Source organism: Lynx rufus, unplaced genomic scaffold, assembly GCF_022079265.1.
Source record: "Lynx rufus isolate CCGP_SWC_20201006 ecotype Redwood Valley unplaced genomic scaffold, mLynRuf1.p SCAF_29, whole genome shotgun sequence".
NCBI lineage: Eukaryota > Metazoa > Chordata > Mammalia > Carnivora > Felidae > Lynx > Lynx rufus.
Window position 1 is genome coordinate 3,205,423 of NW_025814844.1, and position 288,256 is coordinate 3,493,678.

The following is a 288,256-nucleotide window of genomic DNA, read 5'->3' on the forward strand; positions in this document are numbered from 1 at the left end:
TTCCTTCTGATACTTGTTTTAAAATCGAGCAAGCCTTTTTTTTATATATAAATTTTTTTTAATGTTTATTTATTTTTGAGAGATAGAGACAGTGCAAGCAGGGGAGGGGCAGAGAGAGAGGGAGACACAGAATCCAAAGCAGGCTCTAGCCTCTGAGCTGTCAGCACAGAGCCCAACGTGGGGCTTGAATCATCAACTGCAAGATCATGATCTGAACCGAAGTTAGATGCTTAACTGACTGAGCCACCCAGGTGCCCCTAAAATTGAGCAAGGTTTTAAGAGAGCAACAGTGAACATTAAAAAAGCTATAGCAGTTTCACTTTTTGTAATAAACTGCATGATGTGGTAGCTATGACTGTCCATTCAGCACCTCTGTGCACAGTTCTTGATTCAATTGCTTTATCCATTGGTCTTCTTAAGAAAGCACCTGTGCAAGTTTTTCTTTTCATCACTTTACCTCACCATTGCAAATAAAATGATTTAATGTTTTTTAAAAAAATTAAAATCTAGAGGTAGCCTAAAATTTACCTTTTATTTTTATATATGGTATTTATGATTTAGCTTGCTTAAAAAGTCTGAAAATATCCCTCTTCTCAATTTTCTTTGAAAACAATAATCAGATATTTCTTGTGAGACTGACATGACTTTAGATAATTAGAAAAATAAGAATTAAGACTTTTTTATTCTGTTGTCAAAATTACTCATAAAGCTATCAATAGAGAAAATCGCTTGTAATTTTCACCTTTTGGAACAAACTATTTATGAGGCACATTCTAAGAGGCAGACTATGTTAGGATGAAGGCTATATTATCATTGAGGCTGGGCTTCCTGCCTTACTGTACCAGAGTAACACATGTATCCATAATGCACCTTTGGTATAAATTCTGAAATAAATTTCCTTTTTATGCACTTTAATAGAGTCTGGCATTAATAATTTTCTGTAAAAGTGGTTTATTTCAAAAGATTATTTCAGTGCATTTATCACTAGAATTCTACTCTTATTACGAACAATTTTTCTTTTTAAAAATTAAATATATCTTGTCTATTTAGCTGTCATAAAGGTTGTTTTCCTATTAAAAATGTAAAATTTTTTATATAATGTCTTTAATATGTTCTTTTAGACAATATGTACGGTAGTACAGTTCCCTATACATATATATGTGTGTGTGTGTGTATAATACATAGGTGTATTTATTTAGTAGAAGATTATCAGAACCCTAGAAAGTTCATTACTCTAGCATGAACCTGTTGAATAAAAGTTATTAAATTTAGTTCCAACCAAGTGAACACTCCAAGTGCTGTTAAATTTTTTTCTTGTATTGAGGTATACATTTTTTGATATCTGCAAAAACACATTGACAACCTGGCAGTTCTGGAAAGTACACGTATTTGAAACCCAGTTTTCTACTTTTTAACAAGGACAAGGTTTGAACCAAAAAAAGTAGCCTTTATATTTGAAAAGACTGTTGCTATTAAAGTACTATTCTATACCATATAGCTGACCATCAGAATACATTAGTTACAAACCATCGATTGTTTAACCCATTTATACTTCTGATTTCATGCTGTACTAAACAGGAACATAGTTAAGGTTAGACTGCAGTTCAGATAATAATTTCATACTTTCTATTTAATGGAGATAAGTACAGGAATTAGATGATCTGTTTTTTTAACATGCTTTTTTTTTAATATTTATTTATTTTTTGAGGGACACAGAGTGTGAGTGGGGGAGGGGCAGAGAGAGAGAGAGAGGGAGCCACAGAATCTGAAGCAGGCTCCAGGCTCCGAGCTGTCAGCACAGAGCCTGATGCGGGGCTCGAACTCACAAGCAGTGAGATCATGGCCTGAGCTGAAGTCAGACGCTTAACTGACTGAGCCACCCAGGCGCCCCTTTTTTAACATGCTCTTAACTTTTAAACCAGTGAAAAAGTAGCCTTGTTTTCAAGCTGTTGGCAGTTGAAAAATAATTTGGGATTAGCCAAAGCCTTTATAAAATATTAAAAACAAAATAGTCAAACATATAAACTGGAAGCCATCTAATTTTGAAGAACCTATTGTTTATTGTTTATAGCATATTCTATATTTTTATAGCATATTCTACATTTAAAACACAAGTTCACTTACAGTCATCAATGCATTTAAGTGTGGGTATTAAATGTTTAATATTTTCTTCTGAGATTTGGTTGGCATAGGCCTTGTAATTACATTGGACCTTTATTTGGTTTGTGAATTCACTACATGCACCAGTGTTGAAATAGTCATGGATACTAGAAGGGAAGGTAGAGGAGGTTATTAGCTGGTTGTTAGTTCACATATACTCTCAGGAAAGATTTCTTTCTCTGATTCTATGGAATTTAGACTTGTACTAATACTCCAAAAACAGATGTTTCCTAGTGTTTTTGAAGGTAGCTATTTTTTTTTTTTTGGTTTTGCATCTATACAGTTTTAACTACCATTATACTTATGCTATTTTTACATGTGATTTAATATTTCACGGTTTTGAATTACAGGATTTTGGACTTGAACAGAATCTTAGGTCTTCTAGTCCACTTAATTTATATAGTAATGAAATGGAGATCTAGAGAAGTGAAGTTCCCTGTCTAAAGATAATATTTCTAATAGATCAGTTCTAGAGCCAAGTTCTGACTTTGAGTTTGCTTCTTTTTTGCTGTATCTCTGTACAATGTGAGTTTTTTTTTTTCCTCTGGGGATGGCATTTCAGGATATGACCAAGTAACCCACATAGTATGGAAAATTTTCATTTTCGTGGTTCTACCCAAGACAGGGACATGGAAGGCACCAGTCTTTATGATACTTATCACATAACCTGTAAAAAATTGCGGTGATATTTGGGGTATCAGGTCAATGACAGATGAGGCCAGAATTACCTTTCAGGGAGTCTGGCCTAGGGAAGCTGAAGCCCTTAGAGTGGTAGTGAGCTGCTTGAGATTCCTTGTGGTGTAGAATTCAACTATTTGTATACTTAAGAGATTCAGTAAACTGACATATAAGAGTAGTGCCCACTAACATGCATCTAGAAAATATTTCAGTCCTATTCAGTCTGTTTTAATTCTGGAATCCATTTATTTACAAATTAGTTGTTTAACTGGCTACTTGTTACTGAACTTTTACAAAATCTTTTCCTTGTACAAAGTGTCCAGTGAGGGAATGGGAGCAATGGTAGTACAAAACTGTAAGATGATTGTCAGAAGTTAAATCTATTTGATTTGAACATAAGCAAACAGATTTTATCACTAACTTTTAACAGCTTTATTAATATAATTTGCCTACTATACAATTAACCATTTTAAAGTATATAATTCAAAAAAAGTATATAGTTCAGTGGTTTGCATACAGTCAGAGAGATGTGCAACCATCATCAATCAATTTTAGAACATTTTACCACCTCAAAAAGAAACACTGTACCCTTTAACTATTACTCTATCTCCCCTCTTTGCCTCCTAGCCCTAAGCAACCAGTAATCTACTTTCTATGTAGATTTCCCTATTCTGGATTTTCTTATGAATGGAATCATATATGGTCTTTTGTGACTGGCTTCTTTCACTTAGCATAATGTATAAGATTTATCCATGTTGTAGCATGTATCATTATGTCATTCCTTTTTTGGGCAAATTTTCCCTTGCATAGTTACATCATATTTGTGTATCTATTTGTCAATCAATAGACATTTTGGTTGTTTCCATCTTTTGGCTAAATAATGCTGCTATAAACATTCATGTCCAAGATTTTGTGTGGGCATGTGTCTTCATTTCTTTTGAGTATATACCTATGAGAGGAATTGCTGGGTTAATATAATAATTAACATTTTAGTGAAATGCCAAATAGATTTCCAAGGCAACTGCACCACTTTCCAATCCCACCAGCAGTGGATGAAGGTTCTGATTTCTTCACATTCTTGCCAACACCTTGTTATTACCTGACTTTCTGATTCTAGTCATCCTAGGGTGTGTGAAGTGGTATCTCCCTGTGGTTTTTATTTGCATTTCCCTGATCTCTAATGATGCTGAGCATTTTTTTTCACATGTTTGTTGGCCATTTGTATATCTTCCTTGAAGAAATGTCTATTTAGATCCATTGCCCATTTTTAAGTTGGGTTGTCTTTTTATTACTGAGTTGTAAGAGTCTTTTATATATTTTAAATACAAGTCTCCTATCAGATAGTATGATTTGTCTATGTTTTCTTCCATTCTATGGGTTGTCTTCTTGATTGTGTCTTTGAAGTACTAAAGTTATTAATTTGACAAAGGACAATTTATCTGTTTTGTTGTTGTTGCTCTTGCTTTTATTGTCATATCTAAGAATCCATTGCCAAATCTAAGATGATGAAGATTTACCCCTGTTTTCTTCTAAGAGTTTTATGGTGTTAGCTCTTAGGTCTTTGATCCCTTTTCAGTTAAGTTTTGTGTATGTTGTCAGGTAACATTCTTCATTCTTTTGCATATAAATATTGAGGTATTTCATCACCATTAGTTGAAAAGACTATTTTATCCCCATTGAATGATCTTGACAACCTTGTTAGTTGACAAAAGATGTAGGAATAGAGAGTCATGATTCTCTATTGTTATTATGCCACTCTTTTTATGGTTCCTCTACCACATTTTGATCATCTATAATTGCTTTGTTGTATGTTTTGAAATTGGGAAGTATGAGGGGTGCCTGGCTGGCTCAGTTGGTGGAGCATGTGACTCTTGATCTTGGGGTTGTGACTTCAAGCCCCATGTTGGGTGTAGCGCTTAATTCAAAAGAAAATGAGTGCATGGGTGGCTTAGTTGGTTAAGCGTCCAACTTCGGCTCAGGGCATGATCTGACGGTTCATGTGTTTGAGCCCTGTGTCGGGCTCTGTGCTGACAGCTCAGAGCCTGGATCCTGCTTCAGATTCTGTGTCTCCCTCTCTCTCTCTTGCCCCTCTCCCACTCACACTCTGTCTCTCAAAAATAAAAGCATAAAAAAAAATTTTTTTTTAAAGAAAATGAATTTGGAAAGTGTGAGAGTCCTCCACTTTGTTCTTTTTCAAGATTGTTTTGACTATTCTGAGTCCTTTGCAATTCCATAGGAATTTTGGAATCAGCTTGTCAGTTTCTATAAAACAAACAGAAGTTTGTTTGTTTCAGGAGTAGAATTCAGTGATTCATCCATCACTTACATACAACACCCAATGCTTATCAAAAGTGCCCTCCTTAGTGCTCATCACTCATCTAGCCCATCTCCCTACCTCCCTCCCTCTGTCAACCCCTTAGTTTGTTCTCTGTCATTAAGTCTTTTGTGGTTTGTTTCCCTCTCTTCTCTTCCCACCCTCTTCCCATATGTTAATCTGTTTTGATTCTTAAATTCCACATATGAATGAAATCATGGTATTTGTCTTTCTCTGATTGACTTATTTCACTTAGCATAATATATTCTAGCTCCATCTACATCATTGAAAATGGCAAGACCAGACACCAGAATTATAAGAGGGATTGCCTTGAATTTGTGGATCGCTTTGGGCAGTATTGGCATTTTTTTCTCCCCTAAAAGCCCCAACATGGGACTTTAACTCACAATCCTGAGATCAAGAGTTGGATGTTTTACGAAGTGAGCCAGCCAGGTGCCCCTTGAGGAGTATAGCCATCTTAACAATGTTAAGTCTTTTGATTTATGAGCATGGCTTGTTTTCCCATTTATTTTAAATCTTTAATTTTTCTCAACAATGTTTTGTAGTTTTCAGAGTATAAGTTTTGTACTTTTGTTAAATTTATTCCCATTTTATCTTTTTGATGGCTATTGTAAATGTTTTCTTAGTTTCATGTTTGATTGTTCATTGCAAGTGATTAAAAATATAATTGATTTTTGTAGATTCATCTTGTATCATGCAAGCTTGCTGACCTCATTTAGTAATTCCAATAGTTTTTTTAGTGGATTCCCTAGGATTTTCTTTATACACGATTATGACACCTGCAAATAGAAGTAGTTTTACTTCTACATTTCCAACCTAGATGACATTTATTCATTCATTCGTTCATTCATTCATTTACCTAATTGCTCTGGCTAGTACCTCCAACACAGTGTTGAAGAGACGTGATGAGAGCAGATATTCTTGTCTTGTTCATGATGTTAGGGAGAAATAACTCACCATTAACTATGATGTTAACTTATCATAGATACCCTTCATCAGGTTGAGGAAGTTCCCATCTCACTCCTAGTTGTTTTTATTTTTATTATGAAAGGGTGTTGGATTTTTGTCAGATGCTCTTTCTACATCTAATGAGATGATCATGTGATTTTTGTTTCTTATTTATTGATATAATGTAGTACATGACTTGATTTTCAAATGTTAAACCAACTTTGAAATTCTAGGATAAATTGTACTTGGTCATGGTGTATAATTCTTTTTAAATGCTGCTATGTGTTCAGTTTGCTAGTATTTTGATGAGGATTTTTTTGATCTGTATTCATAAGAGATACTGGTTTGTAATTTACTTTTCTTGTAATTATCTTTTGTCTGATTTTGATATCAGGATAATCCTGGTCTCATAAAATGAATTGGGAAGTGTTCCTCACTTCTGTTTTTTGGAAGAGTTTGTGCAAAGTTGATTCAGTTTTCACTTTAATTGGTAGAATTCAGAAACCATCTGGTCCTGGGCTTTGTGAGTAGTTTTTTGATTGCAAACTCAATTGCTTCACTTGTTATAGGTCTATCCAGATTGTCTGTTTCTTCTTGAGGCAGTTTTGATAGTTTGTGTCTTTATAGGAATTTATCCATTTCATCTAAGTTATCTAATTTTGGTGTACAGTTGTTCATGGTATTTCTTCATAATCCTTTTTATATTTATAAGGCCAGTGATGATGATTCTCTTTCATTTCTTTAAAAAAAATTTTTTTTAATGTTTATTTATTTTTGAGAGAGACAGAGACAGAGCTTGAGCGGGGGAGGGGCAGAGAGAGAGGGAGACACAGAATCCAAAGCAGGCTCCAGGCTCCGAGCTGTCAGCACAGAGTCTGATGCGGGGCTTGAACCTATGGACGGTGAGATCATGACCTGAGCTGAAATCGGATGCCCAACCTACTGAGCCACCCAGGCGGCCCCCTTTTTCATTTCTGATCCTACTAATGGGAGTCTTCCCTCTTTTTTTTTCCAATTTTGTTGATCATAACAAAGAACTAGGGTTTGGTGTCACTGATTTTTCTTTGTTGTTTTTCTATTCCTTTTTCATTCATTTCTACCCTGATCTTTATTATTTCTGTCCTTCTTGCTTTAGGTTTAGTTGTACTTCTTTTTCTGGTATCTTAATGTGGAAGGTTAGGTTATTGATTTGAGATCTTTCTTCTTAATATAGTCATTTACAGCTATAAATTTTCCTGTAAGCACTCCTTCATATGCATCTCATTAATTTTGGTTTTTTTTTTTCATTTTCATCCATATCAAAGTATTTTCTGATGTCTCTTTTGATTTCTTCTTTGACCCATTGGCTATTTAGGAGTGTGTTAATTTCCATATGTTTGTGAGTTAACCAATTTTTTCTCCTGCTATTGATTTCTAATTTCATTCTATTGTGGCCAGGGGACATACTTTGTATTATTTCTATCCTTTTACATTTATTGAGGTTTGTTTTGTGGCTTAACATATTTATCCTGGAGAATGTTCACATGTGCATTAAGAAAAAAAGTATATTCTGTTGCTGGGTGGAGTGTTCTATAGATGTCTGTTAGGTCTGGTTGTTTATTGTGTTCAAATATATCCTTGTTTATGTATCCATTAATGGTTTATTCTAGTTGTTCAGTCATTAATGAAAGAAGAGTATTGAAATCTTCCAACTACTTTTTTTTTATTTATTTTGAGAGAGAGGGAGAGGGAGAATCCCAAGCAGGCTCAGCACTAACAGTTTGATGTGGCGCTCGAACTCACAAACTTGTGATCATGACTTGTGGTGAAATTAAGAGTTGGATGCTTAACCAACTGAGCCACCCAAGTGTCCCTAAAGTCCTCCAACTATTGCTGCTGAGTTTTTATTTCTCCCTACATTCCTTTCAGGTTTTGTTTGATATATTTTGGCGCTTTGATATATATGATTGTAATTGTCATGTGCATATGTCCTTTTTAAAATGTCCCTTTTTGTCTCTAATAATATTTTTGTTTTAAAGTCTACTTTTTCTGATATTAGTATAACTTTCTTGTGGTTGCTGTTTACATGATTCTATCTTCTTCTATCCTTTAACTTTTAATCAATTCATATCTTTCAGTTTAAAGTGTATCCCTTGTATATGGTGTATAGTCAAATCTGATTTTTTTCCCCAATCTGACAGTCTCTGCCTTTTGTCTGGATTGTTAAATCCATTCACATTTAATGTTCTTATTGGTATAGCTGGGTTTAATGTCTGCCATTTAACTTTTTGTTTTGTGTTTCATGCCTTTTTTATTCCTTTATTTCCCCTTTACTGCTTGCTTTTGCATTAAGTGAATATTTTCTAATGTAGCATTTAAATGTCTTTAACCGCTTTGTCATTGTATTTTTATTTATTTTTTGATAGTTGCTCTAGGGTTTCTCATTTACATCTTAACTTATGAGAATCAATTTTAGTTTTATACTACCTTAATTCCAGTGATTTATGGAATTTTTTAAACTAAAGTTATAAATAATGTTCTGAATGAAACTTGATTAATTTTTTCTGGCAATATATTACTAAAACTAGTGTCTTTGGATTAGTTCAAAGATGTTAGGTTGGAATCTTCAGTTCTTAATAAACCTGATAGTAAGAATCGGTTAAATAGCTTATACATTACCAGTAGCAGTTGTTTTAAATATAGTAGAAGAAATTAATTCAAAGGTTACTTCTTTGCAAATTTCCATGGCAATATTAGGTTCTTTTTCAAAGACATTTTCAGAATTACCCGAAGTCTTTTTGAAATATGTCTTTATATAGTATATTTTTTCTTAAATATATGTAAAAGAGGTTCTTGTCATTTGGTCAATCACTGAAAAATGCTACTTTTTGTGTCGTGAACTGCACAGGTGAACTTAATGGCAAGGTTACTTACGGCTTTGCATTAGATAATCTCTTGTGATCTTTTAATAGACTTCTATGTTACTTCATAAACTCTTCTTAGTTATTTTACACATTTTTAGGTGCTTCGAAAGAGTTTTAAGTATTAATGTATTAATTTACTTTACAAGACAAATTCAAGGGGTTAACGCTACACCATTGGGCTTTTAATGATGTCATGTTCATTTTCGCATAATGATAAGCTTTCCTCTTATCATAGAGAGAAATAAGTGGAGGTATATAGCTAGGTGGCTGAGAATGTGAAATATCCCTGGATATGCTTGTAGGAATGTTGTATAAACAAATGTCCTCTATCTTATGTGTTAGGTCAGAATAAAAGTTGTGAACAGTTGGCCTAAATTATCTTGGTGCTTGCTCTAGTGCTCTGTTTTAGCTGAGGAAAGTTGGCCCAATATTTATAACCCTACAACATAAAAATTGCTTCTGCTACAAAGAAAAAAATGAATACTATATAATTTAGTTAAAACTGAAAATGTCAAATGGCATTATGACAGTATTGCACTTGAAAAATGATAATTACTTAGCAAAGTGTTAGGAAGTTTGTTTAAAATATTGTCATAGTTTTAGGTTGAGATCTAGGAGTCATGTCTTTATGAATTTTAATGTCAATGATGTTTTTCTAACATCTCTTAGAAAGGATTATGATTACTAGACAAAAAGTAGGAACCAGGTTTATACTTCCAGTTCTCATGAGGAATGAACATGCATAGCAAATAAGAGAAAGAAAGACATTGTACTCCATTAATGGCTATTAAGAAAGGATCAAGAGGACACAAGAATTCAGGTTAAGAAAATAGTTTGGGGAAAAACCTGAGGGAAAAGCACTGCTAAAATGTAAGGAGTCCTGCCCTACCTATACCTGTCCACAAAAATTACCAAAGCAAGGCTTAATTCATTGCTTATTTAATTGAATTAAAGGTAAGCCATATTTTGTGCTAGTTACATATAAACCTTGGAAGAGAAATGAACCTTTCACAGAGTCATATAGAATATGCTAGGGCCAAGAGCAGCTCCAGACTTCTACCTGCACACTAGGGAAAAAAGACAATCTTTTGAACAATAAGAAAGGGACTTTTTTTTTTTTTTGTATAAAGTTCAGCAAAAATTAAATATAGAGGTTTGAAAAAATATTTTAGCTTTACCTCATCAGTATGACTTCATTATCACAATGAAAAAAACAACAACAGAATATGACTTCAGTCTGAAAATGGATTATTTCTCTTTAACTTACACAACCTAAAACTCTGGTTTCTTAAAAGTTTTATTGAGAACTCTACAATTTTCAAGCAAGTGTTGTCGAACATCAAAATTTTGCTATCAAATAAAGATATTTTTGTGCCTTGTGTTCTTTTCAACTTTCCATTGGAATTGAGAAATAAGCTACTGCTTATCCTAACTTGAAATCTGATGAGAGGTAAGGTAATATGGGTAAAAAACAGGATCTAAAAACCTTATGTTAAAGGAAGTATATTTGAAGTATATTTACTTTTGGCAACTGTCAGTAATTTGCGGTAAGTCACTTAACCTCTGCAGACTCAAAATTTTATAAGTAAAATAATGGGTTGTGCTAAGATTTAGATCTATGAGGTCTTTTCCAAATCGAATCTTCTTTACTAATTGAAGCTAATGATTCCACTTAACTATCAGAATCAGAAGACCATCTTTCCTTGTTGGTTTAAAAGTAATTGTTTCAAAGGAGAATCACGTTAATAAGGTGAAACATGACTATTGTTTGACCGAGTATTTCCCCAAATCCTTCATGAACATACTGATATGCTACTGTTGAGATATTTTACCTCATTCCTCTACTTCTCCTCAGTTTTTAGCAGTGGGTATGTAACTTGATCTCATCAAAGTAGGATAGGTAAATTTATGAATACATTAGATGCTATGGAATGAATATGTTCTGGCAAACAACTGGTTTAGAATACAACTTAGGAAAAGGGTATTCATGGGAATTTTCTAAATGTTTCTCAATGAACATTTATCTTCGGCATTGGGGAAAAAAGTTAATTCTTTTACAAGTACAGACCAGAAGAAACCAATTTTGTTGTATTCTTATCTGGTCTATATACTTTTGGTTCTCTGTATAATATAAGGTCATATGCTAGTTTTCATGACTAATTTTAAAGATTTTGGGTTGATTCAGTTTAATTACCAAAATTACAAGATGCACATTTCAAACTGCACTTAGGATTGTTGATGGAATTAGCCTCCTTAGAGGAGTGATAATCTGCAATTCTCTGATGGGGATGGAGTCATTATAGATCACCTTGAAGATAATTACTATCGGGAGATGACCGCTATGGTGAAACTTAATGCCAGGACAAATGGAGGGAGATGGGGTATCACATTATTCTTTGAAAGTGTTTGAAATAGCAAAAGTTTAGTTGATCATAGTGGGATGTACAAATTCAAAACATCTGCTTTTTATTTACTACTCATGCTTGGTGGAGTGAGGAATGAAGTGTGAGGACTTTTTTCTTGCTCTGTGCCAATGTAGAGAGACAATGTAAGTGGCAGAAAGAGCTGAGCTGGTCAGGAGGCCTGGATTCCAGTCCCTTCTCTTTCATTTACAGGTCCTATATTTTATCTTCTGTAAGATAGGGATAATATCTGACCTTCAAGTTGTGTAACTGAAGAAAGCACTTTGAAAGTATAAAATGTTCACTTTTAAAATTATAAAGTAGTATAATTGTGGGCAATGAAAATTTAGGTTATAAACACTGAAAAAAAATGCTGTTCTATTTTTTCCTTTTTGGTGCACTTTTCTAGGTGAATGTGCCTCTTAGGAGCAGTTGTCTGGGAGTGACTGGATTAAGCTTGGGCTGCACAGGCAGATTGTGCTCCCTGAAAGACTCATAGCAGCTCACCCAGCATGTCCAGAGTGTGAAGCATGAAGTACATTTATCCTGCAAAAATGATAAGTAAATATAAGATTAAAAATTTCAAGAATTCCATTTTTAGTAAATGCAGCAACAAAATCAATGAAAACTAAAATCATATTCAGAGTAATACTTGCCACTATTTTTCACAGATCTCACAGCACTTTGAAAGAGACATTTACATGTTGATCTGAATTGTTCAGACATTTTAACTACATAGAGCAATTTTTTTAAAGTGGTGAAGCCAAGGGGCGCCTGGGTGGCGCAGTCGGTTAAGCGTCCGACTTCAGCCAGGTCACGATCTCGCGGTCTGTGATGGCTCAGAGCCTGGAGCCTGTTTCCGATTCTGTGTCTCCCTCTCTCTCTGCCCCTCCCCCGTTCATGCTCTGTCTCTCTCTGTCCCAAAAATAAATAAACGTTGAAAAAAAAATTTAAAAAAATAAAAATAAAAAAAAATAAAGTGGTGAAGCCAAGAAAAAAAAAATCAGTGACAGAAATTGGAACAAAATATACTCTACAAGAAGGTATCTGAATCTTTGAATTTGAATTGAAAATGAGAAAATGGGAAGGTGCCAAATCATTCCACAGTACTGCCTCAGCCCTGAGAATATATGGACCTCTGATAGTCTTTGAGCTGTCAGCTGTCACCTTCTCAGAATGTTGTGATGATGGACATGGGGCTTATCAAAATTTCAAAGGGTTCTGAAAGTCATATAAAAAGTAGAAGTATACTGTCTTTGTATAAAAATGTGTCAACAAGTGTTCAGGTTATATAATGAAGAGATTTATAATAGAAGATAGCTAAGATTTTGGAGATTTATCCTTTTTTCCTGCATACATCAAACAACATTCTACTTGTCATCTTGCCTCAACTTAATTCCATATAAACTCACAAAGGCCAGAAAGTTACTTGAAATATAGTATATCAGTCATGATTTTGTATCTGGAAAAAGAAAACACACACACAACACCTATTTTATGTAATCTTCCTGTGACCAAAATGTATTTGTATGCTTAAAAATTATCACTTAGGAAAGGACAAAAAATCCTGTTGTGGAGTCATTTTAAAGAACACATCTTTTAATATTAACATTTGAGGTAAAATTTGGATTTTTCTCTCACTTCCACTCCCTTCTTCCCTTCACTGTTAACCTTTACTTGGAGATTTATTTATTGCCCTATGCCAGGAGTAGCAAGTGACTGGCTCATGGATTCATCAATTCATTAATTCACTTAAATTGTCTTTTGTGGGGGAGTTAAGATAAGAACAAAAATGTAATTGATCTTGGTTGGCTGTAGCTATCAGAGTGAAACAGGACAGCAATATGTTATACAGCCAGGAGATGGTGGTGGTGTCCATAAAAGTAGACCATTTAGTTTTCTGCATTGTCGGGACTGTTTTAAAGCCCTCTATTTTCAAAATTCACACAGGATCTAAACGTTTTAAATGTCAAATTTTGGGAATGTTCTCCCATTTTTAAATCAAGGGGTTTTGTTTCCACATCTATATAAAGAATTAGACCTTTCTTCTCAGGGCATTGGCACACATAGCACATTTTTGCAAATGGAATTATGAACCTATGATTAAGTGATGTTACTTAAGGGGGGTTTTGTTATCTCTTGTAGTGAAATTATCATAAGGTGACTAGGGTGAAGCTTTTTTCTCCCCTCTCTTTTAATTCCTTACTCTTTTTTAAAATATCCTTTTGATTTTCTCTCTTCTCCCCACTACTACTCTATGTGGTATCTTAAGCATAAATAATAGACCTCTGTAATTTCTACTGCAAGATGCAGTTGTTAAGAGTGTGAGATCTAATATCACAAACTGCCTTAAAAGTTTTATTGGTAGTTAGTATACATTTCTTACTTGGTTGATGCTTTCAACTCTGTCAAGTTCTGACACAGGACTAGCCTCAGAGTGGAATGTTACCAAGTAAACTCATTTACCAATGAGTGATTGTTTTATCTAAGAATTATGTTTTATTGCATAACTTAATGAATTCAGCAAGGCCCTCGGGAGTACAGTATTTCTTTAATTCTATGGCTAATTGCCCTCAGTTCAATTTTGCTACTGTGATATCAATTCCACATTGTCTGAATCTACTGGGTTAATTGCACTATGATGGGTGTGATCATTGGAGACTTAGTGAGGAGTTTTAGAAATGTTACAAAATGAATCCGGAAGGATGCCGAAATTAATGTCTACAAATTATTTACAAAATGTTTATATCCCAGGCCCTGATCTACGCGCTTGGGGAAGTCAGTGAGCAAAACCCATAAAAGGCCTCCATCCTCATGGGACTTACAATGAACATGGGAGGACCTAGTCAATAAACAATACATCTAAATAAATTATACGGTATATTGATGGCGACAGCTACTCCAGAAAGAGCAAGGGCGGGTCCGGGACACGACGAAGGAGCGAGGCCGGGCTCAGTACGAAGTCGGCTGGTCAAGAGAAACCGCGTGCAGGCTTGAAGGAGGCGCGGGATCAGCGCCCTGCGGGAGGGGTCCTGCGGTGGATGGGGGCAGGCGGGGCGGCCTGGGAGCCGGTGCCGGAGCAGTTCAACAGACCTTTATTAGGAATTCGCTCCAGGCTGGGTTCGAGTTCCTAATGAGACTTACGGCGAGCCAATTTCAGGGGGATCCAGCGCCAGCGGCCTCTCCGCTTGGCGGGGGATGGCTGCGGTCGGAATGATCAGCGCGGCGGCGGAGCGCACACCGGCGCTCCCAGCCGGGCGGACCCCTAGAGGGGCGGCTCCGCAGCCCGGGCACTGAGCGCGCGACGGGCGCGGGGCGGGGCCGGCGGACGCCATCGCGTCGCTACGGGCTGCCGGCGGCAGCGGCGGCCTGGTCAGGACGGCCGCGGCGTCTTCGCCGCGCTCCGCTCGCCCACGGCCGCCGGGCCCTCGCCCCGTTCCCTGCCTGGTCCCCCGCGGCGGCGCGCGCGGCCAGGTTGGGCGGGGCGGTTCCGGGGATGAGGAGGCGGCGGCGCGCCGAGACGATGCTCCGGACCTGAAGAGACGCCGGCACAAGGCGCGGCGGCCGAGCGCAGCGCCGACCCGCGGGATGGCTCAGCCGGCGGGCCCGGCGGGCGGCGGGGAGCCCCGGGCGGAGCCGGCGGGTGGCGAGGGGCCGCCGGACCCCGAGGCGGCGGGCGGCCCGCCGGACGCGCTGAGCTTGGAGGAGATACTGAGGCTCTACAACCAGCCCATCAACGAGGAGCAGGCGTGGGCCGTGTGCTACCAGTGCTGCGGCTCCCTGCGTGCCGCGGACGCCGGCCGCCGCCAGCCCCGCCACCGCGTGCGCTCAGCCGCGCAGATCCGTGTCTGGAGGGACGGCGCCGTCACCCTGGCGCCCGGCGACGCGGGAGAGCCGCCCCCCGCTGCGGGTGAGGCCGCCGACCTGCGCCCCCGCGGAGAATCCCCGCCGCGACCCCCTTTCCCTCGCAGTCCCCGGCCTGGTCTTTCCGCCCCGCGACACCCCCCCCCCCCCCCCCCCCCGCCACGAGAGGACCCTTCCTCGGCCCCTCTTTTCCCTCGCAGTCCCTGGGCCCTGCCCCCTCTCCGCGACCCTTACCTCCCACAGGAGGATCCCCGCTGTGCCCCACCCCCTTTTCCCTCGCAGTTCCTGGGCCCGGCTCTTCCGCCCCGCGACCCCCCACCTCCCAAGGGAGACCGGGAGGAGCCGGGCCTGGGGCCGGCGGGGGAGGGTGGTGCTGGCGCTGTGGTGGAGCGGCGCCCCACGTAGGTCAGAGCAGGGGGTGGGGGGCGGGTAGCGGCACAAAGAGGGGCTGTGAAGAGGGTGTCTGGGCGGGCCTGCGCCGCCCTCCGCACTCCGGCTGGGCCATCCGACCTGCCCAGGGTGCTGGTAATTGTACACACTGTCATAGGACAGCTGCCCGCGTCTTGTTTGGGAAATGGAATGGGTTGGGTCCTTTTCGTGATAAGCTATGTATACATACTTACATGCCAGGGCTATTTACTGGGGTTGCATTTATGATGTGATAGGTGCTATGAAAGGTTCATGTGAGATCTCACCAAGGATACTTAATTCTGCTGTCACGAAAATTACACCTTTCAGAATGAATAGTCAGCTAATAGTATTTTTTTTTTTAATTTGGCAACAAATTCCTTTGGTTAGGAAATATAAAAAGCCCCGAGGAGAATTTTGTTATATTGGGAGAGATGGAAAGAGATTAAATAATGATTTCTATCTAGCTCTTGAAAATTATAAAACAACTGCTATTTACCTGCGTATTAGAATTTGTTGTGATGAAAAAACAAGTTTGTCGAGTCAAACGTTGACAGGATTTCAGATAAACAAAATGGATTTTGGTTAGGTCATTGTCTGGTGTAAATTCTTCAAGATTATCACCTACACGTTAATATGTAGCTAGGGCTTACTCAGATTTAGTGATGGTGATGAAGGGATTGATAATAGGTTTTTCATGTCAGTTTTAACGTAATTCAGTCTTTTGAGAGGCAAGTATGTTAAGAACATAGAGAAATAATCTGCCCTCACTTTTAGAAAGTTGATGAAAGTATCAAAATGCTAACGGTGAAAGATGTAATTCATAAGTAGTTAGTAAAATGACATTTAATGCAAATCCTTATTTAAAATAAAAAACGTTCAAGGTTATAGATAACAATTCTTTCAATTCCACCAGAACATTAATTTGTGTGTGTGTGTGTGTGTGTGTGTGGTAAACACATTTTAGAACTTTTATTTATTTAAATTGAGTCTTTATAATTCTTTAGAAATTATTTTATCTCAAATAGTTTTTAGTTTATTTGATGTGTTTATTGTTTTTAAGTTTTGACTTAACATTAGTGGAAAATACTCGGGATTATAATTTACTTACAGTGTATTAATGTGATATTAAAAGATAAATTTATTATAAAATACAGCAAAGCCATGCCTTGGAATCTGGCATTTCTAAGGAAAATAATGTTGGGTGCAACCCCGTTTTATTTTATTATTATTTTTTTAATGTTTATTTATTTTTGAGAGAGAGCGCAAGCAGGGAAGGGGCAGAGAGAGAGGGAGACACAGAATCTGAAGCAGGCTCCAGGCTCTGAGCTGTCTGCACAGAGCCTGACAAGGGGCTCGAACCCATAAGCCACTAGATCATGACCTTTGAGCTGGAGTCAGACATCACACCCTTAACTGAGCCACCCAGGTGCCCTGCACCCCCCTTTTAGAAGTAGCATTTGGTACTGGTGACTTCTGGAAGGAACAAACAGCAGTTTACATTATCTTTCTCTGAACTTGATCCCAGAAGAGTGTGGTTTATGTTATGTTTATGGACCTACAGTAGTTTACTTGTCAAAGACAAGGGTGTATTCTGGTGGTAGTTAAAATGAATTATCGTTATTATTTTGCATCATTCCTATGAGTGATAACATCTTGACCTCAATGTAATACTCTTTTCATGGAGAGAATAGTAGTTTCCCTGCAGTAGTGGCAATGGATTTATAAACAACATTTTCTGTTGTTCCTTAGTTCTTTTTTTTTTTTTTTTTAATTTTTAAAGTTTATTTTGAGAGAGAGAGGGAATGAGGGGGGGGAGGGACATGGAGAGAGAGAGAGAGAGAGAGAGAGAGAGAGAGAGAGAATCCCAAGCAGGCTCCAAGCCATCAGCGCAGAACCTGATGCAGGGCTTGAACCCACAAACAGCAAATCATGACTTGAACTGAGATCAGTCAATAGTCAGATGCTTAACTGCGCTACACAGGCACCCCATCTTCTTCCTTAGTTCTGCTCATGATTTCTGCTACCAGTTGTGGAGAGAGCCCAACCAAAGTTGTTGATACAGTCTTGAGCATTTTAGGGTTGACCGATTAAAAATCTTTAGGAAGTTCATACCAAAATGTTGTTTATTATAATTTATTTACTCCTAGGCTTTAAAAGTAGTTGCATGGCTACAGAAGGTACAACTGAGCACTTAACCTTGATTCTTAAAAATTAATGATAACTTATACTGTGCACATGTATAAATTGTTTTTAAGGAAAAATGGTAATCATGACACTTCAATTCTAAGAAGTACTTTTTCATTGTAGGGCATTTACCATGTATGTTGTTGGCAATCAACAGCATTTATATTTTCATACATTTACCCATTGATTTATTTCCAAATGGAGGTTTAGGGAAATAAGGGACTTGCTTAAATTCATACTGGTAACTTTGAATAAAATCCAGGTCTTTCAACCTCTAGGCTTAGAAACAGATTTGGTTTGAATTTGGGTCATGATTCCTCCCCTTCCTAGCTGAGTAACCTTGAGTAACTTCCTTAACCTCCCTTAATTAATGAGTTAAAGACACTCAAGTTCTGCATATACAGTCACCCTGAGTCCACCCTTGTCATCTGTAAAATGAGAATAGATGACTTTTTCACGAGAGAGTGTTTAAGTGAGATGATGTGTGTAAAATGACAACAGCAAGGCTTAGTATGTAGCAGATACTCAGTAAGTTTTAGTTTCCTTTTTCCCCTAATTCTGTGTCCTTTCACACCACCATGGTGCCTCTGGTCCTGCAATTCTGCATTTTTACTCAGAATTGGGACAAATGTTTGGGTCAGGGTTTCTCAGTCTCAGCACCATTGACATTTTTGGATGAATAATTCGGTATGGGGCTTCCCTGTGCCTGTATAGGATGTACAGCAGCATCCGTGATCTCTACCCACTGGATGCCACTAACTACCCATCCCCTCCCCCAAGTCATAACAATGAAAAATGTCTCTGGACATGTCTAAATGTCCCCTGGGAGGGCAAAGTGATCTGTTGAGAACTATTGGTCTAGCAGATGATGAGTGGTACACAGGGTTGTGTTCAGAGTGGAGAATCGGATCCTGGCTGTTATCCTCCAGTGAGTGAGTCTTTCAGCTGGCCACTGTTCCCTCTGCTGTTGAATGAATGAACAAGTGGTATTGGTTCCCTATCAGTAGTATTGCTCCTCTTAATCCCATAGATGCGTGGGATGCATGTTGCTCACATGCTTTCTGAACTTGTTCTGGGGTTGAATATAGTAGTAATTGATTTTAGTTCTTGTTTACTTTTAACAGTGTTGATACATCCAGAATTTTCACAATCAGTTTGAATTAAATTAGAAATACTTTGTAAAAGAAATCGGAAAATGATGAAAGATGTGGGAGACACGGAAATGAGACCAATACGGAAAAAAAAAAAGGAATAGGCAATTTTATTTAGCATTCAGATATAATCTAGTGCCATATACTAACATGGCTATGAAAGCAGTGTGATAAAGGACTGAAGGAGATAAATTAAAGAAGAAAATATTAGTTCTTTAAAGGATGTCTTAAGAGTAAAAATGATTAAATCATGAATTAGTATATTTTGTGAAGTTATTTCTGTGATGATAGAAGGAAACTTGCTTAGAATCAAGAGGGCTTATGATTCTTCTTAGCTGGATAACTTAACATTTTTATTTTACCCAATGTTTATGTACTTGTAGCCATAGTAAGACCTTATTGTCTGGTAACAGTTTGATGAAGTTTTTGCTTTCACACCTCTGTCAAATGAGTTAAAGACACTTACGGTCTACATATAGAGCCTGCTCTTTGTCACCAGTGTACCTAACTGGCATTTGGAACACATTTTACTATACACATTATTTAGTAAGAGTCATTGATGGAATTTAGGTTATATTCCAGATCTTTGAAAGATTAAAACTTTTTTTTTCCCCTGGGATGCCACAAAGAATTATTAATAACAGCAGTATTAGAGCTTAGATCCATTGCATGGTCTCTCAGCAGCCTCTTAGTCCTTAAATACTCATCTGACAAAAAAAAAACTTATTTCAGATTTTGGTTTCAAAATCTTTGATGTATCTATAATGGTAGATGTATAAAGAACATTTAAAATGACCACATCTTGATTTAAAATAATCTTAGATTGGTAATAGGTTTTCCTTTGAGGAACAATGAAAGCCTGCGTGCATACTAATAACGGCATCCCTTGGTATAGGAAACATTCAGGCTTTGTTTGGACTTTGAAAAGAGGACATGATCTGTCAACTTCTCAGCAAGTTTCATGCTAATTTGGTGGGAGAATTGGTCCTGGAATAATATACTATTTGATTTTAAAGAGAGACCGAATAGTTGTGGAGAAGGTTAAAATAGTGAAAACATATTTTAAAAGATTAATTCTTGTTCATTCTTGGTATAATTCTTGAGTGTTCACATCCTGATCATTAAATGGAAGGAACTTTTGAGATTTATGTGTATGTGTCCAGGGTAGAGTTTGGGGGTGAATGATGGTATTAGGGGTTGGTGAAATGTCTTATCAGGCACAGTAATAGGTAAGGATTATTCCATTTGAACAGTATGTCCAAATATGTTGGGTAATTAAATTTTAAAAACATGAATTGAGTTCCTGCTATTGTGTAAGCAGTGAGCGATATAAAAATAAATTGTTTTGGGGCGCCTGGGTGGCGCAGTCGGTTAAGCGTCCGACTTCAGCCAGGTCACGATCTCGCAGTCCGTGAGTTCGAGCCCCGCGTCAGGCTCTGGGCTGATGGCTCGGAGCCTGGAGCCTGTTTCCGATTCTGTGTCTCCCTCTCTCTCTGCCCCTCCCCCGTTCATGCTCTGTCTCTCTATGTCCCAAAAATAAATAAACGTTGAAAAAAAAAATTAAAAAAAAAATTGTTTTAGACATTGAAGAAGAGAAGATAAAACATAAACACAGTGGAAAGTTTACCACGAAGCTAGTGCAGCTTCAACCCTGAGCCCACTTATTTACACAAGCCTCTTCTAGGCCCCTGGGTGGGGCTTCAGTGATATGTTCAGGTAGTCATTTACAAAATTAAGATATTTTAGCCATAATCAGTAACATTGCTGTCACTTTTGACTCCAGTTTACCCTCCAACATACTTCTAGTTGTGTTGCATTATGTGAGAGTAGCCACAGACATTTTTGGCAGAAATTGTGCAATAGTGCGTTTGTGCTTTGTATCTGTGTTTCTGCCTTCTGCAGAGGAAAACAGTGGAAAGAGTTTGGTTATATACAGATATGGGTACTTAAGTAAGTTGGGGTTCTTTTGGAAAGCCATTAGCCTCACCAAGAATTATGACTCATCTTTAGAAGAAAACAACCATTGATCTACCAAGGACTAAATGTTGGTGAGAGATGACGAGTCACGCTCTGCCTGTTTTATTTCTAAGGTCAGAATCACTTTCCTGCATCACAAATTCTGTAAAATGGCAACATTTCCCATCCTGCTTTCATAATAGTGTCATCTGAGCCATATTATGTTTCCTGCTTGCTTCGTGTTGGCTAAGTAGAAAAAAGAGAAACAATCTTCTTCTAGATATTTGTTTAAAACTCTGAGGAAAACATTGCCTATTACCAAAAATAGTGGTTTTTTTCTAAACATTTTTTTTTTTAATTTTTTTTTTTTAACGTTTATTTATTTTTGGGACAGAGAGAGACAGAGCATGAACGGGGGAGGGGCAGAGAGAGAGGGAGACACAGAATCGGAAACAGGCTCCAGGCTCTGAGCCATCAGCCCAGAGCCTGACGCGGGGCTCGAACTCACGCACCGCGAGATCGTGACCTGGCTGAAGTCGGACGCTTAACCGACTGCGCCACCCAGGTGCCCCTCTAAACATTTTTTTAAATGTTTATTTATTTTTGAGAGAGAGAGAGAGAGAGAGCGCGCGCGCGCACGAGCGCGAGCGCGGGGGAGGGGCAGAGAGAGAAGGAGACACAGAATCTGAAGCAGGCTCTAGGCTCTGAGCTGTCAGCACTGAGCCTGATGTGGGGCTTGAACTTGTAAACTGCAAGATCATGACCCGAGCTGAAGTCGGAGGCTTAACCGACTGAGCCACCCAGGTGTCCCAATAAGCTTTTTATTTTGGGATAATTTTAGATATACAGAAAAGTTTGAAAGATAGCACAGAGAATTCCTGTGTACTTCTTACCCAGTTCTCTTAATGTTACCATCTTCTACTGTGCTGTTTGTCAAAACTAAGAAGCCAGCGCTGGCACATTGCTATTAATTAAACTCCATACTTCGCTTGGATTTCCCTAGTTTTTCTGTTAATGGCCTTTTTCCTGTATAATATGGAATACTGTATTATTCCATAATACAGTATGGAATACTTCTGGTCTGTTGTGGTTTCTTAGACTTTCCTGGTTTCCCCTGAGTTGACAGTCTTGAGGAGTACTGGTCAGGGGTTTTGCAGGCTATCCTTCCATTTATATTTGCCTAATGTTTTCCTGACTAGACTGGGATTATGTGTTTGGGCAAAGAATTATTACCACATAGGGAAAGGGGCTCCTCTCATCACGTAGGATGGAGGCATACGATATTGACACGACACCACTGGGGATATGCACTTACTTGCTGGGTTTCTCCAGTAAAGAGTTACCTTTTCTACAATCTGTTCTTTGGAAAGGAGTCACTAAGTCTAGCCTGCATTCGAGAAGGGGGCCTTTTCCTGGAGGGGTGAATTAATATTGTTATTACTACTTAATTTTATATTACTTAATTTTAATATAATTTTATGTTTTGTTACTACTTAGTATTATTTGGACTTCTTCTGTAAGGAAGATTTGTCCCTTTCCCCCCCATTTATGTATTTATATCATTCTGGAATCATGTATATTTTATACTTCGTTATTCATTACCATGTTATTTTGTTGCTCAAATTGTTCCAGCTGTAGCCATTGGAAGCTCCTTCATGTTGGCTCCTGTGTCCCTTTGACATGCAGCCATCCTTTTGTGTTTTTGAGCACATCTTTACTTTCTGGTGCTACAACTTTAAGGTTTATGATGTGTATGTATTTTGTCCTGGCCCTACAATCAGACATACCTCTAAGGAGCCCAGCACGGGGTATGATTGTTGATGCTGGTGTTGTTTTGTTTTAAATATAGAAGAAGAATTCAAATAGCATAAGGCATAGTTTTTTTTGGTGTTCAAACTTTGTTAGATTTGTGAGGTATCTCTTTCTGGTATTTCGCTTTTACTGGCATGCCTACCACATCTTTTCCGCAGTTATGTAATGAATACCATAGAGCCAAGTTGAATACAGAGGTTGAGAGAGAGCAGTCTGTACACGCTGTTTACCCAAAGGGAGAGATACCTGGAGGCTAAAGCCAGGGGAGCCTGATTGGGATATCAACTTGGATATACTGGAGCTGAGGGGAGGTCAGTGAAATGTGGCCTGGGGTCCAGTATGGAGTGACTGGAGTATGTGGGTGGTCAAGAACTGGTTTGGGACAAATCTTGTCATCATTGGCCTTCCTGTTATAAGTAGTTATGGATACTCAGGGCTAGCTGTCCCTGAGGCTGCAGTAGAACCATGCAGAATGTTGGTGATTGATCACATTTGAAATAGTTGTCCATTTTGTAAACATGCATTTGCATTACTGCTCTGGAGTATAGGGTGTGGATAAAATATATTCTTGTGATATGCTCATAAAATATCTTAACCAAACATGCATTATTGAATTTTTATTAAAATCTCATATAAACTACTTACTGTATTATTCTCTGGACAGTGCAGAGATCTTAGAACATCCTAACTTCGTTGATCTCCTTTTGTTGTTTTATGATTGTTGACATGTATTTTAGTTTATCATAGATTTAAAATAAGACATCATTTTTGTACAATTTAATATTCATTTGGATTTTTTCACATATTTGCCATTCCCATGCTCTGTAGTTCTTCCTGCATTACTATACTTTCTTCTGGGATCATTTCCCTTCTGTTTGAAGAATTTCTTTAGTATTTACTTTAGTGCAAGTCTGTTACTATTAAATTCACTCAGTTTTTGTTATTTGTAAATGTCTCTATCTTGTCTTTATTTTAAAAGCGAATTTTCATTAAGGTATAACTCACAGAAAAGTGCATAAATTATAAATGATGAATTTTCACAATGTGAATACACTGTAATCAGAATACAGGTCAAGGAACAGGACGTTATTAACATCCCAGCAGACCTGTCTGTATACCCTTTCAGTCAGCAGCCACCCCAAGAGTCACCACTGTCATGAATTTTAACACCATAAGTTTTGCATATATGTGAACCTATGTGTACAGAATCAACTAGTATTATACAGCCTAATGCGTGAGTTTTTTCTCTGAGCTTTCTGAGATTGATCTATATTGTTGCATATAGTTGTAGTTCATTCACATTTTAGTATCATACCCCCTTGTATTAATATACTATAATTTATCCATGGTTGTTTGATTTTTTGGATCCTACATTTGGATATTGAGCTATTGGAAATTATGGAAAATGCTGTTGTGAACATTATTAAGCAGATCTTTGGGTGAACGAATATAGCATTTGTGTTGAGTATATACCTAAAGGTAGAATTGCTAGTTCATAGTAGTTGGGTATTTTCAGTGTTAATAGGTACTGCCAAAAGTTTTTTTCCAAAATGATTGCATCTCACAAACATTTTGTTTTTTAATTTTATTAAAAGATTGTTTTAATGTTCTTATTTATTTTTGAGAGAGAGAGAGAGAAAGAGCACAAGTGGGGTAGGGGCAGAGAGAGAGGGGGACAGAGGATCTGAAGCGGGCTCTGTGCTGACTTCAGAGAACCCGATGCGGGGCTTGAGCTCATGAATTGTGAGATCATGACCTGAGAGCCAAAGTTGGACACTTAATCGACCAAGCCGCTCACATGCACCTTTAATTTTAATTTTTTATTTAAAAAATGTTTAATGTTTACTTATTTTTGAGAAAGAGAGACAGAACACAAACGGGAGAGGGTCAGATAGAGGGAGACACAGAATCTGAAGCAGGCTTCAGGCTCTGAGCTGTCAGCACAGAGCCCAACACGGGGCTCGAACCCATGAACCATGAGATCATGACTTGAGCAACCAAAGTTGGATGCTTAACTGACTGAGCCACCCAAGCATCCCTAATTTTAATTTTTTAAAAAGTTCTTGTTTTAATTCCAGTTAGTTGACATACAGTGTTATATTAGTTTCGGGTGTACAATATAGTGATTCATCAATTCCATATGTTACCCAGTGCTCATCACAAGTGTACTCCTTAATTCCTATCACCTATTTAATGCATACCCCCAAGCACCTGCCATCTGGAACCATCCATTTGTTCTCTGTAATTAAGTTTGTTTCTTTGTTTATGTGTCTCTGTTTCTCCCTCTTTTTTCCCCCCTTTCCTCATTTGCTTTGTTTCTTAAGTTCCACACATGAGTAAAGTCATATGGTATTTGTCTTTCTCTGATTGGCTTATTTCACTTAGCATAATACTCTCTCCATCCATGTCATTGCAGATGGCAAGATTTCATTCTTTTTTATGGCTGAATAATATTTCGTTGTGTGTTTGTAACACTTTTTCCTTATTCATCAATTGATGGGACACTGGGCTGCTTCCATATCTTGTCTATCATAAATAATGCTGCTATAAACATAGGGGGTACATGTATCCTTTTCAACTAGTGTTTTTGTAGTAGTAGGGTAGTTCTATATTTACCTTTTTGAGGTGTTTTCCATAGTGGCTGTACCAGTTTGCATTCCCACCAACAGTGCACAATTGTCCCTTTTTCGCTACATCTTCACCAATACCTGTTGTTTCTTGTGTTGTTGATTTTAGCCATTTTCTATGAGGTGACACCTCCTTGTAGTTTTGATTTACATTTCCCTGATGCCACTCCCAAATTTTAAGAATTAAAACCAATCTGGGACATTAGTATGAATTTCATCAGGATTTGATTAGTGTCATGTATATGGAAAGGCTATATCACTAATAATAGCAGGATTTGCTGGTCCATATGTAACTTCTGAAAACTGACTCTCAGATCTTTTTATGCTACTTGGGCTAATGTATTTTTAAAAATTTGGGTCTGTTGTCTTTTTTCCTCATATTTCCCATTCATGGCCCAGTCTAATTGGAAGCCAAATTTCTACCCAGTATACTTCTCTCATATCTTGTATTTTTCAGAGATAAAGATATATATAGAGATAGGTGATGAATAGTGGTAGAATGCCACTGTCAGTCACCACAGGTTGTCTGGTTCTGGGCTTGGCCATATCTTCCTGGATTTTAGTGATAATATCATGTTAGAGGAATCGCCCATCCCACGATTTCATTTATTCATTTCACCAGTGTTTGAGTGCCTTCTAAGTGTACTGTACCAGGTTTAAAGATACAAAGAAGAATGAAGTGCACCCATACCTTCAAGAAGATCACAGGTGCATAAACTAACACTTACAGTACAGTTACAGTAATTCTAAAGTGATAGAGACATGTACAGAAAACCGTGTGAGCCTAAGGGAGAGGGTGACTGTGCTGTTGTGATGTAAGGCAGACTTCATAGAGGAGACCAATTTTCTGGAGGCCTTGAAGGATGAGCAGTGGGATAAAGGGAGGACACTTAGGCAGAAGCAACAACAAGTACAAGGTTTAGAAATGTGGAAGAACTATTCAAAGAACAGTAGTACATAAATTGTAGAATGGCATTTGTGCTGACACCCACTTCCCCATACCAAAAGCAGACACTGTTTCATCAGTCATTGCATTTTTGCTGCTAAATTTATAAGCAGCTTCAGAGTTCTCAGCTTTGCTTCAGGCAGCCACTACCACTTATTTGGAGTTGGCACGTGAAGTTGAACCTGTTTGTCTTCCTTGCAGTGGGCGTCCGCTGTGCCTGGAGCATGGGATGTGTGGGGGTGTGGTGGAGAATGAGACAGACTAGAAAGGTATGTTGGCTGGGGTCAGGTTATGAAGGATGTTTTTGTGCTGCACTGTTGAGTTTGTATGTTAGCCTGTATAGGCAATAGAGAGCCATATAAGGATTTTAAGCAGGAAAATGATGTAAGCAGATTACTCTTTTTGGATAGGTAACGATGGGAGTTTTGTAGAAGATGGATTGAATTGGCTAAAAACAAGGGCAGAGACACCAGCAGACATTTCATACTATCATTAGATCTTAGTAACCTTTAAGTTGCCTAACCAGTTGGGAGTATTTATGGTATGACGGAGGTCTGAACAAGGGCAGACCTCGGGGAGAAAGAGTCCGATTGAGAGCAATCTAGGAAATAGTACAGGATGTGGCCCTTTAGTTTTTTTTTTTTGTTTTTGTTTTTTTTAAGTTTCTTTATTTTTGAGAGAGCATACAAGCAGGGGAGGGCCAGAGAGAGAGGGAGACCAAGAATCCCAAGCAGATTCCATGCAGTCAACGCAGAGCCCCATGTGGGACTCACCAACTGAGAGATCATGACCTGAGCCCAAATCAAGAGTGGGAGGCTTAACCAACTGAGCTACCCAGGCACCCCGGCAGGCCCTTTAGTGTTTGATGTGGGGGTGAGAAAGAGGAAGGAATCTTGGAAGGCTCTCAGACTTCCCACCTGGGTACTTGGCTGTTGGGAAGGCAGGAGAGGCAGCATAGGGTGGGAAGATAATGACTTGTTAGAAACTAAATTGGCCTGGAAAAAATATTTTTCCTGTGGAGTCATATTTATTCCTACCAAGTTCCTTTGCAGATCAACTCTTTAATGTTGCATGGTAACACGGAAGATACAGGAGTAGGCAGTAGAAGGTGTGGTTTTAATTCTCAGCTCTGAAGCTTATATCATAACATGTTTGGGTAAGTGAACATGGGTGGTAGTTATGGCAGTATAACTAAAGGAGCTTGCGTTTGCGAATAGAAGTACTTGAGATACCTCTTTGACAAGGTTTCTGTTGGCTAGTATGGTCTCATACATGATGCCAGGGTGGGAGAGGAGATTCTAAGCGGAATGCACTTATGAAATGCTTATGAAATGCATGAAAACCAGAATTATTCACTTGACAGGAAATACAGGAATGTTTGGAACTGGCACTTGGTAGTCCTTTTTTTATAATTTAGCTTGGGGAGGTTCCCCTCCAAGTCTTCTTTATTCTTGAATAAGGTGATAATATGCTGTGATCTCAGTGGATTTCTTCTGAAGCCTCATGAAATTTAAGCAATTAATTTTTTTTTTAAAACATGCTTTATTTTTTTTTAAGTTTATTTTGAGAGAGAGAGAGAGGGCACGCACTTGAGTTGGGGATGGGCAGAGGGAAAGGGAGAGAGGAAGAGAATTCCAAGCAGGTTCCACCTTGTCAGTGAACCATGAGATCATGACCTGACCTGAGATCGAGAGTCGGACACTTTACCAACTGAGTGAGCCACTCAGGCACCCCTAATGCTTGAATTAATATCGGCAGGGAAAATTTTAATCCAAACCCACACTGTTTACAAAAAGAAACACAATTTCCATCATCCCGTCCTCTAACACAGGAGTGTCAGGAATGTGGCTTCTGTATTGTCACTCCTGTCTGTTCCCATGGCAAACCTTGCTAATGGCTATGGACACCTTCCACCCTGTACTTGCCCTCACAACTCTTCTGAAGATGGTAAGACTGTCATTACCATCCAGTTTGAATTGGCACAAAAGATTAAACCTTTTTGCTATATAAATTTTGTATACGTAAAATACACAAAGATAATACTTGAGTTTTGGTGGAACATGCTGAAATTATTTTTTAGTGGAAAATACTTGACCTTTAATGATTTTTGTTCAATGAGATGATATAAAGTTTAGTTAATTAAGGTTGCTGAATAGAAAGAAAAATCACACTCTAATAATTAAAACATTTTTAAAACTTTCTTTTTAGAACAAGACCAATTTTGGTCACTCTAGAACAGGTTGGGAGGGTGTGGGGTCTGGACCAAACTTACTCCTAGATTGGAGGGTGGCCATGATGATGGTGAAGCCCGCCTTCATGGGTGGACAACAATCAGGGGTGTTCGTTCCACCAGCCAGGCCCCACGAAATCCATTTGCAGGACTTGCTCATCTCATGAGCAAGCAGAGCCAGAAAAGGTAGACAGTGATACAGATAAGAGCCAGTAAGTGGTCTATGCTGGGAAAGTCTGGTAGTTGGTTTTAGTCACTGATGTGAGGTCCAAGGGCTAGACTATAATCCCTAGGAAAGTGACTGGCAATAATAAGCCAAGGTTTTTTGTTTTTGTTTTTGTTTTTTTAAAGATAAGGGGTTTTATTATGGGATCTAGGATACAAAGTAAAGAGTGGGCCTCAAAAATAAAGCAGAAGCCCATATTTCAGAATTAGGATAAAGTTGAGATTTATGGCAAAGATAACTGACATGAAAGGTCACAGAGCCTGGCTTAGGGCAGAGTCTACAGATAGGAGTTAGAAGTTCTCAAGAAAGGAGAGTCAGGTTCTGGAAGGGCCTGTCACATAGACACTGTCTATGAATGAAGAGATGGGTGACATTTTTTCCATAAGTGGTATTAAGATTAGAGGTTTTATTCCTGACCAGGATCAAAGTCAGTTACCTCTAAGAGCAACATCGTATTACAGAAGCAGACATGTGATGCCTTTATGCTTCTACACTTCTTTAAAATAGTAAGATTATGCTTTAAGTTCTACAAAGTGTGATTAAATGTATTGTTCATATTGATTAGTCAAGGGATTCTTTGTCCTATTAAGAGGGCATAAGGCTCACATTAACAGCATATTTTTTTCTCTATCTGCATTTATTAGTCATGATCAGTGAACAAATAAACCAAAGTGATACTTAGAAAGTTTGTTTTTAGTATTTCCCACTAGTGTGGACTCTGTGCTTCACCTTTAGGCATCCATTGCTTCCCAGCCTCTCCCTTACTGAGCCAGGGGAGACCGTAGGACGACTAGTGGGTCAGCAGCCTGGGTAACTGGTCACAGTTCCTTGACCTTCAATGAATCATTTATCTCTAGAGCTTGAGCCTCCTCAGCTGTAAAAATGAAGGTTTTACACTGGCATTTACAATGTGTTTCAACTACATAAAGCGAATGCTTTGGATTAATTTTAAGTATTGAGATATTTCATTAAAAATAATTTATTTTCTTGGAGTTTAAAAGAGCATTGCAGGGGTTGGTTTGAATGGCATGTATTTCTAGAAATGTTCCGGGTAGTTTGGATGGATGCCTTTGGCTTTAATGCATTTCTGGTAGAGGTGTTCAGAGTAGTTCCACTGGTCATAGCATTTCCCTTGAGGTTGATGTCTTATAAAAGTAGAATATCTAAGTGAAGTTTTCAACCAGAGATGTTCAGTGTAGGGAGATGAAAAATTATAGTAACTAGAATCATTCATAGAGTGCTGCCAGTCTTGGAAGGAGCACTTGAGAGGCAACATAAGACTGCCAAGGGCATGCACTGGCAGTAAAAGGCAACCGTTTACGCTACCCTGAGGAGACAGGGAGGAGAGAGTTGGTGAGAGGGCGAGGACTGAACTCCTTCCTGTGAGTCACATTTCAGAAAAGTTTAATACATTTATGAAAGCTCAGCTGCATTCTCTTTGGGCCAACACAGTGTGTAGACACACGGGAGACCCCTCGAACTTACAGGCCAAGGCACAGGAGAGGGCCCGTTAAATTATACCTAGGGATCTGAGGGACCCAGTGGTCTGTTGACTTACAGTTTTTTGGGTTTGGAAGACAAGAGTCTTTCAGCTTATTTCCTCCTTGGAGAGAAGGTCAAAGACTTAAATGGCTCATATTAAGCTCATATTAAGTGTTTACTATGGGACCTTCAGTCGGCTAAGCAGTTTAGTTGGATTATTACTTTTGATCTTGACAACAACTCCAGGAGATAGGTACTCTTCTTAGCCTCTGCCTTCTAAATGGGAGACTAAAGTATAGAGGCCTTAAACTTAGCCAGCAGCCCACCTGGGATTCAAGCCCCAAGAGTCTGGCCTGGAGCCCTTGCTCTTAACCACTGTACTCCATTACCTTGTGTTCAGTGGGCGAGTTCTGACTCTGGAACATTCTGCATGGGATTCTCCTGTACACAGGGTAGCCTGGGGTCGGGTTTGAGATGGTGAGAGCATGTAATATTGCTTTGACTTTTTCATGGTCTGTGTATTCATTTCCTGTAAGAAGTCATCGCTAATTTCGTAGCTTAAAACAACACAAAATTAGCTTACAGTTCTGGAGGTCAGAAGTCTGAAAATGGGTCTTGTGTGCTAAAATCAAGGTATTTTCCGGGCTATATTTCTTCTGGAGGCTGCAACGGAGAATCTGGTCCTTGCCTCTTCCAACTTCTAGAGACTTTCCATATTCCTTTGCCTGTGTCCCCCTTCCTGCATTCACATGGCTTCAGTCTTTGCTTCTGTCATCACAGCTCCTTCTTGGACTCTCCTGTCTCTCATAAAGCTCTTTGTTACATTGGTCCTGCCTGGATGGTCCAGCATAATCTCGCCATCTCTAGAGCCTTAACTTGATCACAGCTTCAGAATCACCTTGCCATGTAAAGTAGTAAGTTCTGGGGACTTTACAGTATTTTTATTTATGGGTTGATTATAGAGATTGCCATTTCAGGCAATCTTTATTTATTTTTGAGAGAGAGAGAGGGAGACAGAGCGTGACCGGGGGAGGGTCAGAGAGAGAGGGAGACACAGAATCTGAAGCAGGCTCCAGGCTCTGAGCTGTCAGCACAGAGCTTGACACGGGGCTTGAACCCACAGACCGTGAGATCATGACCTGAGCCGAAATCAGATGCTTAACCAACTGAGCCACCCAGGTGCCCCCAGTTTTGAGTAATACCTAATGACAATTCACTCCCCACCACCTCCTGAGCCATTGCTGAGCTCCAGCTGTTGTTGACCATTTGAGTGTCATCATCCTGGACACCACCACATAAGGAATTGGGGGGAAGCTATGTGTTAGGAACCTCTGCGGAGAGGTATGGAGTGAAAGGTAGTAGCTTTTAAAGATCTATACAAGAAGTATAAAAATGAGTTGAATTTTATAGTATTTTTTCATGTGATTTAGCTACTTTTTTATTTCAAAATCGATAACCTCTTTTACATGGTTGTAATCCTAGTAAGCATTTTGCTCTGTTTTTCTTAGGACTCTATTTTAATGTATTTACATTTCTCATCTTTCCAACAGGGTTAATAGTGGTAAGCTTAGCTACCAGTTGCTGAGCTCCTGCAGTAGGCATTGTGCAGAGCCCCTCAAAACATTTTTTTTCCATTTAATTTTCATGTAAGCCCGTGAGGTAGATACTATTCCTTTCTTTTTTTTTTTTTTTTAAATAGATGAGAAGGTGGAAAACCCTGGAAATATTTTACTTTAAAGTTACATCACAGGGGCACCTGGGTGGCTTAGTTGGTTAAGCATCCAACTCTTGATTTTGGGTCAGGTCATGAACTCAAGGTTTATGGGTCTGAGCCCTGTGTCAGGCTCTACGTTGACAGTGTGAAGCCTGCTTGGGCTTCTTTTTGTCTCCCTCTCTCTCTGTCCTTCCCCCATGCATTCCCTCTCTTTCAAAAATAAATACACAAATATTTTAAAATTACATCACACTATTAGTAAGTATGGAAGTGAGATTTGAACCTAGGACTGTCCAAGTCTAAAGGCTTGCTCTTGTTATTCTGCCACACTGCCTTCCCAAGGCAGCTAAGAGAAAGGGTAATTATCAACAGGTGTGAAGAAGAAAAGGCTATGGCACTGGGCTTTTGTGGTAGTGGAACATCAGATTTTATTTCATTCTTCCTGACAGCCAGGCCAAGAAGAGGAGCTTGATGAACACACAATCTTTGTTTGGTTAGCAAGTATACCAATTTTCTACCATATCTAAATTCTAAATTCCTGTTAATCTTTCAGTAGCTATACTAGTGAGATTGTATGGCATAGTGGATAATGATTTGATTATTTAACAAATAAAAGATCCTTTATATGACTGTTTCTTGTGTCAAGTGTATAGATCTTTTTTCACTATAAATGTTACTTGGCAAAAAATTTTTGTTGGGGGACATAGGTATAAGCTAATGATTGTACAGTTTCAGTGTCATAACTTTTGACACTGAAACATCTGGTCGTGGATTCTGAGCCTTTAACGGCCATGATGTTTAAGAAACTCAGGTGTGGTTAGGCTGTAGGGATTATTTTATTATTAAACTTTGGTCTAACTGTTCAAAGTTGTACTTTTTCCTCTAGTTTTCATATAAAAATTGTCCCAAAAGTGTACCTAATATATTTGTCTCTTACAGAGTATGAGTTCTGGTTTTTTTTTTTACGTTTATTTTTATTTATTGAAGTAATTTCTACACCCAACATGGGGCTGAAACTCATGACTCCGGGATCAAAAGTTGCATGCTCTTCTGACTGAACCAGCTAGGTGCCCTCAGGGTGTTTGAGTCTTGAACTTAAGCTTGATGTTGATTGGTTTGAATCAAGTCTTTGAGAATGCTATTCCTGAAAACATGGCTTGTCCAGGGTATCATTCTTCCCTTCTCACCCTGCTCCATTCCCAGTACAATCCATTAGCAAATCCTGTTAATTCTGCTTCTAAATTATATCTTAATTCTCTGCTTCCTGGTCACTGCCACCACCTGGGCTCATTGCTTTTCCCCAACTCCACCTCTGTTTGCCACCCCCCCTCCTTCATGCTTTCACCTTGACCCTCCACAGAGCAGGACCAACCGGGAAACCCACCTTGAATCAGCTCATGCCCTTGCTTAATCTCCTCCAGTAGCTTCCCATTGTCCTTAAAATCAAATCTAAACTCCTTACACTGTCCTGAAAGGCCTGTGTGATCTACCCCTGCCTGTCTTTCTAAATGCATTTTATGCTCCCCCCCCCCCCCCCACCAAACACTTCCAGGGATCTAGAACAGGTTTTTCTGTCAACCCTGTAGTTAGACGCTACCCAACATCATGATCTCTATTTAAATATCTTGTCTGACCACTGTAAATTGGATCATTTCTGTTATTTTCTCTCTCTCCCTTTTCTGTCCTTAATAGCATTTATTACCAGTTGTAGTTATTTTATTTGTTTCTTTGGGTCTGTGTTCACTGAACGTAAGCCCTATCCCTCCCTCATGCATTCCCTCTCTTTCAAAAAGGGAGCAAGGACTATGTGTGGCTTGGTTGCTGCTATATCATCAGTATTTTAGTACTTAGTAGGTGTTAGCAAATATTTATTCAATGAATGAGGGGGCAGAGGCAAGCTGACAGGAGGACAGGGTTTATCTATTGATACTGATGCTCAGTTTCAGCATGAAAAAAAGAACATACTTTCACAGATGGACCCAAACATTGCCCACATTTGGTCCTATGGGAAAATTTGGAGAATAATTCTGAGAGCTATTTATTTATCATAAAGATTATAGGGGCCCTGTGTCTTTTTGGTGGGCATTGTGTGCCGCCTTCTTATTCAGCTAATTTGAATCATATTCATAACGTGGCTGTGTGACAGACAATTCAGCTGCACACTGAGGTTTCTACTAGCTTACAAGTATTATTCATCTACATGAACATCTTGAATTTTTTCTGAAACTGTACCTTAATTTCCACCATGTAGTTGTGTGGTTCATCAAATTTTGTGATTCCACTGAGGTGAGGCCATTTCAGAGAGTGTGCTATGTTAGGCCTAAATCTGAACAGCCAAGACTATGAGTGGTCTTTTTTTTTTTTCTAATGTTTATTTATTTATTTTGATAGGGTATGCATGTGTGTGGGGGCGGGGGACAGGCAGAGAGAGAGAGAGGAAGAGAAAGAATCCCAAGCAGGCTCCAAGCTGTCAGCACAGGGCCCGATGCTGGGCTTGATCTCCCAAACCATGAAATAGTGACCTGAGCTGAAATTAAGAGTAGGATGCTTAACCAACTGAGCCACCCAGGCGTGGTCTTCTAAGACCAGAGTGGTCTTCTAAGGTTTGCTCACCAAAATGCTCTTTCTGGTAACATTGAGTAGACTTGTTGAATGGAAGCGTCTGATTACTAACATTTAGGATTTAAAATGTTTGCATTGTATTAGTTGAGGATTTCTTTATGACAGACATTTTACATTAGGGCTGGTTTGTTTCTTAAAGCCATTTTATGTCAGTTTATAGGAAGGTTGATTTTTCCATTTCCTAGGACATGAAGGAACTTGTCTAGTAAATCTTAAGAGCAGATCAGATATTTCAGAATCAGTTAAAAAGAAGGACCTAAAAAAATTCAGCCTTGATTCTTCCAGCATTATTAAAATGCTCATTCCTTTTGGGAAACAGTGAGCTGAAGTTTTGGCTTGCTATGCATATCATCCCTCTTCTTAGAGTATAAGTACAATGATAATGTTGGAAAATTTTGAAACCTAATGTTTAAGTATCATTTCAGATATTTCCTTTTATTTTACATCATCAGATAGTTAACCTAGCCTTTTAATTAACCTAATAATAATAAAGTTGTTAGAACTTTAATTGTTGAAAGAAAGAATTCACTGCATTTAATAATCTGAAACCTTGGTTAGGCCTACCATCAGCTTAGTTTACTGTACTTGTAGAAAGTGAAGTTATATGATTCTAGGTTTTAGAGGGATTCCTTAGGTTTAGTTTTGGAAAACAGGTGGTTGACCTTTGACAGAGGACTCAAAAGTTGTCAAATGAAAATTTCTTAGTTGCTACTCTAGCAGTTTCCAACTGTTAAATTGAGGAATACATTTTCCCATTTCCCCAGATACAGTATTATAATTGGTAGGTAGCTGGGATAGCACCTCTGCAATCCCCTATCCTAACCCCAGTGGCCACTGCAAGTGGGAATGGAGGACAGGTCATGACAAAGGTCAGGAGCCTTAGAGTCTACTCTTAGCTCTGTCATTTTGTGCAAGTCATTTGACTCCTCAGGCTCAGATTACTCATTGGTAAAATGAATGGATTGGGCAAGATCGTTTCCAAGGTTCCTTTTAGCTCTGCTGTCATGTAATTAGGATTTTTCTGATTCCTGGGTCAGAGTCTGGGCAGGGATTTGGATGGCGAATAGTGTAGGTGGTCAAGCATTTCGTAGTTAACCACATTTCTGTAGTTGCATGATTTAGTCACTGGGTCATATTGAATAAACAGAAGTGGTTGTGCACTCTCACAAAAATAGGAAATAATTTTCAGTTTTATAATAGAGGTCATTGAAAAAAATCTTATTTCATAGGACTCACAAGTCCTTTTGACATCACTCTGTCATTCTTTGAGTACTTCATTACTTTCTGGTGGAAAAAGATGTTCCAGCTTATCTTGTAATTTCTCTGTCCCATCTGTGGAGTCAGCCAATCCCAAGTCCTGGTTCCTTTGAGGGAGAATGGGCTAGGTGTGCTCTTGCAAAATGGGGTACTATTGCTTCTCCCTCTTTTGGAAGAGAAGCTAAGGAGTATGTTTTTTTTGAAGTTAGATAATACCTCTAATTCCGGTTTACCACCACAGGCTCTTCCTCTCCTTCCCACATGTTAGGATTGTATGCTCCTTCTCCCTCAGTTCATAATTCCCAGCAATATCACTGTATTTATTTGCTCAGTGCTACAACACATACAAAATAGTTTCAAAAATTTTTACCAACTATACTACCAACAACAAACCTTCTACGTAAAATTGTACATTTCTTTGCAATTCTCTTTACCTTAAGAATCTGTCATACTGAAGATGTACTTCCATGTACTTTCAAACAGTTTGTTCTCTGTTATAGTTGTCTTAACACTGTATTTCCCCCTCCTTCCTTCCCTCCCCTCCCCTCCCCTTCCCTCCCCTCCCCTCCCTTCCCTAGACACTCTAAATGTTTGTTGATAGGTAGTCTGTGCCTTTCTTTGAGCTGCTCCTGTTCACAATACTTTGCTAGGTTAAGTTAATCACCCTTTCTGTAGGAGTCAAGGATAATTAATCTACCAAAAGCACTGATGTTCTGAGCAGTCATATACACATACATAAAACTGTATAATATATATAAAATTCTATATTATACAGTTTCATGTAACAATATATGAATATATAAATAACAGTTATGTATTTATCAAACCATAGTATATAAAACCTTTATATATATATTTTTTCAATATATGAAGTTGTCAAATTGGTAAAACCTTTATATATAAAACCCATTTGATCTGTATGTTCATGTAATCTTTATTTATTGCTCGTAAATCATTTTTAATTCACAGAGCCTGTGGTCACTTATCTTCTGGTCTCAATTTCAGCCAATATTCACATTAGGATTATTAGGTCATCAGAAATTGTGGGTTTCAGTTTTTTCATTTTAAGAGTCAGGAGGCACATAAAAAACATTATTTGTGTGTGTGTGTGTGTGTGTGTGTGTGTGTGTGTGTGTGTGTGATATCATAAACTCTAAGGTGTATAAATTCTCATTAAGCATTAAAGAAAAAACACAGACTGATGGAACAACCACTGTGGGTTAGGGCTAGGTGTGGGGGTCATAGCCTGGAGAGAGGAAGCAGTTAGGGGGAAGGATAATGTTATTGGAGGAAAGGAGGTAGAGATTAATGTATGTTTGAAGTGAGGACAATGAGATTTAAGATGTGTGGACTGGGGAAATTACATTTTTTAGTACCCAATATAAATGTGTAACCTGTTCTTTTTGTTAAAACTACTTAATAAGTGATCTTTAAGATAGGTGTTTTTTATTGAAAAAGTATGTTTTATTCATCCAAAGTGAAAGAAATATATAATTTTACATGTTCCTTGGTGTTCAGTCTCAGTGATGAAGAGAAAATGTTGCTGCAGCCAAATATTGTTCAATTCTAGTTATTGATTAGGTGATCCTCTATTGGAAAAATTACTAAGTTAATTATGTGGTTTTGTCTAATCATTAATCAAAGAAAACAACCGTCATGTATTAAAGAAACTATTAGTTTAAGACATTTATGCTTTCATTGAAATGATCACTGTACCTTTAAACTGGAATATATGTTTGGAAAGAAGCCCAAGAGTCTTTAAAGATTTTTTGAAGGTATTTTAGAGGATTTTAAAAGGTACCTTTTAAATACCTTTAACATATTTTAAGATATTTTTAAAATAAATTAAGATTTTGATAAAAATATTTTTATTTTACTTTCATTAACTTGTATATATGCATATTAAATATGTGTGTGTGTTTTAGATCTTATTATAATTGAATATATTCTTCCCATCTTTCTATTACTTTGTTTTGGTCCTATTTAAACAAATCCCTAAGCAGGACTTTCTACAATGTTTGGTCATTCTAGCATCTTTTATTTGCATAGCTTTTCATAGATATAATGAAGCCATGCCAGAGTAACTGAGATATTTTTATCAGTATGAAAAAGCTAAAATCCTTTGAAAGTAACTTTTTGTATTTTTATTACAGGTAAATTGGGATACTCACATTGTACAGAGACAGAGGTAAGAGAAACACTCAAAAATTTGTTAGTAAAGCAGGTTTGCAGTTCTTTAGACTAACTTAAGTATTGAACTATCACTATGGATTTTTGGCCTTCTGACAAGGATATGTTGAGAGCAGGTGTATATCTTTTACATTTAAGAAGAGTAAAATGTGGAGAAAAATCAGTTATATTGTTTCTTTATATATTTGTAAAAGATTTTATTTTTAAGTAATCTCCACACTCAATGTGGGGCTAAATGCTCCACTGACTAAGCCAGCCAGGCGCCCCACTCCTTGCCCATATTTTTAAAAGTCTAGGGTGTGTTAAAAAGATTAGTTTAATCATGTTTTTAAAATTTTCCCATGTTATTATTTGCAAAATTGAGATACTAAGATTCAGAGCCCTTAATAAGAAATAGTTTAAGTTCAGTTTTTTTCATAATCCAATCTGATGTGTCATAATCATTTAAATGTGTTGGAATCCTCTGGACCTGTCTTGGTGTAGGAAAAAAACAGGGGCTTGGAAACAGTATTCTAGTAAGATTAATAATGAATTAAGTGCTTTGTTATTTGTATAAACAGATTTAGTACTTTTTAATAATTTAGTTCAAAATTCTGACTGTGAATTTTAAGGAATTTCCATGTGATTCCCTGTGTTCCTTGCAGGAATTTCAAGGGTAACACTGAAATATAAGGGTAGCATCCATGAAGTATGTATATGTGGTGTTCTTTTTAGGAACTGTACATCTTTACATTAGGAATCTTGGGTATTTATTAATGGCAATGACTAAATAAAGGATTTAAGAAGTTATTTTTTTTAATTTGATAACCTGTCTACTGTTGTAGGTTTTAGTAAATTTCAACTGTTATTTTAAGTAAAATGCAAGCTTTCTAAGGGATTGTATTGTATAATAAAGAAGCAAAAATAATTTTTTTTTGCATTCAGAAGTTAATATTTTTTAAAATGTTTATTTTGAGAGAGAGTGTGAGCGGAGGAGGGGCAGAGAAAGAGGGAGAGACAGAATCCCAAGCAGGCTCTGCACCATGAGTAGAGAGCCCAGTTCAGGGCTCAAACTCACCAACTGTGAGATCATGACCTGAGCTTAAATCAAGAGTCAGACGCTTAACTGACTGACTCAGATGCCCCTATGGTTTATTTTTGTGTCTTCAGCTTTGGGAGTAGAGATAATTTTTTTCCAAATTAGCTCAAAAAATAGGCAAGAACGTAATAAAAAAAATTTTTTTTTATTGTGAGAATTTTTGAGTAATACAAAGAAGTGGGGCTTGATTGGAGTCAGAAGATAAAATTTCTCTCTGTGGTTTCTGGTGTGCGTCTTTCTAGGTATGTAATTTTGAGCAGTAATTTTTTTCTCCCAGAACTTTGGCTATCTTATCTGTAAAATGTTAATCATAATTCCTATTAACTTCATGGGTTGTGAAATTTTAAAGAGCAAATATATGTGAAAATGTTATACAAACCCTGAAGACACTATATATGTCAAGATGTCAAAGTCTCATTATTCTGTCTTATTATGTTGTATTGCCATAAAATCTGAATGGTTATAGCATTTTGTTTAGTACTTGTTTTGTATAGGAACATCACTCATTTTATCTCCATTGTCTCCTAATTAGTAGCACTTATTCTTTGACCTACACCTTGGGTAACCAGAAGCATTGGAATCTAAACAGAACTCTCATTCAGGATTTTTAATAATCATTTAAAGAGGAAAAAAATCACAAGAAGATAAGATCAATCTGATTAATTTAGTTTACAAAATAGACTTGGGGTATTTTCTAGGGGTAACAGTGGTTGCTTCCTCTGGCAAAGAGACTGGAATTGCGGGTGGGGATTTATCTATATTGTTTGAATTTTTTAAAATTAGAATGTCTTAATGTATTACTTTATTTATTACAATCATAAAATGAAGGAACAGTAGAGGCAATGGGAACTGTTTCAAGAAGTTTGGTGGCTTGAGAGAAAGAGGGTACAGCTTAAGTAGGAAGTTTTGTTTTTTAGGAACGATGGTACTTGGGGAGGTGGGGGGTCGCGGTGGTAAGGAAGCAGGAGGGAATAGGCTGGAATCCAAGTTAGAGAGTGGATATATGCTGTAACTAGATGTAGGACTACATTTGGCTTGACTAGAATGATGGTTCTCCAAGTGTGGTGGGAGGACTCGGGGGTGGGGGTGTGTGTTCCTGACACCCTTTCAAGATCCAGCTATTTTTGAAGTAATACTAAGACATTACCAGCCCTTTTATTTACTTTGATTCTCTTGAGGATACAGTGGTATTTTCCTTGGCCACCTATGACATACCACACCTCAGAAGCAGAGGCAAGATCTAGCCAGCTTTTATTAAGCATGACCTTCAATAGTTTTAGAAAAATGTGAAACAGTATCACCCTTCTCATTATTTTTTTTTTGAAAATAGAGTTTTTCCCCCATAAAAATGTTACTTATATTAACATATTTAATATTTTTCAGTGATTTAAGTGATTAAAAAATTTCTCAGTTTTAATTTCTGATACAGGAGATATTGGTAGATTATGGCTCACATAAACAAAAGCTCCTTGGATTCCTCAGTAGTTTTTAGAGTGTAAAAGGGTCACAGTCTGAGAGCTGCTGGGCTCTGCAGTGTGGTTATAGTGGGTATTTTTTCCTGAGAAACAGAATTGAAGGCTGAGAGCAGTAAAACCACAGTCTTGAGGAAGACCATGGGAAATGAGGGAATCCTTGATAATAAGGATTTAAGCCAGTCTTTTCTGTCCATGAGATGACAGGGTCATTTCTGAGAATGAGGTTATCCTGGATCAGAACGGTGATTGCTAGAGCCTCTTTTGCCCTTTCATTGGTCTTCTGTTGAGAGGAAATGCTCATCACGCTCTGGCATTAAGTGCAGACCAAAGTAAGGGCTGCTAACAAGTTGTAGGCGAGTGGAACTGTGAAGGGCCCTGGATAAGGTGGAGTAGCACGTTGCTTGCTCCACATTGCAGTGCAGGTTCACGCCCCAGGAGCCCATATGTTGGGTGTTTGTGCTTGGGCCCAGCTCTGGCTCCACCCTTTCCCTTCACTTCTCGGCCTCAAGATTCCTCATCTGAGAGATGGGTGAATACAGAGTTTAGCATAAAGCCTGGCTTAATGAATGTAGCTTGGGAGGTGTATAGTTTCCTGGGACAGAGAAAGTCATCTTCCTGAGCAAGGCTCATGGACTACTAGGACCCTCAGGTGACTGCTAGGGAAAGCAGAATCCCTTTACATCATCAGGACGTATAACTCGAAGTGTTCAACTATGTTATTTTAATAGGTTTTGTAGTATATAGAAATCATATTATGAATTGTTTTCTAGTTTTACTTACAATTCTCTTTTTAATACTTTTCCTGTATTCAGAAAAACCAAACAAAAGTATGAGTTTAGAGAAAGCAAGGAGGCCATAAGTAGGCGTTCAGTCAACTTTCATGTGATCTTGTACCTCAGTATAGCTTAATGTTTCTAAAATATCAAGTATTGTACCTTATTTCTCACTGTTTGGAAAATTTCTTTAGTGTACTTGATTATACTAGTGTTTTCCAGTATTTGAACTCATTAAGGGAAATCTTTCATATAGTTTATTTTTTTTAATGTTTTATTTATTTTTGAGAGAGAGAGAGAGTGTGCATGAGTGGGGGAGGGGGCAGAGAGAAGGGGACAGGGGATCTGAAACAGGCTCTGTGCTGACAGCAGAGAGCCCGATGTGAGGCTCAAACTTACAAACCATGAGATCATGATCTGAGCTGAAGTCAGACACTTAACCAACTGAGCCACCCAAATGCTTTCATATAGTTTGTTTTAAAAGACGTTGCAAAGTTTTTTACTTTAGTAGGCAATTTAATTTTTTCCTGTATCTCTTTTCCATTTTTTGAAGGTATAATTTGCATACAGTAAAACTTACCCTTTTCAGTTATAGTTCTTTGAGTTTTGAGAAACATTAAGTTGTGCTAACCAACTCCACGATCAAGTTCTGTCATTCCCCAAACTCCTCCAGTGGCTCTTGGTGGTCATTCCCTCACCTCCCCCACTCCCTGCCTCTGTCAACCACTGATCTGTATTTTGTCCTTTCATTTTGAGAAGGGCATATAATTTCAACAGTACATTACCCCTGCTTCTCCCTCTCTAGAAGTGCTCACAGCTCAGCCTGGTCATTTATAAACTCTTGATGACTGACCTGTTCCTGTGGGTACTAAGAGGCAGTTATGTTCCACAGTTTGAGGGAGCTTTTACCCATTTTATAAGTTTTTCCTACTGCCATTATTTAAATAATTTTGTGGGTTGTACTTTTATATTTGAAGAAAATTGCTAAGCACTTAATGCTAAAACATAAAGGATTTGAATTTTTCAAGTATTTTAATTGAGGCATTTTTATTGTTGTTTTCAGCTTTCCAAATTTTATCACATCCCTGTTTGCTATTAACCACCACTAACTATGAAGCACTGAGGCCCTTTCCCTTTGGAAGGGAAGAAGGTTAAATGAATAACTAGAACAATCCTCTTGTTCCCTTGGTAGATTAGCTGCTTTAAGTGGAATAGGTTAAAACATTATATAAAGTTTTGCCAGTACTTTAATCTTGATAAAGCTAGTTTATAAAAATCGTAGTGGAGCAGGAAAATGTAATCTTTACTGTGGGAAACTATAAAAGATTCATGTTCACATCTTAGGAATAGAGTTGATATATACTGTACATAAATACTTATTCTGTCTCATTCCCACATTGAATCTTAAAAAAAAAAATACTTTAGAGCTAACTGTATGCTAAGTACTGCTGTAGACATTAATTTTATCCTCTTAACTAACTTAAAAACAAATTTTAGAAATGAGAGCTGAGGTATAAAGAGGTTAAGTAACTTGCCCAAGGCCATATAGCCAGTGTGTTGCAGAACCACTTCCCTTTGCCTTAAATTTGTTTGTCTTTATCCAGCCTTTATTTATCTGCAGTGTAAGGCACCTACATAATGCTGGCAATTAGTTTAGAGCCCCATTCGGGACAGTGAAATGGCTGTGTCTCCTTATTCTGTATGTGTCTTTTACCTGTGACTACAATTCCTGGCATTGTGTAGCCAGGGACTGTGTTCCTGCCCCACGTAAACTGGGACTGTGTTCTTGCTCGATGTAAACTGGGCAAAGGAATGGTTGCAGTCCCTGAACCTTCAACCCTGTTGGTTAGACGAACATAGAGTTCTGTAGTGTAGTAATTTGTGAAGTAGTCTGATTCTAACTTACTCAGAATGACTCAAGAATTGTTCTATATATTTGAACCTCCTGGGAAACCAGACTAACTAGAATTAGTCTGCTTTGTGGGGGAGCCCAAATATATCAGAGCTAGTGCCTTGGACTTACTCCATTTTGATTACATACAGTTTTTGACACAAACAGGATTATATGAAAAATTTTTATGTTTCCTGAGCAGCCTAAAATAAACTGCCAAAGGTAGTATGTGGGAGTTTGCTGCTTTAACACAGAGTATAACATTTAAAAGTTGCCCATTTTGTGTTTAGCTAAATCAGCCCACTGCCCTTTGATTTCATCTCTGGTTCATGCAGACCCATGGTGACCGTGGGATGAGTAATGCCTCTTTTAATTGACATTTGATAGCCCTTAGTTAACTTCAAAAGTAACTTAAAAATGTAAGTTGAAGAAGTATGTTCAGTTAACCCTTGAGCAACTTTGACTCCCCAAAAAGTTAACTACTAATAACCTTACCAACAGATCCTTTTTATGTTGTATGCTGTCTTATTACAATAAAGTAAGTTACATAAAATGTTAAGAAAATCATAAGGAGGAGAAAATACATTTACAGTATTGTACTGTATTTAACTGAAAAATCACAGTATAAGTGGACCCATGCAGTTCAAACCCATGTTATTCAAGGATCAGCTGTAATATTTTTATGAAAATATTTGCATTTGTGCATAACTACAGCTGCATAATGAGCTTGTTTAAATGATTGTGAGGTTAGTATTTGATACCAAACTAATTAAATCTTAAAGCAGAAACAAAAAGACAATTACTGTCAGATCTGTTCTTTCAGTGGATTTTAAACCTTACTTTAAGGTTTTATAAATGGAATTGCATGACAAGAAGTTAAAATAATGATATATGTTCTATAAAAAGATTGGAAGAATAAGCTCCATTAACTGCAGGTAACAATAGCATTTTCTCCTTGGTCAGTAGACCAAAAGAAATGGGAAGGCTGCTCACACTCTACTTGCTGTGCTTTTGGATTAAAAACCCCAAACGTGCCTGAATTTACATGGCCTTTTGGCTGACTTCAACTTAAATGGTTTGGAAATTAGCTTGTGTGTCTGCAGAGTAAATTGTGTCTACCTTTGAGTTGCTGCTTCTGAGTATGAATATTAGTAGAGGTTAGTAGTGAGGTTTAATGGTGTGATAAATAGATCATCTCATTTGGATTACATGTGTCATCAGATAGAGACTGGCATATTATGCTAGTTACTTGTTATATTTGAAATTCATTTTACCCACCTTCCTTGCCTTTCTTTCTTCCTGCCTCTCTTTCCCCTCTACCCTCCCTCTTCTCATAACATTTATTACCAAAATGTCTTTCTGTGTTGTAGTCATAGATGTCTTAAATACGTGGTTTGACCATAGGATACAAAATTTATACAGGTAGTATTCCTTTGCATAGTTTTTACTATATTTGAAGACCAATAACAATTATATATGTATGTCTGGCAGAGGATTTCAGAATAGCTCAGATTATCTGAGAGTAAACATAGTATTCTTGACTGAGTAGAAAGTTTACACTATAGGAATCTGAAGCACCTGTAAGTACTTTGATAATAGAGTAGAAGGTTTTCATTATAATTTGCCTTATCAGGGAGCCATATCAATCTGCCTTAATGAAAAGTTTAAATTTTTTTTAAAAAAAAATTTTTTTTTTTTCAACGTTTATTTATTTTTGGGACAGAGAGAGACAGAGCATGAACGGGGGAGGGGCAGAGAGAGAAGGAGACACAGAATCGGAAACAGGCTCCAGGCTCTGAGCCATCAGCCCAGAGCCTGACGCGGGGCTCGAACTCACAGACCGCGAGATCGTGACCTGGCTGAAGTCGGACGCTTAACCGACTGCGCCACCCAGGCGCCCCAAAAGTTTAAATTTTTAATGAAATAAAACAGTATTTTTCAGCACAGAGACTACAATGCTGATAGATCAAGGTGGGAAGGGGCTAGATTTTTTTATTGCTTTTTTTTCTTTTATTTAATGTTTGCTTTTTTGAGAGAGAGAGAGAGAGAGAGTGAGAGAGAGAATATGAATGAGCAGGGGAGGGGCAGAGAGAGAAGGAGACAGAGTCCAAAGCAGGCTCTAGGCTCTGAGCTGTTAGCACAGAGCCTGATGCAGGGCTCGAACCCACGAACTGCGAGATCATGACCTAAGCCAAAGTCAGATGCTCAACTGACTGAGCCACACAGGCTCCCCTTTATTGCCTTTTTCAAAGTACCTTTATTCTTTGTAGAAATGTTATATATTCACTTTAAAAATTAGAACATTGCAGAAAGATATGAAGACGAAAGTAACAAACACTTCATACCCTACCATCTACTGGTAATGGCTGTTTATTCTTTTAGACGTCTTCCCATATTTATATAACAAAGTTGACTTAATCATTGAGCATATATTGTGTACTGCTTTCAGAGATACATGTATCTTTGCATAAAAGACAAACTTGGCTTTAAGGAGTTAGCCAGACAGAGGGAAAGTTTTAGATATATGGGTAGAACTTTCCACGCAGAAGGGAATCACAGTGAGAACTCTTAAGAGATCAAACTGTTTTTAAAACTGACAGAACACCAGGCTTTCTGAAGCATAGACAATGTTAAGGGAGAGTTGTAGGAAATGTAGGGAAGACAATGTGGTGCTGGGTCTTATAGACCATATTGAAGATTAGACATAGGTCCAGTTTCTCTTCAAGAGAAGAAACATTTCTGTCTGAAATTTTCTTCTATTTCTTAGGGTTATTCTTTTGATGTGTATTCTTTATTTGCTGTTTGCTTATATTTTTTGCATATTTATATATTTGTATTTCATCGGTTTATGTATCATTTCATTAAATTGTTACTGTAATCACATAAGAGCTGTTGCATACATGGGTTTGGGAACAAACCTTGCAGACAAAATTTAAGCATAAGCATGTTTAAGGTAGACATATGGCTCACCTGGTAGGGGGCAAAAATGCACTGATGACCTAAAGAGTAGCTTGTCCATTCATGGCTAGTAGTAGTCATGGAGCCCAGTCAGTGTAATCTAGAATGACTGGGGAATGTGAGATGGACAGTCAGAGAGCGGCTGATTAGGAGAGCTTCCATTGTTCAGGATGGTGTCTCTTTTAACGTTTATTTATTTTTGAGAGAGAGAGAGACAGAGCATGAACTGGGGAGGGGCAGAGAGAGAGGGAGACACAGAATCGGAAACGGGCTCCAGGCTCTGGGCCATCAGCCCAGAGCCTGACGCGGGTCTCGAACTCACGGACCACAAGATCGTGACCTGAGCCGAAGTCGGACGCTCAACCGACTGAGCCACCCAGGCGCCCCCAGGATGGTGTCTCTTGACATCATCCCTCCATTTGGTAGAGATTTTTACTGTATTTGGCAGATACAATAAAACACAGTGTAAAGGGGCGCCTGGGTGGCTCAGTCGGTTGGGCGGCCGACTTTGGCTCCGGTCATGATCTCGCGGTCCGTGGGTTCGAGCCCCGCGTCAGGCTCTGTGCTGACAGCTCAGAGCCTGAGGCCTGTTTCAGATTTTGTGTCTCCCTCTTTCTCTGACCCTCCCCTGTTCATGCTCTCTCTCTCTGTCTCAAAAATAAATAAAAATGTTAAAAAAAAAACAGTGTAGAAAAACCCATTATCAGTAAAATTAGGTACTTTACTTGGTGTTGTGACAGTTCCCTAATGTCTTTTGATGATGGGCTTTATCAAGTGAGAGCTTTATCAAGATATAATTCACAGATATAAGTCACCCGTTTATAGTGTGTATTCATTGGTTTTTGGTATATTCACGGAGTTATGCAGCCATCACAACACTCACTTTTAAAACATTTTTGTCACCTCTGAAAATCCAGTACCTTTAGCTATCATCCACCATTCCCTAGTACCCTTACACTACCCCAAACAACAACTAATTTACTTCCCATCTCTATGGATTTGCCTATTCTGGATATTCCATATAAGTGAATTATATGATATGTGGTCTTTTGTGCCTGACTTTCACTTAGCACAATGTTTTCAAGATTTATCTGTGTTATAGCATGTATCAGTACTTCATTCCTTTTTACTGCTAAATATTCAACTATATGGATATGCCATATTTTGTTTACCCATTCATTAGTGAATGGACATTTGAATCACTTCTACCTTTTGGCCATTATGAATAATGCTCCTATAAAGGTTCCTGTGTAAGGTTTTGTGTGGATGTAAGTTTTTATTTCTCTTGGTTGTATACCTAAGGGTAGAATTGTTGGGTCAACTGGTAGCTCCATGTTTTAAACCTTTGAGGAATTGCCAAACTGTTTACCAAAGTAGCTCCATCATTTGACATTCCTACCAGCAGTATCTGAGGGTTTGGGTTTCTCCACATCCTCACTGGTACCTGTTGTTATCTGCCTTTTTGATTCTAGCCATCCTGGTAGGTGTAAAATGGCATCTGTTTTGGTTCTGATTTGCGTGTTTCCCTGATGATTAATGATGTTGAGCATGTTTTCATGGTTATTGGCTATTTGTACATTTTTCTGTTCATCTTTGCCTCTTTTTAAATTGGGCTATCTCTTTATTGTTGAGTTGTGGTAGTTCTTTATATATTCTACATACAAGTCCGTTATCAGACACGTGATTTACAAATATTTTCCCCCATTCTTTGGGCTTTCTTTTCATTTCTTGATGGTATACTTTTAAGCACAAAAGTTTTAAATTTTGATGCAGTTTTAACGTGTCTGTTTTTTCTTTTGTTGCTTGTTTTGGTATCTTAGGAGTCTGTTGCCAAAAGCAAGATCATGAGCATTTACCTCTATGTTTTCTTCTAAGAGTTTCATAGTTTTGCCTCTTATACTTTGATGGTCTTTGATCCATTTTCCAATTATTTTTTTAATATGAAGTGAATAAGGGACCAACATCATTCTTTTATGTGTCGATATCCAGTTGTCCTGACACCATTTCTTGAAGAGACTATTCTTTTCCTCATTGAATAGTCTTGGCACCCTTGTCAAAAATCAGTTGACCATAGATCTGTGGGTTTATTTCTGGATTCTCAGTTCTATATTGTCCTGCCAGCACCATGCTGTCTTAATCGATTTCCACTTCTTGGTAGTAAGATTTGAGATCCAGAAGTGTGAGTCCCCCAGACTTGTTCTTTTTCAAGATTATTTTGATTCTTTTGGGTGCCTTGCATTTTTATATGAGCTTTAGAATCAGCTTGTAAATTCTACAAGGAAGCTAGCTGGGATTCTGATATGGATAGTGTTGTATCTTTTTAGATGGCTTTGGGTAGTATTGCCTCTTAATGGTGCTAAACCTTCCAATCCATGAATACAGGGTGTCTTTCCATTTATTTAGATGTTCTTCAGTTTTTTTCAATGATATTTTGTAGTTTTCAGAGCATAAGTTTTACATTTACACTGTTAAATATATTCATAAGTATTTTATTCTTTTTGATGCTAATATAAATGGAATTGTTATCTTAATTTCATTTTTGGATTGTTCATTGCAAGTATTTAGAAGTAAAGTAGAGGGGTGCCTGGGTGGCTCAGTCAGTTGAGCATCCGGCTTTTGGTTTCAGCTCAGGTCATGATCTCATGGTTCACAAGTTTGAGCCCCGTATTGGAGCTCTGTGCTGACAAAGTGGAGCCTGCTTGGGATTCTCTCTCTTCCCCCCCCCACCCTGTTCCTCCCCTGTCCTCCCTCTCTCTCTCTCTCTCAATATAAATGAATAAACTTTAAAAATAAAAGTACAGTTGATTTTTGTATAATGATCTTGTGTCTACAACCTTGCTGAACTCATTTATTAGTTTTAGTAGTTTTTTAGTATATGCCCTTGGATTTTCTATGTGCAAGATCATGTCATCTTGTGAATAGAGATCGCTTTTTTTCTTCATTTCTAATTTGGATACCTTTTACTTCATCTTTTTTGCTCTTTCCTTTTAAAAATTGTTTTTATGGAACTCAGTGTTGGAGGGTATTTAAAAATTTATGTCAAATCAATTTTATGAGAGAATACTTAAATGTTTGAATGTTAAATCAGAGACTTTTGGGACAATATTTATATAATTTATATTTCAAGTAGATATGTAAATTTTATGTGTGTTGAAACAGACTTCAGTTTGGCCCATTGTAACTGAAATTGGGGCTGTGTTTGGTTTCCCCTGAGGATCATTTTATACGTAGAATATCAATTTTATTGCAAGAGTACTTTCTAGAATATAAAGTTAAAAGGCATAGATGGCTTTCAAACTAGGAGTTGTGACTGACTTTACTTGTTGAACACTCATGTTTTTAATCATAGAGGTTTTATCTGACATGACTGCTTATTTTTCTTCAACAGAAAAGTTCTTTGACAGTTTTGCAGATTGTGGCTGTTGCAACTGTGGGTAATTAATAAAGCCCCTTGCTCTTTCATTTGAATTTATTATCTGGGGGGAAATTCTCATGGATAAATAGAGATCTTAGGTAAATGAAAAGAGTTGTGAAAGGGAGGAGGAATTATGGGTACAAATAGTACAACTTGACTTAATTCGGACATCATTTGTCAAGCACTTACCATTTACAGACTCTGTGCTAAGCATAGGGAATGCAGTGCTGTCCTCAAGAATTGATATGTTGCTAGAGTACTGCTTTTATAAAATATTTTTTAAAAAGAATTGTTGATTTATTAGTAATCTTAACAAAAAGTAGCACATGATACAACATAACAGAATAAGAGATCAGAACATGAGCTTGTTTGATCAAGCCATAGTTTCACTCGCTTCTTGCCAGTTTCACTCGCTTCTTCCCATAGTTTTTGAATTCAAACACTTGCCCACTAGCTACAACAGAGTAGCAAAGAAACACAGTTGTAGCAGTCAGAAGTATTTAAAAGTATCTCTCAAAGGATCTTGTAGTGGATTTGTCTTATAGGTTACAACACCACAAAATTATCAAAATTTCCTTAAATTTCTTTTTTTTTTTTTTTTCCAGGGGGCCTGGGTGGCTCAGTCAGTGAAGCATCCAACTCTTGATTTTGGTTCAGGTCATGATCTCACTATACATGAGATCAAGCCCCATGTCGTGCTCTGTGCTGACAGTGTTGAGCCTCCTTGGGATTCTGTCTCTGCCCCTTCCCACTTGCATGCATGTGCTCTCTCTCTCTCAAAATAAATAAACATTAAAAAAAAATTTTTTTTTAATTTCCTCATCCCATGTAGCTACTTTGGAACTCTCCTCTTACTCCTACCCTCAAACAAAGCCACCCAACCCACCCCACTTTTCCTGGAGTTCTGTCATTTTCTCTTCTCTCTGCCCTTTGTTCTTTCCACATCAGCTAATACCAAGATTCTCCACTCCAAATGAAGAGTCCAGAATCACAGAGGGGATGTCCTTTTCCTTGCCCCATTCCTGTCTTCTTTTCCTTGACATTGATCCTGTGTCTTCTTGCTGGTCTCCATTCTATACTGTGGACAGCTTAGAATCTGGGCTGGCAAAAGTAAAACTCTCCTTGGGTAGTGAGTGGGTATGGGACAGAAGCTGGTAGTGGGTGAGAGTAGATGATTGGGAATAGGATAATGTGTCTCCTTCCATTATATCTTATAAGTAATTGAAGTCATATTAGAAAGACCATGATGTACAGCCTCTTCATTTTGCATTGGTGATCATGTTGATTATATGAATGTGAATCTCAATTCTTTTTTTTTTTTTTTTGATGTGAGATGAGCTCCTTCCTTGTACTTCCATGGCTGCCTCCGTTTTTCACTGTCTATCCCAGGAAAAAGAGGAGAAAAAGATACCTTTTTGAGTAGGGCATAAAACGAAAGACTCTGGGCACTGGTTCTAATTTGGCATATGTTTTGGACACAAATATTCCCTTTTTACTCTAGAGGCAATAATACCAATTTCCTTAAACTGTTATTTATATACATCTTGGTTTATTAAACTTGGAATTTTATTTTTTCCTTATGCATAGTTAATAAAATTAGGTGGTTAATACCAAGCTAATAAAAAAGAGCAAGACAATCATTTATATGATTTGATGCTTTTTTATTTTCAAATATACTGATCTATTACTGCTCTGTAGCTTACACAAGAAAGAAATTGAAGGGATACCTGAGTGGCTGAGTTGGTTGAGCATCCGACCTTGATTTTGGCTCAGGTCGTGATTCCAGGGTCATTGGGCTGTGCACTAAGTGTGAAGCCTACTTAAGATTTTCTGTCTCTTACTCTGTCCCTCTCCCCTGCTCACACAATCTGTCTCTAAAATTAAAAGAAAAGTTAAAGAATGAAATGGAATAATTAAAAACAGATCAACAATCTGTATTTGTGACATGGGCTTGGGGTTTCATGGTTTGGGCCAGTATGTATGGCCTTGAATAAGGACTACCAGGTAGCATTAGAGGAGAGGCCATCTTACCAGACTTGACTTGACTTTGGGCAGGAAAGGGATGGGAGGAGAACAGAATGCTTAGGGAGAAGGAGCTGGCAAAAGAATTGAGGGAGATTGCGAAACTTTAAAGTATCTACTCAAAGAGCTAGTTATGTTTCCTGTTTTAAATTTCTTTGTTCTGGAAGGGAGACAGGCCTGGTTAAGAATGGGAGATGGAGGAAAAAAAAAAAAAGAATGGGAGATGGAGAGAGTTCTGTAACCCATGACAAGCTGTAAAATGTTGCTAAGGAGATTCTTTTGGGAAGGAGCAGTATTTAAATGATCTGTTACTGAACTCTGACTTCTTAAGGCAGGAGATGAAAGGAAGAGGGTACTTTATTTCACTCTGTTAACATTTTAGGAAGCAAGCAAAGCAAGATTACTTAAACATATATCATTTGGTGTGCATACAGTTATGTGGTGTTAACATTATGGGTGTAAATACTTTATTGAAGTATAGGGCACTGAGAAAAGGCACGAATCATTAAGTTACAGCTTGCTGAACTTTTACAGATTGTGGTAAAGTTGTATTTTTTTTAAGTTTATTTATTTTGAGAGAATGAGAGAGAATGCCCACTCAGGAAGGGCAGAGAGAGAGGGAGAGACAGAATCCCAAGCTGAGAGCACAGAGCCCAACACAGAGCTCGAACTCATGAACTGTGAGATCATGACCTGAGCTGAAATCAAGAGTCAGACACTTAACCAACTGAGCCACCCAAGTGCCCTGATAATGTTGTGTTTTAATGCCACTTAAGTGTACTTTATTATTATATATATGTCTTTGAAAAATGTCATCTTAAAAATTTCAATTTCATGTGAGGATCAAAGTAGTAATTTCAAAGCATTACAGAAATTTTGTTTAGTTTCTGCTTTTAATTGCATGTAGTATCCCCCCATCTTCTTTCCCAGCCTCCTGTTATTAAAACAAAAACCAAGGAAAGAAATTCTTTCAGGGAGAAAGGAATTAATTTTGACAATATATTTTATTTAAACTAGTATAGCTAAAACATTATATCAACATGTGATCAATGTATAAATTATTGGGGCACCTGGGTTGCTCTGTTGGTTGAGCATCAGACTTTTGATTTCGGCTCAGGTCATGATCCTGGGATCATGGTCATGGGATCCAGCCCTGTGATGGGCTCTGTGCTGACAGCATGGAGCCTGCTTAGGATTCTCTCCCTCTGTCTCTGCCCCTCCCCTGCACTCTATCTCTCTCAAAATAAATAAACTTAAAAAAAAAGAAAATTATTAATGAACTATTTTATTTTAGTTCATGCTGAAGTATTTCTGGTGTGTATTTTACTTCACTTCTCTGTTTGGGCTAGTCACTCTTGAAGTGCTCCTAGTCACATGTAAGTAAAAGGAGTAGGGAGAAGAAGGAAAAGACATGCTTGAAAAATGAGAAACTTGAAGGGATCAAAGAAGTGTTGGTCTTGAATTATCTTTAACAAAAATCCAGGAGGCTTAGTGGGGAGTAAGGACATCATGGTGAGGGTCTTAGCTAGCTGACAGTAAAGAATAGATGTATATTCTCAAGTATACTGCATAGATTCTAGGAAGGCAAGGAACAGAAAGATTTATCATTATAACGATGGACCTTGGAATTTAACCTTCTTAAGAAGTTGGAATATGAGGGTAATGGTGAGGGAGAGTAGAAAGAACATAGGATCAATGGATTGTAGGTCCTGGTGGGGTTGAAAGAGTATTGGAGTCAGATACTAGAAGGATTGAGCCAGAAAGCTAGGGGAGGTTGTCAAAGAGAGGGATCCTTGAAATTGAAGTGATGGAAACGTTTCGGTTACTGCTGGTGAGGGAGTGTGGGATATTACTGTGACAGGGAGTGCCTAAGGTCAGGTGGAGGAAACATTACAGGAGTGGAGTTCACAGAAGTGAGAGGCTCTGGTGTTGGGAGGGTCATTTAACATCACCCAACAATTAAGAGAAGAGACTGACAGGAAACTGGAAGCTAAAATCGAGCTATGATGGGATAATTGGAGGCTTTATAAATGACAGCAACAGGGAGGGAGAGTAGGTATATGTATATGGACTGGTGATGTAAGGGGCAAACCTGGAGAGCTTTGAGGAGGAGGGAGGGAGAGAGGGAGAATGTGTGAGGAAACATCTGTGGGAAGCTAGAACATCTTCCCCAATTTCAGTCCCAGGGTTGAGAATTATCAAAGAAAGAACAGCCAGGACCAATGTTGCCCTCTGGGGAGACTTAGATTTAGGTGAGAGCAAGAAGGTGAAGGGATCATTCAGAGAAGATGAAGATACAGGGGACCATTAGTTTTGGAGGGCACAATGGAATGGATTCAGGAGGTACCAAATGCTCCAATATTTATTAAAAAATACGCACAGGACAAATACAGTAAACTGTTAACAGTGACTGTCCCTGGGGTTTATGTTCTTTTACATTGCTTGTATTTTCTAGGATTTATAATGAGTACGTTTTGCTTTTGTAATATGAAAACAGTAAAAGAGACATCATGGGCGTATTTGTCGGGGGGTGGGGGGTGGAGGGTGCAGTGAGGTGAAAAACTCTAAAACGGGAAACACACATTTTGCTTTGTTACTGGTCACGAGTGACTCTGTAGCAGTCTGTTCCATTCGGCCATCCAGACCCAAGTCCAGTCCCATGACTAGCTAGATGAGGGGTGGGGGAGCCAGAGCTGTGCTCATTGCCTTAGGGCTTGGCCACAATTCAAGAACCACCGGTAGCTGATTCTCGTAACATTTAGTCTCTTTAGGGATCTCAGTTTTCAGCTAGGAGAGAAAAGTGAAATCAGGTTGAGCTGAGAAACATCTATTGAAGGTGACTTGAAAGAAATATAGGATGTAAGGGAAAGTTAGCTGTTACAGCCTGTTCTAAAAAGATGAACTGCTATTGCTTTTAAAGCCTTTCCATGAATATTGTTGAATTAGCACAATCCATTTTCAAGAAACAGGACCTTGTGATTGTCACAAGTTACTCAGGCAATTAGAAACTCGGAAATTTACTCTTGTGGAAGCCACTTCATGAGTCACAGTTACAGTATGGTAGTGGAGCTGTCAAATCCAGTGCTGTTCTTATATCAGGTGACTGCTAAGATAATTGAAATAGTTTCTGAAATTTGTTTACCTTGAGCTAAGTAAAAAGCAAGTTGCATGTCCTAACAAAATCATGTTTTATTCTATTGTTCAGCAGGTGTGAGGGTAAGTCAGCCTTTTAATTATGTGTATAGTACTAATAAAAGGGAACATTAGATTGTTAATTATAAAAATCAGGTAATTAAAGGGAGAAAATAATTTTCTTGTTTTAGTAAGGCGAGCAGCCCTGGAAACAAGCTAGACCAGGAGAGTAGCCCTGAGCTAGGTAGGCATATAAATGCCCCTTTCTTTTCCCCTACCCCCTCCCTAAACATAAAATTTATCATCTTAACCATTTTCAAGTGTACAGCTCAGTAGTGTTAAATATTACTATTCATGTTGTTGTACAGCAGATCTCTAGAACCTTTTCATCTTGCAAAACTGAGCCCTATTCCCGTTAAACAACTCCCCACCCACCCTCCCCCAGCTCCTGGCATCCACCATTCTGTTTTCTGTCTCTGTGAAGTTGACTACTCTAGGTCCCACATATAAGTGGGATCCTATTTATCTTTTTGTGACTGGCTTGTTCCACTTAGCATGATGACCTCCAGATTAATTTACAGTGTGTATCAGAATTTCCTTCCTTGTTAAGGTTGAATAATATTACACTGCGCGTGTATACTATATTTTGTTTATCCATTCATGTGTTAGTAGTCACATGAGTTACTTCCCCCCTTTGGCTCTTGTGCATAGTACTGCTATGAACATGGGTGTGCAGCTACGGGAGACTTGAGCAGTGACGTGATCTGCTCTGGCTTTGTTCAGAAAATACTTTACTCTGGCTCAGCCCTTTCCCCGCTGATAGGTGAGCAGAGACTTAGTTTCTGCTGTGTTCCTAAATGCTCACAAACTGTTTGACAGTCAAACATTTGAAGAAGTAACTGACGGAACTAAACATACTATCTGGAGGCTATCATGTGGTTTACAATGTGTTACCTCACACGTGTACTGCGCAGTGGTCCTTTACTGTATAGGGGTCTATGATGAAAAACAAAAACAGAAAAAGAAAATCTGATGAAGAGTATGGAATATTCCCCAAAAGAAAACACGCAAATATAGTAACATGTTTACCTACAATGTCAATGGGTTTTTGAACTCCCGATGCCCATGGAAAGACTTTATGCATAACTAGGGCATTGATGTTCTTCTATTCCTGGCTTATACTGGTGGCTTGGAGCGCTTATCCTACAGTGATGTTTGAGATATTATAGATTCAGTCGCTGAGCAGTGCCCTTACTACAAATTGTAGGCTACATGGTACTTGCCGTTTTCATCAGCCTTATTTCATGGCAGGACAGATTTCCCCCAGCCTTACCTGATTCTGTGTCTCCAGCTGTGCACAAGACCCTAACTCCTGGCTGCTTCTGGATACAGAAATCAGGAGACCATAGATGCAGACCTTTATTGTTTTCCGTTCTGTTCCAGGTCCATGGAAATGCTCATCTTCTTTTGAGCATGGCTATGTCTCAAAAATATTTAAAAATTTTCCATTTACTTGGAGTGTATTTGTGGAATGACAGTCTCAAAGAGTGAAGTCACAGTAAAACATGACTGAGAAGTTACCCTTTACTAACTATTCACTAAGAATGAATTGATAGGGATTATATGAATTGATAGGAGTTAGGGTGGGGTATGGGGTATTTTAATAGAAACAGTTTTGTACCTAGTATGCAAAATTCTAGAGAGAGAAGTAAAAAAATAAAAATTTAACATCAAGCATTTGGGATCATTGCTTGGAAAAGATTTCTCTGCCAAAAGGCTCAAGAAAGCCTTTTCAGGGATATGTATCAAGAGTTATGAAACAGAATGAAACTAAACGTCTAATCTGTTTTTCACTGCTGTTTCCTTCCTAACCAGAGAAAGGAAGGGATTATTATCTCATCTTTGATGTTGCTGTCTGTATCATTTAGGATGTTTTCAACTGCAAGCAGCAAAAAGTAGCTCAACTTTTCTTGTCTATATGTATGTATATCCGTGTGTGTGTTTATAGAAACATACGTACACGTTGCTCAAGGGTCTGGAGGCTGCAGGGCCACCCCTGTAGCATCAAGCACACCTAGCTATCCAGATCTTGGTTTCTAAATAGCCTTCCCCAATACAAGTAGCCATGTTCCTTGGAGAAATGGCTGATTCTAGGACTGGGGCAGGAAGTACAGGATGAGCCCAGGGCATCTTGGTAGGCCAGGAACCAAGGAAGTACACAGAACATTGAGTACACATTCTCATTCATACAGTGGGTAACTATTTGCCAGTAAAAAGGAACAAAGTACTTAACATATGCCACAACATGGATGAGCCTTAAAAACATGCTAGGTAAACAAGATCCAGACCGCAAAGACCACATTTTATGTGATTTTATCTGCAGGAAATGTCCAGAAAAGGAAATCTATAGAAACAGAAAATAGATGGGTGGTTTCTTGGAGCTGGGAGTTGGAAGGGGAATGACTGCAAATGGACATGAAGTTTGTTTTTGGAGTGGTAACAAAATCAGCATTTGAAAGTTTGTGGTGATGGTTGTGCAGTTTTGTAAATTTACAAAAAAAATGACTAAATTGTACACTTTAATTAGGTGAATTTTATGGTAAGTAAATTATACCTCAATATGTTAAAAAACAACAACAACACAGGTTTTGTCACAAGGACTCAGGAGTTAGTTTGAAGAAGCTACCACTGGCCAAATCTAGGAATACTTGAACATAAGAATAAATATTGACAATGGATTAATTCTGTACAGAATAAAATAATTCATGAGTTTAAAAAATGGAGATGGGAAAATTCTTCTTTATACTAGATTGCTAACTAATAAATGTGGAAGAAATGATGGGTAGAAGGCATCATTTTCTAAATATCATAGTGATAATTGGTTTAGGCAAAAATCATCAGTGGTTATTAAGACTAGCTGATGAAAATTTGATGAGGACTATGATGTTGACATAGTTTCAGAGGAGCTCCCCAGAACTTACATATTGATTTCAAAGGGAAAAATAATACACTGGACTAATCTGGCAGAACCTTCTTAAGTTTAGCCACTTAAAACAGTCACACATTGATTATATCACAGTTTCTGTGAGTCAGAAGTTTGGGCATAGCTTTGCTGGTCCTCTGCTCAGGGTCCAGTAAGACTTTAATCCAGGTGTCAGTGAGGACCGGGTTACCTGAAGGCTCCACTTGGCAGAAGGCCTACTTCCTACTCATGTGCTTGTTGGCCTCATTTAGGTCCTTGCCATTGTAGGACTGACAGCCTAATTTTCCTGCTGGCTGTTGGCTAGAGGATGCCCTCAATTCCTTAAGGCTGTCTGCGGTTCCTTGCCATGTGGGTTCCCCAGCATGGCCACTGGCATCCTCATAGTCAGCAAGGGAGAGGAAGCTCCAGCAGGGCAGAATCTACATCTTAGGTAACATAACCCCATACTTGTAAAAACACCCTGTCACCTTTAGTGTATTCTGGTGGTTAGAAGCAAGTCACAGGTTCTGTCCCCACTCAGGGAGGGGTCACACAGGGCATGAACATCAGGAGGGGGGCAATCACAGGGGCACCTTAGAATCTGCTATGATGATCAAAGTTAACATCGCTAGTATTAGGACAAACCAACATCATGTGCCTCCTATTGCACTGAAAGGGACACAGTATCACTTCTGATACAATTCAGAAGGAATTCACAATTCAGGATTCAGAAGGAATATGCAGATATTCCTGTCAAGTATGTAGAACCCAGGGAAGCATGAAGCAGTCCAAAAACCTGGCCTGTACTCTTCAAAAGTGTCAGTGTCATGGAAGACAAAGGCCAAGGAATTTACTAGATTAAAGGAAACTAAAGAGATACGACAACACATGCAGTGAGTGACCCTGGGTTAGGAAAAATAGCCACAAAGGACATATTTTGGGGACAGTTTGTGAAATTTGACTATAAACTGTGGATTAGATTGATCAATGTTAAATTTTCTGATTTTGATAATTGTACTATGGTCGTCTAAGCCATGTCCTTATTTTTAAAAAAACTAACACTAATATTTGGAGAAGAGATGAGCGTGATGTATGTAATTTTCTCTCAGGTGGTTTCCAAAGATAGTGTGTGTGTGTGTGTGTGTGTGTGTGTGTGTGTGTGTGTGACACAGAGAGAGAGAGAGAGAGAGCGCGAGCGCACAAGAGAGCACTAGCATGCGAGGGGGGATGTAAAACAAATGAGGTAGAATGTTAATTATATTGAAATGAAAAGTTCCAGAAAATTTAAGCTGACTTAAATTTCAAGGATGTTTATTGACTCCAAAGCTAGAAGTCCAGAGGGGTGGGCTTTTTAGGATGGGCTTTATGTAGCAGCTCAGCAATCTTATGAAATGCCTAGGTTCTGTCTGTCTTTCTGCTCAACAGCCCACAGTGTGAGCTTCATCCTAATGCTGGTTCCTCCTGAGGTTGTAGGTGCTTGCCTATAACGATCAGGGTGGCATGCTTTCTCATTGAGCCCATAAATACCCTTGCTATTTAAGTCACTTTAAACTTTTTAGAAGGTTTCATTTTGACATACTTTTAAACATACGATAAAGTCTCAAGAACAGTTTAAAGAAGTCCTGTATATCCTTTACTCAGATTTATCCATTCAAGACCATCACTTCCAGAAGTCTTCCAAGCAAATCTTTTTTTGTGTCTAATTGACTCAAATACTATAACTTGCCTGTTTTTGGACCAATCCCTGATAATGGATATGGAATTATGGTGTATACTATTCCAGTGATGTGTGTTTGTGTAAAATATATTACATGTCCTTTTCACTTAATTCCTTATGAATATTTTGTATGACATTAAATATTTGACAATATAGTAATTATATGGCATTGTATTGTAAGGCTGTATAGTTTACCAGTCCTATGGAGTAAAAGGTTAGGATTTCAGATTTTTTAAATATTATAAGTAACTCTTGGGTAAACAGAATAAATCTTTTTTTTTTTTTTTTCAAAGTTTATTTATTTTTGGGACAGAGAGAGACAGAGCATGAACGGGGGAGGGGCAGAGAGAGAGGGAGACACAGAATCGGAAACAGGCTCCAGGCTCTGAGCCATCAGCCCAGAGCCTGACGCGGGGCTCGAACTCACGGACCGCGAGATCGTGACCTGGCTGAAGTCGGACGCCTAACCGACTGCGCCACCCAGGCGCCCCAGAATAAATCTTTTTAAAAAAAATTTTTTTAGTGTTTTATTTATTCTTGAGAGAGAGAGAAAGAGCATGAGCGAGGGAGGGGCAGAGCGAGAGAGGGACACAGAATCTGAAGCAGGCTCCAGGCTCTGAACTGTCAGCAGAGAGCCCGACGCGGGACTCAAACTCAAAACCACAAGATCATGACCTGAGCCAAAGTTGAATGCTCAACCAACTGAGCCACCCAGGTGCCCCAACAGAGTAAATCTTATATCTAGAAATTTATCACAAGGAAATATTCAGAGAAGTAGATAACTAGATCAAAGGGTATACACATTTTTAAAGACTTGACATATTTCCAAATTGTCTACCCAAAAGATTGTGCCAATTTATGGTCATACCAGTGACAGGAAAGAATGTTCATTTTCCTGAACATTCGGTGATAATTGAGTGTTAACATTAAAAACTATTTTTCTAAATGGATAGGCAAGAGATGACATCTCATTTAAAAAAAATACACTGATCTGTTAATGCAGTTGAACCTTTTTTTTAAAGTTTATTTATTTGAGAGAGGGAGGAGGGGTGGTAGAGAGAGAGAGAGAGAATCCCAGGTAGGCTCCGTGGTAAGCATAGAGCCTAATTTGGGGCTTGAATCCACAAACCATGAGATCATGACCTGAGCTGAAATCAAGAGTCAGATGCTTAACCAGTTGAGGTACCCAGGCACCCTAGGCAATTGAACCTTTTAACAATGACAAAAACCATATTTTTGGTTATTTATATTTTTTGTGTGAGTTGTCTATTACTATCCTTTTCTTGTTTTTCTGTTGTGATATTCCTCTTCATATTGGTTAAGGGTCCATTATTTAATATGTCTTATCTCTTTGTTCTGTTGAGTATATTAGCGATGTTTGTAATCAGTTCCTTGGCCTTTTTACATTATATATGGTATTTTTGGTCCTACAGAATTTTAAAAAATGGATTCTTCTTTGCTTTTAAACATGAGAGAAATTGTTCCCGTAATATTAGCAGATAAATTTTCACATTTTCACCTAGTACTTTAAAAAATAGGTATAGGGGCGCCTGGGGGCTCAGTCAGTTGAGCATCTGACTTCAGCTCAGGTCATGATCTCGCGGTTCATGAGTTCGAGCCCTGCTTTGGGCTCTGTGCTGACAGCTCAGAGCCTGGAGCCTGCTTCAGATTCTGTGTCCCCCTCTCTCTCTGCCCCACCCCTGCTTGTGTTCTGTCTCTCTCTGTCTTTCACAAATGAATAAACATAAAAAAAAATTTTTAAATAGTTATATTTTAGTCTTTACCTGAAAATTTGGAGATGGTTTAATGTGAAGGATGTTATTTTATTGTTTTCTTTAAAAAAAATTTTTTTTTTAACATTTATTCATTTTTGAAAGAGAGCGCAAATGGGAGAGGGCTAGAGAGACAGGGAGACACAGAATCCGAAGCAGGCTCTAGGCTCCAAGCTGTCAGCACAGAGCCTGACATGGGGCTTGAACTCACAGACCGCGAGATCATGATTTGAGCCCAAGTCGGCCGCTCAACCGACTGAGCCACCCAGGCGCCCCTGTTTTATTGTTTTCTAAGACATTAATGATTCTTCTACTTTTCTTCACTGATTTGAAATGGAAAGTTTATTTACTCTATCTTTGTATATACCAAGGTTAATTTATGGGCTTATTTTTGTTATTACCCTGTTGATCATAAAGTAGTAACCTTACTTTGGTGGCATCTATTTACATATAAATTATGATAATTTAAAACTATTTTTTCACTAAAACGGATTTTAATTGATAACATTATAATTAATTGCATTTAAAAAGCTTATTCTATTTAAACTTTTGTTAAATTGCTAGTTAATTTGCTTGATGGAATTTTGTTATTTGAGGTAAAAAAAAAAAAACCCATGTAAAAAGTGATTTGTGTTACAGATATGTCAGGACAAATACAGCCTGGAATCAAATGGTGAAAGAAGTACACTTTTTCCTCTGTGTGGTCATTAAAATATAATGTGTATTTTATATGCTGTCTAAAGGATATCTTAATAGAATTCACAGTACTGCTTTTATTAAAGAACCCAAAATTTGAGCAGTGTTCTTGAAGGAATTATTGCTTCCAACATAATTTGAAAGGAATTTTAGATTTGAGGTATCTTCTAATCATTGTACAATTCTAATTTAAAAAATAACTGTGTATATTTAGGGATACACAATTATACCAAATGAATATAAGAAAAATATGTTAGGAGTAAATAATATAGATAATTCTTTGTTTTCTTATTTTATACTGTATATTTCATAATTTTTAAATGTCAAAGATAATATACCCTTTAGTTTGGTGATTCAAGCTAGTCTCTTGTGTAAAAATCCAAAGTATGTGAAATCTCTGCTGCCTCTGCACACGCGCCTCGGGCCAGCGCTGTCCTGGCTAGCTCCTCACCCACGACTCCCCTCAAGTGTTATTCAGGCTTGTCTGGATACGAGTGAATGGCACTGAGCTGGGGGCAGAGAAGGGGCCTACACATTGAGCTATGCGGTCATGTGGTCATCTGTGCCATTTGAGTCCACTCTTCTCTTCTTCCTCCAGCCTGCATATTTAATTATGCCCACTAGAAAGTAGAGCAAAGAAATTAAGCGGCTGTTTTGGGCAACTGGACAGATCTTAAAAAAAAAAAATAGTGGAGACCATATCTGCTCTGCTTTTTGAATACTTCTAGTGCAAGAGAAGCCAGCTGTTGAGGTTGTTACTATTTAATTCTCAGCAAATTATTATTATGCAGAGTTTCTTTTCTTCTTTCCAAACACTCCTTTGGCAGTTGAACTATTTTGGAGGCCCTGGGATGAAACCATTCATTTGGCAAATGTTCAGAAGTGCCAGGCTCAGAGATATGGAGACAATAATACAGTTTGCCCTTAGTTTTTGGCACTGGGTTAGCATAAGAAAGCTGTTCTGACTCCTACCTGTTTGTCTGAGTCTTCAAGGTCTATCCACAGGGCTACAGCAGTCCCCAGTCACCACTCTCCCACTATAGACTCCTTGTGTCTGTGGGTGACAGCTGGCCCACTGGTATTTCAGACCTGTCAGCTTTAGCCCTCTTTCATGCTTGCTCTGGTACACAGGCCCAGACGGGGGCATGGCTATAGTGGGTGGGCTCTCTTTCAACTTGGGAGTTGTAAATAAGCCAGTGGTTGAGAGTAACTGTGTGTGTGTGTGTGTGTGTGTGTGTGTGTGTGTGTGTGTGTGTGACAGACTAGAGAAAAGTTGCAAAAGTGAAATGGTGAATAGAGGTTTTGAGGTAGGAGATGAACAAAATGGGATACTTTGGTTTTGTAGGGAAGCAAAGAAAGAAAGGAAGGTAAGCATTTCTTAAGAGCTGTTATTGGCCAGAATAAAGTAATGGGGTGGTGAGGATTGGGGCAGACTTTTGAGTGGGTTGCTCATTCTTACAGGTGGAGGGGAAATAGGAAGAGTGTTAACAAGACAGTGCCTTATTGGTGCAACTGTACTATTAGGTTCTCATATCTACATTCATCTTCTTAAGGAACATGTAATGTATTGTTATAAAGTAAATGACAAAAGTCCTATCTCCCAAGTGTTTATTTTGTGAGTTACTTGACACAGTTATTTTAATTATTAAGGTTAACCATGTGTGAACTAAACAGTGTTGTGATGTTAGGTCCAGTGCCACAGTAATTACAGTATATGGATTTTATGTGAGCCATGGATTTCTCTTTCTCATGAAATTTCACAGTGAATATCTGACATGGGTAATAACTCAAATGACAGGTGCTTATATGATTTACACTGTCTGGATGTTTCCTATTCTTTTAACTCTGTAGGAAAAATACTTTTTCCTAAGTTTATGTTAATAAAGGTTTAAATACTCAGAGTAGCCAGGATGATATTTTATATTTAATGTTCCACTGTATTTGATAGTAAACTGGAAGTAGTACAGTGAAAGAGAAAAATGAAATCTCTGTGAAATGAAAAAGTCAAAATAAATGTAGGAGTTAAACCAACTGTTTTAGGGGTTGGTGATGAGTTTTAAAGAAGAAAGCAGACTCTAGGTTTCTTTCCTGGTTTTTATTTTGCCCTTCATTTATGTTTCCTTTCTCTACAAGATTGCTAATCCAGGGCTTCCTCTTTTCTAGCTATTTGGCTTTCCTTGAGAGCTCCCTGTTCGTGTACAAACCCGACTGTGTGTCTGCCCTTGACAAGTCAGCGTGCTAAAGTACAGGAGAGGACTATCTGATAACACATCATGGCAGGTCATTGTGTAGTTGCAGCACTTGGCTCCTCGTGGAGCAGGTTTAGTACATCAGCCCTGCATTGTGAGCCCAGTTTGTATAATTGGTGTAGTGTCTCCTCCAACCCCTCCCCACTTTTTTTCCTTGTGGCAGATAGGTCAAAGTGATGTGGGATAAATGTGATTCACTGGAGTACATACGGCAGGTATTAAAGAGCAGCTTCTGTAATGCCTGCAATGGTACTCTTGTCACACATATCTGACATTTGCGCACAAGCCTCTGTCCTCAGTACTTCCATGGTGCTTTCTCATATTTCTATTGGCATTTCCCGCACTCGTACTTTCTGCTTGCATATCTGTTTACTCCTCTTGATTGTGAGCTTTTTCAGAGCAAGGACTATGTCTCATTTATCTTTGCGTCCATATTTCAGTGCCTGGTGCAAAGCAGGTATTCAGTAAAGGTTAGTCAGATAATTGATTAAAAAACACAGACGTAAGGGGTGCCTAGGTTGGTCAGTCGGTTAAGCGTCTATCTTCAGCTCAGGTCATGATCTCACAGCTAGTGAGTTCGAGCCCCGCGTGTCTGTGCTCACAGCTGAGGACCTGGAGCCTGCTTTGGATTCTGTGTCTCCCTCTCTCTGCCCCTCCCCCGCTCACACTCTGTCTGTCTGTCTCTCTCTCAAAAATAAATAAACATTAAAAAAAGAAAACACCACAGAGAGAACTCTAGATGTTTACCCTTTGCCAGACCCTGTGATGAATGAGTCACATGGATAGTTTTCTTTTAATAAAACTTGGCCTTATGGAAAAGGTTCTCATCTACTTTGGGTTATTTATACCAACTTTCACAATAAAGAGATTAAGTTAGGAAATCAAGATAAAAAAGGAAGGAAGATCCCCTGCAAACTCCTTTCCCTAGCAATAATAGCTGTTGGCATTTTATTTTTACTTTATGGACATGTGTGTTTTCCTTAAGAGTTATATTACATGTCAACATACTGGCTTGTAAATATATACTATATATATATATATATATATATATATATATAGTTTTGGTTGTACAACATACTGGTATGACAATTCTGTACAATGGTCAATGCTCACCGTGATAAGTATAGTCACCATACAATGTTATTATAATATTATTGACCATATTCCTTATGCTGTGCTTTTCATCTCTGTGACTTATAATTTTGTAAGTAGAAGTTTGTACCTCTTAATCCCCTTTATCTATTTCACCCATCCTCCCACCTCTCTCCCCTCTGGCAACCACCAGTTTTATTCTTTGTATTTAAGAGTCTTTTGTTTGTTTTGTTCATTTGTTTTTTTAGACTTCACATATAAGTGAAATCATATGGTATTTGTCTTTACTTGATTTATTTCACTTAGCATAATACCCTCTAGATCCATCCATGTTGTCCCAAATGGCAAGATTTCATTCTTTTTTTTTAATGGTTGAGTAATATTACATTATACACACACCCCCCCATACATACATATATACATATGCATAAACATATATATATATATATATATACACACACATACCACATCTTTATCCATTCGTCTATTTTTTTATTTTTTTTTGTTTTTGTTTTTTACATATTTGTTTATTTTTGAGAGAGAGAGACAGAGAGAGCGAGCAGGGGAGGGACAAAGAGAGAAACAGTCTCGAGCAGTCTCTGCACTGTCAGCAGAGAGCCTGACATGGAGCTTGATCTCACAAATCATGACATCATGACCTGAGCTGACATCAAGAGTTGGACACTTAACTGACTGAGCCACCCAGGTGCCCCCCTATCCGTTTATCTCTTGATGGACACTGGGGGGTTTGTAACCTAATTTTATCACCTAATTAGCTCAGTGCAATAATGATGCTCAATAGATATTGTTTTAATGAACATTTTCCATGTTACCAAATATTTAAGCATCATTTTTTATGGTTTCATAGTATTTTTATTGTATGGATATACTATAATTTAACTGATCCTTCATTGCTCAGTATTAAAGCTATATATTGATTCATTTAATACAGTACATTTGATCATACTTCTCTGGCATCATCTGTTTTCCCCTCCTATTCTTTATTATTGATTCACTGTTAAGGCTTTGAAAACTTCATCATCTCTTTAAGTTCCACACATTTGCCATCGCATTCCTCCTGCTTATAACATACTTCCCTCTTTGTCTAGCTAATACACACTTTTTCAGACCTAAGTTTAGCCATTCCTTCTTCTTGGATGTTTTCCAAAACCGGATTAGTTGCCCCTCCAGTGTGCTTCATAGGTAGTAGTTTGTCCTTATTCCTAGAAGCACTCAGTCTTCTGTGTTTTAATTGCATGCTTTCTTAAGTGTGCATCTCTCAGTAGACTATAAACTTCTTCAGGAAAGAAACTATGTCTTATTTCCCGTTGTATTTTCCAGCTCTAAGTGTAGTGCTGGTGTATAACAGGAACTTAGTAAATATTTTTTTGAATGAATGAATGCATGAAGCATCTCCCACTTTCCAGTGTGTATCATTAAGTGGTGATCTTTAACAATCTCATGTTTTTTATTTATTAGATAAGCATAATAAATAACCTTTTATTTGTAAGGTGCTTTATAGTATGCAAAATACTTTCAAAGCTATTATTTCATATTGTTGAATCACTGTATTGTACACCTGAAACTAATACAGCACTGTTTGTTAACTATACTGGAATAAAAAGAAAAAAGAAAGAAAAAAACTATTATTTCATATTGTTAAACTTTGACTAATTTTTAGTATTTTGCATTATCAAATGAATTGATCTTTTATTTACTATATTAGTCTTTATTGATAGTTAAGTGATAATAATTCTCATTATGTGGTCTTAACTTTTCTAAGTAGATAATTTGCTTTCTAAGCAGATTTTAGTTAAAAGATGATATTTTCTGTTTATATTTTAAGCCCATTTTAAGTAATAATTATTAACGCTTTTTTTTTTTTTACTCTCCTTCCCAGTCCCTAGTCATTAACTCTTACGAGAGTTTTGTAATTATGGTTTAAATTGATTTAAAACTATACATGAAGCTAATGTCTTTCTTTTTTTGTTTTTTGGGTTTTTTTTGTTGTTTGTTTTGTTTTGTTTTTGGTAGCTGATGGCTCATAGTAATTGGGCTTTGATCAGGTAAAGAGAAGAGTAACCATTCCACAAATCCTTAGATAGGAATCAGAGAACCTAATAGTGACAGAAAAATAAGATAGTGGAAATGAAATCTCCATAGCTGTCTGTATAGTCATTAAGTGACAATTCCTTTTTTTTTTTTTTCCTTTTCCTTCTTTGTTGGTCTTGATAACGCCTTACAGCAGCGATTCCCTCTTGGACACACTTCGGGGTGAGAGTAGGTGTGGTAGAATCTCCTGAGGTGCTTTTTCAGCTGCTTAGCCCTCTCCCTGCATCAGCAGTTATCTCCACCTGTGGTGAGAGTGGATGAGGACCAGGTGTGTGAAGGTAGAGACAGGCTGGGGACCACTGTTTTGTAGGAAGACCAGCTGGAACTTCTCCATCAGAAAAAGCCATGGCAGTAGAGTGGAAGGGAGGCTGGGTTTGGAGACCAGTATTGTGGTCTGCTATGGATGAGTTGTGTGGATTTAGGCAGGTGATTTAACCTCTCTTTGCCTTCATCTTCCTTTCTGTACAACAAAACGATTGGATCAGATGATCTTTAAACTCACTTTCAGAATGAAAGAAATGATCGGATTTTTCTGATGACCAGACATCAAAAAGAATGTTGTTCCTGAAAGAAGACATACGTGGATGAAAAATGGGATTATTCATTTTTCTAAAATGTTATGGTTAGTTTAACAGATTGTTCCTATCACACATTTAAAGAGCCCTTCAAGTGTATCTTCAGTAAGTAACTTCAAATTGCTGGCAGTTCTTCATTATCTTAGAAAAAGGAAATCCTGGTGAATTCTTTTCTCTACTGAAGCTCTTGAATCTAGGACAGTGATCTCATCTGTCCTCATTGTTTTAAATATCATCTCTGTGCTGACGACTTACAGCTTGATATCTGTAACCTGTACTGCTCCCCTGAAGTTGCCTGCCAATTTACTGGTCCTCTGAGATACCTAATGGGCATTTCAAACTGAATCTGCCTAAAACTGAATTCCTGATGCACCCCGCCCCACAAACTGCTATTCTTTTTTTTTAATTTTTTTTTAACGTTTTTTTATTGAGTTTTGAGATGGAGAGAGACAGAGCATGAACGGGGGAGGGTCAGAGAGAGGGAGACACAGAATCCGAAACAAGCTCCATGCTCTGAGCTGTCAGCACAGAGCCCGACGCGGGGCTCGAACTCACAGACCGCGAGATCATGACCTGAGCCGAAGTCGGCCGCTTAACCGACTGAGCCACCCAGGCGCCCCAAAACTGCTATTCTTAAAGTCTTCCATGTCTAATCAAGACAGAAACCTCGGAGCCCTCTTTGATTTCTAATACTTAACCATCAGTCTGTTAGCAAAGTTGGGTTTGCTAACAGAGAGTTAGCAAATGTGGGTTCACATTTGCTAATCAAACTATAATTAGGAACTGGCCAGTCCTCACCAGCACTCCTTCCTGCTGCTCTTACTTCACCAGAGTCTGTGCTCAGTCAAGAGACAGAGCGTTCATGTTTAGCCATAAGTCATGTCATTGTTACCCCTCTATTCACAACCTTCAGTGGCTACCATCTCCCTCAGAGTAAAGTCAGAGTCCTTACAATAGTCAGCAAAGTCCTGTGTGATCTGGTGCTCCAGTACTTCTCATTTCATGCTGTCTCTCTTACTTTTCTTCAGACACTTTGGCCACCTTACTGTTGACAGAACATTCCAGGCACACTCCTTCCTTAGGGCCTTTGCACTGGCTGTCCCACCTGCTTCAAACACTGTCCCCAGATATTTACACACCTGCCCTCTCACCTCCTTCCAGTTACTCCTGTGCAACTATCTGATGTAAGTATCTACTTTGACTGATTTAAAATTGCACACTGCTGCCACTGCTACCCCCAGCACTTCACACTTTATTTTCCTCCATGGTACATAGCACCTTCTGATATATTGTAATTTATTTATTAATCTTGTTTATTGTCTGTCTCCCTCTTCTAGGACAGGGGCTTTTGTGGTAGACAGGGACTTTTGTCTGTTTGGTTCACTGCTGTATCACTGTTACGTATGTTTATAGATATTATTTTGGCTAAGTATTTTCCAGTGAATTTATATTTAGGTGGAAGAAATCATGAGAGTTACAAAACCCATTTCACAAACTACAAACAATAACTTACACATATCAGAGGTCCTTCACTCGAGAAAGGGTGCCCCGCTACCCTGTTTGGCCAAGGAAACTGCAGTGCTCCTGCCTGCCCCTGCCTGCCTGTGTTGAGAATGGCTTCCTCAGGAGTCCTCACGTCTTTCTTTTCTCATTGCTGCTTTTCATAGCTAGCTCAAGACCTCTATGTTGCTGGTGCGCCCTTCTCCCCTTTTGGGGCTCAGAGGGTTATAGGGTGAGTGTGGGACTCAAAACCACTTTTGTACTGTATTTACAATGTAAATAGTCTATTGTGGCCTACAATTGGAACATTTTATAGCTTTTTTACGAAAAAAATCATTTCCAGTTGTCAGACCACCCTGAAAGGGAACTTCAGAATGTAACCTGTTCAGAAATTAGGAGATAACTTTTAGAATGGCATTTCAGTTGCTATGTAGGAAAGATGTTACTGAAAGAGGCAAGATTAAAATATCCTCATAGCCCAGCTAGTCCTGAGAGTGTATTTATTATGTATTTAAACCTTTAAAAAGTATAAATCTGTGTTATTTATCAACATGTATTTGCTTTATGAAGACAAATTGTATATGGACAGTGGGAAAGTACTTATTTTGATAAATTAATATCATTGTTGCATTATATTACTCTCTGTAATTTAATGCTTAAAAACTTGTTCTCTGCTTCCCTGTTTTGACATAGATAAAAATGAGCACTGAGATGTTGGCTGTGACTGGATTAGAACCAGAAGGAACTGGCAGTTGGTTAGTGACTGTCCTTGGCCTGACTCTTCTCAGGTTGTGCTTTTCTGCTTGTTTTTTCAGTTTAGCACAGAAGCTTTTTACTTCAGAAATAATGGGGTGTGGACCATTCAGAATGAGCTAGTTTTACATAAGAGCAACTTTGCTAGCAACAGGGTGGGAGGGGAGGAGCCGAGGGGAACATTTTATGTGTACTGGCAGTTTGGGTGCCTTTTACGCTGTGCCTTTGTGTGGGTTTGGAGGAAGGTTGTAGATAGAGGGTGCCTGCCTTCTTTACTGGAAACCCCAGAGGGTTAAGCTGCTTTTGGACCTCTTCCCTTGGCCTGCCATCCTAGTGGTGTGGTCTGTGGTCACAAGTGTCCCTGCTTCCAAACTTTCTGTTTCCGGCTTTCCCTCTGTTGCCTTTGACTCAGTGTGAATAGAGCTGTTCATTTGGTTATGTCCATAGGCTTTGAGGCAGACCAGAGTTTGAGCTCTGTCTCCCTTGCTAATTAATCTTTAATCATTTTACTTAATCTCAGTTTCTTCTTCTTTAGAATGGAGAGAGGGTAATATGCATAATGTCTATTTAATAGTACTGTGACAAGGGGTGCCTGGGTGGCTCAGTTAGTTGGGCATCCAACTCTTGATTTCAGCTCAGGTCATGGTACCTGGGTTGTGGGATTGAGCCCCGCATCAGGCTCTGTGCTGAGTGTGGAGCCTGCTTAGAATTCATTCTCTCTCTCTCTCTCTCTCTCTCCAACCCCCACCCCCCAATTCGTGCTTACTCTCACACTCTCAAATTAAAAAAATAGTACTGTGATGAGAATTAAGTAGATAATGTGTGAAGATATTTATTGGCACAAGCCCTGCCCACATAAGTAAGCTCAACAGATCTTAGCTATTACTGTAAAAATCTACTTTAGGCTGTATTTTCCTTTATTCAGTCTTTTTAAAAAAATATTTATTTATTTATTTATTTATTAGAGAGAGGGAGAGACAGAGTCCTAGCAGGGGAAGGGGCAGAGAGAGAAGGAGAAACAATGGGAAGCAGGCTCAGGCTCTAAGCTGTCAGCACAGAGTCCAACACAGGGCTTGAACCCACGAATCGTGAGATCATGACTTGAGCTGAAGTCGCTGCTTAACTGACTGAGCCACCCAAGTGCCTCTTTTTATTCAGTCTTTCAACAGGAATATGAATAGCATGTGAATAAGTACCCATGCTCTCTGTTGGGTTTTGGGAATACAACAGTGACCAAAATAGGTGTGGTCCAGACCACACTGAGTCCAGGGGAAAGGTGTTTGTGCCTTGGAACTTGTCAAGTATTAAAAGAAAACTTTGACCCAGTCTAAGGAGGGAAAAGAAATTTAAATTGAAACAGGGATTAAGTATTAAATTGAGAGCTTAGTAAAGGAACTCTGAAGTTTAAAAAAAAAAAAAGAATACTCAGGAAAATCAGTGTAGTTTTCCAGAGTTTTGAATAGAAGTGCTTTCACAAGCTGACAGATTTGCCTATAAAGACAATTAGTAGGTCAGCACTAGACAAGTAAGAAAGGGAGTAGAAAGAAATAAGGTCTGTGAAGTAGATTGGAGCAAGTCCACAGAGGTTAAAAAAAAGTGAAACAAGGAGAGCAATTGTGAACTGGAAAGTGATGTCGGTAATTTTCCAGTACAGAAGCCATAACCTTCTGGGGGCAGAGTCACGATTTAACAACTGGTTTTGAAAGAAACAGGATTTGGTTTAGAAATAAAAGTCTCCACTGTTAAACATGTGATGATCATATTCACGTTTTGGTAGCCTATTTGTTTTAGTATCAGTAAATAATGTAAAAGTATGCTGTTAACCGTAAGTAGTACATTTCTTACGTTGTAGTAAGATTTACTGTAGTGAACAGGTTGTGTATGTGCAAATATTTACCTGGAAAAATCTTTTTTTTTAGGTTTGTTTATGTATGTATGTATATATGTAAGTAAGTAATCTCTACACCCAATGTGGGGCTTGAACTCATGACATCGAGATCAAATGCCACACGCTCCTCTGACTGAGCCAGCCAGGCACCCCTACCTGGCAAAAATCTTAATGCAAAAAATTTTAATCTAATCTTCTGTTTTCTCTGTTAAAATTAGGCAATTTTAGAAACAAATATCCATCAAGTAATGAATAAATGAATAAAATGTACATTCCCACTATGTAACATTATTTGGCAATAAGAAGAAATGATGTACTGATATATGCTGTAGCATAGATGCAGCATGTAATAAGGCTTGCTAAGTGATAGAAGCCAGTCACAAAAAGATCACATCTTGTATGATTCCATTTATTTGAAACATCCAGAATAGGTAAATCTATAGAGACAGAAAGTAGATTAATGGTTGTCTACAAGAGGGAGAAAGGATAGGATTGGGGAAAAATGGAGAGAGACTGCAGATGGGTATGGGGTTTCTTTTGGGGTGATGAAAATGTTCTACAGCTGTGGTCACGGTTGCATAACACCCTGAGCATACTAAAACCCACCAAATTGTATACTTTAAGCGGGTGAATTATATGGTATGTGATTAGATCTTAAGAAAGCTGTTAATTTTTTTAAATTAAGCAATTTAAAGACTTAATTCCTGACTTCAATGCACTGAGCTGGATTCTCCCTAAGTCAGTGGACTCCAATCTAGCGCATGTTAGAGCAGCACTTCTCAAATGCAAAGTGTATAGGGTCACTTAAGGATTTGTTACCATATGCAGTCCCAGGTCCTTCCCTATAAATTCCCAGTCAGCATCAGGCCTGGGAATAGCTTGGGACTTTGACTTTTAACCAGCATCACAGTGAAGCAGCTGTTCTTTGAATCAGATGTTGAGAACTGCTCTGATAGAGGATTCTATTAGAATAATTTCCTGGGCCTGTTAATCCAATTTTATTATTTTTTTAATGTTTATTTATTATTGAGAGAGAGAGAAAGACAGCGTGAGAGCAGGAGAGAAGGGCAGAGAGAGGGGGAGACACAGAATCTGAAGTAGGCTCTAGGCTCTGAGCTGTCAGTATAGAGCCTGAAGCGAGGTTTGAACCCACGAGCTGTGAGATCATGACCCGAGCTGAAGTTGGATGCCCAACCAACTGAGCCACCCAGGAACCCCTATCCAACTTTATTTTTATTCAGTTGCCTTGGCTGCCTATCAGCACTAAAATTTAGAATTTGAAATTATAGGGTGTCTTGCTTGCTCAGTCGGTTGAGTGTCTGACTCTTGATTTTGGCTCAGGTCATAATCCCAGGATTGTGGGATCGAGCTCCATGTCAAGCTCCATGCTGAGCGTGGATTCTGCTTAAGATTCTCTCTCTCTACTTCTGCACCTCTGCCCTGCTCACACTCATTCTCTCTCTTAAAAACAACAACAACAACAACAACAAAAACAATGTTGGAACAACTGTAGCATTGCCTTATTATAGACTGGGTACCTGAAGCCAGAGAGATTAAGTTTTTTCTTGAGAGCTCAAAGCTACTAAGTGGGAGAATTGGAATCAAGATTTAGGTCTGCTTGTGCCAATCCATACGCTTCCCACTTTGTCACATCATCTCTTGGAATCTTATTTTATTTTTAAAAAAAATTTTTTTTTCAACATTTTTATTTATTTTTGGGACACAGAGAGACAAAGCATGAACGGGGGAGGGGCAGAGAGAGAGGGAGACACAGAACCGGAAACAGGCTCCAGGCTCTGAGCCATCAGCCCAGAGCCCGACGCGGGGCTCGAACCCACGGACCGCGAGATCGTGACCTGGCTGAAGTCGGACGCTTAACCGACTGCGCCACCCAGGCGCCCCTGGAATCTTATTTTATACGTGATAATCCTTACCACTCCATGACTGCCACAGGCTTAGGTGGTACTTTCTTTTTAGTGGCTCTGCCTGTTCATGTGACTTTCAGGCTGTGTGACTTGGAGCAAATTACTTAACCTCTCTGTGCTTCAGTTTCTTTATCAGAAGCAAGTAGGGTAAGAATAATACCTAATGATAGAATTATCATGAGAATTTAATGATACCCATACATGTGAAATGCTTGATATGGTCACTGACAAATAGTTCATGCTCAGTAAATGTTAGCTGTCATTTCTAATAAATTTTAATGTACAACTGGAAGTAATGTGATGTCTCTGCATAGGGGAAAGGCAATATCATATTGGGTTAAAGAAGTAGTCTTTGAAGTCTGTTTCCTGAATTCACATCCTGGCTCCATTAATCATACGATGTGTAATCTTGGAAAGGTTGCCTCACATATGTCTGTGCCTCATCTATAAAATGGGGACAATAATTGTACCTTCTTCATAAGGTTCTTGTGAACCTTATGGGCAAAGGCATGAATGTGGAGATGAGTCTAACCAAATTATTTGTGGGAATAACAGTTTATGCTTTAGGGCTTAATGTTTTTGTTTTTGTTTTTGTTTTCACATTTATTTATTTTTGAGAGACAGAGAGAGACAGTGTGAACAGGGGAGGGGCAGAGAGAGAGGGAGACACAGAATCCGAAGCAGGATCCAGGCTCTGAGCTGTCAGCACAGAGCCCATGTGGGGCTCGAACCCATGAACCATGAGATCATCACCTGAGCTGAAGTCGGATGCTTAACCAACTGAGCCACCCAGGTGCCCCTAGGGCTTAATGTTTTAAGATTATGGTGGCAAAATAACTGAGTTGTGAAGAAGGATTTTTATGTTTTTGGTAATTTAGGTGCTTTATTAAATTTCTAGTCTTTCCTGTATTTTTAAATGTGTAGAAGAGATGAATAACTTTCAGCAAAGGAACCAGTTGTTTGAATTATTTCCCTATGACAATTGAATTGCTGCCATCACTCAAAGCCAACTGTCTGATGGGACCCTAGCTGTTCATTTCTCTGCTGTTCCTCTCTTGAAGTTTCTTGGTTACTTAGTTTCTCTAACTTTTCTTTTTCTAATGAAAAATTATGCATATTCTTTGCAGGGTGAAATGTTTTACTATTCCAGTGTGTCATATGCAGGCATGTGTGTGTGTATATGTATGTTTTCCATTTGGCTTGTTCATCATATTCATCATAATTTTATTTTTTATCTGTTTAATAAGTTTCTGAAGGAGATTTTAAAAATTTCCTATTGTGACTAAGGATTTATCATTTTCACTTTGTCTTAATTACAAAGTGAAATCTAAAATTAAAATATTTGAGGTTATGTTTTGAAGTGGTATTGTTTGGTGGCAGGCAAGTTCATAATTATTTTTTTGAAATGTCCCTTTTTACCATTTTAAATACTGCTTTCCTTAAATTCTCTTTTCTTTGGATATTAATTTACTTCTTTCTGGCTTTTTTCTGACGTGCGTTTTCCGGCATGTATATTTCCATTCTTTTTGTTTTAGATGTTGTTTTAGGTGTATTTATGGTGAACAGTATGTTGCTAGATTATCTCTCTTTTTTAAATCTCATTTAAGAGTTTGTCTTCTAATAGACATGCATTTCCTGTTTACATTTATTATAATTTCTGGTATATTTGGAGACATTTCTTTTTTTGTGTGTTATCTATATGCCATATTTTGTTTTAGGTCCCACCCCTCTTTTTCTTGCCTTTTTGAAAAATCACGTATGGCAATATTATCATGCATTCCTTTTTTTCCCTAACTTTATTTATTTATTTATTTATTTATTTATTTATTTATTTATTGAGAGAGAGAGAGAGAGAGAGAGAGAGAGAGAGAGAGAGAACGAATGAACATGAGCAAGGGAAGGGCAGAGAAAAGGGAGAGAGAGAATCCCAAGCAGGCTCTGCGTTGTCGGTGGAGAGCCCAATGCGGGGCTGGATCACACAAACTGTGAGATCATGACTTGAGCCAATTACAAGAACTGGGCACTCAGCTGACTGAGCCACCCAGCTGCCCCTCATCATGCATTTCTACATGGAAACATTCAACTGGAAAAGTAAAGCTGCTGTCCCTTTTTTAGGAGCTGCACTCTCCAGTTGCAGTCCCCACCTGGATATTCATTCTCTCTCTCTGATTCTTGTACTAAGTTCCATGAGGGCAGGGTCCAGACCATGCCTGTTTACCTCACCACTGCACCCCTAGATGTGGTACCTGGTACATAGGTGCTCAGTGAAGATTTAATGAATGAATCAATGAATGGATAGGTGATCCTAATAATTACCTACGTAGCTTTCAAATACACTGATACCTGGGACATACTTCAGAGATTTTGATTTGATAGGTTTGATTTGGAGCCTGGATACATACATTAAGAAACAGACAATCCCCCAGATAATATGATTATCAGCTAGATTTGCAATAATTTGGACTGAGACTTTTCCTCTTTGAGACAGCTTTTCTACTTCAAGACAATTTGTGACTCTTGATACAGTTAACTGTGAAGAGAAAAATTGATCATTGGGTAATCTGTTGATCTGCTTCATTGAGGTGGGCCACAGTTTCCCTAAAACAAGGAAACAAACCAAGTTAAGCTGGAGGATAGCTGGTCATCGCCATTTGAGTAACACCAAAGAGCAGTGGTAAAATTTTCCTTTTTCTTAAATAGTTCTTTAAGCTTTCCTACATCCTTTTCATGTGCTCTATAGGAAATCATTTGGCTGAACATGCCTCTGTGCCCTTACATCAATAAAATCAATCATTGGAAACATATAGCCAAAGGGGACTAATGCATAGATTGAGTGGTTGGACTGGAGATCTTAGGCTTTTTCCTATTTGTAAGATACTGATTCTCTTAGTCAACATTTATCATGATTTATGGTGTATAAAGTTGACTGGGACACAAAGGACCCAATTTTGATTTTGGTTTGTTGTATTGTACTCATGATGCTGTTTTCTTTGAGTTGATTCATCTGTGGAGTTAGGATATTCATTTACCTTCAAGGAGCAAACTTCATGGGAATGTGAACCTTTTGGGGTTGCAGACAACTATTAATGAAACCTATGATTGAAAAAGTAGTTCATCAAGTTCCTTGTCTGTATTTGAAACTAAGCATTTAGAGCATTAGTCTCTCATAATGAATTTTGATTCACTATATAGAGTTAAGGAAAAATATCAGTGGGGATGGTAATTTCAGATTTAATCAGGATAGAGTACAAAAAAAAGCATGGCTGCTTAATTTTTTATTTTCACCTTTTAATCTTGGTTGTTTATCTTCAGTGCTTTGGTTTTCCTGTTTTCAAAATGGAAATTATACTTTGTGCAGTATGGAAACTTAATTAATGGTTGCTAATCAAGTGCATTAAGCAACTTAGATAAAAGTTACTGTAGTTCAAAGTACTATATTAATAATATTTTAAATAAGTAGTTTGACAACTTTCTGTGGAAATGACTAACATAGGATCATCGACTTAAATGTCATGATTATTTTGTGCTTTTTGATGACATGGGACATCTTCCTCGATTCTCAGGGATTCCTGGTCACACTTGTGGGTTATTCTCAAATCCTTTTCTTTCATTACTTAGCTGGGAAACTCAGTGAAGTGTTAGTAGTTCAGCAGGCATTTACAGATTACCTGCCATGTGCAAGGTGTTGTGCTAGGCACAGCAGAGAGACCTAATGAAACAAACTTTATCTTTCAGGATAAATGGAAGAATTATCTGGAAATAAGAAAAGTGAAGTTTTTTCCCTCAGAAAAGTCTCCATTTTCTTTATTCTGTGTCTTTTCCAGACTATTTATTTTTAAGTAACCTCTGCACCCAACATGGGGCTTGAACTCACAACCCTGAGATCAAAAGTGGCATGCTCCACCGACTAAGCCAGTCAGGTGCCCCTGGATCTATCTTGATAATAGCAGTTATAGCATCTTACATTTATATAGTACTTTCACATAAACTATATCAGCTGATGCTTATAATAGGACTTGGTCCCTTTGTTGTGCAACATACATGAAACAGTTAAAATTTTTAAGTGTTCGTGTCTTTTAGGCACTCCCAAATACCACGTTTAATTGAATATAAATAGAAGATGTGTGTGTGTGTGTGTGTGTGTGTGTGTGTGTGTGTGTGTGTGTGTATTGTTAAGTTGCGCAGTGGTCTGCATAGAAGGAATGACATCAGCAAAGACACAGAGGCATGAACACTGTAAAATAGTTAGATCATGTCTGGGACACAGAATGGTGGGGGATGAAGCTAGAGTGGCACGCAGAGCCCAGGTCATAAGGGGCCTTGTGTGCACCGAGGAGTTTGCAGTTCTTCCTGTGGCTCACCATGTCTCAGATTTTAGTGTGCCTCAGAACACATATAAAGTACACTAGCATATTCCTGACAGTTTATTCAGATCTGACTAAATCCCCGATCATACAATGTTGCTGCTTTTCAAGACAAAGATTTGCATATAATATTCGTTAGTGTGTGTGTGTGTGTGTGTGTGTGTGTGTGTGTGTGTGTGTGTATTAAATGTTTGTTTATTTTGAGAGAAACAGAGGGTGCAAGCAGGGGAGGGGCAAAGGGAGAGAGAGAGAGAGAGAGAGGGAGGGAGAAAGAGAGAGCCCTAGGCAGGCTCCACACTCTCAGTGCAGAGCTTGATGCCAGGCTCCATCCCACGAACTGTGAGATCATGACCTGAGACGAAACTAAGAGCTGGATGCTTAACTGAGCCACCAATATGTATATTTGTTATAGCTTTATTAAGATACAATTCACATAGCATATAATTTGTCTATTTAAAGTGGTTTTAGTTTATTCACAGAGTTGTGCAGTCATTACCACAATCAATTTTAGAATATTTTCTTTACTCTAGAAAGAATTTTTATACCCATTAGCAGTTATACCTCATTTCCTTCAATGTCTCTGCCCTTGGTGACAAGTAATATACTCCTCTATAAGATTTGCCAGTTCTGGACATTTCATAGAGATAGAACTATATAGTATATTCCTACTGTGGCTGGTGGTATAATGCTTTCAAGGTTCATTTATGGAGCATGTATCAGTACTAAATTTCTTTTAATGGCTGAATAAGCTGCTGTATGGCTATATCACGTTTTGTTTTCCTATTCATCAGTTGATGCTCATTTGGGCCATTAACTCCATTTTATAATCTTGTTTTTAATAAAATTAGTTATGTAAACGGCTTAGGAAATTACCCTGTTATAAGGAAAAATGTTTTTCTAATTTTTTAAAGCTTATTTATTTTGAGAGAGAGACCATGCAAGCAGGAGAGGGGCAGAGAGAATCACAGGCAGTCTCCATGCTGCCAGCATAGAACAACACACAGGGCTTGAACTCACAAAACTGTAAATGAGATATGACCCGAACTGAAACCAAGAGTTGGATGCTCAACTGACTGAGTCACCCAAGAGCCCATGTTCTAATTTTTAATTGAAAAAATAAAGACTTGATTTGTTTTGTAGACCTTCACTTCCAATTTAATGTAAGTGAAGCAATCAACATATGCTATCAGGAAATAAGCATAAATAAGCCTTATTCTATGATAATCAGGATGCTTTTATTAATATGAATATCATTATTACAGATTTCACTTGCATACCCTTGTTTTTTTTATGTTTGTTTTTGAGAGAGATAGAGCATGAGCAGGGGAGGAGCAGAGAGAAAGGGAGACACAGAATGGGAAGCAGGCTCCAGGCTCTGAGCTGTCAGTACAGAACCTCCTGACATGGGGCTTGAACTCACAAACCACAAGATCATGACCAGAGCTGAGGTCAGACACTTAACCAACTGAGCCACCCAGGTGAACCCCTCCCTTTTTTTTTGCATCCCCTTGTTTTTTATTTGGTAATTGACAAATATTTGTAGCATCTCACATGTGGTATAGTTGTGGATTGACGCTGTCCTCATTGCTTTTTGTCCAGTTTTAATTAAAAATGAGGCTGTGCATGAAATGAAATTACAGCTCACAGTCATTACACTAATTTGTGATAGATACCTGTCCCTTCCATAACAGTAGCAGTCACTGTGGTCTGCCACTTAGGCCTAGGGGCTGGGCTGGGATCGTGTGAACACCCTGTCAAACCAGGTGTAACTTTCTCTCCAACTGAAGAAAGCATTTCTATATGTGCCAGGAGTTATGGGAAAATTCTTTAATGTAGTGTACTTCGTTTTTAAAAGACATAGTGAGGGGCGCCTGGGTGGCGCAGTCGGTTAAGCGTCCGACTTCAGCCAGGTCACGATCTCGCGGTCCGTGAGTTCGAGCCCCGCGTCGGGCTCTGGGCTGATGGCTCAGAGCCTGGAGCCTGTTTCTGATTCTGTGTCTCCCTCTCTCTCTGCCCCTCGCCCGTTCATGCTCTGTCTCTCTCTGTCCCAAAAATAAATAAACGTTGAAAAAAAAAAATTAAAAAAAAAAAAAAAAAAAAAAAAAAAAAAGACATAGTGAAAGGTTTTAGTAAGAGAGGAACATGATAAATTTGGGGTTTTAAATGGACCAGTGTTTCTTGATGGCTGGGAAACTGTTTCAAACCTTTCTGTTTCTTCGTGCCTCCAACACCCTCTTCTCCTTTCTCCCGCCTCACTCTCAGTTGCAGCTGTACTTTTTTTTACTCAAGAAACGCAACCTGAAGAGAACTTTCACATTCTCCCACTACCCAATCTGCTTCCCTGCATCTGTACCAAACATCTATTCAAGGATATTATTTCAGAAATAAGCAGAAATAGACATTTCTATCCGTTACCACCGCCTCCATGTCCTCTTCTCATGTTTCCACCAAGACTTACTCCATCAAAGCTTCTCTTGTCAAGGTCATGAGTCAAAGAGGAAGAAAATTAGAGGAGTGTGGAATCAGAAGAAGATTAAAAAAAAGATATGGTCAGCTGTGTCAAATGCTGGTGACAGGCGGATTCAAAGCCTTGATGATTCAAGCAAACTACAGGCGCACTCAGCACTCTAAACAGAGTGGTAGTGTGAAGCAGAGCTGTGTGTGGTTCTAACAGAGAAATGCTTCCAGTAGAAACGTAGATAAATCAGTCCCTTTATTTCTTTTTGGAAACCCGAGTAACCCCTGCAGATATGAGGAATCAGGCCTTTCTGAATATTGCTGAGTCATAGCACTTCCTAAGAAACTGAGCAGCCCCAATCAGACTTTTTATTGTGATAAAATACACATAGCGTAAAATTTTAACCATGTTAAGTGTACAGTTCAGTTGCACCATCTTCACAGTGTTTTGCAGCCATCACCACTGTTTCTCAAACTTTTTCCTCATCTCACATGGAAACTCTGTACTCATTAAGCAATGGCTCCCATTCCACCTTCTCCAACACCCTGCTGACCTCTAATCTACTTTCTGTTTTTAGGAATTTACCTATTATAGGTATTCCATATAAGTGGAATTACCATATTTGTATTTGTGTGTTGGGTTTATTTTATTAGCATGTTTTTAGGGTTTATCCATGTTGCAGCATATAGCAGAATATCATTCCTTTTTAAGTCTGAACAGTATTTCATTGTAGGTATAGTCCCAGTCATTTAAAAATAAGCTTTATTCAGTATGTGTATGTGTGTGCGTGTGTGTGTGTGTGTGTGTGTGTGTGTGTGTGTGTGTGTGTGTAAAGCTTTTCCTTCTTAGTGGTGGAAAATTCCTGTCTTGTTCTTAGCTGTTCAGATTGTCCTTGTCTTTTTGTATGTATGCATGTGTGGTTTTTTCCTCTCCTAAACGTCCTTAAGATCTGAGTTTTTTGTTGTTTAAGTTGGGAACCAGTTCCAAAATTGAATGTTCCAACAAAACAGGGCAGGCAAGTTCCCTTTATTATGTTTAGGGTTTTCAGAGATAGCTCTTGCTGTAATTTGTCTTTACTCCTCTTAAAGTGCAATTTACTCAAAAACCTACTTACAGAAAAAAAGTCAAGTTAACCTCTGTAGTTCTTCAACCATGGCATTTCCATAAGCAAAACTTCATATATTTATAGCCTATGTATTTTCTTTTAGTATTCAAATTCTTCAATTTTCTAATTCTTGTAGCTGTTGGGATTGGAAAGCACTTTAATTGGTTTTTCTTTAAATTTACTCTTGAAGAGTCTTAGATCTGTGGAGAATAAGTGACCCGCCCAAGGTCACACATCGCATAATGAGCAGATTCCATCTCATGACTGCTGGTCCACTATTCTCTTCACAGTGTAAATACTGTATTCAGTTCTTTTTAAAAACCACCTTTGTGGTGTAACCTAAATATAACAAAAGCAGATATTTTAAGTGTTTAGTTCAATGGCTTTTAACAAATTTGTACACTCACATAAGTTCCACCCGAATCATTTCATCACCCTAGAGAGTTCCCTATGTAGTCAGTTCCCCCTGAGCTCCAACTTCATGTAAAAGTAATCATACAGAATGTACTTCTGTGTTCACGGTTTTGCTCCGCAGAATGTTTTTGAGATTCATTTGTGTTGCTGTGAGAAGTAGTGTGCTCCTTTTTATTGCTGGTTAGTAGTTCACTGGGTAGATCCGTTGCAGTGTATATCCATTCATCTGTTGCTTGACAGTTGGGTGGTTTCCAGTTTTTGGCTATTGCAAGTAAAGGTGCTGCGAGTATTTATGTATGAAGCCTTTTTTGGATGTATATTTTCATTTCTTTTGGGTAAATAACTAGCAGTAGAATTGATGGGTCACATGGTAAAAGTATATTTAACTTTTATGAGAAACTGCCAAACTGTACTTACAGTATGGTTGTATCATTTCACATTCACACCAGCAATGTATGAGAGTTCTAGTTGTACATCCTCACCAGTCCTTATTATTGTCAGTTTTTTAAATTTTAGCCATTCTAGAGGATGTAAAATATCTGGTCATTTTGATGTGCATTTCCCTAATGACACAGAGCCTTATTCACGTGCTTTCGGCCATTTGTATATCTTCTTTTGTGAAATTTATGTTCAGATCTTTTGTCCATTATTTATTGGATTCTTTATCTTAGTATTGAGTTTTAAAATTTTAAATGTATTCTAGATTGAAATCTTTTGTCATATATATATGTCATATATATACATACACACACACGTATATATTATAGATACTTTTACCCAGTGTGTGACTTGCCCTTTCATTTTGTTATCATTGTCTTTTAAATAGCAAAGTTTTTAATTTTGATGAAATCTAATTTATTTTTTCTTCTTGTGATTAGTGTTTTTTATGTCCTGTATAACAAATATTTGCCTCTTTCACTGACAACGTGAGAATGTATATAGAAAATATTTAAAATCTGTGAGAAGCTACCAGTGTTATGTAGATTTTTCCTATGTTTTTTTGCTAGAGTGTAATAGATTTAACTTTTACACTTATATTTACATTTAAAAATAATTTTTGTGTATGTTGTAGAGATCTAGGCATATTACTTTTTTCTGTAGTCATCTGATGGTTCCAGCACCATTTGTTGAAATATCCTTCCTCCATTGAACTACTTTGGTACTTTTGTTTAAAATCAATTGCTCATATAGGGTAGGATTAATTAAGGACACTTTGTTCCACGTGTCTACCTTTATACCAGTACTAGACAGTCTTTTAAAAAAAATTTTTTTTTTAACGTTTATTTATTTTTAAGAGACAGAGGCAGAGAATAAGTGGGGGAGGAGCAGAGAGAGAAGGAAACACAGAATCCAAAGCAGGCTCCAGGCTCTGCACTGTCAGCACAGAGCCCAACGCGGGGGCTCGAACCCACGAACTGTAAGATCATGACCTGAGCCGAACCAGCCAACCAATCCACCCAGGCGCCCCCTAGACAGTCTTGATTACTGCATCTTTATTGTAAGTCTCGAAATCAGGTAGTGTCAGTCATCCAACTGTGCTGTTCTTTTCCAAAATTCGTGTTGCTATCCCATGTACATTTTTAAATTAGGTTGTCAATTTCTCTGAAAGTTCTGCTGGGTTTTTGATTGGGATTGCATTGACCAATTTGGAGAGAACTGATATTCTAACAATATTTAGTCCTTCAGTCTATGAACTTAGTGTATTTTGTCACTTACCCAGATCTTTAATTTCTTTCAGCAATGTATTATGGTTTTCAATGTTGGGATCTTCCAACTTTTTGTAAGTTGTGCCTTTCAGGGAGTTTGCCTGTTCATCTGAAGCAATAAATTTTTTTCTAAGCATTGCTTTAGTTGTGTCCCACAGATTAGGGTATATATTTTCATTATCATAAAATATTCCTGAATTTCCCTTGAGATTTCTTCTCTGACCTAAGGGTTATTTAGAAGTGTATTTAGTTTTCATCTACATTTGAAAAGGATGATTATTCTGCTGTTTTTGGTGCAGTTAATAGTCACCTGTACTATGCTAAAAGTCAGTTAAATAGCAAGAAAGTTGACGAGGGCAGAAATGATCAATTCTGGAGTGAATAGGAATACTTCGTACAGGAGGTAACACTGAGCTGGGATTTGAAGGATAGGTAGGATTTGTCAGAGAGAAATGCCATCGGCAGAGTGGCGTGGATAAAGAAAGACACAGCAATATGAAAATGATTGAAATAATATGCACAGTGTGGAGCTGTGCATGAAAAAGTTCACTGGGCTTAGAAGGTAAAAGACTTAGAATGGCATGTTAAGAATTTATTATATATCCACATTAAAAGTGCTCAGGAAATAATAGTGAATAATTCTGATATGTGTGCAAATGGACTTTTTTGCCATGTAATAAAAGCAAAGAAAAAAAAGCATGTCTGAATTTTAGGGAAATATATATTTTTTGGAGGTCAGATTTGCCCAAGGAAGGTCATATAATAATTATTCTGTCACTGTCAGTAACTCTGATCTCTTCATTATTTTCAGCTTTCCCCCTTCTTCTTCCTTTTCATCACCATTGAAACATACTTAAGGCTCTGTAGTCTTGAAAAGTAATAAAAAAAATAAATAAAATCTTACCTCTGCGCTGCTTCATGTCTGGCTGCTGTCACATTTCCCTTTGTCTTCATAAAAAATTCTTTTTTTCTTTAAATTTTATTTATTTAAGCAATTTCTGCACCCAGTGTGGGGCTTGAGCTCATGACCCCAAGATCAAGAGCCACATGCTCCTCCAGGTAAGCCAGCCAGGCACCCCTATTTTCATAACAATTTCTGATCATACTATGTACACATACTACTGTTTACTTACCCAGAGTGCCCTTGCTAAAGCTACCAGTAACCTCTGCTTCACTAAATCCAAGGTATGTGTCCTAGACCTTTCCTCACCCACGTCCAATACATATGACTGTGTCTTCCTTCTTAAAGTCCTAGATTTTTGTGATATCATCATTTGATTCATTCATCCTTCTGTCCCTTCCCCATTACTAGTGCTCCTTTACAGTCTTATATCTTGATTTCACATTCTCTGACCATTCATTAAGTGTTTGATTCTTCTTCCCTTGTGTGTTTTCACTCCTTCAGCTCTCTCATATATTCTCATGACTCTGTTGACCAATGATTTGCCAAGGAATCCCAGTTTATGACCCCAGTTCATGACTCTTCTGCAGTCCACATAGCTGCAGATCTAACATCTGTGATTATGTTTCCCACAGGTATCTGAACTTACCATCTCTCTCTCTGAATCTCTTTTTCCTCCAATTTTCTATATCAGTAAATGGTACCATTTTCTCTACTAGTCCAAGCTAGAAACCCTAAGGATCACTTTGATTCCTTTTCCCTACATTTAATGCATTGCCAAGTCCTCTCTCCTATCCATTTACCTGTGAAGTTGTTTCAGATCCTCTGCATTTTCTGTCTAAACACTATTATCACCCTGGCCCAAGAAACCATCATTCCTGAGTTGGCCACTACTGCAGTAGCCTCCTAATTGGTCTTCCCATATCTACTCTGGCCCATTTTTCATCCATTTTCCAACATTGTATTTTTAAGTACACTCTTCCTCTTTTTTAGTTAATAGAATATTTCTTTCAGAGCAGTTTTAGGTTTATAGAAAAATTGGTTGGCAAGTATAGAGTTCCTACATACCCCTTTCCTCCTCCAGGGGGGGGGGGGGAAGAGAGAGAGAGAGAGAGAGAGAGAGAACGAGAATGAGCAGGGGAGGGGCAGAAAGTGAGGGAGACATAGGATCCAAAATGGGTTCTGCGTTGACTGCAGAGAGTCCATTGTGGGGCTTGAACTCATGAACCATGAGCTCTTGACTTGAACTGAAGTTGGATGCCCAACTGACTGAGTCACTCAGGTGCCCTCCCCAGTTATTTAGAACTCACGTTAGTGTGGTACATTTGTTACAATTGATGAGCCATTATTGATACCTTATTATTATTATTATTATTATTATTATTATTATTATTATTAACAACTGAATTCCATAGTTTACATTAGGGTTCACTCTTTGTGTTGTACATTCTATGGATTTTGACAAATATGTATGACATGTATCCACATTACTGTATCATGTAGAATAGTTTCACTGCTTTAAAAATCCCCCATGCTTCACCTTTTCATCTCCTTTCTAGCTCCCCAAATCCTGGCAACCTTTGTACTTTCTCCATATTTTGTCTTTTCTAGAATGTCCTGTAATATTTATCTTTTTCAGATTGGCTTCTTTTACTTAACAATATACTTTTAAGTTTCCTCCATATCTTTTCATAGTTTGATAGCTAATTTCTTTTTATTATCTCTGAATAATATCCCATTGTATGGATGTATCACAGTCTGTTACCCATTGATCTACTGAAGAACATCCTGGTTGTTTTCAAGTTTTGTCAGTTATGAATAAAGTCACTGTAAACATTTATGTGCAGATTTTCATGTGGACATAAGTTTTCAACTTATTTGGATAAATACCAAGGAGCACAATTGCTTGATTTTATGGTAAGAGTATATCCTCAGTTGTGTGAGAAATTATCAGATGTCTTCCACAGTGGCTGGATCATTTTGCATTCCCACCAAACAATTAATGAGAATTCCTGTTGCTCCACATCTTCACCAGTGTTTGATGATGTCAGTGTTTTGGATTTTACCAATTGTAATAGGTGCATAGTGGGATCTCATTGTTTTAACTTGGAGTTCCCTAGTCCATATAATGTTGAGTGTCTTTTCATATGTTATTTGCCATCCACATATCTTCTTTGGTGAGTTGTCTGTTCCAATCACTTGCTCCTTGTGTAATAGAATTCATTTTTTTTCTTTCTTTTTTTAATTATTGAAGTAATCTCTACACCCAACATGGGGCTCAAACTCATGACCAAGAGTAGCATGCTCTTCCAACTGAGTCAGCCAGGTGCCCCATGGGTTCATTTTCTTACTGATTTTTAGAGTTCTTTGTGTATTTTAGATACCAGTCCTTTATCAGTATGTGTTCAGCAAACATTTTCTCCAGTCTTGGGGCTTGTTTCATTCTCTGAACATTGCCTTTCATGGAGCAGAACTTTAATTATATTGAAGTTCATGTTATCATTTTTTTTCTTTCATGATTGTGCTTTTGGCATTGTATTTAAAAAATTGCCAAGCCCAAGGTCACCTAGATTTTCTCCATGTTGTCTTTTAGTTTTATAATTTTGCATTTTCCTTTCAGGTTTATGATCTCTTTTGAGTTAATTTTTGGGAAAGTTACAAGGTCTGTGTCTAGATTTGTATTTTTGCATGTAGATATCCTGTAGTTCAGTACCATTTGTAATGAAGACTGTCCTCTCTCCATTGAATTGCCTTTGTTCCTTTGTCAAAGTTTAGTTGTGTATATTTTTGTGAGTCTCTTTTCTAGGCTTTATTCTGTTTAGTTCATCTATTTGTCTATTATTTTTCCAGTACCACATTGTCTTGATTACTGTGGCATGATATCTTTTATTTTATTTTTTTATTTTTAGAGAGACAGAGAGAATGTGTGCATGAGGGGGGGAGAATGTGTGCATGGGGCGGGGGGTGGGGAGGAGAGAGAGAGAGGGCACGAGAACCCAAGCAGGCTCCACAATCAGCGCAAAGCCCAATGCAGACCTCTATCCCACTACCCTGGGACCGTGACCTGAGCCAAAATCAAGAGTCTGACATTCAAATGACTGAGCCACCCAGGTGCCCTGGCATGATATCTTTTAAAAATGAAATATGATCAGGGGCACCTGGGTGACCCCATCAGTTGAGCATCCGACTTCAGCTCAGTTCATGATCTCTCAGTTTGTGAGTTCAAGTCTCACTCTGTACTGACAGCTTGGAGCCTATTCAGATTGTGTCTCCCTCTCTCTCTGCCTTTTCCCCACTTGTGCTGTCTTTCAAAAATAAACATTAAAAAAATTTTTTTTAGGGGCTCATGGGTGGCTCAGTCGGTTGAGTGTCCCAATTCAGCTCAGGTCATGATCTAATGGTTTATGAGTTTGAACCCTCGTCAGGCTCTGTGCTAACAGCTCAGAGCCTGGAGCCTGCTTCGGAATCTGTGACTCCCCCTCTCTCTCTATCCCCTCCCCAGCTCATGCTCTGTCTCTGTCTCTCAAAAAATAAATAAACGTTAAAAAAATTAAAATAAAATTTTATAATAAAACAAAATGAAATATCAGATCATCCCACTCCCAAAACATGTCAGTTGCTTGCCATTGATTTTATGTGATGAAGGTTCAGGTCCTTCAGATAGCTCATATGAGGCCTTATGTTCTGTGCGAAGGACCCACTCTCCACTTCTCTAGCCTCTTCCTAGCCCTTCCTCTTGTCATTAGGATTTTTGTTTTCAATCACTCCTTGTTCTTCTTGACCTCCAGGCCTTTATACTCACTGTTTCTCTCTGGAATTCTACTCTAATTCCCTCTTCTCTGGTTAGCTCTAGTTGGTTTTCATGTCTCCATTTAAGATTTATTTCCTGAAGAAGGGTTTCCTGAATTTCTAAACTAGATTAGGGCTCCCTGTTATATACTCTCATAACACTCTTTCTTCTTTATTATAATGTTTAGCACAATTACATGACTTATTTATTATCTGTTTTCTCTAAGACAGAACTTCTGTGAAAGCCAGAGAGCTCACAGAGTTGTTTCATCATTGCTCTATCTCCATTGCTATATATACTGCTCTTGGTAAATACCTGTTGACTGAATGAATGAGTGAAGGGAAGGGAACTGTGTACACTGGACATTAGCTAGATTAATTAATGGAAAAATATACTTTCTTTGGATAGATTTTACTAGTTGTGAGTTACCACCATATTTAGAGATTGTAGCAGGAAATTTTATTAAATCTTTTATATTTTTGTGAGCAAGGTAGAAGAGTCTCAGATCAGTATTATAGAGTTACATTGTAGTTAGAGTCAGCATGGAAAAAATGCCTCTGGTGTTCTGAAGGCTTCTTAGATGCAACTATCTTATTTAACATTTAAATCAGTTTTATGAAGATTCAGAAGGCATACCCAAATTGGCAGATTTTAAAAGTTTAGAAATGATAGTAAATGAATTAGATGGCAGACTCTAGATTTTAAATGATGTTCCTAAGAAAAGCAAAAAATTTTTTAAATTTTTAAATGTTTATTTTGAGAGAGAGCGCGCGCACGCGCGCGCGCGCGCACACACACACACACACACACACACACACACACACGCAAGTGGGGGAGGGGCAGAGAGAGAGGGAGGCCCAGAATCCAAAGCAGGCTCCAGGCTCTGAGTTGTCATCACAGAGCCCAACATGGGGCTCAGACTCATGAACTGTGAGATCATGACCTGAGGCAAAGTCAGATGCTTAACTGATTGAGCCACCCAAGTGCCCCAAAACAAAAACAAAAAATTTTGTTTATCAAAATACAAAGATAAAATAGATTAGAGATAATGTAAAACCCTTTACCAGGATTACATAACATCTTTACAAAGACTAAGTACAATTATGTTTCAGTTGTTTTATTAATAGAAAAAGTTGGTTAACTATTATGTTGTCTGAATTACTTGTCACTGTGGTTGAATGTAAACCTAAAGTGTCAGCAATTTAATGAGTTTAACAGAAATCTGAATATAAAACTAGGTATATTTATAGAACTATGTTATGTAGAACAAGGAAGATGCCCATTTGTTGTTTCTTTGATGATTATACTACACATGGAATGGAATTTAGTACTGAATAACATATTTTGGGCAAGTATTGGCAGACTAGGAGATGTTCAGATGTGCAGCTTGGTTATAGTAAAATTCTGGCTATGGAATTTTATAAGTGACAATGTCAGGTTGGAGTCCTGGCTCTGTTACTTGTTAATCGACAGTAAACAGTTTATTGACCCTCTTTTAAGTTCAATTTTCTCATCTTTAAAATGGAGATGTCTCCTTCACAGGATTGTGATAAATAAAGGAAAACATGTTCTAATAAAATGTTACACAAATATAAGGACATCTCATTCATCTCATTGGCAAAGGGACCTGAAGAGTTGAAGAAACTTTTTAATTTTTAGGCTGGAGAATAGGGGATTTTGGCAATGAGGCACAATGGTGAAGGCAATAGCAACTACTGTTTGTTTGATGTCACTAAAGTGCTAGGCACCTTGCTTGACAACCTTGATATAAGTTGTCCCCATTTTATCAGATTTGGCATTAAAGATTTCTGTGCTATTATAACTCTCATGTGTTTAACCAAGATTTTAAAGCACATACTCTGTGTAAAGCAAAGTGCTAGGCATTGTAGCAAATAACAGGAAGAATCATACTTGATCCCTGTCCTAAAGGAGTTTCTTTCTTTTTTTTTTTTTTTTTTAAGATTTATTTGTTTTTGAGAGAGAGTACAAGTGGGGAACGGGCAGAGAGAGAGGGGAACAAAAGATGGGAAGCGAGCTCTGTGCTGACAGCAGCGACCTTGATACAGGGCTCAAACTCATGAGCTGTGAGATCATGGCTTGAGCCGAAGTTGGATGCTCAACTGACTTGGCCACCCAGGTGCCCTGAAGTTTATATTTTAGTAAAGGAAACAAATATGGACTCAAATATTTTTAGGAAATGCAAGTCAAGTTGAAGAGGGGCCAGATGAAGTGAGTTAGCATTGTAAGAGGAAGACTGTATGTGGGCTCAGTGGGCTTACGCCAACCTGCGTGCTTTCCATGAAACATTGACGTTAGTGGGTATGCTGTTGTTCTATAGTGAGGCTACTCTCAGTGATGGCATGGCTGGGTCTGGAGTCCAGAGAACACTCAGTTCCATTCATGTGTCTCTTTACCCCTGAGCTGTAGGGTTTTATAGCCAGCTATCACTAGCTGAGAGGTAATTAGTCATAATGTTGTAGCAGCCTTAAATTTTGGAATACGTGGTTTTATTTGATGCCTTCTTTCCTTCACCCTTTATCAGTTGATTGGGCTTAAAAACCACAGATTTCAATTGTGCTTCAATTGTTCCATTTAACTTTAAGGTTTTATGCTGTAATCCCCTACTCATTTTAGAGTCTCTGGAAGCATCTGGGGTTGGGGTGTGGTGCCAATGTGACAGGACATGAAGGATGATTTTCCAGCTGCCTGGAGACTGGTCATTCAAAGGAATGACATTGTTGTTTCCCTTGGGTTTCTTAACATTTCCAAAGGTTTTGGCAAAGGAACTTCTAAAATTAGTACAAGTAAGTATATATCTAGGCAAGCTAGTATGTCTAGGTACAGTTATGCTTTGATTATTGTTCTTGTGGTCACCCTTATTCCATAGCTGCAGACTATCTGAAGAACTGGGTATATATTTTAGCAAAAGGTTAAAAGTTACCTCAGTCCAGAAGTAGTAGTAGTGAGTCATCTGGTGTACATGTCAGACTACTCATGCCCAGCCATATATGCTATGTTTCCAAGAGATTGGGTTAAATATAGAATTACTTTGTGGTTCAGATTTAAATCAGGAAAGATGAATAGATTTAGGACATTTAAACCAGGTTAGACATAATTTATGCTTTAGCTAGAAAGTTTCAGAGGCTGTTCAGGGTTGGATCACCACTGTAGTGGTCTGTTGAAATGAGAGAGATTAAAGTGACAGGTATTTTTGCCTATGTCCATAAATTCCATATCCAACTTTCAACCATACAGATATGAGTTGAAGGAATTTATATTTTGGTTTATTCACTCATTAACTGTTAAGTCTTTGCTGTTTATAAAATAATGTAAAGACATAAAGATGAATCATAGAGGACTTTACCTTCAAGGAGATTAATCTTTTTGGGGAATTAAGATATGTACATAATTAACTATTATCCAAGTTAAAAAGTGAAATGTACTGCATAAAGGTACAAGTCAATGTCATGGTGATTTTGAAGGGAAAAATGATTGTTTTCATCAAGGAAGAACAGTGGATAGAGACTGTGATGTGATATAACAGCTGATAGTTGTTAATCAGGGTTAGCAAGTCATTATGGAAGGGTTCCTTTGAGCAGGGAGATGGAAAAATGAATAGGATTTGGACATACAAAAGTACAGGAGAAAGTCCATGTAGAAGGTAGGAACAATACTGAAAAATGTCATAGAGACAAAGTATAAAAAGCATACAAAGGAAAGAATAAGAAATCAGTACAGTTGGACAACAGTGTACATGAGTGATAATAAAAAAAAAAACTACATTGAAGAGATGAATTATAGTAAGATGAGAAACTGTGTTTGTTATTTAAAGCCTACTCTTCACCCTGGGAATGTCTGCCTAGAAGACACACCTTTTACCATGACTGTGGTAAATAAAATTGCTAGTTTTGAGTAGGACCCAGAACAAGAGAAGGCTCTGAAACAAGTCCTGTTGCTATGCAAACTGCTCTGTCACTTGGGCCATATGGTCCAGCAAAACCAATGGTGCTTGAATTGGCAAGTAGATAGATGCTGTTTGGAGCTTTTGGCAAGCTCCAGTAGGTAAATGGCCATGTAGATCCTTAGGATTTTGGAGTAAAGCCCTGTTACTCTTTGTGCATAACTATTCTCCATTTGAGAAACAGCTCTTGGTCTGCTACTAGGCCATACTACAGACTGAACACTTAACCATGGGCCACCAAGTTACTATGTGACCTGAGTTTCCCGTCATGAACTGGGTATTATCAGACCCTTCAAGTCATGAGGAGTGTGTATAGCAGCACTCCATCATCATTTGGAATGGTGTATATGTGATGGGGCACAAGTAGGCCCTGAAAGCACTGCCTGAATGTACTTCTGCTACACTCCCTTGTCTTCCTAGCCTATACCTGTCTGCCTTCTGGGGAGTTCTATAGTCAGTTGACAGAAGAAAAGAAGACTGGCGCCTGGTTTACAGATGGTTCTGCATAATATGCAGGTGCCACCTGGAAGTGGACAGCTGTAGCAATATATGTCCTTTCAGGGATATCCCTGAAGGATAGTGTCGAAGGGAAATCCTCCCAGTGGGCAGAACTTTGAACAGTATACTTGGTTGTGTACTTTTTTTTTTAATTTTTTTTTTAACGTTTTATTTATTTTTGAGACAGGGAGAGACAGAGCATGAACAGGGGAGGGTCAGAGAGAGGGAGACACAGAATCTGAAACAGGCTCCAGGCTCTGAGCTGTCAGCACAGAGCCCGACGCGGGGCTCAAACTCACGGACCGCGAGATCATGACCTGAGCCGAAGTCAGCTGCTTAACCAACTGAGCCACCCAGGCGCCCCAAGTTGTGTACTTTTACTTGGAAGGGACATGATTGGAATATTGGTGACAAGGAAATCTGGGGAAGAGATATGTGGTTAGATTCTCTGGACAAAAAATGGGAAGATATTTGTGTCCCATGTGAATGCTTACCAAAGAGTGCCCTCAGCAGAGAAGGATATTAATATTCAAATCGATGGGATGACCTTTTCTGTGGATACCAGTTAGCCTCTTTTCCCAGCCACTCTGTCATCTTGCAGTAGTCTTGTGAACATGGCTAGGGATGGGGATTATGCCATCCACATGGATTTCTACTCACCAGGGTTCACCTAGCTATAGCCACTGCCTAGGGCCCAATCTAACAGCAAGGAGAGACCAATACTAAATTCCCAATATGGCTCTGTTACCCTGGGCAAGAGCTGTTACCCAGCTCCCTGGTGGCAGGTTGATTACATTGGATCTCTTCCATCATAGAAGGGGCAGCATTTTGTTCTTACTGGAAGAGTGACTTTTTTTTTTTTTCAGAGAGTGTACAACAGAGAGCTTTTATTGAATAGTAATAAAACAGGAACCTTATGTTTCCCCTAATTTCTTTTTTTTTAATATGAAATTTATTGTCAAATTGGTTTCCATACAACACCCAGTGCTCATCCCAACAGGTGCCCTCCTCAGTGCCCATCACCCACTTTCCCCTCCCTCCCACCCCCCATCAACCCTCAGTTATTCTCAGTTGTCAAGAGTCTCTTATGGTTTGGCTCCCTCCCTCTAATTTTTTTTCCTTCCCCTCCCCCATGGTCTTGTGTTAAGTTTCGTAGGATCCACATAAGAGTGAAAACGTATGGTATCTGTCTTTCTCTGTATGACTTATTTCACTTAGCATCACACTCTCCAGTTCCATCCACGTTGCTACAAAAGGCCAGATTTCATTCTTTCTCATTGCCACATAGTACTCCATTGTGTATATAAACCACAATTTCTTTATCCATTCATCAGTTGATGGACATTTAGGCTCTTTCCATAATTTGGCTATTGTTGAGAGTGCTGCTATAAACATTGGGGTACAAGTGCCCCTATGCATCAGCACTCCTGTATCCCTTGGGTAAATTCCTAGCAGTGCTATTGCTGGGTCATAAAGTAGATCTATTTTTAATTTTTTGAGGAACCTCCACACTGTTTTCCAGAGTGGCTGCACCATTTTGCATTCCCACCAATAGTGCAAGAGGGTTCCCGTTTCTCCACATCCTCTCCAGCATCTATAGTCTTCTGATTTGTTCATTTTAGCCAAGGAGTGACTTACTCTTGATGTAGATTTGCCTTCCCTAGGCATACAGTGCTTCTGCCAAAACTATCATCCTTGGATCTACAGAATGCCTTACTCACCATCATGGTAATTCACACAGCATTACTTCTGATCAAGGAATGAAATAGGAAATTAGGTGTAGCAGTGGGCCTGCTCACAGAATCCACTGGTCTTACTATGTTTCCCCCTATCCTGAAGCAGTGGACTTGATAGAATAGCAGAATGGACTTTAAGGAGACTTAAAGAGATGTATATGTGTGCCAGATTCACAAGAGGTACACTTGTGATGGTTAATTTTATGTGTCTTTTATTATTAATTTTTTTATTTGAGGGTAGTTGACACACAATGTTACATTAGTTTCAGGTGTACAACAGTAGTGATTGGACAGGTATATACATTATGCTGTGCTCACCACAACACTGTTACAATATCAATGACTGTATTCCTTATGCTGTACCTTTTATGTGACTTATTCATTCCTTAATTAGAAGCCTTTATGTCCCATTCCCCTTCACCTATTTTGCCCACCCCCAGCTCCCTCCCCTCTGGCAGCCACGAATTTGTTCTTTGTATGTACAGGTCTGATTCTGCTTTTTGTGTGTTTATTCATTTGTTTTGTTTTGTTTTGTTTTTAGATTGCACATGTAAGTGAAATCATACGGCATTTGTCTTTCTCAGTCTGATTTATTTCACATAGCATAATAACCCTCTAGGTCCATCCATGTAGTTGCAGTGGCAAGATTGCATCCTTTTTTATGGCTTTGTAATATTCTGTTTATATATGTGTGTGTGTGTGTGTGTGTGTGTGTGTGTGTGTGTGTGTGTGTATGTGTATATACATACCACATCTTCCTTATCCATTTGTCAGTGGTTGCTTCCATATCTTGGCTATTGTAAATAACTCTGCAATAAACATAAGGATACATATATCTTTTCAAATAAATGTTTTTGTTTTCTTTGGGAAAATATGCAGTAGTGGAATGACTAGATTGTGTAATAATTCTATTTTTAATTTTTTGATGAACTCTCATACTGTTTTCTATAGTGGGTATACTAATTTACATTCTACCAATTGTGTGTATGAGGGTTCCTTTTTCTCCGTATCCTTGCCAACACTTGTTATTGTCTTTTTTATTTTAGTCAGTCTGACAGGTGTGAGATGGTATCTCATTGTGGGTTTGATTTGAATTTCCCTGATGATTAGTGATATTGAGCATATTTTCATGTTTCTATTGGCCATCTCTGTGTCTTCTTTGGGAAAATGTCTATTTAGGTCGTCTGTTCATTTTTTGATTGGATTGGGGTTTTTGTTGTTGTTGCTGTTGTTCTGATGTTGAGTTGTATAAGCTCTTTACATGTTTTGGATATTAACCCCTTACTGGATATGTCATTTGCAAGTATCTTCTCCTATTTAGTGGGTTGTCTTTTTGTTTTGTTGATTGTTTCCTTTAGGCTGCAAAATCTTTATTTTGATGTGGTCCTGATTATTTTTGCTTTTGTTTCCCTTCAACTTTGAAAACAGGGAGTAGAGTTCCAAGTCACACAATACAAATGGATGAAAATATTCTGTATTTTCAGTGGGAAATAGTAAAAAAAAAAAAAAACTATTGGTTAAAAACTAGAAGTTGAGAAATTAAGCCTTATATACATTTTGAAACTTGTGTTGAGAAAATATTATTTCAGTTGATAAGGTAGATTTCAAATTTCGTAGAGATTTTTTTGAGTGAATGCCTCAATGCTTTTAAGGGCTGGAGAGTATATGATGACGATGACTCTATTGTGCTTAACTTATCTTTAAAACTTCTGACTTTTCTTTTTCTTTGATACCACATAAATAAATTAAAAAAAAAAAAAAAAAACAGCATTGTGGTGCTCCTGGGTGGCTCAGTCAGTTGGGCGACTGACTTCAGCTCAGGTCATGATCTCATGGTTTGAGTTCGAGCCCCGTGTTGGGCTCTGTGCTGACGGCTCAGAGCCTGGGGTCTGCTTCAGAGTCTTAGTCTCCCTTGCTCTCTGCCCCTCCCCCACTCATGCGCTGTCTCTCTCTGTCTCAGAAATAAGCATTTAAAAAAATATATTTTAAAAAAATGGCATTGTATAGATTTTTCACCTCTTTGGCTAGATTTATCCCTAGGTATTTTACGGTTTTTTGGTGCAATTGTAATTGGGATCGATTCCTTGATTTCTCTGTCTGTTGCTTCATTATTGGTGTATATGAGTGCAACCGATTTCTGTGCATTGATTTTATATCCTGCAACTTTGTTGAACTCATGGATCAGTTCTAGCTGTTTTTTGGTGGAATCTTTTGGATTTTCCATGTAGAGTATCGTGTCATCTGCGAAGAGTGAAAGTTTGACCTCCTCCTTGCTGATTTGGATGCCTTTTATTTCTTTGTGTTGTCTGATTGCTGAGGCTAAGACTTCCAATACTATGTTGAGTAACAGTGGTGAGAGTGGACACCCCTGTCTTGTTCCTGACCTTAGGGGGAAAGCTCTCAGTTTTTCCCCATTGAGGATATTAGGGGTAAGTCTTTCATATAGGGCTTTTATGATCTTGAGGTATGATCTTTCCATCCCCTACTTTCTTGAGGGTTTTTATCAAGAAAGGATGCTATGTTTTGTCAAATGCTGTCTCTGCATCTATGGAGAGGATCATGTGGTCTTGTCCTTTGTTTTATTGATGTGATATGTCACATTTATTGTTTTGCAGTTATTGAACCAGCTCTGCATCCCAGGTATAAATCCCACTTGCTTGTGGTGAATAAGTTTTTAATGTATTGTTGGATCCAGTTGGCTAGTATCTTGTTGTTTTGCATCCATGTTCATCAGGGAAATTGGTCTGTAGTTCTCCTTTTTAGTGGAGTCTCTGCCTGGTTTTGGAATCTAGGTAATGCTGGCTTCATAGAAACAGTTTGGAGGTTTTCCTTCCATTTCTATTTTTTGGAAGAGCTTCAAGAGAATAGGTGTTAACTCTTCTTTAAATGTTTGGTAGAATTCCCCAGGGAAGCCATCTGGCCCTGGACTCATGTTTTTTGGGAGATTTTTGATTACTAATTTGATTTCTTTACTGGTTATGGGTCTGTTCAAATTTCCTATTTCTTCCTGTTTCAGTTTTGGTAGTTTATATGTTTTTAGGAATTTGTCCATTTCTTCCAGATTGCCCATTTTATTGGCATATAATTGCTCATAATATTCTCTTATTATTGTTTGTATTTCTGCTGTGTTGGTTGTGGTCTCTCCTCTTTCATTCTTGATGTTATTTATTTGGGTTCTTTCCTTTTTCTTTTTAATCAAACTGGCCTAGGGGTTTATCCATTTTGTTAATTCTTTCAGAGAACCAGCTCCTGGTTTCATTGGTCTGTTCTGTTTGTTTGGTTTCAATAGCATTGATTTCTGCTCTAATCTTTATTATTTCCTGTCTTCTGCTGGTTTTGGGTTTTACTTACTGTTCTTTTTCCAGCTCTTTAAAGTGTAAGGTTGGGTTGTGTATCTGTGACCTTTCTTCCTTCTTTAGGAAGGCCTGGATTGCTATATTACTTCCCTCTTATGACTGCCTTTGCTGGGTGCCAAAGGTTTTAGATAGAGAAGAATTGTTTATATGTGATCTTTCTAAGCAGAAAAGAAAGGCTCTATTGAGGAATAATGTAGAATTCCCTATATTAACACAAGTCTGGAGCATTTATCAGGGTTATATTAGGCAGTGATACATACCCAGTGTTCCTAAATTCGTATTTATATTTTCAGAGGTAATATTGGTGGAGGTGACAGGATAGGGAGGATTATCTATGCATTACATTGAAATCAGAGTTTGAAAAAGTCTCTCACTTATTTGTATCATATGAGAGCTGTGTGTTTTCAATAATTAAATGTAACTCACTGGGCAGTGTTTATATGGTTATGAGTAGATTTGTTTGTTTAAACTTAAGTTAGCTGCTACTAATAATTGAGTTTGCAGTCTCTCACATTCCTGGGGTGTCTGTGAAATAGACATTGATAAACACCAGTGTAAAAGTTCTGAAAGAATATGTGCTTTGATAGCTCTGTCTGTTCTCAGAAATATCTTTTGGAAATGTGGATAATCCACCTGGTTAGTATTTTATATGAATGGATAATACAGATTTTCGTTTACAGTATAAATCTAAGAAAACAAAAAGAGTTCGTGTATTGTATATACTGGATTGAAGAAGTCACACAAAAATTTCCATCTGGGATTTTTTGTTTAATGTATAGGTGAGGCTTACCTATCTCCTCAAATCTAATTTATTACCTGTTTCTGCAGTGGAATAGATTATACTTAGCTTAAGTGTCATACTAAATATTTTATGCCTTACAGTTAGTTCTATAAAGCTATTTAGTCATCTTTATTAATCACCTTTCTTTAATGTCCCTAGGTTATTGAATCTTTGGGAATTGTTATTTATAAAGCACTGGACTATGGTTTGAAGGAGAATGAAGAAAGGGAGTTAAGCCCACCCCTAGAGCAGCTCATTGATCACATGGCCAACACGGTCGAAGCTGATGGCAGCAATGATGAGGGCTATGAGGCTGCGGATGAAGGCCTGGAAGATGAAGAAGATGAAAAGAGAAAAGTCTCAGCCATCCGGTCATATAGAGATGTCATGAAGGTAAAGAGGCAGTTTACATAGTACTTGTTTTTAAGAGTTATTTCATTTTAGATTCTTAACTGTAGAGCACAAATTGATGGTTTACCAGAGGGGAGGTGGACAGGGGGATGGGTGAAACAGGTGATGGAGATTAAGGAGTGCACGTGTTGTGATGACAACAGATGTATGTAAGTGTTGGATCACTGTATTATACACCTGAAAGTAACATTAACAACGTGTATTAACTAACTGGAATTTAAATGAAAACTTTTTTTAAAAAAGCATTTGGGGAAAAAATAAGTTATGAACTATAAAAAGTAAATGGGAATTCAGCATTTGATCATAGTTTGTAGATCTTTAGCTATAAGTGAAATGAATAAGGAACTAAAATACTCCTGGTTTTGTGATTTGTTCATAGCTTCAACATGGCCTTTTGTGATTAAATGATAACTCTCAAAAATCCACTTTTAGATATTATATGCTCCTAATATTACATATTATACACCAGCTTAACTGCACATTATGTCTTGAGTTGACTTCTGCATTTTCTTTTATGGACTAAATAACAACTGTGATCTAATTTATATGAAGATTCTGAATCTGAAGTATCACAGCTGATTGTGTAACTTTGTTTTCTTGACCTACTCAGTGCTATGTATATGTAATGAAACAAGTTCTGTAGCTTGAATTGAAAATTTCTTCTTAGTTAAATTTTTGTGTGTACTTGAAGAACATAATTTCTATAATGCTAAATGTACAGAGATTAAAATTAAGATTTGTCAGTTTAGTCTTAAAAGAGAATTCTGTTTAGAGCTATTTGTATATGGTGTTTACTAGATTTTGTAAGCAATATTGGTTATATATCACTTATTTTACAACTTTTTAAAAAACATCCCAGAGAAAAGAATAGAGAGAAACTGTGAAGATAGTAGTTTCCAGGTGTACTGAAGCATACCCTGCTTCTTGTTCCTTCTTAGATGATAAATCTCCCAGAAACTCTGGAATAGGGCTCTACATTTATGATACTTATGAAATTCAGATATTCTTTAGCTCTTTTATTTTGTTTCCTTTTTTTTAAGTTTATTTATTTTTTTAGAGATAGACATGAGCAGGGAACGGGGTGGGCAGGAGGGGGGGAGAGAGGGAGGGAGGGAGGGAGAGAGAGAGAGAGAGAGAGATCATCCCAAGTAGGTTCCATGCTGTCAGTATAGAGCCAGACATGGGGCTCAAATTTACAAACTGAGATCATGATCTGAGCCAAAATCCACAGTTAGATGCTTTACCAACCGAGCCACCCCCGTGCCTCTAGCTCTTTTAATACTTGCAATACTTCTCGTTTTAAATCAACAGTGTCTGTAGGTAAAATCCTCATAATGTGTAGAAATTAAAATTTCACACAGTTCATTCATTTTGTATTTTCTAGGGGTCAAGGTATATTTTATTTTTTTGTTTTATTTATTTTTATCTGAGCCCATATCAAGAGTTGGATGCTCAACCAACTGAGCCACCCAGGCACCCCTTCAAGTATATTTTAAAATATATATACACTTAAAGGCCAGATAAAACTTTCTGCAGCCCACAGATGACCTACTTGTTCCACTGCAGACCAGTGATAATGATTAAAAATGAAGAGTAAAAGGTTTTCCATTAAGACATAAACCTATTTATGCCTCTAAAATTGAGTCTGCAGTTTTTTGGTGGGGGCTATGTAGGGGGCAGTGAACAGGGAATGGTGAATGAGGAAGAGAACACTCACTTAACCAGCTACAGCAATTAAGTTAATCCTGGCACCAGTAGAATGATAGATGTCATAGCCAGATTGCTCTCATACTGCAGATTTGGAAGATGAGGGCTAGGGATTTATTGGATTGTTATAATTATTATTCAAGACATTGAATATTTTAACTTATAAAATAAAAATTCTCAGACATTCAGCCATTTGAAACTGAACTTGTTTTATTTTTTTAATTTGGGCTGTTGCATCTGGACTCCTGCCTATCTTACTGCTACCTTAATATGAAAAATAAATAGTTAAAAGGGTGCTTATGTATCATAAAAATCCAGTATTCATGGCCACATAGTGATACACAGAGTTTGTGGTTTAATTAATGAGTTGAAATCTTCAGTTAGTAAACTAACTTCTTGTTTATTTTGTTGGAAGAGAAGAAGTAACTGAAGGAATATAACTACTTTCTCCTTGTTGGAAGTGGAAATATGAAACTAAGTTTGAATAATATAAATAATAGAATATTTAGGAACTTGGAGACAGCTTTTTTTTTAATTCTTAGTGAGCAAGACCTCTTTAATGTGTAATGTGTAATGTTTCCCCTGAATAGTTATTTGTTCTTATTCTACTAATATTTTGTTATATTTTCATATATTTGTTGTTCTCTGAGCCTTATGATAACACTGTGAGGTAGATTGAGAAGACATTTTTATACCCATTTTACACATGGAAGAACTAAGGCTCAGAGAGGTATATGACTTCTCCAGCTTCATAGAACTGAGTAAGTAAGAAGGGTACATGGTGATTATATTCAGAGCTTATACTCTGGTAGGCCTCGTTTTACCATTTTCATACCAACTGTTGTTGCCCTGGATTATCGAATCCTATGATCCTTATTTTTTTTTTTAATTTTTAATTATTTATTTATTTATTTATTTATTTATTTATTTATTTTTGAGAGAGACAGAGAGAGTGAGCAGGGGAGGGGCAGAGAGAGAGCGAGAGGGAATCCCAAGCAGACTCTGCACTGTCAGCACGGAGCTGATGCTGGGCTGAACCCACAAACCATGAGATCATGACCTGATCCAAAACCAAGAGCTTAACTTAACTGACTGAGCCACCCAGGTGTCCTATATTCTTTTTTTTTTTTTAATATTTATTTATTTATTTTGAAAGAGAGAGAACGTGAGTGGGAGGAGGGGCAGAGAGAGGAGAGAGAGAACATAATATAAAGTATCTAGTATAGTTCTTGTCATGAATAACAATTTAATAGAATTTACTATATGCCAGGCATTTTCCTAGGTGCTAGGCACATAGCAATACGCAACATACAAATGGTCCCTACCTTTATGGCTCTTAATTTTAATGTAGAAAAATAGAATATAAACAAGTAAAGCATAAACACCCACATGTAATTTTTTCTGACTCATTGCAGTCACAGATTTATGTCAGAGATAGAACATGTTCTTCCCTTAAATTAAGAATATAACACCTAAAGCATTTTACTTTCAGTTGAAGTATTTCTTGAGAAATATATGAATATATATATATATGTATGTTTATATATATATATATATATTTATATATATGTATAACCTGTAACCAAGTACTTAACACCTTCAAGAAGCATTAACAAAAGATCATTCTAAAAAATTGTTTTCTTATCTGTAAGGGGCATCTGGGTGGCTCAGTCAGTTAAGTGTCTAACTTTTGATCTCAGCTCAGGTCTTGATCTTAGCATTGTGGGTTCAAGCCCTGCATTGGGCTCCACACTGGGTGTGAAGCCCACTTTAAAAAAAATTATTTTTGTATCTGTAAATACATTCTGGAAAATATTCACCCAATTAACATTAATCAAAAAGAAGAGATTGTAGACATGAAGAAAAATTGGAGATTGATGGAGCACAAAGTGTGCAGGAAAGGAGATTGAAGAGTCAGGGTTAGAGATGATGGAAGAGTAAGACTTAAGACAGTGGATAGAAAGAATGAGTAAAAAAAAGTGGTGTGGAATCTAGGAAAAGTGTCTGAGAAATGACTGAAATTAATATGAGAATAGTACATGAACAAAGTTCTTCATTTGAAATGAATGTAAAATTCTCAGTTTATTCATATATTCATTTACCTTTTGAAATGTAAAGTAAGCGTTTAGTGTGCCTTCTTTGTGCTGAGTGCTCCATCAGCACTTAGGTTGCTGAGATTAAATAGGGTTAGGTGAAACCCTGTGAAATAAGTATTATAGACCAGGTGCGTAGGACCATACTAGCTCATACACTACCTTTGGGCAAATTAGCAATAGGCGTTCCTTCTTCAAGATACTTGGCTTCTATCTGTAAGAAAATTGTCATAATAAATAGAAATTTGCAATGTCTGTGATGTGGAGGATGTCCTTCTAGATATAGTACCCTCGTGAACAGTCTGAACATACAGAAGTGGTGGTTCAACACGTGTACCTGAAATGCTCAGGGAGCACAGAAAGAGGCACTGAACTCAGCTTGGGGGATTCTGATTCTCTTATACAATCCAGTCTCCCTAATAATCAGGGAATGCGTATACAGCAATGCCATTTGTAACTCTTTTGCAAGCAAGAAGTTACTTTTGTTGATATTTGAAATTATGGTAAATTATTTCATGTAGTAATTGATAGCTACAGTGTAAATTTTCATAGCCCTTATATAAAATAACTTGACAGTATATTTAAAAGTCTTCACTGTGTATGATAGCAAAAGGCTAGGAACATCCCAGCTGTTCATTAACAGGGGAATGGTTGAATTAACTATGGGTATAGCTAGTGAAGTACTATATAACTATCTGAAAGGATTGAGGAAATCTCTCTCCAGGGTATATTGTTTAGGTGAAAAAACAAGGTGGGGCGCCTGGGTGGCTCAGTTGGTTAAGTGTCTGACTTTGGCTGAGGTTATGATCTCACAGCCTCATGGGTTCGAGCCCCGCGTCCAGCTCTGTGCTGACAGCTCAGAGCCTGGAGCCTGCTTTGGATTCTGTTTCTCCTTCTCTCTCTGCCCCTCCCCCTCTCACGCTCTGTGTCTCTCCTTCAAAAATAAACAAACATTAAAAAAAAATTTAAGAATATGTATAAAGGTATTTGTTTATATTGTTTTAAAAAAGAGGAAAGATAAATCAAACCTAAAGAAATAAGCTATAGATAAAGGAACAGAGCAGAAACAAGGACAGCTATTAAAGCGAAGCATCTCTGAGTATACTTAATTCTGTAGATTTGATTTAGAAATCATATAAATGTTTTACATAATTATAAAACAAAGTTAAATATGGAAATATAATCCCCCCTGCATTCAAGGCAAATTGAACATAACTGTTCTCACACTGGAGACATAACTACATAGGAAGACCTACAAAGCTATAACCACATAGTGGCAGTGAGCACAGCTACCACTGGGTTGTGGTCTCTAAATATCACTCCCCATTAAAAGAATTCCAGGATTCCTTAGAGAAATGGCTAATTCGAGATCTGGGAAGGAAACGTATAAAATAGCCTGGAGCATCTTGTTATACCAGAACGCAAACAGACTATCCAAGATTATTGAATTATATAAAAAGGAGTCGAAAGCCAACTCAAAGAAGTTCTGATTGGTCAAAGATGGAAAAATTTGATCATCGATAAGAACAATAGCTGTGATGAATTAAAAATCACATCAAATATTCTGAATTCCATGAACACATAAGTGAAAATAAAACCCTCATCGGTCACCTTTAGAGGCTGTTAGGGAATCAACTTATTTCAAAAATTGGCAAATAAGCAAATTCATCCTGCCTTTTCCCCGTGAAGAGGTTACCTTAGGTAACCAATTAGTTCTGTATAAGTTTCTTTTTATAAAAGTCCCAGCTAATATGTGAAAACAGAATAATAGGGATTGCAAAATGGTAATAATCTAATAAAGAAGAATAATGATAATAGCAGTAATCATTGTGGCATCACAAGAGACCAGCAGACTTAGTTCACAGCACCACTTGGGAGGTACTCTTGCCAAGCAAGCAAACAAAAAACCCATCAATCTTCAATCTAATTAAGCCTCTAGATCTAACTACCAATTTGTAGGAAATCCAGGGGATATAGAAACATTTTAAAACCACCATAAAGATGCAATCATCAAAATCCAGATTATGGGAAACTCTATAGGACAAATCATGTAATTTCTTTGATAAAGACATAGAAGATAAATGGAGAGGGAGAGAGGAAAAACTTACATTAAATCAAACTTGATACATAGCACCCAGTTGCAATATATGGACCTTATATGGGTTCTAATGATAATGAATAAATTGTAAAAATGTGTGTGACTATTTGAGATAATCAAGAAAATTTTACCTTATGCTATATTTGATATTAGAAATTACTCATATTTTAAATATGATAATAGTATTGTGTTTATTTTTTTAAAGAACTCTTATCTTTAGAGATATATGCTGAAATATTTATGTATGAAACTCAGATATATGGGATTTGCTATAAAATAATTCTAGAGGGTGGAGCTGAGCAGGTAAGGAAGTAGATAAAATAGGATTGACCATGAATTGATCATTGTTAACGTTGGATGATGAGTACATGCTGATTCATATACTATTCACCTAGTTTTATTTTGACATTTTTTCTTATAAGAAATTAAAATACGTAAAAATATCCAGAATAATCCTTTGTGATAGCAATACTACTGTTAGAAATTTTTCAAAGAGGTAAGTGTTTTTCAATTAGATATGATTGACATATAACATGTTAGTTTTAGGTGTACAACTTAATGATTTGATATATGCATATATTGTGAAATGATTATCATAATAAGTCTAGTTAACATCCATCACCACACATAGTTACACATTTTTTTCCCCCTATGATGAGAACTTTTAAAATTTACTCTCTCAGCAACTTGCAAATATACAATGCAGAATTATTAACTATGGTCACCATGCTGTACATTACATCCTCAGGACTTATTTTATAACTGTAAGTTTGTGCCTTTTGACTTCCTTCACCCATTTTGCCCACCCCCCTCCCTCTACCTTTGCCAACTACCCATCTCTTCTCTGTACAAGGAGGTTATTCTTTTTAAGTTTTTATTTAAATTCTATTTAGTTAACATATAGTGTAATATTAGTTTCAAGTGTACAATATAGTGAATGATTCAACACTTCCATACATCACCTGGTACTCATTACAACAGGTGCACTCCTTAATCCCCATCACCTATTTTCCATCCCCCACCCACCTCCCCTCTGGTAACCATGTTTGTTCTCTATAGTTAAGAGTCTGTTCAAAGAGATAATTTTTAAAAGGTGAAAATGTTACATGGATACATTGAAGATATGTTTTTGTTTTTGTTTTGAGAGAGAGAGAACGAGCAAGGGAGGGAGCAGAGGGAGAAAGAATTTTTTTAATGCATTTTTTTCAGTTTTTATTTATTTATTTTTTGAGAGAGAGAGGAAGAGCAGGGGTGGGCAGAGAGAGAGAGAGGGAGAGAGAGAGAACCTCAAGCAGGCTCCACACCGTCAACACAGAGCCTGATGTGCGGCTCAAACTCATGAACTGTGAAATCATGACCGGAACTAAAATCGAGAGTTGGATGCTTAACCAACTGAAACAGCTAGGCACCCTGAGAGAGAGAGACAGAGAGAGAACATTTTAAGCAGGCTCCATGCTCAGTGTGGAGCCTGACGTGGGGCTCAATCCCTGATCCTGGAATCATGACCTGAGCTGAAATCAAGAGTCAGACTCTCACCAACTGAACTATCCAGACACCCCTTGAAGATGTGTTTTGTAGCATTATTTATTTATACTATTCTATAATGAAATAAAGGGCTCATAAAGAAATGATGTATCAACTATATGGAATATTAGATAATCTCTAAAATTATAATTCTGTGAGTTGTTTAGCAATATGGAAAATTTCTGTATTAATAAATGGAAAAGAGACCACAAAGTTCTGCATATACTGGTATATGGGTAAAGAATGAAGGAAAATGTGGTAATTTGAAATAGTGTATTAGTGGTGGTGTGATTCAGAGTGAACCATTTAGCATCAGAAATTCTGTTCCTCTTATTTTTTACCATTTATATAATAAAAGATTGTAAAATTCTAGTATATTAAGTATATTATTGGCCTTGAATAGTCTTACAGGTTATGCTTTCAGTGTTAATTTATAATTTAAAACAAAATGCAGCATGTTTCTGCAAATATAAAGTTTATACATAATAACCCCTGCTTATAAAAAGTTAGCAGGTTTTTGGTTTGCCATGTAATGTCAGATTTTGCAAACTATTTTGAAAACTCCTCAGGGGAGAAAAGAATGGTACTGTAGAATGTGATTTAAAATAGAAACAAGCTTTATGTATTTAATTTTATTATGCCAGACTAGATTAACCCGGTGCAGAATTTGTCTTCATTTTCAAAATGCACATGTATTATAAATAGCCGATACAGGATAAATGTATTATTTTCATCTATGTATGAATGTGGCCTTGATTTAATGGAACATATGCAAGGGAGGGCAAGATGTTTGTTTGAGCTTGTCATTACTGAATTAGGATTTCTGTGAATATAGGTTAGTTGAGTGAATAAGATTCATAAGTCAAACTAGAGAGACTCCAAAGAAATTGCAGTTCTCTGTATTTCAGAATGTTGTGTTCTCTAAGTTTTGAAATTTGCTGGGAACATACTAATTTGTTGTTACTGATTTAAGCAAAAATTTAGTAATTTATACTAACTATATGATGCTAAATTTAGAGAAGATAGTCTTTGTACTTTTTGTTTTGTTATTAATTTCTTATGATAAATACGTGATTATACTCACTAGGCAAAACATTTTAGTTATATTAAGATAATATTCTACTTAGGTTTTGCAAATAAAATTCTGAACTTTGTGAACTGAACATTTTTAAAAACATTTGAATTTCAATAATCAAGAATAAATTGTGAGAAAATATTGGAGTCCGATGTTATCAACAGAGGACTATTATATGATAAATTCTAAAGCTCTCAGAAGATACCATTTTGGTTATGCCATTTTCTTTTCTGGGATAATAGAATTTACACACATCGCAATTATGTGTTTCTAAAACAAAGGGTGACTTGGATTGCTAAATGCTTTGGAATTTGGAGTTTAAGCAAAAACTATTCTCAATGTGCCAAGGTTTTAAGAAAAACTTGATGGTATGTATAGTATTTTGACACCAATTAGGGTAAAAAACATCAGTAGATAATATATAAAATTTCTGAGTTACTGGCATACATCTTTGATGTGATATCAAATAAATTTTTTTCTTGTAGTTGGTGCATTGCTTCAAAAATACAGATATTAACTTATTTGACAAAAAAATGAAAATGTTTCAAAATGTTAGACAGTATTTATAAGGGGGCACCGTGGCTCAGTAGGTTAACCGTCCAACTTTGGCTCAGGTCATGATATTATGGTTCGTGGGTTTGAGCCCTGCCTCGGGCTCTGTGCTGACAGCTCAGAGCCTGGAGCCTGCTTCAGATTCTGTGTCTCCCTCTGCCTCTCCCCTGCTCACACACTGTCTGTCTCTCTCTCAAAAATAAATAAACATTAAAAAAATTTTTTAAAAAGAAAGTATTTGTAGGTTGTCTTTTTTTTTTTTTTTCTTTTAATCACATCTACCTAGTAAAGGTTTTCAGGTCTTTTCAAGTTTTGTTGAAAATATGTAACAGGGTCCTATATGTTTAATGAAAACTTCAGAAAATTTATTTGGAGTCTAGCAATTGTATTAATGATTCTATATAGGGAATCCAGATAATGGAGTTCTCAGATTGACTTTGAATTTTAATTTTATTTTAAATCACATATTTTAAATCATTCTTGAAACTCAGGGTTCCAAGAGTCAGGGTTGAAACCTTGACTAGAAAACTAGAAAAGAGCCAGCTGGAAATTTTGAACCAAAAAATAAAATAACTGAAATAAAACTTGAGTGAATGGGTTTAATAGACTAGACAGTGCTGAAGAGAGAAAGAATGAAATGAAATGTTGTCAGTAGAAAATACTCAGAATTGGGATGCTGGGGTGGCTTAGTGGGTTAACAGTGGGACTTCGGCTCAGGTCACGATATCACAGTTCATGAGTTCAAGCCCCACTTCAGGCTCTGTGCTGACAGCTCAGAGCCTGGGGCCTGCTTCAGATTCTGTGTCTCCTCCTCTCTCTGTCCCACCTCCACTTGTGCTCTGTCTCTCAAAAATGAATAAACATTAGAAAATACTCAGAATGAAGCACAAAGACACAAAAAGAATAAAAATATAGAATAGAGGGTCAGTTACAAAGGCAGTACATCTAATTAAAGTCCTAAAAGGAGAGCAAGTAAAAGGGAGGATGGAAGAGATACTTGAATACTAAAAATTAATACATACTAAGGTAACAACATAATTAATACATAATAATTAATAAAAATTAGGAATTTTCCAAAACCATTGAAAACACTATGCCACAGATTCAAGAAACTCCACAAATCAAGAGAAAAAAAAAATGAAAATAACATTGTTTCCTTATAGTTAAACTGCTAAAACTTACAAACAAAATCTTAGAGGGAAAATGAGACTGCACCTTTACTTACTTCTCAATAAAAAGAGTGGAAACCAGAAGACGATTTGAATGATTTTTTAAAGCTCTAGAATAGAACCTAAATACCTTTCAAGAATAAAGGTAAAATAGATCTCTTTCTGACAAACACACACCAGGAGTGGCCTAGAGTAGGAGTTGGGGAGTCATCAGCCTTTAGGTGGCATTTAAAGCTGTTCTTAAAATTTTATTCATAGAACAAAGGCAGGTAGGTTAAGTAAGACATAACATAGTCCAGTCCTCTCCTTTTAGAAATAAACTGAAACCCAGCAATGTCAAATAAACTGTCCAAGGTCGTATAATATCATGTTGATAGAACCTACTCTTTTTCTCATTATGTTCCTCCATCCCCATATTGTCTCTTTTTTTGTAACTGTAAAAGATGGTTTTGTTGCATGCCTGCTGTGTACCATGTTGTATGCTAAAACACTTTAAAAACATGATTTTCTTGGGGTTCCTGGGTGGCTCAGTCGGTTAAGAGTCTGACTCTTGGTTTCTGCTCAGGTTGTGATCTCGCAGGTTCAAGCCCCATGTCAGGCTCTGTGCCGACAGTGTGGAGCCTGCTTGGGATTCTCTCTCTCCTTCTCTCTCTCTCTTTCTCTCTCTCTCTCTCTCTCTCTCTCTTTCTCTTTCTGACCCTCCCCAACTCGCACTGTCTCTGTCAAAATAAATAAACTTTAAAAAATACGATTTTCTATAATACAAAAGTAATCCACATTCAGAGTGCGTAAGAACTTGGCTTTTGGTGGGGCGCCTGGGTGGCGCAGTCAGTTAAGCGTCCGACTTCAGCCAGGTCACGATCTCGCGGTCCGTGAGTTCGAGCCCCAGTCAGGCTCTGGGCTGATGGCTCGGAGCCTGAAGCCTGTTTCTGATTCTGTGTCTCCCTCTCTCTCTGCACTTCCCCCGTTCATGCTCTGTCTCTCTCTGTCCCAAAAATAAATAAAAAAAAAAAAAGAACTTGGCTTTTGGAGGTTGACTACATGGGTTCGATTCCACTTCTCTTGCCTACCTGTGTGATTTGAGTAAATTGCTTACTTCTAAATCTCAGTTTCCATATCCATAAATTGGCTTCTTGTGAGGATTAAATGAAATGCATTTAGGAACAAAGAACCAAATAAAAATCAAGCAGTTCATGGGCAGTGAAATAACCACTTGGATTATTTCTCCTCTGTGGGATTATTTCTCCTCTGTGTCAATGGTGACTTTGTGGAATTTTGTTGGTTTTTGTTAAGTTTTTTTTTTTTCAACATTTATTTATTTTTGAGACAGAGAGAGACAGAGCATGAACGGGGGAGGGGCAGAGAGAGAGGGAGACACAGAATCGGAAACAGGCTCCAGGCTCCGAGCCATCAGCCCAGAGCCTGACGCGGGGCTCGAACTCACGGACCGCGAGATCGTGACCTGGCTGAAGTCGGACGCTTAACCGACTGCGCCACCCAGGCGCCCCAGTTTTTGTTAAGTTTTTAACACATATTTTTTAAAGTTTATTTGTTTTGAGAGAGAGGGAAAGCATGTGTGGGGGAAGGGCAGAGAGCAAAAGAGAGAGAGAGAGAGAGAGAGAGAGAGAGAGAGAGAGAGAGAATCCCAAGCAGGCGCTGTGCTGTCAGTGTTGAGTTCTACATGGGGCTTGACCCCACAAACTGTGAGATCAAGACCTGAGTCGAAATCGAGTCCAGACACTTAACTGACTGAGCCACCCAGGTGGCCTTAATACATATTTTAAATTGTGGTAAAATACACATAACATACAATTTATCTTTTAAATTATTTTATTTATTTTATTATAGGTTTTTAAAATTTTATTTATTTATTTTGAGAGAGAGGAGGGGAGGAGCAGAGAGAGAGAGAAAGAATCTCAAGCAGGCTCTGTGCTGACAGAGCGTGGGGCTCAAACGCAGAAACCATGAGATCATGACCTGAGCTGAAATTAAAAGTTGGATGCTTAACTGACTGAGCCACCCAGGCGCCCCTAAATTATTTAAAGTGTACAGTTTAATGGCATTAAGTGTGTTCACAATATTGTCCAGCCATCACCATTATCTAGTTTTAGAGATTTTTTATCACCTTACATGGAAAACCCTACTCATCACTTCTTATCCCTCGTCTTTCAGACCCTGGCAACCACTAATCAGCTTTCTGACTTTGTGGATTTGTGTATTCTGGGAATTACATATAAATGGAATCATACAATATGTGACCTTTTGTTGTCTGGCTTCTTTCACTTAGCATAATGTTTTTAAGGTTCATCCATGTTGTAGTGTGTATCAGTACTTTATTCCTTTTTATGAACGAATAAGATTCCACTATTTATACTACCTTTGTTTTTCCATGTATCAGTTCAGAACATTTGAATTTTTTCCACCTTTGGCTACTATGAAGAGTTGCTGGTATAAACATTGGTATCCAAGTTTTCGTTTGAAAATTTGCTTTTTATTCTTTTTGATTTATAGTTGACTCTTGAACCAGTGCAGAGGTTAGAGACATCAACACCCTGCACAACTGAAAATTCACATATAATTTTTGATTCCCCAAAAATTTAACTAAGCAAACCAACTGTTGACCAGAAGCCTTACAGATAACATGAATAGTCAATTAACACATATTTTGTATGTTAAATGTATTATATACTGTATTCTTAACAATAAAGTAAGGTAGAGAATGTTATTAAGAAAATCATGAGAAATTACATTTTATACTAAATGTATTTATATTTTAAAAATCTGCATGTAAATGCACCTGAACAGTTCAAACCCATGTTGTTCAAGGTCAACTGTATACTGAGGGGTTGGATTGCTGATCACATGGTAACTTTTTGATGAACCACCAAACTGTTTTTCACTGTGGCTGTACCTTTTACATTTCTACCAGTAATACATAAGGGTTCCAATTTCATCACATTCTCATCAACAATTATTTTCCATTTTTGGTTTGTTTGCTTTTATAGCTATCCTACTGGGTCTGAGTAGTATCTCATTGTGGTTTTGATTTACATTTCCCTAATAACTAATGATGTTGAGCATCCTTTTCTGTGCTTTTTGGTCAGTTGTATATTTTCTTTGGAAAAATGTCTGTTCAAGTCAGTTTTTACATTGGGTTGTCTTTTTCATTGTGTTTAAGAGTTCTTTATATATTCTGCAGAGCAGGCCCTTATCAGATATGTGATTTGCAAATATTTTCTTCTGTGCTGTGGGTCTCTTGAAAGTGTTCTTCGATGTATAAAATCTTTTAACTTTGATAAAGTCTAATTTATCCATATTGTTGTTGCTTATGCCTTTGGTGTCATATCTAAAAAATCATTACCAAATCTATGAACGTGAAGGTTTATCCCTTCCTGTGTTGTCTTCTAAGAGTTTTATATTTTGGGGCTGCCTGGGTGGCTCAGTCGGTTAAGCATCTGACTTCAGCTCAGGTCGTGATCTCACAGTTCATGAGTTCGAGCCCTGCATTGGGCTCTGTGCTGACAGCTCAGAGCCTGGAGCCTGCTTCAGATTCTGTGTCTCCCTCTCTCTCTGCCCCTCCCTAGCTTGCACTCTGTCTGTCTCTGTCTCTCTCTCTCAAAAATAAATAAACATTAAGAGTTTTACATTTATTTACTTTTGAGAGACAGAAAGAGATAGAGCACAAGTGGGGGAGGGGCAGAGAGAGAAGGAGACACAGAGTCCTAAGCAGGCTCCAGGCTCTGAGCTGTCAGCACAGAGCTCGACACGGGGCTCAAACCCACAAACCACGAGATCGTGACCTGAGCTGAAGTCGGACGCTCAACCGATTGAGCCACCCAGGCACCCCAAAACATTAAGAGTTTTATATTTTGGGCTGTTAAATTTAAGTGTCTGATCCACTTTGAGTTAATTTTTAAAAAAATTTTTTTTTCAACGTTTATTTATTTTTGGGACAGAGAGAGACAGAGCATGAACGGGGGAGGGGCAGAGAGAGAGGGAGACACAGAATCGGAAGCAGGCTCCAGGCTCTGGGCCATCATCAGCCCAGAGCCTGACGCAGGGCTCGAACCCACGGACCGCGAGATCGTGACCTGGCTGAAGTCGGACGCTCAACCGACTGCGCCACCCAGGCGCCCCGAGTTAATTTTTATAAATGGTATAAGATAGGGGTACAACTTCATTTTTTTATTTTTTAATTTTTTTTGTTGTTTTGTTTTTGTGTTTTTGCATGTGACTATCCAGTTTTCTCAGCATCATTTGTTGAAGAGACTGTTCTTTCCTAATTTAATGGTCTGGGCACTTTTGTCAAAAATTAATCAACCAAAGATATATGGGTTTATTTCTGGACTCTTAGTTGTATTCCACTAATCTATAGGTCTTTCCCTATATACCACACTGATTTGATTACAGTAATTTTGTAGTTTTGAAATAAGAAGTATGAGCCTTTCAATTTTGTTGTTTTGAAGATTGTCTTTGCTATTTGGGGCCCCTTGCAATTCCATATGAATTTTAGGATCAGCTTTTCTGTTTCTTCAAAAAAAGCCATGAGGATTTAGTTAGGGATTGCATTCAGTCTCTAGATCACTTTGTGTAATTATTGCCATCTTAACAATATTGTCTTCAAACCCATGAAATGTAGGATGTCTTTCCATATATTTGAGTCTTTCAGCAATATTTTTAGTTTTCAGTGTGTAAGTCTTGTACCTCCTTAGTTAAATTTATTCCTTAGCATTTGTTAATACTTTTATAAATGGAATTGCTTTCTTAATTTCATTTTCTTTTTTTTAACATTTAGATGAGTACTTTGTGCATTTTTCTATTTTTAATATAATTTGTTGTCAGGTCAGGTAACATATGTTGTATACAGTGTGCTCTTGGTTTCGGGAGTAGATTCCTGTGATTATCGCTTACATACAACACCCAGTGCTCATCCCAAGTGCCCTCCTCAATGCCCATCACCCATTTTCCTCTCTCCCCCGCATTCCCTCCCCCATCAACTCTCAACTACCCTATGACTCAGCAACAACACTACTAGGAATTTATCCAAAAGATACAGGAGTGCTGATTCATAGGGGCACTTGTACCCCAATGTTTATAACAGTGCTTTCAATAATAGCCAAATCATGGAAAGAGCCCAAATGTCCATCAATTGATAAATGGATAAAGAAGATGTGCTTTATATATACAATGGAATACTACTTAGCAATGAGAAAGAATGAAATCCTGCCATTTGCAACAATGTGGATGGAACTAGAGGGTATTATGCTAAGTGAAATAAGTCAGTCAGAGAAAGATATCGTGTTTTCACCCATAGGTGGATCTTGAGAAACTTAACAGAAGACCATGGGAGAAGGGAAGTGGAAAAATAGTTTCAAACAGAGAGGGAGGCAAACCATTCATTTTTTGTTTGTTCATTGATATAGACATATATCTTTGTATGTGTGTGTTGATCGTGTATCCCACAACTTTGCTGAAATTGCTTATTAGTTCCAATAGTTATTTGTGAATTCCTTTGGATCATATATATATATGATTATATGTCATATATCATATATATATATGATTATGTCATATGCATTAAAAAACATTTTTAGACCTAGTTATTACTTTTATACCGGTGTTTTTTCAAGTTGCTGGCCACAGCCTATTAGTGGAGCATGAAATCGATTTAGTGTGTAAGTTTTGTTTTGTGAAATTTTTGTGTATAAAACATAGATGTATGCATGTATTTGAGTCCTTGTATAAAATATATTTCTTACTGGGAATTATAGTCGAAAATATTATGCCGTATTTCACACCATGTAATTAGAATGTAAAATTATGGGATTGGTTGGATGAACATGAAACTCTTAGCAGTTGCTTTTCATTACCTTGGATGTAAAATTGTATATTGGAAGCTGTCTTCTGTGTATAAAAGTAAGTATGCAGAAAAATACTCTGTTCATTGGTAGCTCTGTGAAAAACAAGCTTGTGAGTTTTTTTAAAGTTTTAATTTAAATTCCCGTTAGTTAATGTGCAATGCAACGTTAGTTTTGGGTGTACAGCATAGTGATTGAACACTTCCATATATCACCTGCTGCTCATCAGAGGTACACTCCTTAATCCCCATCATGTATTTCATCCATCCTTTCCCCCTACCTTCCCTCTGGTAACCATCAGTTTGTTCTGTAGTTAAGAGTCTGTTCCATGGTTTATCTCCCCCCACCTTTGCTCATCTGTTTGTTTTTAAATTCCACATATGAGTGAAATCTTATGGTATTTGTCTTTGACTGACTTATTTCATTTAGCATAATACTCTCTAGAACCATCCATGTTGTTACAAATGGCAAGATTTCATTCTTTTTTATGACTAATATTCCATTGTATAGCTTGTGAGATTTTTGTTTTTTGTGCTTTCTGATAAATCAATTCTTAGCCTCCTTTTGGGTACTGTAGGGAAAATTTCTTACTGAAACCCATGGTATTTTTCTTGAGAAGAATATACTTTATTAAAGATAGTAGTCTAATAAATGACATGTGATACTTATTACAAATGAAAATAACAGAAGGCACATTATGAAGGATAGTATAATCTACAAAGACATCTTTTATTCTCCAATGGATAGAAATTATTAAAATACAATAAAATGTGGGGGCGCCTGGGTGGCGCAGTCAGTTAAGCGTCCGACTTCAGCCAGGTCACGATCTCGCGGTCCGTGGGTTCGAGCCCCGCGTCAGGCTCTGGGCTGATGGCTCAGAGCCTGGAGCCTGTTTCCGATTCTGTGTCTCCCTCTCTCTCTGCCCCTCCCCCGTTCATGCTCTGTCTCTCTCTGTCCCAAAAATAAATAAACGTTGAAAAAAAATTAAAAAAAAAATACAATAAAATGTATATTTTCAGTAATTGTATTAATGTCAAATTTACTGAATATAGTAAAGAATTAAGGGAGAACCTACATCTTTTTGAAGAAAATGAAGTCCCTTAAAACATAACTATAGGGGCGCCTGGGTGGCGCAGGCGGTTGAGCGTCCGGCTTCAGCCAGGTCACGATCTCGCGGTCCGTGAGTTCGAGCCCCGCGTCGGGCTCTGGGCTGATGGCTCGGAGCCTGGAGCCTGTTTCCGATTCTGTGTCTCCCTCTCTCTGCCCCTCCCCCGTTCATGCTCTGTCTCTCTCTGTCCCAAGGATGAATAAACGTTGAAAAAAAAAAAAAAAATTTAATAAAAAAAAAAAAAAAAAAAAAAAACATAACTATAGTACATGGTTACAAAATTATTACTTTACAAAAAAGCAAAATTATTCCCATGCACTAGACCCTTGATAGGATATCTTTCCAATCTAATATATTAAATGGCGTTTGAGTTTTCTAAATTGTTGTGCATCTTTTCCCCACTGGTAGTTTTGGGGGGATTATGGACTATGTATGGTAAAAGACCTCGAGACTGGAGATACGACCAGCAGACTTATTCTGCCCTCTGCTCTCTTTGCTGCACTCTCCATTTACTGATGGAGCGTCTTCTCTGTGGTCCACATGTCATCCCAACAGTCTTTTTATTGCATTACACAATTCAGCATGTATTGGGATGAGCCTGGGCTTCAGAAACCCATAAAACTATGTTTAATTCTTCTCCGTCATGTCAACTTCTGACTGTGGACAAGTCACTTGAGTCCTCTCAGCTTTAGTTTCCTTTGCTGTAAAATGGAGATAATTCCAGGCTACACTGAAGAGTAAATGATATTATGCTGTGTATATGACATGTCAAATATAGTGCCTGGCATGGTAAAAAATAAATGACAGCTATTAAAATACCTGCATTATGATTAGCACTCAGTAAATGGTAGTTCCCTTTCTACTTCCAACCAAAACTTTTATATATGTCCTATCATTTTCAAATAGAAGCTAACTAATTTTACTAAGCTCATCTGTACTATCGGCCGTTTGTTAGTGGACCACTTTTTCCATATAATTTTACTGATGATTTGGTGATGCATTAGGCTTTGGATGATGGGGATTGCCTTACTGTCTGATATAAAAATAGGAATATACTGGGTATGTCTGTCTTTTAGGCACCAAAAACCCAAAATAATAAATGAGCCCTATTGTTTTATTTTCTTCTTCTGTAGTTATGTGCTGCTCATCTGCCAACTGAATCAGAGGCACCAAATCATTATCAGGCAGTATGTCGTGCACTGTTTGCAGAAACAATGGAGCTGCATACATTTCTGACTAAAATTAAGAGTGCAAAGGAGGTGAGTACTACTGCTTTCATATTTATTGGTATTGTGGAAAATTAACTTGAATTTTCAACACTGTCTGTCATATTATTTAAAATATTTCTTACCATCCTTATGATGGTAATATGATGTTTATTCCTAGGTATTTTATTATTTTTGGTGCAATTGTAAATGGGGTTATTTTCTTAATTTCTCTTTCTGATGCTTATTAGTGTATAGAAGTGCATTGATTTTATATTCCGTGACCTTACTGAATTCATTTTCTGTTCTGGTAGTTTTGGGGTGTAATCTTTAGGGTTTTCTAGAAATAGTATCATGCTATGTGCAAATAGTGAGTTTTACTTCTTCCTTGCTCATTTGGATGCTTTTTATTTCTTTTTCTTGTCAGATTGCTGTGGCTAGGACTTACAGTACTATGTTGAATAAAAGTGGTGAAAGTGGACATCCTTGTGTTGTTCCTGCTCTTAGGGGAAGAGCTATTAGTTTTTCAGTATTGAGTATGATATTATCTGTGGGTTTTTCATGTATGGCCTTTATTATGTTGAGGTGTATTCCCTCTGAATGTACTTTGTTGAGGATTTTTATCATGAAAGGATGTTGTGTTGGTCAGATGCTTTTTATGCATCTATTAAAATGATCATATTTTTTTAATCGTTTTTCTTATTGATGTGATTTATTATGTTGATTGATTTGTGAATATTGAACTACTTTTTTGCATCCCAGGAATAAATCCCACTTCATTGTGGTGAATGACTTTTTAAATGTAGTGTTGGATTCAGTTTGCTAGTATTTGGTAAGGAGTTTTGCATCTATGTTCATCAGAGATACTGGCCTGTGGTTCTTTTTTTTTGTGCTGTCTTTATCTGGTTTTGGTATCAGGGTAATGCTGACCTCATAGAATGAATCTGGAAGTTTTCTTTTATTTTTTGGAATAGTTTGAGAAGAATAGGTATTAATTCCTCTTTACATGTTTGGTAGAATTTACTTACGAAGCTCTCTGGTCCTGGATTTTTGTTTGTTGGGAGTTTTTTGATAACTTATTCAATTTCATTAGTGATAATTCATCTGTTCACAGATGTCTTCCTAATACAGTTTTGGAAGGTTGTATATTTCTAGGAATTTATCCATTTCTTCTAGGTTGTCCAATTTGTTGGCATATAATTTTTGATAATATTCTCTTATCCTTTGTATTTCTGTGGTGTCAAGTTGTTATTTCTTCTCTTTCATATCTGATTTTGTTTAAAATTAAATCTGTTCTAGGGGCACCTGGGTGGCTCAGTTGGTTGAACGTCCAACTTCAGCTCAGGTCATGATCTCACAGTTCGTGGGTTCGAGCCCCGCATCAGGCTCTGTGCTGACAGCTCAGAGCCTAGAGCCTGCCTTGGGTTCTCTGTCTCCCTCTCTCTCTACCCGCCCCCCCCCCACTCATGCTCTGTCTCTGTCTCAAAAAAATGAATAAACCTTAAAAAAAATTTTTTTAAATAAAATTAAATCTGTTCTTTCTTTTTAAAAGAATCTGTTTTTTTAAATGCAAGTGTATGAATCCATTTTATTAAGCAAAGATTTTTTTTAATTATTTTTTTAAGTTTATTTATTTTGAGAAAGAGAGAGAGAGCACAAGTGGGAGTGGGTCAGAGAGAAGTAGAGACAGACCCCAAGCAGGCTCTGCAACATCAGTGCAGAGCCCGATGCGGGACTCGAACTCACGAACTGTGAGACCATGACCTGAGCCAAGATCAAGAGTTAGATGCTTAACCAACTGCTCCACCCAGGTGTCCCTAAGCAAAGATTTTCATAAAGCTTCCTTACAAATGAGAAATGTTCAATCAATTTCCCATATGACTTGCTTTTCACTATCTTTCTGCCACTCTTTTTCCATTTTAAAAGATGCGGTACCTGTTTCAGGAAGGGATAAGGACTCAGGAAGTAGGCTACACATTTGATAATTGAACTATTTTATAGTGGATTTGGATAAATATCTAATGGAGGTAGTTGGAATTAATATTCATATAATTGATGATCTCATTTTAGCTATTTTCTTACATTATTATTCATCACTGTGACTTAAAATGTTATGTGTAGAGTCCAAATGAACCATTTTAATTTATTTACAAGCTGAATCACCATAGTGTACATCACACAGATGGTTGTGAAGATTCATGAGCTCTATATAAAGCAGTGCAGCATCTGGCACACAGTAAGAGCTCAGTACATGATAGGTGGTGGGTATCATTTCTTTTATGACTAAAGTACAGAGTTTATGTGAAGCACTAGTTTAAAACTTATGATGACACACAGTTTGGGGAGGGATACAAATGGCATATGTAAGAGTGGAAGGAAAATTTTAACCTATACTAGACTTATAAGACTAATTAGTTCTGGTAATAAGTGACAGATGTGTCATCCTTAATAAACCACCTTAAATAAATCCATTGTTTATGTCTGAATAAGAGCTCTAAGCATTCCTCTTCTGTCCTAGCCAGGATACTGCTTACAGTCTGTCTTTTTGTTACAGGCCAGTGAAAACCTGTTTATTTTTTTTAGGATTTTATAGAGTTAGACCAAGAAGAAAGTCTTCAGTGGGGTGGAAAAGGTGGAAAAATAACTATGTGTTATTTGAAGAATAATTAAAAATGCATCATGGGCTAGCTTTTCCTCCTGGATAGAACCAGAGGATGTAAGATCCGTTTAAAAGTTTCAGAGTAAACATCCGAAAGTACATTCTCAATTAAGGTTTATTACGTAGTAGAAAAGATTACTTTTTAAGCTTGTAATTATCTTCCCCAGTTTGTTAAGTTTGAGATTACCTTCTCCAGAGAACAAGTATTACTTTTAGGGTGTAAGTATAGTCCTGTGGGGTTAGTGTAAATTAAATGTACTGTTGAAGTTCTTCCAACCCACACATTCTCAGGAACCGTTTCTGAGCTTAAAGAAATGTATTAATAAGTTTTTCTTATTCTTACATTATTTCTTCTACTCCATTACAATGTGAGCTAAAAAAAAAAGATATTTTTTGCTCTTCATTAGAACTTTGCTTTGTCAAACACACTCCAGGAAATTTAAACATTATCAAAATTTATTTAAATAAAAATCTCACAAGCAGAGTAAAATACAAGTGGTTAGTCGCTGTGTGGCAGTGCCCACAGAGACCAGCCAGACCAAGGCCGGGGACCCTGGAGTTCCAGCCCCACCTCACCACGTCACCGTCTGGCACCACCCCAGATTTAGGTCTTTGTAAATATCAGTTCTGGCCTGTTTTCTCATCTCTTACTCTGTTTCCCCTCTTTGTTGATCTCTCTTGCCCCTTTCCATTTTTCTCTGGAAACTGCTCCATTTTTAGAGAGAACTCCTCAGAGCCCTCAGGCTCTTCTCAGGCTTGCTCATCTGAGGGTAGTCCTTTCTGCTACTTCCCCCTTTCTGAAAGCTGTTCTTTCCTGCATAACTTTGTATATCCGTGCCTTGTGAGTTAGTAATACTCCGTCTCTGCTCTGCTGTTTCCAAACAACTGCTGTTCTTAACTTGCACAGAAAGCTCATGCCATCTACTTCTGTTCTTCTTTTCTTTTCTTTTTTTAAGTTTATTTATTTATTTTGAAGGAGAAAGAGAGAATGTGTGAGCAGGAGAGGAACAGAGAGAGAGAGAGAAGGAGAATCCTAAGCAGGCTCCACGCTGACTGTATGGAGCCCATTGCAGGGCTCAAACTCACGCTCCCCAAGATCACGACCTGAGCCGAAGTTAAGAGTCCAGTGCTCAACTGACTGAGCCACCCAGATACCCCAGGTTCTGTTATTCTTAAACCCATTGTCACTGTCATCTGCCACCATCTTGTGTGCGTTCTTTGATAAAAAGAAACTCTAGCTCTGTGTCCTTGACTTCCCCTCTACTTCACTACTCTGCTTACCTGAACACACTTCTGGCCTCAGAACCACCTATAATCATTCCACCTTAGAAATCATGGACTCTTATCCCCCACTTCCTAACTGTAACTTCTGCTTTTCGAGCTCTTTCCCTCATTGCCACCTGAGCTCATCTTCCAATCTCTCGACTCCCCCATTTTTCTTCCAGTTTATTAGCCCTTCCTGGATGTATGTCCTTTCCTGCGTGAACTAGGTTCAGTCACTTTAACAGGAGTTCAGGTCACATGTCCAAACCAGATTGTTGCACTAACCTCCCACCAGTCCCCTTGTCACTGTGAATCCTCTTCGTCAAGTTCATCTTTCACATTGTCTGTGAATGATTTTTGTAGATCACAGATCTGACCTGAGGAGTCCAGTCACACAGGTATGTGATCTTTCAGGCCTGACCCTAGGCTGGTTTTTCCTGGCAAATCCCAATAGGGGAAGGTGCCCTCCCACACATGACTTGGTGCATAGCCAAGGTTCTGCACACTGGTTTTCTGGAGGGAGTGGCAAGAACAGTGAGCATCCCCACTGGATCAGCCATGTTCATTCACACATCTGCATCCCTAGCCCAGGCACCTTCACCAGGGCCTTGGCTGACATGCTTTCCTCCACTCTGGCTCATAACTTTCCATTTCTGCCCTTCCTTCTTTACCTCCCACCAGCCCCTGGTCCATAAAATGGCTGGAGCCTTTTGTCCAGTACTCCTCAGCAGTGAGGGGATTTTTCCCCACTTGCCTGAACGTCACCTAACTTTTGCCCAGTGTCATTCTGTGGGGGGAAATATGGAACAAGAGGAGCAAAACATCCTTTTTGGCCTCTTGTTTGCACTGTTGCATCCAGTGAATTAAGGCTTCATTGGTACTTTCAGTTCAGTTCATTCTACCTGACCTTAAGACCCCTGGTAGCTGAAAAGAGCCATGTTGCTTCCCTGATTAATATGGTTCCCCATCAACTATAGAGTAAAATTAAAACTTTTCTATTGCACACAGGGCCCTTCATGGTGTTTCCCCTCCTTATGTTTTTATTGTCCTTTTTAACAGTATCCAATCAAAATTACTTATAGTTTCTGAATATGTCATGCTATTGTAGGTCTGTGTCCTTTGCACATTCTGTTCTTTCTGCCTGGAATTCTCTTCTCCCATTGTCTGCCTGGTGAACTCCTATTTATCCATCTAAACCCTGCTTCCATATTGCCTTCTTTGTGAAATATTCATGACCTCCCTCCAGCCCAACAGAGTTTTATGCCCTCCACTATCTCTGTATCTTATTCATCTTTCAGTCATGCACTTCTCATACTCTATAGTAGTTATTTGCTTACGTCTTTGTGGTTTTTTTCTCCACAGCTGGACCAGATCCTTCTTGAGATAAATGACTGTGTTTCAAATCATCTTTATGCCAATGACTCTTAATGTAGTATATGCACATAGGAAACAGTCCAGAAATACTTGTTGAACTGAAACAATTTATACATTATATCTGTGTTTCCTAGAACTGCAGAGGTTTTCAACTTGTTGAAAGAAGTCAGTTTTGAAAGCATTTGTGATGATTAGAAACCTTTTGGCCAAAGTATTTCTAGTAAAAGGAGAACTTTTATGGGAATATAGATGAGGTCTTAGAGTGCTCTTGCTGTTCTTTACATTTATACATAAAATTTCATTTAATAATGAATCTTGATAGGACAAGCTATAGAATATATGGAAATCCTGAACTTAAGAACATTCTGTACCATTTAATTACAGATTTTATATTACATAAATTGCTTGTCAACACTGAGGTTTTAGAAGTAAAGTCTTAACATGGTCCAAGTGGATTTGTTTTTCCTCTGCAATGTGTGCTGCTTTCTTGAAATTATAAATATTTTCATATATGTTCATGTATGTATGATAGTCATTTTAACCTTTTCTCAAGAGTACTAAATTCACACTAGTAATAAAATAGTCTGCTAATTTGAATATTTTTTCTAAAGATCTTAAAGTACTTTATACAGACAGGCATACCTCATTGTGTTTCAGAGATACTGTGTTTTTTTGTTTTTTGTTGTTGTTGTTTTTCTTTTAACAAATTAAATGTTTGTGGCAACCCAGTGTAGAGCAAGTCTATCCGTGATATTTTTCCAACAGTATTTGCTCACTTCATGTCTCTATGTCACATTTTGGTAATTATTGCAATATTTCAGACTTTTTCATTCCTGTCATGTTTGTTAATGGTAATCTATGATCAATGGTCTTTAATGCTATTATTGTAATAGTGGGTACCACAAACTGTGCCCATATAAGGCAGCAAACTTAACTGATAAATGTCTGTTCTGACTACTCCGCTGACTGCCTGTTTCCCCATCTCTCTCCCTCTCCTTGGGCATCCCTATTCCCTGAGACACAAAAATGTTGAAATTAGGCCAATTAATAACTGTACAGGGGCCTTTAAGTAAGCCATACAGATAAAGACAGATACCATATGTGTTCACTCCTATGTGGATCCTGAGAAACTTAACAGGAACCCATGGGGGAGGGGAAGAAAAAAAAAAGAGAGAGAGGTTAGAGTGGGAGAGAGCCAAAGCATAAGAGACTCTTAAAAACTGAGAACAAACTGAGGGCTGATGGGGGGTGGGAGGGAAGGGAGGGTGGGTGATGGGTATTGAGGAGGGCACCTGTTGGGATGAGCGCTGGGTGTTGTATGGAAACCAATTTGACAATAAATTTCATATATTTAAAAAAAATTGTTCAAGTGAAGGGAAGAGTTGTACGTCTCTCACTTTAAATCAAAAGCTAGAAATCATTAAACTCAGTGAGGAAAGTATGTCGAAAGCCAAGATGGGCTAAAAGCTGGGCCTTTTGTGCCAAACAGTTAGCCATGCTGTGAATGCAAAGGGAAAGTTCTTAAAGGAAATCAAAAGTACTGCTCCAGTGAATACATGAACAATAAGAAAGCAAAACAGCCTTATTGCTGATATGGATAAAGTTTGAGTGGTCTCGGTAGAACGGTCATAACGTTCCCTTAGGCCAAAGCCTCATCCGGAGACCCTAAATCTTTCCAGTTCTTTGAAGCTGAGAGAGGTGAGGAAGATGCAGAAGAAAAGTTTGAAACAAGCAGAGGTTAGTTCATGAAGTTTAAGGAAAGAAGCTGTCTTCATAACGTAAAAGTACAAGTTGAAGCAAGTGTTGATATAATAGCTGTAGCAGGTTATCCAGAAGGTCTAACTAAGGTAATTCTCATCTATTAGAAGAAGATGCCAGATAGCTAGAGAGGAGAAGTCAGTGCCTGGCTTCAGAGCTTCAAAGGACAGCTGACTCTTTTGTTTGTGGCTATGCAGCTGGTGACTTTAAATTGAAGCCTGTGCTCATTGACCATTCTGAAAATGCTAGGGCTCTTAAGAATTATGCTGACTCTACTTTGATGTATTCTATAAATGGCATAACAAAGCCTGGATGACATCACGTCTGTTTACAACATGGTTGATGAAATATTTTAAGTCCATTGTTGAGACCTAGAAAAAAAGAAAGAAAGAGATTCCTTTCAAAATATTACTGTTGACTGACAATGCACCTGGCTACCCAAGAGCTCTGATGATATCCAGTGAGATTAGTGTTGTTTTCGTGCCTGCTAACACAACATCTATTCTGCAGCTCATGGATCAACGAGCAATTTCAGCTTACAAGTTTTGTTATTTGAGAAATACATTTCGTAAGGCTATAGCTGCAATAGATAGTGATGCCTCTGATGGATCTGGACATCAGTTGAAAACCTTCTGGGGGTGCCTGGGTGGCTCAGTCATTTTGAGCATCCGACTTTGGCTCAGGTCATGATCTGATAGTATATGGGTTTGAGCCCTGTGTCAGGCTCTGTTCTGACAGCTAAGAGCCTGGAGCCTGCTTTGGATTCTGTGTCTCCCTCTCTCTCTGCATCTCCCCCACTCATGCTTTGTCTCTCTCACTCTGAAAAATAAACATGTAAAAAAATTAAAAGAAAACATTCTGGAAAGTATTCACCATTCTAGATGACATTAAAAACATTTGTGATTTATGGGAAGAGGTAAAAATATTGACATTAACAGGAAATGGGATGAAGTGGATTCCAACCCTCATGGATGGATGACTTTAAGGTGTTCAGGACTTCAGTGGAGGAAGTAACTACAGATGTTACTCTGTAACAAGAGAGAACTAGAATTGGAAGTGGAGCCTGAAAATGTGACTGAATTGCTATAATCCCACAATAAAACTTTAATGGGGGAGGAGGTGCTTCTTATGGATGAGCAAAGGAAGTGGTTTTTGAAAAACTGTTTTATTTCCATATAGTTGGCACACAGTGGTCCATTAGTTTCAGGTGTACAACATAGTGATTCAACATTTCTATACATTATGCTGTGCTTACCACAAGTGTAGTTACCACCTGTCAGCATACAACACTATTAACATATCAGAAAGTAGTTTTTTTGGAGATGGAATCTACTCCTGGTGAAGATGCTGTGAATATTGTTGAAATGACAAAAAGAATTTAGACTTTGACATAACTTAGTTGATAAAGCAGTGGCTGGGTTTGAGACGACTGACTCCAATTTGGGAGGAAGTTCTGTGCGTAAAATACTATCAAACAGCATCACATACTGCAGAGAAATTCTGAAAGGAAGAGTCAGTTGATGCAGCAAACTTCATTGTTGTTTTATATTAGAGACACTGCCACAGCCACCCCAACCTTCAGCAGCCACCACCCTGATCAGTCAGCAGCCATCAACATTGAGGGCAGGATCCTCCACCAGCAAAAAGATTACAACTTGCTGAAACTTCAGATGATGGTTAGCCTTTTTTTAGCAATAAAAATATTTTTTATTTTTTTAAATGTTTGTTTATCTTTGAAAGAGAGAGACAGAGCATGAGTGGGGGGTGGGGCAGAGAGAGAGGGAGACACAGAATCCAAAGGCAGGCTTCAGGCTCTGAGCTGTCAGCACACAGCCCGACGCGGGGCTCAGACTCATGGACCGTGAGATCATGACCTGAGCTGAAGTTGGACTCTTCACCGATGGAACCACCTAGGCACACCAGCAATAAAATATTTTTAAATTATATACATTGTTTTTATAGACCTACTACTATTGCACATTTAATAGACTGAAATATAGTGTAAACATAGCTTTTATATATACTATGAAAACAAAAATATTCACGTGACTCACATTATTGTGGTATTTGCTTTATTGTGGTGGCTTGGAACCAAACCCGCAATATCTATGAGGTATGCTTATACATTTAAGAATCAGACAGTAAGTATTTCAGGGGTGCCTGGGTGGCTCACTTGGTTAAGTGTTTGACTTCGGCTCAGGTCGGGATCTCCCAGTTCATGGGTTTGAGCCCCACATCAGGCTCTGTGCTGACAGCTCAAAGCCTGGAACCTGCTTTGGATTCTGTGTCTCCCTCTCTCTCTGCCCCTCCCTGACCCGCTTCTGTCTCTCTCTCTCAAAAATGAATAAACATTAAAAAATATCAGGATGTATAAAGAATCAGATAGTATTTCTTCTGTACCTGTGAGTTAGTATGTATCAAGTGGAATTTTCAAAGTGATGACCTCTGATTTAATAAGTTGATTATCTGATCATCAGTGATGTTTCACATTACATTTTATCTGTGTGTGTGGGCACGCATGTGTGTGTAAAATTAGGGTAAATTCGTAGTATCAAAACATTGGGAAAAAAATATTTGAGCTTAGTTGCTGATAATGTTCCTGATTTCACAGACCAAAAATACTTCATGTTAAATTTCTTATATGCTCAACTGACAATGTATTAAAATGTAAGTAAAACCCCTAACCTGTTCCCAAGTGTTAACTAGTTGTTCTATGACATAATTATGCTTATTAGACCTGGCTTACTTTAGAAAGCTCAGAGCTTTGTAGTTCATCATCTATATGGAATACAAACTCACTTTTATTCTAATCTTTTTATGATGTGATGATTTCCTTCTTTTTTTTTTTTATTTTTTTTTTTAAATTTTTTTTTTCAACGTTTTTTATTTATTTTTGGGACAGAGAGAGACAGAGCATGAACGGGGGAGGGGCAGAGAGAGAGGGAGACACAGAATCGGAAACAGGCTCCAGGCTCCGAGCCATCAGCCCAGAGCCCGACGCGGGGCTCGAACTCACGGACCGCGAGATCGTGACCTGGCTGAAGTCGGACGCTTAACCGACTGCGCCACCCAGGCGCCCCGATGATTTCCTTCTTAATGAATGAGATCCATTAAGGTTATTCTCTGAATGATAGAGAAGTTTTGGATAGACCTGCTGTTACTGTGTCTCAAAAGCAATTTGATATTCTTGAAAGTAGGCACATATTACTGTGTCTCATAAGCAATTTGATATCCTTGTATGTAATTATAGATGAAGGGACAGGCTAAACAATCCATTTAGTGCATCAGGTTGTATGAAAGAAGAGACAGCCCAGGTCCTATTGCCAGTAACCCACCACCACCCAAACTCTACCAGCAAGTGTGGCCAGTGAGCATGTGTGCTGGAGAGTAGAGAGTTTAGCTTGGCAGTTTCAAATGTAAATTTTTTGTTGTAGAAAAGGAAGTTATATTAATGGTAGTGTCCTTTACTCCATTGCTGTCTAGGTAGTGTTTGATCATCAGTCCCTGTGTTGTTATTGTTAAATGAAATTATTTATCGGTTCCTCAAACTGTGATCCCTTCTGCTTTCCTGTATTATTCCTACAGCTATAAAATGCCCTCTGTCACTTACTCCATTTAATCCTAATGAACAGTCCTGTGACTCTTACTTTGCAAATTGGCAAACTAAGGCTTACAGAGATTGGGGGCTAACACAGAAGCTGTCAGCACTTCTGACACCAACGTTTCCATCTTCATCCTCATCTTCATCCCCGTAAAGATGCTCAAAGGTTTCCTCTAAGAATAGTCACATACGATAGACTATATTGGAACAAAGTTGAAGAGAGTTCCTAAAATGGAGATGTATGCTTTGATATAGGCTTCTGAGCAGGATTGGAAAGAAATTTATGGGAGCCAGAGAGAATAAAATTTGGAGCTGGGGAGAAGAGGGTAAATGAGAGAACATTGTGTGTGTGTGTGTGTGTGTGTGTGTCTGTCTCACACACGCACACAAATGGGATGGAAGGAAGGAAGGTATCATGTTAAGTTTAGGTATGAAATAATATGGAGGTGTGAAATGGGAAGAGACAGAAGTGTGATAGAAATGTCGAAGACTGAAATAAAATCATTTTAAGATTAGAAGTCAGTTGATTTTATTCCAGTATGTTCCTAGCATGCTCTAACCATCATTGCCTCCTTGTTGAGAGTGTGTAGTGTGCTTGCCCCCAACCCCAAATCTACAGTAAATATGTTGCTTCACAATAGAATATTTACTATATTTCTTTAATTACTATATTTAGTATAAAAAGAAAAACCTGAGGTATCAGAGAAGTATAGTGTATAAAAGCAATCTTTCTTTTGAAAGAAGAATCCTTTTTTCAAGCAAATAAGTCATTTTAAAATTTATATTTATAATATATTAACACTAGTCATTTTTATTTTTTAACTTTAGAGTGAGAGAGAGAGTGCGCAAGTGGGGGAGAGGGGCAGAAGGAGAGAGAGAGAAAGAGAGAGAGAGAGAGAGAGAGAGAGAGAGAGAATGTGCAGCAGGCTCTGTGCTCAGCACAGAGCCCAATCCCATGACCCTGAGAGCGTGACCTGAGCGGAAATCAAGAGATGCTCAGCCAACTGAGCCACCCAAGCACCCTGACACTGATCATTTTTAAAAGCCCCTTTGTTGTTGGTGAATCATTTTCTTTCACTCATTATTTATGGGACATCAGTTATATAGCTTTTGCTAGATTTCTGTTCATTTATCTTTAGAAAAGGAGGAGAGGGCAATTAGGTATGCTAAGGCCCCTGTAATCGTTAACTTCGCTGCAGAAAGTACAATTCATTGGGCTAAATCTTTGTTTTATTCATTCTCATTTTTTTTAAGTCTTGTTGTATAGACAAAATGTATACTGATAAACATTTTAAGTGCATGCCCAGTAAAATTTGCTATGAAGTTATTATATACTATTTTACATCATATTTTAAACTTGAGATGGATTTTATAGGAAGGCAATTCACTGTTGAAGATTTTAGAGGAAAGCTCAATATTATAAATATTGAGCTATAACACTCAACATTACTATTAATTGATGTCAGTATCCACTAAAAATTCTGTATTTTAAAATCTAATGATAAAGAAATCCCTATAAAGAAGAAATTCCTAATGCAGTAATATTAGGCATAAATTAATGAACAGTAAAAATAATTGAGATTTATGAAACATTATATGTTCATATTATTATAAGAAGGCATGTAAAATAGATTTTAAAGTCAGTGTCTGTTTTCTAGGAGATTGTGTACTCAAAGTGATGAAAATTTTCTCTCCCCTTGCACTTTCTTGCATCATACACATAAACAATCCTAGAACTAAAGTGGAATATTCCAAACATTTTGATCTCTAAGGGATAAGATGTCTCATATAGTTAAGCCATCTTGGATTTCTTCAGAAGCAGCCTCTACAGGTGTGGATTATCACTTCTGATTATCTGATTATAATGATCTTTGATCTCTTCTCAAGTGTGGTGCTTAATTAGTTTTTTATTGATATCTTAAACTCATAAATTCTATCTTCATCCACTGTTTTAATTATGGTTTTCCATTTGCATCTTTCAGGCCTGCGCTTAATGGACATCTCCTTAGACCGCCCCTAAACACTCATGTGTGTGTGTATACATAAATAGATATAGATATATATTTATATCTTACACTCAGTCTTTTACTTTAAAATCAGTTGCCCTGTTTATTTCCTTCCTCACAGTTATCACAGTTGTCTTGATGACCTCTTTTCTTACTCATTGGTATCTACCACAAGAAAATAATCTCATGAAGGGCAAAGACCTTTTCTCTCTGATACACTGCTATATCCCAGTGTAATAGGGCCTCTAAATATTTGATCAGTGTTGAATGAATTAGAGAATCTGTGGTTCTGCTACTGTAGATCTTCTTTCTTACCATCTATCTTGAATCTTGGTCCCTGACACTCTTGACTTGTCTCCAGAATGTACAGCCTCCTTCGTGTTCTCACTGCCTTGTGCCTTCTTCATGCAGTGGTCTGACATCTCTTGCCTGGGCCATGGGAAAGCCTTCTGATGTAATTTCCCTTTTCATCTACAGTCTACCACCCAGTGTTATGTCGCTGTGTAGAGATCTTGTTGGCTACTTGGTACTTGTAGGTGGAAAGTTTAGACTCCTTGGCATGACATAGGCCACTATTCAGAATCAGGCTTCAATCTTAACCTCTCCAGGCTCTTCATTCACTGTATGCAACCTCCCCTGTAGTCTCTGAGCATCCAGGGACTCTGTACCTACCTGAAGTTCCTGTTCCCCCTCTTCTCTCACCTAGAAAATGCTTACTTATGGGACGCCTGGGTGGCTCAGTTGGTTAAGCATCTGACTTCGGCTCAGGTCATTATCTCTTGGTTTGTGGATTCAAGCTCTGCATTGGGCTCTGTGCTGACAGCTCAGAGCCTACAGCTTGCTTCAGATTCTCTGTCTCCATTTCTCTGACCCCTCCTCTGCTCGTGCTCTCTCTCTATCTCTCTCAAAAATAAATAAACATTAAAAAATTTTTAAATAATAAATAAATAAAAACTACTGGCAGTAATAAATTCAGGTGGCAAGATACTTAATATTCACAAATCAGTAGTGTTTCTGTACACTAATAATGAAGTAGTAGAGAGAAACTTAAAAAGCACCAAATACAGTTGCACCAAAAAGAACAAAATACCAAGGAATAAACTTAGCCAAAGGGGTGAAAGACCTGTACTGCAAGAACTACAATGTACTGATGAAAAAAATTAAAGATGACACAAACAATTGGAAAGATATTCCATGCTCATGGATTGGAAGAATTAATATTGTTAAGATACTCATATTACCCAAGGCAACCTATAGATTCAATGCAATCACTATGAAAATGCTGTTGGGTATTTAATTTTAGAAGAAATAATCCTAAAATTTGTGTGAAATGACAAAAGACCCAACGTAGCCAAAGCAGTTCTGAGAAAGAGCAAAGCTAGAGGTTTCACAATCCCAGACTTCAAGATGTAGTACACAGTAGTAATCAAAACACTATGGTACTGGCACCAAAAACATAGATCAGTGGAACAGAATAGAGAGCTCAGAAATAAACTCAGGATTATATGGTCGATTAATCTATGACAAAGGAAGCAAAAATATACAATGGGGAAAAGATAGTCTTTTCAATAAATGTTGCTGGGAAAACTGGAGAGCTATATGTAAAAGAATGAAACTGGATGACTTTCTTACACCATATACAAAAATAAACTCAAAATGGATTAAAGACTTAAATGTGAGACTTCAAACCATAAAATCTTAGACGAGAATATAGGCAGTAATTTCTCAGACATCAGCCATAGCCACATTTTTCTAGATACGTCTCCTAAGGAAAGGGAAACAAAAGCAAAAATAAATTGTTGGAACTACATCAAAATAAAACGTTTTTGCACAGCAAACAAAACCATCAGCAAAACAAAAAGACAACATACTATAAGTGGGAGAAGAGATTTGCAAATGATATATCCAATAAAAGGTTAATATCCAAAATATACAAAGAACTTACACAACTCAACATCAGAAAAATAAATAACTCAAAAAATGGACAGAGGCCCTGAATAAACATTTTCCCAAAGAAGACACAGATAGGTGACCAGAAGACACATAAGATGCTCAGCATCACTCATCATGAAGGAAATGCAAATCAAAACCACAATGAGATACCACCCCACACCTATCAGAATGGCTAAAATTAAAAAGACCAAAGAAATAACAAGTGTTGGCAAGGATGTGGAGAAAAAGGAACCCCTGTGCATGGTTGCTGGAATGCAAACTGGTACAGCCACTCTGGAAAACGGTATGGAGGTTCCTCAAAATAAAAATAGAATTGAAAAAAAAAATAGGGTTACCATATGATCCAGTAATTCCATTATTGGGTATTTAATGAAAACACTAATTCAAAAAGATATATGCACCCAAGTTTATTATTTATAGTAGTCAAGGTACAGAGTATTACACAGCCATAAGAAAAAATGAGATCTTGCCATTTGGGAAAACATGGATGGACATAGAAGGCATTATGTTAAATGAAATAATTCAGACTGAGAAAGACAAATACGGTATGATTCCACTCATAAGTGGAAGCTTAAAAAAAAAAGACAAATGAGTAAATAAAAAGCAGAATCAGACCTATAAATACAGAAAACAAACTGGTGGTTGCCAGAGGAGAGGGAGGTGAGAGGTTGGACAAGATTGTTGAAGGGGTGTGGGAGACACGAGCTTCCAGTTATGGAGTGAATAAGTCATGGGAATAAAAAGCACAACACAAGGAATACAGTCAATGATATTGTAATAGTGGTATAGTAGGACAGATGGTAGCTACACTTGTGATGAGCATAGCGGAATATATAAACTTGTCAAATCGCTACATTGTGCACCTAAAACTAGTAGAACATTGTGTGGCAACTATATTCAAATGAAAGTAAAAATTTTTAGAAAAATAAAAATACAAGTAGCATTATGCTAGTGTCTTGATTTTCTGAATGTTTTAGTGATCCATAGTTACATGTGACTTTATTTTAAACCTCATCATTCAAATTCTTTTGAATAGTTAAATCTTACCCTAAATTTAATGATGGAAGGATGATCTCTAGATGCGTAGATTAGAACCAGTTTACCTTTATCTGCTAATATTTGACCAGATATTGGAATTATGGGGTAAGAAGATGAACTGGAAATAAGCATGAATAAGCCTGAATCTCAGTATGAATCTTCACAATATTAACATGTGTTTTTATACTGTACAATCGTAACCTCTGCTGTGACACTTCATTAAGTATTGTTACTATTAGTGCTATAAGAAATCAAAGTTTCATGATGAAATCTTTGAGCTGTTTATCTTAGATAAGATTATTACCAGTGGAATATTATGTGTGTGTGTATAAATGTGTGTATATAAAGTATCTTTTGTTGCTAGGGGAAAAGCGATGTTTTTGGAATTGACTAAGCTGTTATTATTTTTTGTCTTTTTAAAAAGTCAAATAGCCACATTTAATTACCTACAGTTTATTGGAAAAAATCAAATGTAGGTATTTAGCATCCACCATCTCTTATCAGCCCATAACCAAATCCACCTGTGTTACATAATACCATTGCCAGTGACCACATTCAATCATACTAAGGCATCTGCATGTGATATGACTTCTGACATATTCTGCTTGACTACACTTACAAAGATAAAGTCACAAGACCTCTATCTCATTAACATATTAAGATGTATTTTAGGGGTCCCTTCGTTGCTCAGTCAGTTGAGCATCCAACTTGACCTCAGTTCAGGTCTTGATCTCAGTGTTGTGAGTTCAAACCCTGCTTCCGGCTCTGCACAGGGCAGGAAGCCTACTTAAAAAAAATAAGTTTAAAAAAAAAGTGTATTTTAGTCAGCTTTCTCATATTCCCTGCCTATCATTCTCCTCATGCCTGCTCACAACACTTCCAATAATAAAACTGGCATTTAGGTTAGCTGGAAATTTCTCCCTACAGCTAAAATGGATTTATATTCTGCCAAGACATGAGCATATCATTTTTTGAAAGAAAGAACTGCCACCAGATGTCTGTTTGTAAGATTGCCATTTGTTCATTTTAATTAGATCGTCCATCATTTGTAACTTTTCATGGCCCTTGTCAATGTCTGTCTTTTTTTCTATTGATTTATTATTTTGTGAATGTTAGTAAATGTGCAGAGCATTTACCTCATCAGAAGTAATTAAATTACTCTCTCTGCCCTGGGTATCTTGCTTGTATCACTATTCTCCCTGCTAAAATAATTGCAGAAGAATCTTTATTTAAGATCATGTAAGGGTACCTGGGTGGCTCAGTCGTTAAGCATCTGACTTTGGCTCAGGTCATGATCTCATGGTTTGTGAGTTCAAGTCCCACATCAGGTGTGCTCTAGCCCCACTTCCAGTGAACATGAGCCCCGAGCCCCTCTTCAGGTAAAACATGAGCCCTGCTTTGGGTGAGCCTCAATTCTGTCTCTCTCTTTCTCTCTTTTCTGCCCCTCCTGGGATTATCCCTCTCTCTGCTCTTCACTCTTGCACCATTTCTCTCTCTCTCTCTCTCTCTCTCTCTCTCTCGCTGTCTCTAAATAAATAAATAAATAAATAAATAAATATTATGTAATAATAATAAATAAATGCTATAAATAAATAGCATGTAAGAAGTCTTCTACTTGCAGGTTCTGTAACTTCTTCAATTTAATTAACTTTATTTTAAGAAAATTCATATGATTCAAACATTCAAATTATACTAAGCTATACCCTTATGCTGGCTGCTGTCCCACAGACAATAAATGCTATTAATTTGTTTTTTGTTCTTATGGAGACATTTTATCCATAACTAACAAAAACATCATGTTTTTTTTCTTCCTTTTTTATGCTGTTCTGAACTTTCCTTTTTTCATTTAATAATATATCTTGGAGATCATTTCATATCAGTCCATAGTGTTTATATCTAGTATGAGTTTGTAATATTTTCTTGTGTGGATATACTGTGATTGATTTATCAGGTCTCTGTCAGAAAGATTACTTCTAATCTTTTGATGTTTCATACAATGCTACAGTGGATAGTTTTAAAGCTACTTTTCATGGGTGTAATCATATATGTAGGATAAATTCCTAAAATTTGAACTACTGGTTCAAATGGCATGTGCATTTACAATTTTCATAAAATATGAAATTGTCTTCAATAGAGGTTTACCAATGATCTTATCCTTTGCATTGTGTAAGAGTGTGTCTTTTCCTACGCAATGTGTTTTTTAAGTGATAGGTGAAAATTTGTATTCCTTAGTTTTAGTTTACATTCTCCTTTGAATGAATGAGATTGGGCAACTTTTCATATGCTTAAGGGCATATTTGTATTTATCAATTGCCTATTCATATCCTTTGCCCATTTTTCTAATGTAGTATTGGTCTTTACTTACCCATTTGTATGTCTTAAGAAAATACTTGTTGTGATATAGATTGCAAATATTGTCCATGATATTTTAATGATCATTTTATGATTATCACTGCCTTTCTTTATGTGTGAAGACTTGATGAGTCTATAGGGGTGAGTCTGTAGGGGTGGATAAATATGAAAACTGGAAGGGTGGTTGTATTAGGGAGATACTGTGAGTCTAGCTACTTGAGGCAGAGACATTCATTAAACCCTCAGAGAGAGAGAGAGAAAGAGAGAGAGAGAGAGAGAGAGAGAGAGAGAGAGTGTGTGTGTGTGTGTGTGTGTGTGTGTGTACACAAAAGTATTGGAAGAATTTAGAATGAATTTCCTTCATTGTGATGACTTCATCTATAGTTTTTTGTAATTTCTTTAATGAACCATATAAATTCAAATTAAATTTTACAGAAATTATCAACTTATAGTTTAGTATCTTAACATTTTACATTTTTTAATTAAATAAAATGCTGACTTTCTTTCATCTTTGTTGTAGTTACCTTTTCCCAATCGTATCCCTTGAGGAGAAGACTATATTACATCTTTAAGAAAGTGTTATAAAACTTGATGAAAATATAAATCATATTCTTTTGTAATTATCCACTAACTCTTTAATGTATATGGGAGACTTCCAGTTATCAGATGAACTGCTATAATTCCATGGGAGTTTTTTGTACCCTAATTTTTGGAACACTAATTTTGGGCTGGTAAATATGATAAAATCCCTTTTCTTGCTTTTCTCTATGGTAAAAATATCTCAGCTAGGACAGCATGGCTGTTAATCTCTGTGGCTGATATATGTGTTCTTTTTATTACAGGCGACATTTATATAAGTGATTTTGTCACTCGGGAAATATAATTAATAGTAATTTCTTTGAAAGCATATTAGCATATATTGAGTAAAAAAAAGGTTAAGGAGTTACTAAAACATATTCATTTTTACACATTGAAAAGTTTCTAACTGAAACATGTACTCAGTATATAGAGGAATATCAATAAATGATAAATGGCGTGAAGTGGTTAACAGTATGCAGGAAAATGATCATCATTGAAATGCTGTTATTAAAGTATTCTTTTAATACATGAATATATCTGTAAGGGTGGTTTAATCTAAAAAGAGGCATTTATATGTGAGCTGGTGTTGAACCTATACAAATGAATTAAAATTATTCTGTGAGCATTTGATATCTTGTGATTCACAGAGTAGATTTTATTTGTTTGTTTTTTAAGGTGCCAGGAACTGAAAGTGTTGGCTTGGAGCAGTGCTAATTGCTAGCTTGAGAATGGTTATGTCAGACATGCAGAGAGTTAATTGCCATGCGGGTACTCAATTATAACTTTCTCACCATATTCCAAGCTCAGGTTGGCATCTGTTATTACATTTGTGCATACAAAATAATTTATTCAGAAGCCAGAATATAATTGACAGAAGCTTGTCACTAACACTAGAAAAATATGTAATTTACTTTCAAATAACTCATTTGTTTTTGCTAACTAGAAACCTGAGATTTCTAGTTGCACATTTCTTCAGGCCTGTTCAATTACAGTATTCACAGATTCTCAGCTACTGTATTTGACTTATTTGTGAGTCAGGATTTTGATTTCATGAAGAGGCCAGAGAGAGGTCTCATTTGGTAAAAGAATAAAATGTTATTGTGATGGAATAAAAAGTATTCACAGTGAAATCTCACAGATATTTGTTGGTTTTTAATAACTAGTACTTACTAAATGCTTAACATGAGCCAGGCACCATGCTGTATTCTTTCTGTATTATTTTATGTAATATTAACAAAATCTAGAAAGTAGTTCTTTGTCTGCATTTTACAGATGGGAAAACAAACTGAGGATTAGAGCAGTTAGGTGACCCGTATAAAGACACACAGCTAGGAAGTGTCTGAACTACAGTTTATGGTAGAAATTCAGAAAAATTAAAAAACATGAAATTCTTGGACTATTAATTTAAACTGTCTTTAGTATTATAAAGAGCAGATCGTTTTTCTTAGTAGCAGGGAGTTAGGGATTTTATCACGGCACAAGTAAAGGCGGAGATGTGTAAAGGTGTAAAACAGTAAGACCATCTGGATGGGATGTGTTGGAGAACAGTAAAATTTAAGGTTGGGTGGAAAAGGGACCATGTGCTTCTCATATTACTCAACCAGACTACCCCTAAGACATAGAAGCATGAACTCGTACTTCTAGACTAAAGGAACATATTAAATCATAACTCTTTCAGTTGCAAGTAACAGAAATCCATTCCAATTAGCATGAGTGAAGTAGGGGAATATTTACTGGCTCACATAAATGGAAAGTCTAAGGGTACAGCTAACTTTAGGCGCAGCTGGATCCAGTGTCTCAAACTCTATAATCAGGGCTGGCCTTCTCTCTCTCACTCCCCGGGATGGGCTTTTACTAAAAAGCAGGTAAGATGACAGTCTGTAGCTTAAACCTCACATTTCCTCAGTTTAGTAACTCCAGCAGAAAGTCTTTCTCTTAATTAGAGCAAAAATATCTTGGAGGAAAGTTCAGAAACATATGCCTGCTCAAGAACTAGTTGCTGTGGCTGCACTGGCTGGTGGAGGCTGTGTCCTCACCCTTGTGAGTAGGTGATAAGGTGTGCCAGCCATGGGATTAGCCCTACTCAAACTGTAGGGGCTGAATTCCCCAAATGAAAGAAGAAAGGGGGGAGATGTATCTAGACAAAAGCAACAGATACCCACTGAGAGATGTATTGTTCAGTGCAAGTCAAAGTGTCCTTGAAATCATACATTTTTCCTTTAAAATCCATGTAAACTTTATTTTATATGTCTACATCTAATTGTAATATTTTATTTTTTTATTTTTTTATTATGTTTATTTTTGAGAGGCAGAGAGAGACAGAGCATGAGTGGGGGAGGGGCAGAGAGAGAGAGGGAGACACAGAATCCAAAGCAGGCTCCAGGCTCTGGGCTGTCAGTTCAGAGCCTGATGCGGGGCCCGAACTCACGAACTGTAAGATCACGACCCAAGCCAAAGTCGGATGTTCAACTGACTGAGCCACCCAGGCGTCCCTAATTGTAATATTTTTTAATTGTTCCATGTGTGGATTGAGTTCCCCCATGAAAAGGATTCTGAAGGGTAAAATTTGAATTCGGGAGGTTTTATTGGGAACTGCTTTGGGGAACACCTGTGAGCGGTGAAGGAAAAGTTGAACTATGATGCACGTGCAGCAGGTTGCAGCCGATCCCATAGGGAGCTCAGAAGTTGGGATGGCCTTTCAGAGATGTCCCAAGAGAGGCAAGGGAGCCTGACCTGTGTACCTCCACACAGACCAGTGATTGGGTGTGGGCTACCCCAGAGATGGGGCATACCCATGACAAGGCAGCTCCTTGCTCTGAGCCCTGAGTGCAGCTCCTAGGGCAGGATTAGGTTATGAGCCACAGCAGACAAAACCTCCAGCAGCAGTGGAAGAGTACTTCATTCCTGAAGTGGGTGCAGGGTGTGGACCTAGGCAACTTACCACAGCATGATAATCCATCACATCTGTGAGTAAAATTTGCTCCAGGAAAATGTGTCCTGTTTATCTGTCATTGTAAATGCTCCCTGGCATATCACTATACTGTTTGACCAGAGGTCCCTGGAAATACGGGTACCCCAGTTTGAAGGTGACAGCAGAAACACTGGGAACCCATCATAGGGGAGTAAAAAGATAAACCAAATGAGGAAGATACCGAGGCAGAAAGAACAGTTGAAAGACTTGCCATCATCAGCTTTGGTAGTAGCAGTGGGAATCTAGAAAAAAAGATATATATCTTCATCTTGCCAAAGACCACCGATCTTCTCCTGTACCTGTACTGTTTATCTTGCTTTCTCTTGTTTGGAGCCTAGAAGGACCTAGAGACCATCAGAAATTTTAAAAAACAACATAGGCTTGCAAAAATGGGTTTCTCCATCATGTTTTCAGCTTTTTTCATTATCTTTTGGCTTATAGATCATTGGGTAAACAATATAGTGCTTGCTGTGGGATCAGCCTGTAGGTGACAAAGAGCCCATATTGCACTCTTGGTTATGGATGGGGAAAGTGTGTTGTTAGGGTGTTGGCCCATGTGTACATACTAGATCTTCTTAGGCACTAAGGTTTCAAGCCAATTTATTTTGATGTTGACTGAATCTTGTTGACGTGTTTAGTATTATAATTACTTCAGTGTGCATTTTTTTCTTTTTATTTACTCTGGTTATTATTTATTTTAATCTGTTGACTGAATGAGACACTGAAATGTAATGTGAGCTTGGATTACATGTTTATTTCCCTGAACTGGAAAGCACATGTTTCCGTGTGGCATAGATAAGAGTTTTCTTCCCCACCCCTTCAGTAGATTCTGAATTTAGAGAAGAAAATTCAGAATTTCCTCTGAATAATTTTCCCTTTCATAGGGCTTCTTATTAAAGTTGACTTGATAAGAGCTGTTGAGATTGAAGGGCTTGGTTGAAGATCTTAATTCACTTATTCAACAAATACTTGCTAAGCACCTACCAAGAGCAAGGCATGCTTCTAGAGATTTCAGGAGCCCAGCAGTGAACAAAATACACAAAAATAATTCCTTATGAAACTTAAAATCTAGTAACAAAAGGCAGGCAGTAAACACATTGAGTAAATCATATAGACTATTAGAAGGCAGGATGATTTTTGGAAAAAGACATAGACTAGGGGAATTGGTAGTGCAGGGAGTGGAGCTTGGGGTTTGTATAGGATTGTATAAGATGGTCAAGGTAGGCCCCATTGAGAAGGTGACATTTGAGCAAAAATGAGATATGTATGGGAATTAGCTATGTGGAGATGGGGGGTAAAGCATTGTGGAGAGAGGAACAGCCAGTGCAAATGCCCCAAGGCTGGAGTTGGAAGAAATAGGAAGAGATGAGGTACTTATTCTAAGTTTTTGGTATTTGGGTAAGGGAGGGAAGAGCACTGCTACTGAGAGAGTCCCAAGGTGTCCAAAGGCATTTCACCTCCCTAAATCTCTTTCTTTTCTTTTACGCTTTTAATTATAAAAAGCTAGAAAGAACACTATTCTAGTCAATAGAATAATATATACCTTAAGGCATTAATTCTTTTTGGGATAGAGCTTGGATTAAAGTCCTCAGAGGAACAAAACAAATGTGCCTGTCCTTTTGATCTCTTCCCTGTTCAGCTCTGATTTCAAGATATCACTACTTGATGAAGATTGTGGACTTGGGTTGAAAACCATGGCTTTAAATCATCAGAGATTTTTAAAAAGACAACTAATTATCTGTAGCAAAAAAAGGGGGGGTATTTTAAATATCAGAAAAATTGCATGTACCAAGACATCTGTTGTGTCATTAAACACAGAAAATGGAGGGTCCTAATTTAGTAATGATTATTACTCAGATTTTGACACAATGTTACACTAGATATTAAGTACCCAATTATCTGCAAAGCCCAGTTACAAGTCGTAAAGTCTTCTTTTTCCTTGTGTGTTAGCAGTTCATAAATACTAATTTTAGCAAAAGTAATGTAGAACTTTATCCAGCTTTTTTCTAAGGCTTATCTAAGTCATTGGGAAGCAGTATCAGGACACTTAGATTCCCAACAGGGCCATTCTTCTCATTATCTGGTGTCCCTTCCACACATCTTATCTCCTGAGACCCTGATGCCACTTCTACCTACTTAACTCTCTGTCCTGCCTGTGGGGAGACCCCAGCCATGTCACTTAGCTTTTGTGAGCCTCAGTTGTGAGCCCAGCCATAACAGGGGTTGTGCTTGGGTTAAGTGATGGTTGCCTGAAGGCCTTAGCACTTGTTAGCTGATATTGTTATTTCCCCATACCCTGTTGCAGCCAAGAAGTACTTCCCTCATCCCCCAAATGTCTTTCCTAGCAAGAGAATACGTTATTTATACCACATTTTCTTCAAGTGTTCAGAGTAACTTTATTCTTTTTATATTAATACTCCTATACATTATTAAGTACAAAAAAAGCAGGTGATGTTATTCTCATTTTGCAGATGGTCAATCTGAGATGTTGAGAAGCAAAAAATAAATGGTTTAGAAATGTTTTCTATTAAGTATTTTCATATAAAATAAACTAGGTTTCATAAGGTACATTTAAACTCAGTCCACAAGCATTCAGGCAAATAAACTCAACAAATTATAAAATATACAAGAATTGATTTGTTGTAAGTAGGAATGGTATAACACAGATTAGTAATTAATAGCCAAGTAGATGTTTTAGTTATCATGATTTTCTTAAAATTGCAAATGTTGGATTCATGCAGTTTCAAAGGGTGGAGCATTGTGTGTCAACAGCATTCAAATAGATTAAAAATTGAAAAGTGTACAAACTTACAGTTTTAAGATGAATAAGTTCTGGAGATCTAATACACAGCATGTTGACTGTAGTTAACAATATTGCCTTACATGCTTGAAAGTTTCAAGAGTAGATCTGAAGTGTTCTCACCACGTACACAAAAAGGTAATTATAGGAGGCGGTGGAGGTGGTAACCACCCTTATTGCAGTAATCGTTTTTGCAATATATACATTACCAAATAATAAATAAATAAAAAGCATTTTATATATTGAAATTTACTCATGAAATTATTTGACAAATATATATTGAGTATAAAAAGTGCCAATGCTATATATATTAGCCCCTGAGAATGGAATTTTGCCTCATGAAACCTAGAGGGAAGGTACAAACAAATGTAAAACTACAGTGTAAAAAGGGCTACAGAGGAAAGGTGGATGGTGCTATATGCCACTGTATAGTAGGAAGATTTGACTTAATTGAGGGGAAGGGAAGGCTTTCCTGAAGAATTGATGGTTCTGTTGAGCCTGATATCTGAAAGAAGAGCAGAAATAGAGAATAAATGAGACCAGGCATGGGGATGAGGAGAGGAGAACATCTGGGGCCAGACCACATCAGAAGTCAGCAAAAATTAGATAGTATTTGGATTAAGGGATCTGCAGTGGAGATAAAAAGAAGAGGGCTTAGGTTATATGGAGGAAATAATATCTGTGAGATTTGATGGTGGATTGAATAAGGGCATTGGGGGAAAAGGCAATGTCAATACATTTTAGTGGTGTGAGTTAATATTGTGACAAAGGTTTAGCTGCAAGGCCTAGAAGGAAATTAGAAGGAACAATCTCAGCCCATCTCTCTGTAGCACTGTATCTATTGTAGTTTACCATTGACTGAAATGTATAGGGGAGTAGATTCTGTACTATCTGCTTCAATAATGCTTCTATATAGACTTTATCTGAAGATATCTGTTAGAAATTTTCATTTGAGAAGGTAGCATAATGAAATTTTTATACCTAAATGTTTTCTTTTTATTTTAATTGATAGAATCTTAAGAAGATTCAAGAAATGGAAAAGAGTGATGAATCTAACACAGACCTGGAAGACCTGAAAAATGCTGACTGGGTAAGGTAGTTGGATATTCACTGTTTTGCTTAGTGTTGAAGACAGAGTGTGATGATTTCTAAAATGCTTGTTACTAAGGACTGTAATACGAATTGATATTATATGAATTTGAATGTGCTTAGTCTTACATTTGAGGAAATATCTTCCCCATTTTACAAAACTAACTGATTTTATTAGAACTACCCCAATGTCCCTTCTGATAAAATTGATGTTTTAAAATACTGACCTTCCTGATTATGTTAATGCCTTAGCATACTCTTGTAAGTCAGAGTTTAACCTCTGTTTCAGGATAAGGTGTGAAACTACAGTGTTGTGCATTCATTTATCTGATGAGTAGTTACTGTATTAGGGTTCTGAGATGCAGAATTATTCATTCCTGTATTATTATAGGATCTCTGCCTGCATAAAACAGAAGACAGATTTCTAGCACAGATGATTACAGTGTATTTATGCAATACAGTTTGAGTAGCCACTGTTTTTCTGGCATGGTACTAGACCCTAGTAAAACCAAGAGTCCCTGCCCTCATGTATGACTTAGAGTTGGGTAGGCATGACAGCCTTGGGGCTGAGTCATTGTCATGAAATTAGACTGAGGTATGTTCAGGCATCAGTGGGAAGGCACATTTTAGGATTCTGAATTTTCAGGTTAAGGATATTGGTTAAAAAATGATATCATTAGGGGCGCCTGGGTGGCTCAGTCGGTTAAGCGGCTGACTTCAGCTCAGGTCACGATCTCACGGTCCGTGAGTTCGAGCCCCGCGTCGGGCTCTGGGCTGATGGCTCAGAGCCTGGAGCCTGCTTCTGATTCTGTGTCTCTCTTTCTCTCTGCCCCTCCCCCATTCATGCTCTGTCTCTCTCTGTCTCAAAAATAAATAAAACGTTAAAAAAAAAATATCATTAAATGAGGGACTAGGAATATTTGGGGGATGTGAACAAATTGCTTTTGACCATATTAGACTTTGTTTGCCATATTCTTTTTTAACACCTTTATTAAAGTATAATCAGCATGCAATAAGTTACACATATTTAAAAGGCATAATTTGATAAGTTTTGACATATACACACATACATACATACCCAGGAAACCATCATCATAATCAAAATAGTGAGCCCATCCATTAACCCCCATAGTTTCCTCATACCCCTTTGTAATCCTGCTTCCTTTCTCCTCATGATCTGGGAGGAACTCATGGGAAAGCAATCCATGATCTGCTTTCTCTCACTATAGATTAGTTTGCATTTTCTAAAATTTTGCAAAAATGTAATCATATAGTATGTACTGTTTTTTGCTTGGCTTCTTCCATTCAGCATAATTCTTTTGAGATTTCATCCATGTTGTTGCCTCTATCAATAGTTTGTTGTTGTTTTTTCATTTTTTTAATGTTTATTTTTGAGAGAGAGACAGACAGACAGACAGACTATGAGTGAGGGAGGGGTAGAGAGAGGGAGACACAGAATCTGAAGCAGGCTTTAGGCTCCGTGCTGTCAGCACAGAGCCCGATGCGGGGCTCGAACTCACGAACCACGAGATCATGACTTGAGCCTAAGTCGGACGCTTAACCGACTGAGCCACCCAGATGCCCCGATAGTTTGTTGTTTTTATTACTAGTAGTATTCCAATCCATTGTATGGATCCACATGTATTGATGTATGGATATAAATATTCATAATTTATTGATATCTTCACTGAGATATTTGGAATGATATTAATCTAGAACATTTAAGATTAAGGTTAAAAAATAAGTAGCCTGTAATGTCTTGTAAATGGGTATTATCATTTTAGAATAGTATTGTTTATTAAGTTTCCTTTGTGTAGAATACTCTAATAGCCTTATTTCAGGTGTATTTTATCTTGACTAATAAATTTTAAAATTTGTTTTTTTAGATGTGGAAGCCAGATAAATAACTCCAGGTGGTCAGAATTTAGCAAACAGCTAGTTTAAACTTGAACTAAAAACTTAATTTATTGCCATAGGGTAGCCTCATTTAAAAACTGGTAGGATCACTGACGAGAGATGCACTAACTCCAAAGGGAGTTCCATTTGCCTAGATCACCAGCTGCTCTCTTATAAGACCATTAAAATGAATTATTTAGAAAGATTAGAATGAAATGAAAGAATGAAGGAGAATTAGAGTATCTTTGATGGTAGCATCTCAGGATCTCTCTGATGGAATATGTGAATGACTGAATCTCTGGGAGTACATACAGTGACAGTCGTGCATTATTTTACTGTGACTTTTATCTCTGAATTAAATTAAATTTCTGAAAATTTTTGCCAAACAATAATATATAAATAACTGGCTATATAAAAAGTCTGTTTGAATCCTTTCATAAATTATAACAAAATCTTCTAATATGAGTAATCATCCCCTAATTTATCTGTTTTAAGTAGTCAAAATTTCACATATGTCAAGTTTTCTTAAAGCCCTGGGCAGTCAAGAGAAGAGATAGCATTTTAAAAGATGAGATGATATTTGAACTGGATCTTAAAGGAATGCGTATAAGAAAAACAGAGAAATTGGGACAAGAACATTCTCAAAAGAGATATCTGAATATTTTAGGGATATTGTATTAGAATATCTTTAATGGCAGAATCTAAGGATCTGTTGTTTTTTTTTTTAATTTTTTTTTCAACGTTTATTTATTTTTGGGACAGAGAGAGACAGAGCATGAACGGGGGAGGGGCAGAGAGAGAGGGAGACACAGAATCGGAAACAGGCTCCAGGCTCTCAGCCATCAGCCCAGAGCCTGACGCGGGGCTCGAACTCACGGACCGCGAGATCGTGACCTGGCTGAAGTAGGACGCTTAACCGACTGCGCCACCCAGGCGCCCCTCTAAGGATCTGTTTAAAATAGGAATATTTTAGAAGGTGTTCTAATGGATATACCACAATATTAAGTACCTCAAATCTTATTTGGAATAAGAAATGGTATACATTTTTTAAAAAATCATAAATTCCATTTTTGAGAAATTTAATCAGTTATTTTATACAGATAATTCTTATGAAATATATCACATGGTTTTTAATAAATATGTTTAAGTAATAAATATGAACTACTTATTAATTTTAACAAACCACAGTGTTTCAGTTAAATATCATATTGATTTACTTTTCACTGAAGTAGAGACTATGACACCTTAGCTTATAGGCAGGAAAATAAAAGGATTAACTTATAGGGGCGCCTGGGTGGCGCAGTCGGTTAAGCGTCCGACTTCAGCCAGGTCACGATCTCGCACTCCGTGAGTTCGAGCCCCGCGTCAGGCTCTGGGCTGATGGCTCGGAGCCTGGAGCCTGTTTCCGATTCTGTGTCTCCCTCTCTCTCTGCCCCTCCCCCGTTCATGCTCTGTCTCTCTCTGTCCCAAAAATAAATAAACGTTAAAAAAAAAAAAAAAGGATTAACTTATAATAATAATATACATATTTAGTATGTCTTATATTATTGTAAGTACTTCATTTATATCTCATTTTCTTGAAGGGCTAGCAAATCAGTTTACCATTATTTGTTGATAAGAAGGCCAATATTATGTAATTTGTGCAAAGATAGTAATAACATAAAAATTATGGCCATTTTCCACATAATATATGACCATCTCAGCAAGTTATGAAGTACCATTATCTTTTATTGGTGAGGAAGCCAGGGGTCAGAGAGGTGAAACAACTTGCTGGATGTCAGATAGCTAATAGGTGATTGTATCATTTAGCTGTGGTCACAGTAATGCCGCCTAACCAGCCACTACAGAATCACAGTCGCATAAAGTAGTACATTTATTTAGCTCATGAGCGTACAGATCAGTTATGTGTGTGTCATTCTTCTCCTGGACAATCATGCTAGTCCAGGCATAATGTTCTCATGGCAATAGAAGCACAAACCCATTATGCATTTGCTTTTGCAGACTTTGGTTACATCACATCCACTACTATTCCTTCCAGTGGCCAAGCAAATCATAAAGCCAAAACCAATGTTAGAGTGTGGGAAATATACTCTTCAGTGAGCAAAATCACATAACAGGGTGTAGACACAGGAGGCGTGAAGAACTGAGGCCATTAATACAGCCTTTCACAGTGAATGAGTTAGGGTTTATACCCAGGTGCCTCAGAACTTAGAGCTCGTGATTCTCTACTGGCTTTTTAATTAGTATTATAAAATCTAGTTTTAAAAATCAGTTTTGTTTGGTCTACTCAATGTTTTGCAAGCCAGGCTCTTCAATTTTTCTGTATGACTGTAGCTACTTAGAGGGAACTAGTAAATTTATTCATGGACATCTCTCTACCCTTGATTCTTTTAGGCTCGATTCTGGGTACAGGTGATGAGGGATTTGCGGAATGGAGTAAAACTTAAGAAGGTCCAAGAGCGGCAGTACAACCCTTTGCCCATTGAATATCAGCTCACCCCGTATGAGATGCTAATGGATGACATTCGATCTAAAAGATACACTTTGCGAAAAGTAATGGTAAGTAGCAAAGAAAACCATTAATAAACTCAAATGGTTATTCTATAGTAATCTTATTTGTTGAAAATGTTCTCAGTGGTTTTTTTTTAATTTTTTTTTTAACGTTTATTTATTTTTGATACGGAGACAGAGTGCGAGCGGGGGAAGGGCAGAGAGAGAGGGAGACAGAATCTGAAGCAGGCTTCAGTCTCCGAGCTGGCAGCACAGAGCCCGATGCGGGGCTCAAACTCATGAACCGTGAGATCATGACCTGAGCTGAAGTCGGACGCTTAAGTGTCTGAGCCACCCAGGTGCCCCTGTTCTCAGTATTTTAAAAATCATTTCTTCCCATAGAAGTAATACATAATTATTACAGAAAATTTGAAAAATACAGTAAGCTCAAAGAAGAAAAGTTGCAAATGTGTGATTTCACAGCCCCGAGAGGTGTTTTGCTAACATGCTTGTATTATAACCTTCTTTTTTCTATCCATTTTATTTAGACAAAATGGATTAATATTGAATACTTTGTTTTGTAACCAGTTATTTTCACTTAACATACATAGTATGAACATTTTTCCATGTCATTATGTGTTCAACATCATCACCTCTAAATGACTACCTCCCTTCTAGCTTTATGGCTATACCAGAGTTTATTAAGTCGATCAACTTGTATTAAGTTGTGGCAGCCTATGTTGTGTATCCTTGCATATATAAATGTTTTTGAATAGCAATAGTGAAATCTTTGAGTTAGGTTCTTAGAATTGGAATCCTGACAGTACTACCTCTGAAATATGTCCTGAATATGACTGCCACTATCTCTCAGTCATACATTACAGTGACCTCTAAGTAGCCTTCCTATTTTCACTCTTGCCCCTCTTAGTCAATTTTTCCCAAAAACAGCCAGAGTAAGCCTCTTCAGGTAAAAATATGATGATACCATTTTCCTGCTCAGAACTTTCCATGGTTCTCCATCACACTTGGAACAAACGCCACATCCTTACCTTGGCCTGCAAAGCTCTACAGGGTCTGGTACAGCTTACCTTTCAGACATCACCTCCTACCACCTTTCCTGGTTGATTTCTCCTCCTTAGCCATGCTGGTCTCTGCTGTCAAGTGCTCCTGCAGCAGAACCTTTGCTGCCCCTTTCCCTGGCACTCTCTTTTCCCACACATCTATGTAGCTTTCCTTAGCACATTTTAGGTCTCTGCTCAAATGTCCCCTGATTAGAGAAGCGTTTGCCCCCCTACCCACATGTGTCAGTAGCTCACAGTGTCATGTATTTTCAGATTCGCTATCTCTCTTACCACAGGAACTTAGTTCTTTCGCTGTTATATCCCCTAACTAGAGCATGTGCCTGACACACAGCCAGGTGCTAAATACTGTGCCCAACAAATAATTGTGGAATGAATTAATGAATTGTAGATAGGAGATGAATTAATGAATTATATCCCCATTTTTTAGAAAATTTAATCAGAGTTATTTTATGTGGAAGATTCTTACGAAGCACATCACTTAGTTTTAAAATAGATTTAAGTAAGGGCACCTGGCTGGCTCAGTCAGAAGAGCATGCAACTTTTTTTTAAATTTATTTATTATTTATTTTGAGAATGAGGGGGAGGGCAAAGAGAGGAAAGAGAGAATCCCAAGCAAGTTCTGCACTGCCATTGTGGAGCCCAATGCGGAGCTTGAACCCACGAACCCATGAGATCATGACCTGAGCCAAAGTCAAGATTCAGATGCTCAGCTGTGTGAGCCAACCAGGCGCCCCCAAGAGCATGCGACTATTGATCTCTGGGTTCAAGCCCCACATTGGGTGTAGAGATTACATAGATAGATAGATAGATAGATGATAGATAAGTAGATAAACAAACTCTAAAAAAAACATTTAGGTAGCTGTTTGAGCTCTTTGTTAATTAATTTTAATAAGCTGCAATATTGCAGCTATATTGTGTTGATTTACTTCTTAGTAAATCTGATTTCTTTTAGGAATGAGGCAACTGAAGTTTAAAGGTGCTCTTCAGACAACTAGTTATAAGGCAAAGCCTATCTTCATCCCCATTCTGTCAGAACCTGTGCTGTGTGGCTCACACGTGTGGCCAAATTGCCCTTTAGTTATATCATGATGATTACTATTTACAACACAGTAGTTTTGCCCATTTCTTCATATCCTTGACTAAAGTGGGTATCATTTGGGGTTGACAAATTTGACTGGGAGAAAATACTTTTATTTTTAAAATCTATATTTCTCTGAGGGCGCCTGTGTGGCTCAATCAGTTAAGCATCCGACTTCAGCTCAAGTCATGATCTCATGGTCAGCTCAAGTCATGATCTCATGGTTCGTGAGCTCGAGGCCAATGTCGGGCTTTGCGCTCAGAGCCTGGAGCCTGCTACGGATTCTGTTTATCTGTCTCTCTCTGCCCCTCCCTCACTTGTACTCTGTCTTTCTCACAAAAATAAATGAACATAAAAAAATTTTTTAAATCTATATTTCTTTGGTTACGAGTACATTTAAACATTTTAAAATATATACCAGTTGTATATTTCTTAATTTTATTTTAATTTAACAATTATTTACTAGGCACTTCTCATGTTCCAGGCACTATTTTAGAATCTGGAAAAAGGATGTAATATAGTCCTTGTTCTCAGGAAGTTTAAAGTATGGTGGGAGCCACAGGTAATTAGGCAATACAGTGTGATAAGCTCAATGTAAGAGGCTATATGCCAAAAAAAAAAAAAAAAAAATGTACAAAGACCAAGAAGTGATGGGATTTGACATAAGAAAACTACAAAAATTCTCTATAATTGGAGTATAGAATGGAATGTAGAATCGTGAGGGCTAGAGTTGGCAAGGAGGGTGGGGAACAGCGGACATACTGGAGTTCTCAGGGACAGGGCAGAGGTAAGAGGAGAGATCAGCTTTGGGACAGATCCCAGGGAGCCTCAGCATGTAAGAGATTAGAACAGAGGAAGGTGGTAAACAGGTTGAAAAGGTGTAGCTAGAGAAGAAACATAGGAAAAATGGGGTCACAGCTGCAAAAGGGAGGTAGCATTTCTGGAGGCAGAATGCTGCTGGCAGGTCAGACCATTTAAGCATTGAGAAATATTTAACAAATTTAGCAACATGGACATGATTTGTAAACTTTATTAAGTAAAGGAATAGAAAGAAACCAGATTGTAGGTTGGAAATGAGGAAGCAGAAACAGTCTGAGTGTGCCTTTTTAAAGAAGTTTTTAAAAAGAGATCTAAGGGTAGCTAGCATCTGGAAGGCACATTGGGGCTAAAGAAAGTTTTGTTTGGTAATAATGCTTGGGAAAGGCTGTAGGTTGTAGGGAAGGGGAAAGTAGAGCATTAGAAGCTAGGGGTGGAGTTTGTCGGGTTGCAGGGTCTGAAAGAAGGTGGGGAGAGTCAGAGGAGGAGTCTGCTTTGTTTCCTTCCTTGTGTGTGGGACCTCCCATCTCCCCATCCCCAACCCTGTCTTAGGGACAACCACTGCACTCTCTTCTTTGCCTTCTGTCATGCCCTAAACACAAACATTCCTCAAGATTTGGCTCCTATAGAGTTCTTTCATGGTCCACATTTTCTCCCTTAAAACTTAAAATTTTCGTTATCACCTATACTTCAGTATGTGTGTGACTGCAGTTCTCAACTGTCTTAAATAGTCTCTGCTGCCTTGAGTACTTTATATATTTCACACTTTCTTGGGCACCTCTTCCAGGATTTCTTAAACCAAGTATATCCAAGACTGGTCTCAATATTCTGTGTCCCCACATTTGCTCTTCTTTTTGTGTTCATGTAAGATCATCATTCTTCAGCTCACCTGGGCTAACATCTTTTACTATCAGTTTGAGATCTTTTCTTTGTTGCTGTCTTTTAAAAAGACTTTTACGGGGGCGCCTGGGTGGCGCAGTCGGTTAAGCGTCCGACTTCAGCCAGGTCACGATCTCGCGGTCCGTGAGTTCGAGCCCCGCGTCAGGCTCTGGGCTGATGGCTCAGAGCCTGGAGCCTGTTTCCGATTCTGTGTCTCCTTCTCTCTCTGCCCTTCCCCGTTCATGCTCTGTCTCTCTCTGTCCCTAAAATAAAATAAAATAAAATAAAATAAAATAAAATAAAATAAAAAGACTTTTACGTACAGAGAAAGACATATACCATATGTTTTCACTCTTATGTGGATCCTGAGAAACTTAACAGAAGACCATGGGGGAGGGGAAGGAAGAAAAAAAAAGTTAGAGAGGGAGGGAGCCAAACCATAAGAGACTTTTAAAAACTGAGAATAAACTGAGGGTTGATGGGAGATGGGAGGGAGGTGAAAGTGGGTGATGGGCATTGAGGAGGGCACCTGTTGGGATGAGCACTGGGTGTTGTATGGAAACCAATTTGACAATAAATTTCATATTAAAAAATAATAATAAAATGACTTTTAGTCAGTCAAATGCTTTACAATAACTAAAATTATTTACTTCACATTTTTTGGGAAAATAGACTTTTCCTGAATATAAAAGTAATTATCACAATTTTTAAAACTTCATCAGTGCAAATACAAAAAAATTATAAACTGGAAATCTCTGCAGTCGTAAAATGCAGAGATGACCACTGTTAATACCTTTTTCTATAAATTTACACACTTTTTTCTCTCCTTACATCCAGTTAATTGTTAGAATTCTTAATTGTAAGAATTAGAATTCTTAATTCTTTCTATAGTATCTTTTGCATCACCTTCCTGCCTCTGTTCCAGTCCCCTCCGACCCTCCAGTACTTGATACTGCTACTGGATTAACCTTTCTAAGGCCTAGCTTTGGTAGTATTATTCTATTTCTTGTCAACTTTTTGTGTCCTTCCACTGTCACATCATAACCCTAAACTCCATGTGCGTGTGTGTGTGTGTCTGTGAAATTTTGTCACATTTGTAGATTTATGTAACTACCATCACCAGATACAGAACTGTTCCAACACCACAGGACTCCTGTGTGGAGTCCTTAAGTTTGTTGCTTCAATTATATTATATAAATGGAATAGTACAGACTATAACCTTTTGAGATTGGCTTTTTTTACTCAGCACTCATTCCTTGAGATCTGCCCCAGTTGTCATGCCTATCAATCATTCACTCTTTTTTATTGCTGAGTGGTATCCCATCATATGAACATACCATAGTTTGCTTAACCATTCACCTATTAAAAGGTATATGGGTTGTGTCCGATTTGGAGATACTAAGAATAAAGCTGCTATCATCAATTGTGTACAGGTTTTTATATAGGCACAAGTTTCCATTTTTCTGGGATAAATGTCCATGGTGTAACTGTTTGGTTCATATTGTAAGGGCATATTTAGTTCTATGAAAAATAGTCAAACAGTTTTCCAGAATGGGTGTATTTCCATACATTTTACAAAGAATTAATTTTATTTAAAATTTAATTAATTAAGGTTTTATTTAGGGTTTTATGCCACATACTGGTGATTTAAAGATGAATGTATGGTTCCATTCTCACAGTATGGTAAGAGAGACCAATATACAATAAGTGAAAGGTTGAGGGTAAGATATAGAAGAGACAGCCAGCTCTTTCTGAACATGTTAAGGGAGGCTCCAAGGAAAGGTTATTCTGGGCTTAGAATTGGAAGAATGAATAATATTTGACCAAATAGACATTGATGTTACCCTAATGGGACAGCTGAGTTTTCAAAAGGTCGTGGAATCACACAAGTAGACATGAGAGGACGCTGGAAAATATGTTCAGGTCCAGGTGATGAGCAAAAAGCAGCTGTGTTGTTCCTGAAGAGAAGCCTGGGTTCTTCGCTAATGCTGTAAAACTGAGAAAGGTACATCTGCCCAACTCTGGCAATGTTGTGCACATTCTCCTTGAAGGGTTATGTGTGACTGCTGGATGTGCTCCTTCCATAGCCAGCTGCACCTGCAGGAGTCTGACTCATCACAGCCGAGCACTTGCACTGCTGTGAAAACACAGCAGAACTTATAGCTTAGCAGACAAATCAAATGCCATTAAATACACTGCAGAAAGCATCTCAGGGACATCACTGCCTCATGAAGATAGAGTTCCAATTTATGGGCAGCAACAAGGAGCATTCTGTGAGATGAAATGGTTGGAACAGGTACGGTATGCTTTAGAAGGATAAGAGGCCATCAGTAAGTGTGTATGCATCAGTCAGGTCTTCAGTATTTAACAGATTATAATTAAACCCAGCTGCAATACACCATGCTTTCGCATACATTTTCCACAAAACACATTTGTCTTTTTTCTATGTACATGGTCATTGTAGAAAAATTTTTTAGGAGACATAAATAAAAGCAAAAATTTCCTGAAAATCTTCCATCTGTACCGTTCAGCATCTTGAAGAAACTCTCCTTCAAAACTCTTCTATATTCATGGATGGATGATTGTTTATACAAAGAGAATCATGTACTGTTTTTTAGCCCTTTTCATTCTGTAATTCCTGTGAGGAATGAATGTCCGACAGTCTCTCTTTTTTAAATGACTTCACAGTATTTTCTAGTATATGTGCACTGTGAATTATTTACCCAAGCCTCTATTAATAGACCTTTAGATTGTTTCCAGTTTTCATTGTTTTAATTAGTACTATGATGAATATCCTCAAACATCTCGTCTAATTATCTCCTTGGTTTAAATTTCTGTTGGTGAGATGGATAGATCAAGGATTGTGCACATTTAAAATTTTAATACATTTTGCCAAACTTACACCAGTTTACACTTTTACAAACAATGCAAGATGATTTTTGTTGCTAATATTAGACAATGCTGTCTTTTTCAAAAATTTCTACTTATTTGAACTATATCCTCTCTGAGTGGGAGTACTCAACATTAATCTCAGGTGATTTTCAAAATCTCTTATCCTGAAGGAATTATTTAGAAATTCATATTATTGATTAAAATAAGTAAATGTTGATACTGCTTAATAAATTATTAACATTTCTATTTGATCTATAATGTCTTACCTGTCACCCACAATATAACTAAATCAATCTATTTTTATCAGAGAAAATAATTGTGCTAAATAGTAGTTAAACTTGTCTGATACTAAGAATTACATAGGATAGATTCCTCTTGTAGATGCTGATTTCACAGGTTTCAGCTGGGTTATAATATGTTTTAAGACATATAACATTGGGTAAGGCTCAAGATCATGTATTTGGGAAATAATGGGATGTAATAGACATAACTGTGCATCCAGGTTTGGAAGGTATTATTCTTTTGTGGTAAATGAAAGGCTTTTAAAGAGTCTGGTTGTTTGTTTTTGGGTTTTTTTCTTCTCTCTTTCACTCATTCATTCATTTAAGGTATTTAAAGTGAATATATAGCTCAGTGGCATTTAGTACATCCACAGTTTTGTGCATCCTCCACCTCTGTCTCATTCGAAAATAATTTCATCACCTCAGAGGAAACCCTGTACCCATGAAGCAGTCACTCCTAATCTCCCCTGCCCTGATTCTGGGTATTTCATATATTCTGGATATTTCTGGATATTTCATATAAATGGAATCAAATAATATGTGACCTTTTGTGTCTGGCTTCTTTCATTTAGAATAATGCTTTCTAGGTTCATCCACATTGTAGCATGTAAGAGTACTTTATTCTTTTTTATGGTAGAATAACATTCCATTGTGTGCATATACCATATTTTGTTTATCCATTCATCATGTGATGGACATTTGGGTTCTTTCCACCTTTTCACTATTGTGAATAGTGCTGCTGTGATCAGTCATGTACAAGTTTTGTTTGAATACTTGTTTTCAGTCCTTTTGGGTAAATGCCTAAGAGTGAAACGGCTGGATCATGATAATTCTAAGCTTAACTTACTGTGGAACCACCAAACTGCTTTCTGTACCACTTGCACCATTTTATGTTCCCACCAGCAGTGTATGAGAGTTTCAGTTTCTCCACATTCTTGCCAACATTTGTTACTGTCCATTTTTGTTTTTAATTATGCCTACCATAGTAAGTATGAGGTGAGATCTCACTGTGATTTTGATTTGCATTTCCCTAATGACTAATGATGTTTTATGTTTTCATGTGCTTGTGGGCCTTTTGTATATCTTCTTTGGAGAAAAGTCAATGCAGATCCTGTGCCTAATTTTTAATTGTGTTGTTTGTATTTTTATTGTTGAATGATAAAAATTCTTTATATACTCTGGATACTAGACTCTTGACAGACATGATTTGCAAATATTTTCTCCCATTCTGTAGTTTGTCTTTTTACTCTCTTAATAGTGTATTTTGAAGCAGAAAAGGTTTTAATTTTGCCAAAATTCAATTTATTCTTTCTCTCCTATTGCTCAGGCTTTTGGTGTCATTTCTAAAAATATATTGTCAAATCTAAGGCTATAAAGATTTACCCCTGTTTTCTTCTAAGACTTTTATACTTTTAGCTCTTATATGTAGATCTTCAGTCTATTTTAAGTTAATTTTTTGCATATAGTGTGAAGTAAAGGTCAGACATCATTCTTTTGCATTTTGATACCCATTTGTCTTAGCATCATTTGTTGAGACTTTTCTTACCTCCATTTAATGGTCTTGGGACTTTTGTCATAAATCAGTTGAATGTATGAGTTTATTTCTGAACTCTGAATTCTGTTTCATTGATGTATGATGACTGTCCTATGTTTATCCCACACTGTGGGATGATTACAATACATATAGTTAATTATTATAGCTCTGTTGATAAGCTTGGAAATCTGAAAGTGAGTCCTTCAACTTTGTTTTTCTTTTTCAAGATTGTTTTGGTAATTCAGAATTCTTTGAGATTCCATGTGAATTTTAAAATCGGCTTTTCTATTTCTGCAAAAAAAATACATTGAGAATTTGATAGAGATTATATCGAATCTCTAGATTACTTTTGGTTATATTGTCATCTTAACAATATTAAGTCTTCCAATCCATAAACATGGGATGTCTTTCCATTTATTTAGGTCTTCTTTTATTTCTTTCAGCAGTGTTTGATGGTTTTCAGGATATAAGCCTTACACCTCATTGATTAAATTTGTTCCTAAATATTTTATTGTTTTCAATGTCATTGTGAATGGGATTGTTTTCTTAATTTTTTCTGGATCATTCATTGCTAATGTATATGCATTATACATACATATACATATTATATGTACATACACAACTGATTTTTATATGTTTCTCTTATATTCTGCAATTTTGCCAAGTTTATTAACACTAATAATTTTTCGATGGATTTTTTAGGATATTTTATTTTATATACATGATCATGTAATCTGTGAAGAGAGATACTTTCACTTGTTCCTTACCCCTCTGGATGCCTTTTAATTATCCTGGCTAGAAACATCAGTTGTTGAATGGAATTAGCAAAAGCAGGCATCCATATCTTCTTTCTGATGTTAAGAGGAAGGCATTCAGTTTTTCGTCATTGAGTATAACATTAGCTATGGATTTTCACAAATGACTTAAAAAAATTTTTTTAAATGTTTACTTAAAAAATTTTTTTTAGGGGCGCCTGGGTGGCGCAGTCGGTTAAGCGTCCGACTTCAGCCAGGTCACGATCTCGCGGTCCGTGAGTTCGAGCCCCGCGTCGGGCTCTGGGCTGATGGCTCAGAGCCTGGAGCCTGTTTCCCATTCTGTGTCTCCCTCTCTCTCTGGCCCTCCCCCGTTCATGCTCTGTCTCTCTCTCTGTCCCAAAAATAAATAAACGTTGAAAAAAAAAATTTTTTTTTTAAAAAAAAATTTTTTTTTAAATGTTATGAGAGACAGAGGCAGAGCATGAGTGGGGGAGGGGCAGAGAGAGAAAGACGGGGAGAAACAGAATCTGAAACAGGCTACAGGCTTTGAGCTGTCACCACAGAGCCTGATACAGGGCTCGAAATCTGGAACAGCAAGATCATAACCTGAGCGGAAGTCAGACACTCAGCCACCTGAGCCACCCAGGCTCCCCTTCACAAATGACTTTTATCATGCTGAGGAAGTTTCCTTCCATTACAAGTTTGTTGAGTATTTTTATCATGTGTTGTTGGTATTAGGCTAAATCATTTTTCTGTATTAATTAAGACAATCATGTGGCTTCTTTTGATTCATTCCATTAACATGGGTGGTGTATTACCTGGTGTATTTTTATGCATTGAACCATCCTTGCATTTATGGGACAAATCCCAGTTGGTCATGATGTACAATACTTTTAGTATGCTGCTAGAGTCAGCTTACTATTTGGTTGGGAGTTTTGCATCCGTATTCAGAAGGGATTTAATATATAGTATTCTTGTGATGCCCATGTCTGGCTTGGTATCAGGGTAGTGTTGGCCTCAGAATAACTAAGGAAGTGTTACCTCCTTTTATAATGTTTGGAACAATTTGAGAAGGATTGGGGTTAATTCTTTTTTAAATGTTTGAGTAGACTTCACCAGTGGAGTCTTCTGGTCGTGGGCTCTTCTTTGTTGGGAGATTTTTGATTCCTTACTCAATCTCTTTACCTGTTAGAAGTCTGTTCAGATTTTCTTTCTCTTTCTCTCTTCCTCCCTCCTCACATTCTTCCTTTTTAATCAGTTTTGTTAGTTTGTGTCTTTCTAGATATTTGTCCATCTCATCTAGATTATCTTATTTGTTAATGTAAAATTATCATACTATTCTTTTGTAATGCTTTGTATTTCTGTAACATCTGTAGTAATGTCCCTACTTTGATTTCATTTCTGATATTTGTATTTTGAATCCTGTCTCTTTTTTTATTGGTCAGTCTGTTGATTAATTTTGTTGATCTTTGAATGAATGAAACAACTTTTGGCTTTGTTAATTTTGTCTGTTTTTCTTTCTTGATTTATTTCTTCTCTAATCTTTATCATTTCTTTCCTTATGCAAGCTTGTTTGTTTCTTAGACCCTTAAAATGTAAAGTCAGGTTATTGATTTGAATTATTTCTTCTTCCTTCTTTCTTAATATAGGTCTTTACAACTATGAATTTCCCTCTGAGCACTGCATTTCATAAATTTTTGTATATTGTGTTTTCATTTTCATTAATTTCAAGGTATTTTATTATTCTACTGATAATTTCTTCTTTGACTCATAATTTCTCCTGGTTGTTAGCAGTGTGTTTTTTAAATTTCACATATTTGTGAATGTTTTCAGCTTTCCTTCTGCCAGTGGTTTCTTTCATTTCTTTGTGATTAGAAAAGATGCTTTTATAATTTCAGTCTTTTTAAATGTGTTGAGAGTTGTTGTTTTTTTTTATATATATATGAAATTTATTGACAAATTGGTTTCCATACAACACCCAGTTCTCATCCCAAAAGGTGCCCTCCTCAATACCCATCACCCACCCTCCCCTCCCTCCCACCCCCCATCAACCCTCAGTTTGTTCTCAGTTTTTAACAATCTCTTATGCTTTGGCTCTCTCCCACTCTAACCTCTTTTTTTTTTTTCCTTCCCCTCCCCCATGGGTTCCTCTTGAGTTTCTCAGGATCCACATAAGAGTGAAACCATATGGTATCTGTCTTTCTCTGTATGGCTTATTTCACTTAGCATTACACTCTCCAGTTCCATCCACGTTGCTACAAAAAGCCATATTTCATTTTTTCTCATTGCTACGTAGTATTCCATTGTGTATATAAACCACAATTTCTTTATCCATTCATCAGTTGATGGACATTTAGGCTCTTTCCATAATTTGGCTATTGTTGAGAGTGCTGCTATGAACATTGGGGTACAAGTGCCCCTATGCATCAGTACTTCTGTATCCCTTGGGTAAATTCCTAGCAGTGCTATTGCTGGGTCATAGGGTAGGTCTATTTTTAATTTTCTGAGGAACCTCCACACTGCTTTCCAGAGCGGCTGCACCAATTTGCATTCCCACCAACAGTGCAAGAGGGTTCCCGTTTCTCCACATCCTCTCCAGCATCTATAGTCTCCTGATTTGTTCATTTTGGCCACTCTGACTGGCGTGAGGTGATACCTGAGTGTGGTTTTGATTTGTATTTCCCTGATAAGGAGCGACGCTGAACATCTTTTCATGTGCCTGTTGGCCATCTGGATGTCTTCTTTAGAGAAGTGTCTATTCATGTTTTCTGCCCATTTCTTCACTGGGTTATTTGTTTTTCGGGTGTGGAGTTTGGTGAGCTCTTTATAGATTTTAGATACTAGCCCTTTGTCCGATATGTCATTTGCAAATATCTTTTCCCATTCCGTTGGTTGCCTTTTAGTTTTGTTGGTTGTTTCCTTTGCTGTGCAGAAGCTTTTTATCTTCATAAGGTCCCAGTAATTCACTTTTGCTTTTAATTCCCTTGCCTTTGGGGATGTGTCGAGTAAGAGATTGCTACGGCTAAGGTCAGAGAGGTCTTTTCCTGCTTTCTCCTCTAAGGTTTTGATGGTTTCCTGTCTCACATTTAGGTCCTTTATCCATTTTGAGTTTATTTTTGTAAATGGTGTGAGAAAGTGGTCTAGTTTCAACCTTCTGCATGTTGCTGTCCAGTTCTCCCAGCACCATTTGTTAAAGAGGCTGTCTTTTTTCCATTGGATGTTCTTTCCTGCTTTGTCAAAGATGAGTTGGCCATATGTTTGTGGGTCTAGTTCTGGTGTTTCTATTCTATTCCATTGGTCTGTGTGTCTGTTTTTGTGCCAATACCATGCTGTCTTGATGATTACAGCTTTGTAGTAGAGGCTAAAGTCTGGGATTGTGATGCCTCCTGCTTTGGTCTTCTTCTTCAAAATTCCTTTGGCTATTCGGGGCCTTTTGTGATTCCATATGAATTTTAGGATTGCTTGTTCTAGTTTCGAGAAGAATGCTGGTGCAATTTTGATTGGGATTGCATTGAATGTGTAGATAGCTTTGGGTAGTATTGACATTTTGACAATATTTATTTTTCCAATCCATGAGCAGGGAATGTCTTTCCATTTCTTTAAATCTTCTTCAATTACCTTCATAAGCTTTCTATAGTTTTCAGCATACAGATCCTTTACATCTTTGGTTAGATTTATTCCTAGGTATTTTATGCTTCTTGGTGCAATTGTGAATGGGATCAGTTTCTTTATTTGTCTTTCTGTTGCTTCATTGTTAGTGTATAAGAATGCAACTGATTTCTGTACATTGATTTTGTATCCTGCAACTTTGCTGAATTCATGTATCAGTTCTAGCAGACTTTTGGTGGAGTCTATCGGATTTTCCGTGTATAATATCATGTCATCTGCAAAAAGCGAAAGCTTGACTTCATCTTTGCCAATTTTGATGCCTTTGATTTCCTTTTGTTGTCTGATTGCTGATGCTAGAACTTCCAGCACTATGCTAAACAACAGCGGTGAGAGTGGGCATCCCTGTCGTGTTCCTGATCTCAGGGAAAAAGCTCTCAGTTTTTCCCCGTTGAGGATGATGTTAGCTGTGGGCTTTTCATAAATGGCTTTTATGATCTTTAAGTATGTTCCTTCTATCCCGACTTTCTCAAGGGTTTTTATTAAGAAAGGGTGCTGGATTTTGTCAAAGGCCTTTTCTGCATCGATTGACAGGATCATATGGTTCTTCTCTTTTTTTTTTGTTAATGTGATGTATCACGTTGATTGATTTGCGAATGTTGAACCAGCCCTGCATCCCAGGAATGAATCCCACTTGATCATGGTGAATAATTCTTTTTATATGCTGTTGAATTCGATTTGCTAGTATCTTATTGAGAATTTTTGCATCTATATTCATCAGGGATATTGGCCTGTAGTTCTCTTTTTTTACTGGGTCTCTGTCTGGTTTAGGAATCAAAGTAATACTGGCTTCATAGAATGAGTCTGGAAGTTTTCCTTCCCTTTCTATTTCTTGGAATAGCTTGAGAAGGATAGGTATTATCTCTGCTTTAAACGTCTGGTAGAACTCCCCTGGGAAGCCATCTGGTCCTGGACTCTTATTTGTTGGGAGATTTTTGATAACCGATTCAATTTCTTCGCTGGTTATGGGTCTGTTCAAGCTTTCTATTTCCTCCTGATTGAGTTTTGGAAGAGTGTGGGTGTTCAGAAATTTGTCCATTTCTTCCAGGTTGTCCAATTTGTTGGCATATAATTTTTCATAGTATTCCCTGATAATTGTTTGTATCTCTGATGGATTGGTTGTAATAATTCCATTTTCATTCATGATTTTATCTATTTGGGTCATCTCCCTTTTCTTTTTGAGAAGCCTGGCTAGAGGTTTGTCAATTTTGTTTATTTTTTCAAAAAACCAACTCTTGGTTTCGTTGTTCTGCTCTACAGTTTTTTTAGATTCTATATTGTTTATTTCTGCTCTGATCTTTATTATTTCTCTTCTTCTGCTGGGTTTAGGCTGCCTTTGCTGTTCTGCTTCTATTTCCTTTAGGTGTGCTGTTAGATTTTGTATTTGGGATTTTTCTTGTTTCTTGAGATAGGCCTGGATTGCAATGTATTTTCCTCTCAGGACTGCCTTTGCTGCATCCCAAAGCGTTTGGATTGTTGTATTTTCATTTTCATTTGTTTCCATATATTTTTTAATTTCTTCTCTAATTGCCTGGTTGACCCACTCATTCGTTAGTAGGGTGTTCTTTAACCTCCATGCTTTTGGAGGTTTTCCAGACTTTTTCCTGTGGTTGATTTCAAGCTTCATAGCATTGTGGTCTGAAAGTATGCATGGTATAATTTCAATTCTTGTAAACTTATGAAGGGCTGTTTTGTGACCTAGTATATGATCTATCTTGGAGAATGTTCCATGTGCACTCGAGAAGAAAGTATATTCTGTTGCTTTGGGATGCAGAGTTCTTTTTTTTTTTTAATTTTTTTTTTCAACGTTTATTTATTTTTGGGACAGAGAGAGACAGAGCATGAACGGGGGAGGGGCAGAGAGAGAGGGAGACACAGAATCGGAAACAGGCTCCAGGCTCCGAGCCATCAGCCCAGAGCCTGACGCGGGGCTCGAACTCACGGAGTGCGAGATCGTGACCTGGCTGAAGTAGGACGCTTAACCGACTGCGCCACCCAGGCGCCCCTGGGATGCAGAGTTCTAAATATATCTGTCAAGTCCATCTGATCCAATGTCTCATTCAGGGCCCTTGTTTCTTTATTGACCATGTGTCTAGATGATCTATCCATTTCTGTAAGTGGGGTGTTAAAGTCCCCTGCAATTACCACATTCTTATCAGTAAGGTTGCTTCTGTTTATGAGTAATTGTTTTATATACTTGGGGGCTCCGGTATTCGGCGCATAGACATTTATAATTGTTAGCTCTTCCTGATGGATAGACCCTGTAACTATTATATAATGTCCTTCTTCATCTCTTGTTACAGCCTTTAATTTAAAGTCTATTTTGTCTGATATAAGTATGGCTACTCCAGCTTTCTTTTGGCTTCCAGTAGCATGATAAATAGTTCTCCATCCCCTCACTCTGAATCTAAAGGTGTCCTCAGGTCTAAAATGAGTCTCTTGTAGACAGCAAATAGATGGGTCTTGTTTTTTTATCCATTCTGATACCCTATGTCTTTTGGTTGGCGCATTTAATCCATTTACATTCAGTGTTATTATAGAAAGATACGGGTTTAGAGTCATTGTGATGTCTGTATGTTTTATGCTTGTAGTGATGTCTCTGGTACTTTGTCTCACAGGGTCCCCCTTAGGATCTCTTGTAGGGCTGGTTTAGTGGTGACAAATTCCTTCAGTTTTTGTTTGTTTGGGAAGACCTTTATCTCTCCTTCTATTCTAAATGACAGACTTGCTGGATAAAGGATTCTCGGCTGCATATTTTTTCTGTCTAGCACCCTGAAAATCTCGTGCCAATTCTTTCTTGCCTGTCAAGTTTCAAAAGAGAGATCAGTCACGAGTCTTATAGGTCTCCCTTTATATGTGAGGGCACGTTTACCCCTTGCTGCTTTCAGAATTTTCTCTTTATCTTTGTATTTTGCCAGTTTCACTATGATATGTCGTGCAGAAGATCGATTCAAGTTACGTCTGAAGGGAGTTCTCTGTGCCTCTTGGATTTCAATGCCTTTTTCCTTCCCCAGTTCAGGGAAGTTCTCAGCTATTATTTCTTCAAGTACCCCTTCAGCACCTTTCCCTCTCTCTTCCTCCTCTGGGATACCAATTATGCGTATATTATTTCTTTTTAGTGTATCACTTAGTTCTCTAATTTTCCCCTCATACTCCTGGATTTTTTTATCTCTCTTTTTCTCCGCTTCCTCTTTTTCCATAACTTTATCTTCTAGTTCACCTATTCTCTCCTCTGCCTCTTCCATCCGAGCTGTGGTGGTTTCCATTTTGTTTTGCATTTCATTTAAAGCGTTTTTCAGCTCCTCGTGACTGTTCCTTAGTCCCTTGATCTCTGTAGCAAGAGAGTCTCTGCTGTCCTGTATACTGTTTTCCAGCCCAGCGATTAATTTTATGACTATTATTCTAAATTCACTTTCTGTTATATTATTTAAATCCTTTTTGATCAGCTCATTAGCTGTTGTTATTTCCTGGAGATTCTTCTGAGGGGAATTCTTCCGCTTGGTCATTTTGGATAGTCCCTGGTGTGGTGAGGGCCTGCAGGGCACTTCCCCTGTGCTGTGGTGTATAACTGGAGTTGGTGGGCGGGGCCGCAGTCAGTCCTGATGTCTGCCCCCAGCCCACCGCTGGGGCCACAGTCAGACTGGTGTTTGCCTTCTCTTCCCCTCTCCTAGGGGCGGGATTCACTGTGGGGTGGTGTGGCCCGTCTGGGCTACTTGCACACTGCCAGGCTTGTGATGCTGGGGATCTGGCGTATTAGCTGGGGTGGGTAGGCGAGGTGCACGGCGGCAGGGGGGCAGGCTTAGCTTGCTTCTCCTTAGGTGATCCACTTCAGGAGGGGCCCCTCTTCCGTGGGCCTCTCGTCTGCGCTTGGGTCTGGCGACTCCGTTCTCGAGAGTTGTTTTGAGGTCTAACATGGAGAATGTTCTTTGTGCATTTAAGAAAAAGCAGACTTGGGGCGCCTGGGTGGCGCAGTCGGTTAAGCGTCCGACTTCAGCCAGGTCACGATCTCACGGTCCGTGAGTTCGAGCCCCGTGTCGGGCTCTGGGCTGATGGCTCAGAGCCTGGAGCCTGTTTCTGATTCTGTGTCTCCCTCTCTCTCTGCCCCTCTCCCGTTCATGCTCTGTCTCTCTCTGTCCCAAAAATAAATAAACGTTGAAAAAAAAAAATTTTTTTTAAAAAAATAAAAAATAAAAAAATAAAAAAAAAAAAAGAAAAAGCAGACTGTTGGGTAGAATGTTCTATATTATTAGTTGGTTTGTTTAGTTAGAGATTAGTGTTGTTCAGGTTCTCTCTTTCCTTACTGACCTCTCTAGTTCTACCCATTATTGAAGTCTCCAGCTATTATTATAGAACTATTTCTATTTTTAATTCATATATTTAGGTGCGTTTATATTTATAATATATTTTCTTGATTTATTGGCCCTTTTATCAATGTCTCTCTTTGTCTTTTGTGACAGTTTTTGTCTGAAAGTCTATTTTGTCTGATATTAATAAAACCACCCAATCTCTCCTTTGATTACTATTTGCATGGAATATCTTTTTTCATGCTTTCACTTTCAACTTACACATGTCTTTGGATCTTATTTGAGTCTTGTAGACAGCACAAAATTAGATCATGTTTTCTTTGTCCACTCTGTTGATTTCTTCAGTTGGAGAATTGATTCATTTTATACTGCAGATAATTATTGATAAGGAAGAAATTATTTGTCTTTTGACATTTATTTTCTTTATGTTTTAAATCTCATTTGTCCTATAATTTCTTCATTGCCACCTTTTTTTGTGATTATTTTTTTCCTATATACCATTTTGGTTCTCTTCTCATTTTTTTCTGTATTTTTTCTTTTTTTCTTGGTAGTTCCCTACAGATTGTAATTGATATCTTACCTTTATAGCAATCAAGTTTGAGGTAATACCAGCTTAGTTTTAATAATGTATAAAAACTCTTCTCCTTTATAGCTCATTCCCCCCCTTATGTTGTTATTGTCATAAATTATGTCTAATTTATACATTTTGTGTCTATTGACATAGATTTATGGTTGTTGTTTTGTATTTGTCTTTAAATTTTTTTTAATGTTTATTTATTTTTGAGAGAGAGAGACACACACAGAGTGTGAGCGGGGCAGGGTCAGAAAGAGAGGGAGACACAGAATCCAAAGCAGGCTCCAGGCTCTGAGCTGTCAGCACAGAGCCCAACACAGGGCTCAAACCCACAAACTGTGAGATCATGACCTGAGCCAAAGTCAGATGCTTAACCAACTGAACCACTCAAGTGCCCCATTTGCTTTATCCATTCATCTGTCAGTGGACAGTTAGGTTGTTTCCATGTCTTGGTATTATAAACAATGCTGCGGTGAACACAGAGTATAGATACCTTTTCAAGTTAGTGTTTCATTTCCTTCAGATAAATACCCAGAAATGGAATTTCTAGATCATATGATATTTCTATTTTTAATTTTTTTGACGAACCTCCACACTGTTTTCCATAGTGTCTGCACCAATTTATATTCCCACCAACAGTGCATAAGTGTTCCCTTTTCTCCACATTCTTACCAACAGTTATGTCTTATCTTTTTGATAATAGCCATTCTGACAAATATGAGGTGATAATATAGATTTACCATTTTTTAGTATTATATAAAAAGCTATATTAATTTCCTCAGTGTAAATTCTAGCCATGGAATTATTGGATCAGTGAATATACACATCTTTAAGGCCTTTGGTGAATACTGTCAACTTGTCTAAAACCCTCATAAACCTCTTTGTGATTAGAAATTTGGAGATATATTTGAAATCCTAATGATGAAATTGTAGCTTCTCATGTTTCTGAGGAAAACTATCTTACCCTTTCTCTCAAGTATGTGTGTTAGAGGTGCAGGGAGTATGTGGCAGGCCACATGTTTTATGAAACTCTAGTAATATTATGTAACTGTTAAAACATAAACTGGATTTCTGCTGCTTTAAATAAATATTGATACACAAATATAATTGATTTATAAGAATATTTTGCATTTCCAAAACATTGCTAAAGAGGAGGTTGTAGTGGGTGACAACAGAAACAATTTTTAGTACGATTTAATATAATTTTTTAAGTTTATTTACCGTATTTATTTTGAAAGAGAAGGAATGCAAATGCACATGGTGGGAGGAAGGGCAGAGAGAAGGGGAGACAGAGAATTCCAAGCAGGCTCCGCACACTGTCAGCACAGAGCCCAGTATGGGGCTCAACCACACAAACAATGAGATCGTGACCTGAGCTGAAATCAAGAGTCAGACACCTAACTGGCTGAGCCACCTAGGTGCTGCTAGTCTTTCTTACTGATTTCTAACTGCTCTTTATATATAGGGGGATTTGCATCAGTGTTGAAGATACTTGTTTTTCTTTTTTTTATTTTATTTTAATGTTTATTTTTTTTAGAGAGAGAGAGACAGAGCACAAGCAAGGGAGTACAAGAGAGGGAGGGAGACACAGAATCTGAAGCAGGCTCCAGGCTGTGAGCTGTCAGCACAGACCCCTGTGTGGGGCTCAAACCCATAAATCACGAGATCATGACCTGAGCTGAGGTCCTTTGATCTGACTGAGCCACCCAGGCGCCCCAATACTTTTTTACAATGTTTTTCTTTAATAAAAGGAAATGTTTTTGAAATTTGGTTAGGCAAACATACCTGCTAAAAGGCCAATATCCAAAACATATGAGGAATTCATACAACTCAATAGCAATAAAATAAATAATATAAATAAAAAAATTTTAAGTGCAAATGACCTAAATAAACATTTTTCTGAAGAAGATATATAAATTACTAACAGGTTTATGAAAAGATACTCAAAACCACTAGTCATCGGGGAAATGAAAGTCAAAACCATGGTGATATGTCACTTCATACCTGTTAGGATAGCTGTTATTAAAAAGCAAAACATACCAAGTGTTGGTGAGGATATGGAGAAAAGGGAACTTTGTGCACTGGTGGTAGAATGTAAATTGGTAAAGCCATATGGAAAAAAGTATGGCAGTTCCTGAAAGAATTAAAAATAGAACTACCACATGGCACAAAACAGACACTCAGATCAGTGGAACAGAATAGAGAACCCAGAAATGGACCCATAAACATATGGCCAACTAATCTTTGACAAAGCAGGAAAGAATATCCAGTGGAATAAAGACTGTCTCTTCAGCAAGTGGTGCTGGGAAAATTGGACAGCAACATGCAGAAGAATGAACCTGGACCACTTTCTTACACCATACACAAAAATAAATTCAAATGGACGGAAGACCTAAATGTAAGACAGGAAGCCATCAAAATCTTCGAGTAGAAAGCAGGCAAAAATCTCTTTGACCTTGGCTGCAGCAACTTCTTAACTCAACACGTCTCCAGAGGCAAGGGAAACAAAAGCAAAAATGAACTATTGGGACCTCATCAAAATTAAAAGCTTCTGCACAACGAAGGAAACAGTCAGCAAACCTAAAAGGCAACCGACAAAATGGGAGACGATATTTGCAAATGACATCAGATAAAGGGTTAGTATCCAAAATCTATAAAGAACTTATCAAACTCAATACCCAAGAAACAAATAATCCAGTGAAGAAATGGGCAAAAGACATGAATAGACACTTCTCCAAAGAAGACATCCAGATAGATGGCAACCGACACATGAAAAAATGCTCATCACTCATCATCAGGGAAATACAAATTAAAAACCATAATGAGATACCACCTCATACTAGTCAGAATGGCTAACACTAACAACTCAGGCAACAACAGGTGTTGGCTAGGATGCAGAGAAAGAGAGGATCTCTTTTGCACTGCTGGTGGGAATGCAAACTGGTGCAGCCACTCTAGAAAGCAGTGTGGAGCTTCCTCAAAAAATTAAAAATAGAACTACCCTATGACTCAGCAATTGCACTACTAGATATTTATCCAAGGGATACAGGTATGCTGTTTCAAAGGGACACATGCATGCCAATGTTTATAGCAGCACTGTCAACAATAGCCAAAGTATGGAAAGAGCCCAAATGTCCATTGATGGATGAACGGATAAAGAAGATGTGGTATATATATACAATGGAGTAGTACTCGGCAATAAAAAAGAATGATATCTTGCCATTTGCAACTACGTGGATGGAGGTAGAGGGTATTATGCCAAGTGAAATTAGTCAGAGAAAGACAAATATCATATCAAAGACATCAGGCTCTGTGCTGACTTCACTCATATAAGGACTTTAAGACACAGAATAGATGAACAAAGGGAAGGGAAGCAAAAGTAATATAAAAACAGGGAGGCGGACAAAACAGACTCTTAAATATAGAGAACAGACAGAGGGTTACTGGAGGGGTTGTGGGAGAGCAGGGATGGGCTAAATGGATAAGGGGCATTAAGGAATCTACTCCTGAAATCATTGTTGCACTATATGCTAACTAACTTGGATGTAAATTAACTAAATAAATAAACAAACAAATATAGTACAAAAAAAATAGAACTACCACATCATCCAGCAATCCCACTTCTGCATATATTTCCAAAGGAAATCAAATCAGGATCTCAAGATATCTGCACTCCCATGTTTATTGCAGCATTATTCATAATAGCCAAGTTATGGAAACAGCCTAAATGTCTGTCAACAGATGAATGGATAGTGTATACATATACAATGGAATAGTAATTCAGTCGCAATACAGAAGGAAATCCTGCCATTTGCAAAAAAATTGATGACCTTGGAGGACATTATGCTAGGTGAAATAACCTGGGCACAGAAAGACAAATCCTGTATATGATCTCATTTGTATGGTGAAGCTGAGAGTAGAAGAGTAGGTTGCCAGGGCTCAGTGATGGGGGAACTGGAGAGATGTTGGTTAAATGTTGGTCATAGGTCATATGTTTCAGTCATTAGATGAGTAAGTTTTGGGGACTCAGCACGGTGGCTATCATTACTAATACTCTATTGTGTGCTGAAATATGCTGAGACTACGCATCTTACATGTTCTCATCACACAAAAAATCAGTAACTATGGGAGGTGGTGGATGTGTTAATTAGCTTGGTTGTGGTCATCAGTCACAATGTATACACACATATCAGATAATCACACTGTTTACTTTAGATATGTATAATTTTTACTTGTCCGTTCAACCTCCAAGCTGAGGGGAAAAAGCAGTTTGGTTGGGGGCCCAAAATTAATCCATAAACTATAGATTGGCTTTGTGCATTTTTAGTTGGAATCTTACGTCATTGTTAGTGGTTCTGTTTGCTTAAGACAGAAATAGAAAATAATGTTTTTTCAAAGACCAAGTTATTTAAGCTTTTTGTTTGTTGAGGGCTCTGTGAGCTTTGTAATGACAGGTAGTTTTATGTGTTTTTTATGATAATTATCAGTGATGCCTCTGTTTGCCATTCAGTGTATCTGGGTATAAATGATACATTTTTTGGACTTGCAGATTGTGGGTAGGAAGTGAAGAGAAATGGATAGATGTTTCTACTTCATGGTAGCCATTGTTGTTTTCCTTTCCATGTCTTTCTCTGTCTGGTTGAATCTGTGCAAATTGCTTAAGTAAGTATATACTGAGTCCCTATGCAAGGAGCTGGGCAGATGGAGGTTCCAGTATGATTAAGTTCATGTGGGGAGCTTTCAAGTTTTCATTCTAAAAGACTAAAATTTGGGGTGCCAGTGTGGCTAACTTAAACATCCAACTTCAGCTCAGGTCATGATCTCACAGTTTGCAAGTTTGAGCCCTTTGTGGGGCTCTAGGCTGACAGCTTGGAGCCTGGAGCCTGCTTCAGATTCTGTCTCCCTCTCTCTGCCCCTTCCCTGCTCATACTCTGTCTCTCTCAAAAATAAAATAAAAATAAACATTAAAAAAATAAATAAAAGACTAAAAGTGTGAATAGTTCCTTATTTTATATAAATGTACCTGGTAAATGAGAGTAGAAATTCAGCTATTCATACTTAATCTTCAAAAACTCGATCTTAAAAATTTTTATTCTAATGAGTAGATGCCAGTTTCTAATTTCTTTAAGAAATATTTTTGGGTTTTTTTGTTGTTGTTTTTTTTAATTTTTTTAATGTTTTATTTATTTTTGAGAGAGAGAGAGAGACAGAGCATGAGTGGGGGAGGGTCAGAGAGAGAGGGAGACACAGAATCCGAAGCAGGCTCCAGGCTCTGAGCAGTCAGCACAGAGCCCGACGCGGGGCTCGAACTCACGGACCGCGAGATCATGACCTGAGCCGAAGTCGGACGCTCAACTGACTGAGCCACCGAGGCGCCCCATTAAGAAATATTTTTGTACAGGCACCTGGGTGGCTTAGTCAGTTAAGCATCTGACTTCGGCTCAGGTCATGATCTCACGGTTGTGGGTTCTAGCCATATCAGGCTCTGTGCTGACAACTCAGACCCCGAAGCCTGCTTCGTATTCTGTGTCTCCTTCGCTTTCTGCCCCTCCGCCGCTTGTGCTCTGCCTCTCTCTCTAAAAAATAAAAAAAAAAAATTTTTTTTGTAAAGAGCAAACAGTTTTCAAACATGGTCCATCTTACATGAGGCACTGTGCTGAGATGTTTTTAATTTAATCCTCAGGTATAGGGCCGCCTAGGGGGCTCAGTCAGGTAAGTATCCGACTCTTGATTTTAGCTCAGGTCATGATCTCACAGTTTGTGAGTTTGAGCCCCAAGTCGGGCTCTGTGCTGACAGCTCAGAGCCTGGAGCCTGCCTCAGATTCTGTGTTTCCCTCTCTCTTTGCCCCTCCCCCACTCTCACTCACTCGTTTGCTCGCTCTCAAAAAGTAACATTAAGCATTTTTTTTAATAAAATTAATTTTAAAAATATTTAATCCTCAGGTTTAAACTATACAACCATACCACAGTAATCCACTGTTTTTAGTACATTTGTAGTGATGTTGGGAATTGGTGGCTTAGCCATATTGGATATTATCCAGAATATTAAGTTATAGAAGTGTAAAACATCTCAGTTGGCTTTTTTCAGAATGTTTGAGTAAAATGCTTTAATTCTAACAAATAGCTTCAAATAACTCACCTTTTTAAAATGAAGATGTAGAGGGATGCCTGGGTGGCTCAGTTGGTTAAGCATCTAACTTGGACTCAGGTCATGATCTCACACTCCTGGGTTCAAGCCCCACGTTGGGCTCTGTGCTGACAGCTGAGAGCCTGAAGCCTTGCTTCAGATTCTGTCTCTCCCTCTCTCTCTGCCCCTCCCCCACTTGCACTCTGTCTCTCTCTCTCTTAAAAATAAATAAAAATAATTTAAAAAAATTTTAATGAAGATATAGAAAGAACACCTTTTATTTAGAAGTTCTTTGTTTAAGGCATCGTGGCTCAAAAATGAGATCAAGTTGTAGAAGTGTCTTATTTACTTGTGGCTCTACTATTTGTGTTCATCCAGGAATCATTTATCATTGCAGCTCAGACAACTTGTTTCAGTATGTGTTCTGTATGTGTAGGGGTATAATTTCACTGAGCCAGCTGCAGAATAGTATTAGCACAAAGTTGCTTTTTCTCCTCCTGGTAAGGATTTTCACTGACTCACATCCATAAAGTTCTGCCATCTACCTCATGAGCACTGACACACACTTTGTAATTGGGATCCAGGATACAGTTTCTGACTAGTGAGGAAACTGCACTTTTTTAGGGAATGGAATTCACAAACCTGGCCTTATTTAAACCATTCCCTAAGCCCTGCTGTTGTGATGGAAAGTATACATTAAAGTAAAAGCATATGAAAAATGGCTAGAAAGATATGTATTACCCTGTTCAGGAGTATAGTTGAAAGTTAATAGGAAAGTCTCATTAGGTTGTTCTATACAATAAGGATTTAAAAAAATGTCTTATGTAACATGAAATCCATAGATGGGGGTTGTGCCACATTAGGCCTCTAGCTCTGCTGCTACAGGACATGCCCTCCTTGAACCAAGTACTAGCAGTCTCAAGCTTGACTTGGTTCAAGCAGCTTTTACTCCTAAATCTTTCCATGGGCCATCCTGGCCTCATTCAGGGCTAGGAGGTATGGCCCAGGGAAGGAGAGAGTGGATGCTATGTGGGCCACAACAGGCTTGTCATCCTCCCTGAACTCAGGTAGAAGGGTTGCATTTGGGGATCCAACCATGCTTGGGAGTGGCAGTTCAGGTCCTTTTTTAAAAAAATATATTTAACATTATTTTTCAGTGGACACAAAATAACAACATTGACCAAAAAAAAAAAAATCACAACTCATAAAATACAGCTGCAGTGAAGAAAAACCAACTAATTAATGACTTGTGAGCAATTAAAATAGTATTTATAAAGTTGGTGAGTACACGAGAAAACTGTCCATGCCTAAAATGTTGTAGTCTTACAAAAAATACTTGAAAAAGGTCGGACCAAATTTTACAGTAATTCTAAAATTTAAGTGACATTTCCAGTAACAAGTTGTGAAGCATCAAAATGAAAAAACGAACCATTGATGCAAGAGGAATAACGAAATTACCTTTTTCTTCTCTCGAACAAAGTTGATATTATAAAGTTGTTAGAATATTATGGTGTAATCAAACAGTAGGTCTCCAAAGTAGAGGGGAAAAGTATTATAGAGATTTTTCAAGCAGTGCATTAGTAAAAAGTGTGCTAATTTTTTTGGATTATTGAGAAGTTTAAGATGTTTCTCATTCTTTAAATTTATAATTTGTTAACATATCTTTTTCATCCATCTTTCATGAGGAGCATGACTGAAAAATGCCTAGCATATTCTATTTTTTTCATATAAGACTGGGAAAAAATATGACAAAATGGTCACAACTGTACCTTTTGGGTGGTCATAATGTGAGTTTAGATCATTTTTTGTGGGTTTATTAAATTGCTTTAAAAAATTATTTTGTAACACATTGACATAAAAAGTGAACATTAGGGGTACCTGGGTGGCTCAGTTGGCTAAGCATCCAGCTTCTGCTCAGGTCAAGATCTAACAGTCCATGAGTTCAAGTCCCACATCAGGCTCTCTGCTGTCAGGGCAGAGCCCTCTTCAGACCCTCCTCCCCACCCCCGTTCCTCCCTGGCTTGCACTCGCTCGCTCTCTCTCTCTCTCTCTCAAAAATAAACATTTAAAAAAGAAAAAGGACATTAGAGCAGGAGTCTGAAACAGGTGAGGGCTCTACCAGAACTCTTATACTTACTAATTGTGTGAATGTAGCAGATGCCCTCCTTGATGTGAGTTTTATCTACAGAATGTGAATCAGGTCACCAGTCTCTTTTCTGTTACCTGGGTTTGTACAAGGATGAAAATAAGACGTAAAAGGCTTTATAGTTTATAAAATAGTTAATAACCATAGTATTATTTATTCCATTCACATTTATAATTTTAGAAACTTTTTGTTGGAAGGGATGAATCTAATATACATTTTCCCAAAGTGGTAGAACCAATGATTCATTTTATGAACTTTTATTTTCTTCAATTCTACATAGTTATTTTTGCTCTAGATCACTCAGCCATTTACTCTGTATTTTATTGATTTGAAATGCATCCTTGGTAGAGCCAGAATACGCTTCAGTGATATTATGACATATGTTGAGATAACCACTGTACCCAGAAATTTATAATGATAATCCCATAGTCACATGAATCTTATACTTTATGTCTCCTTTCAGGTGAATGGTGATATTCCCCCTCGGTTAAAAAAAAGTGCTCATGAAATCATCCTGGACTTCATCAGATCAAGACCCCCTTTAAATCCGGTATGTAATCTGAGGCATTCCCCTTGGCTGGAAGAAGGTAGCAACATGCTCTTATCTAGGATGTGATCTCTGGAACTCAGCTCTCAAAGTAGTTTTTACACCTAACTTTTATTCTCAAAATGGTGAAGCCTAACTGTAAGTTACATTCTTGTCACAGAAAAATACTTAACAATTATGCAGTACAAGGTTGTCTTAGGATATTTTAACTCAAAACAACCTGAGTCATGGTGCAGTTTAGTAGCTACATGTCCCTGAGTAAATTAATCAGCCTCCGTGAGCCCTTATTACAGCCCTTACAGTAGAAAGACGATAATAATAATCTAAGAAGGTTGTGATGACTTACTCAAAATGTTACTTTTAGGGGCACGTGGGTGGCTCAGTCGGTTAAGCATCCAGCTCTTCATTTTGGCTCAGTTCATAATCTTACAGTTCATGAGATCGAGCCCTGAGTTGGGCTCTGCACTGTCAGCACGGAGCCTGCTTGGGATTCTCTCTCCCTCCCTCCCTCTCTGTCCCTCCCCAGCTTGCACTCGTGCATGCCCCCCTCCAAAATAAATAAATGAACATTTAAGAATGTTACTTTTAAAAACAATAATAGTAATAGATAAAGTATAGTTTACATTTCAGTTGATTGCCTATCATGGTAGCATATTGTGAACATAATTATAACTTTAGCAAAACTGACTCCTTAAAATTGATTGAGCACATGTGATAAATTACTGTGAAATCCAATAATCGCCCTATTGCTTAACATAGTCTTATCAGGCAATGTTTCAATCAGTGAAATACTATCTATACTGTAGGAATGGACTTCATTAAAAATTGTTTAAGAACAACTATTCAAGTCTGTAGCCATTACTTTTTTTCTTCCAAGGTCTCAGCCAGAAAACTGAAACCCACTCCACCACGGCCACGGAGCCTCCATGAAAGAATATTAGAAGAAATCAAAGCAGAAAGAAAGCTGCGGCCTGTCTCCCCAGAGGAAATTAGACGGAGCAGATTAGGTGAGTCAGCTGCTTACTACACTGCTGGTCCAGCCTCATCCACTTGAAGCAATGTCTTTATACAACCAGCCCAGTGAAAAATAGTGGTATAGTGCAAAGTTTGTTTGTTCCTCTTTCCTGTTCTCTCTCTCTCTCTCACACACACACTCACACTCACACACCTTCACACTTACTTGAAGTTTATACTTGAAATTCATGGAAGAAGAGATTCTCTCCCCATATGATACTGAACTACATACATGAGGGCATCATAGCTTAGTGGGAGTTGCTCTGCCATTCTCTAGACTGTGTTTTTAGGAGAGTCCCTTTACCTCTCTGAGTGTTGATTTCTTCATTGGCAGAAGGGAGATAAAAATTCCTCTACATTTTCATTATGGCTTTTATGTAAGAATTAAATAGGGTTGTGATCAAAATACTTCATAAATTATAATACACATACAAAGTTATCATGTTTTAGAAATATAAGTGATACATAGTTTTATTGCACATTACTGTTGTCTTATTGGTTTAAAGATACAGTATTATGTAATGCAAGCATCAATTGTTATCTTACATCACTTATTCCCAACGTTCCTTTATATTTACTATATTTAATATTGTTTAATGTGTACTATAAACACACATTAATTTTGATTTATAGCAAGACCATATTATAAAATGTTTGTAAACACTTTTGTTCATACAACTTTCCTTCTATTTGTAAGATTAAAGATGCCCAAAGAATTCAGAGAAATTTCCTTTAGGAAAATAGATTATAATGGCCTCTGAACAGGAAAGGAACCACACTCTCCTAGTTTTCTCCTCTGATCGCTTTTTCCTGCCTCTTTCAGACTCTGCTTGGTCCTTCAGATTTCTGTCCTGGGCTCACTTCTCCCTGAGCAACCACACCCTTTTTTCCATGGTTTTTATTCCAGCTATTTCAGCTCCTATCTGCCCACTGATCCCTCTGAGTTCATATCCATTCATCCAGGTGTCTGCTAGCTGGGGCCTGCAGCAGGATGAGTGAAATCATCTGTTTTCTCCTCAAACCTCCTCCATTTCAGTGTGCCCAAGGCAGAACCTCAGCATCATCTCTGACTCCTACTTAACAGCCAAGTCCTGTTGATGTTTCTTATTCTGGATCTTTCTAACCTCCCCCTTTTTTAGCCCAACACTATCCTAACTCAGCCCGTCATCTTCGAAGATTCTTGTCTAGTTTATCACATCAGCTTTGACTATCCTCTCTGCTTCCAGCCTCGAACTCTTCAGTCACTTAAACTCTTGGCTCTTCTGTTACCTTGTGACCTCCATGCCAGCAGGACCCATTTCTTTCTTGTTCATTGTTGTAGAAGGGCTTCCATAGGTGTTGAAATAATTGAATGTACCTTCCAGTTACAAAGCTACAGAGTGAGTATGGATTGTATCAATTTATTGCTAATTTTTATGGCAGCAAGTATTATCTCTTAAAAATAATGTTTAAAGCATGGTAAGTGACAAATCCATATGAGCATTTGTATAATAATGAACTAAAGCATATAAGCCATGTGTACCAAGAGTCCTGAGAGTCCTCAGATGGGCCTGAGGAGAGTCTGTGAATCCCCTGAAATATAAAAAATGTGTGCTTAGTTCACAAAGTGTATGTATGTGCATTTTTCTGGACAGAGGGTCCATGGCTTTCCTAAGATTCCTAATGAGTCCACTGCTTCAAAAGAGTAAGAACCACTGTGGAAGAATAAGGAAGTGATATTATATGATGTTAGCTTAAGACTGGAGTTTTTAAAAATTACTATACCTTGAAAAAGAATAGTGGGGGTAATAGAAAGATTTCAGCAAAACTGTGAGGCAAAACAAATATATTACCATGATAAAAGTAAGCTTTGTGATTTATAGGAGTACAGAGTAATTAGGCTGAGGGGTTGTAAACTTCATTGGAAGTGCAATAGAAAAGAGAGGAGCAAGATAGGCATAATGTGCATGAACAATGCATATGATATTTGACATATAGTTACTTCACTTTTCTAATATTTTTTTGAACCTTTATTTTCTATTAAACAACCATGTCATCTCCTGGGGAACAGAGATGAAAAAGGCATAGTGTTTGCCCACAAATGCTTACAGAAGAATGACTCTGGAGTGTTGTGCATATTCATGTTGCAAGACCATTAACAGCAGCCAATCACAAGGCATTAGTGAGGCCAGAGAGACTAGGGAGACTAGGGAGAGACTAGAAGTCCTCGTAAGTGTCACGGGGACACTCTCATTGCCCGGAAGGGTCATCATAAGCCTTTGTCTACATATATATTCTTCTATTTCATTTTAAACAAATTAGATGCTCAATAACAGAAAACCTACTTTAGAATAAATATCAATTTTATATTGTGAGAATATCTTATTATTTTTTATTTTAACCTTATGCATTGGGTATTTCACAACAACCAGAATTGAGCTGTTATAGAAAGTGATTATTCGTTTTGTGAGAGTCTCATTTCTATGATTCTGCATTCAAACTGATCTTGAATTTTATTTGAAAGCAAGGGAATTAGGCTCATTTTTTCTGTAGATCTACATTGGTTCTTACTATACAATTTTGCTTTGAGGAGTTTGGTTTGGTAAGGATGGCAGAATGAACTTGAAGAGCAGTTTCCCTAAATATTTTTATAACCTTTCCCCTCCACGTAATTGCAAGCAGAATCCTACTATAGAAATTGGGGAAATGTGTAAATGTTATAGAAGAAACGTTACCCATAATTTCAACAGCCAGAGGCATCCACTGTGAATCTACTTGTGCATTATGAAATGGAGACAAGAAAGTATTCTGCTCTCTTCATTTAACGGTGTATGTGACATGAACATCTTCCCATGTAAATACATCTCCTAAGGACCTTATATCTTGATATATGGCTATATTGTGTTTTATTTACCTATTTCCCTATTGTTTGACAGACTCTCCATTTTTTCCCCCGTCAGGTCTGAAAATACTGTTCTTGTGCATCAGTCTTTGTTCATGTCTGATCATTTTCTTTTTTCTAACATCTCATACTGTATTGAGACTTTGGGTTTTAAATATAAATTGTTCCTTTAAAAGCATCTTTTCCCTGGGGCTCCTGGGTGGCTCAGCCAGTTGAGCATCTAACTTCAGCTTAGGTCATGATCTCACGGTTTGTGGGTTTGAGCCCCGCATCGGGATCTCTGCTGTCAGCACAGAGCCTGCTTCAGATCCTCAGTCTTCCTCTCTCTACCCCTCCCCCACTTGTGCACAATTCTCTCTCTCCCAAAAATAAACAAACATTAAAAATTTTTTTAAACATCTTTTCCCTAAACTTCTTAATTGTTATTATGCTTGATTTCTCTCCTCTTTGTAATACATAGAACTTGGAATAGATCCAAACTTCATCTTCCAAGAAATAATAGCATCCTTTTCTTATGCAATAGTCAGTCTTATTTCAAAAGATAGGTTCCTATACCAGAGAAGAGTAGAATGAGAAGATATTAGAGAAGGGTGATGAGTGCTCTGAGACCATGTTGTATTTTATTTGCTATGCATAATTAGGGAAATTTAGAGTCAATAGTATTTTAATTCAGAAATGCAGGGGTTTTTTAGATAGGTGGGCTTTTTTTTTTTATTCAAGTATAAATAAGATACAGTGTTATTTTAGTTTCAGGTGTACAATGTAATGATTCAACAATTCTATACATTTCTCAGTGCTCTTCAGGATAAATGTACTCTTAGTCCCCTTCACCTATTTCACCCATCCCCACAACTACGTGCCCTCTGGTAACCACCAACATCTTTTTTTTTGTTTGTGTCTTTTTCCTTTGTTCATTTGTTTTGTTTCTTAAATTCAGAGTATGAGTGAAACCATAGGGTATTTGTGTTTCTCTGACTTCTTTCACTTAGAATCATATCCTTTTGATTCATCCATGCTGTTGGAAATGGCAAGATTTCATTCTTTTTTATGGTTAAACAATGTTCCATTGTATATACCACATCTTCTTTATCCATTCATCAGTTGATGTACACTTGAGCTGCTTCCATATCTTGGCTATTATAAATAATGCTGCAATAAACGTAGAGGTGCCTGTGTCTTTTCAAATTGGTGTTTTCATTTTCTTTGGATAAATACCCAGTAGTGGAATTACTGGATCATACGGTGATTCTATTTCTGGTTTTTTGAGGAACATCCATACTGTTTTCCACAGTAGTTGACATTCCCACCAACACTACACTAGGGTTGCGTTCTCTCCACATCCTTGCCAACACTTGCTGTTTCTTGTGTTTTTGTTTTTAGCCATTCTGACAGGTGTGAGATGATATCTCATCGTGGTTTTGAGGTGCATTTCCCTGATGATGAGTGATGTTGAACTTTTTTTCATGTATCTGTTGGCCATCTGGATGTCTTTGCAGAAATATTCATGTCCTCTGCCCATTTTTAATTGCGTTTTTTTTTTTTTGGTGTTGAATTACATAAGTTCTTTATATATTTTGGATATTAACCCTTATCAGTCATATCATTTGCAAATATCTTCTCCCATTCAGTAGGCTGCCTTTTAGTTTTGTTGATGGTTTCCTTCTCTGTGCAAAAGCTTTTTATTTTGATGTAGTACCAAGAGTTTAATTTTGCTTGTTTCCCTTGCCTGAAGAGACCTATCTAGAAAAGTGTTTCTACAAGAAATATAGGGTTTTTTAATGGTGAGTAGAAGATTATTCTCCTCAACATAAAATTCCTAACTACTTTTCTCTGAGATAACTAAAATACAGTAAAATGCTTGTTTAAAAATTACATCCTAATTTATATATTAGGATGAAATACTTAAAATATTTCCTCATCATCAACCAGTAAGTATGATTGTCAACAAAGAGTTGCATTATTTGCCCCATTGAAGATACACATCTCCTTTGTTGACATAAGTGCTTTTTAAAACCATCTACATATGATTCTGACATCTTACCTAGTTGCGTTTGGTATGTCACTCAATGCTTTACCTTCACATCATTTGTAAAAAATACTGTATTGAGATTTTGGATTGTAAATATAAATTATTCCTTTAAAAACATCTACCAAAAAAAAATTGAGAGATACTTTCTGTTAAATTTAGATGTTGGAACTCTACAGGCATTCCACTTTGGAAAACACTAACGGGGAGACATTCTTCCCATTATGCCTATAGATCCATCCCCGCTATAGATCTGAGCTGCTGTCCTACCTGACCCTAGGTTATAGAATCGATGATACTGCTAAGAATTTGGGGCTGCAGTGAAAATAGTTAATTCTCACTGTCATGAATACCTAAATCGATCAAGTCTTTGTAGTAAGCTTAAAAAAAAAAAGTTGACTGAGGCATAATTTATCTACCATAAAATTCACCTGTATAATGTATACAATTCAGTGGGCTTTAGCATATGTAATACAAAATTTAAGACAAATTATTTCAACAGGAAATAAATAAGTTTATTCTTAAGAAATTGGGGCACCTGGCTGGCTTGGTCAGTGTAATGGCAGCTCTTGATCTCAGAGTCATGAGTTCAAGCCCCACATTGGATGTAGAGGTTACTTAAAAATAAAAAATCTTTTTAAAAAATGAAATTATATTTATTGAGCCTTTACTACATGCAAAGCACTGTTTACTATGTGTGAGCACCTTTTTTTGGTAGGGTCATTTAACCTTTCTAACAATCTCATAAGATAACCATTCTTCCCATTTTATAGATTAAGTAACTGAAGCACAGAGAGGTTAAGTAACTTTCCCAGAATCACACTGCTAGCAAGTGGCAGAGCTGAGATTCAAACTCAGACATTCTGGCTCCTGAGGCCTCTCTTTAACTGCTATGTTATACTGCCTGCAATGGGCAGTATAGTGATACAGTGTGATGATAGTTCCTAAAGGAGATATTTCATAAAATATTTCACCTTTGGCAGAGATTTTGGCCAGATTTTCGTCCTGAAATAAATTATGTAAGAATGCATTTATTCTTTAAAAATTTTGTACCCTAAAATCATATTTAAGCCAAAATCCTATACTAAGTTTATTTAAAATGTTTGTATCTTTATCATGTTTTCATTTTTAACGTATTCTTTAAAAAGTTATTTTTTTTCTTTTATTGTTACTCCATTTCAAGTCTTAGTGATATATGTAATTGAAACTAAGACTCATGGTTTTACTGTATTTCAGATTTTTATTCTCTGCCTTCAAGTCTGAAATATGCCATTACAGGTCTTCTTGAATCCTCCCCCCCCCCTTTTTTGTCCTCTCTGTGTATTCCTAACAGCTGAATTATTTTCTTTTTATTGTTTGTTTTCTTTTTTCAGCAATGCGGCCACTTAGCATGTCTTACAGTTTTGACTTGTCAGGTAAAAAACAAAACAAAACAAAACAAAACACTTTCACACCTGATGTGGGTTTTGTGGTTTCTGTGAAATACATTTCATTCATCTGCTTGTCCATACATGTCAAAGAAGAAAATTGAAAGGCTTCTTCTAAGCTGTGGTCAGTAAGATAAAAAATTCTGCTTATTTGAAAACAATATACTTAAAAAAATTAAAACTATAATAATAAATCTGTTGCCTACCAAGGGATTATAGAAGAACCATTACACAATCCTTGTGGTTATGAAATCTGGCTGACCATCCTTAGGGTTACTGTCTTTCACCCATACTCTTCTGAAGCAATGACGTCAAAATCTAAAACAGAACTTTGCCTTAAGAGAGTAGAAAAGATTTTCAAGAAATGAAGTTTTGACACTAACTACTCTCTAAAGCACATTCAGTTATGTAAGTAATTAGACTCAAAGCTGTCAGCTATTTCAGAAGACCACTGATAGGCAAGAACTGTCCTTTGTGTCCCTGTGTTCCCTGTGGATAGAGCCTAATCATGAATCACTCTGAGTGCTGATTGAGAGCATAAAAATGCAGATGTGTTTAATGGCTTCAGTTGTAAAATACAGTTGACCCTGAACAACATGAGTTTGAACTGCTCAGGTCCACTTGTGGGAAGATTTTTTTATGCAAGAGGTGACAGGAGAAGATACAGGGATTTATTTACAGGTGCCTCCCACCCCTACTCTCCCCTCCCCTCCTGCTTCATAGGACCCAATGGACTGAGGCAATGAGCAGAGCTGCAGGGTGGTCAGGGTCTGCACCCAAAGCTGGGGGTCAGGATGCTGAGTTGAAGCAAGGAAATGTACCCAGAGGGGGGGATGGTGCTCCTCCACCTACCCATCACCCCTGGCCCCTGAGGCTCAGGCTATGCTGGCCGCCTGCTGCAAAGCCTGGGGCCACCCCCTCCCTTCCCACTCATGACTGGCCACAGCTGCCAATGGCCGTCGGTTGGTGGGGCACTTATAGGCAGATGGGACAGCTCTACTGTACCCCCAGGCCACTGTGGCTGCCCACCCGCCAGGCGGCTGCCTCTGCTAAGGCTGCGGAATATGTCTTCATGGGACCAGGCTCACTGCCACCTCCAGCCTGGCTTGACCTGCCTATACACAGATTTTCTTCAGCAAATATGCATATAGTACTGTAAATGCATTTTCTCATCCTTATGATTTTCTTAATATTTTCTTTTCTCTAAAAAAATTTGTTTCTTTTCTCTAGCTTTAAGAATACTCTGTGTGTGTGTGTGTGTGTGTGTGTTACATATAACATATAAAATATGTTAATTGACTGTTTATATTATCAGTAAAGTTTCCAGTCAACAGTACACTTAATTAGCAGTTAAGTTTTGGTGCAGGGGGGTCAAAAGTTATTTGCAGATTTTCAACTGGGGTGGAGCTCTGCACCCCTAATCCCTGCCTTGTTCAAGAGTCAACTGTATAATTAATGTATTCTGGGTTTGTAGTACAAGTTTAGTTCCCTGCTGTTAAATAGACAGGGATTAAGAGTGAAACAAGTAACCATTAATGACTAAATTTGATGCCTTAAAACCAGCCCCTTTTTAAGTTGGGTTTTTAAAAATATATGTGAGTGACTATTCAAAGCCAACTTAATCCCAATAAAATATTTTGCAAGTTAGAATTTTTCATTTTGGATGCTGCTGTTTTGAGTATAAAATGAGATAGTGGCATTAATATTTTCTTCCAGAGTTTTCTTAGATTTGCTCTAGAATTGTTGGCATACCTTATATACAAATTCATATTTAAAGAGCCAGAGAGTTCTAGTATCATATTCTGTTTATTAATATTTACGGAGTATCTTCCAACTGCTAAGCTAGTTCCCAGCTGTTTTTTAAATTTCTAATTATATTTGTAGGTCTCAGGCATCACTATTATTTATGCTTTTAAAAAACTCAGATAAATATTTTATAATCTTCATTTACTACTTTTGACTGACCACTGAAGAGCTTTTTCTATTTTCTTTATTCATTTGAAAATTTTTATTTTATCAACCATTTGCAGAATGCAGAGTAAATGTTGTAAAAGAGAAAAAGAAAAACCTTGTAAAAATTTTGATCTGGAAAATAAACTCAGAAATGTTTTGGTGCATAACTTGTTATTGATAATCTCCAAAAGTTAGCAGTATATATTATAGAGACTATGTCTCTTTTTCTGGAGATGTTTCTATCAGTTGGACTCTGAGGGAATGGCTGGCTACCTAAACATATTTACTATTAGCTAACATAAATTAGGCTGATCTGGAAAGTATGCATGCCCACACACATATATATTGTTATAGGTAATATGGTGGCTTCTGATTTGGGAAGAAAGCTCTTAACCTCTATAATGTAAAAGAGTAGCAAAAAATTTTATTTGCTTTCAACTGCTTATCATTTTGCCGCTTTAGTGTGCTTCATGATTTCTACATGCTTCATTCTTGATTTCTTGTGCTAGCTACTTTTGTTTGCATTGTTGCATTTTGACTAATCAATTAAGATGTCCCTAGTTACAAATGGAAAAAGATCGATCCATTCTTTTAACCTAAATCCAAAGATTGGACTATAATTCTTCTCTAAGTTGGAAAATTAACACACTAAGGAGTAAATATTTAAGTATGTAGTATAGATAATGCCCCTGAACTTAAGTATAAAATAAGACATAATGAAGTATATTCTGCTGTTTATGTATGTCTTAGAAATATTACTTAGTGGAAAATCATAACAATCCATTCAACATTAATTAAGGTAAGTGTAATTTATTTTTGCAATGCAAACATGTATAATCTGTATCACAGTCCTATTTCCTCCCACTAAATAAGTCAGCAGTTGGGTGTATCTGACACACATGAATTTATTACATAAAGTATTTAATATCGTGGTTATGCATTTTAGATTCTAAACATGAGGTATGTGACTTCTAAAACCATAATCAAACTACTTACAAGTTTCTCTTAAAAATATGTTCAACTGGGTCTTTTACAAATATGTAGTAGTATGAGATAAAATCACACACAGTATTTGTCTTCTATGTGGAGATCATCTTGAAACTTGTTACATATTTTTTTTATCAATCCCATTTATCTCAAAGCTTTGAATTCAATACAGGTGTTTATTTCAGTAGGTTAGTGAATGAGCTCAAATATAGTTATCAATCTCATGGTAGTGTTTAGGCAAGTAGAGAACTATTGAGGTAATTTCTCAAGTGTCCTGCATTGAGAATGAAATGAACTCATGGCAGCCACTGTCATTTAGCAGTATTCCCTAAACTTCAGATCAGATGCCACCCTCACTATTTTTGCCAGGCTTTAAGTACCACCAGTATTATTTAAATTGCTTTAATCTATCATCAATGACTTATTAAAAATTCTTAAGCAAAAACACCCATAAAGCCACGTATTCGATTTATTTTTCCTGAAGCATTAACATAAATACATAACCATTAAAACTTTCAGTGTTCCTCCATGCACTACTAGTGGTCTCACCCTTGGGGAAGCTCCGACTTGAAGGACTGGAAATGTGAGACCCACCTCGGAAAGCTGAATATCTCTCTTCTCACAGTACCTGCAGTGGGGGCGCCTCAGTTGGAATCTGAGCAGCTAGGAGGGGACAAAGATGTGTGCGTTTTAACTCCATACTTTCTATTGAAAGCCTCACTACTATAACAACTTGAGAAATTCTATAGGTAGTGTATAAAATAAGATACACTATAGAATAAGATCTTTTAAAATATGTTCAAGACCATATTTGAACACTACCTTTTTTCTTAAAGAATAGGATTTATCAGTTAGCCTGATCATTTCCTCTTTTGCTTTCTGGAAAACTTTTAATTATACTCTTAAGTGTGGCAGCCTACTGCTCTCTGCAACTCCATAGGAAAGATTTATTTAAAGATTTCAACCTTTAAATTTGTATAAAAACTTGCTGCTTTTGCCCTTTTGTCCCCTTCACTGCAGCCCCTTACCTAGTTATGTTTTTGCTCCAGCTGCCTAACATCTGGAAAGATAACACGAAGATGAACACATGTGTTGTCAAGTTTTCCATTAAGAATTTAATGTAAAATAAACAATTGACGGACAGATCTGTCTTCCTTTTCTTCCTTTCCTCCCTCCTTCCTTGCTTACTCATACCCTTTCTTCTCATTCCCAAGGACATGTGCTTTGACCTTCATCTCTAAAAGTAAGCAGAAATTGTAAATATTAAACTAGATACATATTATTGATAATAATTTATGACTTGTAAATACTGTCAAGGAAGGCTGTACTAGAACACACTAATTCACTGAATGTTTCCTGGAAACCCACCACTTATACTTAAAGCATATAAATATTGTATGTTGGGAGGGAAACTACTATACTTTATAATAACTGCAGTTACAGTGCTTTCCCTCTTAAAGGAGCTTTAATCATTCGTGTCTTCTTCACTTTCATGCTTGGTGTACCCTTACCTTCAACCACAGGAGTTTCACAGACTGTCCATGTGCAGAGATCAGTTTCATGTTGTTTGTCTGTAAAATAGATGTGCAGTGACTGCTTTTTTTCATTATTAAGTGCTTTAATTTAATAGTTATTAAACTCAGTCTGTGTTTAACACTTCATTTGAAATACTAAAGAAAATTAGTTCCACTTGCATTAGTCCCACAGCATACCAGGAGAAAAAGGCAGCCTTAAGAATTAATAATACTAACAAGGAATCAACTGTGCGACTGGTCAGAAGGTCAGAGCACATGTCCTTGTGACTGAGAAAAAAAGGGATGAGTAAGCAAGGAAGGAGGGAGGAAAGGAAGAAAAGGAAGATCTGTCCATCAATTGTTTATTTTACATTAAATTATTAATGGAAAACTTGACAACACAATAGCTGTGTGACTGGCTAAGTCACTCTGAGCCTTAACTTTCCTGCTAATGGAGATAAAAATCAGTGTTAATAATTCCCAACATTTACTGTGTGTTACCATTATTACAAACAGTAGTATTTTATATGCAATTGTTAATCTTCAAAATGAGCTCATGTCTGTTGTTAGTTAGGCCCATTTTACAGATGATGAAACAAGAGGTTAAGTAACTTGCTCACAGACAACTAGCAGCAGAATTAGACTTTGAACCTAAATCATCTGCATCTTACTATATTATATACTCTGTACTCTATATTCTGTACTCTGTATACTGTATAACCTGTCCTCTATACTATGCACTCAGTACTCTTATTCTGTACTTGTACTCTATGCTTTGTGCTCTCTAGGCTGTACTCGGTAATATATATTCTGTACTCTGCTCTATACTATATACTTAACTATATATACTATATTCTCTGTATATATTCTATAGTCTCTATGCTCTGTAGTGTGTACTCTGTGCTGTATACTCTATATGCTCTGTGCTCTATACTATATGCTCTATGCTCTTTACTCTCTATACTATATATACTGCTATATATACTCTATACTATATACTCTATATACTCTATGCCCTGTACTCTATACTATATATTTCTGTGCCCTGTACTCTATACTGTATACTCTGTGCTCTATACTCTACACTATATTCTCTCTATATTCTGTGCCCTCTACTCCATACTGTATATGCTATGTGCTCTATGCTCTGTACTCTTTATATTCTGTAGTCTGTACTCTGTATTCTATATAATATATACTCTGTACTCTATGTACTCTCTGTACTACTCTAGACTCTTCTCTGTACTACATACTATACTCGCTGTACTCTCCTCTGTACTAAATACTCTATATACTGTGGCCTTTAATATTTTATTGTCACATGTGGCATCCACACTTGTTACTTACATTAGATGATTTTTGACTTGGACATAAAAGCCAAGCCATTTATTTATATTATGTTTTCAATCCAAAGAACATGTATACTTTTGTACTATATAAGAAACTGTAACTTGTACTGATTGCACTTGCCTGCCATGGTTTGGATAGATTTTTTGCATGGCTTTTTTTCTTTTCTAATGGATGCTGTCCTATGATGCTTCTAAGCTTGTTCATGGGTATGTATCAGATGTCTTCTTTGCCTGTAAGCTTCCATCCTTAGGTATTTCTAATGTTTGTTTTTCTCTGTATACTTCCATACGTAGCTATGCACTATGAAAAATTGAGTGAATGATATGTATATTCAAAATAAAGCCTATTTCACTTTTAAAAAATGTACTCTAAACCCTGTACTGTATACTATATACTCTATGCTCTATAGTCTCTATACTCTACTCTGTAGTCTATACTGTGTACTGCATACTCTAAATACACCCTGCTCTGTACTCTCTGTACTACTCTGTGCTCCATAGTCTGTACTTTATACTATATACCCCATGCTCTGTACTCTGTACTATATATTCTATGCTCTGTACTCTGTATACTGTATACTCTGTGCTGCCACATGTCTTTAATCTGTTGTATCATCTTCCCACCCAGATTCGAGCTCTAAATAATCTAAATCATAAATCAGCTTTATCAGAAGGAATGTATCCTAGATTCTTTGTGATCATGTTTATATGAATATAGATTATTCACTATTTTGATTTTTAAACCATTTTCAAATAGTTGAGCCATATGGCTGCTTTGGCTTTGTGTATGCCACCACTGTGGTCCATCTATCACTAGCTTTTTGGAGACTATGAAGTAAAACTAACATCTCTTGAGGATACAGAAGTTAAAGTCAGTTATCTATAGGATTCCTTCTGGCTCTAAATTCTAATGTATAAATGTAAATATAATTATTCATTTAAAGGTTTTCTTTAATTGAATCTGACAGATAATATCTAACAAAAATGTTTTATATACGCAGGCATTATTGTATCAAGCCTCTGTGTTGTATTTGTGTGACATGGAAATGCCATGTCACCTAATGTGTGCTACCAAGTGCAGGCAGGTACTTAGAAAAGTGCATTCAGCCTACTAATTACCTTTCTTAGCTTGAGAAAAGAAAGGTAAGCTTTCGCCTTTCTTTCACCAGATGTAACTACTCCCGAATCTCCAAAGAATGTTGTGGAATCATCAATGGTGAATGGAGGTTTAACATCACAAACAAAAGAAAATGGGTTGCGCGCTGCACAGCAGGTGCCTGTGCAGCGGAAGAAGCTCCTCAAAGCCCCAACTCTGGCTGAACTGGACAGCTCAGACTCTGAGGTGAGTCCCATTAGGTCCTGGCTCTCAAATCTTGATTCCATGTTTAGAATGCCAGCCCTCTCTGACCTAGTTTACTAATCACGTTGCCTTAGTTGTTGCTTGATCTCTTCCTATTTTTCAATCAATAAAGTTGGGACTGAAATTCATTTGTTTGGCAGGAAGTGAAACAGTGGATTACTTACTGTTTTTCGGTAAAGACCAGTATAGTGGCCATAGTTTATAGAATAAGTTCTGAAATATTCACATGGTCTTAGATTATAGTGCTATTAAAATAAGAAAAAAAAAAGATGCAAACATAGTATCTTCATTACGTTTCCCTTCATTCTGGGAAGGAAAAAAATATATATATTTCCATGGATTCTTCTCTTTCTTCCTCTCTCTCTCTCTCTCTCTCTCTCACACACACACACACACACACACACACCTACCCATAGTGAAGCTCGTTCTTTCTATAATAATACTAATACACAGGTCTGCAAAAGAAAACTCTGCTAAGGTTATCCAGATTTCATCTTTCTCCTGCTGCCCTTTGGAGGAAGATCTCATGTCCTCCCTGTTTTCCAGAAAAAAATCAGGATGCTGGTGCTTCCCAATTCTCTCTCAAGCCTTTGTCTGCAGCATCAATGTTGTGTATCTCCACTGTATAAAATGAAATTACATGCTTGCCTCCCTCTTCCCTCAGGCCCTGCCAGACAAACAACACACACACACAGCCAGCTTCTCATCTTCTGTTTGCTGTTGTGGTTGCTGGCTCCATCCACTCCATGTTCATCCAAGTTAGAATTAAGGAATTATTCTTTAATTGCCCAGACCTGTCTCTGAGACAGTTCTGGCAGCCTTCAGTGACAGTGCCACCCTTGAGCAAAGCAGCAGTAAAGGAGCAGCAGGAATTCTAGAAGTGACGTTGTTCCAACCAGCACATATGATTAAGAGCCTACTGGTCAGGATGTAGAACTAGAAAAGGCCTAGTTTAGTGAGTGACTAGTAACTGCATCGGACAATACAAGCAAGCAAGTTTTAGAAAGCAGGCCTGGCAATAGAAAAGACTGGTGTTTCAAAGAATAGAGGCCATCAGGATCCCCCAGCCAGGTACAAAGTGCTTAGTTGGGGGAATGGGCACCACAGGGCAAGCTGAGCCGGATTCTACACCCACATCCTCTTGCTCAGATCCGACCTCCAAGTCCCCTGGCCTCTTCTGGGCATCTTTGTGATTCCCCTGGGCTGGGAACTAATCTTAATGAAGATTAGTTTTTAAATAGTGAGAGATTGGGTCCAGCTGCATGTGGTCGGCAAGCAGGGGCAGAGGACCATCAACAGCTTTTGAGAGAAAATCCTAAAAGGACTTGAACCATGCCATTGCCCCCACCACTTCTCTCTCTCCTGCTGACTGACTTACAGTCACCTGACTGCCCCAGAACAGGTTCTTGGTTCTTCCCAGTAGAAGCAAGTGGAATCAGTAAAGAGTGGTGTAGAAGGGGCGGACATGCTCAGTTCTGTAAAACTGAACTCTAAAAATGTTTCTGGGGGGCTCCAGGGTGGCTCAGTTGGTTGAGCATCCGACTTCAGTTCAGGTCATGATCTCACAGTTCGTGATTTCGAGCCCCGCATCGGGCTCTGTGCTGACAGCTCAGAGCCTGGAGCCTGCTTCAGATTCTGTGTCTCCCTCTTTGCCCCTTCCCTGCTCATGCTCTGTCTCTCAAAAATGAATAAATGTTAAGAAAAAAAATGTTTCTGGGGAAGGTGGGCTAACATATGTGAGGCTCGCGGATGGTTTCTGCTATTTAAATCTAGGTAGCACCCACTTCATAATTTTTTGGGAGTACTGTGTATATGGCCCCTTTTTTCTTTTCCTAAGAGATACTCTTGGCATTTATTTCCTTTTGACTCTCCATAAGCAGAAGGAGGTCGTTCTAGCTGCTTGCTAGCTTTTCTGGAGATTTGTGTGACCTTTACACCATGTCTGGGGTTGAAACTTTGGTTACATTGCTTGATTTGTTCTTCATGGTATGTACCAAGAGTGTGGAAATCACTGTTCAAACCTTCTTTGTTTGAACTGTGTGGTTTATACAGCCTTTTTTCATCCCATGTTCTTTGACCAGATCCTTTGTATTGTAGCTTGTTTGAAACCACAGCTTTCAACATTAGGTTTTAGGTGAGGCCATTTTTTATGAATGGCTAATTCTTAAAATCACCTTAACTAAGTAGGTCAGAGAGAATTTTCACTACTTGTCACACATAATCATAGGTTAATATTTTAACCTAATTTTCTTTCTTCTACATTTAAAACTATTTAGCAGTTTTCTATAGATATTATGGAAATAAGTTGTTTTTTAGTTCATGTATATCCTGTCACATAGTAGATAGTAAGTTTTTCATGAATAAATATTGTACTTAATCTTGGTATTATTATTAAAAACAAATTAAGGATGTCTCTTCTCACAGGTTATAGGAATTTAAATTTTGTTTTGCACAATGTAGATATTTTTCTAGATTCATATGAAATGTTTATTTTCATCTTTATTCAACAAATATTAATATTTGTTCATTACTTAGTAACAGTGTGTTTGTTACAACAATGAATGAGACACATAGCTTCTACCTTCATGCAGATCCCAATCTATTACTTTTATAAATGTATTAAATATTTCCCTAATAATAATGTTAACCACTATTTACTGTGTGCCTGGTAATGTGTTAAGCATTTTGAGTTTTGAGTGCATTATCTTATCTGATCCAATAACACAGTGTAAAGATGGTTAAATACCAGGTGTTAAAACCTAGATGAGAAACTAGTTCCGTGTCCCATCACACTAATGAGGGATACAAACCCAGACTTGTCTTATGTTAGATCCCTTCTAGTTTGTCTTCTGCTTGTCTTGAACCTTTGGCATTTTAATTTGGTGCCTCACATTAAAATAAATCTCTAATAGTAAAATGTGATTAGCATGAGAGCACTAATGTCTAAGAATCTCTCTGTTTCTCTGCCCCCACCTTTCTCAGGAGGAAACTCTGCACAGATCAGCCAGTAGCAGCAGTGTGTCTCCCTCTTTCCTTGAAGATCCCTCAGTAGAGGCTGTGTCCACGAGGAAGCGTGAGTATTTGTGATGAAACGAGCTAGTGTCAGATACCTTCAAAAACACACTGGACCTAGAATAGGGAATCCCAGAGTGCCTTGTGATCATTTAAGATAGAAAGAATTAACCCTGTAATTTCACTAGTCAGGAGCAGAAATATTGTTATAGTCCTAGAGTGACTTGTTAACATAGGGCTTAACTGATAACTGGGCCTCACGTTCTTATAACAGATCAGTCACCTTTGGGTTGTAAGGAATAAGTCGTGTGTGTGTGTGTGTGTGTGTGTGTGTGTGTGTGTGTGTTTTAGATTAATTACCTCCTTGTCTGAATTTAAGCTCAGAGCCCTAAGTAATCACACTTGTTATCATTCCCACCCCCACACACATATACACATATCTATACCCCCTTACATATATAGATAGTAAAAATGCCTTTGTAGCTCTTCATAGGTTCTGAACACAGAATCTGAAGTTAAGTGATTTCTAAATGTTTTTAATAATATTTTTCATGTACGAGATCCTTATGAAAGATTAAAAATTACACATTTAGGGAGAGGATTCTGGGAAGATGTTGGAACAAGAAGCACCAAGAATCCGTCTCCCACCTAGACAACAATTGCACTGGCAGAATCTGTCTGATGTAACTACTTTGGAACTCTGAAGTCTGTTGAAGGCTTGCAACTTCCAGGGGAAGATTTAGATGAAAACTTGTGGTAATTTCAGTCACTTTCAGCTCTTAGTACAGTAGCAGCTACTCATGCCCCACCCCCAGCCACAAGGCAGTTTAGTGTTCCTGAAGCAGCTTACACACAGTTTACAGGAACTAGGATGGGCAAAAAGGACGCTGTCCTCCAAATATTGGGAATCTTTCCTTTGATTGCTGATTGTTCCATCTGATTCCAAAGGTGTAGACAAAGAGGCCTGTAGTCATTGTTGTTCCTTGTTGCCAGCTCCCTGCATGCTAAAGTGTCTTCCAGGGAATTTAAAGGGCTGGCTCCTTCCCCCTACCCCCTTCATTTTTAGCTTTTTCCCTTTCTGGAGCCAGACATTAAAGACTAAGATATTCAGAAAAAACTACATATATAGGAAAAATTATAAAGTTACTATGCATGCCCAGGGAATGGCTTATGAAAGACCTGAGATCTTAAGTTTATATCTCAGGCTGATCCTCAGCACAGAGAGAGCCTACAACAGTCAAGAAAACAGTGAACAAAAACAATAACAAAAAACAGCAGCACCTGGGAAAGGGGCAGAATATGATTTCCAGAGTTACCACATTATTAGATTCAAATGTCCAGTGTTTAACAAAACAAAACAAAATCACAAGGCATACAAAAAAAACATGAAGGTATGGCCCATTCAGAGTAAAGAAACAATCAACAGAAACTGCCCCAGAAAAAGAGGGTGATATGCCCATCAAAGACTTTTAAAAAAAACTGTTTTAAAATGCTCAAAGAACTAAAAGAAGATGTGGAGAAAGTCAGGAACACTGTGTGTGAACAATATGGAAAGATAATAAAGAGCCAGAAAACCTAAAATGAAACCAAAAAAATTCTGGAGCTGAAAATTCCATTAACTGAAAAGAAAAATTCACTAGAAGATTAAAGGACAGATTTGAGCAAGCAGAAAAAATAATCTACAAATTCAGGCCAGGGCAATAGAAAACATCATGCCTGAGGAATAGAAAGACAAAAGACCAAAGACAAGCAAACAGAGACGGAGAGATCTGTCGGACACCATCAACCAGACCAACAAATGGATGGTGGGAGTCCCCGAAGGAGAGGAGAGAGAGGGGCAGAAAGAATAATTGCAGAAATAATTTCTGAGACTTCCCAAATTTGATGAAAGACATGAATATAAACATCCAAGAAGCTCCACTAAAATGAACTCAAAGAGACCCACAGCAGGACACATTATAACCCAACTTTCAAAAGCCAAAGACAGAGCAACAAGAGAGAAGTGAGTCACTAGAGACAAGGGATCCTCAATGAAATTTTCAGCATATTTCTCATCAGAAACTTTGGAGGCCTGAAGACAGTGGACCAATAACAGCTTTTTCACCCACTGTCACCCACAGTCTGAAAGTTTGCTTTACACCACTTCACTTTTTTTGAAAGATCAACATTAATATTTGTTTTAGCTAACTGAGAGAAATCCAAAGAGGATTTTCACTTCTACAAGATGTTTCAGTTGCTTCTTTGGTTTTTGCCATTTCAGGTTACAAAAGGTTTCATAGGAATGCTCTCCTTCCAGATAGTTGGAGAACTCTGTATATTCAGAGTGCTTAAAGAAAAAAAAAAAGTCAAGCAACAATCTTCTATTCAGCAAAACTATAGTTCAAAGTGAGAGAGTAATAAAGATATTCCCAGATAAACAAAAGCTGAGGGAGTGCATAACCACTAGACCCTCCCTACATTAAAGGCTCAGAGGTCTTACAGGCTGAAATAGAAGGACACTAGGTAATAATTCGAAGCCATAGGAGAAATAAAGGTCTTGGTCAAATACATAGGCAATTATAAAAGCTAGTATTATTGTAACACTGGTTTATAACTGCACTTTTTGTTTTCTATGTAATTTGAGAGACTAATGCATTTAAAAAGAATTATTAGTCTCTATTTGGGGGAAGGCAGTGTATACAAATGTAATTTTGTGACATCAACAACCAAGAGGGATGGAGGACAGAGCTGTATGGGAGCAGAGTTTTGTGTGGTATAGAAATTAAGCTGCTATACATCCAAATCAGAATGTTATAATTTTAGACTGTTAAATGTAGTTTCCATGGTAACCACAAAGAAAATAGCTACAGAATATATACAAAAGAAAATGGGAAAGGAATTTAAATGTTTCGTTATTAAAAAAACAATTTCACATGAAGAACAAGAATGAAGGAAATGAGCTGGAAGGCATATAGAAAACAAATGACAGAAGTCCATCCTGATCAGTAATTAGTTTAAATGTAAATGAATTAAACTCTCTAATCAAAAGCTAGAGATTGGCAGAAAGGATAAAAACACATGATTCAACTATATGCAGACTAGAAAAGACTCCTTTGAGATTCAAAGACATAAACAGATTGAAAGTGACAGTATAGAAAAGATATTCCACGCAAATGGTAACCAAAAGGAAGCTGGAGTAACTATACTGACATTAGACAATATAGACTTTAAATTAAAAATAAGTTACAAGAGACAAGGAAGGAGACTGTGTAGTAATAAAAGGCTCAATGCAGTAAGAGGAAAGAACAGTTATTAACATTTATGCACCTAATGACGGACCATCAAAATATATAAAGTAAAAACTGACAGAAGTGAAAGAGAAATAGACAGTTCTCAATAATAGTTGGAGACCCCTCTCACAATAATGGATAGAATAACCAGACAGAAGATAGGGAAATAGAGGACTTGAGCAGCCCAATAAACCAACTAGATCTGAAAGACATATACAGAATACTCCACCCAACAATAAACACACATTCTTCTTCAGGGCACATGGAACGTTTTCAAGAATAGACCATATGTGAAACTACAAGTGAAGTCTCAATAGATTTTACAAGATAGGTATCATATACAAAGGATCTTCTCTGGCCATAATGGGATAAAGTTAGAAATCAGTAACAGAAAGAAAACTGAAAAATTCACAAAATTATAGAAATTAAACAGTACACTTTTTAAAAATCAGTGGGACAAAGAAGAGGTCACCAGAGAGATTAGAAAATACTTACAAATGAAAATAAAAATACAACATATAGGACACAGTAAAAACACTGCTAAGGTGAAACATTGTGATAAACACATTTCAATGATTAGTTTGTGGTTTTAAAAAGAAAGGAAGGAACGAATGAATGAGTGAACCAACAACCTAACTTTACAACTTAAGGAACTAGAAAAAGAAGAACAAACTAAACACAAAGTTAGCAGAAGAAAGGAAATAATAAAGATTAGAGCAGAAATAAATGAAATAGAGAATAGAAAAACAATGGAGAAAATCCGTGAAACCAAAAATTGATTCTTCAAAAATATCAACACAGTTGACAAACCATTAACAAGATGGCCTAAGAAAAAAGACTCAAAATACTAACATGAGAAATGAAAAGAGGAACCATTACTTCTGATTCTACAGAAATAAAAAGAGTTATGAGAGAGTATCATGAACACTTACCATCAAATTGTATAGTCTTGGGGCGCCTGTGTGGCTGAGTCGGTTAAGCGGCCGACTTCGTCTCAGGTCATGATCTCGCGGTCTGTGAGTTCGAGCCCCGTGTGGGGCTCTGTGCTGACAGCTCAGAGCCTGGAGCCTGTTTCAGATTCTGTGTCTCCCTCTCTCTGACCCTCCCCCATTCATGCTCTGTCTCTCTCTGTCTCAAAAATAAATAAAGGTTAAAAAAAATTTTTTTTAATTGTATAGTCTTGGTGAAATGGACAAATTCCTAGAAATGCCAAATCTAGCAAGACTAAATCAGAAAGAAACAAAATCATTCAGATTACTAGTAAGGATAGTGAGTTAGCAATCAGAAACTCTCCCAACAAAGAAGAGGCTGGAATTTGATGCCTTAAAAAACAAAACAAAAACCCAAAACTACCAATTCTTCTCAAACATTTCCAAAAAATTGAAGAGAAGGGAACGTTTCCTAAAAGTCATTCTGTGAGACCGCATTACCCTGATACTGAAGCCAAACAAAGACACTATAAGGACAGAAAACTATAGATCAGTACCCTTTACAAATACTGACTTTTTTTTTTAAAGATCTTTTACTAACAAATGGGTGCCTGGGTGGTTCAGTTGGTTGAGATCTGGTCATGAGATCTGGTCATGATCTCGCAGCCCATGATTTCAAGCCCCACGTCAGGCTCTGTGCTGATGGCTCAAAGCTTGGAGCCTGCTTCAATTCTGTGTGTGTGTCTCTCTCTCTGTCTGCCCCTCCCCCACTCACACTGTGTCTCCCTCTCTCTCTCAAAAATAAATAATTCCCTGGGGAATTCTACCAGCTATTTAAAGCAGAGTTAATACCTATCCTTCTCAAGCTCTTCCAAAAAATAGAAATGGATGGAAAACTTCTGGACTCATTCTATGAAACCAGCATTACCTTGATTCCCAAACCAGACAGAGACCCCACAAAAAAGAACTATAGGCCAGTATCCCTGATGAACATGGATGCAAAAATTCCCAACAAGATACTAGCAAATCAAATTCAACAGCATGTAAAAAGAATTATTCACCATGATCAAGTGGGATTCATTCCTGGGCTGCAGGCCTGGTTGAATATTTGCAAATCAATCAGTGTGATACATTACATTAATAAAAGAAAGGATAAGAACCATATGATCCTGTGAACAGATGCAGAGAAAGCATATGTCACAATACAACATCCTTTCTTAATAAAAACCCTCGAGAAAGTCGGGATAGAAAAACATACTTACACATCATAAAGCCATATATAAAAAGCCCACAGCTAATATCATCCTTAATGGGGAAAAACTGAGAGCTTTCCTGAGATCAGGAACATGACAGGGATGTCCACTCTCACCGCTGTTGTTTAACATAGTGTTGGAAGTCATAGCATCAGCAGTCAGACAACAAAAGGAAATCAAAGGCATCAAAATTGGCAAAGAAGTCAAACTTTCACTTTTCACAGTCGACATACTCTGCATGGAAAACCCATAAGACTCCACCGAAAGACTCCTAGAACTGATACATGAATTTAGCAAAGTTGCAGGGTACAAAATCAATGTACAGAAATTGGTTGCACCAGTAATGGAGCAACAGAAAGAGAAATAAAGAAACTGATTCCATTTACAGTTGCACCAAGAACCATAAAATACCTAGGAATAAACCTAACCAAAGATGTAAAAGATCTGTATGCTGAAAACTATGGAAAGCTTATGAGGGAAACTGAAGAAGACACAAAGAAATGGAAAAACATCCCATGCTCATGGATTGGAAGAATAAATATTGTTAAAATGTCAATACTACCCCAAAGCAATCTACACATTCAATGCAATCCCAGTGAAAATTGCACTGGTATTCTTCTCAAAACTAGAACAAACAATCCTAAAATTTGTATGGAACTAGAAAAGACCCCAAATGACCAAAGTGATATTGAAGAAGAAAACCAAAGCGGGAAGCATCACAATCCCAGACTTTAGCCTCTACTACAAAGCTGTAATCAACACAGTAGCACAAAAACAGACACATAGACCAATGGAATAGAATAGAGACCCCAAAATTGGACCCACAAATGTATGGCCAACTAATCTTTGACAAAGCAAGAAAAAGTATCCAATGGAAAAGACAGTCTCTTTAGCAAATGGTGCTGGGAGAACTGGACAGGAACATGCAGAAGAATGAATCTAGACCACTTTCTTACACAATACACAAAAATAAACTCAAAATGGTGAAAGACCTGAATGTGAGACAGGAAACCATCAGAACCCTAGAGGAGAAAGCAGGCTCTTTGACCTCAGCTGCAGCAATTTCTTACTCAACACATCTCCAAAGGCAAGGGAATTAAAAGTAAAAATGAGGGGCGCCTGGGTGGCTCAGTCGGTTAAGCGTCCGACTTCAGCTCAGGTCGCGATCTCACGGTCCGCGAGTTCGAGCCCCGCGTCGGGCTCTGGGGTGATGGCTCAGAGCCTGGAGCCTGCTTCCGATTCTGTGTCTCCCTCTCTCCCTGCCCCTCCCCCGTTCATGCTGTGTCTCTCTCTGTCTCAAAAATAAATAAACGTTAAAAAAAAAAATTTAAAAAAAAATGTAAAAATGAACTATTGGGACCTCATCAAGATAAAAGGCTTCTGCACTGCAAAGGAAACAACAAAACTAAAGGCAGCCAATGGAATGGGAAAAGATATTTGCAAATGATCTATCAGATAAAGGGCTGGTATCCAAAATCTATAAAGAACTTACCAAACCCCACACCCAAAAAACAAATAATCCAGTGAAGAAATGGGCAGAAGACATGAATAGACACTTTTCCAAAGAAAACATCCAGATGGGCAGCAGACACATGAAACGATGCTCATCACGAAACGTCACTCATCATCAGGGAAATACAAATCAAAGCCACACTGAGATACCACCTCACACCGGTCAGAGTGGCTAAAATGAACAAATCAGGAAACTATAGATGCTGGCGAGGATATGGAGAAATGGGAACCCTCTTGCACTGTTGGTGGGAATGCAGACTGGTACAGCCACTTTGGAAAACAGTGCGGAATTTCCTCAAAAATTAAAAATAGAACTACTCTATGACCCAGCAATAGCACTACTAGGAGTGCTAATGCATAGGGGCACGTGTACCCCAATGTTTATAGCGGCACTTTCAACAGTAGCCAAATTATGGAAAGAGCCTAAATGTCCATCAGCTGATGAATGGATAAAGAAGATGTGGTTTATATATACAATGGAATACTACTTGGCAATGAGAAAGAATGAAATCATGCCCTTTGCAGCAACGTGGATGGAACTGCAAGGTATTATGCTGAGTGAAATAGGTTAGTCAGAGAAGGACAGATATCATGTGTTTTCACTCATGTGTGGATCTTGAGAAACTTAACAGAAGTCTATGGGGGAAGGGAAGGGGAAAAATAATTATAAACAGGGAGAGAGGCAAACCACAAGAGACTCTTAAATACGGAGAACTAACTGAGGGTGGATGTGGGGGGAGAGGGGAAAATGGGTGATGGGCATTGAGGAGGGCACTTGCTGGGATGAGCACTGTGTGTTGTATGTAAGCCAATTTGACAATAAATTGTATATTTTTAAATTTTTAAAAATAAATAAATAAAAATACTAACAAACAGAATTCAGCATTATAGTAAAAGGATTACATACCCTGACCAAGCAGGATTTATTCCTGACTGCAAGGATGGTTCAACATATAAAAATTGAGTAGTGTAATATGCCACATTAACAGGAAAACAACCACAGGATTATTTCAATCAATGCAGAAAAAGCATTTGACAAAATTGAACACCCTTTCAGGGTAAAAACACTTTACACAAACTAGGAATAGAAAGAAACTACCTTGAGGCACCTGGATGGCTGTCGGTTGAGCATCCAACTCTTGATTTTGGTTCAGGTCACAATCCTAGGGTTGTGGGATTGAGCTCTGTGTTGGACTCCATGCTGAATGTGGAGCCTTCTTGGGATTTTCTCTCTCTCTCTCTCTCTCTCTCTCTCTCTCTCTCTCTGTGCCCTCTGCCCTTCTCCCCTGCTTGCACTCTCTAAACTTAAAGTAAAAAATTTTTAATTGAAAAAAAGGAAACTACCTTAATGTAATAAAAGCCATATATGAAAAATTCACTTTAAACATCATACTCAGTGGTGAAAGACTGAAAAAATTTCCTCTGATAAACAGAAACAAGGCAAGGGTGCCAGCTTTCATCACTTCTGTTCAACATAGTCCTGGAAGTGTTAGTGAGCACAGTTTGGCTAGGAAATAAAGGAAAGGAAATAAGGAAAAAAAGTAAACTTACCTCTTTGCAGATGATACGATCTCACATGTAAAAAAACTCTGAAAGATTCCAAACACAAAAATATTGTTAGAATAAATAATTCAGTAAAGTAGCAAAATATAAAGTCGGCACACAAAAATCAGTTGCATTTTGGGGCACCTGGGTGGCTCAGTTCCTGATCTCACAGCTCATGAGTTTGAGCCCTGTGTCGGGCTCTCTGCTAACAGCTCAGAGCCTAGAGTCTGCTTCAGATTCTGTGTCTCCCTCACTCTCTGCCCCTCCCCTATCACACTGTCTCTCTGTCTCAAAAATAAGTAAACATTTTAAAAAATCAGTTCCATTTCTATACACAAGCAATAAATAATCTGAAAAGGAAATGACAAAAGCAATTCCATTTATAAAAGAATATCAAAAAGAATAAAATACTTAGGAATCAAACAAGGAAGTGAAAGACTTGCTCACTAAAAGCATTGCTGAAAGAAATTAAAGAAGACATAAATAAATGGAAACATATCCTGTGTTCATGGATTGGAAGACTTAATATTCTTAAAATGTTTATACTGACCAAAGTTATCTACAGATTCAGTGCAATCTCTATCAAAATGCCAATGACATTTTTGCAGAAAGAGAAGACCACCCATTCTAATATTCATATGGAATCTCAGAGGACCCAAATAGCCAAAACAACTTTGAAAAAGAACTCATACTTCCTGATTTCAAAACTTACTACACACTAGATCCAGGGAAGATGGCGGCGTAGGAGGACGCTGGGCTCACCGCACATCCTGCTGATCACTTAGATTCCACGTACACCTGCCTAAATAACCCAGAAAACTGCCAGAAGACTAGCAGAATGGAGTCTCCAGAGCCAAGCGCAGACGAGAGGCCCACGGAAGAGGGTAGGAAGGGCGGGGAGGCGGTGTGTGCTGCATGGACTGGCGGGAGGGAGCCGGGTTGGAGGGGCGGCCCACCAGCCAAGTAGAGCCCCCAAGTCTGACTGGCAAAAGCGGAGGGGCTGGAGGGAGTGTGTTCGGACAGCAAGTGGGACTTGACATCTGCTCTGCTCAGAGAACAGGAGGGCTGGAGGACAATGGGAAGGAGAGTTGTTGAGCCCCGGACGACAGAGCTCAGCTTGGCGGGGAACAAAGGCGCTCGCCAGTGCCATCTCCCTGGCCCCTCCCCCAGCCAAAATCCCAAAGGGAACCAGTTCCTGCCAGGGAACTTCATTGCACCGCGCAAACACCCAACGCTGTGCTTCTGCGGATCCATGCCTCCCACGGGTCTGACTCCCTCCCGGTGCTGCAGGGCCCCTCTCGAGGCGGATCTCCCAAGGAAAAGTGAGCTGAGCCTGCCCCTCCCACCCCCGTGCACCTTGCCGATCCACCCCAGCTAATATGCCAGATCCCCAGCACCACAAGTCTGGCAGTGTGCATGTAGCCCAGACAGGCCACGCCACTCCACAGGGAATCCTGCCCCTAAGAGAGGGGAAGTGAAGGCACACACCAGTCTGACTGTGGCCCCAGCAGTGGGCTGGGGCAGACATCAGGTCTGACTGTGGCCCTGCCCACCAACGCAAGTTATTCAAGACAGCACAGGGGAAGTGCCCGGCAGTTCTGAACCACTCCAGGTACTATCCAAAATGACAAACAGAAGAATTCCCCTCAAAAAAACGTCCAGGAAATAACAACAGCTAACAAACTGATCAAAAACGATGTAAACAATATAAAAGAAAGTGAATTTAGAATAATAGTCATAAAATTAATCGCTGGGCTTGAAAGCAGTATAAAGGACAGCAGAGAATCTATTGCTACAGAGATCAAGGGACTAAGGAACAACCAGGAGGAGCTAAAAATGCTATCAATGAGCTGCAAAATAAAATGGAGACAACCACGGCTCAGATTGAAGAGGCAGAGGAGAGAATAGGTGAACTAGAAGATAAAGTTATGGAAAAAGAAGAAGCTGAGAAAAAGAGAGATAAAAAAATCCAGGAGTATGAGGGGAAAATTAGAGAACTAAGTGATCCACTAAAGAGAAATAATATACGCATAATTGGTATTCCAGAGGAGGAAGAGAGAGGGAAAGGTGCTGAAGGTGTACTTGAAGAAATAATAGCTGAGGACTTCCCTGATCTGGGGAAGGAAAAAGGCATTGAAATCCAAGAGGCACAGAGAACTCCCTTCAGACGTAACTTGAATCGATCGTCTGCACGACATATCATAGTGAAACTGGCAAAATACAAGGATAAAGAGAAAATTCTGAAAGCAGTTAGAGATAAACGTGCTCTAACATATAAAGGGAGACTTATAAGACTCGTGACCGATCTCTCTTCTGAAACTTGGCAGGCCAGAAAGGAATGGCAGGAGATCTTCAATGTGATGAACAGAAAAAAATATGCAGCTGAGAATCCTTTATCCAGCAAGTCTGTCATTTAGAATAGAAGGAGAGATAAAGGTCTTCCCAAACAAACAAAAACTGAAGGAATTTGTCACCACTAAACCAGCCCTACAAGAGATCCTAAGGGGGATCCTGTGAGACAAACTACCAGAGACATCGCTACAAGCATGAAACCTACGGACATCACAATGACTCTAAACCCATATCTTTCTATAATAACACTGAATGTAAATGGACTAAATGCGCCAACCAAAAGACATAGGGTATCAGAATGGATAAAAAAATAAGACCCATCTATTTGCTGTCTACAAGAGACTCATTTTAGACCTGAGGGCACCTTCAGATTGAAAGTGAGGGGATGGAGAACTATTTATCATGCCACTAGAGGTCAAAAGAAAGGTGGAGTAGCTATACTTAACATCAGACAAATGAGATTTTAAATTAAAGGCTGTAACAAGAGATGAAGAAGGGCATTATATAATAATTACAGGGTCTATCCATCAGGAAGAGCTAACAATTATAAATGTCTATGCGCCGAATACTGGAGCCCCCAAATATATAAAACAATTACTCACAAACATAAGCAACCTTATTGATAAGAATGTGGTAATTGCAGGGGACTTTAACACTCCACTTACAGAAATGGATAGATCATCTAGACACACGGTCAATAAAGAAACAAGGGCCCTGAATGATACATTGGATCAGATGGACTTGACAGATACATTTAGAACTCTGCATCTCCAAGCAACAGAATATACTTTCTTCTTGGAAATGTTCCAAACATGGAACATTCTCCAAGATAGATCACATAATGGGTCATAAAACAGCCCTTCATAAGTATACAAGAATTGAAATCATACCATGCATACTTTCAGACCACAATGCTATGAAGCTTGAAATCAACCACAGGAAAACGTCTGGAAAACCTCCAAAAGCATGGAGGTTAAAGAACACCTACTGAAGAATGAGTGGGTCAACCAGGCAATTAGAGAAGAAATTAAAAAATATATGGAAACAAACAAAAATGAAAATACAACAATCCAAATGCTTTGGGATGCAGCGAAGGCAGTCCTGAGAGGAAAATACATCGCAATCCAGGCCTATCTCAAGAAACAAGAAAAATCCCAAATACAAAATCTAACAGCACACCTAAAGGAAATAGAAGCAGAACATCAAAGACAGCCTAAACCCAGCAGAAAAAGAGAAATAATAAAGATCAGAGCAGAAATAAACAATATAGAATCTAAAAACACTGTAGAGCAGATCAATGAAACCAAGAGTTGGTTTTTTGAAAAAATAAACAAAATTGATAAACCTCTAGCCAAGCTTCTCAAAAATAAAAGGGAGATGACCCAAATAGATAAAATCATGAATGAAAATGGAATTATTACAACCAATCCCTCAGAGATACAAGCAATTATCAGGGAATACTATGAAAAATTATATGCCAACAAACTGGACAACCTGGAAGAAATGGACAAATTCCTAAACACCCACATGCTTCCAAAACTCAATCAGGAGGAAATAGAAAGCTTGAACAGACCCATAACCAGCGAAGAAATTGAATCAGTCATCAAAAATCTCCCAACAAATAAGAGTCCAGGACCAGATGGCTTCCCAGGGGAGTTCTACCAGACGTTTAAAGCAGAGATAATACCTATCCTTCTCAAGCTATTCCAAGAAATAGAAAGGGAAGGAAAACTTCCAGACTCATTCTATGAAGCCAGTATTACTTTGATTTCTAAACCAGAGACCCAGTAAAAAAAGAGACCTCCAGGCCAATATCCCTGATGAATATGGATGCAAAAATTCTCAATAAGATACTAACAAATCGAATTCAACAGCATATAAAAAGAATTATTCACCATGATCAAGTGGGATTCATTCCCTGGGATGCACGGCTGGTTCAACATATGCAAATCAATCAACGTGATACATCACATTAAAGAAAAGATAAGAACCATATGATCCTGTCAGTCAATGCAGAAAAGGTCTTTGACAAAATTCAGCAACGTTTCTTAATAAAAACCCTTCAGAAGGTTGGGATAGAAGGAACATACTTAAACATCATAAAAGCCGTTTATGAAAAGCCCACAGCTAACCTCATCCTCAACGGGGAAAAATTCAGACCTTTTTCCCTGAGATCAGGAACATGACAGGGATGTCCACTGTCACCGCTGTTGTTTAACATAGTGTTGGAAATTCTAGCATCAGCAATCAGACAACAAAAGGAAATCAAAGGCATCAAAATTGGCAAAGATGAAGTTAAGCTTTCACTTTTTGCAGATGACATGATATTATACATGGAAAATCCGATAGACTCCACCAAAAGTCTGCTAGAACTGATACATGAATTCAGCAAAGTTGCAGGATACAAAATCAATGTACAGAAATCAGTTACATTCTTATACACTAGTAATGAAGCAACAGAAAGACAAATAAAGAAACTGATCCCATTCACAATTGCGCCAAGAAGCATAAAATACCTAGGAATAAACCTAACTAAAGATGTAAAAGATCTGTATGCTGAAAACTATAGAAAGCTTATGAAGGAAATTGAAGAAGATATAAGGAAATGGAAAAACATTCCGTGCTCATGGATTGGAAGAATAAATATTGTCAAAATGTCAATACTACCCAAAGCTATCTACACATTCAATGCAATCCCAATCAAAATTGCACCAGCATTCTTCTCGAAACTAAAACAAGCAATCCTAAAATTCATATGGAACCACAAAAGGCCCCGAATAGCCAAAGTAATTTTGAAGAAGACCAAAGCAGGAGGCATCACAATCCCAGACTTTAGCCTCTACTACAAAGCTGTAATCATCAAGACAACATGGTATTGGCACAAAAACAGACACATAGACCAATGGAATAGAATAGAAACCCCAGAACTAGACCCACAAACATATGGCCAACTAACCTTTGACAAAGCAGGAAAGGTCATCCAATGGAAAAAAGACAAGTCTCTTTAACAAATGGTGCAGGGAGAACTGGACAGCAACATGCAGAAGATTGAAACTAGACCACTTTCTCACACCATTCACAAAAATAAACTCAAAATGATAAAGGACCTGAATGTGAGACAGGAAACCATCAAACCCTAGAGGAGAAAGCAGGAAAAGACCTCTCTGACCTCAGCCGTAGCAATTTCTTACTTGACACATCCCCAAAGGCAAGGGAATTAAAAGCAAAAATGAACTACTGGGACCTTATGAAGATGAAAAGCTTCTGCACAGCAAAGGAAACAACCAACAAAACTAAAAGGCAACCAACGGAATGGGAAAAGATATTTGCAAATGACATATCGGACAAAGGGCTCGTATCCAAAATCTATAAAGAGCTCACCAAACTCCACACCCGAAAAACAAATAACCCAGTGAAGAAATGGGCAGAAAACATGAATAGACACTTCTCTAAAGAAGACATCCAGATGGCCAACAGGCACATAAAAAGATGCTCAACGTTGCTCCTCATCAGGGAAATACACATCAAAACCACACTCAGATATCACCTCACGCCAGTCAGAGTGGCCAAAATGAACAAATCAGGAGACTATAGATGCTGGAGAGGATGTGGAGAAACGGGAACCCTCTTGCACTGTTGGTGGGAATGCAAATTGGTGCAGCCACTCTGGAAAACAGTGTGGAGGTTCCTCAAAAAATTAAAAATAGACCAACCCTATGACCCAGCAATAGCACTGTTAGGAATTTACCCAAGGGATACAGGAGTACTGATGCATAAGGGCACTTGTACCCCAATGTTTATAGCAGCACTCTCAACAACAGCCAAATTATGAAAAGACCCTAAATGTCCATCAACTGATGAATGGATAAAGAAATTGTGGTTTCTGTACACAATGGAGTACTACGTGGCAATGAGAAAGAATGAAATATGGCCCTTTGTAGCAACATGGATGGAACTGGAGAGTGTTATGCTAAGTGAAATAAGCCATACAGAGAAAGACAGATACCATATGTTTTCACTCTTAGGTGGATCCTGAGAAACTTAACAGAAACCCATGGGGGAGGGGAAGGAAAGAAAAAAAAGAGGTTAGAGTGGGAGACTCTTAAAGCATAAGACACTCTTAAAAACTGAGAACAAATTAAGGGTTGATGGGGGGTGGGAGGGAGGGGAGGGTGGGTGATGGGTATTGAGGAGGGCACCTTTTGGGATGATCACTGGGTGTTGTATGGAAACCAATTTGACAATAAATTTCATATTTTGAAGAAAAAACCTAGAAACTATAGTAATCAACGCAATGAGGTATTAGCATAAAGGCAGACATATAAATCAACAAAATAGAATAGAGAGCCCAGAATAAAGCCTCACCTATATGATCAAAAGATTTTTGACAAGTGTGCCAAGACAACTCAATGGGAAGTCTTTCAGCAAATGGTCCTGGGAGAACTGTATATCCACATGCAAAAAGGAAGTGATACCCTCACCTAACACCATATACAAAGATTAACTCAAAATGGATTAAGAACCTAAATGTAAGACCTAAAATAATAAAACTCTTAGAAGAAAACATAGGACAAAAACTTCATGACATTGGATTTGGCAATGGTTTCTTGGCTATGACCCCAAGGATAGACAAAAAATTGTCTATTTGTAAAAATAGACAAAAAAATTGTCTATTTGTAAAAATAGACAAACTGGAATTTATGAAATTTAAAAAACTTTTATGCATAAAAAGACATTATCAATTAAATAAAAGGGCAGCATGCAGGATAGGAGAAAATATTTGCAGATCATATCTCTAATAAAGGATTAATATTCAGAATATATAGAGAAAGTCTTGAAACTCAACAACAGAAAAGAGAACCTAATTAAAAAATAGGCAAAGGACTCAAATGGACATTTCTCCAAAGAGGATACACTAATGACCAACAAGTGCATGAAAAGATTCTCAGCATCATTAATCATTAGGGAAATACAAATCAAAACTATAGTGAGATGCCACCTCCCACCCATTAAAATGGCTGCTATCAAAACAAAAACCAGAAGACAAGTGTTGGCAAGAATGTAGAGAAATTGGAACCATGTGCACTGTTGGGAATGTGAAATGGTACAGGTGTTGTGGAAAACAGTATGGTGACTCCTCAGAAACTTAAAAATAGAATTACATATGATCCAACAATTCTGCCTCTGACTATATAAGCAAAAGAATCGAAACAGAAAAAAAAAATTGAAAGCAGAATCTCAAAGAGATATTTGTACATCCATGTTCATAGCAGTATTCACAATAGCTAAAATGTGAAAGCAACCCCAGTGTCCGTCAGTGGATGAATGGCTAGGCAAAATGTGGAATATCCACACAATGAAATATTACTCAGCCTTAAAATTGAGGAAAATTCTGGGGCACCTGGGTGGCTCAGTCGGTTAAATATCCAACTTCAGCTCAGGTCATGATCTCACGGTTTGTGAGTTTGAGCCCTACATTGGACTCTGTGCTGACAGCTCAGAACCTGGAGCCTGCTTCAAATTGTGTGTCTCCCTCTCTCAGCCCCTCCCCCCACTCAGACGCTTGCTTGCTTGCTCGCTCTCTCTCAAAAATAAATAAAACATTTTTTAAAATGGGGGAAATTCTGTAATAGGCTACAATACTGACAAACTTTTAGGACATTTTGCTAAGGGAAAAAAGGAATTCCAAAAAAAGCAAATACTGTATAATTCCATTTATATGAGATTTTTAGAGCGGTCAAAATCATAGAGATGGAAAGTAGGATGGTAGTTGTGAGGGGCTGTAGGTAGTGGAGAATAGGAAGTCGTAGAGTTTCAGTTTACAAGATGAAGAGTTATGGTCTTAACTGTTACAAGATGGAAGATAACGGTTGCACAACAGTGTAAATATTTAATACCACTGAACTGTGCAGTTAAAAATAGTTAAGACACACTAAATATAATTTATGTATGTTTTACTGCAATTTAAAAAAACAACTTACTGATTTCCTGTACACGTGGAGTTTTTAGTGATTAAAATTCTTTAATTAGTATTTTGATTTACTTAGATTGTATCAAGAATAGTAGGAGCTGACCTTGGTCATTATCTATACTTGGTGTTTGTCCAGGCCCATTAAATATTATAGAGATTCAATTAAATCACATAATGGATTTCTGTATCTTTCTTGATTATGGAAATCGTGTTATTTTTATTTAGTGATTTCTGTTGGTGGGGTAGTCCAAATAGATGGATCACATTTAACTTGGTGTTGACTTTCACTTTCCTCACCTGCTACATTGAATGAAGCAGGCTTACTTTTCAGAGAGAGTAGGAGGAAGTATTAAATAAAACTTTAAGTAATATAATTTATTTCTAATGTTCTCCTTATGTTTTCAGAATGTAAATCCAGAACCATTCAAACCATAAAATATTCTCCTTTTATAAACTTTTTTTTTTAGAAAATTTTATTTTTTAAGTAATCTTTACACCCAACATGAGGCCCGAACTCACAACCCCGAGATCAAGAGTTGTGTGCTCTACATACTAAGGCACCCCTCAAACCTTCTCCTTTTAAACTCTGTCCCAAAATATTACTAGATGAAGGAGAGCAGTGGCACAATATTATCAAAACTGGAATTTATTTTTTCAAATTTAAATAGAGCTTGATTTAAATCTAAGGACAGAATGTCTTGATAAATATTTAAAAAGGAAGAGTTTTTATATTTTATCTTTAAAAAGAAGAATATAAAAGGTCAGTACACTTGAGAATTTTGGTATGATTTGGTAGCCTTTTTTGGACACACGGAGAATACATGTTTTTACGTATTTTACATGCCTGAGACTGTAAAATTTTGTTGTATGTAATGTGAAGGCATTTGTATGTACAAATCTGAGACTATAATTGTGTTTATGATATATTTGAATGAATATTAAAAATACAAATATTTTTCTTTTTTCTTTCTATATCTGTAGGAAAGTTCATCTTGCAAAGATTTTTCTATAACAGTCCTCATAGTATCCCCATTAGAACTTCTAGTCTTACTAAAACCCTCTAACAAATATTTCATCTTTGAATGCAATGTTTGTGACAAATGACAAAGGGTGTTCTGTCAGAAATTGAAAATCTAAGACTTTTTACTTGTAAGAAAGTTCATTTCAGTTTGGTTAATTTCATTTCTTTAGAGCCTCCGAAATTCTTGCCCATATCATCAACACCCCAGCCAGAGAGACGGCAGCCACCCCAGAGACGACATTCCATTGAAAAGGAAACACCCACTAATGTAAGACAGTTTTTGCCACCCTCCAAGCAGAGCTCCCGATCTCTTGTAAGTAACTGGAAAACTGCGTAGTAACTTAAGGATCAGTTAGAGACCTGGAATAATTAGCTTTCTTAAGACAACGATTAGGAGAAAAAAATCTTCCAAATGTTAAAATGATCTTTAAATAGCTTTATTTGTTTTTAATATCTAAAGAAAACCAATTCTGACAGTAACCTAAATGAAATTTGACCACTCCTTGTTCATTTAAAGTAGTTTTTTTTCCCCAGAAGACTTATCAATGGTTGAAAGCATGTATTATTATTAAAGAAATGCCTTCTTCTTTTCAAAGGGAATTAGTCCACTTAAAAATTGTTAAGACTCATCAAAAAGTTAGCAAAGTCAGACTAAAGTACACTATTTTATTGAGGCAGAAGTATAAGGGGAGAATTTTGATCCATTACAAGCCATTGTACATTGTTTTCAAGTATGTTTTATGATCTTGGAGCCAAAGCTGCTATTTGCACTGGATGATGATTTTGCTATTTTCCTGAGACTTCCAGGTTGGTGTAGTGGCTTTGATTCCCAGGACAATGGAAGTAATACATAGGGCACTGCCAGAAAGAAGTAACAGACCCTCTAACTAAAAGAGGTCTGCAAAGATTCTTTTGTAGTCCACTTGACTTAAGAAATATTTGCAGGTGAGATGAAGGCTTCAATCAATAATTCTACCAGCAACCTAATATCTAATGTTTTCTCAGAAATTCATGAATAAAAAGCACTGGAATATGCCTTGTCTATATTTCAGTCCATATTTTTAGGCTGTCTTGAATTATCAAGGGTTCAAATAAAGCAATAACTGATTTCCCTCCCTCAAAGTAGAGGAAGATAGTATGGTTCTTATGAAGATACCAAGTTTGAACAGAGCTTTCAAGCGCTGAAATATGATCAGTCATCTCTGTTCCTAAAAAGTTCAATTAAGGAACTAATGATTGTGTGTCAGTTCTTGATAGAATTCCTCTAACTCTTAAATAATCACTGAAACATTGATTAAGTATAGTCTCACCAGTAGTTTATCAGCAGAAAAACAGAACTCTTAACCAGACAGGTTGAAACTTTAAAGTCCAAAGACTTTTGTTTATGTGAACAACTTAAATGTATATAAGAGATCACAAGTCCAATAATCAAGAGGTTCTTCTCTTCAGCCAACTTTTCTCTTAGAAGCCAGTTTATCATTCAGCTGTGTACCTGGCCTTGTGATCATATGACACCATTGTTGGTGTTAAATTTTAAAATTATCACTGTGGAAGAACTATCAGATCAGTTAAAAGGAATTTCAGCTAGTAAGAGAAATTTTGAATGGAATAGAAGAAATACCATAGAATTAATAGAAGAAAGACCATCAGCCCAAATCAAGGACCCAGAAGTGTATTTCCTGACAAAGGGGAACTCTTAGTGTGTGGTAGGTCAGGCTGGGAGTTGTTTTTTATGGACAAGGAGAGCAAGACAAAATTTATCTGCAGTCACAGAGAAGAGTCTCAGTGAAAGGCAGTGGGAAAGCACTTCGGTCAGCGCTGGATGGCTCAGGTTCTATAGGGAACCACAGCTCACGGGAAGGGCCTCTGGGTGTGAGCTGAGACAAAGTAACCTCCAGTCAGAGTAGTGACTGGTCTCATTAATAGCTTATCTTGAGAAATCCATAATCACACTTGTCTTGTGGTAGTGCTGTCTAGCTTGGTAAGTACTTTAAAAGTATGACCATTAATTTAAACTTTAGCTATATTAAAACAAGGAATCCTTTTGTATTTATAATCCTTACACTGAAAATGGCAGAAATGTCTTTGTTGGTATTCATTTTTATTTTTATTGTATCTCCCTCTGTTTCCTTAGGATGTTTAAAATGTAATTTTTTTTTCATCACTTGGTCAAATGATTGAGGACGATGGCCCATCTGAGTAAAAGGAGACTTGTCTTTCAGTACCTTCCCCAGTGTGCTGCATGCTCCCCACTGCCCCCAGAGGTGGTTGCCTCTGTCCTGCCTCCTGGTGAGCCCTGTTCAGGGGGCCACTAAGTTAGAAACATCTTAAGTCTCTGGTTTGTGAATTCTGAGACTCCCTAGGAATGACTTCATGGTATGATTACTAATTTGCACATATGGAAGCAGACGTTGGTGTGGACACACACATGTGGAATCTACTGTTAACATCCTCTGTGGTGTTTTTGTTTTGTTTTGTTTTTCTTTCATGCTCTGTAACCACTATTTTTAGGTCACTCATGTTCAGCATTATTTTCTCCTTTTCTTTCCCCCTGCCATTTTCTTTTTCCCTTATCTGTTGTTCAGGTTCCTAGGATAACCAGTGTATGGCCAAGGACGCCTTTCCGACCACTTTTTTCTACCATACAAACAGCTTCTCTGCTCAGCTCTCATCCTTTTGAAGCAGCCATGTTTGGGGTAGCAGGGGCTATGTATTATCTATGTGAGAGAGCTTTTACCAGCAGGTGGAAATCCTCAAAGGTTGGCCTCTTTCTGCTGGTTCTGGGGATTATTTTACTCTATCTCTTTGACAGTGATACCTCAGCTACTGCACTCTGAACAATTAACAGCTTAGATGGGCACTTTGCTTCTGATCGTTGATTCCAGTCTTTTGTAGGATGCATAGATTACACCATGATCTCAGTTGAGAGGAAAATGACCTTGAAAGGACAACAAACTCAAAATGCAGCATCGGATTAGAGGGACCTGTGAGTGACCCAGTTATACGGCAGGAAGAATGCCGTCTCCTCTCCATGTGCAGGGGCACTCAGATAGCCTGTGGGTGCTTGCCTCCCAGGGCCTTCCTGCCATCGGATCGGCATTTGCTCCCTCATTCAGCTGGCAGAGCAACCGCCTGCCAGGCCATATAGCCACAGGGGACTCCCCCACAACCCATGAAACCATGTCATTTCTCGTTTCCCACACACCCCGCCCTGAGCTCAGAGGGGCTGTGCACCTGTAGCCCATGCCTGCCCTGGGCTCCAAGAACCTTCTTCCCCACACCTTTCATACAGCTGCATTGTGTTCGTCAGAGTGTGGCATGGTGTTTAGGACAACCCACTTCTCCTAGAAGTTTTAATTTTTCCTTTTATTGATGCGGTTATTTTAAATATTTTAAATAAGTATGCATTTTATTATTTTTTTAGATTTTCATACAGAATTATTTTTTAAAGAAAATCCAATACTTTCCAAACTCCAGTGAAATAAAAAGCCCTCAAACTATGCCCAAGCTTCCCCTGCCCCCAGAGTAGCATGTGCTGCTGACTAGTGTTCGCAGCTGCCTGGTCTGTTCTGCTTCATATAGGGTCCTGGCTCTGTGAGGTCCTTTATTTACTAAACATATCCTTGACAAATGAACCAGCAGCTGGTTTCTTTGTTATTCTTTATTACTCATCTTGGTTTGGAAAAGAGACTCTGAATGTAAATGAAATACAACAAATTCCTTTCTCTTCTTATTTGTCATGAAATAGAGGCTAGATCTCTATTCTTTTTCCATTTTAGATCTTGGCCCTTTGGGCAGTACATGGTCAGGTGCAGGGATGGCATTTTAATTCCTGTCACTCTTACTGCTGCTATTACTGGAGATCTGCTGACATTTTTATACATTTTTTTAACTTGTTTTATTTTTTGTTTTTTTTTAATTTACATCCAAATTAGTTAGCATATAGTGCAACAATGATTTCAGGAGTAGATCCTTAATGCCCCTTACCCATTTAGCCCATCCCCCTTCCCACAACCTCTCCTATAACCCTCAGTTTGTTCTCCATATTTATGAGTCTCTTCTGTTTTGTCCCCCTCCCTGTTTTTGTATTATTTTTGTTTGACATTTTTATTTTTATTATCAATACTCCCCAGACAGAGATATCTGTATACTATGTCTACATATCACTGTAGGCAAACAGTTCACTTTGACTTTTAAAATTGAACCTGAAAAAAGAGAAGAGTAATTAAACTTAATAGGTGCTATTTTAATTTAAATCTGCCTTTGATTTATTAAAAACTCAAAACAGCAATGGTCATTTTGGATAATTTTCAAATATCTGCTACTTACAAAGTTTTTGCTAATTAAGAATACTATATAAAATATAACTTCCCATTCTTTCTGTGGCTCAGTAACCAGAGGATACATTATGTTCTCTAATTTCTGTGCTCCCTAACTCTGACCCTTCTGGATGGTAAATGTAATCAGAATATTCAACACAAACTCAGCAATTTTAGTGACATACATCAAAAGTAAGTTCTAAAAGCTCATCTCTCCCTATAGCATATTGTAATCTTTATTAAAACTCTTTCAGATTTAGCTTCCCTTTCCTAAATTTTGGAGTGAGATTGAGGCACAGAGAAGCAAGAGGATTTTAGAGTCCCATGTCTGGCTGTGACAATGAGCTCTGGGCATGTGGAGGAATGACCGAGGGCTCTCAGTCACTGTTAAAGCCCCAAATGCTCCTCACATTTTGGAGCTTTAATATCTCCGCAAGATCTGTTAAGGTTAAGGCTTAATTTGGCATTGGGGATGTTTAATTTTTTTGCCAATTGAAAAAAAATAATGAAAACTATTCTAGTAACTGTTTATTATTTTCTTTCATGTTGCATTAAAGTTTTGTTGTCCTTGGGAAAGCACCAGAATTAAAACATTAGCATTTGACCTGATGGAAATTATTTTACTAAACAGTAATCTGCCTGAAAGTTAGAGAAAGAACAAGAACACCCACAAAATACAGTTTCTTATTATGTCTTACGAAGTACTGGATTTGCATATGGTTCAAAGCAGTAAGTTGAAAGTATGCTTGACTAAGCCCGTTTGTGATTTAAGACTGAGAAGAGGGAAGTAGAGCCTGTCAGGTCTATTATGTGTGTTAGGATCTCCCTGCAAATAAAAAGGATTCCCATCTACTGGAAATGTTTACCGTCCCAGGCATCCCAGTTGTTAAATTAATTAAATTGGCACTATTTGCCATCTTCCCATAGCAACAAATCTCAGGTATTGATTCTCTGATTAGTTACTAGATTCATACATTATTTTGTTCCACCTCAGCAGTTTTGTCACATGGTTAACTATCAGAAAATGCACAAAAATCATACTCAGCAAATGAATAAAAAAGACCATAGGAAACTTCTTATGAAATATGTTAAAAGCTGAGAAAAGCCATCATTCAGACATGTGCAGCCGACAATACCTATCTCCTGCAGAATTGTAGTGGCCTAACCTTCACACAGGCAGTGCATTGTTCCTACTTGACACTAAGCTGTTTTCTCAGGGTGGAAGAAAACTGAGTGCATATTGGACACCAATTTTATCCTGTTATGTTTGAAAACTTTTCCCATCGAAAGAGAAAATTATGTGATGGTGATTTTTTAAAAAATATTTTAGACTAGCAAATGATACAGTCTTCCTGAACAGACTACCTTCCCACCCTCTGGATACAGCTTAGTATCCTCTTAAACATTCCTCTTAAAAATTCAATTGCAGGATTTTTTTCCAAAACATTTTTAAGCAAATTTAAAGTTAGCCTGACCAGACATGATTTTGTATTGATTGTTAGTAAGAAGCAGTTCTTCAAACTACTTTTTTTTAGTAAATGCTAATGTTTATCAAGTTTGCAACCTAGATTTGTTTTTGTTTTTTCTGATTGAAAGACAGAACTGAATGTTAAAACTCCATAAACTGACTGCATTCATAGTCATGTGCTTTCTCATTTGGCTTGTTTGATTCCAGAATGCCTGTGAGCAATGCTATTGTGTGTGTGTGGGAGTGAATTATAATGTGTTTGCACTGAGAACATTAAGTCTCAGTGTCCCTACACCACAATGGCCCCTGTGAAGCCTGGCAGGGTGAGAATGCACAAGACCGTTCTGTCTTTCTATTAGATCCACCAATCAAACACAGGGCCGGATGGGGAGCAGATGGGGGTGAGGCTCTTTATTCAGTGGGATCAGTTACATCAACATCTTCCTCAGCTGTTTTTAGGGAAGCCATTACCATAAGACAGCCGGCATAAATATTTATTGTGAAATTCTTAAGATTTTCTCCACATCTTTCCAGTGCTGATTGTACATTCAGCAGTTGTTTAAAAGTAATAACAGAAATCTAGAGAACCGTGGTGCAGCCTGTAGAGGTTGCTTTTTGGCTGGAAACTGCACCAGTAGTTACATGTTTCAGTTCTGCTCATACCATTAGGATTTTTCTCAATGTGCTGATGTAACTTACCACTAAATAATGCTTCTCAGTATAAATTACTAACCACCTCCTTTTGGCTATTCTGGGTACCACAAACCAGTTTTCTAAATAGTACCAATGTTGTAGATTTGTTATTTAAGTATTAGCATATAGTATACAAATAACAGGAAGCAATGTCTTTGCAGAATTGTAGGAGAAAACAGATGTCAATTTGTTTTAGAACAAGAAAATGTTCTTTCAAGATTTCATTACACAGATACATAGCTCTGCTTAATGAAATAGAAACTTGAGGCAAAATATGTACTCAAATGTGAGGAACTTTCCTTTCCTGGAAATTTCTATGGGTTATAATGTTTGACATGGTCCCCAGAAGTTTTCTGCCATCTGTTGTCTTAGTGTAATTAGAAATTATGTGGTCCCCAGAGTGAGCCAGCTCTGTTCCAGTGTTCATTGGGAAACCTCTTTTCTTCTCTGGAGCTACTAACCAGGTGTCTGATCTGAAGGGAAACTGTGCAGTGCCAGAAAAGGGGGGTGGGAGTTTCTTATTCATGTGGAATTTTGAATTTCAGGAGGAATTCTGCTATCCAGTGGAATGCCTAGCTCTTACTGTGGAGGAAGTGATGCATATTCGTCAGGTCCTGGTGAAGGCAGAGCTGGAAAAATACCAACAGTATAAAGATGTCTACACTGCCCTGAAAAAAGGAAAGGTAGAGCTGTTTAAAGTTGGTTGATAAGTAGGGTTAGAGGAATGGTGAGTCCCAGGCCTGGTCTCCTGAGGGAGTGGTCTGCTGGCAGCCAGATGGTACAGGACTTTTAGGGGATTTCAGGAGGTAAGAGGCTTACCCTGTACTACACAGTTCCTATTCTGCTTTGCTTACAAAAAAGAGTATTTTTGTTTCTCTCTGAGAAATCAAAAACTTTGGAAGACTTAAAACAACCATAATAAATAGTGGCATGCCTTCATAAAATCATGTCTGCATTTAGTTGTTATACTTTTAAAGGATTTATAAAGAAAATACATCTGAAAAATGGAAGAGACTGTTTCAGAACCTTCTTCAGATTGATTCCATGATGATGAGCCTCTGAGAGCTATAGCCTTTTATTACCTTTTAAAAGTGGAATTATAAGTAAATAGCCAAATTATAATTCTTACAGAGCCAAACTTGAAAACAGGGTTTCTGAATTCTCTTTTTCCTTCTGTCTGCTAAAGGTCCCTAATATGTAAAAGTATATTTAGACCTGTAAATTAGGAAATTAACTGTTGGCAATGCTCTTCTCTCCCTTTAAATTTGTATTTTTAGCTCTGCTTTTGTTGCCGAACCAGGAGATTTTCCTTCTTCACCTGGTCTTATACCTGTCAGTTCTGTAAGAGGTAAGGTTTTTTGTAATTGATGTAAATAAATACTACTTACATTCACTGTTTAGTCATTTTTCCACACAGGAACAGTATTAGAAATTACCCCAATTCGTTATCACATCGTATTGTGCCTGTGGGTTAGTAATACTGATTTCTTCAAAGAGTAGAGCAAACAGTTACTTAGCGTTATAGCTGGAAAATGTTTCTCCGCATGTACTTCTTTTACATAACTAAGGTGATCCTAATAATCATATGTCTTGTTTAAACACAAAAAGTAGATGTGATTGTCACGTGATCCTTCCCTAGATAGACAAGTAAGAAAATCCCAGACAGATGAGAGTTGATCCTTTTCCAGGAAACAGTGTAAGAGTTCAGTTTCACAGATTGTCTCCTTGGCAATCCACGGTTGTATCAGTCCGTTACATTCTGGTGGAAGAACAAGAGAGTTTTTGCAGTTTGTTATAGAAATTCACAACCGCACAGCCATTGACTTCTCTCACTCTCTGGTCTCATCACGTCAATGCTGAGTAACACTTCTGATTTTGTGTACAGGCCCGTGTGTTCACAGTGTTGCAAAAAGGTAAGCTAAGCTTGGCAAAATTATAACTTGTGTTAATTTTAAGGAGTCCACCTCTTTAACAGTACTGCTCACTCTGGTTTCATTTGGGATAATAGATGCGGCTGCCCTCTAAACCATACTCCACTCTTCCCATCTTTTCATTGGGACCTTCTACCTTGCAAAGAGGGGAAAGTTGCATGAGGCCAGAAAAAACCCCCACTGGCCACCATCGGCCACTCCGGAGCATTGCCAGGTGAGTAAGACACCTGAGACTTTACTCTGTAAAGGAAGAACGTTCCTTTTGAGAACCAGTGACAAAGTAGGGTTTGGGCTCAGGGTGCTTTAGGTTGGGTGGTTGGTTTTAATATAGTCTTGACTTGCGCACAAATCTTCAAAATTTCCCAAAGGTAACTTGTCAAGGGATAATAGCTAGCTACTTGAAGCATACTTGAATGTCATCATTTTTTTTCTATTTTAGAGGTAATTACTTTTGTGTGTTCTCTAAAAGTCATCTTTAAAACTGACCTTGTTTTCAGTGCAGTTGAAAACCTGCACCTGAAGTTGTCTTTCTTTCCTCCTTAGTTTTGAAAGCAAATCTGTTTAGGTCTTGGTTTCCAGTGGTCTGCAAGAACTTTGGTTTATCTTCCTATTGTAAATAAGGCAGAAATAAAGCTTTATGACAAGAGCTTTATGGCAATTAAAAAAAAAAACCTGAATATCAGTCCCTTTGCGTTTAATGCAGGGTAAGGTTAGTGTTGGTCCTTGAGAAAGGATGGAGATCAGGCCAGCTCAGCTCACGTACTCACATACTCACAGGCCAAAAAGGTTGGGGTTTTATGCACCAGCTGCCCCCCATCAGGGAGGGGCACTGGTGCTGAGCGCTGGGCAGCCCCACTCCTGCACACCACAGATGTGGGCGGCAAGGCAAGGAAGCTGTGAGCCCAGCAGGTAACTTGTGCCCGGCACTGCTGCCCCTGTGCTGCCCACTCTGCCCTGAGACACTGCTGCTCTGTGGTGGCCTCCAACTGTGGATCATCACCTATGAGCTCAAGGCGACGGGACACGTTGTTGTTCCTTTCTGTACATACTCCACACCTAGGTTCCTGTTTGGTTTAACTAAAGTAGTAAACGAGTAGATGATTCCTAGTTATTTCAAAAAATTGCCCAGAACAATTACTGTGATGAGGTCTGGTGAACTCCAGCTCTCTGGAATCCAAATAATTAGTCATCCAAATGTAGAGAATTAGAGAATTATTAGGGAGGGGAAGGTGTATTTGAGAAACGCAAAAATGTTGAGAAAGCTGGTCCCTAGATAACTTTTCAGGGTAAGACATATTTACCTCAGCTTACTGTAATCTGCCCCACCATCTACAGTTAACTAATGTTCATCAACCCTGACACAGGGCCACTGGAGAAAGAACTTGAAGTTCCTTCTGAATCACCCAGAGGACGTTAGCAGTTAGCAACATGTACTTTGTTTCATTTTCATTGTTAAAGTCCACTAGACGTCATGTATGTTAATCAGGTGAATACTCTGAATGTCTTTTTTTTCCAAAAATTCTAGAAGGGACACTAAGAGTTTTCAGTATTATTATTTCTTAATAAAGCATGTTTCCTGGTTTCTTTTTTAAAAAAATATTTTGAATTTTATCCCCAATTAGAAATTCTTCCTTTGGAAGGACATGAGGTGACTCACCCATTCAGTAAAATGTTTTGGCAGCAAATTTACCTTTTTTGCACCTAGTTGCTCAGTATTGCAAGAGAACTGTGAGTAATGATACTGGATTCAGAAAATTTTGTTTTGTTCCAGGTTCTCCTCAAAATCTAAGTCTGTGGACAAATCAGATGAAGAACTACAGTTTCCCAAAGAGTTGATGGAGGACTGGAGTACTATGGAGGTGTGCGTAGACTGCAAAAAGTTCATTTCGGAAATCATCAGTTCGAGCCGGCGCAGCCTGGTGTTGGCCAACAAAAGAGCACGATTAAAAAGGAAAACACAGTCTTTCTATATGTCCTCACCGGGCCCCTCGGAATACTGCCCTTCAGAGAGGACTATCAATGAAATCTGAGCCTGTGCCTTTCGGTTGCTTTGTGTTCAGAGTCGGCACTAGCGCGGGAGAAACACTGAGCTGCACTGTCTCCTTGCCGCGGTCTTAGTTAATAGGCTTGAATTCGCATTAGATCAGGTTTTTGCTGCATCACGTTGTTCCACAGACTGAATGCTGTGTTCATATCGATTGATGGTATGTGACAGGTCAGCCGATTGCTCCTTTGCACTGAGAGATAACAATAGTTTGAAACTTGCTTGTGTGTGTGTGTGTGTGTGTGTGTGTGTGTGTGGATTTGGAGGCCAGAAACTTTTTCCTTAGTTCAGTTCCTTACTGTTCCCTCAGATAATTTCCTGACTAAGGCAAAAAGCTTCTCACTTGGGAAATCAGCCTCACAAAGGCATCGATGTCAGCACAGTCCTAAGCAGTAAGTCATATTGGCATTTCCACCTGACAGTGTTCCTATCTAATGTACATAGTGACCAGGCCCCACCACACACCAGGTACCTGGAGTCGGGGCCAGGCTGCTCATCATCTCATGGCACAAAACCTGGAAGGGTTTGTTCATTCTGTCAAACTGACTTTAAATTATTGTTGCTCTGAGATAAAGACTCCGAGGGACTTCACGCCTGCATTCTAGTGCAAAACATCTGGATAAGCCGTACACCCAAGTGGGTGACCGTTTTCCTCCAAGCTGCTGTGTTTGCCCCAGTGCAATGGATCAGTGTCTCCTGAGTGGGTGACAGGTTTTCATTCCCTTTCTTGAATGTATTATGGTTACTTGTAGTTTTGCAACAGAGGTCTAAGAATTAAAGTTTTGTGGGAGTTTCAGGAGAAAGGAACGCCAAAAGTCTGTCAAGAAGTTGAGTGTGTTTTGGGTAACTATGGGGAGGGTTGTGACCGCACAGGGTGCCAGCTATTGCCGCGCCACGGGGACTGAGCTGGAGCTCTTCCGTTTTCAGCTACATTTTTCATAACTTTATAGTCTTAGCCATCACGACTAAATTAAGCCACAATTTGGTATCTAAGGTCTCAAACTGAAATTTATTTTTATAAATGAATTTTAAGGGAAAAAACATTGTCTAGTTCTTTTAAAATTACAAGAAAATTAACCCACCAATAGGCTTTTTGGATGCTTTTTGCACAAGTTTTCCTTGTAAATGACTGGAGTGAGTAGGGTGGGTTTTTGATGAAGTAGGTTGGAGAATGGCATTATATACCTGAAATTTCTCCGCTTGTTTGTCCCATTCCAGGAGCTGTACTTTATTATTTTAGTATGCTTAGAAATGACCAAATTGCCATTGATGTTTGGAAAATCAGTGAATGCACATACGCAATAATTTCCTGAAAGCTATAGGACACGCCTGTAGTCAGCACTGCAACAGCACCATTACATAAGAGGCATGGCAGTCACATTTCATACCACAGCAGAGTAGAGTAACATTTCTATATTAGATTAACAGTAATACCTCAGAACTGCTCTGGTAGTAGTTTTTAATGGATTGAAATTTACAATTTAGTAAATGGCTTAAAATTACTTATACTTAACGAAATAAACTTTACCAATTGACTAAAATAATGCATGTTAACAGTTCGTCTGTGTTTGCATGTGAAAGTGGGCCACCAGAGAACCCTTATTGAGTTTGCAAGTGTTTAAATTATTTTAAAGACTCTTGTGTAAGAGATTTAAACATTATATTGGGCAAATCTAATTTATAACATTTTCCAAGGGACTATTTGGACTCTGTACCCCAGAAGGTTTGGTGGAAGCCATGCCCTTTGAGGGCCCCAGGCTTGGACCTCTAAATGACTACCAGGAAAAGGAACGGTATGTGTATACATATATAGACATGACCCAAGATAGTGTGCTTTTTAAAATAATGACTAGTTTACTGCTGTTACTAAAACATAAGAAACTAAGCCCCCCAAATGAGAATTTCGTTTACATTCACAAGGCAGATATCTAGCCTCTCTCAATCTTTGGCTTCACCTCTTCAGGTTTATGATACTGTATGGGCTGATTTAGGCATGATCACTCTTACCAGAGCATTAGAATGTAAATCCTTCAGCAGCATTAACGAGGTTTGTCAAATGGATGGTATGTCTGCTTGAGACAGTTTGCAGAAAGTAGTGTAAGAAGAGGGCATGTGGCACAGTTAAACTTGCAGACGTTGAATTAACATCACTTTTTGTTGCCAAAACAATTTCTTACATTTACCCTTTCCTTACCCATGACATGTACCCATCACCTCGACTAAGTTAGGTAATCTGCCGAGGGTGATTCACCAACAGCTTGTGGAGCATGGTTGCACTATCCTTAGCCTAGTCTGACATTAGGACTGCCTCCCTCTTCTTAACTACTAAAATAACATACCGTCACAGTGTTCCTTTTTTTTCCTGGTTTCCGGCCACTGGGCATTTATACCTGATCCAGCAACAACAAATCATTGGCTAGCTGGTCTCAAAAGGAGCCTGGTGTGTCTGAGAGCTCGCACGCACACTGAAGCAGCCCTTGGTGCATCCTCCAGCACCGTCCTTTTGTCCCAGACCTCATGAGCTTGCCCTGCTGGGAGGTGGTTCCTTCCCCACGGCCTAACTTTCTACCCATGTCAGAGTGGTTAAGAATGCTTGTAAATAGTGTAATATATTTATTAATATTTGAAAGGCATTCATTCAGTGGACAATGGGAATTAACTCTCCCAGGGCAAGTAAAAATTAAGTCAAATAATTGATATGTACATTGACTTAACAGTCTTACTAGATTTCAAGTCTTAAGCCTTTCAAATTAAACCAGAAGGTTGTTATGTAGGAGTTTTAAAAATGATCTTACTTTTGAGGAGACTGTGTGATTAGCACCGTGAACTCATACCATGAATTTTTTAAGGCTTTTATTTTTCTAACTGTATTAATAAATATAGGACTGGATTTTAGGTGCCACAGAGGAGACATGAGCGTTTTAAATTATGTTGCTATTTGCTAAAGCAAAATGGCAGAAAATTTTGTTCATGCAAAACTGTACACTGACTGGACTTTGACCTGGCTTCCTGTGTGTATAAAAGTCAAGGTATTGCTGGCATTCAGGGTGACATATCGGTACTAAACATTTTCCATTCAAGTCTTTTATTTTAAATAAGTTTAGGGAAAAATAAAATGGCTTTCCATCATAACTTCTGTGTTGAGTTCCTGTTGTAAAATGGTGATGTCTTTCGGTAACTAGCTGTCAGAAGTCACCTAGGTTAGAAAGGGAAGACACCTGTATCATCCACAAGTTATGATTGGTTTGAGACATGCAATCTGACAAGGACCACACTAGAAAAATTTTTTTTTAAATTGAGCCACTGCTATAACTCTGCTGTGGAACCAAGAAGCTGTGACTTCTTTTTAACCCTCAACAGTACAAGAAATTAAAATTCTGTAAATAGTGTATAACGTTTTGTCATAGAAGTCACATACATGGAGACAAATTATGTATAGAAAGATAAAGCTCTTCTGTTATTTTTTCCAAATAGAATTCCCCAAGGGATACATTCCTAAAATGTCCTGTGATAAGAAAATTTCCTGTTGTAGTATGTAAATTGCTTGAGAAAATTAGGAAGATTAAACCCACAATGAACTTAGGGAAGTTATATTTTTATTAACTTAAGAGAGAGCATCATTTAAGATATTTACATATCTCAAATATTACCTGATACTGAGTTTGATACTCATTTACACACACTATCCTTTTATTTGTCAGGCATATTTTAGGATCTTCCACTGAAGCTTCTCTGTGAGGTATGTGTAACAAAACACTTGTGTGGGTCCAGCTCTCTCTCCAGTGTTCACAAACTTTCTCAGTCCAAGTCAGATTCCTAGTGTTGTACCTCCTGGACCCCAGAGATACAGAAAACTTGGATACCACAAAGAGGAAAGCTTTGTGTAACCCTTAATAACTGTATCTGTCTTTTCCCTTCTCAGCTCCAGTGAAGGAAGATAGTTGTAAAGCATCATAGTCTAGCATTTTGTAATGAGAACTATTTTTAGGAAAGGGCTTGATTGCACATATGATGTGTTTAAAGACTCTAGTTCTTGTCCCTCTGCAGAATGTGCAGGTACACACACACACAGATTCATTATAATGTTCATATAGGGTATGCTCCTTCTTCCCCCATGTTAGCCAAAGGCCCATGTCTAGAAACTTCCTTTTGTCCACCCAAAAAGTTCAGGAGGTAAGAACCTACTTAATATAAAACTCTGCCTACACTAAGTAAATGTTCAGATGCATGGCATGGCAGACTGGATTTGCACTATTATTCTGGCTCATTCCACTAAAATGTCTATGATGTATAATTTATGTATTTAATTTTTTTTAAGTTTATTTATTTTGAGAGCACACACATGTGTGTGCACATGGGGGAGGGGCACAGAGAGAGGGAGAGAGAGAATCCCAGGCAGGCTCTGTGCTGTCATCCCAGAGCCCAACTCGGGGCTCAATCTCACAACTGTTAGATCATGACCTGAGCAGAAATCAAGAGTCAGGCGCTTAGTTGAGCCACCCAGGCACCCCAATGTATAATTTACGTATGTAGAATAGATGTTAACTGTGGGGAAAAAAAATCTGCAATTCTCTTTCTACTGTTGGATTTTGATGCTGGCAGCAAAACCCGAGCCACTTCAGCATTATTGAAGCAATGTAAATAAAAGAGCTTCAGAACTGACAAGACATGGCTCTTGAAAAGTGGGGCATCAAAAGTTTCTTTTAAAGATCCTCTGGATGTTTAAACTTATGCCATGTTCGACACAACTCCGTGCTCAGATTTCTTTTGCTGCCCAGAGGCCCTGGCCCCATGGGTCCTGCACTGGGAGCATTCTCACAAGCTGCACTAAGGAATCTCATTGTCTGTGGACTGAAATAAGGCAGGGAACTCCCTCACCTTGGGTGTGACTGGCAAGGAGGGACCACCTTGAGCAAGCTTGCTCACTTCAAGTTTGCCCTCCCATATATTCTTTGCTTTGGCGTTCCCTTGTGGCTGCAGGAATTGTCTGTCAGTCCCTTCCCCTAGGGTGACACAGCAGAGGACATCACATCCCAGTTCCTCCCAGGAGCAGCAGTATTCAGACGAGTGGAAATGCCAAAGATGAATTGAGAATTTCTGTAGAGCCAAACTGAATATCAAGTTCCTAAGCAAACATGGTGTAAAAGCTGTAGGGAAGCATGTGGGAGAAATGGAAGGAACAGCAAGGCTCTGCACAGGTATATCTGAACAACGTAGCCACTGCTGTGTAGAGCCAACGGCGTAAACAAAACCCAGAATAACTTCTACTTTTAAAAGGAAGAAATTTTTATCTTAGACATCCCAAAGAGAGAAGGAAGCCTAAGAAGATTCCAGCTTACCCACCAAGGAAAGGGAACATGATGAGAGAAAAAGCCTCGAGTCTTCCTAGCACAGTATCAAGGTCATTTCAGAAGTCAGATTCACAGAATATAAATTTGGACTGGCACTGTGGGCATAACACAGCAGGCATCCTGCCTCCATGTGACTCCCAGGACAGCCTAAAATATTCCTCCAGGTGTAGCCAATGGTAGACACACTTCCTTCTCAGTAAGAACAGGACCTTACTCTGTTCCAAAATGGGATTTGCTAGGGAAAAGGATTTTTCAGGATGAGCTTTCGTCCCGATAATGGAAAAAAACTAGTCTGTAGTCAGCAAAGCAGGTTCTTTCAGCGGTACCTGGTTTCAAGTATTTGAAATGGCTCTAACTTCACTGTGCTCCGGCCTGACAGCAGAACAGCCATCTGACATGGCAAAAGTTCCTTAACATTTCTGGATTTTATTTTCTTACAATTTAAAGCAAGGGTGTTGGATGAGGTGATCTCTAAGGTCAGTTTTATCCAGGAGAGGCATTCAACACACTGGATCAAACAACCAGTACCACATAGGTACCAACCAGTAAACAGCGGAGGGCCTGAGCCAACCGTAACAAGAAATTGAGAAAAGCCTTTGTGCATCCAAGCCAGCCCTTTCACTAAAGTGAAGGCTGAAATGATGATACTTTCCAAGCAATATTTCTGTGTTTATGACAAACCTGATGATGTATAATACACAAATGCAAGAAAAAGCACAAAGTATGCTGCATTTATTTGAAACTTGGGGAGGCAAAGACAAAAAAAATCAACTTTACCAATTACTATAAAGAATCTGAGTCCTTGTGTGTGTCAGTTGTAACTCAATCTAAAAAAATTCCTCAGTAGATCTCCCAAAATGTAGAAGAAAAATTTCGGAAAGACAAGTTGATATATATTTAAAACACACACACACAAAAACAGCGTTTTACATCTAACAACATCTGGTTACTGAAGGTTCATCTCCCAACCCTATGCAACAGGAAGACCTTGTCAGACCTGGCAAGTCTTTGTTCCCACAATGTGGTGTGTTTTCCTGTCAGAGATATAAAGAGAACCAGGCAGCTATATGGGCAACTAACTACATATAACAGACTATCTTCATTGCTTTAAGAGGCAGTAAACAAACAGACAACTCTTGTTATCCAGCTTGGTCAAAGAGCCAGTTACCACAACTACAGGGAGTCCCCCAATATATATACTTCCCAGTGTAGTAATGGGATCCCCAGCCAAGAACCTTGTCTCTTTGGCCCTCTCAGTGCTGTAGACCCCATCCCTGCCTGGCTCTCTTCTCCACCAAATTTGAACTCTACTAGTGACTTTCAGAGCTCAAAGTGATCCAAGAAGGCATTCGATCCTCACTCACTCCAGCCAATGGCAAGCTCTTGGCTCTGTTTAAACATGTTCAGGATCAGGGAGACACTTATTTCTGTAAAGTTCTATCTTTGAACAGCTCTAATAGTTGGGAAGTTCAGCCATGTAATTTAGTCCCATTGTTTACCCCTTGGTTCTGTCTTGTGTGGCTCTACAGAATGTGCCTACTCTCCCAAGTGGCTGCCTTAAATAGCCTCTTAATTTTCCTGTCTCCCTGCTACAGTTCCTACTTCTCCCTCCTCTCTTCTGCATTTTTTCTCCATTGCACTTAGCACCTAACACCCTACTAAACTGTTCCATGAAGACAAGGATCTCTGTCAGATTTCTTCACTGCCATATCCCCAGTTTCTGGAAAAATGCCTGGCATGTAACAGATGCTGAATAAATATTTGCAGAGTGGATTAACTAACGAATTAGCAGGTTCAGTATGGAAATGAGAAAAAGAAATACAAAGGTGGAACCATCAACATGTCTTCAAAACAATCGATGCAGTTCTAATCTGTGCTCTTTAACAGACAACTGCCACGTACAGCCCCTTTGTCTTGCAGTCAACAAATCACTGCAGCCCTAAAGTAACTAATTAGAATAGAGAAGCTTGAGGCGGTAGCTCACACCATTGACATGGTTGACTTGGAGCTCCAGAAACCCTACTTGCCAATCTGGGTTTTCTACCTGACTCCTACATGGCACTCACTACACATTCCTCTCTGGGCTCTCTTCTAGAGCTCCTGGGTGGAGCCACCATGCACAGCCCTGCCTCCCTGACCCAGCTTTTTCCCACTAACAGGTGGATGTACAGATGTATAGAGACCCTAGAGACCTATAATTGAAGCTACTACTTAAATGCAAGGGGTGTATTTATCAGTACTGAGTTTGTACTCATTAACTTTTTTACCACTTGCCTCTTTTACATTATGGGAGTTAACTCTTACTAGTAATCATTACATTTTTTTTTAATTTTTTTTTCAACGTTTATTTATTTTTGGGACAGAGAGAGACAGAGCATGAACGCGGGAGGGGCAGAGAGAGAGGGAGACACAGAATCGGAAACAGGCTCCAGGCTCTGAGCCATCAGCCCAGAGCCTGACGCGGGGCTCGAACTCACGGACCGCGAGATCGTGACCTGGCTGAAGTCGGACGCTTAACCGACTGCGCCACCCAGGCGCCCCGTAGTAATCATTACATTTTGATAAAAGTGTATGTACCAACTGGACTGAAATTTTAAAAATATTAAACTATAGTTGCCCCTTGAACAATATGGGTTTGAACTGTGTGGGGCCTCTTAACGTGGATTTTTTTTTTCTTTTTCATAAATACAGTAAAGTACTGTAAGTGTATTTTCTCTTGATTTTAATATTTTCTTTAGCTTACTATATTGTGAGAATACAGTATAGAATATATATATATATATGTTTAATATGTGTTAATTGACTGTTGATCAATAGTAGACGATTAGTAGTTAAGTTTGGGGGGAGTCAAAAGTTATATGGGGATTTTTGACTGGGGGGGCATTAGTGACTCTTAACTCCTGCATTGTTCAAGGGTCAACTGTATTTCAAATTTCTCGTATTAAAACAATTTGGTCAATAAAAGAGAATAAGGAAAGCTATGAAGATAAGCATTATGATATTAGATATTCTGTGCTATGTTACTATTAACACATAATTTAAAAAACATTTTGCTGATTTTCAGTAGCTACCAGTTATTCAGCACATACCCTATATCAGATACTGTGCTGAACACCCTCAGCCACATTATCTCCCTGAATACTCAACTGTGAAGTAGGTACCATAAATACCGTCTCTCACAGATGAGAAACAGGAATAACAAGGTTGTCATATGCCTGAGGTCAAACCACTAGCCCAGCATCCAGCCTGAGGTCTAACTCCTAAGCTGTGCTTATAGCCCTGCTACATTTCCAGCATTTCTTATTAGCTGCTAGGATTCTAACTTCAGTCCTCACATCACCAAAGCACTTATGAATGCCGGAACTGTGTGTGCAAAGCAGAACATCTGATCTTGGCTCCTGAGGAACTGTAAACTGGTCAAATATGTGAACAGTTTAAAAAAGTGATCCAAGGCAGCATAAATGTCTAGGAATATATAGTAAGCTGTAAGCTGGTATTAGTCAAGGACACATTCATGGAAGCTGATTTTATCTTAAAATTTTTTTATGTTTATTTTTGAGAGACACAAAGGGTGAGTGGGGGAGGGGGCAGAGAGAGAGGGAGACACAGAATCTGAAGCAGGCTCCAGGCTCTGAGATGTCAGCACAGAGCCCAACGCGGGGCTCAAACTCACAGATTGTGAGATCGTGACCTGAGCTAAAGTCAGACGCTTAACCAACTGACAAACACCCAGGAGTCCTGGAAGCTGATTTTAAAGTGGGTTCAGGGGGGAGAGAGGATCTAATATTGCCCACAGTGCAACCTGATGCCCACCTGCATCAGAGTCATCTGGGCCAATGCCTAGGCCTTGGGTTGGACTTTTTCCAAAAAGGAATGAGACACCTCTGTAGCTCTTTAAGTGAAGGAAAATTATGATGAGATTATTTTGGAATAATCTGACAAGAAGTGAAACTGAAGGAAAGGGGGGACGAGTTAGAAAGTGATTGTACAAATTTAATATAAAGTGAAGATTAGCTTCCTGTTGCTACATAACAAATTAACCCCAAGACACTGTAGCTTGAAACAGAAAACATTTATTATCTCACAAGTTTCCGTGGTCAGAAAATCCGGAGCAGCTTTAGCTGGGTGATTCTGGCCGGGCATCTCAGAGGTTGCAGTCAAGACATCAGCTAGGCCTGTAGTTAGCTCAAGGCTTCCCTGGGGCTAGATCTGCTTCCAAGATGGCTCCCTCTCACAGCTCCCAACCACATGGACCGCCCTGTTGGGCTCCTCCAGCATCTCATGACATGGCAGCTGGCTTGCCCCAGAGCAGGTGATGCACGAACAAGCAAGGTACAAGTCACAGCGTCTCTTATGACCTGGCCTGGGAAGTCACAGAGCATCGTGGAGTATTCTGCAGTATCCCACTGGTCACACACTACTCAGTGTGGGAAGAGACCACCCATAGACATGGCCACTAGGAGGCAGCCTCCTTGGGGGCTGTCTTGGAAGCTGGCCACACTGCATGATAAGACCTAAACCAGACTTCGACAGGGAAATGAGAAGACACAGAATTGATCTGAGACCTTTTAAAGGAATGTTTGGTTTGCATATGGCTACAGAAAGGGCCAGAGAAATAAGTCTTAAATAACTCAGGTTTTGTACTTGGCAAATGGAAGCAGCACTACTTAGAAATGAGGGAGCAGAAAGTTTGGTGAAAGGGAACAAATTTAGTTTGATTTATGTTGATTAAGAGATGCAGTGGAATCTCTAAGAAAGGGGTTGGCTTTAAGGGCCAGATAGGAAGTCTTAGGTCTGGTGGGCTTCATATGGTCTCTGCTGCATACTCTTCTATGTGGGGGGGTTTTATTTGCAACTCTTTAAAAATGCAAAAACCATGTTTAGCTCATAGACTATAGTCTGCCAACCCTGCCCTAAGCAGACTGTCCTATAATAGGTGAAGAGAAGCCTAGAACATGATGAGCAGTGAAGGACAGAAATCTAAATCAGTCCTTAGTTGTACTCATTAATGTCTTACCAATTGCCTCATGGACAGTTACTTCTTTACGAGTGAAGATAAAAGTTAAAATATGCCCTCGCTTCAAAAAGTGTTCCATCAGCGAAGCCCAGTGTTCCCAATTCTAGCCTTGCCCAGTGGCGCCCCCCCAGGGGACTCTTTGGCCCAATGGCGGGCCAGCGCCAGTGGTACCAGCACCGTGGACCAAGGTGCCACGAGGCTGCACTGAGGCGCTTCATGTCTGCTCCCTGGTTCGATCCTGGAGCTGGGTTCAGTGTCTGCGTTTTATGAGGAGGAAACTGAAGCGGTATGAAGCAGTCACACGCTGCCCAGATTTACTCCTACATACCTATAATCCAACAGCTGCCTCACAAAGGGTAATCTCCTCAGCCACCAAAGTCACCCAAATAAATAACCCTACTTCCTCTTTGGATACTGAAGTTGTAACAGAACCTATGAACACCTGTTCTGAATATATTGGGCATTCACTAAGGCTCAACCATAAGGAGAGATCTGCTAGGGAAGACTATTCAGGGGGTGAGGGAAATGAAGCTCCTAACAGAGACACCCAGCAATTAACTCCTATATCAAAGCATGCCTAACCCTTAATGTGAGGACAAAAATGCTGGAGGCAAATAGTCATCTACTCTTTAGAAGCCAAAAAGCCACTGGTGCAAATCAGATACAGTTTTAATAGTTGGTTCTAATGCCACATAGGTGGAACAGTCTTCAAAGAATATTGAGTACCACCAATTTTCCTACAAAAAGGGAAACCTATTTCCAGAGAGCTCCTGGCTCTGCTTCTAGAAAGCTTGTATGGAAGTAGCTACCTAACCAGAAGACAGGTACCAATACACAGACCACAGGATCGCCTAGAGCGCTCACAGAGCTCTGGGAAGCCCAGCTTCCAACAGGAAGCTTCTTGTTTAGCTGTAGTGCCTTCTAGTTTAGGTGAAGAGTTGACACAGTAACTGGTGTATTCAACTTTTATTCCTACCAAACTCAAAAGGCCACACTAACAGGGAGGTAACACTGCAAACTAAGGAAAGGCGGCAGGATTCTGGATTTATTTCTGAGCTTTGGGCAATAAAATAAAGCATTAGGCAAGTAATAGGACATTACCAAAATAGTTTCTCCTGATAACTCATTTCTCTTCTAAAAAAAAACCTAAACTGATTGGTTTGGTTAAAACGAAAAAAGTACCCTATTTCTTGTTCAGAAACTAAAATGAAATGGGGATGCTTTGTTATTCGCTGTATACATATAATTAAAAACCCATCTCCTAAATGAAATCTAGGGTCTGTCTTCAAGACAGACTGATCTTCAAGATCAGTCAGTAAATTAAGTGTGAGTGCAGAACAGCTATCACATTTGTGGAATGGCCGCAAACTTGAGCGGGGGCAGGCACGGAGGCCCCACACACAGCGTGCGTTGAAAGGACGGTGTTCCACCGCCTGGAGCACTGACGCTGGATCCGAGAGCCACAGCCAGACCTGGAATATCCATGGTCTGTGATTACAACGGACTCAGGACAAAAACCCAGAGAAACTTCTATTTGAAAATGATGGGAGAAAGCCATTCCCTTTTACACTCTGATACCTTGGCTTCTGGGGAAGGGATATCAGAAGTCTAACGTGTTTAGTAAACAAAACTTTCCATCAAATAATAATAAAGATAAAAGTAAAGGTAAGCTAGGGGCACCTGGCTGGCTCAGTCAGTAGAACATGCAACCCTTGATCTCAGCGCGCGGGAGTTCAAGTCCCACCCTGGGGGGGGGGGGGGGGGGGGGAGGCATGGAGCCTACTTAAAAAAATAAAGAAAGAAGGTAAACGTAAGCCGTAGACCAAGATCTGGCAAATTCACTCTCTTTCCAGAGTAGCCATGCACTGATCACACATGCTCGCTCCAACAGACCAAGTGTGGAGCGAATTCGCAGCCCCACTGCCGGGGGCGGAGCGGGGAGTTGGGGGGTGGGGGTGAACGTCTGCCACCTGCTGCTGCACCTGCGTCTCCGGGTCCTGGGCTCCGCTGGTGCTTCACGCTCTGGCGCAGGCGGGGGCTGCCAGGCCCTCCAGCTCCGTGTTAAGTCGGCCAATCACCCACTCCAAGGCCTCGCGACCCTGCCGAGAGAACAGCACTGAGGAACCCTCCCCCCCTGCCCAGGGATGTGCCCACCTCTAAACTGGTGAGATGAAGACAGTGGCTGTTCAGGTCCCATCACGCTTATCTTCTCATACTTCTGCCAGAGGGCATCTCAGGAAATGAGGCCCCTCCAGGTGCTGGGGGTACCTACTGAACATCAGTGCAACAGCAGTGATCACAGGTATTCATTGTGATGCAATACTCTGTAATTAAAGTTGAGAACATGTTCTCAAACTAAAAATCAAGGTTTAATTTCACCTGGCTTTGCCACCCAGCTTCCATGATATTTTATCATACAGAATTTGTTTTTGTGCTTATAATGAATTCCAAATAGAAAGCATTGCACAGATCAATATTGAATCCATTCCCAGACCAAAACGAAAGTTACAAAACCAAACTATTTTATACTAAACAAATTTTGAAAATAATCACTACCACTTTCTTAATGACTCTCTTAAAATTTTTTTATTTATAATAGAAAGCCTAGGAGAATTAAAAAACCAACACATGAATATGCTTATTTTTATCACACTTCAATCCACCAAAAATTTGAAGTGGCTGGGTAACTGTTTACATGCACTTGCCCTAAAAATGCCATCTTCCTCTGAAACTACGCTGGGCATCCCTGCACATTGTAGAGGAATCAAGATAATCTACATTTTCTGATACTCATCCCTGCTTCCAAATGTGGTTTCCCAACTCACAAATTTCCATGTTCCCTTTTAAAAGGACTCTATACATGACAGTTTTTACACCATTACCTCTACAAGGTTATACAGTTACACTAGATGGAACAGAGTTACCTACAAGTGGAACAAGAGGCTGTCACTAGAGAAAGGGTTCGGTGTCTAGGCTGATACATGGGACAGAGTGCAGTTTTGCAGCAGAGTGACAGATGTTCTGCCCTGCACCCACTGCCTTTGCAAATCCAGGGTTTATCTGCAAGGAACCTGCAAATCCTTGAGGAATTAAGACGTCAGTGCTATACAGCTAAACTTCAAGAGGGAACTTTTTAAGACAATGTAGCTTAAAAATAGAAAAAAGGCACAAAACAGTATACACAGTATGGTTCCATCTGTGTTTAATAAAAGAAAAGGAAAACAAACCCATATATCCTTGGCATTTGCTTAAAACATTTCTGGAAACCTTTGTAAAAATCAGGAGTTAACTGGCAGAGCCCAGGAACTCTTCCTCTAAAGGGGAGGCTTTCACTCTTCAACAGAGACTCGTGTGTGTGTGTGTTTTAACTATAAACATGGATTGCTTTTATGTGTTTTTTGAGGGAATACTTTTTATAAAAGCGAGCAAAACTCTGATTTCAAGATGGTGGGGAAAAAAAACCTTTGGCCCTTTGTCTGCGGAAATGTCCATTAAACTATCAGGAATAAAACTGAAACAAAACTTCAGAACCCACGGAGTCAGCACCCTCACTGCCCATAAGAAGTTGGAAGGCAGAGGCATGGGCTGTGATGCGGTAGAGGGGGTCCAACACAAGCCATTCAGAGCCCAAGGGTTGTCCAGAGAGAGGGGACACACAGGGGACAGCAAGGGACAGGCTGAGAACCATTTAACAGCCTGACTCTTAGACCCCTGGGTTCCACCCCAAAAAATAAAGGTTGAGGAGTCTTGTTGGGAGAAACTGAACCACTTCAGAGAGAAGGGAATGGGGAGGGGGGCGGTGGAAAAGGCCACAGGACACCCTCGATGACCTGCAGTGAGCCCAACAGCCAGCAAGCCTCACTCCTCACCCCCACTTCAGCTTGTGTCAGGTACGTCAGCATGAAAGACACCCGAGGAAGCCTCCCATGCAAAGGGGCACAGAGGAGACACCCAGATGCAGAAGAAAGCTTCACTTAGTGTTTACCTGCAGAGAGAGGAGGGAGGACACTACATCTATGAAGCAAGAACAGGATCCCATAAGAAAAAGGAAAGAGAAATTAAAACTGCAGTTTGCCAAAATAAAAACTCATGAAATTCTTGGAAGATAAAGTCCAGGAAACCTCCCAAAAGGTAGAACAAAGATGAGAGAAAACAGAACAAAATTATGAGATCAATCCAATATGACCAAGAGGACTTCCAGAAAAGAAGAGAGAATGGTGGGGAAATCGTCAAAGAAATCATTACCAGAACCAAAGGGACCACCAAGTTCCCAACACAATGAATTGTTTGTTTCTTTGTTTTTGATGTCTTGCTGACATACAAAGGCTTTATGTATGCATGTGTACTTGTAGGTATGTGTTTACAGCTATATATTTTCCTCTTTTTTACTGAAATGAAATTCACATAAGTTAACCATTTTCAAGTATACAATTCAGTGGTATTTAGTACATTCACACTGTTGTGCAACCACCACCTCTGTCTAGTTCCAAAGCATTTTCATCACCCCAAAAGGAAATCTCAAATGCATAAAGCAGATTCTTCCCCATTTATACCTCCCCTCTCCCCTTGGCAACAACCAATCTACTTTCAGTCTGTATGGATTATCCATGATAGATATTGCATACAAATGGAATCATATAGTATGTGGCCTTTTGCATTTGACTTCTTTTATTTAGCATAATGTTCTAGAGATTCATCCGTATTGTACTGTGGATCAGTACTTCACTCCTTTTTATAGCTAAATAATATTCCAGCATATGTATGGACCACCTTTTATGTAACCATTTATCAGTTGAAGGACATTTGAGTTTCTACTTCCTGACTATTGTGAGTAGCGCTACTGTGAACATTCATGTACAAATATTCGTGTACTTGTTTTCAGTACTTTGGGGTATACAACTAGGGGTGGAGTGGCTGTACCATTTTACATTTGCAACACTATGAACAAAGCTTCCAATTTCTCCACATCTTTGCTAATGCTTATTTTCCATTTAGTTTATTACAGCCATCCTAGTGGTTGTGAGTGGTTTCTGTGGGTTTGATTTGCATTTCCCTAATGAATAATGATGTTGAACATTTTTTCTTGTGTTCATTGGCCATTTGTATATCTTCTTAGGAGAAATGTCTGTTCATATTATTTGCCCATTTTTAAATTGAGTTGTCTTTTTGTTGTTGAGTTGTAAAGAGTTTTTTATACATTCTGGATAACAGATCCTTTTTGGATATGTGATTTGCAATTTTTTCTTCCATTATGTAGCTTGTCTTTCCACTTTCTTTTTTTTTTTTTGTGAATATCTTTCCACTTTCTTGACAGTGTCTTTTGATGCACAAAACTTTAATTTTGATGAAGTCAAATTTATCTACTTTTTCTTTTGTTGTTCATGCTTTTGTAGTCATATCTAAGAATCCATTGCCAAATCCAAGATCATGAATATATACCCTTATGTTTTCTTCTAAGAGTTGTATAGTTTTTGTTCTTTTTTTTTTTTAAGTTCGTTTATTTATTTGGGGGGGGGTGGCAGAGAGAGAGAATCCCAAGCAGGCTCAGTGCTGTCAGCACAGAGCTGGACACAGGACTCCATCTCATGAACCATGAGATCATGACCTGAGCCAAAATCAAGAATAGGGTGTTTAACCTACTGAGCCACCCAGGCACCATAGTTTTTATTCTTATTTGTAGGTTTTTGATCCATTTTGAGTTAGTCTTCGGATATGGTGTGAAGTAATGGTCCAACTTCATTCTCTTATATGTAGATATCCAGTTATCCCAGAACCATTTGTTGAAGAGACTATTCTTTCCTCATTGAATTGTTTTGACACCCTTGTTGAATATCAATTGGCCATAGATACATGGGTTTACTTCTAGACTCTCAATTGAATTCCACCGACCTATTTGTCTATCTTTATGCTGGTCCCAAATTGCTTTCATTACTGTAGCTTTGTAAAAAGTTTTGAAATTGGTGGGGCACCTGGGTAGCTCAGTCAGTTAAGCGTCTGACTTAAGCTCTGGTCATGATCTCGCAGTTCATGGGCTCAAGCCCCATGTCAGGCTCTGTGCTAACAGCTCAGTGCCTGGAGCCTGCTTCATTCAGATTCTGTGTCTCTGTCTCCCTATGCCCCTTCCCTGCTCATTCTCTCTCTCTCTCTCTCTCTCTCTCTCTCTCTCTCTCTCTCTCTTGTGCGTGCACACTCTCAAAAATAAACAAAACAGGGGCGCCTGGGTGGCGCAGTCGGTTAAGCGTCCGACTTCAGCCAGGTCACGATCTCGCGGTCCGGGAGTTCGAGCCCCGCGTCAGGCTCTGGGCTGATGGCTCGGAGCCTGGAGCCTGTTTCCGATTCTGTGTCTCCCTCTCTCTCTGCCCCTCCCCCGTTCATGCTCTGTCTCTCTCTGTCCCAAAAATAAATAAACGTTGAAAAAAAAAATTAAAAAAAAATAAAATAAAAAATAAACAAAACAAAACAAAAAGAAGTTTTGAAATTGGGAAGTGTGAGTTCTCCAAATTTGTTCTATTTCAATATTGTTTTGGCTATGCAGGATCCCTCGCAATTCCGTATGAATCTGAGGATGGGCTTTTCCATTCCTGAAAAAAAAAAGCTATAGAAATTTTTATATAAGAACTGTCTTGATTTTTCAGAATGTTTTGGGTAGTACTACCATCTTAACAATTATTAGTCTTCCCATCCACGAACAAGGGATGTCTTTCCATTAATTTATGGGCTTTTTTTTCATTTCTTTCTGCAATGTTTTGTAATTTTCATGTACAGTCCTTCACCTTGTTTTATTTCCATGTATTTTATTCTTTTGGATGCCACTGTAAATTCCATAGTTTCCTTAATTTTCTTATGAGGTTGCTCATTGCTATTGTAAAGAAACACAATTGATTTTTATGTGTTGATCTTGTACCTTGTAATTTAGCTAAATACCCTTTATTAGCTTTCTGGTGGCTTAAGGTTTTCTACATATAGGATCTGCCATCTATGACTATGGATAGTTTTATTTCTTCCTTTCTAGTTTGGATGCCTAATACTTCTTTTTCTTATCTAACTGCTCTGGCTAGAACTTCTAGTACAATGTTCAACATCAGTGACAACAGTGGACATCTTTGTCGTGTTCTTGATCTTAGGGGGAGACTGCAGTCTTTCATCATTGAATAGGATGTTGGCTGTGGGTTTTTCATAAATGCCCTTTATCATGGAGAGGAAGTTCTTTTCTATTCCTATACCTAAACTATTTCTAGAATTATTATTTCTATTCCCAGAATAGTGTTTTCATCATGAAAGGGTGTTTTTTCAAATGCTTTTTCTGCATCAACTGAGATAATCATGTGGGGCTTTTTCCATTTGTTCTATTAATGAGATTAATAGAGATTAATGAGGTTAATGAGATTAACAAAATTAATGAGATTAATATTGTTAATATTAATCAATATAACATTGATTTTTGTATTTGAACCACCCTCCTGCTTCTGAGATACATCCCAGTTAGTCATGGTGTGTATCCTTTTAATATGCTGTTAGATCCAGCTTGATTTTTGCATCAATATTTATAATATAAATCTTTTGTTGAAGATTTTTGCATCAATATTTATAAAGGATATTAGTCTAGATTTATTCTCTGGGGGTCTTTACCTAACTTTGGTATCAAAGTAATATTGGGTCTCACAGAATGAGTTAGAAAGTATTCTCTCCTCCTTTTTGGAAGGGTTTGCAAAGGATTTGCATTAATTCTTTAATGTTTGGTAGAATTCACCAGTAAAACCATCTGGCCCTGGTCTTTTCTCTGTTGGCAGATTATTTTTGGTTTTGTTTTGCTTTGTTTTTTTCCTTCATTCATGATTTTATTTATTTTTTCTTGATAAGTCTGGCTAAAGGTTTGTCAGTTTTACTTATCTTTCCAAAGAACCAACTCCTGGTTTCATTGATCTGTTCTATTGTATTTTTAGTCTCTGCTTCATTTATTTCTGCTTTAATCTTTATTATTTCCTTCCTTCTACTGAATTTGGGCTTTGTTCTTTTTCTCACTCCTTTAGCTGTAAGGTTAGGTTGTTTATTTGAGCTTTTTCTTGTTTCTTGAGGTAGACCTGTATTGCTATGCAATTCCTTCTTAGAACAGCTTTGCTGCGTCCCTAAGATTTTGGACCACAAAATCTTCATTGTTTTCATTTTTTGTCTTCATGTTTTCATTTTCATTGGTCTCCATGTATTTTTTTAATTTTCTCTTTGATTTCTTGGTTGACCCATTCATTGTTTAGTAGAATGTTATTTATTCTTCATGTATTTGTGTTCTTTCAAATTTTTTGTGATTGATTTCTAGTTTCATACCATTATGGCTGGAAAAAAAATGCATGATATTTTTTAATTTATTGAATTTTTAAATTTATTGAGATTCATTCTGTGGCCTAACAGGTCATCTATTCTGGAGAATATTCCATGTATACTTGAAAAGAATGTGTATTCTACTGTTTTCAGATGGAATGTTCTGAATACATCTGTTACCTCCATCTTATCTAATGTGTCATTCAAAGCCACTCTTTCCTAGTTGATTTTCTTCTCTCTAGGTGATATATCCATTGATGTAAGTGGGGTGTCAAAGTCCCTTACTATGACTATATAACTGTCAATTTCTTCCTCTATGTCTGTTAATAGTTGCCTTATGTATTTAGGTGCTCCTATGTTGGATGTATATTTACAATTGTTATATCCTCTTGTTGGATTGTTCCCTTTATCATTATGTAATGTTCTTCTTTGTCATTACAGTCTTTCTCTTAAAGTCTATTCTATCCAATGTAAGTATTGCTACTCCAGCCTTCTTTTCACTTCCATTTGCATAGTAAATGTCTTTCTGTCCCTTCACTTTCAATTTGCAGGTGTCTTTAAGTCTGAAGTAAGTCTTTTATTGGCAGCATATATATGGGTCTTGCTTTTTTATCCATTCACTCACACTATGTCTTGATTGGAGCGTTAGACCATTACACTTAAATTTTGCTTGTTGCCATTTTGTTTTACAGTTGTTTTTGTAGTTCTTCTCTTTCCTTTCTTCTTTTGCTCTCTTCCCTTGTGGTTTGAAGACTTTCTTTAATGTTATGCCTTGGATTCCTTTCTCTATTTTTTTGTATATCTATTATAGGTTTTTGATTTATGTTTACCATTAGGCTCATCTATAACATCTTACACGTACAGTAGTGTATGTTATTAAGTTGATTGTTGCTTAAGTTCTAAAAGCACTAGATTTTTACTCCTCCACCCCCATTTTATGTACATGATGTCATATTTTATATCCTTTTATTTTGTGAATCTCTTGACTGATTTTTGTAGATATTCTTGATTTTACTGCTTTTGTGCTTTAAACTCCATACTGGTTTTATAAGTGTTTAATCTACTACTTTTATTATATGTTTGCACTTACCTGTGAAATTTTTTCCTTTCATAATTTTCTTACTCCTGATTATGACTTTTGTTTTTTCAGTCAAAGAATTCCCTTTAACATTTCTTATAAGTCTGCTTTAGTGGTGAACACTTTTAACTTTTGTCTGGGAAACCCTTTATTACTAATTCTATTCTGAATGATAACCTTGTTGGGTATAGTATTTTTGGTTGTAGGGTTTTTCTTGTCAATACTTTGAATATATCCTGCCACTATTCTGGCCTGAAAAGTTTCTGCTGAAAAATCAGCTGATAGCCTTCTGGGGTTTCCTTTGTATGTAACTGTTTTCTTACTGCTCTTAAAAATTCTCTATCACTATTTTTTGCTATTTTAATTATTATGTGTTTTGGTGTGGACCTCCTTGGTTTGGGTTGACTTTGTTGGGGGACTCACTGCACCTCCTGGATCTGGATGTCTGTCTCCTTCCCCAGATTAGGGAAGTGTTCAGATATTATTTCTTCAAATAAATTTTCTGTTCCCCTCCCTCTCTCTCCTCCTTCTGGGATCCTTTTATGAATGTTATTACAGTTATGTCATTGAGTTCCCTTAACCTATTCTCATTTTTTACTATCCTTTTTCCTTTTTGCTATTCAGTTTGGTTGCTTTCCATTACCCTGTCTTCAGATCACTGACTCATTCTTCTGCCTCCTCTAATCTACCATTTCTCTCTAGTGTATTTGTTATTTCAGTTATGTTCTTATCTCTGGCTGGTTCTTTTTTTTTTTTTTTCTTCATATTTTCAATCTCTTTGTTGGAGGTCTCACTGAGATCCTCTACTCTTTTTCTCAAGTCCAGTGGGTATCTTTATGACCATTACTTTGAATTCTTTATCAGGAATGTTGCTTTGCTCCATTTCATTTAGCTCTTGTGCTGTGATTTTGTCCTGTTCTTGCATTTGGGACATATTCCTGTCTTCTCATTTTGTCTAACTCTCTGTGTTTGTTTCTATGGGTTAGGAAAGTCTGCCACGTCTCCTGATCTTGAAAGTAGTGGCCTTATGAAGAAGAGGTCCCACAGTGCCCTGCAGTATAATGCTTCCTGTTCACCAGAACCAGGCAGTTCAGGGAAGTCTCCTATGTGGGCCACGTGTGTCCCACTGTTATGCCTGGGATGCATTTGTCTTCAGATCAGTCATCTGTAATGACTCGCTTTGTCTGCTGTGGGCTCACTGGGCAGGGTTTGATCCCTGCATTGTTAGAATGTACCAGTCTGGAGCCAATGCAGGCTTCTTCTTGGGCAGTGTCAGCAGTCAGACCAGATGCCTACCTTTAGCCCATCTACCTAGGTTGCAGTTACACCAAACTTCAGGGCTTTCTTCCTATGCTGCCCCCTGAGAAGCTTTGGTTGGAAGGTTTTTAATTACTGATTCAATGTCTTTGTCATAGGTCTATTGAGATTCTATTTCTTCTTAAATTAGTTCTGGGAATTTGTGTGTTTTTAGTAGTTTCTCCATCACATATAGATGATCTAATTTGTTGGTATACAACTGTTCACAGTATTCTCTTATATCCTTTTATTTCTGTAAGATGTGTAGTAATGCCTCACTTTCTTTTCTGATATTTTTATTCTGAATCCTTTTTATTCTTGGTCAGTCTAACTAAAGTCTTCTCAACTTTGTTGATCTTTTCAACTAAACAACTTTTGATTTCAATGATTCTATTTTTCTATTCTCTAGTTTAGTTTTCTATTCTGAGTTTAGTTTGTCCTTCATTTTCTAGTTCCTTCAAGTCACGTTAATGATTTGAGATCTTTCAAACATAGGTGTTTGCAGCTATGAATTTCCCTTTGATCACTGCTCTCATAGCATATGTTGTATTTTCATTTCCATTCATCTCAAAATGTTATAATTTCATTTGTAATTTATTATTTGATTCGCTAGTTGTTAGAATATACATTAAAAATTCAACATATTTCTGAATTTTCCATTTACCTTATACTGTTGATTTCTTTTTGTTTTTTTTAATGTTTATTTATTTTTGAGAGAGAGAGAGAAAGAGAGAGAGAGAGGAACAGAGAGAGAGGAAGACACAGAATCCAAAGCAGGCTCCAGGCTTTGAGCTGTCAGCACAGAGGCTGATGCGGGGCTCAAACTCACAAACCATGAGATCATGACCTGAGCCTAAGTCGGATGCTTAACCAACTGAGCCACCCGGGTGCCCCTATTGTTGATTTCTAATTTCACTTCATTGGGATCACAAAAGATATTTTGTGATTTCAGTCTTCTTAAATTTATTGAGACTTGGTGTTTGGCCTAACACATGGTTTATCCTGGAGAATAATCCATGTGTTCTTGAGAAAAATGTGTACTCTGCTGTTGAGTGAAGTGTGCTATGGATATGTTAGGTCAAGTTGGTTTATAGTGTTGTTCTAGTCCTCCGTTTCCTTATTGATCTTCTGTCTAGGTGTCTTGCCCATTGTTGAAAGTGGGTTATTGAAGTGTCCAGCTATAATTGTAGAACTATTTCTCCTTTTAGTTCAGCTAATGTTTCCTTCATATATTTGGGGGCTCTGTAGCTTGGTGTGTAAATGGCTGTAACGTTTATCTTCTTGATGAATTGACCCTCTCATTGATATATAATGTCCTTATTTGTCTCTTATAACATTTTTTTGACCAAAAGTAGATTGTGTCTGATACGCGCATGGCCACTCCAGCTCTCTTGGTTCTTATTTACATGGAATATCTTGTTCCATCTTTCACGTTGAACCCATTTGTGTCTTTGGATCTGAAGTGAGTCTCTTGAGGACGGCATATATAGTAGGATCATGTTTTTGCATCTATTCTGCCAATCTCTGTCCTTTAACTGGTGAATTTAATCTATTTACTTTTAAAGTAATTACTGTTAAAGAAGCACTAACTTTTTACACTGTTAGTTTGTTTTTTGGGTTTTTTTTTTTTACACTGTTAGTTGTTTTCTATTGAGTTCCAAAACTTTCTGTTCCTGAATTATTTCCATCTTCGTCTGTTGTGTTGGTTTTTTTTTTTCTAGTGTACCATTTTCATTCCCCTTTTATTTTCTGGATATTTTTTAGTTATTTTCTTATTAGTTACCCTGGTGATTATAATTAACATCTTAAACTCAGAAAAATATAATTTGAATCAATACCAATTTAGCTCTAATAATGTATTAGTTAGGGTTTCCAGAGAACCAGAACCAATAGAATGTGTAAATATAGACAGAGATTTATTTTAAGCAATTAGCGGTCATAATTATGGAGGCTGGCAAGTCCAAAATCTGCAGGGTAGATTAATCAGGATTCATTAAATGCTCCCCTGGTTGAAGTATTCTATTAGAATCCACAGTTCTACAAAAGTTGATTCTGTTATTTTTTGCCAGCTTATTGGTTGTTTCAGTGGAGGGACAGATTCTTGGAGCACCCACCTCTACAATTTTCCATGATGTTACTATTTATATATTTTTTTAGTTTTAATTTTGAAATTATTATAGATTCACAGGAAGCTGCAAGGATAATACAGGAATGTTCCATGTACCCTTGACCCTCTTCCCCCTAATAACATCATGCATAATTACAATATCAAAACCAGGAATTTAACATGCACAGTGCAGCACAATGAATTTTAAAAGATCACTTCAAATGGGGCATCTGGGTGGCTTAGTCAGTTAAGCGTCCGACTTTGGCTCAGGTCATGATCTCACAGTTCATGAGTTAGAGCCCTGCATCGGGCTCTGTGTTGACAGTTCAGATTCGGAGCCTCCTTCAGATCCTGTGTCTCCCTCTCTCTCTGCCCCTCTCCCACTCCTGCTCTCTCTCTCTAAAATAAAATAAACATAATAATAATAATATTAAAAGATCACTTCAAATAAGGCTTAACCTCATGAAATTTCAGAACATCAAGGATAAAAAGACCCTAAAAGCTTCCAGAGAGAGAAATAATTCGTATACAGAAGTTGATAATCTGAGTGGAAAAAAATAGAAAAATGCCTTCAAAATTCTGAGTGAAAATATTTTTTTAAAGAACTGTATGTCAAGCTATGCTGTGAACAAAGTATGAGAACAGAAAAGACATTTTCAGATGTACCAAGTCTTAGAAACCACAAAGAGATGTCCTTCCCCATCTTGTAACAGTAAACAGAAAGAGGAAGGCAGGGAAGCAGGGAAACAAGGGCTCCAGGAGAGAAGGCCAAGGAAATGCCCAGGAATGCCCAGAAAAGGGGATGACAGCCACGTGGCTGTTTGGTCAGAGAGCGAGGCCTGGCTTCCAGAATGGATGGCACCATGGAAACTGGGAATGGGTGTGCTGCCCAAAAAGACTGACCCGTGGAAAATGACGTTATGACGTACTGCTAACAGTGGGTAAGAGTATGGAAGGACTCAGCCAGAGACTTTTAAAAAATAAAATTAAACAGATGAAAAGAATTATTATCCCCTAGGTGGGGGGAAATTGCATAAGAAGGAAAATGCAATTATGGCTTAGTAATAAACAACAGTTAGGCATTTGTATTTTAGAAATTATGGAAACTCTGTGCTTTCAACCATAAACGACATAGCTATTTTGGGGGAAAGGGAGAGAGAAGGAAGATATAAGAGAGAGAAAATAATAATCTACCAAAGAGGTAAATAATTCCTAGACAGCGTCTAAATTTGGCAAATCAAGAAATAACAGGGTATGTTTATTTATTTATAAATCTAGCAGCAAAGGCCAAAAGCTGCCAAAAGAGTTGAGCGTTCCCTCCGCAGGACAGAAAAACGCTTTGCCAAAGGGGTGAGCGGGGTTTGTTTTTACCGTAAATCTTTTAATTCTGTGTTGCCATAAGCTTTATGCATAAAACACTCTGATACAAATATAAATGAATGTCATTTCCTTTGGATTAGAAGTACTGTTATCAAACAAAAAACACGACCTAAAAAACAGAAGAACACAGTGCTACTCATTGTTTACGGAGGAGGCCTTCTCTCAAGTTTTTAGAATTTGAAGCATACTGAAAGATTTTACATTCGACTTTTGAAAACAGGAAAGTTAAAATTCCCACCTGGAAGTACCCTAAAGCTAACAGGACAGCTTAGGCTCATAAGCACTTTTACTACTTCGTCACAGCCACTCTATGTGAGCATCCCCACAGACAGGTCTGAACAATGACAAGTAACACAGGCCTTCAGCCCCTGGGGCCTCTGGTCCCAGAGCGCAGGACAAGCCAGCTGCAGCATGGGGCACAGTGCTTGGCTCCCCTGACCAATTCCAACCGTGAGACAGGAGAACTCACGGTACTGTCCCCACACACGCAGCTGTGGGGATGGACGCCCCTACTCCAGCGTGGGCAGATCTGCACTAATGGTGAGAAGGACGCACCACAGCGGCATCTGAAGTGACAGCGCCCAGATATGTGTGAAGAGGCTTGCGGTGCAGACAGGTGATCAAGGGGCACGGGTGGGATACGGGGAGTCACCAGGAAAAGAGTGGTTTAGTAAGATCCCAAGAGTCAGCAGAAAACTGCCGGGAGCTGCTACCTAGGGGAGAACAGACAAGGCACAAGAGCAGTCTGACAACACTGGCCCAGGGGCGGTGGCGCCGTGGGCAGCGGCAGGGTGACAGCTTTGCAGCCCTTGCCCTTCTCCTGCTATAGGGGTCTTCTCTTCTGCGGGTCTCATTCTGCAACAGACAGGCCTCCTGTCTTGAGATGTCGCAGCCGAAGAGCCCGGTGGAGGCTGTGACCAGGCAAGTGGCAGATTCCAGAAGTTTCCACACCTCTCCCAGACTGGGCGAACCATATTCAAGGCTCGCTTAGTTCTTCCTTTTTTCTTCCTTGCCTTCTTCCTTCCTTTTTTTTCTTTTGTTCTTTCTTCTTTGATTTTTTGGGTGAGGCATCTGATCAAAGATTGAGGCAATTTAGCTCTAGTTTATGAGGAAACAGAATGTGACAGAGTCCACAACTCAGAGTGACACATCACACACACCACACTGCCCACACACACTATGCTCACCAGGCGGGCAGGCTCTCTATGCGTGGCCACCTTAGTGGTGCATCCATGGAAGAAGAGAGACCCAGCGGCAGATCACAACCTTGGGTTCAAGGTGAAGGGCTCTGGCAAACTTAGGCTCCAGTAGGAAGCTTTTAAAGGAGGCTGAACCACACAGTCCCCATTTGCTGACACACACATGCTGCAGACACACAGACAGACCAACCGTGGGAAGCGGGGCCCAGAGCAGCACAGTATGGAAAGTCAATAGGGTGAGGGGTTTCAAGGCAGGAGTATAAGGATTCCCTAAACAGAGGGAAGCAGGAAACCCTGACTTTCCTACGAAGTATGAAGATGACTGCCGACCAATTAAGTGTCAAATCCCTTCCTGACGGTCCAGTCACTGGTGGCCTAGGAAATCAAGGAATGTTTGTGAAGCTCAAGAAGATGCTAGAAATGGCTTCTGCCACTAAAAGAAAAAAGCCAGCGGCAGTCACGTGGCTGGGTGCTGGCTGGCAGCAGGCGAGGAGCAGGATTCCCCCCGAGCCCGCAGCGCTGACACAAAGGCACATAGCATTCTTTATAAGAACATGTACAAATATTCAGACCCTGCCCAAAATGAAAAAATTCTCCCATTTGATCAGCCTTTGACACCGTCTGGAACTACTAGTGAAAGCCTCCTTCTGATAATGCGCTAATGACAGGAAATGTTTAGGCAAGCAGGTCCTGAGAATGGCTTGGGAAAATCTGAACTGCCTCTATCTGAGACCAGATAACAAATGATCAAGTCTTCCTGGGAAATAAATCCTGCCATGAAACAAGATAATTTAGGAAGAGGATGAACTAATGACTGCTTCCGTTACAGAAGACACTAAGGAGCGCCGGGCTGGAGACACATGCAGCTGCACCTGTAAACACCCCCCACTGCACACCATGCACACGGTTAGCAAGATGCTAGGTTCTCTACCGGGTTAAAGAATACCATAGTTACCACTGTTCATCACAAGGTGCAGGTGCAGACCCCGTTAGCTCACAGCGTGCTCAGAATTTTCAATTATCCACTCAATAGCAGCCCACCCCTGGAGCAACAAAGAAAGAGTTCAACACGGTGTAAGAAATCCTGCTTCTCGAACTGCAGACGGCCAGCCACAACCTGGATTTTAAATGGCACAAGAAAAGCGCTGCGGCTTTAAAGGAGACACAGTAACCATTTGTGAATAACCTTTCACCGTAAGCAGGCAATTTTTCAAGCTCAGAAATAAGGTGGTAGGTGTTCTGCCTGAAATTCTCGCACAGGCTCAGGCTGCACCAACACGGGCACCTACCATCTACGCTATCACCACCTGAGTGCAGGACGAGGGGGCAACCTCACCGCCTTCTCAGTGACTCATCCCACCCAAATCCCAGGACGACCTGCTCCCCTTCTCCTGTCTTCTGTTCCGGCATCATCCTAGCTGCTGGGATGCACTGAAGTGGTAACACAGCTGGAGCGTGGCGGGGGGGGGGGGGGGGGGGGGGGCGGCGATTCAACACAGCAGTCACTAACGTAAAGTGAAATAAAATCATTTGGCCTCACTGAGTTTCCCCTGACTTTTCTCATAAGAGGTCTCAGGTGGCTTTGGACTCACCAAGTAGTCCCTTCCTCCTATAATTTATTTTCTTCAGCAAACATTTAGGGCGCCTGCCCTAGGCCAGACACTGGCCACACAAAGGTAAGTAAGGTTCTGTCTCCTCCCAAGAGGGCTTGCAGTGAGGACACGAGGCATGCGGCTCTGGGCACTGCATACCCCCTTCCCCGCCACCCCCCACCCGCCCTCCCCTGAACTGAGTTGAGCTAATGCCAACATTTCTCAAATCAGGGTTTTTCTTAAAAACAGGGAAGACTTGCTCTTCTATCAGCGCCTAGGCTAAATGCGAGCCAGAAGTGAGTGGCTTTCCAGTTAAATTATGCCAAGCACGGTAGGCATCCCACAGATCCCCAAAATGAAGAATTGCTTCTGACCAAAACAAACCAGGAGAGAGCAGGGGAAGGGAGGACAGCCAGGAAGACGTCAGCCAGTGAGGTAAGGTAAATAGCAAAGGCCCTGCTCTGGCGAGTGACATTACCTTGAATTCGAGTGACATTACCTTGAACTCGTATAACGGCTTCCACACATCCAAGCTCTTTCCATCAGCTGTGCTGGAGAGGAGGGGCAACCTGGACTCCGTGAGCAGTGTCCGCCTCACTAAGGCAGCCCTCCAGCTAGGGACCTGGGGAGGACGGCCTCCTGCGATCCAACCTTTCTCCTGCCACCTCCACAAAGCTTATTCCCAAATCCTGCCAGGGGGGAGGCGCAAAGACGGCAGCTGACTCCAGGGAACTTCGCAGAGGAGAGGTTCAGCCAAAGCCGCTAGGTGCCTATTCAGTAGGCTGTACTACGACAATTCCCGAATAACCTGCCTGAAGATGTTAACGTGTGGGGTTTGTTCTGTTCACTGAGCCTGTGCTATTTTGGCTCTTGGAAGCGGTGGTTGCTTCCGCTGAGTTTACATTCCAGATTCACCAGGCACTTCCCCTCAGGCCTGGGCCAGCCCTCCCTGCAGCCAGGTTTGAATGTCCCAGTGGAAAATGCTGTGACATCCATCATGAGCTCAGCTGGTAATGGAGGGCCGCAGCACTCAGTAGGATTTCCAGACCTATATCTTTCACCCCCTAAATCTGGCACTTAACACCTGGGGTGCACACAGGGCCCGGGACTGAGATCCATACCTTCTTTGCATTGGATGATATTGTGTTGGCCATCAGACTTTCCAGGTAGCTGCCGAGGCTGATCCCCTTCACGGTGATGATGGCTTCTTGTGTGAGCACAGTCCTACAGAAAAGCAGGAAGTAAAGGGACTGAGCAGCCTGAGGAAGGGGAGGCTCCAGCCCACCCTGACCTTGGAATTCAACGTGTCAATCCCAGGACGCGATGGCTTACATTTCAGGGTCCTCCGGATGGGGTGTGTATACCAGCCTCTCGTTCACTGACACCAAGTTTGTGAGTGTGATCTTGAAGCAAACAAAAAATGGTTTTAGGTTTTATTTCTCTTGCATTTCTTCCCAAACCACCTGCTCATACTCTTCCATCCTCAAATCACCACTTACTGAAGCCAGAACAGAAGAAACACGAAGTCCCAGGGAAACCCAGCCCTGGCCGCTCCTTCTGGCAGCCTTTGCATGTCCTCCACACCCAAACCTAAGTCTGGCCTGGCCTCAAGGCACTTTCAAACTGCCAACCCATCAACAGTCCTACAAAAGCATTCAGGGTTACCATCCAGGTAAATGAGCACAAAGTTGCTTGTATAGAATACGATTTTATAAAATAAACCGTGTTTCTAGCTTCTGCATTTTCCCCCAATTTTTTGAATGTGCAGTAGGCCAATATAAATTTTTCTGAGAAGAGTGAAGGGAAAAAGGTGCTTGTAAAATTAGTGCTAAAGGGGCGCTTGGATGGCTCAGTCAGTTAAGCATCCAACTTTGGGTCAGGTCATGATCTCGTAGTCTGTGGGTTCAAGCCCTGTATCAGGCTCTGTGCTGATAGCTCAGAGCCTGGAGCCTGCTTTGGATTCTGTGCCTTCCCCTCTCTCTGCCCCTCCCCTACTCATGCTCTATCTCTCTCTCAAAAAGAAATAAACAAAACAAAAAAGAAATAAAAAACTTAGTGCTAAAAGTCATGTGTGCTGTTGGAAGTCAGGATAGTGGTTATCTTGGGGTTGGGGTGGGGGTGCCCCCCAGAAAGAAGCATAAAGGGGGATCCTGGGGTCTGGTCACATTCTGTTCCTGATCTGCCTGGTTACAAAGGTGTGTTCACTTTGTGACAATTCATTACAGGCATTTTTCTATGCGCTTATTATACCGGAATAAGAAGATAAATAAAATACTGCTAAATAAAATCAGCCTTTCTATTAAAAATAAAAGATCACTTAGACCAAAGGTGGGCTGGAAATAAAATTAAATGAAGATATTACCCACCATCACCAGGAAATACCAAGCACCTTTCTCATCTTAGGCCATTGCTTACATTGGTGGAACAAAGTTCCATTTTCTTTTCTACTGGATCCACAATGGAATGTTCTTTGATGTATGTCAAAGTCCTACTGGTTCCCAAAATCTAAAAAACAAAGCAAAACTAGCATAGTAATGTGTCAAAAATTTCATTTTGTAGCATCAACCACAAAATGCCATCTCATTTACTAATTAATTCCTTTATCTATTCAACAAACGACCCAAGGGGGTACGCAGCCATGGACGGCCCTCCCCAGCTCCTTCGGTGGGTCTCTGTACCAGCAGTGGAGGCAGACATTGAACAAATGAATGGATTCAGATAGAGTTGAGCATACGACAGTAATAAATGCCCTGACGAAGAAAAGAACAGTGAGAGGCGGGGAGCATGGGGAAGGCCCCTCTGCCAGGTGGCAAAGCCAGGGAAGGAGGGCACCATGTAGAGTTCTGGGTTTAGCAGGTCGGCTGCAGTCACCTCCCAGGGCCAGACCTGTGCGCTGAGCTCCTGGCACAGTGACAGGCCAACATGGCAGGAGAGGGAGAATGTGGGCCCACTGGCATTCTGGGTCCACGCCAGGGCTTAAACTCTGTGCTGAGAGGAGGACGGGGGTCCATATGGGCAGGAGAAAGCCATGCTCAGATTTACATTGTCAATGACCTCCCTGATGGCTCTGTGGAAGAGACCTGTCAGGACCGAATGTGTCCCCAAAGTTCATATGTTGACGCCCTGACCCCCAACACCTCAGAATGTGACTGTATTTGGAAACAGGGTCTTTCGAAAGGTAATTAATTAAGTTTAAAAGGGGGTCATCAGGGTGGGCCCTAACCCAGCCTGAGCAGTATCCTTATAAGGAGAGATAAGAACACACAGAGGGAGACGCCAGAGCTGCGAGGGCAAGGGACCACCACCTGCAGAGGAAGCAGGGCAGCTGTCTGCCAGCCAAGGACAGAGGCTGGGACAGACCCTTCCCTCGCAGTCCTCAGGGGAACCAAGCCTGCCCCTGCCTTCCTGCCTTGATCTCGGACTTCCAGCTTCCAGAGCTGTGAGGAAACAACCCTCTGTCGGAGCCCCCAGTCTGCGTATCCGGTTAGGACACAGGACCGTGGAGTGACGCAGGAGTCTATGGGGGTAGGGCCAGGGCTGAGGGTGGGGGAGCCACGCCACACGTCAGGAGACCTCAGGACCCACAGAGATAGAAAATTAAATGAAGTTTACAGAGAAACAAACCACCTCTCGGGTTTCTCTGAAGTCCTGAGCAGGTGTTCTCAGGGAAGGCTGTCACCTTCTGCAGATGGGCACCAGCTGGGCACGTGCAAATGCAGCAGAAACAAGGAGTGTGCAACTGGGTGATTGTGGGTATGGCCCGGGTAGGGCGATGCGGGCACAGGGAGCCAACGGGGGTGCAGCCCGAGCAGGGCTGTGGGCGCAGCAGGGGCGATGCGGGTGCGGTGGGGATGACGCAGGTATAGCCTGGGCATGTGGGTGAGCGGGCCAACGTGGGTACAGCCGGGCGATGCCGGTGTAGCCGGCATGTGCGGGTTGGTGTGGCAGGGCTATGTGCGTGTGGCGGGGCGGTACTGGCGCGGCGGGGTACGCAGTTGCAGCCTCACCGCTTTCACGAAGCCGGGCAGCCCCCACTCAGTGCTGAGGAGGCGGTGGCTGTGAAGCCGGCCCCGGCCATCCACACTGCGCTCCAGCACGTCAACTCCCACGACACAGGGGTTCATCGGATTCGGGTACTTCCTCATGGCAGCTTTGATGACAGTGTCCCATGGGTGGCTGGTGGGAAAAATACAACCACCCAGCATAAGCAAGCAATCCCTACATTTGTAAAGTGTGCCACAGAGGCACGGGGGGGGGGGGGGGGGGGGCGGAGGCGCCGGTGGGGGGGGGGGGCAGAGCTGCTGTGGCCCGCAGAGAGAAATGAAAATCAGTGTTAATGTTCTCGTTAAAAGCTTTTTTTCTTTTGGCTTTAATTAAAGGTATATGCAAACAAATCTGTCTGAGGCATCCGGCCCCACACCCAAATCCTGGATCTTGTGATCCTTCTGGGCTGACCAGGGGCAACCAGAAGGCTTTGCCTGGGAGGACTCGCAGGACACTGGGGACACAGAGGTCTCAGGCTGCTGGCAGCCGTGTTCAGTGCGTCTGCATTCTTGGCCCAGGTACTGCCCTCACAGGCCACCCCGACATTGGGGCCTTGGCCGAACGAACCACTTCCCACCCCCACTCAGCACCTTCCCGTCCTCCACTTCCTCCACCGCTCCACCCCTGAACAACACTGGTTTCAACTGTGTGGGTCCCCTTACATGTGGATTTTTTTCAATAAATACAGAAAAGTACCATAAATGTGTTTTCTCTTCCTTATGATTTTCTTCATACCATTTTTTCTCTCGCTTATTGTAAGAATACAGTATATAATACATAAAATACATGTTAAGCAACTCTTCATGTTGTCAGTAAGGCTTCCAGTCCATAGTAGGCAGTAAGTTAATTTCTGGGGGAAGCAAAAGTTGTACATAATTTTTAATCTACACCCCTATTAAAATGACAATAACATTTTTCACAGAACTAGAACAAATAATACTAAAATTTGTATGGAACCCCAAAAGACCCTGAATAGCCAAAGCAGTCTTCAGAAAGAAGAACAAAGCTGAAGTTGTCACAATCCCAGATTTCAAGGTAAGCTACAAAGCTGTAGTAATCAAAACAGTATGGTACTGGCACAAAAATAGACACACAGATCAAAAGAACAGAACAGAGGGCCAGAAATAGACCAACACTTACATGGCCAATTAATCTACCAAAAAGGTGACAAGAATATACAATCGGGAAAAGACAGTCTCTTCAGTAAATGATGCTAGGAAAACTGAACAGCTACATTCAAAAGAGTGAAACTGGAAGGACGCCCGGGTGGTTCAGTCGGTTAAACTTCTGACTCTTAATTTCGGCTCAGGTCATGATCTCATGGTTCCTGAGATTGAGCCCTGCATCAGGCTCTGTGCTAACAGTGCGGAGCCTGCTTGGGATTCTCTCTCTCCTCTCTCTCTGCCCCTCCCCCTGCTCGTGCATGTGCCGCTCTCTGTCTCTCAAAATAAATAAATAAACTTAAAAAAAAAATGAAACTGGACCACTTTCTTACACCATATACAAAAATAAATTCAAAGTGGATTAAAGTCCTAAATGTGGGACGTAAAACTATAAAACTCCTAGAGAAAAACATAGGTAGTAAGTTCTTTGACAACAATTTCCTAGCTATGTTTCCTAAGGCAGAGAAACAAAAGCAAAGATAAATTTATTGGGACTACACCTCCCCCCAAATAAATTTTTTTTTGCACAGTGCAGGAAACCATCAACTGAACAAAAAGTCAACCCAGTGAAAGGGAGAAGATATTTGCAAATGGTATATCTGATAAGGGGTTAAAATCCAAAATATATAAAGAATTTATTCAACTCAATACCAAAAAAACCCAAATGATCTAATTAAAAATGGGCAGAGGACCTGAGTAGACATTTTTCCAAATAAGACATATAGTTGGCCAACATACACACAAAAAGATGCTCCAGATCACTAATCATCAGGAAAATGAAAATCAAAACCACAAGGAGCTATCACCTTAGGTCTATAAAAATGGCTAAAATAAAAAAGACAAGAAGCTGGTGAGAATATGGAGAAAAAAAGAACCCTCATGGTAGGAATGCAAATTGGCAGGCCATTGTGGAAAACAGTGTGAAGTTCTTCAAAAAATTAAAACTAGGATTACCATACAATCCAGTCATTTCACTACTGAGTATTTACCCAAAGAAAATGAAAATACTAATTCAAGAAGATATTTGCATCCCTATGTTTATTGTAGCATAATTTATAATAGCCAAGATATGGAAACAACCCAAGTGTCTACTGATAAAATGAATGCATAAAGAAGATGTGGTATACATGTACAATGGAATATTACTTAGCCATGAAAAAGGAGCCATCGTGGATCTAGATGGTATTATGCTAAATGAAGTAAGTCAGACACAGAAAAATATCATAGAATTTCACTTATATGTGGAATCTGAAAGACAAAACAAAGGAATAAATAATGCAGAAACAGATGCATAAATATAGAGACCAAACTGGTGGTTGTCAGAGGGGAGGGGGCTATGGGGGATGGGCAGCATGGGTGAAGGGGACTGAGAGATACAGGCTTCCAGTTGCAGAATAAATTAAGTCATGGGGATAAAAGGTACAGCACAGGGGGACCTGGGTGGGTCAGTCAGTTAAACGTCCAACTCTTGATCTCAGCTCAGGTCATGATTTCATGGTTTGTGAGTTCAAGTCCTACATTGAACTCTGCATTGACAGCATGGAGCCTACTTGGGATTTTGTCTCTCCTTCTTTCTGCCCCTCACCTGCTTGTGTCCTCTCTCTCAAAACAAATCAGCAAACTTGAAAGAAAGAAGAGAAGAGAAAAGAAAGGAAGAAAGAAAGGTACAGCATAGGGAATGTAGTCAATGGTACTGTAATAGCATTTGGTAGCTACATCTGTAGTGAACCTAGCAGGACATATAGAGATGTTGAATCACTATGTGGTACACCTGAAACTAACATAATATTGTGTGTTAACCATACTTCAATTAAGGAAAAAAAAAAAGATATTTAGGAAGTAGTAGTACTTTGTAACAAATTGTGAGAGAAAGAAAAGTGACCATACATTCCAGTTTGCCCAGGACAGTTCCAGTTTTTGCCTTTTGTCTTACAGCACATACTAAGAGTGTCCCCTTTTACTTTCAAAGACATCCTAATTTGGATGATAAATTATGTGTTAATCCTGGAAATCAGGAAAGAGGAGGATTCGAGAATGAGCCCCAAGTTTTGGGCTCGAACAATTGTGTGGATAGTTGGGCCATTTACTGAAAGAGTTGTTGTTTTTTTTAAGTTATACACAATTTTCAGCCGTGCAGGGGGTCAGCACCCCCTAAGCACCCACATTATTCAAGGGTCAACTATACTTTGTTCCAACTTCTAAGTGGGATGTGATGTGAGGTGGCCAACCTATTTTTTCTGATTATAAAAAAATGTGTCCAAAATACTGAAAAATAAAGAAAACTATGAAAATAAAACCATCCACAATTCCACTACCCAAAGATGACCACAGCGTGTGCAGGAGTCCCCGAGGGCGTCCTTCTCCTACAAGATGCTACCTCTCCTTCTCTTGCCCTGAGCCTTTGAGGTGGGGGGTGGATATCTTTGTCCTTATTTTGTTTCCTGCTATCAGGTCGCAAGCCACGTCCACAGCTGCCCCACTGCTGGGACAATGCTTGTTCAGTGCTAGTTGAGGCTCGAAACTCCTATGGTGGTCCACAGGATGTCAGGCACCACCTTCAGGTATTCAGAGTGGACCCTTCCCCTGAGTGCTTATTCCCCTAATTCTTCCTTCCTCCAATGTGTGTGCCCCCAGAGGGCATCCGAGCCCCCTGCCCCCAACCCCCCCTGGGTATGTCAACAACACCATCGTTCTTCAGACACACCCAGACAAGTTTAAACAGCACGTATAGACACAGCCCAGACTCAAAACTAAGACACTAAGACACACACACACACACGCACGCACGCACCTTAAACAGATTAAACTGGCATCAGGCTCAAACCATAGTCAGATTTATCATATCATCTGCTTTTTATATTTAACTAATGATGAACATCTTCCTAGATCATGAACCTATTTCCAGAAAGGCGATTATAAACAGCTGCACAACAGGTTACCCTGCAGACATTTATATTCAACCAGTTCCCTATGGTGGGTTATTTTTTTTTTAAGTTTATTTATTTATTTTGAGAGAGAGAGACAGAGAGAGCCAGCAGGGGAGGGGGAGAGAGAGAGGGAGAGAATCCCAAGCAGGCTCCACACCGTCAGCACAGAGCCCGACATGGAACTCGAACTCACAAACCACGAGTTCATGACCTGAGCCAAAACCAAGAGTCAGACGCTCAACCAACGGAGCCACCCAGGTGCCCCCTGTGGTGGGTTATTTAGTTTACTCGGCAAAATACAGACAGTAGTGAGCGCTGGTTACACTCATCTTTCATTCATCTAATTCTTCCTTAAGATAAATTCCTGGAAATGGATTTACTAAACCAAGTATCAAATATTATGACAAAATTGAATGTTTTTGGTCCATATTTGACATCCTTTTAAAATATCAGTTACTGACCATTAATTTACTTTATCCTCATAAAAGTCTGTCCCAGCTCTGAAAGTTTGCAGCAGGGCCCAGACTAGAACTGGGTCTTCCAGCCCCCTACCCTATGTTCTTTCCATTGAGTTCCATGACCTCTAGATTGGCAGGAACTGGTCTAAAATTCCCTCTCTTAAACAAAGAAATGCTTTTTCAAACTGTGGAATCATGTCACCGAGTTAATGCATCTACTAGCTGTAACATAAAGGGATGAAAAAGCAGAGATGTGGCTGCACCGATCACTCTGTAGGACCCAGACGCCGAGCCTCCCTCTCTGAGGAAGAAAGGTCAGGGGCATGGTCATCCAAGATCTAGGGAAGGAGGGAGAACCAGACACACATGAAAGCTGCAAGGGACCTAGTTACATGGGGCCCTTCTCAACGAAATACTCTGCGGGCGCTGCAGGCTAAGGTCCTAAGAGGTGTTCCCATACAAATCCCTGCTTTAAGCAGAATAGGCTTTGCCTCTTAAAATTACTTAAAACTATCAAAAAGTTGAAGAAATATTGGTATTAAGCAAATCTTACACAATAATCTTTCTTTTATATAGAAACCTTATATCTTTCTCACTGATTTAAACTAAATACAAGCCACTTATGACACTCACATAATAAATAATCCTACTGATTATAGGAGAATGACCACATCCATTTAACAGAGACATCAACAGATGCAGGAAATAACATTTTTTAAAATAACAAGTGTTGGGGCGCCTGGGTGGCGCAGTTGGTTAAGCGTCCGACTTCAGCCAGGTCACGATCTCACGGTCCGTGAGTTCGAGCCCCGCGTCAGGCTCTGGGCTGATGGCTCAGAGCCTGGAGCCTGTTTCTGATTCTGTGTCTCCCTCTCTCTCTGCCCCTCCCCCCGTTCATGCTCTGTCTCTCTCTGTCTCAAAAATAAATAAACGTTAAAAAAAAAAAATTTTAAATAACAAGTGTTAAGTACAGCAAGTCAGTATCACACACTTCCTGGTTGAAGGCAATAGCCTGACACTTACTTGTTTGGCAAAAATGGCGAAGTCTGGCCATATGGAGTGTTGGGGAGGACAGGAGAAAGGGGGGAGTTGGAGCTGCCAGTGACACACTGGCCCAGGCCCTGAGAGACGCTGAGCAGGCAGGTGCCCTGGTGTCAGGGCTCAGGCACAGGGTCTGGGTTAGGCAGGACAGGAATCGGCTGGAATTCATCCTCCGGGGTGCGTGGTCCTGGCTATGGCTTCAGGTCACTCCTGGTGACCTTCAGGTCACACCTGGCTATCACTTCAGGTGATCGGGGTGCAGTGGGAACCTGGTCCCAGGGTGGGAGGCCCCCACCACAGAGTGGCTGCCTCAGAGCACAGTGCCACCACTGAAGGGCCAGGCAGCACTCTTGCAGCGCCTGGAAGGTGGCAGCACTAGGCCCACCTGGCACACTGGGGAGCAGAAAGGAGTAACAGAGACATCTGTCTACGTACAGCCAGGGTGGCAGAAAGATGAGTGGGATGAGATTATAGGATGCCTGGGGTGTGCCTGAAATAACCCGGCAGTGGGGGGTTTGGGGGGGTGGGGAGCAGTGGGTGGGGACACGCGAAGCCAAGCCTGGCTGCAAGAGGGTGACTGTCAATGTGGGAGATGGCAGTGGGCACTCACTATTCTCAGCTCTCCGCTTTGCATACTTTTAAAATTTCCATAATAACAAGCTTTTAAAAATATATATATAACTTGCCATAACCAAGGCAACGCGTCCCTGCACCCACCCAAAGCAACTCTAGGCCCAGACCAGCGGTTCTCAGAGAGTGGTCCACACCCAGGAGGCTCCCAGGCCCTTTGGGGAGTTCTGCCAGGCCCAAAGTGTCTCAATGCTACTAAGACATGATTGGCCTTTTTCACCATACTGACATTTACCCTGATGCTGCAAAAGTAAGAGAGTAAAGCTTGCTGGCCTCCCACCGTGAATTAAGGCCCTGAACCCAAACCTGGGGTCAGCGCCCACTGCTATACATGCACTCAGGAAAACAATGCCAGTGTCTTCTTAAGAATACCCATTATGGGGGCGCCTGGGTGGTGCAGTCGGTTAAGCGTCCGACTTCAGCCAGGTCATGATCCTGCGGTCCGTGAGTTCGAGCCCCGCGTCGGGCTCTGGGCTGATGGCTCGGAGCCTGGAGCCTGTTTCTGATTCTGTGTCTCCCTCTCTCTCTGCCCCTCCCCCATTCATGCTCTGTCTCTCTCTGTCCCAAAAATAAATAAACGTTGAAAAAAAAATTTAATTAAAAAAAAAAAGAATACCCATTATGGGGCGCCTGGATGGCTCAGTCAGTTGAGCGTCTGACTTCGGCTCAGGTCATGATCTCGTGGTCTCTGAGTTCGAGCCCCGTGTTGGGCTCTGTGCTGACAGCTCAGAGCCTGGAGCCTGCTTCGGATTCTGTGTCTCCCTCTCTCTCTGCCCTTCCCCAATGTTCTCTCTCTCTCTCTCTCTCTTTCTCTCTCTGTCAAAAATAAGTAAACATTAAAAAAATTCAAAAAAAAAGAATATCCATTATGAAATAGTAAGACTATTAATTTTACATTAGACCCTTAAGTCCCCCCTCTACTGATATTCTGAGCGAGAGAACACGATGCAGGCAGGACGCGCTCCAGCCGCACGTGCGGGTGCATGGTGGCTGGGGAAGCACGGGGCAGCCATTGGAGGCCCTCGTGGCTGCTTCTTTCCGGCCCACCACTCCAAGTAAAACAACAGATGGATGACCTCTGGTTATTCAGACGTAGGCACTTGGCAGACATTTTCTCAAAAATTAATAAAGTGAACTTATCACTTCAACAACTGATTGTATTTGCTGCCAAAGAAAATTTGAGCTTCTGAGTGCAGGATGGAATTTTAGAAAACTTGTATCCTCTACCATGAGCCTGATGACTGTGCCATACTGTAAACCTGACGAACCCATATATGCCAAGTGACTGGTGCGTAATGTCATAAAATCATACAGGACTGAAAGACCCAGGCCGATTACTCTGGTAATTATGGCTTTGGAGTTGACATTGCAACAAACTTCAGAAACTACCACTTGTCTTGTTGTAGCAGCAAATAGCCCCAATTACTTTAAAAGACTATTAAAATATTGCTGCCTTTTCCAAATGGGTTTTATTCATATACTGAGTGAGGCTGGGTTTTATTTGTATATTTGAACCAAAATAACAGACTGCAAAACACTGAATACAGAAGCAGACATAAGTATCAAGCTATCTTCTATTAAGCCAGAAATTAACAACAACAAAAATATCAAACAGTGTCAATCTTCTTACAACTTCTTGTGCTTTTGGAAAATATAGGTTTGTTATTTAATACAAATGTTATTTACATTAATACAATGGGTCTATTGTTATTAATTTTAATAAGTTGGTAGATATTTTTAAGTTTATTGGTTTTAATTTCTAATACGGTAAATATCGATAGATGTAACACAGATTAAAACTGTTTGGGGTATCTCACATTTTCTAAGAGTGTAAAGGGGTCCTGAGGCTGAAAAGTTTGAGAATCACTAACCCAAAGGGCCCTTGATTAAATGGATCAGAAATATGCACAGGGGTGGATGATATGGAATGATATAGTGGAATAAAGGGGGAATGTCATGTTCTTTCAATAAGAGACAGGATAAACTGTGACATATTCATACAATGGAATATCATGCAGCTATGAGACACACACACCTCCTTAACACACTGTTGTGAAGAAAGGGAAATGGTCAAAAGACCTGTACCAGGTGATCTTGATTCCTATTTTAAAACAACAAATGGCATCACATGGACATCACGTGAACACACACACATAAACGTAGTCAAATGGACCTTTGCAACATAGACCTTCAGAAGGATACCCACCAAATTCATAATTTTGTCTGCCTGTGGGGAGAGAGAAAGGGAAGAGCACTGGAAGGCATTCAACTTTTGTCTGCAATGTTCAATTTCTCTCATTTAAAAGAAAAGGAGGGGGCAGGGAGCAGAGGACCAGCACTTAGCCCACAGCTTGGGGGCTCACTGAATTCTTTTGGTGGATTGCCAGCTGCCCTCATTTTGCAAGGGCACCTGGTTTCCCGGAGATTCCTCAGCCCCTCACCGAGCACCTACTCTGTGCCAGGCACTGGCAGAGTGCCAAGGACACAAAATGAATGAGGTAAAAGAATGAAGGACTGATAGAGGCTACTACACCAATGAAGCTCAAAAAAATACGTGCCAGACATAAAAGAAGCCAGACACAAATGACTACGTACTGTATGATGAGATTTATACAAAATGTCTAGAGAAGGCAAATCAATAGAAACAGAGTGGTGGTTGCCTGGGGCTGGAGATGAGAGTGGCGGGGGACTGTGAATGGGCATGAGGTGTCTTTGTAGGATGATGGAAATGTTCTAAAGCTGGACTACAGTGATGGTTGTGTAACTCTGCAAATGCATTAAGAATCACTGAACTGTACACTTTAAATGGGTGTTTATCAATAGTGACTTTCCACAGCTGACCATTCACTTCTGCCTGTCAACCAACATTTCATGAACTTCTAGGATAATCCTTCTCAGGTGTTCAATGACAAAACTGAGCCCCAATGCCTGGGCATACAGTTTGCAATGACTTAACTTATCCCCTCTGCATCTGGATGGTGTCAGGTATGTCCCAACCTTGGAAGGACTGAGAAAAGAATCTCTGGAGTCTCTCTCAAGGGGTTTTCTCTGGGTCTCTCAAGGAACCCCAGTCGAGAAAGGCTGCAGGCTGTACAAAAATCAACACTATAACTAGATCCCGTAAAGTCTCAAGATCTCATTAAAAATAACTTCAGAGGTTTTAAACCACTTGATAAATTTTTATTTTACATAATTATATAAAAAGGTCAAAGAATGACAATTCCATTTCATGCAATATTTTTTCAGAAATGAAATGCTTCTCTTAAGTGGGGTCAAGGAATCTTCAAAATCTTTGTTCCTTTAAAAAATATTAAAAGATGGTTTCATAGTGTCACAGATCAAGCGACTTATTTGGAGATATCATTTAGGTCACGAAAGTACTCTGAAACAGTTCGCAGTTTTCCATGCCGGCTTTGGAGGCCTTCCATGCCCACAAGTGCATGCAGGCTGAAAGACCCCCAACAAGCCTTCTCCACATTTGGCTTCCTCCCGAGCTCACTTAGCGTCGGTGTTCAATTGCCCTACACAATCTCAGCAAAGGACCAGGCCAGCTCTCCAGGCCTCTGTTCTCCCCGGGTCGCCGCGCGCCCTGCCCAAAGAGCGCCTTGTGCAGGCGGAGAGACGGCCTGCTCCCGGGTGGTCTGCGGAGTGCGCACCATCACTTTGCCGGGTCCTCTCCCGGCCACGTCCACTCGGGCCTCCCTGCACACCGGTGCGCCCTGCCGCGGAAAGCACTGCCCCGCTCCCCACCGTTCGGCCCCCGACGGCTAGCGGAGAACCGTCCCCGCGGCTCGGCCCTCCGCCAGCCCCCAAAGGAAAGGCCGCCCCCCGCCCCCTGGATTTAGCAATCCCACCACCGGCCTCCGTCAGTCAGACGGCCCCTCCATCGAACAGACTGCACCACTCGGCAGGATCTCTACCTAACGTCGTCCTAGCTGGGACAAGGCCTGCTCCTCTTTTTAGGATGCCGGGGCCGCGGTCTGGGAACCGCCAGCGCGGGGCCGGGCGGGCTCTGCGAGGGCTGGGTCTGGGGTCTAGCCTTCCTCGACCGCCCCCAGAGGTTTGGGGGCAGGAGCAGGTGCCGGTCCGGACCCCACCGTGGCCCGCAGCCCGACCTCACCCGAACACGTGCTCCGAGCTCCAGATCTTCATCGCCGCCGGCCGCCGGCCGCAAGGCGCGGGTTCCCGACTCGGACTCCGCGCGCCCGACTCAGCGCGCCCGACTCCTCCCTCGCGGCGCGGGGGCGGGGCGCGCGCGCGGTGGGCGGGACCGGGACCCGCGCTCTCCGGCACCTCTCGCTTGCCTGTCATTTGGCCACGAGGGTTGTGGCGGCTAAAAATAGGGATGCGGGACTCAGCTGTCCCCGCGGATGGGGCATCTGCGCTGCGGCAAGGAGATGCGCGGAGAGCACTAGCTGCAAATGCAGGGATGGAGGTGAGGGACTAATTCTCATCGTTCAGGTTGTCCAAATTCTCCCACAGCTCTTTCCAGTTGGGCTGTTTTCTACTGTTGGGAAGTATAAAGAAAAACAAAATCTCCTGTCAGCCCCCCAGAAACTCTCCACGGAATAGAAGAGAAAGAAACAGTTTTACTACTGAGTAAACATTAAGCCAGAATGTAATGCGTGTCACAGGAGGTAAAGAGATTGCAAACACAGCAAGAAATCTCACCGTTTAATATAGCCAGGCAGGTGCAACACCTTCCACCCGTGTTCTCAAGTGAGAGGGCTTGACAGCACCATTTGTCACGCAGAGTTCATCCTAAATTTACCTGGCAATTAGAGTGGCTGTTTTGTTTGCTAATAGTCTTTATCTAAAGGAGCAATAAAATTCTCATGTCGTCACCATAGAAGGTAGGTTTGAAGCCAGGTGCTCCTGAAAATTAAGCTAACATTTCAAAGAGATGGCTCCCAGGACTTTGACAAAAAATATTTCTGGGTTGTAAAACCGGCCAAAGGCCCACTTAGCTTTTGAAAACATTTACACACATCTCAAAAGGACAAAGAATTTACAAGTTTTCTAGAGTAAATGCTCTTTAAGAAGGGAAAGGAGCGGTTCTTTTCCTTTTGCACCAGGGAAAATCGATTTTGTTTCTTTTTAGATTTGTATTTACCCTGCACGACCACAACCAAAGTTCAAGTGCAAAGAAGCAGATGCTTGTTTTGTGAAGAAGGTGACCTGTGCAGAATGAGATGTGGCATGAGGGCAGGGACCTCGTCCGGTTCACTACTGAATCCCAGGACTTAGCACAGCACCTGGCATTGAGTGGGCATCCAGGGCCTTGTTTGTGCGATGAGCCAGTGGAAAGAGAACACAGAAACAACCAGAAACAACCTAACTAGGTTAGGATCCTGGCTCCACCATCTACTTATGCTGGCCTTTACCACCTATGGCTTTAACCTTACAGTAACCTTCCAAAGCTGGTGCTACTATACCTGTTTCATAGATGAGCAAACTGGGGTTTGAAGAAATGTAAAAGCTCTCTCAGTGTTCACACACTAAGGGATGGAGCTGAAAACTGGCACTAGCCATTCGCAGACTGCGACCTTGGCATCCTGAAAAGAAGAGCCAGCTCTGTCCTTTCTAGGGGCAGTTAGGTAGAGAACTCACAGAGCAATGCAGCCTATCTGATACAGGGGCCACCTGACTGATGAGGCCCATGATGGAACTGCTGGAGCAGGGGACTGGGGGGCAGCCTTTCCTTTGGGGGCTGGCAGAGGGCTGAGCTGCTGACAGACCGCAGCTACCCATACAGGGCTGGACAGTGGGGTTTGCACGACTCCCCCTGACACCTGTGCTACAGTGGCTCACAATTATGATCGGACCTGTTGTCAAACATTTCCTATATGCTCAGCACTAGGAAGCTAGGTGCTGTTATTTTGATTTTTAAAAAGCATCATCATTTAAAATCAGCATCTTCCACAAACGTATACTGAGCATGAGACTCGAAGAATGGGGCTGCTTGGTGAGTTAGAACACACTGTAGGTGAGACAGCTCCTGTAAGTACCTCCAGGTCTGAGGGATGACTGCTGAGTTTTGCATCTCACCGAGTGGGGAAACTAAGACCCTAACGAGGTAGCGCCTTGGTACAGAGACACGCTATTCAGTGGTGGAGTTGGGCGACCAAGAAAGGGAGAGAAATGAGACCACCTTTGATCCCTGGGTGATTGCTGCTCAGTCTCACTGTCACCTGCCCTTGCCCCACCTTCAAATCCATCTTACCCAGGGCCGTGGGTTCTCAGGCAGCCATGCCTGGCCTGTGCATCCAGGTGTCATCCGGCCTGTGCAGCACCCTCCCTGCAATTACGTCACAGCCCGTGCACACCTCCCTCTGACGCTCACCACAATGGCTTATGATCATCCGTGGTTTTCTGCCTCCCCACCAGGCTAAAAACCTTTTGCGATCAGGAACTGGATTATCATTATTCTTGGTATGTCCAGAGTCAGAAGCATAGTAGGTACACAATCAATGAAGAATTCTTGAAGAATAAACAAAAGTCCCATCCCTGCTTGAAGTCCTATTCTGATACCTCCATTTAGGGCAGCGTCCACACTTGCATTCGCTCCGTTACACCAAGTCGGCTCTGGGAACAGGGGTGGCTGCGTCACCTGGAATGGAAACCCTAGGTCCTACCTCAGCCCTACCATGCAGTGGGAGGCCGGTGGGGGGACAGGCGTTTGTGGTTTAACAAGTTCCGCCCCGGGACTCTGATGCCAACGGACGGCAACTGTCTCAGATCCACCTGTCCACCAGCTGGATTAGGCAAGGAGCTTCCTTGTCATCACCGGACCCTCGCTCATACTATTTCTTCCAGCCAGAACATGCTCCTCCATGCTTGTCCTAGAGGAGAGCACTATATGCAAAAATCCAGAAGCATCTGGGGGAGAGGCAACCACATGCTTTTCATCTTCCTATTCCCAGCCCCTGGAACGTAGGGGCTCAACAAATTCATTCCACTGAGCGAATGGGAGGGATCTGCATTAACTGCCTTCTTTTTTTTTAATGTTTATTTATTTTTGAAAGAGAGAGAGTGAGGCAGAGTGTGAGCAGGGGAGAGGCAGAGAGAAGAGGGAGACAAAGAATCCGGAACAGGCTCTAGGCTCTGAGCTGACAGCACAGAGCCAGATGCAGGGCTTGAACTCACAAACTGAACCATGAGATCATGACCTGAGGGGAAGTCAGATGCTTAACGGACTGAACCACCCAGGCGCCCCTCCAACTGCCTTCTGAGACGATAAGGGGCCACAGCATGAGAGGTAGAACGGTGGTCCCAACCTAGGCTGTGTGCTGGAGTAATCTGAGGAGCTTTGAAAAGTATCAGTGCCTGGAACCCACCCTACATTATTTCATTGGACTATCTCGTGGCCTAAGCTGCACGAGCTTGAAAAGCTCCCCCACCCCTTCCCCCGCCCTGGCCACCTGATGATTCTAATGGGCAACTGAAGTGGAAAGGGCAGAAGCAGAGGGGATGAAGGCAAGTCCAGAGGCCCAGTCTAGAAGCTGCTGCACCAGCACAGGGGAGAAATGGGTGCTTGGCCAGTGTAGTGGGGATAAGACTTGGAAACAGCTGAAGGACCTTATAATCAACTGGGCTTAGGGGAGAGGAAAGGAAGGACTGGCCACCCTCTTTCCTTCTCATCCCTCATTCCTGTCATTTACTGAGGAGTTGGCAGTTTGGCTCATGGGGTCTCTCTCTCTCCACTCTCCACTGCCCCCCCCCCCACCATCCATTGCCTTAATTCTTGCCAGTGTCAACATCTTTGTGCAGGATCCATCCAGAAGCCCAGGAGTCTAATTCCTGGACCTCCCTAACTTTAGATACTTCAGTCCTCACTTGACTTCAGTCATCCACCCCCACCAAGCCTGCTGCCTGGATCTTGCTTATATTTTGAATTTCAGCCCAGACGTCTCAAGCTCCAACATCTTACTACAGGGGACTCTGCTTCCCTAACAGGACAATGACTGTGTTTAGCTGGCAACTCTCTCACATCAGAGAGTGCTCAGGGAAGGCAGACCCCACCCCACTTGTTTCGGGGCTGGGCTGAGGTCTAAGGGTCAGAGGATGGGCTCGGGAGCCCGCTTGTGATGCAATGCTGGCCAGTGAGCATGTGGGAGCCTGCTACAAGGTTGTGGGGAGAAAATTCCTCACTCAGGAGCAAATCATCAGAAACCACCACTTCCACTGCTTAACTCCTGGGGCTGGTGTGACGACTCCTTGTTACCAGCAGGAAGAGGAAATCAGCACCACTGATAGAAGTTTATTGGGAAAAGGGCAGTATCCAACCCTTCTCAGCCAGCCTGGGGCTCACAGCTATGCCATAATAAATGTTCTCATTGTTTTTCATTGTCTCATGTCATTCGAATTCACATTTTAGCCTAAAGCCGCTTCCTGTCCCTTAGGCACCTGCTCCACTAGTCTTCCCTTCTGTAGCTTCCATTTCTTCCACACACAGGCCATTTCACTCCACATTATAATTATAAATTGGCCAACTTTTGACTTAAAAACAAACCACAACCCCTCCCCCCCCCCTCCAAATCTCTCCCTTGACTCTGCACCTGTCTGTGGGTCCTTACAGGAGCCCAGGACCTGAGCTCTTTCACTCACCTTCCCCCCCTGCTCGTCCCAAACAAACCAGGTGAGTTAATTTTTCCTTGCTTGGGGTGCAGAAGACAGAGGAGAGATCCCTAATCACCCTCCAGTTAAATAGGCAAAGATGTGTTATTTTTAATTAAACGTTAGATGCAACCACGTTCTTGTGCCACAGGAATAGTCGAAGAAGTCAGAGGCTAGCTTATGGGGTGCTGAGCAGACCCACCGCTCCCCTGGGCAGTTCCTGGACACTTAGTGGGAGGTGCCACGCGCCCTGTGAAGCAGCCAAGACAGATGCTGGCGGGTGAGGCGGGTATGCTCATGGCCAGGTGACACATGAGTCTGATTCAGTGCCACCCAACAGCTTCTTTGTTGTTGTTTGAGTTTTATGGTTTCTGTAGAACTGGAAAGGTGCCAGGGAACAAATAAAATACAACATTAAGCCAAGCACAGGATATGGTTGTTTCTCCAATAGTTATCAGGCAAAGATGGGATGATGGGATGATGGCTGTTGACTGAACCTCTCACAGCAGCACACATCTGGGTTGGTTGTTGTCACGGCCGCTGTGGGAACCGAGGGAAGTGTCCCAAGGAATGGAGCATTTAGGAGCAAAAGTCACCCTTCACTTTTATCTTTGGCTGAAATGCCTCTTCCACATTTTCTTTGGCTTGAAGACCAAGGTCACCATGATTACAGAAGTGCTGAGGGAAAGGATGAAGTATACACACTGCCCTAGAAGTTTATGGTGGTAAATGCCAAAGCTGCATGAACATGAAGCATTTGAAACCTGACCTCCGGCTACTACATTCCCCTATAAGTATTATGAAATTGTTCTCCCCACTTCTCATCTCAATCTTGGAGTCCACATTTGCTCTTCCCCTTTGGTTGCTGCTTATCTATTCCACATGCTGTGATGGGCTCCTGAGACTCTTCTCGTTAGGGTCCCCAGACACCATCATGTTTTCCAGTCCAGTGGGCATTGTTCAGCCCCACTCCTTGCAGACCTCGCTGGTGCACTTGAACTACTGAGCATTCTCTCCCTGAAACTCTGCTACCTTGGCTTTGCTCCAATGACATCTCATTGTTGCGTCATATTCCTTCCGGGTCTCCTTTGAAGATTCTTCTCCCCACTCTTCATTCTTCTGCAATTCTCATGCTACACCTTCCGCCTGAGTGAACTCACCGAGTTTTGTGGGTTCTACTAACTCCCAAACCTATATCTCGATCTCATTTTTACCCCAGGCTTCACACCCATCTCTGTGGTTACCCACAGGATATTCCCTGGGTCCGTACCTCAAACTCTCTGTGGCCCAAGCATCTTCCACCCTAAGCAAATTCCTTTCCAGAATTCACTCTCCAGGTTCATGGTATCACCTGGGTGCCCCAAGCTAGAGTTAATCCCTTAGCCTCTACATCCAACCAATCTTATCATGTCCTTTAGAATTCACCTCTTGGGGCACCTGGGTGGCTCACTTGATTAAGCATTCGACTTCGGCTCAGGTCATGATCTCACAGAGCTGTTCAAGCCCTACATTGGGCTCTGTACCGACAGCTCAGAGCCTGGAGCCTGCTTCAGATTCTGTGTCTCCGTGTCTCTCTCTCTCTCTCTCTCTGCCCCTCCCCTGCTTGCGCTCTCTCTCTCTCTCTCTCTCTCAAAAATAAACATTTAAAAAATTTTAGAATTTATCTCTTACAGATTGCTTTAATCCATTCATTCTTCTATAAACTTTAAAAGCCAATGTGATTTAGTATCCATAGTCGAAGGCATAGGTTTGCGGATGAACAAACCTGGGTGCCAGCCCTGTCTCCCTTTTCACAAACATCCATGTCAAGATCTATGAAATGGGGATACCAGCAGTAGCTCCCCTATAGGACTTGGGAGAATTAAATGAGAATATAGGGAAAGTCCTTTAGCACAGTGGCTGGTGGGCAGGAACAAGTGTCAGCCGCTCTCATTGTTAGGATTGGATTACCACCTGCTACTGCTGACTTAGCCCAGCCCTCCACCACCCCCCTTCTGGATTACTCTAGCGGCCTGGAACTGGTCTCACTGCCACTCAGCCAGCCCCTCAGAATGGTGCCATCCCCATGCCCAACCGTCACTCCTATGTTGTCAGCCTATGTCGCGCCCACTCCAAAGCTATGTTTCACCGCCCCTGGGCCCTCCTCACTCCTGGGCCATCCTGTGATTGCCTGTACATGCCTCCACCATGACTCTCAGTGTGCTGTTCTATGATGACTGTCCTTGTTTGTGTTTCTGCCTCTCCCACTAGATTGATGCTTATTAAGGAGGCAGATTTCTGGTCTCCACCTCTTACCTTTTTTTTTTTTAATGTTTATTTATGTTTTGAGAAAGAAAGAGAGCACAGGGGAGGGGCAGAGAGAGGGGGAGACAGAGGATCTGAAGTGGGCTCTGAGCTGTCAGCACAGATGTGGGGCTCGAACTCACAAACTGGGAGATCATGATCTGAGCCCAAGGCAGACGCTTAACCAACTGAGCAACCCAGGTGCCCCATCCACCTCCTACCTTTTAAATTGGCATCTCTGGAGGGGGGAGACCCAGAAACAGGCATTTTTTAATGAACAGCTTCGGCAAGTATAAGGCTCCCTGAAGTGTGGAAAGGAGTCGTCCACATGACTGTGAGATCTTCAAGGATGGGGACTGAGCTTTACTCATTTTTGTGTAGCCAAGATATGTCCCAGGACCTGGCAAACAGTAAGCACTTGATAATTGCTTGTTCAGTGAGTCAAGGCTGATTCCAAGGCAGTCATGAACCAGGGAGTGGTCTGGCCGCAGGGTGGGTGGAACTCCACCTGCAGTAACTATCCAGGGAAGTTCCTGGAAGCCCTATGGCTTCTTTATGAGAGGCTTTCAACTGATAATCCTACTTTTCATTGTATCAGGATTCTATATATTGCTATCTTGTGTCAAAATTTCATTTTTACAGGAGTCTGATGCTAAAAATAAATTAGTTTGAAAACTGCCATAGCAGAATAGTGTTTTTTTTAATGTTTGTTTATTTTTGAGACAGAGACAGTGTGAGAGGGGGAGGGGCAGAGAGAGAGGGAGACACAGAATCTGAAGCAGGCTCCAGGCTCTGAGCTGTCATCACAGAGCCCAACGAGGGGCTCAAATTCACAAACCATGAGATCATGACCTGAGGTGAAGTCAGACGCTTAACAGACTGAACCACCCAGGTGCCCCAATAGTTTTTTAATTTAGAGGGAAAATCAATCTCCCAGCAGGTAAGACGTTTTGAAGAACTTCTGGAGCTATTTCTTTCCCATTTGCCTCGGATATTGCTTCAAAATCCCAGGATTATAACAAAGATTAGGCTCTGATAGGTTTTTAAGTTTTTATTTCAAGTCCAGTTAGTTAACATACAATGTTGTATTAGTTTCAGGCATACACTATAGTGGTTCCACAGTTCCATACATCACCCAGTACTCATTAGGCTCTGATACTTAACTGATCCTCAAATACAGTGATAGTAAAGACTGGATTTACAGAGACTTCACGTGGTCATGCTGTCCGAATAAGATGGCAAAAGGCCATTAGTATCTAGATCTTCAAAAATCCTACATTTAGAATATTACTGGAATCCAAAGACATGTTCTCTAACAAAATTCAAAGACAATCTCAACACAGCCAAGATATTCTAGCGTATTACTAAAATAGAGTATATCTCTGTGATCTTTTACTTCCTATGGTATACGTTTCTATTCCTTTTTTACAATTTTTGTACAATTCTTTTTGTACAATTTCTTTTTTTTAAATTTTTAAACATTTTTATTCATATTTTGAGAGACAAAGCACAAGCAGGGAAGGGGCAGAGAGAGAGAGACACACACACACACACACACACACACACACACACAGAATCCAAAGCAGGTTCCAGGCTGTGAGCTGTCAGCACAGAACCTGATGTGCAGCTCGATCCCATGAACCACGAGATCATGACCTGAGCTAAAGTTGGCCACTTAACCAACTGAGCCACCCAGGCGCCCCTCAACTCCTACATACAATTTCTGAAGTAAGTCCCTCCAACACATAGCTTAAATTTTGTTCCTTATTTCTGCTTCTGAACACTTTATCCCATATAGCTCACATGGTTTTTCATTAGAAACCTAAGACACAATTTCCTTCCCAGCTTGCAAACTCCTTCTCATTTTGCCTGCTGGCATTGCAAAAGATGGCTTATGACTAGAGGGGCTGGAATCCAAAACAATTATCAGTTTTCTCACAAGAAGATATGACTGGGAACAATCTAGGAACTTTAGATTTGCTACAGTATTGTGGCCAATACTTTTAGAAAAATATTTGATCATTATCAAGTAAAGTAGTAATGAGGAATATTCTAAATGTTCTGCTATTGTCATTCATGAAACTTGTGTCAATGTCATGATTCCTTCTATTATTCATTATCATGTAGGAGATGCTAATATTTTGTCACTAGGTTCCTTTAGCAAATTTCTTGAAATGCACAAAGCGCAGTTGTCTTGGAGATTGATAGACCTCCCCTGCCACCTAGTGGGGAATATGCAGCACAGCTCTTGCATGAACTGTTGAGGTCCTACTCCCCAACACTTGTGAATAATTTTTTTAAAACAGTGTTTACCAAGCAATTTCTCTGCTAGGAAATCATCCTCTGAATAGATACTGGCATATGGATATGGATATGGATATAGATACATCAATAAGAATGTTCATCGTAGCATCTGAAATACAAATAACTTGGGAACAGTCTAACCCCTACTTAAAACCTGTTACACCTTTACCATAGGATACAATGGAGCTAATTAAAGAATGGGGTGGAACTATATGTTATTAACATACGAAAATATATGTTAAAAAAGCAAGGTGAATAAGGTATAATTTTATTCACATAAAATATGTTTTATATGCTTGTAAGTACATATAAAATACATAGATACACACAGAAAAAAAGAGTTAGCTTTAAACAGTGAGAATAAGAGATTGAGAGACTCTTACCCTCAACCTTGTAACTTTATACTGATGGAAAAAAATTTGTCCTGAACTTTTTATAATTACAAGTTTTGTTTGTTCTTAATTATAAAACTAATATGTATTTATTGCAGAATATCTGGAAAATAGAAATAAGCATTATTTTTAAAAAATTACTTGTAACCTCAGCACACAGAGAAAAACCTCCTTTAACATTCTTTAAGTTTTCTTATATTTTATTTGAAAACTTTATGGTTCAAAAATGGGAAACAGTATGAAAAAGCACACACTAAGAAGTCTCAGGGGATGCCTGGCTGATTTAGTCGGTAGAGTGTCTGAGTCTTGACCTCAGGGTCATGATTTCAAGCCCCTTGTTGAGCATAGAGCCTACTTTAAAAAAACGTCTCAGAATATCCATGCCATCCTGCCATCTATAAGAGAGCACTTTAGTTTCTTAGATTTGTATTCTATCAACCAGCCCTCAGCCCTTGGCAATCACTAATCCACCTTTACATCTCTATGGATTTGCCATTTCAGACATTCTACCTAAATAGATTCATACAATCTGTGGTTTTTGTAACTGGATTTTTTTCACTAAACATAATGTTTTCAAGATTCATCCATGTTGAACATGTATTAGTATTTTGTTCCTTTTTATGGATGAATAATAATTGTAAGGATATGCCACAGCTGATTATCCATTCATCAGTTGATGGACATTTAGGTTGTTTTCACGTTTTGTCTCTTATAAATCATGCTACTGTGAACAATTGTGTATAAGTTTCTCTGTGGACATATGCTTTCATTTCTCTTGAGTATGTACCTAAGAGTGGACATGCTGGGTTATATGGTAATTAATTGCATGTTTAACCTTTTGAGGAAGTGCCAGGCAATTTCCAAAGCAGTTGCACCCTTTCCCTATCCCACCAGTATGAGGGTTCTAATTTCTCCAACCCCTCATCAACACTCACTGTTTCTTTATTCCAACCATCCTACATTGTGAATCGGAAATTCACTGCGGTTCTGATTTGTCTTTCCCTGATGGCTAATGATGAGCATCTTTTACTGTACTCTTTGGCCATTTGTATGTGTGCTTTGGAGGAAGGCCTATTTAACTCTTTTGCCCATCAAAAAGCTTTAATGAGATGTAATTCACGTAACATACAATTAATCTATTTAAAATGTATAAGTTGGGATACCTTGGTGGCTCAGTCAGTTAAACATCCGACTCTTGACCTCAGCTCAGGTCTTGATCTCGGGATCATGGGTTCAAGCCCCACACTGGGGTCCACGCTGGGCATGGAGCTTACTGAAAATAAAATAAAGTAAAGTAAAATTAAATTAAAAAGCATACAAATCAATGGTTTCAGTTTGTTTGCAGGGTGGTAGCCAACCATCACCATAACCAATTTTAGGACATTTTCATCGCCCCAAAATGAAACACATACCCTTTAGCCATCACCCCCTAATCTCTCTCCCTTCCCCCAGCAGCCTTAGGCAACCACTAATCTACTTCCATTTTTATAGATTTGCCTATTCTGAACATTTCATATACATCGGTTCATAACTATGTGGTCTTTTGTGTCTGGCTTCTTTCACTTAGTGTAATGTTTTCAAAGTTCATCCATGTTGGGGCATGTATCAGAATTTTGTTACTTTTTATGGCTGAATAGTATTCCATCATTTTGTTTGCCCATCCATCTATTGATGGACATTTGGTTTATTTCCACTTTTGGCTATTGTGATAATGCTGCAATAAACATTGCCGTACAGGTATGTTTACATTCCTGTTTCAATTCTTTCGGGTATATACCTCGGAAGGGAACTATGGCACTGTGTGGTAGTTCAGTGTTTAGCTTTTTGAGCAAATGCCAAACTTCTCCACAACAGCTGCACCAATTAACATTCCCACCAGCAATAAATGAGGGTTCTAATTTCTCCACATTCTCACTTAAAAAAAATATTATAGCCATTTTAGTAGGAGTGAAATAATATTTCATTGTGCTTTTAATTTTTTTAAAGTTTATTCATTTGTTTTTGAGAGAGAGAGAGAGTGAGAGAGCGAGGGAGCAGGGGAGAGGCAGAGACAGAGGAAGAGAGAATTCTAAGCAGGCTTTATGCTGTCAACGAGCAACCCGACACGGGTCTCAATGTCACTAACCATGAAATCATGACTTGAGCTGAAATCTAGATGCAGATGCTTAACCAACTGAGCCAAACAAATGCCTTCCATTGTGATTTTAATTTGCATTTTCCTAAGGACTAAGGATGTTGAGCATCTTTTCATGTGCTTATTGGCCATCTGTATATCTTCATTTGAGGAGTATCTATCCAAATCCTTTGCCATTTTTAAAAAATGTTTATTGGGGCGCCTGAGTGGCTCAGTTGGTTAAGCCCAACTTCAGCTCGGGTCATGATCCCATGGTCCGTGAGTTCGAGCCCTACGTCGAGCTCTGTGCTGATCGCTCAGAGCCTGGAGCCTAGAGCCTGCTCCAGATTCTGTGTCTCCCTCTCTCTCTGCCCCTCCCCTGCTCGTGCTCTCTCTCTCTCTCTCTCTTTCTCTCAAAAATAAATAAAACATTAAAAAAAATAAAATATTTATGTTTGAAAGAGAGCTAGAGAGAGACAGGCAGAGAGATCATGAGTTGGGGAGGGGCAGAGAGAGAAAGAATCCTAAATAGGCTCCATACTGTCAATGTGCAGCTGGCCGTGAGGCCTTATGTCATGAACCGTGAGGTCATGACCTGAGCTGAAATCAAGAGTCAGAGCCTTAACAAACTGAGCCACCCAGGCGCCCCGGGTTAATTTTTTTTAAATGTTTTGTAGAATTCACCAGCAAAGCCACCTGATTCTGGTCTTTTGTTGTTGCAAGGTTTTTGATTTCTGGTTCAATCCCTTAACTTGCATAGGTTTGTTCACATTTTCTGTTTTTTCTCTTGAATCAATATTGGTAATTTTTGTTTCTAGATATTTTTCCTAGGTTATCTATTTTATTGGCATACAATTGCTCATACTATTATATCCTTTTTACCTGTAAATTTGATAGTAATGACTCATTTTCATCTCTGATTTTAGATATTTGTGTCTCTTTTTTTTATCAGTCTAGCTAAAGTTTCATCACTTCTATTGATCTTCTCAAAGAACCAACCCTTTGTTTCATTGATTTTCTTTGCCGTTTTTCTATTCTATATTTTATTTATCTCTGTTCTAATCTTTATTATTCTTCCAACCTTGGGTTTAGTTTGATCATCTTTTTCAAGTTCCTTGGGGTATAAAGTTATGTTATTGATCTGATGTTTTTCTTCTTTTTAAAATATAGGCATTTGCAGCCTAATGAAAATGCAGCATACCAAAACTTGGAATGTAATGAAGACATTGCTGAGAGAGAATTATGTAGCTATAAATTCCATATAAATATATCATCCTCCTGTCTTCTAGCCTCTATAGTTTCTGATGACAAATTGGCTATTTATCTTATTGCTCATTTCTTATATGTGATGAATTGCTTCTGTCTTGCTGCTTTCAAGATTATTTCTTTGTCTTTGTCTTCCATGGTTTGATTATAATATATCTCGGTGTCAGTCTCGTAGAGAGTTTGGTGAGCTTCTTGGATTTGTAGATTCATGACTTTCACCATATTTGGAAGTTTGGGGCCATTATTTCTTCAAATATCCTTTCTGTTCTTTTCTCTTTTCTCCCTCTGTAACTCCCATAATGCATAATTTTATCCACTTATGGTATCCCACAGGTCCATTAGGCACTATTCATTTTTCTCCATTCTTTTTTCCTTTTGGCTTTTCAAATTGCAGAATTTCAATTTTTCTATCTTCAAGTTCACAGATTTCTCCCTGCTCGAATGTGATATTGAACTGCCCTAGTGAAAATTTCATTTCAGTTATCATATTTTTTGGCTCCAGAATTTCTCTACGGTTCCTGTTTATAATTTTTCTCTTTACTAATATACCCTATTTGTTCACACATTGTTTTCTTAATTTTTGTGTAGTTCTTTGTACATGTTTTCCTTTAGCTCTTTGAGTGTACTCAAGGCAGTTGGTTTAAAGTCTTTGTCTAGTAAGGCCAATATCTGGGCTAACTAAGGAAAGGTTTCTGTCAGTGGTTTCTCTTAGGTGATTTGCTAATATTTTCTCCTGGACGTGCCTTGTCTTCTCATTCTTGTAACGATCCATTCATTCTTTCAAAGATATGAAGTTCTCAATTTTGATGAAGACCAATTAAAAAAAATTTTTTAATGTTTATTTATTTTTTTTGAGAGAGAGAGAGACAGACAGACAGACAGAGACAGAGCATGAGTAGGGGAGGGGCATAAAGAGAGGGAGACACAGAATCCGAAGCAGGCTTCAGGCTCTGAGCTGTCATCACAGAGCCCGACGCAGGGCTCGAACTCATGGACGGTGAGATCACAACCTGAGCCAAACCTCAGTTGGATGCCCAACCTACAGAGCTACCCAGGCACCCCTTGATGAAGACCAATTTATCAAATTTTCTTTTACAGGCCATATTTTTGGTGTTGTACCAAGAAATCTTTGCCTAACCCAATATTACAAAGATTTGAAAATATATTTTCTGCTAGAAGTTTTAAAATTTGAGGCTTTAGATCTATGATCCATTTTGAGTCAAGGTTTGATTATGTTGTGAGTTATTATTCAAATTCCATTCATTTTGCATGTGGATATCCCAAATTTCCAGGACCTTTATTGAAAAGTCTATTCTTTTTCCACTAACTTACCATTATGACTTTATTGAAAATCAATTTACCATTTATGTGTGGGTCTATTTCTGAACTCTATTTCATTCTGTTTATCTGTTTGTCTATATTGATATCAATACATTGCCATCTTGATTACTCTGCCTTTAATATAAATCTTGAAGTTAGGTAGTATTAGTCCTCCAACTTTGTTCTCTTACAAAGTCATTCTATTTTAGGACTTTTGCACTTCTAATTAATTTCAGAATCAGCTTGTCAATTTCTAATCCTGCTAGGAATTTCTAATTCTGCATGGATTTGATTGGGTATGCATTGAATATATATATTAATTTGGGGGAGAATTGACATCTTAACAATATTGAGTTTCCCAATCTATGAATGGTATATATTGCCATTTGTTTAGGTCTTTAATGTTTCTTAGCAGTATTTTTAGTTTTCAGGATTCAGGTTTTAGTCAACTTGGACTGCCATAACAAAATACCACAGACTGTGGTGGCTTAATTGGATGTATTTTCTCAATGTTCTGGAGGCTGGGAAGTCTAAGATCAAGGATCTGGAAGATTTAATTCGTGATAAGAATTCTCTTCCAGGTTTGCAAATGACCACCTTCTTGCTGTGTCTTCATATAGTGGAGAGAGAGTACTATGGTATCTCTTTCTCTTCTTATAAAGGCACCAGCCCTTTTAGATTAGGGGATCACCCTTATGACCTAATATAACGTTTATCATCATCTCACAGGCCCTGTCCTCAAATAAGCCACATTGGAATTTGGAGCTTCAAACAGGTGTTGGGGGAACACAATTGAGTCCATACTAAAGTCTTTTACATATCTTGCTAGATTTATACCTATTTCACATGTTTTTATGATATTGTCAGTGGAATTGTCTTTGAATTTCAATTTTCAAGTGTTTGCTGGTAGTGTATAGAAGTACCATTGATTTTTGCAGGTTGATATTACATCCTGCACCCTTGCTAACCTCAGTTATTCAAGTAGATTCTGTGAAGATTCCATCAGATTTTCTACATAGAAGATCATGTTGGCACATATAAAGATAGTTTTTTGCCTTCCTTTCCAATTTAATGGAAAGAAATCTGCCTTACTTCCTTTTTTATCCCTCAGTGCACTGGCTAAAGCTGCCGTACAACATTGAACACAAGTGTTAGGAATGGATATCCTTTTTTGTCCCTAATCTTAGGGGGAAAAACATTCAGTTTTTCTCTATTAATTATGATGATAGCTATAAATTTTTCATAGTTTTTTTTTTTTAAATCAGTGTAGGAGTTTCCTTCTGCTTTGAATATGCTGAGAGGTTTGTTTTGTTTGTTTTTATTATTTACTTATATCAGTTTTAAATTTTCTATTTAAATTCTAGTTAGTTAGCATACAGTACAATATTGGTTCCAGGAGTACAATTCAGTGATTCATCATTTACATACAACACCCAGTGTTCATCATAACAAGTGCCATCCTTAATATCCATCACTTATCTAGCCCATCCCCCACCCACATCCCTCCATCAACCCTCAGTTTGTTCTCTATCATTAAGTCTTTTATGGTTTGTTTCCCTATCTCTCTCTTTATATGTTTTTTCCCTTTCCCATATGTTCATGTGTCTTGTTTCTTAAATTCCACATATGAGTGAAATCATATGGTATTTGTCTTTCTCTGACTTATTTTGCTTAGCATAATACACTCTAGCTTCATCCACGTCATTGCAAAATGCAAGATTTCATTCTTTTTGATGACTGAGTATTATGCCATTGTATATATGCATATATATATACATATGTATGTATGTATATATATATATATATATATATATATATACACCACCTCTTTACCCATTTATCAGTCAACGGACACTTGGGCTCTTTCCATAGTTTGGCTATTGTTGATAATGCTGCTATAAACATTAGGGTGCATGTACCCCTTTGAATCTGTATTTTTGTATCCCTATGAATACCTAGTAGTGCAATTGCTGGATCATAGGATAATTCTATTTTTAACTTTTTGAGGAACCTCCATACCATTTTCCAGAGTGGCTGTACCAGTTTGCATTCCCACAGTGCAAGAGGGTTCCCCTTTCTCTGCATCCTCCTCATCTGTTGTTTCTTGTGTTGTTAATTTTAGCCCTTCTGACAGGTGTGAGGTGGTATCTCATCCTGGTTTTGATTTGTATTTCCCTGATGATGAGTGATGTTGAGCATCTTTTTGTGTGTCTGTCAGCCATCTGGATGTCTTCTTTGGAAAAATGTCTGTTCATGTCTTCTGCCCATTTCTTCACTAGATTATTTGTTTTTGGAAATTGGGTTTGATAATTTCTTTATAGATTTTGGATATTAACCCCTTATCAGATATGTCATTTGCAAATATCTTCTCCCATTCTGTAGGCTGCCTTTTAGTTTTGTTGATTGTTTCCTTTGCTGTGCAGAGGCTTTTTATCTTGACGAAATCCCAATAGTTCATTTTGCTTTTGTTTCTCTTGCCTCTGGCAATGTGTCTAGTAAGAAGTTGCTGCAGCCAAGGTCAAAGAGGTTGCTGCCTATTTTCTCCTGTAGGATTTTGATGGTTTTCTGTCTTTATATTCAGATCTTTCACCCGTTTTGAGTTCATTTTTGTGTATGGTGTAAGAAAATGGTCCAGTTTCATTCTTCTGCATGCTGCTGTCCAGTTTTCCTAACACCATTTGTTGAAGAGACTGTCTTTTTTCCACTGAATATTCTTTCCTGCTTTGTTGAAATGAGTTGATCATATAGTTGTGGGTCCATTTCTGAGTCTTCTATTCTGTTAGTTGGCCATACATTTGTGGGCCCAATTCTGGGTTCTCTGTTCTATTCTATGTGTCTATGTCTATTCTATTCAGTCTATGTGTCTGTTTTTGGAACAGTACCATACTGTCTTGATGACTACAGTTTTGTAATATAGCTTGAAGTCTGGAATCGTGATGCCTCCAGCTTTGCTTTTCTTTTTCAATATTACTTGGGCTATTTGGGGTCTTTTGTGGTTCCATACAAATTTTAAGATTGTTTGTTCTAGCTCTGTGAAGAATGCTGGTGCCATTTTGATAGGGATCACATTGAACGTGTAGATTGCTTTTAACAATATTTGTTCTTCCAGTCCATGAGCATGAAATGTTTTTCCATTTCTTTGTGTCCTCTTCAATTTCTTTCATAAGTGTTCTATAGTTTTCAGAGTATAGATCTTTTACCTCTTTGGTTAGGTTTATTCCTAGGTATCGTAATGGTTTTTGGTGCAATTGTAAATGGAATCGATTCCTTGATTTCTTTTTCTGCTGCTGTTCATTATTGGTGTATAGAAATGCAACAGATTTCTGTACGTTGATTTTATATCCTGTGACTTTGCTGAATTTAAGTCTTAGTTCTAGCAATTTTTTGGTGGAGCCTTTCAGGTTTTCTGCATAGAGCATCATGTCCTCTGCAAATAGTGAAAGTTTGACTTCTTCTTTGCTGATTTGGATGCCTTTTCCTTCTTTGTGTTGTCTGATTGTTGACACTAAGACTCCCAGTACTATGTTAAATAGTAATGGTGAGAGTGGACATCCTTTTCTTGTTCTTGATTCTAGAGGAAAAGATCTTAGTTTTTCCCTATTGAGGGTGCTTTTAGCTGTGGGTGTTTCATATGTGGCCTTTATGATGTTGAGGTACGTTCCATCTATACATACTTTTTGAGGGTTTTTATCAAGAATGGGGATGCCTGGGTGGCTCAGTTGGTTGAGTGTCCGACTTCAGCTCAGGTCATGATCTCACTGTTTGTGAGTTCAAGCCCTACGATGGGGTCTGTGCTGACAGCTCAGAACCTGGATCCTGCTTTGGATTCTGTGTCTCCTCTCTCTGCCCCTCCCCTGCTTCCGCTCTGTCTTTCTCTCTCTCTTTTTCTCTCAAAAGTGAATTAATATTTAAACAACAACAACAAAAAGCATGGATGCTGTATTTTGTCAAATGCTTTTTCTGCATCAATTGAGAGGATCATATGGTTCTTATCCTTTCTTTTATTAATGTGGTGTATCATGTTGATTGATTTGCGACGTTAGTCTTTAATTAGGAATAGATGTTGGGCTTTGTCAAATATTTTTGTTCTGCATCTATTGGGGTTTTTTTGAAATTATTTTGTAAATTTTTTTAATGTTTATTTTGGAGAGAGAGAGTGAGAGACAGAGAGGGAGCAGGGGAGGAGCAGAGAGAGAGAAAGACACAGAATCCAAAGCAGACTCCAGACTCTGAACTGTCAGCACAGAGCCTGACGCAGGGTTGGAACCCACAAACTGTGATATCATGACCTGAGCTGAAGCTGGACACTCAACCAACTGAGCCACCCAGGTGCCCCTATCGTTCTTATATATTAGTCTTTACTACGGTGAATTACATTGATGACATTTGAATGTTAAAACAAACTTTCATTCCTAGGATAAACCCCACTTGGTCATAATGTATTATGATTTTTCTATATTGTTTGACTCAATTTTTTAATGTTTGGGTAGGAATTTTTGCATCTATGTTCATTAAGGATATTAGTATGTAGTTTTCTTTTCCTTTCAGTAATGTCTTCCTTTCAGTAATTTTGATATCAGGGTAATGTTGGCTTCATAGAAAGAATTGAGAAGCATTTCCTCATTTCCTGTATTTTCTGTAGAACTGGTATTATTTCCTCCTTAAATGTCTGGTAGAATTCCCCAGTCAAGCTATCTAAGCATGGACTGTTCTTTGTGGAAGGTTTGTAACTAAAAAATCACTTCTTTTAATAAATATATGGCTTGTTAGGTTATCTGAAAAGTGAGCTTTGGTAACTTGTATCTTGTAAAGAATTTGTCCAGTTCATCTAATTTGTCAAGTTTATTGGCCTAAAGTTGTTCATAATATTCAATTATTATCATTTTAATATATGTAGAATCTGAAGTGATGTCAACTCTCTCCTTCTTGATATTGGTAATTTGTGTCTTTTTTTTCCCCCCTGGTCAGTCAGGCTATTGATTTTCTCAAAGAAAGAGCTTTTACGTTCATTCATTCATTCTCTCCATGCTCTCCCACCCTATTTTCAATTTCATTAATTTTCACTCTGTTCTTGTCCTTTCTGTTTTCTTCTCGGGTCTTATTTCCTCTCCTTTGCCTTGTTTCCTAAGGTAGAAGCTAAAATCATTGATCTGATAATTTTTTCTTTTCTAATACAAGTTTAGGGCAATAAAAATTCATCCAACTCCTGCTTTAGCTTTGTCCCACAGGTTTTGATGTACTTTAATTTTTATTCAGTTTTTAAAACTTTGTATCTTCCCTTTCCGTTTCTTCTGTGACCTATGGATTAAAGTATGCTATTAAGTTTCCAAGTATTTTGATGATCTTTTTCCAGATATATTTCCTGATATTGATTCCCAACTTAATTCCATTGTGGTCAGAGAACACACTTTGTATAGTTTGATTCCTCTTTTTTTTTTTTTTTTTTGGCTCAGAATAAGTTTTAACTTAAATGCTCCATGTGCAATTCACAATAATGTTTATTCTGCCGTTGATGAGGGGTTGTTTTCTATAAATGCCAAATAGGTTAAATTGGTTGATCATGCTGTTCAAATCTTCAGTATACTTGCTGATTTTCTAATTTTCTGTCAATTATTGAAAGAAGGATTTGAAAGCGCCAAATATAACTGTTAAGTTGTGGTTCTGTCAGTCTGTGCTCCACACATCCTAAAGCTCTCTAGATGAGTGCAACGATGTTAGGATTATTATGTCCTCTTGATGAATTCACCTCTTTATCATGAAAAATTATACTTTTTCTAAGTCCTTGGTAAAACTGCTTGCTCTGAAATTGTCTTATATTTCTTTGCTTTGAAATCTACCTTGTCTATTCAGTTTTCTTTCGATTAGTGTGAGCATGGTATACCTTTTTCTATTTTTGTATTTTCCATCTATTTGTCTTCTTATTTAAAGTGGGATTTTGGGTGTTTCTGGTGGCTCAGTTGGTTAAGTGTCCGACTCTTGGTTTTGGCTCAGGTCATGATCTCATGGTTTGTGAGTTCGAGTACCACATCTGGCTCTGAGCTGATGGTGTGGAGCCTGCTTGGGATTTTCTCTCTGTCCCTCTCTCTCTGCCCCTCCCCTGCTCGTGCTCTCTCTCTCTCTCAAAATAAATAAATAAATAATCAACAAAAAAATTACTTTTAAAAAAAGTTAAAAAAAATAAAGTGCGTTCCTGTATGCAGATATGGTTGCATTTTTTTTTCTTTTTGCCATTCTGACAATCTCTGCCTTTAAATTAAGTTGTACAATTTAAATTAGGTTGTACAATTTACATTTAATGTGATTATTGATATGGTTCATTTAATTTTTTAATGTTTTTTAAAATTTATTCTTGAGAGAGAGAGCACGAATGGGGGGTGGGACAGGGAAAGAGGGGGATAGAGGATCCGAAGTGGGCTCTGTGCTGGCAGCAGCAAGCCCAATGTGGGGCTCGAACTCACAAACCGCAAGATCATGACCTGAGCTGAAGTCAGATGCTCAACTAACTGAGCCTCCCAGGTACCCCTTATTTTATTGTTTTTAAGTTTGTTTATTTATTTATTTTGAGAGAGAGAAAGAGCATGCAAGTAGGGGGAGGGACAGAGAGAGTAGGTGAGAAAGAGAATCCTAAGCAGGCTCTACACTATAAACCCGAAGCCCGACATGGGACTTGAACTCAAGAACCTTGAGATCATGACCCTAGCAGAAACCAAGATCTGGAAGTTCAACCAACTGAGCTACCCAGGTGCCCCAATATGATTGATTTTAAATCTATCATCTTGCAATTTGCTTTCTCTTTGTTTCATCTGTTCTTTGTTTTCTTTCTCCCCCTCCCCCCCTACCCTTTATTTTGGATTGAGTATTCTTTTATTATTTTTTAAAAAATGTTTGATGTTTATTTGTTTTTGAGAGAGAAAGAGACAGAGTGCAAGTGGGGGAGGGGCAGAGAGAGATGGAGACACAGAATCTGAAGCAGGCTCTAGGCTCTGAGCTGTAAGCACAGAGCCCAATGCGGAGCTTGGGTTCACCAACCGTGAGATCATGACCTGAGCCAAAGTTGGATGCTTAACCAACTGAGCCACCCAGGTACCCTGAGATTTTTTTTTTTAATTTTTTTTTAACGTTTATTTTTGAGACAGAGAGAGACAGAGCATGAACGGGGGAGGGTCAGAGAAAGAGGGAGACACAGAATCTGAAACGGCTCCAGGCTCTGAGCTGTCAGCACAGAGCCTGACGCGGGGCTCGAACTCACAGACCGCGAGATCATGACCTGAGCCAAAGTTGGACGCTCAACCGACTGAGCCACCCAGGCGCCCCTGAGATTTTAAAAAATAATAGAAAAGATCAATGAAACGAAAACTTGGTTCTTTGAAAAGATAAACAACATTGATAATACTCTAGCCAGACTCATCAAGAAAACAAAGAGAGAGGACCCAAATAAATAAAATCAGAAATGAAAGAGGTGAAATTGTAAAGGACACCACAGAAATATGAAGAATTACAAGAGACTACTATGAAAATTATATGCCAAATTGGACAAATCAAATTGGACAATCAAGACAAAATGGTAAATTCTTACAAACACTAAATCTCCCAAGTCTAAATCATGAAGAAATAAAAAATCTGAATAGACCAATTACAAGTAATGATTTTGAAGCAGTAATTTAAAAACTCCTGAAAAACAAAAGTCCAGGACCAAACAGCTTCACAGATGAATTCTGTGAAACATTAAGAGTTAGCAGGGGGCGCCTGAGTGGCTCAGTCAGTTAAGTGTCCGACTCCGGCAAGGGTCATGATCTCACAGTTCGTGACTTTGAGCCCCGCGTCGGGCTCTGTGCTGACAGCTCAGAACCTGGAGCCTGCTTCGGATTCTGTGTCTCCCTGTCTGCCTCTCCCTTGCTCACACTCTGTCTCTCGCTTTGTCTCAAAAATAAATAAACATTAAAAAAAAAAAGAGTTAGTAGTTATTCTTCTCAAATTACTCCAAAGAATCAAAGAGGAAGCAAGGCTTCTAAACTCATTTTATGATGCCAGCATTACCCTGATACCAAAATACTAAGCCACTATGCAAAAAAAGAGAACTATAGCCCAATATCCTTGATGAACATGGATGCAAAAATCCTCAACAAGATACTAGCAAACTGAATTCAACAATACATTAAAAGGAGCATACACTCCTTTTAATCAAGGAGGGATTTATTCCAGGGATATAAGGATGGTTCAACATCTACAAATCAATCAATATGATACATCACATTAAGAAGATGAAGGATAAAAGTCATATGATTATCTCAATAGATGCAGAAAAAGAGCATTTGGCAAAATTAAACATCCATATGATAAATTCAGTATACAAGAAATGTACCTCAATATAACAGGTATGGAAGAAACACAAATGGGTATAGAAGAAATGTATCCCAATGTAATAAAGACCATATATGACAAACATACAGCTAACATCATACTCAATGGTGAAAAACTAAAAGCTTTTTCTCTAAGATCAGGAACAAGACAAGGATGCCGGCTCTCACCACTTTTATTCAACGTAGTATTGGAAGTCTTAGCCATGATATTGGGAAATAAAAAGAAATATAAGGCATTGAAATTAGAAGGGAAGAAGTAAAACTATCATTATTTGCAGATGACATGATACTGTACATAGAAAATGCTAAAGATTCCACCAAAAAAATATTAGAACTAATAAATGAGTTCAGTAAAGTCTCAGGATACAAAAATAACATACAGAAATTGGTTGCATTTGTATGTACTAAAAATGAGCTATCAGAGAAATTAAGAAAACAATCACATTTAAATTTGCACCAAAAAGAGTAAAATACCTAGGAATAAATTTAATCAAGGAAGTGAAACACTCGTACTTTGAAAACTATAATACATTGATGAAAGAAATTGACAACACAAACAAATGGAAAGATATTCCATGCTCATGGATTGGAAAGATTAACATTGCTGAGGTGTCCATACTACTGAAGAGGTGGGGAGGGGATTGATGAAACAGGTGATGGGGATTAAGGTGTATACTTGTCATGATGAGCACTGTGTAATGTATGGAATTGTTTAATCACTATATTGTACACCTGAGATTAACATAACACTGCATGTTAGCTATACTGAAAGTAACATTAAAAAAAGATTACCCAAAGTAATCTACAGATTCAGTGTAATCACCATCAAAATGCCAATAGCATTTGAACAAAGAATCCTAAAATTTGTATGGAACCACAAAGACCTCCAAATAGCCAAAACAATCTTGAGAAAGAAGAACAAAGCTGGAGGTGTCATACTCCCTGATTTCAAACTATACTACAAAGCTATAAAATCAAAACAATTTGGTACTGGCACAAAAACAGATATAGACCAGTGGAATAGAACAGAGAGCTCAGAAACAAAACAAAACAAAATAATATGCATATATGGTCAATTAATCCATGACAAAGGAGGCAAGAATATACAATGGAGGAAAAGACAGTCTCTTCAATAAATGGTGCTGGGAAAACTGGACAGCCACATGGAAAAGGATGAAACTGTATTACTATTTTGCACTATATACAAAAATAAAATCGAAATGGATTAAAGACTTGAATGTAAGACCTGAGACCATAAAATTCCTAGAAGAAACCATACGCAGTAAGCTCTTTGACATCAGTCTTAGCAATAACTTTTTAGACCTGTCCCTTCAGGAAGGAGGGCAACAAATCTAAAATAAATGGGATTACATTAAACTAAAAAATGTTTGCACAGTGAAGGAAACCATCAACAAAATGAAAAGGTAATATGCTAAATGAGAGAATAGATTTGCAAGTCATACATCTGATTAGGGGTTAATATCCAAAAGATAATAAGGAACTTATGTAACTTAATATTTAAAAACCCCAAATAACCTGATTAAAAAATGAGTAGAAGACTTGAATAGACATTTCTTCAAAGAAGGCATACAGATGGCCAACAGGCACATGAAAATATGTTCAAAATCTCTAATCATCAGGGAAATGAAAACCAAAACCACAATAAGATATCAACTCACACTTGTCATATTGGCTATTATAAAAAAAAAATAATAATATGTGTTAGGATGTGCAGAAAAAGGAACCTTCATACACTGTTGGTGGGAATGTAAATTGGCTCAGCCACTGTGGCAAACAGTGTGGAGTTCCTCAAAAATTAAAAATAGAACTACCATATGATCCAGCAATTCCACTTCTAGGTATTATCCAAAGAAAACAAAACACCAATTGGAAGAGATATACATACCCCTATATTCATTGCAGCGTTATTTATAATAGCTAAACATGGAAGCAGCTTAAGCATCATAGATGAATGGATAAAGATGTGGTATATTACTCATCCATAAAAAAGAATGAAAATTTGCCATTTGTAATAACATGGATGGACTTAGAGGGTATTATGCCAAATGAAATGTCAGACAGAGAAAGACAAGTACCATGTGATTTCACTTATATGTGGAATAAAAAAAGAAAACAAACAAAACAGAAATGGACTCATAGATTCAGGAAACCAGCTGTTGGTTACCAGGTGGGGAAGGATTGAGTGGTGGATGAAATAGGTGAAGGGGATTAAGAAGTACAAACTTCCAGTTATAAAATAAATAAATTATGGGGATGTAATGTACCACTTAGAGCATATAGTCAATAATATTTTTTTTTAAATTTTTTTTTTCAACGTTTATTTATTTTTGGGACAGAGAGAGACAGAGCATGAACAGGGGAGGGGCAGAGAGAGAGGGAGACACAGAATCGGAAACAGGCTCCAGGCTCTGAGCCATCAGCCCAGAGCCCGACGCGGGGCTCGAACTCACGGACCGCGAGATCGTGACCTGGCTGAAGTCGGACGCTTAACCGGCTGCGCAACCCAGGCGCCCCTATAGTCAATAATATTGTAAGGACTTTGTATAGTGACAGATGGTATTTAGACTAATGGGGATCACTTCATAATATATAAAAATATCAAATCACTATCATGTACATCTGAAACTAATAGGATACTGTATGTCAGTTATACTTTGATAAAAAACATTTTTAATAATGATATGAATTTACCATTTTTTTTAAAAAAGTAGGCCTTATGCTCAGAGTGGAGCTTGAACTCATGACCCTGAGATCAAAAGTCAGATGCTTAACCCACAGAGCCACCCAGGTGCCCCAAACTTACCACTGTTTTAAACAGTCCCTTATAGATGAATGTTTATTTCCAATAATTGTGACTACAAACAATGCTGTAATGATTAACCTTCTGCTCACAGCATTTTGCATGTGTGCAAGCTCGTCATTAGGGTACATTTGCATAAATGGAATATCCAGGTTAAAGAATACACGCATTTAACATTTAGGCAGGCATTGCCAAATTCGCTTCTATAGGCTTTCACCATTCCGTGTGCTCACCAGTTATTTCTGAGAATGCCTAGCCAGCAGAGTGAGTTGTCAATATTTTGGATTTTGCCACTGTGACAGGTGAGAAATTTTGTTACCATTTTAATGTCTGTTCTTCCAGATCTTTCCCAACTGTATATGTGCATATACGACATTTCTGATGCCACCTTTGTACCCCTCCTCAGCCTCATCTCCTGCCTTTCCTGTTCCTCCCCATCCATAACATTAGCTACCATTTATATCATACATACTACTGGTAGAGCTAATAGAAAACAGAGGGACATGTAAAACTTGGCTCCAAAGTCCTCTCTCTACTTCACAGTCATGGTGTGCGAAACAGTGTGCAGTTCCACTGAGTTCATTTGAGAATCATTTTTCTTTGAAACGGCTCCTGATGGGCCCAAGCTTGATGTCCCAACACTTTTATTATTGCATTTAGCTCACTGGTTTGTGATTATTTGCGCTGCTCTCCTAGTGTTGGGGATGTGTATTTTGGCATTTTCAGAGCCTTGGACGCTGCCGCCACTGACTGATTAGGCGCTCAATAAAATATTTCACGAATGACTTAGCGAGTGTAAATGCCCAAAATGTCGAGAATGGCCTCGCACCTTGACAGGTAAAGGTCCATTTGTCTGGGGCCCCAGCAGCCTGGGCTGCTGCCTCCCGAC

The 288,256-nt window shown here is 38.8% G+C and overlaps 2 protein-coding genes across 2 annotated transcripts; one reads left to right on the forward strand and one right to left on the reverse strand.

Annotated features, from left to right (window-relative positions):
• The first annotated feature begins 14,915 nt into the window (after positions 1-14,915).
• Positions 14,916-223,393, forward strand: SPIRE1 (spire type actin nucleation factor 1). Its single transcript, XM_047090345.1, has 16 exons — positions 14,916-15,336; positions 38,062-38,096; positions 99,313-99,546; positions 117,882-118,007; positions 143,320-143,397; positions 147,687-147,851; positions 174,380-174,466; positions 175,341-175,470; positions 188,784-188,956; positions 191,957-192,047; positions 210,009-210,151; positions 216,864-217,001; positions 217,596-217,666; positions 218,204-218,231; positions 218,327-218,463; positions 220,021-223,393. The coding sequence occupies exons 1-16, from the start codon at positions 15,015-15,017 to the stop codon at positions 220,277-220,279; spliced, it is 2,217 nt and encodes a 738-aa protein (XP_046946301.1). The 5' UTR covers positions 14,916-15,014; the 3' UTR covers positions 220,280-223,393.
• Positions 223,394-247,026: 23,633 nt separating this feature from the next.
• PRELID3A (PRELI domain containing 3A) lies at positions 247,027-251,798 on the reverse strand. Its single transcript, XM_047090185.1, has 5 exons — positions 251,637-251,798; positions 250,045-250,134; positions 248,962-249,032; positions 248,751-248,853; positions 247,027-247,080 (listed from the first exon to the last, which is right to left on the reverse strand). The coding sequence occupies exons 1-5, from the start codon at positions 251,772-251,774 to the stop codon at positions 247,027-247,029; spliced, it is 456 nt and encodes a 151-aa protein (XP_046946141.1). The 5' UTR covers positions 251,775-251,798.
• Between the last annotated feature and the right edge of the window lie 36,458 nt (positions 251,799-288,256).

What these genes read in the sequence shown, in the direction of transcription:
- SPIRE1 (XM_047090345.1), top strand. Translation starts at nt 15,015, where the DNA reads ATGGCTCAGCCGGCGGGCCCGGCGGGCGGCGGGGAGCCCCGGGCGGAG. An exon ending in AAATTAAGAGTGCAAAGGAG is followed by an intron (nt 118,008 to 143,319) that starts GTGAGTACTACT and finishes TTTAATTGATAG; the next exon opens with AATCTTAAGAAGATTCAAGA. An exon ending in AATTAGACGGAGCAGATTAG is followed by an intron (nt 175,471 to 188,783) that starts GTGAGTCAGCTG and finishes TTCTTTCACCAG; the next exon opens with ATGTAACTACTCCCGAATCT.
- PRELID3A (XM_047090185.1), bottom strand. Translation starts at nt 251,774, where the DNA reads ATGAGGAAGTACCCGAATCCGATGAACCCCTGTGTCGTGGGAGTTGAC. An exon ending in TGGAACTTTGTTCCACCAAT is followed by an intron (nt 249,033 to 250,044) that starts GTAAGCAATGGC and finishes GTTTGCTTCAAG; the next exon opens with ATCACACTCACAAACTTGGT. An exon ending in TATCATCCAATGCAAAGAAG is followed by an intron (nt 247,081 to 248,750) that starts GTATGGATCTCA and finishes TTGTTGCTCCAG; the next exon opens with GGGTGGGCTGCTATTGAGTG.